The sequence below is a fragment of the Schistocerca cancellata genome, chromosome 3, assembly GCF_023864275.1.
Source record: "Schistocerca cancellata isolate TAMUIC-IGC-003103 chromosome 3, iqSchCanc2.1, whole genome shotgun sequence".
NCBI lineage: Eukaryota > Metazoa > Arthropoda > Insecta > Orthoptera > Acrididae > Schistocerca > Schistocerca cancellata.
Window position 1 is genome coordinate 589,322,793 of NC_064628.1, and position 288,358 is coordinate 589,611,150.

Genomic DNA, 288,358 nt, shown 5'->3' on the forward strand with positions numbered 1-288,358 from the left:
GCGGTTATCATTGACGCTGCATCACAGACAGATCACAGACAGATGTGTTACTACCCGTGGCTCTACCCTTCATTCGAGTCCTGCGAAACCCTACATTTCAGCAGGATAGTGCACGACCGCATGTTGCAGGTCCAGTGCGGGCCTTTCTGGATACAGAAAATGTTCGTCTACTGCCCTGGCCAGCACATTCTCCAGATCTCTCACCAATTGAAAACGTCTGGTCAATGGTGGCCGAGCAACTGGCTCGTCACAATACGCCAGTCACTACTCTTGATGAACTGTGGTATCGTGTTGAAGCTGCATGGGCAGCTGTACCTGCACACGCGATCCAAGTTCTGTTTGACTCAATGCCCAGGCATATCGATGCCGTTATTACGGCCAGAGGTGGTTGTTCTGAGTACTGATTTCTCAGGATCTATGCACCCAAATTACGTGAAAATGTAATCACTTGTCAGTTCTAGTATAATATCATTGCCCAATGAATACCCGTTTATCATCTGCATTTCTTCTTGGTGTAGCAATTTTAATGGCCAGTAGTGTAGATTACCAGATCGCTACTTCCCGAAAATATTACAAAAAATTTTGAGTTCTTTATTAGTCTTTTCCAGAGGCAGCGAAATGTTCATCAAAGTGAACGCTCCTAGTCCACAACACTTTATTAGATGGGATAAATCTTAGGCAAAAGAGCCTCGCCTTGCCTTTTTACCTACTTGATCCTCTGATGCGATCACTACTTTAGTGCAAGGAAGCTCTCCGGAGTGCCGCGTGCCGGCCCTCCGCGACAAGAGGGCGCTGAGCAGCGGCCAGGCGGGCCCCGCCCTCTCTCCCACGGCCGGCCTACATCGCGGCCGGCGGCGGAAGAGGCCATTACTTTTATTGGCTACCGTACTCACGCTGAAAGCTGATTTGCGGTGATGGGCTAACGACTGGCCGGCACGCCACTACCGGAGCCATCGCAGCCAGCCTAATTGCCAATATCTGGTCAGCCACCCTCACGTACGAAGACTCTACGTAATCACTTCGCACCGCTTGCACAATTTAATGTGCCCCTCTGTTCTCAGAAGACATTTCTTACTAAATGCATGGTCTGTGAGTGTCCTGTCTGTCCAGGCCTGGGCTCAAGAACATGGAGATCGTCCTTACATTTACGCATATAACTTCTGATTATGTTTGTGACGAGCAAGGAATGACTTTTCTTCTTTTGTGTGGCACACAATGCCACTAGCTACATTATCTGACAAGAAAGTTAACTACAGAAACAGGTACATGGATGAATTTTCTGATGGTTAGAAGATACACGGTATTCGGAAATCTCGTTTACAAACTTCTGGGAGCTTGTAAGTAGGCTGTTTAGGTTTTTATGCTGGTAACGCCACGTAGCGCTCTATATGAAAATCACTGGCTGTGCTGTGTGCAGTCTGTGGTAGGTTGGCATTGTTGGAACATTCGCTATTGTAGTGTTTGGCAGTTGGATGTGATCAGCGTGTAGCGTTGCGCAGTTGGAGGTGAGCCGCCAGCAGTGGTGGATGTGGGGAGAGAGATGGCGGAGTCTTGAGAGCGGATGATCTGGACGTGTGTCCTTCAGAGACAGCAAATTTGTAAGACTGGATGTCATGAGCTGATATATATATATATATATATATATATATATAGGGTGTTTCAAAAATGACCGGTATATTTGAAACGGCAATAAAAACTAAACTAGAAATACACCGTTTGTTGCAATATGCTTGGGGCAACAGAACATTTTCAGGCGGACAAACTATCGAAATTACAGTAGTTACAATTTTCAACAACAGATGGCGCTGCAAGTGATGTGAAAGATATAGAAGACAATGCAGTCTGTGGGTGCGCCATTCTGTACGTCGTCTTTCTGCTGTAAGCGTGTGCTGTTCACAACGTGCAAGTGTGCTGTAGACAATATGGTTTATTCCTTAGAACAAAGGATTTTTCTATTGTTGGAATTCCACCGCCCAGAACACAGTGTTGTTGCAACAAGACGAAGTTTTCAACGGAGGTTTAATGTAACCAAAGGACCGAAAAGCGATACAATAAAGGATCTGTTTGAAAAATTTCAACGGACTGGGAACGTGACGGATGAACGTGCTGGAAAGGTAGGGCGACCGCGTACAGCAACCACAGAGGGCAACGCACAGCTAGTGCAGCAGGTGATCCAACAGCGGCCTCGGGTTTCCGTTCGCCGTGTTGCAGCTGCGGTCCAAATGACGCCAACGTCCACGTATCGTCTCATGCGCCAGAGTTTACACCTCTATCCATACAAAATTCAAACGCGGCAACCCCTCAGCGCCGCTACCATTGCTGCACGAGAGACATTCGCTAACGATATATTGCACAGGATTGATGACGGCGATATGCATGTGGGCAGCATTTGGTTTACTGACGAAGCTTATTTTTACCTGGATGGCTTCGTCAATAAACAGAAGTGGCGCATATGGGGAACCGAAAAGCCCCATGTTGCAGTCCCATCGTCCCTGCATCCTCAAAAAGTACTGGTCTGGGCCGCCATTTCTTCCAAAGGAATCATTGGCCCATTTTTCAGATCCGAAACGATTACTGCATCACGCTATCTGGACATTCTTCGTGAATTTGTGGCGGTACAAACTGCCTTAGACGACACTGCGAACACCTCGTGGTTTATGCAAGATGGTGCCCGGCCACATCGCACGGCCGACGTCTTTAATTTCCTGAATGAATATTTCGATGATCGTGTGATTGCTTTGGGATATCCGAAACATACAGAAGGCGGCGTGGATTGGCCTCCCTATTCGCCAGACATGAACCCCTGTGACTTCTTTCTGTGGGGACACTTGAAAGACCAGGTGTACCGCCAGAATCCAGAAACAATTGAACAGCTGAAGCAGTACATTTCATCTGCATGTGAAGCCATTCCGCCAGACACGTTGTCAAAGGTTTCGGGTAATTTCATTCAGAGACTACGCCATATTATTGCTACGCATGGTGGATATGTGGAAAATATCGTACTATAGAGTTTCCCAGGCTGCAGCGCCATCTGTTGTTGAAAATTGTAACTACTGTAATTTCGAAAGTTTGTCTGCCTGAAAATGTACTGTTGTCCCAAGCATATTGCAACAAACGGTGTATTTCTATCGCTGCTCGTTTAGTTTTTATTGCCGTTTCAAATATACCGGTCATTTTTGAAACACCCTGTATATATATATATATATATACACACAGGGTGAGTCACCTAACGTTACCGCTGGATATACTTCGTAAACCACATCAAATACTGACGAACCGATTCCACAGACCGAACGTGAGGATAGCGGCCAATGTAATTGTTTAATACAAACCATACAAAAATGCACGGAAGTATGTTTTTTAACACAAACCTACGTTTTTTAAAATGGAACCACGTTAGTTTTGTTAGCACATCTGAACATATAAGCAAATACGTAATCAGTGCCGTTTGTTGCATTGTAAAATGTTAATTACATCCGGAGGTATTGTAACCTAAAGTTGACGCTTGAAACCTCCGACGTTCAGTTGCGTGTTGTAACAAACACGGGCCACGGTCGGCGAGCAGCATCTGCAGGGACATGTTTACGATGACGACCATGTTTACGAGTGTGGCTGTAGTGCACTGTTGTGGTTTGGTCTAGCTGTCGCAGTGTCCGCATGTAGCGCTTGCTGCTATTGTTATTCTGCATTCGTCTCCGCACGCAGACCAACTGTAGTACACAGTGTTACCAGACGTCTGTGATAGTGTAGTGTTGTAGGAACTGTGACCATGGTGTATTCGAACTCTGAAAAGGCGGAGATGATACTCATCTATGGCGAGTGTCGACGAAATGCAGCTGAAGCCTGCAGGGTGTATGCAGAACGGTACCCGGACAGAGAGCATTCAACGTGCCGCACATTGCAAAACATCTACCGCCAACTATGCAACAGGTATGGTCGTAGCACGCAAACGGGTCCGTAACAGGCCCGTCACAGGAGAAGCGGGTGCAGTTGGTGTGTTAGCTGCTGTTGCCATGAACCCACACATGAGTACACGGGACACTGCGAGAGCCGGTGGACTGAGTCGAAGTAGTTTCATGCGCATATTGCATCGTCACTGCTTTCACCCGTTTCATGTGTCGCTACATCAGCAATTACATGGTAATGACTTTAACCATCGAGTGCAATTCTGCCAATGGGCATTCACAGAGAATGCGTTGCAGTTCTACCTGTTTACCGATGAAGCGGGTTTCACAAACCACGGGGCAGTGAATCTACGGAACATGCATTACTGGTCCGTGGACAATCCTCGCTGGTTCAGACAGGTAGAGCGACAGCGACCGTGGCCTGTAAATGTATGGTGCGGAATCATTGGCGACCACCTCATTGGTCCTCACTTCATTGCAGGGGCCCAAACAGCTGCAACATACATCGCGTTTCTACAGAACGATCTGCCAACGTTGCTGGAAAATGTCCCACCGGAAACGCGTCGACGTATGTGGTATCAGCATGATGGTGCACCTGCACATTCCGGAATCAACACTAGGCTGACCCTTGACAGGATGTTCGACGGGCGTTTCATAGGACGTGGAGGACGCATAAATTGACCAGCCCGTTCTCCTGATCTTACACCTCTGGACTTCTTTCTGTGGGGTACGTTAAAGGTGAATGTGAACCGTGATGTGCCTACAACCCCAGAGGATATGAAACAACGTATTGTGGCAGCCTGCGGCGACGTTACACCAGATGTACTGCGGCGTGTACGACATTCATTACGCCAGAGATTGCAATTGTGTGCAGCAAATGATGGCCACCACATTGAACATCTATTGGCCTGACATGTCGAAACACACTCTATTCCACTACGTAATTGAAAACGGAAACCACGTGTGTACGTGTAACTCACCCCTCATGGTAATGTACATGTGCGTCAGTGAAAAAGACCAATAAAAAGGTGTTAGCATGTGGACGTAATGTGCTGTTCCAGTCTCTGTTGTACCTAAGGTCCATCACCGTTCCCTTTGTATCCCTACGTAATTCGGTGCTCTCCGATACACACGATCGAACAGCGGAGAAGTGGTACTCAAGCTTCAACTTTAGGTTACAATATCTCCGGATGTAATTAACATTTTACAATGCAGCAAACGGCACTGATTACGTATTTGTTTATATGTTCAGATGTGCTAACAAAACTAACTGGGTTCCAGTTGAAAAAACGTAGGTTTGTGTTAAAAAACATACTTCCATGCATTTTTGTGTGGTTTGTATTAACCAATTACACTAGCCCCTCTCCTCACGTTCGGTCTGTGGAATCGATTCGTCAGTATTTGATGTGGTTTACGAAATATATTCAGCGGTAATGTTAGGTGACTCACCCTGTATATATATACATATATATATATATATATAATGACTTTTGAACACTATTAAAGTAAATACATTGTTTGTTCTCTATCAAAATCTTTCATTTGCTTACTATGCCTATCAGTTGTTAGTGCCTTCAGTAGTTAGAATCTTTTATTTAGATGGCAGTAGTGGCGCTTGCTGTATTGCAGTAGTTCAAGTACTAATATTTTTGTGAGGTAAGTGATTCGTGAAAGGTATAGGTTATTGTTAGTCAGGACAATTCTTTTGTAAGGATTATTGAAAGTCAGATTGCGTTGCGCTAAAAATATTGTGTGTCAGTTTAGTGTTGATCAGAATAAGTAAAGAGAGAAATGTCTGAGCACGTTCAGTTTTGCTCAGCTGTTTGAAAATCAAATAATGTAAGAGGTTTATCAGCACAGTAATTTATAAATTTTTCTAAGGGGACGTTTCATGCCGTATAGGGCTGAGTATACAATATTTTGAACAGGAACCCATGTCCGGAAACGTACCTTTTGCGTTCTACGAGGGTTTCATTTCAGGTGTTTAACTCATCCACATTTGTTTGAGTAACTGAATTAGGAGTTACGTAGTACAATTGTTAGGCAACTATTAGAAAAGAAACGTAAAGAAACTTCCATTTATCATTTACGCACATTTTTTGTATTAAACACTTAAAAATTACTTGTTTGCACTCTTCCAAAACAAAAAAGACTCCAGCGTACTGTATGTACACAACAGTTCTGATACATCACAACAGCGGCTCGATGCGGTGACCACCAACGTTGTCACAGACATTGTATTTACGAAGCATGTCCTAGTAACCACTCTCTATCCCATCTGGTGTCTCTTCAGTTGCTAGTGCAGGGGCCAGAACTCATGCCAGCAGATCTTCCTTTGTCTCTAGACCAGTCTCGCAGGAAGGCAGACGTCAAGTGACGTCAGGCGACCATCTGACTTAGCACACGTCATAGTGTCTACACTGTTGCTTACCACGATACGCAACTCCTATGGGACTTAGCGGTCGCACGGTTCCAGACTGAAGCGCCTAGAACCGTTCGGCCACTCCGGCCGGTACGTATCTGTTAAACGTTTCTCTTTCCCTCAGCAGACGTGAATGCCTTACACATCCTGAACTGAATCTGTCGTAGAACGGAAACGGTACGTTTACGGACATGGGATCGCATTCAGAATATTAGGTACCAACTCCCCACCACAAGTTCTAGAAATTTGTAACGGAATTTCCGAACACCCTGTATATCGTCAATTTCTTCTCCTAAAGCCCCAGTTTAAGACACTAAGTTAGCTTTACATTTACTCCAAAACTTCTTCCTTCATCTGTCCATGATTTTCTTTCCATCTTCTGCTGTTCACGTTTTTCTTTTCGTCTTCTGCTGTCCATTTTGTGTCTTGTCTTTTTGTAATTGTTTTGTCTTGGATACATTGTCACCTCTCAACTTTTTTCTAAATTTTGTTCTGTTTTCAATTTTCTACTTAATTATACCAGTTTCTTCTGTGTCTTAATGCATTTTTCTAAGACAGTGTACCTAATTTTAATTTTTCAAAATGTCGTGTACTTTTTGTCAGTCTGCTAGAACTTACTCTTTGCTACCCAGATATCCGACTGTGTGGGGTCTACGAAAGCTGTTTTTAGACTGGGCGACACTCCATCCAGCGCAGATGTAGGAAAGCTTAACTGAAAAGCTAAAGAAACTGGTACGCCTGCCTAATATCGTGTGGGGCGCCTGTGAGCACGGGAGATCTCTTCTGAATAATACGTTGCAAGGAATCCCAGATATGCTCAATAATATTCATGTTTGGGGAGTTTGGTGGCCAGCGGAAGCGTTTAAACACAGAAGGGTGTTCCTGGAGCCACTCTGTAGCAATTCTGGACGTGTGGGGTGTCGCATTGTGTTGCTGCAATAGCACAAATCCGTCAGAATGGACAATGGACATGAATGGATCCAGGCCACTAGATAGGATGCTTACGTACGTGTCACCCGTCAGAGCCGTATCTAGACGTATCAGGGATCTCATATCCCTCCAACTGCACATGCCCCACATCATGACAGAGCGTCCACCAGCTTGAACAGTCCGCCGCTGACATGCAGGGTCCATGGATTGAAGAGGTTGTCTCCATACCCGTACACGTCCATCTGCTCGATACAATTTGAAACGAGACTCGTCCCACAAGACATGTTCCAGTCATTAACAGTACAATGACGGTGTCGACGGGCCCAGGCGAGGCGTAAAGATTTGCGTCGTGCATTTATCAAGGGTACACGAATGGGCCTTCGGCTGGGAAAGCTCATATCGATGATGTTTCATTGAATGGTTCGTACGCTGACACTTGTTGATGGACTAGTATTGAAATCTGTAGCAATTTTTGGAAGGGTTGCACTTCTATAACGTTGAACGATTCTCTTCAGTCGTCATTGGTCCCGTTCTTGCAGAATCTTTTCCGGCCGGAGCGATGTAGGAGATTTGATGTGTTACCGGATTCCTGATATTCACGGTACACTGATGAAATGGTCTTACGGGAAAATCCCCACTTCATCGCTGTCTCGGAGATGCTGTGTCACATCGCTCGTTCCTCGACTATAACATCATGTTCAGATTCACTTAAATCTTGATAATCTACCATTATCTCTCAATATTAGTAAGTGTAACTTACTGCATATAACAAGGCGAAAATCCCCTTTAATGTACAAGATAAATGCCCAGTCTTTGGAAGCGGTAACATCCGTCAAATATCTGGGCGTGACTCTTCGAAATGATCTCAAATGGAATGATCAGATTACGCAAGTAACGGGCAAGGCGAACTCTAGATTGCGGTTTATTGGTAGAATCCTGAAGCGATTCAGTCATTCAACAAAGGAAATAGCTTACAGTTCGTCCAGTCTTAGAGTGTTGTTCGTCTGTATGGGACCGTTACCAGTTGGATATGATTCAGGAGATTGAGAAGGTCCAAAGAAGAGCGGCAAGATTCGTGACTGGTACATTTAGCCATCGCGAGAGCGTTACAGATCTCATACAAAGTTTGAAGTGGGACACACTTGCAGATAGACGGCGCGCTAAGCGGAAGGGGCTGCTCACTAAATTCCTAAATCCAATCTTCGCCGAGGATGTAGAGCGTATATTACCACCACCAACTTTCAAATCGCTCAATGATCACCATTCAAAGATAAGGGAAATTAGAGCTCGTACTGAGGCGTTCAGACAGTCGTTTTTCCCTCGCGCGATCCGCGTGTGAAACAGACGTGGGGAAATATGACTTTGGCGCGAGTTGTGCCCTCCGCCACACACCGCTTGGTGGCTAGTGGAGTATATATGCAGATGTAGATGTAGCAGCAGTAGCCGATCTAACAACTGCGCCAGACACTTGTTGTCTTATATAGGCGTTGCAATGCCATATTCTGTCTGTTTACATATCTCTGTATTTGAATACGTATGTCTATGCCAGTTTCTTTGGCGCTTCAGTATATACACCCACCCATTCCTAAGCAATGTGTGTTGCCTATAATTTATTAATCTGCTCAGCTTGAAATTCGGTTTGCTGGGCAAAATTAAAGTTCTATTTCTCATTTGAAATATCTGTCTCCGCTTAGGGACTATCATACTATCAATTTACCGGTATTTTTAGTATATTTTACACCTAGTTAGTAGACCACGCTACTTCGGTGAAATCTCGTAGGCCTGGGGCTAGCTAATATTAATGGACGCATAGCGTCACTGAGAAGCATCCGCGAACATTTAGTCTCTAATGGGAGTTGTTCTCCGTGGTGTGATTTATCGTTAGCTGTAAAGTTTGCCGCAATGACTTTTTTTTGACGTTTCGCCAGGCAACGCTGATCAACTGCTGTTTGTGTATGAGAAATCGGTTGGAAACTTTCCTCATGTCAGCACATTGTAGGTGTCGCCACCGGCGCCAACCTTGTGTGAATACTCTGAAAAGCTAATCATTTTGCATATCACAGCGTCTTTTTCCTGTCGGTTAAATTTCACGTCTGTAGCACGTCATCTTCGTGGTGTAGTAATTTTAATGGCCAGTAGTGTATAAGTACCTAGACCAATAACAGGCGACATGGTGTTGGAAGTCCATGCCGTATCAGAGAGCGTGGAGTTTGGAAATTGCCCACTTTGTAAAGCACGACAGGCGGCTACCTGCGTCAGATCTGTCAACGGAGTAAAATTCTGATACAGTCGGACACCGTTCAGTGCACGTTGTTGAACATGGGGCTCTGCAGCAGACGACCCCTACATATGCTTACGTTGGTCGAACGACATCGTTGATTACGGGATCGCCGACATTTGGCTGTGACCCAGTGGAAACGTTGCTTGATCGAGATAATCACGTTTTTTATTACGCTAGGTCGACGAAAGTGTCCTGATACACCTTCATCCTGGCCAACGGTGCCACAGAAACTGCCAGTGGGGACAATATTATGCTTCGGGGTACATTAATCTGGACTTCCATGCGATGTGCGGTAGCAATCGAAGGCACCATGGCAGCTGGGGGCAATGTGAACATTAATGTGGACCACCTGCACCCCTTCATGCTTGATGTCTCCCTCCATGGTGATGACATGTTCCAGAAGGACAACTGTACAAGGCCAAAATAATGCTGCAGTGGCTTCAAGAGGATGATAGTGAACCGACATTGATGTTTTGGCACTAAATCCGCCTGATTCCAAAACAATGAAACCCATCTCGGGCTCTACCGAGTGCCAACTCCTTGCCCGCAAACCAGCTGCCCGTAATTTACTGGAGTCGCATGACCTGCGCTAGACATCTGGTGCCACATTCCTCCATAAATCTATCAAGGACTCGTCGAATCCATGCCACGCAGAACCATTGCTGCAGCAGTGGCTAGCACACTGGACTCGTGTTCGGGAGGACGACGGTTCAATCCCACGTCCGGCCATCCTGATTTAGGTTTTCGGTGATTTCTCTAAACCGCTACAGGCGAATACTGGGATGGTTCCTTTGAAAGGACACCGTCGACTTCCTTCCCCGTCCTTCCCTAATCAGATGAGACCGATGACCTCACTGTCTGGTCTCCCCCCCCCCCCCCCCTCTCAACCAACCCAACCTTTGCTGCACTGCGTTCTAAAGATCGACCAACACGCTATTAAAAAGGTGCTTATTATGTTTTTGTCTCATCACTGTATGAGGCAGTCTGGTAGGTTGTGAGGGACCAGATATCTCATCGGCGTATGCTAATAGCTGATTTGAGCGTCGTAAATGATTATTTTTTATCCTAACATTGTTCTCCTTTCATCAACTGCCGAACGTGTGCAGTCTGTTCTATCGCGCTCGCATCACCTTCGATGTTGTCAGCTCGCTTCTGGGTCATTTCCCGCCAAGCTCTAGTTCACACGGTGCTTTAATGTGGTCGCCCATCCGTCTTCGCGATATCTCCACTCCTCTGCCTGCTACCTCACGTAATTAACTGCATGCCGTCCTTTTTTTTCTCCGCGTACATACTAAATTTACTGTATGCAAATGTAGCACGTGCAAGCTGTAGCTAACGATATGTGCTGTGACAAACGCAGATAAGCTTATAAATTTACGAGAGCTTGTTTTCATAGTTTCTTTCGAGTGAACCGTACCAAATTTTCATTTTCCTCAGTTTCCATCAGTTTCAAAAAGGAACCTGAAAGAAGAATACAAAAAAGATTAGATAAAAACTTTATAGTATAAATTCAGCCTATTCTGCATATAGTAGAGATTACTGTATCTCAAAAATTCCATGAGCGAGATGGCAGCAATTTATTCTGAGTAGGACAGTTTTCTCGTTTGCATGCTATTGTGTACCCCTACAGCTAACACTTACAAATTATTTTAGAGATTGCGCCACACAACAAGAGTAACGTACACGTGTTAGACGTATTTAAATCGCCGTGTGCGTTTATGATGTTATTAATGTGTCTACTACAAGGGGGCGCGTATTGTATCTATCAGTTCCACGGGGGGCGTTCAGTAAGCAATGCAACACATTATTTTTCTCGACCCATTTCTATTGAAGAAACGCGGAATTTGTTCTGGGACGTCGTGGAATATTCCCGCTCCAGCCCCTACAATTTCATGAAGTTCCGATAGGTGGCCGCGCTACACGTTGCCTTCAAAATGGCGTGTGTCACAAGTTACGTCCGATGCAGAGAGCTTTCATCGAGTTACTTTTTGCGGAAAACCAGAGCATCCCAGTATTGATAGGCGCAAGCAGAATGTCTGCGGAGACCTGGCAGTGAACAAAAGCACGGTGAGCCGTTGCGCGGGGCGTCTCTCATCATCGCAACAAGGTCGCGCAGACCAGTCTGGTTTCCCGCTTGCCGGTCAGCCGCACACAGCTGCGACTCCTGTACTACTGGAACGTGCGGACACTCATTCCAGGTGATCGACGGATCACAATAAAACGCCTCGCTGTTCAACTCTATATATTTGTTGGTAGTGCTGACAAACCAGTTGGGGTACTTAAAGATGTGTGTGTGCTGGGTTCCTCATCGCCTAACAGAAGACCATAAAGAGCAACGGAATTTCTTGCGCGTTACGAGCCTGATCGTGACAATTTTTGTTGAACACCATCACGGGCAGTGAAAAATGGATTCATCTCTTCGAACTGGAACCAAAATACACTACTGGCTATTAAAATTGCTACACCACGAAGATGACGTGCTACAGACGTGTAATTTAACCGACAGGAAGAAGATGCTGTGATACGCAAATGATTAGCTTTTCAGAGCATTCAAACAAGGTTGGCGCCGGCGGCGACACCTACAACGTGCTGACACGAGGAAAGTTTACAACCGATTTCTCATACACAAACAGCAGTTGACGGGCGTTGCCTGGTGAAACGTTGTTGTGATGCCTCGTGTAAGGAGGAGAAATGCGTACCATAACGTTTCAGACTTTGATAAAGGTCGGATTGTAGCCTATCGCGATTGCGGTTTATCGTATCTCAACATTGCTGCACGCGTTGGTCGAGATCCAATGACTATTAGCTGAATATGGAATCGGTGGGTTCAGGAGGGTAATAGGGAACGCCGTGCTGGATCCCAACGGCCTCGTATCACTAGCAGTCGAGATGACAGGCATCTCATCCGCATGGCTTTAACGGATCGTGCAGCCACGTCTCGATCCCCGAGTCAACAGATGGGGACGTTTGCAAGACAACAACCATCTGCACGAAGAGTTCGACGACGTTTGCAGCAGCATGGACTATCAGCTCGGAGACCGTGGCTGCGGTTACCCTTGACGCTGCATCACAGACAGGAGCGCCTGCGATGGTGTACTCAACGACGAACCTGGGTGCACGAATGGCAAAACGTCATTTTTTTCGGATGATTCTAGGGTCTGTTTACAGCATCATGATGGTCGCATCCGTGTTTGGCGTCATTGCGGTGAACGCACATTATAAGCGTGTATTCGTCATCGCCATACTGGCGTATGACCCGGCGTGATGGTATGGGGTGCCATTGGTTACACGTCTCGGTCACCTCTTGTTCGCATTGACGGCACTTTGAACAGTGGACGCTATATTTCAGATGTGTTACGACCCATGGCTCTACCCTTCATTCGATCCCTGCGAAACCCTACATTTCAGCAGGATAATGCACGACCGCATGTTGCAGGTTCTGTACGGGCTTTTCTGGATACAGAAAATGTTCGAGTGCTGCCCTGGCCAGCACATTCTCCAGATCTCTCACCAATTGAAAACGCCTGGTCAATGGTGGCCGAGCAACTGGCTCGTCACAATACGCCAGTCACTACTCTTGATAAACTGTGGTATCGTGTTGAAGCTGCATGGCCAGCTGTATCTGTACACGCCATCCAAGCTCTCTTTGACTCAATGCCCAGGCGTATCAAGGCCGTTATTACGGCCAGAGGTGGTTGTTCTGGATACTGATTTCTCAAGATCTAAGCACCCAAATAGCGTGAAAATGTAATCACATGTCAGTTCTAGTATAATATATTTGTCCAATGAATACCCGTTTATCATCTGTATTTCTTCTTGGTGTAGCAATTTTAATGGCCAGTAGTGTAGCAATCCATATAGTGGCGCCACACCATCTCTCCTCTGAAGAAAAAGTTTAAAGCTCTACTCTCAGCCGGTAAAGTTGTGGCGATGCTCTTCTGGAAATCTGAAGGGGTTATTCTGTTTCATGTCCTGACTCATGACGCAACGATCAACTCTGAAGTTTAGGCTTATGCCATTAGGAAATTAAAGAAATGACTTCAGCGTGTTCATTGCGCCAAAAATACAAATGAACTTTTCCTTCTCCATGACAAGCAACGGCTCACACAAGCCTAGGCAGCCGAAACGAGCTCAGATAACTTAACTGTATTGTTCTTACTCATCAACCGTACAGCCCGGATTTCCACCTGTTTGGCCCAGTGAAGGGTGCTCCCCGCGCGAAACTGTGCTTGGAGGATGGTGAGGGTACTGGTGCAGCAAGACGTTGACTCCGTTGTTGACCAGTAGGGTGGTACTGAACCGTGGTTTATTACTTTCAAAATCTTTTCTTAAAGAATTTACTTTATTTACTAACGATTCATCAAGAACATTAACACATTTAACCACACTATGTGAGCGTGGGCCAGTGAGTAACTCATGAAAACGAAATAAATTTTAACAAATGGAAATTTTATTCCTATAAACCCTTTCCTTTTTTTAAACAGATTTGAAATTACAATCAGAAAGCACCTTCTAAATATGAAGTAACAATTTATTCATCGGCAGAAATAACTATTTTTTTTTTGGCAGTATGAGCTTTCGGGCTGAGAACTTTGCCGCTCCCTTTTAACACGGCCATAGTCACGACCGCTCACAAGAACCTCTGAAAGACTACACTGGTGTAAATCTGCAACACACCAGATTACTTTAAACTAAAAATTTTAACAACTCACACAAACACATGAACTATGCACCCCGTAGGAGGGATGGAAATGGTACAACACATTTACACAAAAAAAAAAAAAAAAAAAAATTACTGGCTACCGAAGGTGCAACTTGTTTTTAAAGAAAACTCTTACGGTGGAAGGATGGCAACTTTATATACTAAAAAGACAATTTAAATAAAAACCCATGAAATGCTGTCTTACATAAAATGTACAAACGTGCTCTACATTACACATATACAGCCTCTCAAGATCATAGGCAAGATAAAAACATTTCAGGAATTCGGCTTTTACACCTTAAGCACACCTTAAGCAATAAATTCGTTAACACCGAATCCGACTAACATGACAGAGGCAGCTATTAACGTATGGCAGACATACAGACGGACACTAACTGCCTAACAAATGCGGACGAGAGACAGACGGGCAAGCTGGGGATGAGAGACTGACCAAGAAAACAAGTAGAATTTAACAAGTAAATGAATAAACATATCACGAATCACTTAGCTTCTAATAAACTATGATGTCTGGCGAATACCTGGCGTAGCACCCCAAAAACGCTCTCCCGAACCGTCCGCTGCCAGCCGCTTCAACGGACGCATGAACTCACGCCGATCTCTCGTCTCAAGGCGTCGCAGCTCACACCGGCCAGAGTGATGTCGTGGGTTGACTACTGTTGCTCTCGTGTCGACCGCGAAACCACTCCCCTCGCTATACGGCCCGGCCGACTGGACTGACGTGGCGACCTTACATGCGCCGACGCTCAAGGCGGACAAGTCATCTTGTATCTCAGTGCGCGACCGACCAACCGATCGATCCAACCGCCAATGACCGTTGCCTGAGCAACTTGAGCAGACTGGCGGCCTAACACATACTAGCACTCCAGACGACAGTCACTGACTGTCCCACACTGACACGGTTGAGCAACTGACCAGACTCGCCGCCTAACTGCCGCACAAATGCGAACGAGAGACAGACTAGCAACTGGTGACGAGTGACTAACCCAGACTCACTCCGACTGACTAACTGCCGAGCTCATAGCGCCCCTTAAATGCACGTGAACAGGCAACCTGTCCCCTTTCCCACCAAAGGGAGACACCAAAGCTGCGACTGCCACAGCGGCACCACCGCCAGAAACGGAGGACACTACGCGCTGCAGCGCGGTGTTCAAAACAGCAATTTTTACCATGCGGAATACAGGCCCTCTCAGTAAGGTGTGCGTAAGGCCATAGCATTAAACAGAGATTATGTTGAAAAAAAAAAGGGTTTCGTAGCCCAAAGCGTGGTGAATAATATGGTGTACTGCAATCCTGAATAAAAGCAATCTGGTTTGGGGAAAAAACGTGTTGGCTTACTTGTTGAACGCCCCTCATACTTGGTAACTCTGACCAAACGTGCGATGAATGCTGCGCATGCGGGCATTGGTGAGTAGGAGGGACTCAGGAAATTAGTATTTCATGGAGAGGTGGTTTGTGCAGACGCAAATTATGGCGATGGAAGCCTTTAGCCGTACTGAGTGTGTCACGAAACTCAGGAGGCATTGCGACGGAACACTAATGATCGCTGCAATAATGGCTGTACCCAAGATGCACAATATTCTCAAGTGGGTGAGGCAGTGGAAGGTGTGATGTTCCCAAATTTGCGGTGGTTGTAGTCACGTTAAAAATGTTCGTCTTAACTCATTTACACATAAGTTGTACGTTAATCGTAATTATATCCTTGTTTTTGTTATGTACTTGTGGTTACGTTTTATAGATTGTCTTGCAAACATGTTATAGATGGAAAGAGAATTCAAAGATGCGGCGAGCTGTGGGATGTTTCCAGCCATGCAGTCACCTGAGCGACAAAGAGAATACAGCCCACTGCAGCTGGCGTTTGAGAAGAGCACAGCATGCTAATAGTTAATAGCAGTAGTAGCGCTAGTCGTTTGCTCATTTTAAGGTTCATATAAATTTTCTAATGGTTCTAATGGCAGTTTGGTTTTGGTCAGAATATTAGTGAACTGTCTAAACGCGGGAATCTGTCGATCTGGGCACCGCCGAATTGTGGACGCGAGGTTAGATAAGTCAGGGCGTGGGCTTTGCCATCTTTGAATGTTGTGGCTCAAAAGATTGCTTGGACCAATTTCTGAAGAGACTGATACGGGTTCCTATTGTTATATTTGAGATAGTGTTCAACTACGATTTGATGCTGAACAGAATTGCAGGTCGTAATCAGTACGAGAGTAATTAAGGGGCTGAAATAGTTGGTAAGATCCCTAAGGGATTATTCGCTGATATCTGTATGTTAACAAAATATCTTTTGTTAAATATATTTTCGTTTTAGGATTATCTGGAATAGGAATAATTCCAATTTGGTTCTGGTTTATTGTGCTATTGGGGCCTGTACCGAGTCATCTCATGAAGAAGAGTGGTTTCTGGCTGCGTGTGGTATTGGTTATTGAATTGCATTAAGTTCGTGGGTGCAACTCAAATGAGGAATATTACGTTAATAGCCTCTAGTAGTAAATTCCAGAATTTGATATTTGATGTAAAGTACTGTTTTGCCCTAAAGATGAAAATGTCCTTTTCTCGCAATCCAAATTGTTTACTTACCAAAATGAAGCATTAATTTGAACTACGTTCCGTGCTATTATTAACTCAAATGCGTCGAGTGTCCAACATATACTCGATCCCTTAGTGAGGACAATACGACAGTTATCCACCAGTGCATGAAGTGGAAGAGTTTTGATTGCTTATTTTAATGGGAGGGTAAAAGTAGCGATGGCAATAGTTTTTCCTGTTGTAGGCCAGATTTTGTGGTAGGTAGGGTTACACGGATACTTGTTCACAGCAGCGGTTATGTGAATTAAAATGATGGTGTAAATAAACATCCTTCGTCAAAAGAAAAAATTAAGATCTCCGCTCTTGTTATTTGCCTAAGTTGAATTATTCCCAACGATTAATGATGTGTAAGAAGGAAAAATGTCATAAGAGAGCCAGATAGTAAGAGATATATTTAAAGAAAGAAGAAGAAAAAAATTTTCTTTTCTTCGAAGTCAGTAAGTAAAGAGTTTGAAAGGAAAGATGCCAGAAATTTCTGTAGAGCCTGACCTCACCAGAGAACATTTCAAAAGTGTAATTCGAATTTTACCGTCAACGAGCATATTTCTTATGCCGTTGTTATTCAGAATAATCCATATCGCTGCGTCTCTTCACCACTTTATACACAGACACCTCGTAAAATTACTAGCTTACTTACTCACCATCACTCGTCACAACAAAACTACCGATTTGCGAGCGAAGCAGCGGTTAACACACAGTATGAAATTAATAAAAATACTGGATAGGCTGAAGTTATTCCTATTAAAAGAAAATAATTATGAAATGAAATTGAGCACCAAAGAGAAATAAATACAAGCAAAATATATACTTATCGCTTTAATAATTTTAAATAAGTACAGATATTATATCTCTGACTTTGCTAATTGACAAATCTTTGCTTTCGCGATGGAAGAATCATTAGACAAAGAGAACCTAGTGACTAAAACTAAACTAAACTCCGCCCGAGCAGGTCATGAAGACCCAACGGTACCAAACGACCTTCGTGTCATCCTCAGTTCACAGACGTCACTGGATGCGGATATGGAGGGGCAAATGGCCACCACACTGCTCTCCCGACACTATGTCAGTTTATGAGACCGGAGCCGCTACTTCTCAGTCAAGTAGCTCCTCAGTTGGCCTCACAGGGGCTGAGTGCATCCTGCTTGCCAACAGCGCTCCGCAGACCGGATGATCACCCATCCAAGTGCTAGCCCAGCCTGACAGCGCTTGCCTTTGGTGATCTGACGGGAACCGGTGTTACCACTGCGCAAGGCCGCTGGAAATATTAATTGGCCTAAAAGGGGATAAGTAAATAATGAGATAATTTACGATGTCGAAATATCATTTATTGCAATATTTCATGTTGATGGTAAGTTTTGTGATAGTTATCTAATGTTGAGAGATATTGAATTTAATTAGAAATAGAGTCAGAGATACAACCATTGTGTCGTTTGCGAGTAAGCATCACAACTTTGTTGACGTTACGAAGTATAATTACTTGCTGGAATGGGAAATTATACCCATTACAAGGAATGATTAGTATTTGCAGCTCAATATTGGAGGCTACATACTGTAAAGTTTGGAAGGTAGGAGACGAGATACTGGCAGAAGTAAAGCTGTGAGTACCGGGCGTGAGTCGTGCTTCGGTAACTCAGATGGTAGAGCACTTGCCCGCGAAAGGCAAAGGTCCCGAGTTCGAGTCTCGGTCGGGCACACAGTTTTAATCTGCCAGGAAGTTTCATATCAGCGCACACTCCGCTGCAGAGTGAAAATCTCATTCTGGATACTGTAGAACACATATTTAAATTGCATTTCGGTAGCTAGTGTGTGCAGTGGCTACGTAAAATTTGTAATTTCCTATTATATAGCTGTACATTGTGGATAAGTTATGCACTTACTTTGCGAATAAGCTTTGATATTAGTGATCCTATATACGTGAATATTTGCACACGCATATTATAAAAGAATTTGGGGTAACTTCGTTATCTATATTTCAAGTGTTGCGTGTACTAGTACGTGTAATAAGAAATATCTTTGTTTTGGCAGGAGTGATAGGGCTCACCCTTCGCTCCAGTATAGAGAATGGCGACCCTGAGTTTTCAGGATGTATTTCAATACAAATAAGGTCTGAGGTTCAATGTTTGGTTGTGGGTAAAGGGAACAAAAGCCGTCGGCTGTCTTGTAGATATCACTCAGTGCAAATCTGGCGTTACGTAGATTGCTGAACGTCTTTCCAGTACACCTACAGTTCATATAATCTAATATTTTGTTTAACTGGTTTGTGAGTGCCTTAAATTCTAACAACATTGCGCTACCATGATGTTTAATAGTTGAACATGTTGTTTAAAATTAGATTTGTGGCACTACCCAGGATCAAAGAGAAATTAGATTGTATATTCAGATACTGTAGTTAAGATGTAGTTGTAAGTACTGTCCGGGTAGCTGAGGAGAGTAAGCAGTAGCACACTTTCTGAGCTGGCACAACAGCAAGGCACCACGACCGAGCACAGACGAGAAAGCTGCAACTTGTTTGAGAGAAACACTCGGAGACTGAATACTCTGGATTACATCATGGTCACGCAGAGATTCCAAAGTTAGATATTGGATTTTAAAACATACCCAGGAGGAGATATAGGCTCCGACCACAATTTAGTAATGATGAAGAGCTGATACAAAGTTTAACAGAATTGTCCAGAGGAATCAACGAGAAAGGAAGTGGGATATTGAAGCACTGAGGAATAATGAGACGCGTTTGAAGTTCGCTAAGGGTGTGGATACTGCAGTAAGGAACACCACAGTAGGTAGGTCAGTTGAAGAAGAGTAGACACCTCTAAAAAGAGGAATCACAGAAATAGGGAAAAGAAACACGGGCACAAGGAAGGTAGCTGCGAAGAAGCCTTGCGAAACAGAAGAAATACTTCAACAAATCAACGAAAGAAGGAAGTACAAAAATGTTCAGGAAATGATAGAAATACAGCAAAATAAATCACTTAGGAATGAGATAAATGGGAAATGCAAGCCAGCAAAGGCGAAATGGCTAAACGAAAAATGTGAAGAAATCGTAGAAAGGATTGACTAAGCATAAAGAACAATCAGAACAACTTTCGGTGATGTTAAAAGCAAGAATGGTAGCATTAAGAATGCGAGAGAGCTTCTGTAAAGTTTGGAAGGTAGGAGACGAGATATTGGCAGAAGTAAAGCTGTGTGGGCCGGGCGTGAGTCGTGCTTCGGTAGTTCAGATGGTGGAGCACTTGCCCGCGAAAGGCAAAGGTCCCGAGTTCGAGTCTCGGTCTGCGCACACAGTTTTAATCTGCCAGGAAGTTTCTGACAGGAAATCACGAATCTGGTCGCACAACTGAAGTGATACTCAATAGGGACGCAGGTTTGGTTAGAAGTCTCTTATGCGGAACGGCGTCAAAAACGTTCCGGAAATCTAAATATGTGGAATCAATTTGAGGTCCCCTGCCGATACCACTCATTACTTCGTGAGAATAAAGAGCTAAATGCGTTTCACAATAACGACATTTTTCTGAATCCGTGCTCTGTGTCAATGGACCATTATCTTCCATGTAATTCATAATGTTCCAATATAGTATATGTTATGAAATCCTACCACAAAGTGTCATCAGTGATATGGGTCTGTAATTGTGCGAATCACTTCTATTTCCTTTCATGACTGTTGGTACGACCCGTGTAACTTTCCAGTCTTTTGGCATTGAACTTTCGCCAAGTGAGCGGTTGTATATGATTGCTAAGTATGGGCTATTGTATCGACTTCCTCTAAGTGGAAACTAATTGGTATGCTATATGGACTGGAAGACTTGCTTTTTTTTTTGTTGAGTCATCAGTCTTCTGACTGGTTAGATGCGATCCGCCACGAATCCCTCTCCTGTGCCAACCTCTTCATCTCAGAGTAGCACATGCAACATACGTCCTCAGTTATTTGCGGGATGCATTCCAATCTCTGTGTTCCTCTACGGTTTTTACGCTCTACAGCTCCCTGTAGTACCATGAAAGTTATTCCCTGATACTTTAACAGATGTCGTATCATACCGTCCCTTCTTTTTGTCGGTGTTTTCCATATATCGCTTTCCTCGCCGACTCTCCGGAGAACCTCCTCCGTCCTTACCTTATCATTCCACCTAAATTTCAACCACATCTCAAATGGTAGCACCAAATATCAAATGCTTAGATATTCTTCTGTACCAGTTTTTTACAGTCCATGTTTCACTGCCATACAATACTGTGCTCCAACCGAATATTCTCAGAAATTTATTCCTCAAATTAAGGCCTGTGTTTGATACTATAAGACTTCTCTTGAACAGGAATGCCCTTTCTGCCAGTGATAATCTGCTTTTTATGCCCTCCTTGCTTCGTCCATCATAGGTTATTTTGCAGAATTCCTTAACTTCATCTACTTCGTGATTGCCAATCCGTATCACTTCTATAACTTCTACAACTAGGCATCAGCTACATTACGCAAACTTTGTAGCACACACGGCACAACAATGCGATGTTCTCCCAGTTGCTTTTTGGTCAACCCAGAAGTTTTCCACAAACGCCTTTGAAACGAATCACCCAACTCCCCCCTCCCCCTCCCATCGATCTCCAATCGCGGTAAATGGGACTTATGCACAACGTTCCTCTCAGCCCACTCCAGAAATCGACAACGAATCTGAGAGTTCGTCAGTTCTGAGCATCTGAAAAATTATCACTTCGTTAATACTACATACAATACTTCAGTCGTCGTACAATTCGGAGAAACTTCCATGGCACCAGATTCTGTTATGTTGATTGACATTTGTATCTATGACAAATAACTTTTTACAGTCCTAATAAAATGTTACATGTTGCTGCAACAGAGAAGTTTGTTTTCCACCCATCTCATAGTAACAGACACCCTCCCTTCCACTGTTACATGCTACCTCATGTTGGTATCCAGCAACCGAAAGAATGGTTTCAGAATTGCTCACAGCTCATCGAGTAACGTTATTGGCATCTGACAGAAATTTCTCAGGATCTGGTCGCTGTGTCCCGTGAAAGCAAAGAAAAGCTGCTAAACTTAATCGAGAACTAATTATTGGGTCGCATTAATGCTTTCTCTTCTTTACTTTGCGTGTCTTCATGACTACTGCAGCAGCAACAACAACTAATTCCTTCACAGGAAACATTGTTTTACTGACTGTTTATAGAAACAACACCCCAACAGGCAGCAGTTCTTTTTAGATATGCACGGCCTGTCTTGTGAAAGGGCCATTAAAGTTCGCTACACTTGGTTTGCAACATGTGGTTTGGCACTACCATGAAACGGACTGACTTTGTCATGTGTTTGTGTTGCGGACGTTTATCTTCAAGTGCGCGATTCAAATTGAGGTACTGTGCTTCGTAGCGTTCAGCATTGGCGGTTACAGCAGCTCATGGTACATCACGTCGAGCAGGACGCATTTTTTCACTCACCTCAAAACAGTTCTTTACGAATCGTCGAAACCAATATCTGTGCATTGCTCCCGATGGAGCATGTTCTCCATACGCTTCCACTAGCAAACGATGACTTTCCGCAGCATATTTTTTTAAATGAGAGAAGAAGAGTAACACTTCCCGCAAACGCTTGATATGGATCACGGCACGTTCAAGGCACGAAATACGTATGTTCTTCTCACTAGAACACTGTAAAAACAGAACAACAGAAGATGTCTCCGTTAAATAATCGGAACAGACATTCCTACGGGTGGAGGAGGCGACACAGATGCAACATTCATTTCAGCAGCAACAGGACCAGCCTTGTCATCCCTGGCGAAACAAGAACAGCAGTTAACATCAGTGTTCAAAGTATCACCACTGGAAGAAGCACCTTCCAACACCATCTTCACGGAGAGGCGATACTGGGGAGGGGTGACTTCAAAATCTTTGCCATCCTGAGTCCACCGGCGTTTAAATTCTGCCACCGGTACCTGTAACGGCGGAAAGTCGCTCGGAGGGAGGGGGGGGGGGGGGCAGTGTCTCCTCAACTCCTGTAAAGCTGGAGAAGTACTGAGAGCAAATTGCGAAGACACTAACTCAGCTAGGACGATTTTAAAACTGTAACAAGGCGCGGGCAGCTGGATCTGAGATGTCCACTTTCATTACAAAGGAAGCAGGCTCCTTGTTGCCCTGCATACGTAACATGAATCCAGCAATCACAAACATTCAAGTGTGAAGGAATATTCTTTTGAACACACATTTCTACTCTTCGTATACCTCTGTAACATTGCAAGCGATGCTGAACAGACCGTCGGATATGCCGAACGACTCCATAAGGAAGCAGCCCCGCCTTAAGAAATGAATCGCCCACCTCGGGTGGAAGATTGTAAACTCTGACCGAAATATACTCGATCCCCACATTTGAAAAATGGATTGGGCTAACGGAACCAGCACTACTTGCAAGGGATCTTGAACCTTCACAAAAAATGCATACAAATCAGAATCAAAATAAGCGGTATCTTCCTGATCAAATGTAAGTCGAATCGTGCCAACCAGCAAATCGTTAATTTCTAGGGAGCCAGGTTGATCATGACGCTTACTCTTGTCAAAATTGAAAGAAACGTTACACCGACGAGGAATATTCTTGGGAGACTCGACAGACATCATGGCGCGGGCAGACAACGCTGCCACCATAGAACAAACCGACAACAAACTCTGGTAGGCAAGAGCGATGCAACACCGGCCGATACACGCACAAGCCAGAATACACATAATTTCGACACTCGCGGCGCCGCTATACGGGTGGAAGTAAAAACAATCTAATGTATTTCGACGGTCAGGGTGAAACTGCCACCGCCCATAGACCACCGAGAATATCTGCTTCTCAGTTACTCATGATGGCAGTTGTTATTGATTTGAATTCTGTAATATTTACTTCGTCGTTTTTGCTGAAGGAATTTCGGATAAATGTGCTTAATAACTCAACTTTAGTGTTGCTCTCATTGGTAGTAATACGATTGGTATCGCGTTGTGAAAATACTGATTGTGTCTTGCTTCTAGTGTTCTGCATCTACACAGATACTCTGCAAGCCACCTTACGGTGCGTGGCGGAGGATACACTGTATCACTACTAGTCATTTCCGTTCCTAGTCATTCCACTCGCAAATAGAGCGAGGGAAAAACGACTGTCTACATGGCTCCGTATCAGCCCTAATTTATCGTATCTTGTCTTCGTGGTCCTTAAGCGCAGTGTATGTTGGCGGCAGTAGAATCGTTCAGCAGTCAACTTCAACCGCCGGTTCACCAAATTTTCTCAGTAGCGTTTCTCGAAAAGAACGTCGCCCCCCCTCCCCCCTTACTGTTTGTGTTACCGAAGCATCTCTGTAACACTTACTTGTTGTTCGAACCTGCCAGCAACAATTCTAGCAGCTCGCCTCTGAATTGCTTCGATGTCTTCCTTCAATTCGACCTAGTACGGACTCCAACCGAGCGAGGTGGCGCAGTGGTTAGCACACTGGACTCGCATTCGGGAGGACGACGGTTCAATCCCGTCTCCAGCCATCCTGATTTAGGTTTTCCGTGATTTCCCTAAATCGTTTCAGGCAAATGCTGGGATGGTTCCTTTGAAAGGGCACGGCCGATTTCCTTCCCCATCCTTCCCTAACCCGAGCTTGCGCTCCGTCTCTAATGACCTCGTTGTCGACGGGACGTTAAACACTAACCACCACCACCACGGACTCCAAACTTTGGAGTAGTACTCAAGAATAAGTCGAACTAGCGTCCAATACGCGGTCTTCTTTGCAGGTGAACCGTTCTATCCTAAATTCTCCCAATAAACTGAAGTTGACCTTTCACCTTCCCTACCACAGTTTTCACATGCTCATTCCATCTCAAATCGCTTTGCAACGTTACACCCAGATATTTAAACGACTTGACTATCAAGCAGGACTCTAGTAATACTGTATACGAATATTACAGGCTTGATTTTCCTATTGATCCACATTAACTTATGCTTTTCCACATTTAGGTCTAGCTGCCATTCATTACACCAACTGCAAAATTTGTCTAAGTCGTCTTGTATCTTCCTGCAGTCACTCAACTTCGAGACCTTATCGTATACCACGGCGTCATCAGCAAACAACCGCAGATTGTCTCACACTTCCCTGGGGCACTCCTGACGATATCCTTGTCTCTGATGGACACTAGCAGTTGAGGATAACATACTGGGTTCTATTACTTAAGAAGTCTTCGAGCCACTCACGTAGCTGTGAACTTACACTCGTACCTTTGTTAACAGCCTGCAATGGGGCAATCAAATGCTTTTCGGAAATCTAGAAGTATGGACTCTGCCTGTTGTCCTTCATCCATAGTTCTCAATATATCATGTCAGAAGAGGGCAAGCTGAATTTCGCACAAGCGATGCTTTTTAAAATCATACTGATTCGTGGGCATAAGCTTCTGTTTCAAGAACGTTTATTACATTCGAAATGAGAATATGTTAAAGGATTCTGCACCAAACCGAAGTTAGGGATATTGGTCTGTAATTTTGCGGGTCCATTCTTTTACCCTTCTTATACACTGTAATCACGTGCGCTTTTTTGCAGTCGCATGGGACTTTGTGCTGGGCGAGAGATTCACGATAAAAGCAAGCCAGGTAAGGGGTGAATGCCTTAGAGTACTCTTTGCAAAATCGAACTGGGATTCCATCCGGACCTGCTGATTTATTTTCTTTCAGATCTTTCTCTATGCCAGGTATGCTTATTACTACGTCGTCCATACTGGAGTCTGTCAGATGGTCAAATGACATTATGCTTGCGCCATTCTCCTGTGTGGACTATTTCTTGAAAGTGAAATTTAAAACTTCGCCTTTCGTTTTGCTACCTTCAGCTGCCACATCAGACTGGTCAACAAGAGACTGAATTGAAGTCTTAGACCCGCTTAGCGATTTCACATACAACCAGAATTTTCTCGGGTTCTCTGTCAGATATTTTACTTGAGTATGACGATGGTAGTTGTATGTTTCGCGCATAGATCTTTTCACAGATGCACGAATATTTACTAACCTTCGCTTGTCGTCATTTATAGGCTCCCTCTTCAAACGAGAGTGCAACAGCCCCTGCTTCCTCAGAATCCGCAGAATTTCGTTATTAAACCATGGTGGGTCTTTTCCATCCTTTATTCACTTGCTAGTGGATACGACACAGACGACCATTGCCTCTTTGGGCTTCCTGCCGATTTCGAGACAGAGTTTCGTTGTGGGAATTATTAAAAGCATCTCGCATTGAAGTCAGCGCTAACTTTGGTGCTTCAGTAAAACTTCGCCATTCTTGGAGATATTTGGCTCTTTTAAATTTGGCATATTTTTTCGCTGCTTTTGCAACATTGTTCTGATCTGCTTTGTGTACCATTGTGGACAAGTACCATCTTTTATTACTTTATTCGATATAAATCTGTCAGCTACCTCTGATACTATTTCCCTGAATTTAAGTCACATCTGGTCTGTACCTACATAGTTGATTGGGATAAAGAGGAGACGATTTCTTAGCAAATCGATTTTTTATCTGATTTTTTACATAGATATATTTTGTCTTTACCTTTGGTGGATTTGGGAGTTACGATTATTCTCGCTGCAACGATCTGGTGCTCATTAATGCTTGTGTCCGTCACGATGCTCAGGTCAAGTGTTTTCGCAACGATTTACCCTTTGAGTCTGCTCCTGAACTCATTGCTCAAAATAATTTTCGGAGAAAGTATTTAGTACAGTTTCTGACATTTTTTATACGTATCACCGGCTTTGAACATCTATTTTCACCAACATATCGAGGGTAGATGGCAGTCACCACCAACTATAACTGTGTTAGTGTGGTATCTATTTGAGATGATACTCAAGTTTTCTTTGAAGTGAATCATCTGAATCGGAGGATGTAGGGGGGGGGGGGAGGGGGCGGTCGGTAAAAGGAACCAAGCATAGCCTTTACCCCTACTAACTCACATGAACTATACAGGGTGGTCGGAAATTCCCGTTACAGGCTTCTAGGGCTTGTAGAGGGGAGTGAGTACATCGTATTTTGAATAGGAATCCATGTCCGGAAACGTCATCCAACGAGACTACAGAGCGTCGAAGTTAAAGGCGCGGCCGTCTGTAAATGTACGTATACACGGGGTGATTCCGTGATGATGTTACAGACTTTCTAGCATGATGGAGAAGGATTTATGTATTAATTTGAAGTAAGGATCCCTGTACCGGAAACGAACGAGTCGAAAGTTATAAACGCAAACCGTTCTGATACCTCTTACAGTTGAATACACTTACCGGTTCTTGTGTTGCGAAGTGTTGGGCTGGTAACTTTCAGTGGTGGTGGTGTGGACAAACGTGGGCTCGAAATTGCATACCTGAGGAGCTATGACCATTCGTTCATCTTCGCTAATGTGAAATGCATCTCCTCTACTTAGCAAGTGTTCATAGCTGTTAAGGTACGCACTTTAGAGCGCACGTTTATTGGACATATTTTCTCGTTTTTGTCCACACTACCACCACTGAAAGTTACCAGCCCTACACTCTTCGCAACACAAGAACCGATACATGTATTCAACTGTAAGAGGTATCAGAACAGTTTGCGTTTATAACTTTCGACTCGTTCGTTTCCGGTACAGGGATCCTTACTTCAAATTAATACACTGATCGTTCTCCATCGTCCTAGAAAGTCTGTAACATCATCACGGAATCACTCCGTGTATACGTATATTTACAAACGCCAGCGCCTATAATTTTGACGCTCTGTAGTCTCGTTGGATGGCGTTTCCAGACATGGGTTCCTATTCAAAATACGATGTACTCACTCCCCTCTACAAGTCCTAGAAGTCTGTAACGGGAATTTCCGACCACCCTGTATATGCTTAAATTTCGGTACAAGATACACCACTTCCAATAGCAACAAACATGGCACCACTAACTGCATTAGTCTATACATTCTAAACAACGTTAGGTCCTTTGTAAAAGTCCGGCTGATCTTCTCTCCGACTTTAGCCACGTTTCGGCAGCTGAAACGATTTCAGCTTATGTGCTTTCTATTAGCGCCTGCATCTCTGGTTATTTCCCAACATAACTACGATAGTTTACAACGAAATGCTGATTACTGCTATGTTTACCCTCTCCCTGTGATTGTCTTGCACCCTTTGAGACTGCAGCCATTCCTGTACTTTCGCAAGACCTTATAACATAAGAAACAGCACAGTCCATTCAACACAGACCCCACAACCCTTTATAGCCAACTCTTGCATGTAGTGGACAACAGGTCTATTAAGCGGAACCTGAAACCACACCCTCCTGTGGGGCTAGTCGAGAAATCTGCAACCTGAACTGTGGCAGAACCGTCTGAGGATCTGCTCCAGATACTCCATACGGCTCTGTGCTAAGGGTCTGTAATCATCCTTGTCAGTAATGCTACAGATGGTGAGGTCTACCTTGTTCTTACAAGCAAAAATCACTGTCTTTATCACTTCAGCTAGCAGCCCAGAACAAGAGTGAATCTCTTCTGATCCAAAGTGACACACATCGCGGCAAGCCATCCACCTGAAATTGGCTGCACCCTGTTTTCCTCATGGCAGCCCGAAGCATTCGTTACACATCTGGAATGACTCCTCCCGGTATTCAGAGCGTACATTGGGTTTCTTCCCCTGCTTGGCAGCCATTCCCCGAAGGGGCACCATTAGGTGTCTGACACTGTAGCTCCCAACTACCAGTAATCCCACCGTCTGTGAATGCCCAGATCTTGAATGCCGAGAGGCTTTTTGTGGAACAGGGCGAGCGGCTGCATCTGGCTCACGAACTTTGTCAGACGCAGACAGCGCCTGAAACCTGTTCGTCAAAATAACTGGGGATGCCCTTCGATCTGCGTCCCCAGAAAGTCTTTCGCTGCCTGCCACATCTTGAAAGAACGTCCCACTCGAGCATGGATGAGGAGTGATTTACTGTGTGGGCAGTAACCGTTGCGATCACAATAGTGGACCGACTGGGTGGCACAAGGGACGTGTTTGACTTACTCTGCATCTCAAGTCCAGCGCCCCACAGCGACGTCCATTGGCAACAGCCCCAAGCTGCAAGACCGAAGCCGGCACAGCCTGGAGCTGTGAGTGAAGGGTCCCTAATATAGTAATCTCAGTTCCTATCCGTACTAAAGACAGCGGAACTAAAGACCAAACAGTATTTAAAGTGCACATCTGTGCCCACTAGACACACAAATACGCAAGAAAATTAAGATTTTATACTAAAATGCACATACCGAGCGAGGTGGCGCAGTGGTTAGACACTGGACTCGCATTCGGGAGGACGACGGTTCAATCCCGCGTCCGGCCATCCTGATTTAGGTTTTCCGTGATTTCCCTAAATCACTCCAGGCAAATGCCGGGATGGTTCCTCTGAAAGGGCACGGCCGACTTCCTTCCCTAATCCGATGAGACCGATGACCTCGCTGTCTGGTCTCCTTCCCCAAACAACCCAACTAAAATGCACATAGTAAATAAACATATCAGTCGCTTCTACCTACTAGAAGTTCGTTACAATTCACAAACGATACGCCGGGCTCTGACATGCTGCGGACGATACGGAAATTGCTGTCCAACTACGTAGTTCTACAACTGAAACTGACTGTTCAACTAAAACAAACTCTTTTGCTATAGGAACAGCAGAAAAATACACTTTATAGTAATTTTATCGCGTACTGTGGCTTATATATACAAAAGAATATGAATAAAAATGGACGAGGATCAGTTTGGTTTTGGGAAGGGAAGAGGTACCAGAGAAGTAATTCTAAGATTTCTCTTGGAAAACGAAAGCAGTTTAGAGAAAAATCATGATGCTTTCCATGTGTTTGTGAACCTAGAGGTAACGTTCGGTAGTGTGGAGTAACATGTTCACAATTCTTAGGAGACGGATAGCCTACAACATTTATGTACGGGAACAAAAAAAGTGGTTGATCAAGAAAGCAAGTTCGTGTTAAGAGCGATGTAAGACAGAGTAAGGCTTACCACGAGTAATGAATAATTTTTGTGTCGAAGAAACAATGAAATGAAAGAAGTTTTCACTTGATGAATAAAAATTCAAGGGGAACAGATGTAAATCCAAGGATTAGTCCGAAAGGGTGCTTCTTGGCTAATCTGAGGAAGTCTTAGCAGGCGTTTTAACCGGCATGGATAACGTTTTTAGCTCGGATTATGGCCGATGTATAAGCAGTGCAAAATCAGAGCTCCTGACAGTGTACTTCGAAGCATGGAATTAGTATGGAAGTGAAAAGAGAACTATCGAAAAACCAGAAAAGAAACTGAATGCATTTAAAATGCGGTCCTAAGACTGTAAAAAATGAAGTGGACGGATAAAATACGAAATTAAGAAATATTAAAATGAATAAGTAAGGAAGGAAGTCAGCGGGAGACTGTTACCACAAGAAGAGTACAGGATATTGGGACATACTATACTGCGTCCTGCAACCGTTAACATAGGGCTGGATGGAGTAAGAGAGGAGGAAAATGTAGAGACAAAGATTAGAATATGCGAAAGAAATTATAGAAGACGTTAGGTACAATAGTTACGAAGAGATGAAAAATGTGGTACAAGACAGGGACAGGTGGAAGACAGTATCAAACCAGTCAAAAGACTCATGATATGAAAAATGGTAAGCACGATTCGTCTTGCCATACTTCTCTGTTTAATCTAGTAGGATGAAAACATTAAAAACAGGTTTGGGTTAACGTCCTGTCAACGTCGAAGTCATTAATAACAGAGCGGCAGTACCAATTAGACAAGGATAGAGACTAAGTTTTTCTTCAATTCGTTGGCAGTAAAATTTGAAGAGCTCAAAATGGTATAAATAATCTGAAAATGATCGATGTGGTGCGGGGTTAATGCACTGTACTCGAATTTCGGAGGGGCAAAATTCAAATCACCCTTCGGGTCAGCCAGATTTAAGTTTCCTGTTGTTTCCTTGAAACGTTGAAGGCAACTGCTGATGTGATTCCTTCGAAAATTTCCACGTCTACACTACAGTCCGTGGTCGTGATCCGTCTCTAGACTTCATCGTTGACGGAACGTCATACCTTTGTATTTCCACCTTTCCCTTCTTCGGTAAAGTAGATACCCCTAATATTTCGGTACGGTTTAAGGTGTAGATTGAGTACCTTCGGCAAGAATCAGTAATCCAACGAGTAAGTATTTTCTTGCGTGGGTAATTCCCGTAACTTCTGTGCCGTAGTTTACAGACTATAAGAAGCTACTGTGACGTTCGCTGTGTTATTAAGTGGTTTGGTATATAACTAATTTGTAAATGAAAATGATAATGTTATTTCGTTACAGTGAGTAATTACAAAATAATTTTTTCTCCCGGCTAAAGATTTGGTCAAGTTGCTAAAGAAATCCAAGTTAAAGTTGTGTTAAAGTGTTGTCTGTAACTTGTGTAAGTGTCACTAAATCACAGTTCATACAACAGATTCTATACAACTATTGATTATGGTGGAGACAGTTATCATCAGCAAAATGATCATTAAAACCACCGAATATCAGCCGCACATAAGACTGACGTATGTTACCTGAAACAATATTCTTCACAACTCGTACGTAATTAATTTCGGCTCCAAAAGCACTGTTTTTAAAGAACCAATCTGATTCGAATTATTTTCATTAAAATAAGTTCGGGACCACCGGTGCACATTTATTTTTACACATTTTTATTACCTTCGGCATTTATGTCTGCACAGTGGCGTAATTTGAATTTGCCGCTGAGATAATTGTTAAGATGGCGGCAGGCAATTGACAGAGACTTTCTATTGTTAGAGCAAATTTCCTTTTATCAGGATAAGTATCTGAACTAATGCCGATCAAACTTTACTTTTATATTGTTGCACTATTTAGACTAATTTTCATCAAGCAAACCTTTGATACTTTCGTAAGAACCACAGATAAAAATGCGATACAAATCGCTATCATCAATGGCTGCGCTCCTTGCAGCGGAAAGAAATAATTAACACAGATAATGCTTATTGAGAGAGGAATTAAAGTTACAAATAATTATTCACTCATATTTATAATAATAATGAACTCTATTCTCAAGTAATAATTAACAAATAATTACAGTTCCTTAACAGACCTCAGTTAGATATGCCTCTTGCGTCCGCAACCTACAAAAGCCAACCAAAAAAAAGTAAAAACAAAGGAAGACAAACGCAGATCATAAAAGGAATTTACAATTATCATTGTCTTTGTATGATACACATCGATATGTCCAATTACATCATAAAATATTATATAAATAATTAATATTTATCATCGTTTTGTTTTATTTCACTGTTTTTCTATATGTCGGATAGATAATGTTTATAACTGCTAGAGGCATAATTTCCTCTCGTCGCACTGTAACTAACATTTATCTCGTGGATGTTACACTACTGACTACAAGAGGCGCCTTAATTTTTAAGCAGTTAAAAAAATCTACCATTTTTATTATTAGATTTCAAAACCAGGTTAAAAATCTTAGTTTATAAATCCGATCTGATCTTTAAAACCCCTGAAGATCGTCATTTGAACTTTTTCCTTCTCGCGTCCGTCGGCCGTCGTAATTTATTACATACTACAGAAATTGATTGGTAATGGTGATTGTTACCGACTTACGTGGTGCAAATGCTTTTGTGAAGTTCTCTTTTTTTAACAATATTAATCTTCAGTGGAAATTATTTGTTACGTTAATGAACGTTAGACTCGCTGAATCTTAAAACATGAGCATATAAGTTGAACAATGGAATAAACTTTTCATATTGATTTCCTCGGCTAGTCAGTTCACTTTCAAGCAAAAAATCTTTAGTTATTAATTACAATTGCGGCCCACAAACGCGCGAGAAAATTTTTTCTTACCTCCGTTAACCATTGCATTGTAGTCGGAGTCCTGGCTCTGGCTCTCGGCTGTTGTACTGAAAATAAGAATCTTAAAGCTATGTTGTATTTTCTGCAACGTCGGGCGGCTGTGGAGAAAAATGTATATTATGTTAATAGCGGGCGAGTTTTTCGCTTCCGCTGATTTTTATAGGTTAATATCGCCACGTAATGACGTCGTTGGCTGCATCGGCCGCTGCAATTGTTACACTGTAAATTACTCGAATGCAGGTTAATTCATGGAAGGCGGACATGAAATCGGGATCACTTCTTACAAATTAAAATTGAACAATAATATTAAATCATTATATTATCTGCTTAATTAGTACAAATGTGCTTACATTTGCCAGCACTCGCAAGATGTCCGTCTACACGCAACCAGGACAAGAGAAGTAGTGAAGACGACTAAAAAATTAACAAAAGAGCGTATCTTGTCGTTTCTTTAGATCATTTTGTTATATTTCTTTGCCCTCAAAATTTACACAGAGAAATTATTATAGTACGGATACTTGAGAAAAATACATGTTCGCTTGAGCGGCTAGTGTCCACTTCTTATTCAATTTTTAAATGTCTCTTCTTTATAAATACTGTTTTTTTTGTAGTATTTCACTGGGGATGGTATATGCTTCGTCTTCTTCTTCTTCCTCATCGTCATCGTTGTCCTCTTAGTATACAGTGTGGTCCATTGATCGTGACCAGGCCAAACCCGACAAGAGGGGCCGAGCGGTACTAGGCGGTTCAGGTTCGAATCCTGCCTCGGGCATGGATGTGTGTGATGTCCTTAGGTTAGTTAGGTTTAAGTAGTCCTAAGTCTTTGTCAATGGATGTGCGAACATTACGGAAGGCGAACTACTCGCTGTTGAGAGGAATGTCGTTAAACGTATTGCCAAATGCATTGAAATTGACGGACATCATTTTGAGCATTTATTGCATTAATGTGGTATTTACAGGTAATCGCGCTGTAACAGCATGCGTTCTCAGAAATGATAAGTTCACAAAGGTACATGCATCACATTGGAACAACCGAAATAAAATGTTCAAACGTACCTACGTTCCGTATTTTAATTTAACAAACCTACCTGTTACCAACTGTTCGTCTAAAATTGTGAGCCGTATGTTTGTGACTATTACAGCGCTCTCTATCACAAAACGAAAAAAGTGGTCCAACTAAAGCATTCATATTTCTTTACGTACTACACGAATATGTAATAAAAAAGGGGTTTCCTATTTAAAAAAACGCAGTTGATATCCGTTTGACCTGCCATCGAAAGGGTTACTAATGCGGCACTTCTCGTAAGATTTATCAATAATGTCATTTCTAACTCTACACCACGACTGTTTTAGCCACTGACACACTTGTTTGAGTATAGGTCGTTTTAAAGCTCCCTTCTGCGTGAATTTATGTTGGGTTTCATCTGTCATCCACTTCTTCCATTCCTCTCTCTTATACATGTTAAATGGTTCATCTATCGAGACATAAAGAGGTTGGAATTGTGAAGCAAGTCCTCCCAGAATAACAGCAAACTCTGTATTTCCCTGTTTCAGTTTCTTTTTCACAGAACTTTGCAAGTGACTACTAAACTGATCTAACGCAAGACGACTCTTCTTTAATAAAGCACCTTTCCTTTTCTCTCACAGCCTGTTAGGCCATAATTTCGTACCAGCCTGGACCGTCCAACCCTTGTCATGTACGTGAAGAATAACACGTGGTGGGATTTCAGAAGCTTTTAGCATTGTTTTAAAATGATCATGGGATTAAGTTTAGTACCGTCAGCACAACATGAAAGGAGAACAGAGTAGTGCTTTTTCTATATCCACTTGTTTTTATAGTTACAGTTTTAGCACCTTTCATGGCAACAATTCTGTTACTCGGCATATCAAATGTCACAGGAGTTTCGTCCATATGCGCTATTTGGGTTAGTTCCACATTGGTTTTCTTTCGATGTAGAATAACAAAGCGATGGGAAAACAATATTTTATCTTCATACTCTTGTGGTATTTTTTGGATATTTTGGTTTTGTTTCGCATGCCAAGTCCACAGCGCTTCATAAACCTATAGCACAAACCATCTCCACCCTTCCTCATTTACCGAGCGAGGTGGCGCAGTGGTTAGCACACTGGACTCGCACTCGGGAGGACGACGGTTCAATCCCGCGTCCGGCCATTCTGATTTAGGTTTTCCGTGATTTCTCTAGATCACTCCAGGCAAATGCCGGGATGGTTCCTTTGAAAGGGTACGGCTGATTTCCTTCCCCATCCTTCGCTAATCCGAGTTTGTGCTCCGTCTCTAATGACCTCGCTGTCGACGAGACGTTAAACAGTAATCTCCTCCTTCTTCCTTATTTTTTTTTCAGTTCTTCTTCACTAGCCCGCCAATAGCGAAAGGTTTTTCTGTTGGAGGAGGGCCGAAATGCAGCTCAGTTACTCTGTTTCCATGTTCTTCTTCATATGGCATTACTTTCAATTTATAGCCCGCATCATTTGAATACCTTTTATTTTTTTGCGTTACGAAACTCGCTACTAACAAAAATATTTTTCTGTTATAGATAACACAAATCACTTTCATTTCAAGTTCACTTGCACCGTAGACTCGGAGTGACGCATCACAGGCTAGACAGCGTTTTGGGTTTGTGATAATGGGGCCGGAGGGAGACATTGTTAGCAAGCTTGTGAATCCCGTGCTGCTGCCAGTTGAATCAAATGTTGCCAGATAGAGACAGTTTCACGCTGCATCGAATATATGGTCATTTTAAGACTGGCGGGAATTTTAAACAAAAAACTGGATCTTTTTATTTCAATTTTGAATATAAGACACACCTGAATTTTGGAGGCAATTCTTCGAAGAAAAAAGTGCGTCTTACAGTCCGTAAAATACGATGTCTACCGAGGTACTACAGCAACTATCGTTTCCTTCTATTCTTTTCTTAATGAAATAATGTACGTTTCTAAACTTCCTGAGAGAGTAAAATTGTGTGCAAGACCGGGACCCGAACTGGATTCTTCGCTTTTCGTAGGCAAGTGCTCTGACGGCGGGACACTTGGCTGCAGAAGGCAAAATTCACAGGTTCGAGTCCCAGTCCGATAAACAGTTTTAATCTACCAGGATGTTTCATATCAGGACGCTCCGTTGTAGAATGAGAAATCATTCTGGACTCTTTAAGTATTGTCAGCACAAATCGATATTCTTTTAAAATGAGGCGTTCAGTTATGCTGCTCTCGTTAATATTTGCAGTGACGCTATTCGTAGAAGTATATAATTTAAATTGAAGGAGGAACGGGGAAAAGTAATGGAAATGGAAAGGATTATTGATATCAGCTTCATCAGAAATTTGTGCGGCATCAACGGCGACGAGTGAAAATGCGTGCTGGGCCTGGATTCGAACCCGAGATATCCTGCGTACTTTTTTGTGCGTTTTTGTTCGTTGTATTTGGTCGTAGCGGACACCAGATGTTATCTGTCGAAGTTAGTTGTTTGTCTGTTCACTCAGTTTTTTTTATTACAGACAGCAGCATGCTCTCTGACCGAACACGCTGAGCTACCCTGCCGGCACTTACTAGGCAATTGCGTTAACCACTGCACCACCAGTAGACAGTATTTGCAGCAACTGCAAGGGCTATTTCGGCACGCCTCCCTGCCGACCCACATTCCCACCTAGCGCCACCTATCCGCAGTCCCTTTCCCTGTCCTCCATGCTCCCTACTCTGAAATTCCTGCAGGAGGTCAGACGTACTCGTGCATCCGTAGTGAAAAGGTGGATCCATTGGCCATCTAGGCAAATTAATTATACGAATGGAAGAACAGACGCGACATATTCATATAATTCGTTTTAATGTTCTAAATGCGAGCACCGTTGTTCGGCTCTGTCACCTTTTGGGATTTTATATGGTAGCATTTGTCCCGGGCTCTATATCACCAGGCTTTGTCCATCACATTAAGATCCTCTGTAAAAATTAACGCGTATATTATCACTACAAGCTTTTTTTGAAACGCTCTCGATTAAAATAGGTAGCACGGAAGATGAAAATGTATTAACGTACAGCAATTAAACAGAGAAATATTGGGATGAATCGCGCTTAATTTTTGTCATCAGTGTTTATATAGTGCTGCTGCTTCATTGAGAAGCTGTAATAGCAGAGTGGGTCGACCAGGAGAACTCGGTGACATCGAACGAGGACTAGTTATCGGTTGTCACCTGAGTAACAAATAAGTCATAGACATTAGAACTAAAGCTTTGAAAGAGCATATTTGTTCCATCAGTCGAAACCGGTAGATAATAAATATATAACTGTACAGCCGATGGCCCAAATATTCTTTTTGAAAATATTTAACAGCCGTAGACAATTACCTACGAAAAGTCTTATCAAGTTGTCTAAGTCAACTGTTATCACATGATTGTGAAGTAGCAACAAGAAGGAACAACCATAGCCAAACCAAAACCAGCGAGTACACTTGTACTGACGGGCAGCGACCGTCGAGCATCGCAGAGAGTGGTTGTGAAAAATCGCGTGAAATCAGCGGAAGGTATCGTGCGTGAGTTCCAAAGTGCTACCAGCAGTCCAGCTGGCAGAATGACTGTGCGTAGGGAGTTAAAAAATGGGGTGGAATGGTCGAGCATCTCTTTATTAACCACATCTGTAGTCAGTGATGAGTGAGGCTTGAGGTGATGCAAAGAGCGACGACACTGGGCAGTGGATGATTGGAAAGAAGTGATTTGGATTTTGAGAGATGAATTGTTAATAATGGGGGATTTAAATGGACAGATTGGAAAAAGTTTAAATGAAACGTTCCAGGACAACGGGGGAGGATGTAGAGAATAATAACGGTATGAACTTGATTAACTTCTGTAATTTTCAGAAGCGTACTGCTGTGAATGGACAATTCCAGTACAAAGAAATTCGTGAATATACCTTGCGTAATCCATTTAGGAATCCAAAACAGACAACGTAAGAGTGCAAATACTGTGGATTATTAAGGTACAAGGAGTAAGGGTAGAAACAGAAACAGAAAGTGGGTCCGATCATTAAATAATTATTTCAGAAATCTCTTTTCCGATTAAGACCAAGACAAAACAGGAGGAGAAGTAGGGAGATGTTGAGAGTGCAACCATACAGGATCCAAGATACAGCAAACCTCTACTACAAGAAGAAAGAGTGAAAAATTTGAATTAGCAAAATTAAATCTAAGATTACAGGCAGTGGAAGAGGGCTATAGTCTCAATAAATTACAGGGTTTCCTGAAACAGCCGATTAGGAAAGCTGTGGAGGAGCCTTAATGAAGAGAATGAAGAGTAAGAAGTGAATGGTGACCACGGAGTTATAGAAGTTGGTTGAGGAAAAGAAGAAACTATATCGCATATGAGTAAGCTCTGGGATTGACGGGGATTGGGATAATACAAAGTAAATAAAAAGAGGAAGGGAAATAACAAGAAAGACTAAGGAAGAGGCATGGGAAAGAGATATGGGGATTAGAGAATTCGCTTGTATATAGGAGATCGGCGGAAGCATGCAGAATGATAATGAAGATTAAGGTCGGCGCATGTCACTAGTTCTATACGAGACATACTTAGGCTCTTTATGATCCAAGAGCATATTTTATCTTTAATGTCACATATATACAGATGTCAAGTGGCGCATTACATGATATTAGATCCAATGTTACATGTGATATTTTAAAAAGTCTTAAGACAAAGCTCCACAGCAAGTCATGTATTCTAAAAGGTGATCAAGTGGATGACACGCACATGTACTGGACAGAGTCAACGACTCCCACATTGGATATAAATAATGTGATTCTACGTACAATACCTTCCCAGGAAGCCATGGACAAGGTTTAATAAACGTATATTTTGCAACTGGTTGGCTGTTATTCCAAATTCATTGAAGCTCCTGCATGAAGTAAATCTTTCCATTAAGACTCTAGAAACGTTTATGTCATTGTTGGCAACCGTTAGTGAGTTATTTCATTTGTTTCCTAACCTTGAAACGACTTAGATTTCTGTATTGTCCACTGAAAGAACATAATAACAACAGCATATTTAAGTGAAACCACGTAGTAACTGTTGTAGTTATTTATGGAATAGGGATGCCTTTCAAGTTTATAACAGAGGAATACGCCGATAGGGTGTTTATTTATGGCAAATGTGATGGTAATGCTACGGCTGTAGTTAACGAATATCGCGTACGTTATCCAAGTCGGAGGATTCCGAATGCACGAACCTTTAGTGGAATATTTCGACGGGAGACAGGTTCTCTAACTAGCGTTTATAATCAGTACCAGTGCTCGATACGTGAAGACAATGATGAGGATATTACGGATCCTGTTCAACGTAGCACGGGTACCAGTACGCGACGTATCTCTCAACGATTAGGTATTTCACAATCTCAGGTATGGCGTACACTAAAGTACAATAATCTATACCCTTACCATAAAGTACAATAATCTATATCGTTACCATAAACAAGAAGTCCATCATTTACATCCGGGAGATCCTGTCCTTCGCTTGGAGTTGTGCAACTGGTTAAATACTAATCGGCAGTTACACAAATACAGTTTATTTATTGATGAGGCACAGTTTACTCAAAATGGTATCAACAGTTTACATAGCGGGCACGTATGGTCTGAAGCAAACCCACATGTAACGCAATTTCCAGCAGCGATTTAGCATAAATGTGTGGTGTGGTATAAACACGCACTTTATTGGACTATTAATTTCCCAGGACGTCCAACTGGGGAGACGCACTTATAATTCCTCCAAGAAGAAATGTCCAGCTTGCTCGAAGATGTTCCACTTGTTACGCGGATGTATCTGAAACATGACGGCACACCTCCACATTTCACAAACGCCGTTACTACACATTTAAATTAACATTTTCCCCAGAAATAGATTGGTCACGGTGCTACACGTCTGTGGACCGATTTAACATCAATAGATTTTTGTGTATGGGGATGGATGGAAGACAGTTTATGAGGACAAAGTCAGTATACGTGAGGCATTACTTGCTCGCATTATGAGTGCAATAGACGAAATTAAGAACAACCCTGTGAAACTGAAACGAGAAACAAAATTTGTTCATACACGTGCAACTAAATGCATTGAACTCGGTGGAGACATTTTTGAACATTTATTGTGAATGCATTGTGAAGTTGTATGTACCCTGACAACTTCTTTAACACTGAGCTTTGTTTTCTTCCGGTTTAAGATGAATTCACTTTTGATATGGTATTAATAATAGCAGATTATTTGACACATTCATACAGTTTCAGTTAACGTTATTACCATCATTTCCCAAAAATAAATTCTCTAAACTTCTGTTAAAATCTTTGTGCAGTTGTCTGCAATTTAAAAAAACAAATTGAGCCAAGTAGTTAATGAATTAAAAATTTTACGAAATTACTTCCTTGTTCCTCTGGATACTATGGGAAACTACTGCAGATACACGTTTGGCATATATCTTATTAGATTCATCAGATCAATAACAACAAAATAAATGGAAATCGTGCTTTACTTTAACCTAGTACACGTTTGCGATGGCTTCATATTAACGAAGTTGCTAAATTTCAGGCAAAATCTTTTATTGGCCGTGACTTAGTAATTAAGTGTTTGTGGATCTATGTTTGTATGATTTTTTTCTTTGTTTTTATTTGTGGAATAACATATTAAAATATTTGCATATTTTCGTGAATCACCCTGTATATCTGTTATTTATAAAAAAAAGAACACAAGAAGCACCCTACCAATTATAGGAAGACTGGTGTTACGGCATCTATCAGCAGCCTATTTAGCGCTATAATGAAAAACTGGTTGGAGAATGAGATTGAGGGAAAGATACGAGAGGACCAGGCAGGTGTTATGGTTGGACGATGTTGTGTGGATCATATTTTTAACCTTAGACGAATTAGTGGGAAGCCGTATTCTAAGGGTCAAAGGCTCTGAGCACTATGCGACTTAACTTCTGAGGTCATCAGCCACCTAGAACGTAGAACTAATAAAACCTAACTAACCTAAGGACATCACACACATCCATGCCCGAGGCAGGATTCGAACCTGCGACCGTAGCGGTCGTTCGGTTCCAGACTGTATCGCCCGGCCACTCCGGCCTTTCTAAGGGTCAGCAAGTATACCTAATGTTTGTGGGTTTAGGAAAACCGTATGATTCTGTATCCATCAGCGCATTGAGGGAAGCGATGGAATACATAGCTATAAAAGCACAGTAAATATCTCTAATTCGGAGAATATACTAGCAGTCGTACGCAGCAGAAGTAGGAAGGAAGTTGAGGGAGCCAATCCAAACATCGAAAGGGCTTAGAAGGGGCTGCAGTACGTCACCCACCCTTTTTTGAATACACAGTACACGCAGTATACACTGCTGGCCATTAAAATTGCTACACCACGAAGACGACGTGCTACAGACGCGAAATTTAACTGACAGGAAGAAGATGCTGTTATATGCAAATGATTAGCTTTTCAGAGCATTCACACAAGATTGGCGCCGGCAGCGACACCTACAACGTGCTGACACGAGGAAAGTTTCCAACCGATTCCTCACACACAAACAGCAGTTGACGGGCGTTGCCTGGTGAAACGTTGTTGTGATGCCTCGTGCAAGGAGGAGAAAAGCGTACCATCACGTTTCCGACTTGGATAAAGGCCGGTTTGTAGCCTATCGCGATTGCAGTTTATCGTATCGCGACACTGCTGCTCGCGTTGGTCGAGATCCAATGACTGTTAGCAGAATATGGAATCGGTGGGTTCAGGAGGGAAATACGGAACACCGTGCTGGATCCCAACGGCCTCATATCACTAGCAGTCGAGATGACAGGCATCTTATCCGCATGGCTGTAACGGATCGTGCAGCCACGTCTCGATCCCTGAGTCAACAGATTTGGACGTCTGCAAGACAACAACGATCTGCACGAACAGTTTGACGACGTTTGCAGCAGCATGGACTATCAGCTTGGAGACCATGGCTGCGGTTACCCTTGACGCTGCATTACAGACAAGAGCGCCTGCGATAGTGTACTCAACGACGAAACTGGGTGCACGAATGGCAAAACGTCATTTTTTCGGATGAATCCAGGTTCTGTTTACAGCATCATGATGGTCGCATCCGTGTTTGGCGACATAGCGGTGAACGCACATTGGAAGCGTGTATTCGTCATCGCCGTACTGGCGTATGACCCGGCGTGATGGTATGGGGTGCCATTGGTTACACGTCTCGGTCACCTCTTGTTCGTATTGACGGCACTTTGAACAGTGGACGTTACGTTTCAGATGTGTTACGACCCGTGGCTCTACCCTTCATTCGATCCCTGCGAAACCCTACATTTCAGCAGGATAACGCGCGACCGCATGTTGCAGGTACTGTACGGGCGTTTCTGGATACAGAAAATGTTCGAGTGCTGCCCTGGCCAGCAAATTCTCCAGATCTCTCACCAATTGAAAACGTCTGGTCAATGATGGGCGAGCAACTGGCTTGTCACAATACGCCAGTCACTACTCTTGATGAACTGTGGTATCGTGTTGAAGCTGCATGGGCAGCTGTACCTGTGCACAGCGAATGGAGCAAGGACAATGGTCACCGCCGGGAAGGAGGAAGCGCAGATGACCGAGAATAACGTGGAGAATGGGAGTAATGCCATCCAAGCTCTGTTTGACTCAATGCCCACGTGTATCAAGGCCGTTATTATGGCCAGTGGTGGTTGTTCTGGGTACTGATTTTCTCAGGATCTGTGAACCCAAATAGCGTGAAAACGTAATAACATGTCAGTTCTATTTGTCCAATGAATACCCGTTTATCATCTGCATTTCTTCTAGGTGTAGCAATTTTAATGGCCAGTAGTGTATATTGGAACGGTGGAATCAATCGTGCGGAGCTATAGGAATTCATTCCCATCAGGGAACTCCTTTCTCATTATTATTTTCCGATGATCAAGTATTGATAGCACAAAGTAGGGAGGAAGTAAAGTTTACAGTGAAGAAGTTAATGGAAGCATTTGAACAAGGCGAGCTTAGAGTTAATATGAGCATAACATAGTATCTGGTAGTGAGAGAAGACGGAAGGAATGTGGTACTGCCACGAGGAACTATTGAAGCAGTTTGAATAATTAGAATCGATTATTCATACCCCAGGAATCTGTGAAGTAGACGTGGAAGTCAGGATCCATCGGGTAAGAGGAGCAAGTAAGATGCTAAATGGATTTCTGTGGAGCAGGGAAATATCAAAAGAAGCAAAGAAGGGAATTCTGCAAAAAATAGTTCAAAGTATACTATCAAGTAGTGCAGAAGGATGGATCCTGTGGAGAGAACGAAAGAAGTAGGGTAGAGGGAGTAGAGATGGGTGAAATAAGGAGGGTAGCCAGGAAATCCTTATAGAGAGAAGGAGGAATGAGGAAACTGGGGAGATAATGGAGAGGGGCAACAAGCCATTCAAAGAAGTGAGAAAAGGGCTCTTCAATGGTACGCCGTGCACGACGAATGGAGCAAGGACTATGGTTACCGCCGGGTAGGAGGAAGCGCGGACGACCGAGAACAAGATGGAGAATGGGAACAATTGGAATGATGAAGAAGAGACGTCTGAAAAAGGAAAAGTGCAATGATCGTGAATGCTGGCGAATAGGAATAGAGGGCAACTGCTGAAGAATGGAGAAACCCCTAATAATAAAAGTAAGTAAGCATCACTCTATACCCAGTAACAATCCGAAGGAAGATTTTTGGGTTAAGTGAATACCTATAGAACGTTACCGGCCAGAATTTGTAGTGCCACAGTTAATAACAGAGGAGGTGGTGTTGCGGTGTGGCGGTTTTTTTGGTAGTTGGGATGTGTTTCCCTTTCTTGGTGTAAGAAAACGGTATATGTGGAAGGATATTATCAAATATTGCAGTATTTTGCACTGCATACAGTAGAGGACAGCTCGATAACAGTTATTGTATCAGATTGACAATGCACTCAGTCGAAAAGCAGCATCGGTAAAGCAATGGCTTATGAACAATAACATGTATTGTCCTGTCCGGATTCCTGACTTGAACCTACTGGAACACCTTTGGAGTGAGTTAGAAGATGGAGGTATGCAACCGTAGTCTAGGAGTAGCGTCATTGGCTAGTAATCAAAACTACTTTGGCCCTGGTTTCGAACCCAAACATCGCTTAAAGTTTGAATAAAAATTGTCAGCAACGATGGTCTAAGACTGCCGGCGTAAGATGTTATTCTTGTCCTGCCAACGGCCGGATCCAAGAGGGCAGAGGAATGAACAGAGTATCAGGACATCTTGCCCTTGGAAAGAGAAACTGTCCTTAAAAGACGGAAGAATCGGCAGTGCTCATCGGCATGAGGACGCAGAAGACAACTGAAACCACTGCATTAAATACACAAAATGTGCATCCACAATACATGTGGCCTGTGCGTCAAAAGCTTCAAGATGGTCTCTCCGCTGGCAAAAGATTCCGGACTAATCTCCCATTCGGATCTCCAGGAGGGGCTGCTTAAGGAGAGATGATCATGAGAAAAAGTTGGAAAGTGTAACATTCACAAAGCGCAGCCTAGACTGTAAGAAGCTTGAATGTGGTACGGAAGCTAGAAAATCTGAAAAGGGATATACTGGGGGTCAGTGAAGTGAAATAGAATCAATAACAGCAGAAAATGGAGTACGATTCGTTATGTATAGAAGTGCATGGCACAAAGTGACTTACTATGAACAGTACAGTGATGTTGTTCTTCTCATCAGATTAGACAGCAGACCAACGCCGACAATAATAGTATAGGTACAACTGCCGGCTCTCAAGCAAAATATCACGAGATAGAGAAAGTATATGAGGATATGAACGAGTAATTCAGTATATGAAGGGAGATGAAACTCTAATAATCGTGTGGATAATCAAGGAGTATAGGAGCGCAATTGTAGGGGAAGGAATAGGAGAACGGATTACAGGAGAACATGGGCTTGGTATAGTAACGAGAGAGGAAGAAAAAATAACCGCATTCTGCAATAAATGTCAACTGGTAATAGCGAACACATTGTACAAGAATCGCAAGAAGAGGAGGTATACTTGGAAAAGGCTCAGAAGTACAGGTAGATTGCAGCTGGATTACGTTATGGTCAGACAGAGGATCCGAAATGAGATATTGGAATGTAAAGCGTACCTAGGGTCAGATACAATCTCATATCACCATTTAATAATGATGAAGATAGACTGAATTTTAACACAATTCTCCGGAAGAACCAGTGTGGAAGGAATTGGGATACTGAAGCACTGAAGACAGCATTTGACACGGTGCACCATTGCAGGCTGTTAACGAAGGTACGAGCATGTGGAATAAGTTCACAGATATGTAAGTGGCTCGAAGACTTCTTAAGTAATAGAATCCAGTAAGTTGTCCTCGACGGTGAGTGTTCATCAGGGACGAGGGCATTGTCAAGAGTGCCCCAGGGAAGTGTGATAAGACCGCTGCTCAAAAATGGTTCAAATTGGCTCTAAGCACTATGGCACTTAACATCTGAGGTCATCAGTCCCCTAGTCTTAGAACTACTTAAACCTAACTAACTTAAGGACATCACACACATCCATGCCCGAGACAGGATTCGAACCTGCGACCGCAGTGGTCGCGCGGTTCCAGACTGTAGCGTCTAGAACCGCTCGGCCACACCGGCCTGCAAGACCGCTGCTGTTCTCCATATACATAAATGATTTGACAGACATGGTGAGCAGTAATATACGGTTGTTTGCTGATGATACTGTGGTGTATGGTAGGGTGTCGAAGTTGAGTGACTGTAGGAAGATAAAAGACGACGTAGACAAAATTTCCAGTTGGTGTGATGAATGGTAGCTAGCTCAAAATATGGAGAAAAGTAAGTTAATGCAGATGAGTAGGAGGAACAAACCTGCAATGTTCGGGTACAGTATTACTAGTGTCCAGCTTGACACAGTCAAGTTGTTTGAATATCTGGTCATAACGTTAAAAAACCATATGAAATAGAACGAGCATGTGAAAACTGTGCTAGGGAAGGTGAATGGTCGACATAGATTTATTGGGAGAATTTTAGGAAAGTGTGATTCATCTTTATAGGAGACTGCATATAGGGAGCTAGTGCGACCTTTTTTGAGTGCTGCTCGAGTGCTTGGGATCTGTACCAGGTCGGACTGAAGGAAGACATCGAAGCAACCCAGAGGCGGGCTGCTAGATTTGTTACCGGCAGGTTCGAGCAACACAGAAGTGTTACGGAATGCTTCGGAACTCAGATGGGAATCCCTGGAGGGAAGATTCTTTTTTAGAAACACTATTGAGAAAATTTAGAGAACCGTCATCTGAAGCTGATGCCAATGATCCTATCGCCGGCAACATACATTGCGCTGAGGACCATGAAGATAAGATACGAGAACTCAGGGCTCATACGGAGGCATAGGGACAGTCGTTTTTCTCTCGCCCTGTTTACAAGTGGAAGAGGAAAGTAAATGACTAGAAGTGGTACAGGGTACCTTCCGCCGCGCACCGTACGGTGGCTTGCGCTGTATCTACGTAGATGTAGATGTAGATGTGATAAGCAGTACCACAGTAGGCAGTTCAAATGAAGACGAATGGACATATCTAAAAAGGGCAGACACAAATTGTGGACAGGCAAACATAAGTACAAGGAAGGTAACTGCGAAAGAAACATGGATGACACAAGAAATGTTTCAGTTAATCGAATAAATCAGGAAGCAAAAAAAATATTCAGGGTAAGAAAGGTCTACATAAATATAAATCACTTAAGAACGCAATAGATAGAAACTGTAGGGACGCGAAGGTGAAATGGCTGCAGGAAAAGTGAGAAGAAATAGAAAAAGAAATGGTCATCGGAAGGACTGACAGCGTATAGAAATGTCAAAACAACTTTCGGCGAAATTAAAAATAAGAACGGCAACATTAAGAACTCAGTCGGAACTCCACTGTTAAATGCAGAGGAGAGAGCGGAAAGGTGGAAAGAGTACTTGAAAGCCACTATGAGAGGGAGGTCTTTTCTGATGACGTAATAGAAGAAGAAATTGAAAGCGATGTGAACGACACAGGGATCCATATTAGAATCGGAGTTTAAAAGAACTTAGGAAGTCTTGAGATCAAATAACAGAGAAGGTATAGATAACATTCCTTCGGAATTTCTAAAATCGCTGTGTTAAGTGGCAACCAACTGACTATTCAAGTTGGTGTGTGGAATCTATGAGACTGGCGACATACTATGAGAATGTCGAAAAAAAAAAGTCATCCATACAAATCCGAAGATCGAAAGAGCAGATAAGCGCAAAATCTATCGCACTATCAGCTTAACTCAGGCATCGAAGCTGTACACAAGAATAATACGCAGAAGGATGGAAAAGGCAAACGAGGATCTGCTAGATGATCAGTTTGTCCATAGGAAAGGTAAAAGCACCAGAGAGACTATTCTGACGATCCGCTTGATGCCGGAAATAGACTGAAGAAGAATCAAGACACGTTCAGAGCATTTGTTGAAGTAGAAAAAGCGTTCGATAATGTGTAATGGTGCAAGGTGTTCGAAGGAAACTATAGGGAAAGACGGGTACTACACATATGTACAAGAACCGAGAGAGAAAAATAAAAATGGAAGACCAAGAACTAAGGTGTAAGATACGGCTGCAGTCTGTCACTCCTACTGCTACTGTCCAATATGCACATCCTAGAGGCAATGACGGACATAATAGAGAGGTTGTAAAGTGAGATTAAAATTAAGGGTGAAGGGATGTCAGTGATAAGAATTGCTGATGACGCTTTATTCTCAGTGACAGTAAATAGAATGAACAGTCTAATGAGTATGAAGTTTGATTCAGAGTAAACCGGAGAAAGACGAAAGTAATGATAAGTAGCGAAAAGGTAAACATCCAAATTGGTGATCATGAAGTAGACGAAGTTACTGAATTCCGCTAACTTGGAAGTGAAAAAGCCCATAACGGAAGAAACAAGGAGAAGATAAGAAGCATTTGAGTAAGAAATTTCTGAAAAAGTACATTTGGAGCACAGCATTGTATGGTAGTGAATCGTGGACTGTGGGAAAACCAGAACAGAACACAAGCGTTTGAGATGTGATTTTGCAGAAGAATGATGAAAATTAAGTAGAGTGGTAAGATAAGAAATGAGGAAGTTCTCCCCAGAATCAGCGAAGAAAGGAACGTTTGGAAAACACTGACAAGAGGAAGGTACAGTGTAATAGGTCCCAAAGATGCAAAGGTGAACTTCTGTGCCCGATTGAATGGTTGTTAAGGGACATGATAATAATCTCAAGTGATATTCATGCTACTGTACTACCCTATCAAAATTACTTGTATTATTTCAGTTAAAGTGTTTGCAAGATTATGCCATTCCATTGAAAGGACAGCAGAAAGCTATTCCTTTTGGTTGTACTTGTGAAAAGCCGAAGTCTTAGAAAAATTAATATTTGTAAATCACCGATATTATATCAGTCTTTGTTGTCCAATAATTGTATTTGTTCTATCTGTGAAAAATAGTACACGAGATTTTCTTGTTCTTCTTGTTCAGACATCGTCACGATAAGGATGTAAGTTTTATTAGCTGTAGCTTTTTACCAATAATAACTGGAATATTGCATTTAAAACATATCTTTTGCAAAGCGTCAACCCACTCAGTACTCGTGTTTTAATTAAACAATGTAATTAATTTCTGGCCATTTAAATTAAGTTGGATGCGACATGTTTGGTGACGCAACGCCATAAGCGTTCTATTGTTAGTTATTTTATTATCATTAAAAATCGAGCCCTATACGTCGACAACTACCATTCAAAATTACCAAACTTCTCAAAACAATTTGTCCTAGCATATATAATAACATGTATTTCTCTTTCTCCACACGGTAACTAATTAATGAGACGAACAGCATATCACAGAAAAACGCTAACGCTAATGTTTGTTTCGCAAAGCCACATTCGAACGACAACCAACATTGTTCAGTCCAATAAATCTGTCATCACGAACATTACATGCTCAATTACAATAACTAACTAATACTTACCGCATGTTTCCAAAGTTTCTGGTAACAATTGAAGTAAATAACGTGTAATCGAATGATGGAAGCCAGGTTACACTAATAAACACTGCCTTAATCATTTGAGGGGTGAACTTTTGTGCCCGATTGAGTCATCCTTAAGGGACACGATAATAGTAATGTCAAGTAATACTCATTGTGGCCTACCCAATTACTAAAATGTGAGAAAATGCTGATTCCATTGAATGAACAGCAAAAAAAACTGTTTATTTTGGTTGTACTTATGAAAAGGAAACCCCATTGATATTATACCAATCTTCGTTCTCCAATATTTGTAATTGTTTTATCAATGAAAAACTACACTAGATTATTTTCTTGTTCTGACAGTGACACGATAAGGATATAAAGTGTATTAGCTATATCTTTTTGACAGTAATAATTGAAATATTGCATTTAAAACATTTTTATATTGCAAAACTGCAACCCTTTCAGTTATCCTGTTTTAATTGAGTAAAGCAATTGTTTTAAATTGATTTAGAAGTGACGTGTTTGGCGATGCAGTGAACGAGTGTGGAAACTACTCTATTGGTAATTGTTCTATCATTATTATTAAAAATCGAGCCTGCATCTTAACTCGAAGTCTAATCAACTTTTTACGAAATAATTTCTTTTGCGTGAACATTCACTACATACACGGTCACTCGCCACTAAGCGTACCGTTAACCATTTGTGACCTTTAGGCCCGAAGCTCATTTTTATCCTTTCTATTAAAATCAACGAATATAACTTTATTTAAAGTAAAAATAATCAGCATTTACAACAATTATAGTTACAAATAAGAACAACTAGATTTCCTCTTTTTTATCGCCGTTGGAGTGGATCCTTTTGTTTCAGACTTTATTATACCTATAATCTGGAAAATTAATCGGTTTATACAAAAGGGACCAATCCCACAGGATGATAGGATTTTTGTTGAGTGCTGCTCTGAGAAGAGAAGGTTGTCACGGAAGAGGAATTCGTTGCAGGCCGCATCACACCAGTCAGAAGACTGATGACGAAAACAAAAAGAACATTGACTTCACCGCTGACCCAAGCGGTCAACATTACTACATTCTCTAGTTTCAGCTGTAGAGGAAGAATGGGGTGCTATCGCTCCAGAAACATTCATATACCGCATTGAAAGTGCCCCTAGCAACGCTCAATATGTCAGAAGGGACGGAGACACCCATTTTAATGTCCACACTTGATGAGATAGTGTATGTCTCTGTTACTGAGATATTAGGTTTGTTAGGTTGCTTCGGATAAATAAATAATTCACATGTTAGTAATTCGGGGATTGTTATCCTGTGGCAATGGATGTTGTTAATGACAAAAATGTGTCAGATTTCCTAAAATCACTTGGGTTAAATGTACTTTTATTTTGTCTTCTTCACTACTGTGTGCAATATTTTAATCCAAGAAAGGGGCAGCCAGCATGGCACTTTATTGTCACTCAGAAAATTTATTTTGGCTGTGGACGGCGTTGCAACTAAAATATGACAGAGGGTGTGTTTCAAAATTAGTTTTGACTAACAAAACAAGTTGCCATGAGATGGTGTAGCCTCCTGTGATGTCGTGCCTAGTCTCTACTTCTTTGACATTACAGTTCTGGGCCGGCCCGTTCTCTGCAGCAAGCTCAGCGAAAAAGAGCGTGATCGTTTCCGTGAAGTCTTTGTGCTGGCTTAACTCGGTCCTTAACGACCTCTGTGTGATTTGAAGTCAGGACACAGGCAAGAAAGGGAAATTGTTGTGTTTCCCAGGGTACGGCCTTGACTCAGAGAGTTTCGGCGTACCCTCTACGTAATACGCCACAGATTGTTTCTTGGCGTGTGGTCGGAGCGATAGGGGTTGTTTTAAGGTCATGCGTGCACGCACGGGGTCGTACTGCCACGGATGACATTTGCTGCTTTTTTGAGGCAGCGGACCTGACGCTGTTAGCCGGCTTTAATATGCACCTCTTGTTTTTCCAAGGAACGAAGTCGTTAGCCAGTTCGAGTTAGGCCTTACGACTTATCTGCTACTGCTTCGCAGTTTATTTTTCTGAGGTAACTGCGGGCTACGTGCTAAAGCGATTCCTGGTACCTGTTAACACTACTTCTGCACCTGTATTATTACCCTCCAGTTGACTGTTAACTGCTTGGCAGAGGGCGCATCGTCGAACCACTTTCAGACTATCTTCCGTTACACTCTCGACTAGCATGTGGAAGAAATATTTTTGCGATCGGAAGAAGAACGTCGCTGACTGAAATTTTGTGATAAAATCTCACGGCAACGAAAAATGCCCTTGCTTTAATGACTGCTAGCCGGCGTCGCGTATCATATCCGATGCTCTCCATCAATCCTATCTTGTACGGATCTTACACCCCGCAGCGATAACCCAGAGAGGACGGAGAATTGTAGTAAAGGTAGTCTGTTCAGCAGATTTCCTTCTTTTACAAAAGGATGGTTGGCTGGTTGATTTGGGGAGGGGAGCAAGCAGCGAGGTAATCGGTCCCATCGGTTTAGGGAACGATGGGGAAGGAAAGCGGCCACGCCCTTTCAAAGGAGCCATCCCGAAATTTGCCTGAGGCGACTTAGGAAAATCACGGGAAACCTAAATCAGGATAATCAGACGCGGGTTTGAACCGCTGTCCTCTCGCATGCGAGTCCAGTGTGCTAATCACTGCGCTTGGTTCAAAAGGATGATGAAAGAAAATACGAGTTTTTTGTAGATATCCACAATTTTTTCACTTACTCTTGCCTAGTATGTTTGAAGGAGTAAGTAAATCATCTGAAAAGAATAAACTTACTAAAATTTCCGGGCTATTAGGCCGTGATTTTCTGGGATCTGTTAGATAAACAAGCGTTTAGCCCCATTATGCGGAAGACCTCTCCAAAGGATGGCGGAAGTTTTCTGGTTTCGAAGCAATGTTATCTAACAGATCCGAGTAGTCCACGGCTTAATAAACTGGGTCATTGTGATAATTTTAACCTGTCCAGCCGTGGAAATTTGGATTTTTTGCATTTTACATCCACGAAGACGTATTCTCGTATTTTTATACTGCTCCCATGAAATTTTTGTTTTTAGAAAAACCTCCTTGAAACCCGCAACTCGCTTATAAGCCCTTTCAGTATTTTCAATCATTCTCGTTCGACAAGGATCTCAGACGGACTTGAAATTGACAGTTGTTACTCTTAAGAGTGTCTAGTGAGGTTAGTCTTGTTAGAGTTGGTGCATCGCTTAGTGGACCTCCATCTGGCAAGTGTATTCGTCACTGACAGGCTCGTGTAGATCCTTTATTGCAGTATTTCGTTACCTCACTTCCGAAAACAACAATCAGGTGAATTGTTCTTTACATCTACATTTATACTCCACAAGCCTCCCAACGGTGTGTGGCGGAGGGCACTTTACGTGCCACTGTCACTACCTCCCTTTCCTGTTCCAGTCGCGTATGGTTCGGGGGAAGAACGACTGCCGGAAAGTCTCCGTGCGTGCTCGAATCTCTCTAATTTTATATTCGTCATCGCCTCGGAAGGTGAAACGCACCCTCTCGAAACCTGGACAGCAAGCAACACCGCGATGCACAGCGCCTCTCTTGCAGAGTCTGCCACTTGAGTTTGCTAAACATCTCCGTAACGCTATCACACTTACCAAATAACCCTGTGACGAAACGCACCGCTCTTCTTTGGATCTTCTCTGTCAACCCGACCTGGTACGGATCCCACACTGATGAGCAGTAGTCAAATATAGGTCGAACGAGTGTTTTGTAAGCCACCTCCTTTGTTGATGGACTACATTTTCTAAGGACTCTCCCAATGAATCTCAACCTGGCACCCGCCTTAGCAACAGTTAATTTTATATGATCATTCCACTTCATATCGTTCCGTACGCATACTCCCAGATATTTTACAGAAGTAACTGCTACCAGTGTTTGTTCCGCTATCATATAATCATACAATAAAGGATCCTTCATTCTATGTACTCACAATACATTACATTTGTCTATGTTAAGTGTCAGTTGCCACTCCCCGCACCAAGTGCCTATCCGCTGCAGATCTTCCTGCATTTCACTGCAATTTTCTAATGCTGCAACTTCTCTCTTTACTACAGCATCATCCGCGAAAAGCCGCATGGAACTTCCGACACTATCTACTAGGTCATTTATATATATTGTGAAGTGAAACAGCCCTTGTGTTTATAATTCGTCGTTTACTTATCGGCGTGCACAGCAGTTAGGGAAATGGAGGAGAAGCACAGGATATCCTAAAAAGAAATGAGAATAGTATGGATCCGGTTCGGCGGAGACACAAGCGAGTAACTCCAGTTTTTCTCCTTATGGATCTCTAACTGATGTACGTGCATTAGCGTGATAGCAGCAGTCTTCGGATACGCTACTTGTAGTTTCTTCCCGAAGCACTTTCTTATTACATCTAGAACAATATTACTCTTCTCCTTCAGTCCCTATTTAGAAGTAGTGTTTATAAGCTGTGTTCCTTTTACCGGGTCTGTTGATGTTACTCTGAGATGAAGAGATTGGCAAAGAAGAGAAATTTATAGTGGGCCGCATCAAACCAGTCAGAAGACTGATGACTCAAATATGCAATCAGAATACCGTTGAAATTATGTAATGTATATCTGAGAGACTTTTTTATTCCTAGAGCCTCTGCCGTAATGCTTTTCATATTAGGGAAAAGCTTTTATATAGCTCCAGTTTCCAAAGTGGGAGGGAATTATGCAAATCCTGTTCTTTCGATGGATTTGGATACTTCGGTGTATATCTAGATCGTTGTCGGGCGCTCCGTCATAATGCACTGGATGATATTTAGTGCCTGCTTGGTAAAAGAGGGAAAGGACCTTGATTGATATAGTAAATATGGTTTCTAACAGTGGGTTTCATACACAAATCTGAACATCTATATACTTATATGGATATGGTGTATGTTCTTTCGGATGTATAAATAAGTGCATAGTTCTGGCAATACCGGCCATGACATTCTTCTTCTGTGCGGATGCACACATATTCCCCGATCTCTTCCGGGAAATGGTAAGAATGTCTTCCACGAGTAATGAGTGTGTTGGGTAGGGACACCACGAATGTGGTGTGTGGACAAATAAGGTGGGAATGTGGGTCTCGCGGGAGGCGTGCGCGAGATAGTCCCTGCAGTTGAACTCTTCTCTGTCCCCTCGGTGGATTAGATGGATAGAACGTTTGCCATGTAAGCAGGAGATCCCGCGTTCGAGTCCCGGTAGGGGCACACATTTTCACCTGTCCCCGTTGATATATATCAACGCCCGTCAGCAACTGAAGGTATTGATATGTAATTCTAATCTGAACATTGGTGATGTCATATCATTCAGTAGTAGCGAACTGTAATATTGTAGGTTACTGTCATTGGATGCTAATAGAAATATTTCAGTGCCCCGTGGTACGTCCTTGGCACTGATAATATCGTTTAAAATTCTAAATCACTGAAGAAATAGTTGTGGTGAAGCTGCTGCTCAATCAAGTATCGTCGCAACCTTGTGCAAGTATATCGTCTGTTATCGAGTGCAAGTAAAAAAATGAAGTCATATTCAATTTTATATGTTTTGTATCAGAGGTGACAGGTAAAGAAAATGCGGAGAGCAGTGAGAGCGTACTTGGTAGGAGGAAGATAGCAACATTGCAGTACAATTATTCACGAATCTAAAAAGATTGATTACAGTCACAGACAACATCCGTGCGCATTAGAACGGTAGTGTCTTAGAGGTTCTTCTCAGAATCGAGAAACAAAGGAATGTGTGGGAGACACTATCTAGAAGAAGCGACACCAGAGAGTAACTCCAGTGGTACTCGAGTGAGCTGTGTTGTTGTTGTTGTGTTGTTGTTTTCAGTCCTGAGACTGGTTTGTTGCAGCTCTCCATGCTACTCTATCCTGTGCAAGCTGCTTCATCTCCCAGTACTTACTGCAACCTATATCCTTCTGAATCTGCTAAGTGTATTCATCTCTTGGGCTCCCTCTACGATTTTTACCCCCCACGCTGCCCTCCAACGCTAAATTTGTGATCCCTTGATGTCTCAGAACATGTCCTACCAAACGGTCCCTTCTTCTTGTCAAGTTGTGCCACAAATTCCTCTTCTCCCCAATTCTATTCAATACCTCCTCATTACTTATGTGATCTACCCATCTAATCTTCAGCATTCTTCTGTAGCACCACATTTCGAAAGCTTCTATTCTCTTCTTGTCCAAACTATTTATCGTCCATGATTCACTTCCATACATGGCTACGCTCCATACAAATACTTTCAGAAATGACTTCCTGACACTTAAATCTATACTCGATGTTAACAAATTTCTCTTCTTCAGAAACGCTTTCCTTGCCATTGCCAGTCTACATTTTATATCCTCTCTACTTCGACCATCATCAGTTATTTTGCTCCGCAAATAGCAAAACTACTTTACTACTTTAAGTATCTCATTTCCTAATCTAATTCCCTCAGCATCACCCGACCTAATTCGACTACATTCCATTATTCTCGTTTTGCTTTTGTTGATGTTCATCTTATATCCTCCTTTCAAGACACTGTCCATTCCGTTCAACTGCTCTTCCAAGTCCTTTGCTGTCTCTGACAGAATTACAATGTCACCGGCGAACCTCAAAGTTGTTATTTCTTCTCCATGGATTTTAATACCTACTCCGAATTTTTCTTTTGTTTCCTTTACGGCTTGCTCAATATACAGATCGAATAACGTCGGGGAGAGGCTACAACCCTGTCTCACTCCCTTCCCAACCACTGCTTCCCTTTCATGTCCCTCGACACTTATAACTGCCATCTGGTTTCTGTACAAATTGTAAATAGCCTTTCGCTCCCTGTATTTTACCCCTGCCACGTTTAGAATTTGAAAGAGAGTATTCCAGTCAACATTGTCAAAAGCTTTCTCTAAGTCTACAAATGCTAGGTTTGCCTTTCCTTAATCTATTTTCTAGGATAAGTCGTAAGGTCAGTATTGCCTCACGTGTTCCAACATATCTGCGGAATCCAAACTGATCTTCGCTGAGGTCGGCTTCTACCAGTTTTTCCATTCGTCTGTAAAGAATTCGGGTTAGTATTTTTGCAGCTGTGACTTATTAAACTGATAGTTCGGTAATTTTCACATCTGTCAGCACCTGCTTTCTTTGGGATTGGAATTATTATATTCTCCTTGAAGTCTGAGGGTATTTTGCCTGTCTCATACATCTTGTTCACCAGATGGTAGAGTTTTGTCAGGACTGGTTCTCCCAAGGCCGTCAGTAGTTCCAATGGAATGTTGTCTACTTGTTTCGACTCAGGTCTAGCCATCCCTGTTTAGCCATTTTGCACTTCCTGTCGATCTCATTTTTGAGACGTTTGTCTTCCCTTTTGCCTGCTTCATTTACTGCGTTTTTATGTTTTCTCCTTTCATCAATTAAATTCAATATTTCTTCTGTTACCCAAGGAATTCTACTAGCCCTTATCTTTTTACCTACTTGATCCTCTGCTGCCTTCACTACTTCATCTCTCTATCAAACTCTTCACGCAGTATCGTATCTCCCATTTCATCTTCATCTACATCCTCTTCCATTTCCATAATATTGTCCTCAAGTACATCTTCCTTGTATAGACCCTCTATATACTCCTTCCACCTTTCTGCTTTCCCTTCTTTGCTTAGAACAGTGTTTCCATCTGAGCTCTTGATATTCATACAAGTGGCTCTCTTTTCTCCAAAGGCCTGTTTAATTTTCCTGTAGGCAGTATCTATCTTACCCCTAGTGAGATAAGCTTCTACATCCTTACATTTGTCCTCTAGCCATCCCTGTTTAGCCATTTTGCACTTCCTGTCGATCTCATTTTTGAGACGTTTGTCTTCCCTTTTGCCTGCTTCATTTACTGCGTTTTTATGTTTTCTCCTTTCATCAATTAAATTCAATATTTCTTCTGTTACCCAAGGAATTCTACTAGCCCTTATCTTTTTACCTACTTGATCCTCTGCTGCCTTCACTACTTCATCTCTCAGAGCTACCCATTCTTCTTCTACTGTATTTCTTTCGCCCATTCTTGTCAATTGTTCCCTTATGCTCTCCCTGAAACTCTGAACAACCTCTGGTTTAGTCAGTTTATCCAGGTACCATCTCCTTAAATTCCCATCTTTTTGCAGTTTCTTCAGTTTTAATCTACAGTTCATAACCAATAGATTGCGGTCATAGTCCACATCTGCCCCTGGAAATGTCTTACAATTTAAAACCTGGTTCCTAAATCTCTGTCTTATCATTATGTAATCTATCTGATCTAGTATCTCCAGGGTTCTTCCATGTATACAACGTTCCTTCATGATTCTTGAACCAAGTGTTAGCTATGATTAAGTTATGCTCTGCGCAAAATTCTACCAGGCGGCTTCCTCTTTCATTTCTCTCCCCCAATCCATATTCACCCACTATGTTTCCTTCTCTCCCTTTTCATACTGTCGAATTCCAGTCACCCATGACTATTAAATTTTCGTCTCCCTTCACTACCTGAATAATTTCTTTTATCTCATCATACATTTCATCAATTTCTTCATCATCTGCAGAGCTAGTTGGCATATAAACTTGTACTACTGTAGTAGGAATGGGCTTCGTGTCTATCTTGGCCACAATAATGCGTTCACTATGCTGTTGGTAGTAGCTTACCCGCACTCCTATTTTTTTTATTCATTATTAAACCTACTCCTGCATTACCCCTATTTGATTTTGTATTTATAACCCTGTATTCACCTGACCAAAAGTCTTGTTCCTCCTGCCACCGAACGTCACTAATTCCCACTATATCTAACTTCAGCCTATCCATTTCCCTTTTTAAATTTTTTAACCTACCTGCCCGATTAAGGGATCTGACATTCCACACTCCGATCAGTAGAACGCCAGTTTTCTTTGTCCTGATAACGACGTCGTCTTGAGTAGTCCCCGCCGGGAGATCCGAATGGGGGACTATTTTACCTCCGGAATATTTTACCCAAGAGGACGCCATCATCATTTAACCATACAGTAAAGCTCCGTTCCCTCGGGAAAAATTACGGCTGTAGTTTCCCCTTGCTTTCAGCCGTTCGCAGTACCAGCACAGCAAGGCCGTTTTGGTTAGTGTTGCAAGGCCAGATCAGTCAATCATCCAGACTGTTGCCCCTGCAACTACTGAAAAGGCTGCTGCCCTTCTTCAGGAACCACACGTTTGTCTGGCCTCTTAACAGATACCCCTCCGTTGTGGTTGCACCTACGGTACGACCATCTGTATCGTTGAGGTACGCAAGCCTCCCCACCAACGGCAAGGTTCATGGTTCATGGAGGTAGTGAGCTGTTCACAGCATAAACTGTGGAGGTATACACATAAAATAACTGTGGACTTCGGGTCTACTATAATATACTAGAACTTGAGAGGAAATAGTGGGGACTACGTCATATCAATGGGAAGATGGATGACACAAACAATTTGACCTTACTGGTTCAAGAGCACTCACATTGACATCAAATTCAGTTCATTACTTACATGGCAGCGTTTGCCCTGCTCATAATGCCTCTTAGTTCGTTCTGTTATTATTATTATTATTATTATTATTATTATTATTATTATTACATGGGCGTATTCAACTGATTTCTATACCTCCTGCAGCAACTTTATTGCATACTTCGAGGGGAGTAAGGTTGTCATAGCTCGTTGTGAAATCATCTGCTACTCTTCAGGACTAACCAGTCATCCGTACGCTAGTTATTCTGCAGCCAGCCATGTTCTGAGTTGTTATTTGCAAATCCTGTTCATGATGATGTCCTCTAAATTTAAGGCACCTTGTTAAATCACAAGGTGAATTTGACCTTTGACTTGCTGATCTTGGAGGGGAGTTGTATTTTTATTTTCAAGGTAGACTGAATACCTGCTGAACTGTCGTGCTGAACTGTAACACAAAGTTACTTTATCGTATACAACCGCCAGCAAAGTTGCTCCTCAATCACAATTTGTTTCGTTTACGCAGCTGACTGATGCCCGTGTAGAGCATTATTACTTCAGCACTGCTCGCGATAACATCAGTAACGTTGAACCACTGATCTATATAATCTCTTTATATACAGTATTAAAATTTATATGCATATTTTTATGGTCTGTTTTATCCTCCCGCAGCTGGTCCGGAGATGGTATAACAAAAAAGCGGTTACTAGAAAATAAAATAATTTAGAGACTTGCACTGCCTAAAGATGTATGTTGATTCAGAAATACGGAAGTTGGTCCCAGTAAAGAAATAAATGCTTCAAGACGTTAGTGCCCACAATAACAACTTGAAATTTTCCAGACGAATTTCAGGGACTTTAAAGAAGACGTGAAGTAGCCTATGGTTCAAATGGCTCTGAGCACTATGGGACTCAACTTCTGAGGCCATTAGTCCCATAGAACTTAGAACTAGTTAAACCTAACTAACCTAAGGACAGCACACACATCCATGCCCGAGGCATGATTCGAACCTGCAACCGTAGCGGTCTCGCGGTTCCAGACTGCAGCGCCTAGAACCGCACGGCCACTTCGGCCGGCCTAAGTAGCCTCTCTCTCTTCCCCGATCTCAAAAACAGATCCACTTGAATATTATCGTTTTATTGTGGTATATATTGGAAAAAAATTAAAGATCTGTTATTCCCCTTCTGCCTCTCCAGGGGCTGGAATCTTGTCTTCCCGAGGAGTGGTGCAAAATACTGCACATTAGGAGCATTCAGGCTATTTACGATGCGAAAGGTGATTCAGACCCACTTTATTTGTGACTGTTACTTTATCCAGTTCCCTTACGACTATTACAGGTTAAACAATTTAATAGGAATCCTCCGTTATGATTGGCGGCAATGTGTGTGGCAAATGCTTGTGTCTCCATACCAGCGGTCTAAGATAGCGTCAGCAAGCATGAGTGGAAAACAAATAATCTGCTTTACGAAACTTCTCGGCAGGTTAAAACTGTGTGCCGTTGCAATGAGTGGAAAACAAATAATCTGCTTTACGAAACTTCTCGGCAGGTTAAATCTGTGTGCCGTACCGAGACTCGAACTCGGGACCTTTTACTTTCGCTGACAAGTGCTCTATCTACTGAGCTATCAAAAACGTAGGAGATGAGATAGTGGTGGAATTAAAGCTGAGGGGACGAATCCGGAGTCGTGCTTGCGTAGCTCGGTCAATAGAGCACTTGCCAGTGAAAGACGAAGATCAGGAGTTCGCGTCTCGGTCCGACACACAGTTTTAATCTGCTTCATATCAGCGCACCCTACGCTGCAGAGTGACAGTTCACTCTAGAATTTACTTTCTGTGTAAACAAGATGACTATATGAGAGATGCAGCAATTATTAACGAGTTAAAATTGATTATTACGTTTAGTCATAACTGCTAAATGATGTATGTGATCAAGACGCGTTTCAGACATGAGATTTACAAAAGTAAAACACAAAAGTGATAAATATACAGATAGAGCCAAGGTTTCCTTCTTTATTTTTAAACATACCGGACGAATTTCAACGGTGCAAACATTAGGTGATTTATGACAGGTTATGTAACAAGGTTAAGGAAAAGCAAACCTACGTTTCCACCTTCGTAGACTTAGAGAAAGTTTTTGACATTGTTGACTGGGATACTCTCTTTCAAATTCTGAAGGTGGCAATATTTAGAATTTATACAGGTAGCAGATGGCAGTTACAAGAGTCGAGGGGCATGAAAGGCAAGCAGTGGATGGGAAGGGAGTGAGACAGGGGATGTTATTCAATCTGTAAATTCAGCAAGCAATAAAGAAAACAAAAGAAAAGTTTGGATTAGGAATTAAAATCCAAGGAGAAGAAATAAAAACTTTGAGGTTTGCCAATGACATTGTAATTCTGTCAGAGACAGCAAAGGACCTGGAAGAGGAGCTAAACGGAATGGAGAATGTCTTGAAAGGAGGATATAAGATGAACATCAAGATAAGCAATACGAGGATAATGGAATGTAGTCGAATTACATGAGGTGATGCTGAGGGAATTAGATTAGGAAATGAGACACTTAAAGTAGTAGATGGTTTTTTTTTATTTGGTAGTAAAGTAAGTGATGATGATCGAAGTAGAGAGGAGATAAAATGTAGATTGGCAATGGCGAGGAAAGGGTTTCTGAAGAAGAGAAATTTGTGAACATCGAGTATAAATTTAGGTGTCAGGAAGTCATTTCTGAAAGTATTTGTATGGAGCGTAGGCATGTATGGAAGTGAAACATGGACGATAAGTATTTTAGATAAGAAGAGAATATAAGCTTTCGAAATGTGGTGCTACAGAAGAATGCTGAAGATTAGATGGGCACATCGCGTAACTACTGAGAAAGTACTGAATAGAATTGGGGAGAAGAGGAATTTATGGCACAACTTGAGGAGTAGAAGGGATCGGTTGGTAGAACACGTTCTCAGGCATCAAGGGATCACCAATTCAGTATTGGTGGAAGCGCGGAGGGTGAAAGTCGTAGAGGGTGACCAAGGGATGAATACACTAAGCAGATTCAGAAGTATATAGGTTGCAGTAGTTACTCGGAAATGAGGAAGCTTGCACAGGATAGAGTAGCATGGAGAGATGCATCACAACAACAACATGGAACAAAGTAAAGTCATATGTAAGTTTCCTCTAAAATGGTTATTTCAAACTACAGATGGCGCTGTTCTCTGACAGGATATCTTCCGCTGTTACAGAATTATGATACGGAGTTTTTCATCCTTGCAAAAGGTGCTCAAACTGCCGTCCATGGGAACGAATTGAAGCGCCTGTACGTCGCGTCATTAATGGTGGCATTCTTTCAATTGTTGCAGGCTGTCCATGAACTGCTGCACTAACATGTGTCTGCACATCAGGAATTATCTCAGCGTGCACAATACGTTTAAGTTACTACTACAACCACAAGTTTTATGCCCAAATTTATGAGCAATGTCTTAAGACGACCAAATTTCCAGATCATACGGGTTGGTTGAAAGTATGTGAAGGCTTCTGCGGCCGTTGTCACACCAATATAATTTTTCCGAGTATGTGACCGCATTGTCGATGTATAAAATTCTTCGACGTTTCGCCACTATTCCAGATGGCCTTCCTCAGGATTTTTTTGCTAATTGCTAAATGAGATATTTTTAAGCCCATCGCTTCTTCAGCGATCTCCGCCTCTCGGTGGCAAGGTAGGGCTAGTTATCAACAGTTTATTTTTTGCACCTGGGGAGGACTTTCAAGGGTTACAGATCCGTAAATCACTGCTCTGACGGTTTGTTTCTTCTTTGGTAGTGTCTCATTCCTAATTTTCTATTCAAGCAATAGAAAATAGCTGTCCCGATCCCAGGGTTCCGCTCTGGTGGTACCTACTTCTCAAATGTGACGTATGATATGTCTGAGTTGGTTTAGTTAACAAATGGTTCAAATGGCTCTAAGCTCTACGGGACTTAACATCTGAGGTCATCAGTCCCCTAGACTTAGAACTAATTAAACCTAACCAAACTAAGGACTTCACACACATCCATGCCCGAGGCAGGTTTCGAACTTGCGACCATAGCAGCAGCGCGGTTCCGGACTGAAACGCCTAGAACCGATCGGCCACAGCCGCCGGCTGGTTTAATTCCTCATGAATTTTTGTGCACCTTAATTTGATTCTTTCTACAAGAGGTTCCATATTAAGCTCCTCAGACAGTGTCTGGATGCACGTGTATCGTGAGGACTTAAGTATCCACCGAAGGAATTTGGTTCGTTATACCTGGATGTGTTGTATTTGGGTCTTGTTAAGAGGCCCCATGATGTGCTCCCATACAGGATTTTTGATAGTACAGCTGCCTTGTAGATACTAACTTTTGTTGAGATTTTAAGCTCCCTAATGTGGAGTAGTGAAATCACTTTCCTCGCCATGCCAGTGGCATTAAGTTTTAGGTCTTGCACGTTCCCATGAAAAAAAAAGGTGCCGATCCAGCGTGACTCCCGGATACCTGACAGTTGAGCTCCGTAGTACCTTTTGCCCTTGTATTGTAAGGTCTCTGCCTAGTTGTGGACGTTGGACGTTTTTTGTTGTAAGTAGGCTGTTTATGTTTTCTTTATGTAAGTAGGCTGTTTATGTTTTCTTATTGGCAACGTTACGTAGCGCTCTATATGAAAATCACTGGCTGTGCTGTGTGCAGTCTGTGGCTAGTTTGCATTGTTGTCTGCCATTGTAGTGTTGGGCAGCGGCAGCTGGATGTGAACAACGCGTAGCGTTGCGCAGTTGGAGGTGAGCCGCCAGCAGTGGTGGATGTGGGGAGAGAGATGGCGGAGTTTTGTAATTTGTCATGAACAGCTATATATATTATGACTATTAAGGTAAATACATTGTTTGTTCTCTATTAATATCTTTCATTTGCTAACTATCCCTATCAGTAGTTAGTGCCTTCCGTAGTTTGAATCTTTTATTTAGCTGGCAGTAGTGGCGCTCGCTGTATTGCAGTAGTTCGAGTAATGAAGATTTTTGTGAGGTAAGTGATTTGTGAAAGGTATAGGTTAATGTTAGTCAGGGCCATTCTTTTGTAGGGATTTTTGAAAGTCAGATTGCGTTGCGCTAAATAATATTGTATGTCAGGTTAAGCACAGTCGTGTACAAATGTTCTAAGGGGACGTTTCATATGTCGACCCTTAGCCGAGGATACCTCACTGAAATCTTGTTTTTTTCTTGTAGTTTGTGTAATTAGTGTAGATTTTGTTTATTGCTATTGCGTAATTATAGAGAGAATTTCCTTGGTAGTTGTGGTTTTACATTGTTGCACAGTAAAACAGTTGTGGCATGCATGTAGATTTGCACCAAGTATTTCGCAGCTGCGCTTGCAATTAACTAGATATTATTTTCAGTGCTATGTTAATGTATTCCCCTATTTTTGCTCTTCAAATTGTGTTTTTTTTTCTGTGTTGTGTGAAATATTGTGACAATAATGGCGTGTGAAAAACGTAATACTAGGCTCCAAAGTAAACTGAGAAATGACAGTGAAGACGAAAGTAGTGTGTTAGCGCCACCATGTAATGAATTAACTAATGTTCAACATAGTAATTTGGTAACTGTGCATAGGGAAATGAAGCGGGCGGCAAACAATGGCGTAGGCAGTGAAACAGTTAGTGAACAAGGAAGCATTATCGATCGATCGGTCGGCAACAGCTCGCCTCAGGAATCCGAAATGACAGAACACAATATTGCAAATACTGTAGACTTGGGTTTTGGGCCCTCACCGTTTTCTCAAATAAGTCAAGACACATTTTCTGCTTGTCAAAATGTGAATGTTGCTGGTGCAAATGCACTGCTGAAAAGCGTAGAGGAACAGATTCCAGACACTAATGCATTGTTATTACAATTAATGCAACAAATGGGACAAAATCTTCAAAAGTTAGACACAATGGAACAAAATCAGAGACAAACACAGCAAAAGCTTCAAAAGTTAGACACAGTGGAACCAAATCTTAAAAAGTTAGACACAGTGGAACAAAATCTTAAAAAGTTAGACACAATGGAACAAAATCTTCAAAAGTTAGACACCACACTTGAACAAACACGTGAAGATTTAACTACAGAGTTACATAACGTTGAATCGAAATGTCAAAACGTCTGTAATGACGTAAAAACACAAATTTGTGAGCATTTCCAACCTATTTTTTCGCGTCATGAAAATGCATTACAGAATCACGAAGCAGCCATAAAAGAACTGCAAACTATTGTTCATGAAAATCATGAGACCTTGCAAGCTAAAATTGACTCAGTTGCATCTACCGATTCGGTTACGCAACTTGCAAGAACTCAGGAAAATTTAAAGGACACAGTAGATACCCTGAAAATTGGTTCAGAAAGACACATGGAGGAAATAAGTACACTATCGGAGAAAGTAGCCGAACTTTCGGATCAGGTCACTAACTTATCTACAAAGGTAGATGATGATCTGAATGACACAAGACCCGTAGCCTTCACTGACACACAAGAGTATGAACAAATTAAGAAATTCAAACAAAATCAGAATCAAATTAATACACAATACATAAGAGAAATGCGGGAAGTACAAGATCAGTTGGCACAAGTAATACAAAAATTTCATATTTCAGAGGACACTCGTGCTCCAACATGGGAAGAGGAACTTAGAAATACGGAAAAGCCACAAAATAATAACACAGGGCATTTCGGTAATTATGAAAGGAATTGGCAAGGTACACCGAATTTTGAGATGGAACCGCCGACACGACGTAACAATGACCGATATGCTACTCGCCGACACGATGATTTTGACTATAAGCTGTTCATTACTACACGTAAATTCAAAACGTTTAAGAATTCTGCCAACGACATTCATCCACAAGCGTGCCTCCATCAATTTTCTCATTGTTTCCCTCCTAACTGGTCATTGGAGCACAGGCTAGAATTTATGTGTGGCTACTTGGAGAATGAACCAGCTGTAAGAATGTGATCGGTCATTCACGATTGTCACAGTGAAGGAGAATTTTACCATGCGTTCCTCTCAGCATATTGGTCACAAGCTACACAAGACCGAGTAAAACATAGCATCATGATGATGAAACACTTTGAACAATCTGAATTTTCCAGTCTTGTCAAATATTTTGAAGACATGTTGCACAAGAATCAGTACCTGTCAAACCCATACAGCCCCTCAGAACTCAACCGCATTTGCTTAATCAAATTGCCTGAACATTTACGACATATTATTTTAGCAGGACGTTGCAAAGACGACATTGAAGCTTGTCAGGGACTCTTACAAGAATTAGAAATTGACACAGACAATCGCGGGATGCGAAAACAGGAAAACAATCACTACAGGTCACATCCATCACAATTCCGTGGCGACAGAAACAATAAATGGCCACGACAAGCCTATTCTTACAACGTAAATCGTGACCAAAACAGACACCACCCGTATGACAACCACTGGCAGAGTAATAGTTACAGAGAAAGATCGCATTTCCGTAGTAATGAATATGACAGAGACAATCATAGAAACAGACAATTTGGCAACCAGAACTATTATTATCACGGGAGACAGAATAACTTCAACGCAACAGTTCAGTGCGCAGTTACGATTCAGGGAGAAATTCTCCACCACTTAACCGACAAGAAAGAAACTACAGGAACTATCGACATGACGACAGACGATGTGATCGTAACGACAGACCTGAATTGCATCAGAACTGGCGGGATTTAAACAGAACAGAGCCCTCTCGGCCAGGCGAATTTGTAGAAGTTAGGTCTCCTAATCCTAATAATGATGCGCGCCAACAAAGAAACAGACAATGACTCGCACCGCAGGCAGCCACTTGCGCCCGCTGGCTCAGGGAAAAATAACATTGACGCTAACCTTGAGCAAAATTCCAGTATTCTTTACGGACTAATACCGCATGATAATTGCATTCAAGTTGAAACTCTGCGTACTGAGAAGAGTAAAGGGTTACACCACATTTCACATGTAAAACCATTTCTTGAAAGATAATCTGCTTTTTAACTTTGTCTTTGCCATAAAACGTTTCGCTTCACATTTCTAGTATGCATTGTCACACTTAGAAACTGTTATCATGCAACTATGTTTTGAAGTTAACTATCCAGTCAAGAACCAAGAGAACTTATTCAAACAGAAATTACGAATGCATTGTTATTGCGAACAGATGACACAGTGGTTAGTTCATGTGACAGCTACACGATTTTATCACGACGCTACTAATGAGTGACAATTTACAATGTTGCTTTTGCGGTGTTTCTGTTTCATATCTGCACAGTTTTTCTGAATTCTTCTGGAAAGTAAAACATGTTTAATAGTAACTTTTGTGGTACAGCTACAATGAGACAGCCTTTTCCGTAGCACAACAATACGTTACAGCACAGCACTTTCTTCATCATGGCAATAAGCGTAATAAGTAAGATATCTATACGCAAAGCATTTCACTGTTGTTTATCATGAGGTAAGTACATTGACTTCTGCAGAACTTAGCTTTCGGAGGACAATAACTACGACACTTCCACAGAGATTATCTTACAGCAAGACGCACATTTAGCGCTACAGGACACGTATTTGAGTGATTAATTTTGTACTTAAAACATTTATTTTTAAAGATTTTTGAATTACAGAGAAAGTTTTCCGTGATACATTTCATTCCATTGCTGTAATTTGTAACACCTGAGGGTATAATTACATTAATCCTCAGGGGGGTACACGTTTACTTTGTGTACCATGTGTTTGGCAAGCACAAGGAGCCCTAGCTAATATGGTATTTGCTTATACAACTTTACACATCGGTACCATATTCCTCTAACACACAAATTACACAGCTATCTGATCATTTAACTGAGAGATAAACATTTTTTTTACCACATCAGTGACACATGTTTACGTAATTACACCGTTGGATAACTTCACACTTACAAAATTGTATTTTGTCTGTACTTTGTGAATTGTTCATATTTTTTCAGAACCATTGTGATACTATGAGAGCTTTGAATGATGTATTTGGTAAGGGAGAATGATTTTAAAGTACGTTTGAGGTAGATGACACTATTGAAATGAGCAGAGAATTTTCTTTAGGTTTTGAAATTACTGGAGGAAGCTACGACGATTTTGAGATTTGACTGAGGTGTTATGATGTTATTTTTACGACGACGATGTGTATTATGCTGTTGCGGTATGTTTATGATGAATAAGCTGAGGCTATATGAGTTATTTGATTAATCTACGTATCTGTTATGATGAAATATTCAAGAAGTGTCGACGAATAAGGTAAGGAATAATGAGTAGTGGTTAGGGACGCTGATTTGTGAAAAAGGATGTTGGAAACCAAGAATTGTACTTTAAGAGTTATGAAATGTGAGTGTAGATGCGTGAATGTATCACAATGCCGGCGAAAATTTTTGGACACTGTTATATTCATAGGATTTTGTTTCTACACATTTGCAACGTAAATTCTCGACCTGTGAAATTTTTATATGAGACTGTCACTGTAGCGGAAACTGCTGTCGTAAATATTTCCGTAAGAAAGTTAAGTGACCACCTGCACGTGCGTCGTGGGCACACAGCTGTGTCAGACACCTGGAGAACAAGCCTTTTCAGACACTCAGGTAGAAAAGAAAGAAAAAGGGAGGCCATTATCCTCGCTTTCGACATACCTTTGTAGAAAGCACCGCAAACATGCCACGCTTACATCTGCACACCTGATTATGACAAGCGTCTTTCTCTAGAATTGAGGGAATTTTTACTGCGTTATGAAATGCCATATGGCTAATGAATGATGTTTCATGCCGTCCTTTGTACATATTTGCTCATTTTCTTTAATATCTAGTTTCTAGCTGCACTGCAGCTTTGGTTAAAATAAAATTTAATATATGTACTAATATAGTTATTTTATACCTACAGATCCAGTCAATAAGAAATTTATGATCTACTTCCAAGAAAACGAGGGCACATAAATAGACATTTCCCTTCACAGGAATTGCATAAATAATTTCTTTACGATTTGGTAACTTATCTGCTAGTGTAAGTTCTCGTGATGCATCACTTTAGTGTTAAGATGTGACATAGGTGTTAAACATGGCCATTTTTACTGTAATATTTTTTCTGCTTGAGCTTTGTCATGTATAGATATAAGTTTTATATTTTTTATATTTGCTGCTGCTGTTTGCCAGGCATAGTGCTACTGAATTTTAAATTGTGTTACTCTGTTAAGCTAGTTTTACTACTGACTTATTTTTCTTGTTACTGCACATTGGCTCATATTAGTTGTAATGTTGCATTGCTTGGTAATTTAGATTTACTGTAGCTTGCTTTGCAATTTTCCATTTTTTTTGCATTGCTGTTTGTATTAATTGTTTTATGCTGCTGCATTGCCTCGTCCCTTGGTATATATACAGGGTGTTTCAAAAATGACCGGTATATTTGAAACGGCAATAAAAACTAAACGAGCAGCGATAGAAATACACCGTTTGTTGCAATATGCTTGGGACAACAGTACATTTTCAGGCGGACAAACTTTCGAAATTACAGTAGTTACAATTTTCAACAACAGATGGCGCTGCAAGTGATGTGAAAGATATAGAAGACAACGCAGTCTGTGGGTGCGCCATTCTGTACGTCGTCTTTCTGCTGTAAGCGTGTGCTGTTCACAACGTGCAAGTGTGCTGTAGACAACATGGTTTATTCCTTAGAACAGCGGATTTTTCTGGTGTTGGAATTCCACCGCCTAGAACACAGTGTTGTTGCAACAAGACGAAGGTTTCAACGGAGGTTTAATGTAACCAAAGGACCGAAAAGCGATACAATAAAGGATCTGTTTGAAAAATTTCAACGGACTGGGAACGTGACGGATGAACGTGCTGGAAAGGTAGGGCGACCGCGTACGGCAACCACAGAGGGCACGCGCAGCTAGTGCAGCAGGTGATCCAACAGCGGCCTCGGGTTTCCGTTCGCCGTGTTGCAGCTGCGGTCCAAATGACGCCAACGTCCACGTATCGTCTCATGCGCCAGAGTTTACACCTCTATCCATACAAAATTCAAACGCGGCAACCCCTCAGCGCCGCTACCATTGCTGCACGAGAGACATTCGCTAACGATATAGTGCACAGGATTGATGACGGCGATATGCATGTGAGCAGCATTTGGTTTACTAACGAAGCTTATTTTTACCTGGACGGCTTCGTCAATAAACAGAACTGGCGCATATGGGGAACCGAAAAGCCCCATGTTGCAGTCCCATCGTCCCTGCATCCTCAAAAAGTACTGGTCTGGGCCGCCATTTCTTCCAAAAGAATCATTGGCCCATTTTTCAGATCCGAAACGATTACTGCATCACGCTATCTGGACATTCTTCGTGAATTTGTGGCGGTACAAACTGCCTTAGACGACACTGCGAACACCTCGTGGTTTATGCAAGATGGTGCCCGGCCACATCGCACGGCCGACGTCTTTAATTTCCTGAATGAATGTTTCGATGATCGTGTGATTGCTTTGGGCTATCCGAAACATACAGGAGGCGGCGTGGATTGGCGTCCCTATTCGCCAGACATGAACCCCTGTGACTTCTTTCTGTGGGGACACTTGAAAGACCAGGTATACCGCCAGAATCCAGAAACAATTGAACAGCTGAAGCAGTACATCTCATCTGCATGTGAAGCTATTCCGCCAGACACGTTGTCAAAGGTTTCGGGTAATTTCATTCAGAGACTACGCCATATTATTGCTACGCATGGTGGATATGTGGAAAATATCGTACTATAGAGTTTCCCAGACCGCAGCGCCATCTGTTGTTGAAAATTGTAACTACTGTAATTTCGAAAGTTTGTCTGCCTGAAAATGTACTGTTGTCCCAAGCATATTGCAACAAACGGTGTATTTCTATCGCTGCTCGTTTAGTTTTTATTGCCGTTTCAAATATACCGGTCATTTTTGAAACACCCTGTATATCTGAGCTCAGTAGATTTAAATTAGCTTAAGAGGGGGTAGACTATATAAGAAACTAATTATGATGAATTGGAAGAAATGCATTAAGAAGCTATAAGAAAATAGTTTGGCCAAAAAAGTAGTGCACAGTGGAGAAAAACTATTTTTGAAAGAGGATGTGAACAGAATACAGAGAGCATGCTTGGATAGGATGTTTTTTTGGCTGGAGCAAATGTTGACATAAGAGGGACGATATATGGAATGAAGTTTTGGGTTGGACTGCAGTACCAAATGTTCCACTGAAAACAAACCCTGTCCTTTCCTTTTGTGTTATCCTACTATATGTTTGTGCACCTTTGTATATTTGTGTTCTTCCTGTCTCTATGTGTTTATGTGATACGATTTATGTTGTAGAATTTTTCTAATGCTCAGCTACATGAACTATGATGAGGAATACTGCTATCCTCAAATATACTTTGCATTAATAATATGTTATTTACTTTGTAAAGATGTTTAGACATTATTTATTCTGTTAGTGGCGCTCGCTGTATTGCAGTAGTTCGAGTAATGAAGATTTTTGTGAGGTAAGTGATTTGTGAAAGGTATAGGTTAATGTTAGTCAGGGCCATTCTTTTGTAGGGATTTTTGAAAGTCAGATTGCGTTGCGCTAAATAATATTGTATGTCAGGTTAAGCACAGTCGTGTACAAATGTTCTAAGGGGACGTTTCATTGTTAAGATATATTGCTGATTTTTTGGCCGGGTTAATTTTAATCTTGTCGCCCGCATCTCGTGGTCGTGCGGTAGCGTTCTCGCTTCCAACGCCCGGGTTCCCGGGTTCGATTCCCGGCGGGGTCAGGGATTTTCTCTGCCTCGTGATGGCTGGGTGTTGTGTGCTGTCCTTAGGTTAGTTAGGTTTAAGTAGTTCTAAGTTCTAGGGGACTTATGACCACAGCAGTTGACTCCCATAGTGCTCAGAGCCATTTGAACCATTTTTTTAATCTTGTTTTGTCCACACCACTCTATGATGAGGCTCAGTTGTGTCTGTAGTCTTATGATGTTGGTATTACGTTGGCGTCCACTCGTAAATTACGCATTGTCGTCAGTGAGCTTTTCCAGTTGAACATTTGAAATCGTCGACATATTAACGACGTAGAATGTAAACAAGCGTGGTGGTGAGACCGAACCTTGCGAGTTTGATCTCCGATGTGATGCCTTCAGTTTGCACTCCAATTCCTCTGTTGAAGAGATAGTTCTCTCTAAGTTTAATGTAGTTGTCTGGGATCGTTGTTTGGTCTCTCATCTTCCGTAACAATAAATCATGCCAAACCTTATCACAGGCCTGTTTCACGTCTAGAAAAACAGCAGCTGTCGAGGTTGTAGTATTGAAATTCATCGCGACATATTCCATAATTCTCAACACTTGAAACTGAGCCGAAATTTTCCGCTGGTACCCATATTGCACTTTTCACATCGTCTCGTATTCCGTTAAAATGTCTTTTAGTCTGCCCTTAATTATTCTTTCGAAAGCTTTACCAAGACTGATCAGTAAACTGATTGGTCTGTGATTGGCCAACTGCCATATTTCCGGAAAGTAACAAAAATGGTTCAAATGGCTCTAAGCATTATGGGACTCAAGTTCTGAGGTCATCAGTCCCCTAGAACTTAGAACTACTTAGACCTATCTAAGGACATCACACACATCCATGTCCGAGGCAGGATTCGAACCTGCGACCGTAGCGGTCGCGCGGTTCCAGACTGTAGCACCTAGAACCGCTCGGCCACTTTGGCCGGCCCGGAAAGTAACAGTTGAAGCAAGCAGCTGTAGTAAATTCTAGCGAAAAGGACGAGTAGTTTTCTGGGTAGTCTCTTGAGTTGTTCATTCGTTACTGCATTTGGACCAGGTGGTTCGTTGTTCTCAAGATTCGTTGACTTGGTCCTAACTTTCCTGGGTGTTGTTAGTCGAGGTGCATTCCTGGTCTCTTGTATGGCTGTCCGTTGCTCTGTTTGGTTAGTTGCTATTTCGTACTATCTTTACCAGATGTCAGATCTTCCTGTATTAGTCAATTTTGTGTTGCGAAAGTCTTAGCAAAGGCTTTTGCTTATTCAACGGGTCGTTTGTTACTCCGTTCCTAGCCTCCAGCGAAAGGCTCGCGTTTTTCCCCTCCTCACTTTTCCAACAAGTTGCCACTCATCTTTGGTTTGTCTTCGAATTTCTCAGTTTCCCATTTCAACAATCGCTCACATAGTTCACGATGGAATTTATATACGCTTCGTCTGTCATAGTGCGGTGATCGGCGGAGGGGGGGCGGGGGGTTCGGTCGTCTACCTTCTCTCTACCACTTATCGCAAGTCCACCACTTTCCGAGGTCCTTTCATTCTGTAGTAGCAGATACGTGCTAGGCATTGTGAAGCAGTGTTGATGAAACCACTACCTAATACCTATCACACAGTGGCCGCGTAACTCGAGTTGGAAGCCAGTTCCTGAAAGTTCATATTTAAAAAATCGGGCATTCGGAGGATGCATTCTACTTGCAGAAAGCATTTAAAATTAGATTGAATCTGCTTTTTATTCATATGGAAACACATGAAATGGCTATCAGTCAGTATATAATATGGTAATGCTCTATCATTCAAAGTTCACTGTCTGTAAAAATCGGGCATTCGGAGGATGCATTCTACTTGCAGAAAGCATTTAAAATTAGATTGAATCTGCCTTTTATTCATATGGAAACACATGAAATGGCTATCAGTCAGTATTTAATATGGTAATGCTTTATCATTCAAAGTTCATTGTCTGTATAACATAGTTTCACTAGAAAAGCAGCCAGAATTTTTGCAAGTCCGAACCGACTAATTTTCACATTCTAACAATCACAGACCCATAACTATACGTGAGTTAAACATTCGGTCGTTTCAGTCGTCTTCTTAGTAAGAAGTGCTCGCCAAAGTTTTCCGTACAGAGCACGAAACATGCCACGCGGCATCGTTACTATGACCAAAACGTTCACACACTCATAACTTTCAAACTGTTTAATTTAGAAACACCAAATTTCCATTAAAATATTCGTAACTCCAGTCGCTTCAGTCACGAGGTATTCGAACCGCAGTTAACTCACTATTTATTCATCTTACAGACTATTTTTTCGGAGCCATCTAACATCGTGTTCTCCGTAGGCCGGTTAGCAAGCGACTCTCCCGAACTATTCTACTCACTGACCACTCCACTATATACGCGCGGGAGCAGCTTAATTCTGATTGGCTGTTGATCTAAACAACCAATCAGAATGTTCCTTCCAGATCATTCTCACGGGAAAACATGCCTTATCCAATCAATAATCTGATAGTAATTAATATCATTAAAACTTCAATTTCTGGTAAATTGGTTAATGAAAATAAATGAAGTACGAATTATTCTCCAAATTGGTAAATAAACTTATTCCACCTCTAACTTTTATTCTGGCTGCTTTTATACAAAAGGTAGCTCACCCCGACACCCCGACATATGTCGTCTGAATCATGGTTGCACCATAACTTTCTCACGGTCTATTTGTACAAGGTTTTATGAAATATGACATACTAAGTTTTAACGTATGCCTCACATACACTCTCTGAATCGTTCTCACGCACTCACATAACAAAATATAATCAAATAATAATTTCGACCGATTTTTATATTACGTAATGCACAGTGACTACAGTTTTGAAAAGAAAATTCTAATTAACTGATATTATGCACTGATAAATCTGTAATAGCTTCAAATGATAATGAAAGTCAATCTGTATTTATTCCTGGTTTTAAAAAACAAGCGTCGGTTTTTAGGACTTTTAGGTAATTTTCTCTATCCCCGGTACTACAATAAGTAAAAATCTGAAATTCTGATAGCATCATTCCATTAATAACAAAAGGCTATGTAACAAATTTGAACAAAATTGGATAATAACTAATATGGATTATTTAGATTCGTAGAGGGTATGAATCTTCGTATTGACTGATTTTTACGCTATGCAGCTCTCATGGCAGGCAGCATCAGCTGCGCTGTGAGTAAGGCGACAAAAAAATCATAGCCATCATGCATCCACCGAACCAAACGGCTGCGTGCCTTAGTGCAACCAATGTCATCTCGTAATGACTTGCTAAATTACAATAGGTGTCCCGAAATTGTTCTAATTTTCTGGTACTGGAGTTCCTGTAATAATGAAGGAAACGCCTCTTGTCACAATCTGTCACGTGTAATAATATTACTGGCCTCACTGATCACCTTTAGTATCTCTTCAGTGAGGTAGTCAATAGCTGTATCTATGTCTTCTGTAGTTGCGATGCTAGTAGTTGGTCTGACGTCGTTGTTCTATATCTGCTGAATCTATTCCAATCAGTATCAGTCGTTATCCAACGTTGTGGGTGTTTTATGGCTCTTTGAATTTTTCCAATTACTGAGTGGTGATCGGAAGTAAGGTCCACCAGTGTTGTCAACTCGGGATCACTGTCTATGTCCTTAACTATCGCTGTGCCCAATAAGTCAGTCGATGATCAGTTTGCATTGGACTACGGGTAGCCTCAAGTGGTCTCCATATGATGGTGTCAAGGTCTTCGCACAAGGTCTTCGGATTGGTTCTGATTGGGCGCCATGTCGGGTTCTTTGCGTTGGGGTCACCACCGAGAAATACTTTGTCGAAACTGTGAAGCATCATCCATAGGTCTTGAGGTATTAGCTGGATATTTGGTCTTAAATAAGCCGCTACCAATGTTATGTGTTCTCTTATCCAGATGGTTACTGCCGTTGTCTCAAGTCGTAATAGTCGCAGCCTTTCTTTCCGATGCGTGATGATGTTGCGGAGGAAACCTGCCGTCCAACCTCCTCTTCTATTTTGTCTGTCCGTTCCGTAACCTGTTATATTCCGCAGTTCGAAAGTTTTCGACGTGGTGATATGCGTTTCTGTTAATAAAACTGCATCAGTGTTTTTAGTGGAGACAAAGTCCCGTAGTTCCGCTCTCTCGTTTGAACTTCATTCGCATACCAGATACAGATTTTTAAATCCATTGCGTATCTTCTTTCCATGGCGTGTGGTACTTTTAGTTAAAGATTTTCGCCAGTTCTTCGACTAAGATAATTATCTTAGTAATGGTCTGAATGATGATGATGATAATGTTTGGTTTGGTCAGTGCCCGTACAAAGTCCAAATTTTTACACATCCAATTTTTGTGCGCAGTTCATTATAGCCACTGTCACGAATGATGATGATGAAATGATGAGGACAACACAAATAGCCAGTCCCCGGGCAGAGAAAATCCCCAACCCGGCCGGGAATCGAACCCGAGACCAGAATGAGAAAAGTCGCTTCCTGACTTTGAAAGTTCCTTTTGGACGCTATGTAATTTTGCAAAAAATTGTTTACATTTACTGTAATGTTAAACGGATATTTTCGTTTGAATACCACGTTATTTTCTAAAACAAAATTGTCAGCGTTTTCTATAATGTAAATTTCATATTTCCTTACGTTTAAAATCTTATCAATAAAATGACAGTGGTTGCGGCAGCACCATAGAAAACTAATAGAGAGCCACATGTGCATGAGCGCGTGTATAATAGCAAGGTATATCTATAAGCATATGAGTACCTATAATATGGACATACATACAGATTGTACACATTATTGTAAGACATATAGTTTGTAATTTTTAGGTCGTGTTTTGATAATGGTCGTGTCAGCCTGAAACCGGTAACCACCACAACTGAATTTTATATGAAAGCAACGGAGACAGACGAAATAAAAAAATTCTCCAATTTCCTCAGTAATGAACAGTTGCAGACCTACCATCCCGTGGCAGCATGGCTCGAATAAGCAAGAAAAGTACTGGTTCTAATGTACTGGCGGAAGAGGCTGCTATCGTAATCTTACTGGTTTTTGTGGACGGGCGGAAGGGATGTTAGACGTTCTTTATTGGTGGTTGCATTATTTCTTCTCATTGGTTGAAATGGACGTTCTTGATCGGTATTTGGATCATTGCTTGGCCCTGGTGGGAATGGGCGAATATGAGAAACGGCCGGCAGGTGTGACGTAGGGCTGTTTACTTACTGCCTAGTGCCGGCTGAGGCGTGCTAGTAGTCTGTGTACATGCGGCCGCTGTGTTCTTCCGCGCACGTGTGAGTGGTGATTCACATGGGCTGTCGGATGTTTCTTATTTGCCTATTTCCCCCACAGTGCTGATTTTGCATAGGCTTTCCACAGGTCTGTAACACTGCTGCGGTTGCTTAAGTAGTCAACAGATCAAATGGTTCAAATGGCTCTGAGCACTATGGGACTCAACTGCTGTGGTCATCAGTCCCCTAGAACTTAGAACTAATTAAACCTAACTAACCTAAGGACATCACACACATCGATGCCCGAGGCAGGATTCGAACCTGCGACCGTAGCAGCAGCGCGGCTCCGGACTGGAGCGCCTAGAACCGCACGGCCACCGCGGCCGGCTCAACAGATCAATAGTACTGCTCTGATAAAATACCTATCCCACAAAGTAAATACTGCATGCAACCTGTTTACCTCAAACGTCTTCCACCCTGCTACTAATATAATCTGATTTTCACACACCAACAAAAATCTAGCTAAATGAGGAACTCCGTATGCAGTGATACCATTAGCATCTTTAAACATACAGTGCAACTTTTACAGCAAGTATTATCTGCAAATGTAGCTTGCACTTCTAAAATGCTAGCAACTTTTACGGCAAGTATTATCTGCAAATGTAGCTTGTACTTCTGAAATGCTAGGATTCATCATTGGTAAAAATTATCATGTTAAGTTCCGTTCACTTGTTCGGGACATTTATCTGAAACACTTCAAGTAATTTGATGAAACTCTTTGAAAATGAAAAATATGAAATGATCGTATGGCATTGTTGGCCGGGATGTGCCAGGAGGGTTCGGCCCGCAAGTGCAAGTGTTATTTCATTCGGCGCCACATTGGGCGACTAGGGGCCGATAATGAGGACAACACAACACAACACCCAGTCTCCGAGCAGAGAAAAATCTCCACACCGGCCGTGAATCTAACCCGAGCCCAGTGCATGGGAGACAAACACAGCTAAGCAGTATAATTGGCGATTAGAAAGTTTTGGTTTGTCAGCGTTGGTGCAGCGTATGTGCAACGTATCGCGACTCTGATGAGAGCATGCGAGCACCGACATGCAGACAAGGGATTAATAGGGCATCCTTCTCTTCCCGACGTGTGTGCGGTAAATGCGGAAGCGTGAACTATGTCGACATTATTAACAAATGTGTCCAAACAGGGCCAAAGTGCTGCTGTTTTTTTTTCTTGGCTGCCGAAGGATGAACACCGGTAGACATCCTTCGGAGAATGAAGAATTTGTAATGGAAAACTTAGGCGAAACGCCAGGGAAAACTGCAGCAAAGGTTTGATGCTGTTTCGTGATAACGCACTTCCCATACCCCAAATCTCACAATGCAGAAGCTACTCATGTAGGAGACACTCGAGCACCCATCTTGTGGTCCTGATCACTCCCCGTGCGATCATCAAGCCCTTGGTCCCTTAAAAAAGCCTTGAATGGTCGACGATACCTGTCGGACGAGAATGTGCAACAGGCAGTTACTGACTACTTCACTCTGCAAGACACGGTGTTATACCAAAGGTGTATCTTCAGCCTGGTGCGTCAGTCGGATGATTGCCTCAACGCTCACAATGATTTTGCTTGATTGGCATACAGATTCTGGACTGCATGTCTTTAAAGAAACCTTTTTGATCGCCTCATATACAGGGTGGTCCATTGATAGTGACCGGACCAAATATCTCACGAAATAAGCATAAAAAGAAAAAACTGCAAAGAACTAAACTCGTCTAGCTTGAAGGGGGACACCAGGTGGCGCTGTTTTTGGCCCGCTAGATGGCGCTGCCATAGGTCAAACGGATATCAACTGCGCTTTTTTAAAATAGGAACCCCCATTTTTTATTACATATTCGTGTAGTAAGTAAAGAAATATGAATGTTTCAGTTGGTTCGCTTTTTTCGCTTTGTGATAGATGGCGCTGTAATAGTCACAAACGTATAAGTACGTGGTATCACGTAACATTCCGCCAGTACTGACGGTATTTGCTTCGTGATACATTACCCGTGTTAAAATGGACCGTTTACCAATTGCGGAAATGGTCGATTTCGTGTTGATGTATGGCTATTGTGATCAAAATGCCCAACGGGCGTGTGCTATGTATGCTGCTCGGTATCCTGGACGACATCATCCAAGTGTCCGGACCGTTTGCCGGATAGTTACGTTATTTAAGGGAACAGGAAGTGTTCAGCCATATGTGAAACGTCAACCACGAACTGCAACAAATGATGATGCCCAACTAGATGTTTTAGAAGCTGTTGCGACTAATCCGCACATCAGTAGAAGACAAACTGTGCGAGAATCGGGAATCTCAAAAACGTCGGTGTTGAGAATCCTGCATCAACATCGACTGCACCCGTACCATATTTCTATGCACTAGGAATTGCATGCCGACGACTTAGAAAGTCGTTTACAGTTCTGCCACTGGGCACAAGAGAAATTACGGGACGATGACAGATTTTTTGCACGCGTTCTATTTAGCGACGAAGCGTCATTCACCAACAGCGGTAACGTAAACCGGCATAATGTGCACTATTGGGCAACGGAAAATCCGCGATGACTGCGACAAGTGGAACATCAGCGACCTTGGCGGGTTAATGTATGGTGCGGCATTATGGGAGGAAGGATAATTGGCCTCCATTTTATCGATGGCAACCTAAATGGTGCAATGTATGCTGATTTCAAAATGGCTCTGAGCACTATGGGACTTAACATCTGAGGTCAGCAGTCCTCTAGAACTTAGAACTACTTAAACCTAACTGACCTAAGGACATCACACACATCCATGCCCGAGGCAGGATTCGAACCGGCGACCGTAGCAGTCGCGCGGTTCCGGACTGCGCGCCTAAAACCGCTAGACCACCGCAGCTGGTTATGCTGATTTCCTACGTAATTTCCTACCGATGTTACTACAAGATGTTTCATTGCATAACAGAATGGCAATGTGCTTCCAACATGATGGCTGTCCGGCACATAGCTCGCGTGCGGTTGAAGCGCTATTGAATAGCATATTTCATGACAGGTGGATTGTTCGTCGAAGCACCTTACCATGCCCCGTACGTTCATCGGATCTGACATGCCCGGATTTCTTTCTGTGGGGAAGGTTGAAGGATATTTGCCATCGTGATCCACCGACAACGCCTGACAACATGCGTCAGCGCATTGTCAATGCACTTGCGAACATTACGGAGGGCGAACTACTCGCTGTTGAGAGGAATGTCGTTACAGGTATTGCCAAATGCATTGAAGTTGACGGACATCATTTTGAGCACTTATTGCATTAATCTTCCCCCCATGAACCATAGACCTTGCCGCTGGTGGGGAGGCTTGTGTGCCTCAGCGACACAGATAGCAGTACTGTAGGTACAATCACAACGGAGGGGTATCTGTTGAGAGGCCAGACAAACGTATGGTTCCTGAAGAGGGGCAGCAGCTTTTTCAGTAGTTGCAGGGGCTACAGTCTGGATGATTGACTGATCTGGCTTTGTAACATTAACCAAAACGGCCTTGCTGTGCTGGTACTGCGCACGGCTGAAAGCAAGGGGAAACTACGGCCGTAATTTTTCCTGAGGGCATGCAGCTTTACTGTATGGATAAATGATGATGGCGTCCTCTTGGGTAAAATATTCCGGAGGTAAAATAGTCCCCCAATCGGATCTCCAGATGGGGACTACTCAGGAGGACGTCGTTAGCAGGAGAAAGAAAACTGGCGATCTACGGATCGAAGCGTGGAATGTCAGATCCTCAATCGGGCAGGTAGGTTACAAAATTTAAAAAGAGAAATGGATAGGTTAAAGTTACAAAATCAAATAGGGGTAATTCAGGAGTAGGTTTAATAATGAATAAAAAAAGAGGAGTTCGGGTAAGCTACTACAAACAACATAGTGAACGCATTATTGTGGCCAAGATAGACACGAAGCCCACGCCTACAACAGTAGTACAAGTTTATATGCCAACTTGTTCTGCAGATGACGAAGAAATTGATGAAATGTATGATGAGATAAAAGAAATTACTCAGATAGTGAAGGGAGACGAAAATTTAATAGTCATGGGTGATTGGAATTCGAGAGTAGGGAGAGAAGGAAACATAGTAGGTGAATATGGATTGGGGCTAAGAAATGAAAGAGGAAGCCGCCTGGCGGAATTTTGCGCAGAGCATAACTTAATCATAGCTAACACTTGGTTCAAGAATCATGAAGGAAGGTTGTATACATGGAAGAACCCTGGAGATACTAGAAGATATCAGATAGATTACATAATGGTAAGACAGAGATTTAGGAACCAGGTTTTAAATTGTAAGACATTTCCAGGGGCAGATGTGGACCTTGACCACAATCTATTGGTTATGAACTGTAGATTAAAACTGAAGAAACTTCAAAAAGGTGGAAATTTGAGGAGATGGGACCTGGATAAACTGAAGGAACCAGAGGTTGTAAGGAGTTTCAGGAAGAGCATAAAGGAACAATTGACAAGAATGGGGGAAAGAAATACAGTAGAAAAAGAATGGACAGCTTTGAGGGATGAAGTGGTGAAGGCAGCAGAGGATCAAGTAGGTAAAAAGATGAGGGCTAATAGAAATCCTTGGGTGACAGAAGAAATATTGAATTTAATTGATGAAAGGAGAAAATATAAAATTGCAGTAAATGAATCAGGCAAAAGGGAATACAAACGTCTCAAAAATGAGATCGACAGGAAGTGAAAAATGGCTAAGCAGGGATGGCTAGAGTACAAATGTAAGGATGTAGAGGCTTACCTCACTAGGGGTAAGATAGATACTGCCTACAGGAAAATTAAAGAGACATTTGGAGAAAAGAGAACCACTTGTATGAATAGCAAAGGCTCAGATGGAAACCCAGTTCTAAGCAAAGAAGGGAAAGCAGAAAGGTGGAAGGAGTATATAGAGGGACTATACGATGTTCTTGAGGACAATATTATGGAAATGGAAGAGGATGTAGATGAAGATGAAATGGGAGATATGATACTGCGTGAAGAATTTGATAGAGCACTGAAAGACCTAAGTAGAAACAAGGCCCCGGGAGTAGACATCATTCCATTAGAACTACTGACAGCCTTGGGAGATCCAGTCCTGACAAAACTCTACCATCTGGTGAGCAAAATGTATGGGACAGGCGAAATACCCTCAGACTTCAAGAAGAATATGATAATTCCAATCCCAAAGAATGCAGGAGTTGACAGATGTGAAAATTACCGAACTGTCAGTTTAATAAGTCACAGCTGCAAATAAATTCTGTACAGACGAATGGAAAAACTGGTAGAAGCAGACCTCGGGGAAGATCAGTTTGGATTCCGTTGAAATATGGGAACACGTGAGGCAATACTGACCCTACCACTTATCTTAGAAGCTAGATTAAGGAAAGGCAAACCTACGTTTCTAGCATTTGTAGACTTGGAGAAAGCTTTTGACAATGTTGACTGGAATAATCTCTTTCAAATTTTGAAGGTGGCAGGGGTAAAATACAGGGAGCGAAAGGCTATTTACAATTTGTACAGAAACCAGATGGCAGTTATAAGAGTCGAGGGGCATGAAAGGGAAGCAGTGGTTGGGAAGGGAGTGAGACAGGATTGTAGCCTCTCCCCGATGTTATTCAATCTGTATATAGAGCAAGCAGTAAAGGAAACAAAAGAAAAATTCGGAGTAGGTATTAAAATCCAGGGAGAATAAATAAAAAAATTGAGGTTCGCCGATGACATTGTAATTCTGTCAGAGACAGCAAAGGACTTGGAAGAGCAGTTGAACGGAATGGACAGTGTCTTGAAGGGAGGATATAAGATGAACATCAACAAACGCAAACGAGAATAATGGAATGTAGTCCAATTAAGTCGGGTGATGCTGAGGGAATTAGATTAGGAAATGAGACACTTTAAGTAGTAAATGAGTTTTGCTATTTGTGGAACAAAGTAACTGATGATGGTCGAAGTAGAGAGGATATAAAATGTAGACTGGCAATGGCAAGGAAAGCGTTTCTGAAGAAGAGAAATTTGTTAACATCGAGTATAGAATTAAATGCCATGAAGTCGTTTCTCAAAGTATTTGTATGGAGTGTAGCCATGTATGGAAGTGAAACATGGACGATAAATAGTTTGGACAAGAAGAGAATAGAAGTCTTTGGAATGGGGTGCTACAGAGGAATGCTGAAGATTAGATGGGTAGATCACGCAACTAATGAGGAAGTATTGAATAGGATTGGGGAGAAGAGGAGTTTGTGGCACAACTTGACCAGAAGAAGGGATCGGTTGGTAGGACATGTTCTGAGATATCAAGGGACCATCAATTTAGTATTGGAGGGCAGCGTGGAGGGTAAAAATCGTGGAGGGAGACCAAGAGATGAATACACTAAACAGATTCAGAAGGATGTAGGCTGCAATACGTGTTGGGGGATGAAGAAGCTTGCACAGGATAGAGTAGCATGGAGAGCTGTATCAAACCAGTCCCACGACTGAAGACCACAACAACAACAACATTGCATTAATGTGGTATTTACAGGTAATCACGCTGTAACAGCATGCGTACTCAGAAATGATAAGTTCACAAAGGCACATGTATCACATTGGAACAACAGAAATAAAATGTTCAAACGTACCTACGTTCTGTATTTTAATTTAAAAAAACCTACCTGTTACCAACTGTTCGTCTGAAATTGTGAGCCATATGTTTGTGACTATTACAGCGCCATCTATCACAAAGCGAAAAAAGTGGTCCAACTAAAGCATTCATATTTCTTTACGTACTACATGAATATGTAATAAAAGTGGGGGTTCCTATTTAAAAAAACGCAGTTGATATCCGTCTGACCTATGACAGCGCCATCTAGCGGGCCAACCATACCGCCACCTGGCTTCCCCCTTCAAGCTAGACAAGTTTCGTTCTTTGTAGTTTCTTCGTTTGACTCTTATTTCGTGAGATATTTGGCCCGGTCACGATCAATGGACCACCCTGTATAATTACACTTATCTTACAAGAGGAACTCCCCATATCACCCCATCAAATTTAGTGGTAAGACGGCCCATCGGACAGCCCGTCAAATACTGAACACATTACGGACAAGCATGAAAACAGGTAGAAGGTGTACTGAACTGCGAAAAAAAGCTGATTAGGAACAATGAACGGTTTAAAGAGAAAAAGCGCAGTATAGAGTAGTCAAATAGCAACGGCGTTGTGGATAAGTGTTCACGGTGTTAGACTGCCGCCTGGGCGAGCCCTCTCAATCCTCCCAAGCGTTAATTTTTTTTTCCCCTGCTGTATTCAAATTCGTGTGTTGCGTGGTGTTCAAATGGTTTCAAATGGCTCTGAGCACTATGGGACTTAACATCTCAGGTCATCAGTCCCCTAGAACTTAGAACTACTTAAACCTAACTAACCTAAGGACATCATACACATCCATGCCCGAGGAAGGATTCGAATCTGCTACCGTAGCGGTCGCGCGGTACCAGACTGAAGCGCCTAGAACCGCTCGACCACCAGAGGCCGGCTGTCGTAGTGTAACGTCCGTTTGAAATAGCGAGATGTAAGGTAGGGATCATAATGACAGTTGATCCTGCCGAAACGAAGTGGCTTCCGAATGGGAACTGCAAACGTTTGATGACAAGGCGACAAGTCAACCGAATCCTCCACCGGAAAAACTCCTCTAGTGTGCCATACACGACGTTAGTGACAGTACATGTGTTCATATGATAGGAATCTCTTACCAACGCACCTAATTGGTACGCCTGGTAAATGAGTGAGATATGCCTCCTTGCCCGATGCAGGTGTTTGTATGATGTGCATGTGATCACTCCCAAGGAAATTATGAAAACATAGCAGTTCATCACATAAGCTGCAACACATGAATGCAATGGTTTCACAATCACACAGTTTTTCTGTACTCTGTCAAAACATATGTTTTTAACGGTTTTGAAGTTGCGTTCCGTTTTGGAAGTTTTGGCCCCTGAATTCATTTGTTGTAACGTAGTTCACTCCCGTTTATTTGTTGTTTTCATTTCTGTGAGATGTCTACGTGGAATCCCGCCTGCTCTCACTACTCATCACATTTACTTGGGACAGTAACGTATTCTTACCATGTGACTCATATTCTATAACCAGTGTATAGTACGACAACTGCAAAGGCTACAGAAGGGGAACAAACATTTCAGTGACCGGACGGACATTTCATAATGTTGTGAAAAATAAATAAAAATAAAATTACGAGGGAGTTTCGAACACAGCTCGTCCGATCTATAGACGAACACCGCAATCACGTAATCATGACGCCTCGGCTATTTAATGTCTCTCGATATTCCATTTGTTTGCTTGGAACGTTTACTATTTTTATTGTACTTTTTTTCACAGTTCAGTACAACTTCTTCCTGATTTCAAGTTTGTCTCTTTCAGTTTCTGACGGGCTACCCACTGGGGCATCTTACCACTAAATCTGAGTGGGTGGCATAGGGATTTTCCCTTGTTAGCAGTAAAAGGTAACACTCTTTCGCTCCATGTATTTTGTCCCTGATAACTTCAGAATTCCAAAGGATGTTTCACATGTAAGGTAAATGAGTAGATATGGTAATTGTTCGATTAATCGTCGTGGCCCTAGGAACATTAAACGGTAAAAAAATAAAGACGGTGACTTACGAAATGCAGCCCGAGAACGTTGTCAAACTCAGACCTGGATCCGTTGGGATTGCGTCACATGCATTCATCTCACGCTCCTGTAAGGTCGATGAGTTGAGCAACCATTTAAATGTCCCCATAGCGAGAAATCTAACGGATTCAGGTACGGAGAACGAGGATGTCATTCTACTGGACTTCCTCGACCAATTCATCACCCATGAAATGCTGCGGTGAGGTGCTGTCGCACGATCCATAGAAAACCGGGTGGTGTCCCATCGTGTATAAACCACAGCCGTTGTCTTTCTACAAGGATAACCATGTAGAAGATGCTGTGAACAAAGAGTGAGAAATTTCCGGAATAGGAAAAAAAGTTGTGATATTGTCAGTATACGTAAAATTTTCCTGGATACATAAAGAGGTAAAGGTAAGCTCATGTTGAAACAATAACATTAGAATCAATTCTACAGCCGATTAGTGACAATGAATCGCCGAGGTGAATCTTGGTGACTAACGAAACAACTTGGAAACTTGCTAGAACATTCGGGGTTTACCCCCCAAGGCTCTTCTGCTACCTCTGCTATTAGGATAATTCTCTTGCACATTTGAGACCATTGGACAATACTTCTTACAGTACTTCGTATTAATCACCATGGTCCATGTTTGTTACATATTTTTGGACGATCACAAAATATAGGTGCTATTGAATTATTATACTGTTACATGACCGTTCTTCTGGAAACAGTCACGTAACATATATGAAGTCATAAAGGAAGATACATTTAATCAGAACATTTAATCAATAGCGAAAAACGTGGTAAAGCACAGTACTAGTGGTTGTCGGCAACTGAATACTTTAACCTTACTCTTCATTTACTCTAGATTCAGATATGCATGCCTCATATAAATGAGAGGATGTTGAAAGTATTCTGAATGGTACAGAAGCACACAGTCTTCCAGGGGAGTAAAAGTAGGCCATTTCTCTCCAAGCCATTTCGTGGAAGGACACCCGAGGGAGGCGCACTTCAGTAGCCCATGTTCCACACAGCTCTTTGTATTTACCACACCAAGGCGTCCAAGCACCGTGGACAAACACATATAGAATATCCTGTAGCGCATGAGACCCTGCTGCAAAACAGTTTACAACCCCAGAGATTGGGGGAGGAGAAACGTTTTGCAGAAGGCAGTATTGTCCCAGGTAAAAATAGAAAGCTAAGTTTTTCTCCGCAAAGCACTGGACACCATAGATAAACATCTCAAAAATGGAATGGGGACCACAGTTTTAGCCCTTCGAAAGTGTGAGACACAATTGGATGTGTTGATTTAACAAAAAACTAAATGTTTAGTCAGTACAAGGATCACAGGGATTGCCCCAAATAAATAAACAAGAAGTTAGACAGAGAAGCTTGGCTGTGCTGATGAGGACAGCCTCAGTGGACAAAGAGAGACGGAGAGGGAGTGAGACCATATTTTTCGGAATAAAATGTTGGAATACACGTTACTGGTTAACTGAAGAAAGGATACTGGGAAGGGAGTAGCATTTTCTAAGAAGCAGTTTGATTAGTCAGCACTCTGAAGATCCGAAGCCCAAGAGTCGTAAGACGTGGCATTTCGAGAGTCTTCTCCAGTGACTGCGTCATCTGACCTGTCTACCACCCCCACAGTTGATATAGGGACTTAGAGAAAATTCGGGCTGATTTACACTTGCCGTTAGCGAGGGTCGTTAGTGCCAACTGATTCTGCAGCCTCCATCTAGAACACTGTGATGAGATCGGGCCATAGATGTACGCATTTCATTCTGTAGTAATATCTGTCTTTCAATTCGCACCATGGCAATAAGGGGACACTTTGTGATGTCATTTAATTTACTTGTGTGATTATTAGAACCTCTCCCCTCCCGCAACCTCTTTCTCAGATATGCAAAAGTGTTTTATATTAGTTTTGTCATTGTTTGTCGATTGTTTATGCATGACGTTATAAGAGTAAATCAAAGTAACTGCAATTCTTTTCTTATTTAGTAGCTGTAGGACTCCAAGTTCATCATTTTGGAGGGTGATTAATTACTGTACGTCACAGATAGGGAACACTTTCATATTTTTACATAAATTTAACAACCACACCCGAGCGACCACTGGCAGTACTTCAGTTTTACTGCTTCATGAGAGAAGAAAGAACAGGTCAAGTGTGGCTCAATTTTTCTTTCAACAGTTTTGGTAGAGCCTTAGTCAATCCTTGAATGTGTAGAATCATTCAGAAAACAGTTCATACTTTCAGTGCAGACATTTCATGTCACGAATACGTTGGTTTTACCTTTATCTGTGGAATACCACGGTATGAGGAACGTCACGAAGAATATGTATGCGAGCTTTCTTCTTTGCAAATTCTTATCTTCGGAACGAACATTATCTCTCAAGGTCTTCCCTTCGTTCCGAATACAAAGTGCGTCGTCAAGCACCGTCTTCGTTTATGCTCATGAAAGTTGACATTCGAAGTGTCTTCAAAGTAGGTGCAAATTCTAAGCCTTTCTCCAGATTTGCACTTGCCGTTAGTGAGGGTCATTAGTGCCAACTGATTCTGCAGCCTCCAGACTACCGAAAACTTTATTTTTTTTTAACGAAACATACATTCGATCGAACTTAGAAACTTCTTTAATGGTGGAATTTGCATGCATCCAACCGCAATTGACCCACATTTACCTTCTCGGTAAATCCGCCACTTTCTGAAGACATTAGAGGTGTGCGAACTCAGCGAATATGTGCTGTTTCTAATCAGTGCATCGATACTGGACATTCCACGAGCAACTATAACATTAAAATATTGATATTTAAAGTTGTTGGAATAAGACTGATGGATGATATCTTTACTCGTCAGAATGATTTACTGGTTCTATAAACCCTTGTAGCCGATCTTCTACCCATGTCATTCGAACGAAGACACTATTTATTACTTTTTTAAATGGCTAAACTACTTCATAGTAGCACGGTCATTATAACTATATGTTTTCTAACCATTAACGTCTTCGGAACTTTTAACATTTTTAATGGAGACATTTTCTCAATGAGACAGGGAAAAGCTAACTTCTGGAATGAGCCGTGGTAAAATTTGCTGTTTTGAAGAGCGCGCCACAGCGCGTAGTGTGAAGCAGTCGCCCTTCGTTTCTGGCGGTGGCAACGCTGTGGCAATCGCAGCTTTGGTGTCCCCCTCTGGTGGGAAAGGGGAAAGGTTGCCTGTTCACGTGCATTTAAGGGGCGCTATCAGCTCGGCAGAGATGCCCCTCCTCCACTCCTCCAGGTCCCCCCCCCCCCCCATCTGCCTTTGGCTCGGGAATGTCATCTTTGTGCCGCCATTTTCGTGCAGTGTTTTACAGTGAGTGTTTTACAGTGAGTGGTTCGTGTTGCGTTTATTGGGAAGTGTTGCGAACGGCCATCATACTGTCACTGGGTGTGCTGTTTATCTCTTGCGAACAGAAACCAGACTGTCGCCATGTTCTTTAATTGTGTGTGTACTATGTTACATGTCTGATTCCTGTGTCTTTTGTTAACATTCCCAACCCCTTTTGCTTTCTGTTTTAACTTTCCGCATTTTTCCGCCATTTTACACTTTACGTCACCGTTTTATCGCCTGTTTTTCTTGTTTCTTTTCTTCTTCCGTTTTTTTAAAAAAAAGTCTGTAGGCTGTAGAGCAGCGTACTAATCTACTGCCAGCCCGCCCCCTTCGGGGGGAATTGCAAATCAATAAAGGAAAAAAAAAAAAAACTCGGCAGAGAGTCAGTCGGAGGCAGTTGGTCAGTCTGTCAGTCTCAGCGAGTCTGGGCAGTTTGTCAGCCGGATCAGTGTGGGGCAGTCAGTGTCTGTCTTTTGTCTGGAGTGCTAGTATGTGTAGGCCGCCAGTCTGCTCGAGTTGTTCCGGGCAATGGTCATTGGCGGTTGGATCGATCGGTTGGTCGGTCGCGCACTGGGACACAGGATTACTCGTCCGTCTTGAGCGTCGACGCATGTGAGGTCGCGACGTCAGTCCAGTGGGCCGCGCCGTATAGCGAGGGGTGGTGGCATCGCGGTCGACACGAGAGCAACAGGAGCCAACCCACGACATCGGTCTGACCGGCGCGAGCTGCGACGCCGTGAGTCGGGAGATCGGCGCGCCTTCCTGCGTCCGTTGAAGCGGCTGGCAGCGGACAGTTCAGGAGAGCGTGGGGGGCGGGGGGGGGGGGGTGCTGCGCCAGGTCTTCGCCAGATGTCGCAGTTATTAGAAGTTAGGTGATTCGTGATATGTTGTTGTCATTTACTTGTTTTCTTGGTCAGTCTCTCGTCTCCAGCTTGCTCGTTTGTCTCTCATCCGCATTTGTTAGGCAGTTAGTATCTGTCTGTCTGTCGGTCTGCCATACGTTAATAGCTGCCGCTGTCATGTTTGTCGGATTCGGTGTTAACGAATTTATAGAATTAAGTTGTAAAGGCCGAATTCCTGAAATATGTTTTTGTCTTGCCTATCATCGTGTGAGGCGGTATATGTGTAATGTAGAGCATGTTGTACATTTTATGTAAGTATGAATTTCATGGGTTTTATTTAAATAGTTATTTTTATAAAGTTGCCATCCTTCCACTGTAAGAGTCCTTTTAAAAACAAATTGCACTTTGGGTGGCAAATAATTTCTTAGTGTGAGTGTTTGAACCATTTCCATCCCTGTTACGGGGTGCATAGTTAATGTGGTTGTGTGAGTTGTTAAAATTTTTTGTTTAAAGTAATCTGGTGTGTTGCAAATTTGCACCAGTGTAGTCTTTCAGAGGTTGTTGTGAGTGGTCGTGACTACGGCCGTGTTGAAAGGGAGCGGAAAGCTTCTCAGCCTGAAGGCTCATACTGTCAATATTGTTCTTCCTGCCTCTAAATAACATTGTAACTTGATATTTCGAGGGTGCTTTTCTGCTTATAAATTTTAAATCTGTTTTTGAAAAGGCTTTTATGAATAAAATTCCCATTTCTTAAAGGTAATTTCATTTTCATCAGTTTTCCCTGGCAACTACTTCCTCACTCAGAAAACAAACGGAACTTTAGTTAATAGTCAACAAAATTCTTCGGGATATGTGGCCGCATAGTCAGTGCGTAAAATTCTCCGGCTTTCGGCCACTATTGCAAATGAGTTTCATCAGGAGGTTTTCGCTAACTGCTGAACGGGAAAAAGGCTGGTTCTTAGGCATGTACGGGCGGAAGATGCTGTTATCGTAATCTTATAGAAAATTTTGATTACCCAATGAAGTCAATTTGCTTGAAACCTTATCAGTGGTGCTTTAAGGAATGAAGAAAGAGTATTAGCCTCATTTCTTGAAGTAATCAGATGCAATTAAGAAGTTAATTTGAATGATATCAACACACTAATCTGTTGCGTGGTTAATTTTCTGCGTGTGGTGTTTGTGACAGGCCCTCTGTTTCTTTTTCTTTGCCAGTTTTCCAGCCTGTTTCCTCTCTCACACAGACGTATGTTGTTTGTGTGCGTGTGTCCACGCGCCTCGCCCAAAGTATTCTTATGGTAATGCCGCGTGTAATGTATTCGCCGTGTAAGTCCGCCTCAATTTCGTCCCCAGCGCTGCCACCGGCGCGGCACCCGGGCCGCGGCGCTCTCTGCTTTTCATACATTACCATAGCCAATGAGTGGCCCGCAGAGAATGAAAGCCAGACACGGAGGAATGCAAAGTAGGCGCCGCCGCCGTTCCGCGTCGGCGCCGCCTCCCTGCGTCGCGAACCACACGCGCGACGTCGGGGGCGGTAATTGGGTCGCTGACGTGTCGAGCGTTGGCCCCTGTTTCATAAATAATATCTCAGAGGACATAAGTGGTCGCACAGTTTCTGTGTGAGAGCAACGCCTATAGTGAACAGCGGAATGCAGGGGAGACAGGGGCAGGTTGTGACATGGGTTGGTTGACAAAAGGCTGACTTCTCAGTCGATATAGCGTCCTAGAGGCCTAAACTAAAGTAATAGTACGATTGCAGTATTCTGTATGGAGCGTATACAGTTTCTACTTCCTAGTGACAGAATTCTAGGTTCTGTCGTTTTTCAGCCATAAGAATTCATTTACTCATATACACTACTGGCCATTAAAATTGCTACACCACGAGGATGACGTGCTACAGACGCGAAATTTAACCGACAGGAAAAAGATGCTGTGATATGCAATGGATTAGCTTTTCACAGCATTCACACAAGGTTGTCGCCGGTGACGACACCTACAATGTGTTGACATGAGGAAAATTTCCAACCGATTTCTCATACACAAACAGCAGTTGACCGGCGTTGCCTGGTGAAACGTTGTTGTGATGCCTCGTGTAAGGAGGAGAAATGCGTACAATCACGTTTCCGACTTTGGTAAAAGTCGGATTGTAGCCTATCGCGACTGCGATTTATCGTATCGTGACATTGCTGCTCACTTTCGTCGAGATCCAATGACTGTTAGCAGAATATGGAATCTGTGGGTTCAGGAGGGAACGCCGTGCTGGATCCCAACGGCCTCGTATCACTAGCAGTCGAGATGACAGGCATCTTATCCGCTTGGCTGTAACGGATCGTGTAGCCACGTCTCGATCCCCGAGTCAACAGATGGGGACGTTTGCAAGACAACAACCATCTGCACAAACTGTTGGACGACGTTTGCAGCAGCATGGAATACCAGCTCGGAAACCATGGCTGCGGTTACCCTTGACGATGCATCACAGACAGGAGCACCTGTGATGGTGTACTCAACGACGAACCTGGGTGCACGAATGGCAAAACGTCATTTTGTTTCGGATGAATCCAGGTTCTGTTTACAGCATCATGATGGTCGCACCCGTGTTTGGCGACATATTGGTGAGCTTACATTGGATGCGTGGATTTGTGATCGCCATACTGGCGTATCACCCGGCGTGATGGTATGAGGTGCCATTGGTTACACGTCTCGGTCACCTCTTGTTCGCATAACGGCACTTTGATCAGTGGACGTTACATTTCAGATGTGTTACGACCCGTAGCTCTACCCTTCATTCGATCCCTGTGAAAACCTACGTTTCAGCAGGATAATGCACGACCGCATGTTGCAGGTCCTGTACAGGCCTTTCTGGATACAGAAAATGTTCGACTACTGCCCTGGCCAGCACATTCTACACATCTCTCACCAATTGAAAACGTCTGGTCAATGGTGGCCGAGCAACTGGCTCGTCACAATACGTCAGTCACTACTCTTGATGAACTGTGATATCATGTTGAAGTTGCATGAGCAGCTGTACTTGTACACGCCATCCAAGCTCTGTTTGACTCAATGCCCAGGCGTATCAAGATCGTTATTACGGCCAGTGGTGGTTGTTCTAGGTACTGATTTCTCAGGATCTGTGCTCCCAAATTGCGTGAAAATGTAATCACATGTCAGTTCTAGAATAATATATTTGTCCAATGAATACCCGTTTATTATCTGCATTTCTTCTTGGTGTAGCAATTTTGATGGCCAGTAGTGTAATTTTCGCTCATTATTCCCTCTGTATTCGGTGGAGTCTGTATCCCGCTTATTTTTACACTGAAGTGAAAAACGTAATGGAATAGCGATATGCACGTATACAGATGGCGGTAATACCGCGTACACAAGGTATAAAAGCTGAGTGCGCTGCTGAATCTGTCATTTGTTCTCAGATGATTCATGTGAAATGGTGTCCGTCCTGTTTATCGCCGGACGAAGGGGATTAACAGACTTTTAATGCGGAATGATAGTTGGACCTAGATGCATGAGACATTCCATTTCGGAAATCGTTAGGGAATTCAATATTGCGAGTCCACAGTGTCAATAACTGACTTCCAGCCTTACCTCTCACCACGAAAGAAGCAGAAGCCGACAATCTTCACTTAGCGACCGAAAGTAGCAGCGTTTCCGAAGAGTTGTTAGTGCTAACAGACATGAAACTCTGCGTGACAAATAGCAAAAATCAATGAGGGGCATACGACGAACGTATCTGTTAGGATAGTGTGATGAAATTTGCCGTTAATGGGAAACGGCAGCAGACGACCGACGTGAGTGTCTTTGCTAATAGTACATCATCGCCTGCAGTGTCTCTCCTGGGCTGGTGACCAAACTGGTTGGATCCTAGACGAGTGAAAAATCGTGGCCTTGTCGGATGAGTTCCGGTTTCAGTTGTTAAGAGCTGACGGTAGAGTTCGTGTGTGGAGCAGATACCACGAAGCTATGGACCCAAGTTGTCAACAAGGCACTGTGCAAGCTGGTGGTGGCTCCGTAATGGTGTGAACTGTGTGTGCTTGGAATGGACTGCGTCCTCTGGTCCAAATGAACCGCCAGCCGAATTGATAACGTGTCGATTTTTCCCTTCCTCGCTGCTGCAAACGTGATGTCTGGAGAGCCCGCTGCGGTGGCCGAGCGGTTCTAGGCGATTCAGTCTGGAACCGTGCGACCGCTACGGTCGTAGGTTCGAATCCTGCCTCGGGCATGGATGTGTGTGATGTCCTTAGGTTAGTTAGGTTTAAGTAGTTCTAAGTTCTAGGAGACTGATGACCTCAGATGTTGAATCCCATATTTCTCAGAGCCCTTTTTTCCAACCTCGTTGTCGACGGGACGTTAAACACTAATCTCCTCCTCCTCCTTTTTTCCAAATGAACCGAACATTGACTGGAAATGGTTATGTTCGACTACTTGGAGACCATATGCGGTCATTCATGGACTTAATGTGCCCAAACAACGATGGAGTTTTTATGGATGACAATGCGCCATGTCACTGGGCCACAATTGTTCACGATTGGTTTGAAGAACATTCTGGACGATTCGAGCGAATGATTTCGCCACCCAGATAGCCCAATATAAATTACATCGAACATTGATAGGGCACAGTCAAGAGTTCAGTTCGTGCACAAAATCCTGCACCGGCTAGACTTTCGCAGTCATGGACGGCTATGGAAAAAGACTGGTTATTAGGTAGGTACGTGCGGAAGATGCTGTTATCGCAATCTTATAGAGAATTTTGATTTCTGCAGGGGACTTCCAAAGACTTGTTGAGTCCATGCCACGTCGAGATGCCGCACTACGCCGGGAAAAAGGGAGTCGCATACGAGATTAGGAGGCATGCCATGAGTTTTGTCTCCTCAGTGTCTTATTTTATAACAAGTGCGCGTTGTTGTTCTGTATCAACATTAATGTTAAGTTCACGTTCTGTTTTCCCAGCTCGATTTTTGGTTGAAACGTGTGTCCGATGTTGGTAATTACGAAAGTTTTTGGGATTGTTTTCACATGCCAAACATACCCGGCAGGCGTTTTTAGTAGTTTCAGCCAAAGAGAGAAATCATAAAAAAATACAGACCGAGAAGAAGTTGCTCCAGACATCACGTTTGCAGCACCGAGGAAGGGAAAAATGGACACGTTAGCAATTCGTAAAACTGCATATTGTCAGTGCCACTACATCCAATAGAGTCGTCGTGTTATCCTTCTCCACATTTTGTACATTTAAGGCCAACCTCTTGATCGTACTGCCTTGGGCCTGTTTAATAAATTCTTCAAATCACCTGGATGATTATCAACCCAGGGAGAACAATGAAAACGTATGATACATTACTACTCATTTCTCGTGCATGTCCTCATGCAGTGACTCCATCTTTCTTCAGGATTTTGATGCACGGGAATACGCGTATATCCATTAAATTCCGACATATTCACAGATACGATTTATTCATCAAGTTATGTGGGCGATAGAGAGCAGCTTGCGAATGGGCTTCCAGAAAGCTTTGTAAAGCAGAACAGCCAAATAAACAGTTTCCAGAGATGTCTCAAGATAATTCGGACGAAACTTAACCCGAATCCAGAAATGCACGCAGTTCACGTCCTGTAGTAACATCTTTACCAAAGCCTGGTGATAGGAAAAATACAGACAAAAATAACTGCCGAAAAAGAGATACAGAAATTTTGACACTGCTCTGTATATTTGAACTCAGCTGCTGCATTTCTACCTTACGTCCTGCACCATGACTACGCAACAACCTGCTGAAAAACAGTGTTCTACTGTCCTGCTCATAATACAAATTTAAGAAGGCCCGAAGGGGTCCTCCGCTGCCACCGACTTGTGTCTGGTGCTCCATGCACGGAAACATCTAGACCATGATATGTGGGATGGACTACATTAACTAGTCGGCCTCCTCCCCACTGCTAATTTGTGCTGACTTTCTTAAATCGACTCTGTTCAATTTGGAAAATGCCCATTTACTGAAATTTACATAATAATTACTTTGAGATTACTCTAAAAGTACTTCAGTCTTTCTAAGGAGTTCATTTTTAGACTTTACAGTCGCCTCCACATCTGCTGGTTCTCTTCAATCACAAAAATTGTAGTGTATCAATCTACGAGGGTAATCCCTTGAGGTCTCCTATTTCTTTTATAAGTACATAGGCCTATTTATTTCTACAATGGTTTACGTTTACAGGTTGAACATTTAGCTATTTTTCGACATAATCACCATTTCTGTCGATGCATTTTTGTAGACGCTGTGGCAGTTTTTGTGTCATACTAGCTTGCCGCCATACCGTTCAGAAAATTATGAACCTCTTCTTTCACCTCGTCGTCGGAGCTGAATCGCTTTCCGGCCAAATGTTCTTTTAACTTAGGAAACAGGCGGTAGTAACTGGGCGCCAAGTCAGGACTATAGGGTGGGTGAGTGATTCTGTTCCACTGAAACTGTTGCAGGAGAGCAACGGTTTGCCGAGCGATGTGTGGACGACCGTTGTCATGGAGAATGTGTGCGCCCTTGCTCAACGTTCCTCTTCTCCGGTTCTGAATTGCCCGTTTGAGTTTTTTCAGAGTCTCACAGTACCTGTCGGCGTTAATTGTGGTCCCAGTGGACATAAAGTCGACCAACAATACCTCTTTCCGATCCCAAAAAACGGTTGTCATGACTTTACTGGCAGACAGTGTTTGTTTGAATTTCCGCGGTTTTGGCGAAGAAGCATGCCGCCACTGGCGTGATTGTTGCTTGGTCTCAGATTTCATGCCCAGGTTTCGTCACCCGTGACAATTGAGTCCAGAAAGTTGTACTGTTCGGCTGCAAGGCGGCGAATAAATGCGCAGGAAGCCGCAACTCGTTGTCGCATGTGGTCCTCAGTCAGCATTCTTGGCACCCATCTTGGCCACACCTTCCGCTAGTTCAATGTTTCCGTTAAAATTCTGTGAGCGGTGCTTCGGGAAACCTGAGGAGCCAACGAGCAGAGATCATCTAGGGTGATCTGCCGATCTTCACGCATGCTTTGCTCAACCTTCAACATTGTCTCCTCAGAAACTGACGGCCTGCCGCTCCTTTGTTCGTCGTGCATTTCGGTCCGGCCAGCTGCAGACTCTCTACACAATTTACGAACATTTTTGGCATTCATGCACGACTCCCCATACACTTCCGTCAGTTGGCGATGGATTTCAATCGGCACACTGCCCTTTGCGTCAAAAACCGAATAACAATTCGCACTTGGCGGTAACATCCAGCGGGAGCTCCATTCTCAACGGCTGCCAAGCCAAGGCTGAGCGCCTCAGCACGGCGTGCGCATGTTTACACACAGTGCGTGAAGTACTCTTCATAACAGTGTGACCAACTGCCACACAAACAGAGTTCTGTCTTATAAAAAAATAGACCTTACTTTTGGGATTACCCTCGTATTTGAATTATGTAATTCAAAGAAAACATATCTAAATATTATGCTACTGATTAATAACACATATAATTATGGAGCGACTTTTTATGCTCTTTTTCTGGTACTCTCAATCTTAACACATTTCACACCGCATTTGAATTACAATTTTGTCAATTTTCTTTTCAAATAAATGGTAATTTTACCGAGGTATCAGTCTTACGTAGTGGTACTAGTAGTAGCTTTACTCACTGACATGTCAATTTTACAGGGACATTGTACATGTCTTGGTATTATAATTTAAGAGCAACAATAAAGTAATTCACTTTCACAGATGTTTACACACTTACTGGTCTAGCATCACAACAATAGGACAGCTAATCGACAATGGCCTTAAAGTAGGAACGATCCTTCCATTTGCCTGAAGTAACTTACGGAAACTGGAAAACAAATCAGGATGACTCTACCCTCCCTACAATACCTTTCTGTTAAAAATAGTGCCACCGCATTCCGTTTATCCCTAGCGTAGAATACTGTTTTAGAAATAAGTTATTTAATTATGTAAAAGGCTAATGCCACACTGTTCATTCATTTGTCACTCCTACTCACTGCACAAACTACACACACTACAAGCACATTGTTTCATGGCACTACACACGCTATCAGCGGACATTTTGTATCCTCAGAAAGAGGAAGACTTTCTGTTAATTATTTGTGTTACATTTTTTACAAACTTCTACTCAGTGTTGACTAAGTAATTCTTCAATGAACAGAATGTATTGCTTACCAGGTACTTTTTAACTGCCCCTTTAAAAAGTTTGTTTCAGCAATTTCTTTAATCTCTCTTGACAATTTATTTTACAGGTTCAGGCCTTGGTAGAGAATGCTGTTTAGAGTTTGTTTTATGTTTATTCTTCCCCAGTAAGTGTAAGTTCAGTCTAGATCTTGTCCCATGGCCGTGGGCAGAGTTGTTTGTGCAGTAATTATCAATGTTACTTTAGATGTGTACAGCTGGTTGCTAAATACACCCACCCGGTGCAGCTGAAATACCCAGTGTTTCGAACAAATATTTACAGTGATGTCAACTACTTCTTTCAGCTATTATTGTTATGGCCCTATTCTCCTGTTTGAAAATTGTGTTCATATTTTGTGCATTTGTTTTCCTGAAAATTATGTCATAACTAAGAACTGAGTATAAATGTGGATAGTAGTTAACTAAAAGACGCTAGCGTTTACATACTGATGACAGTACTCTACCGGGGTAACATGTTGGACGACATTCTGTTTGCAAATATCTTTGTGTGTTTGCGTCACTTCAACTGAGAATTAATATTAAATCCAATCAAATGGTTCAAATGGCTCTGAGCACTATGCGACTTAACTTCTGAGGTCATCAGTTGCCTAGAACTTAGAACTACTTAAACCTAACTAACCTAAGGACATCACACACATCCATGCCTGAGGCAGGATTCGAACCTGCGACCGTAGCGGTCGCCCGGTTCCAGACTGCAGCGCCTAGAACCGCACGGCCACTCCGGCCACCTAAATCCAGTCAATGTTGCATTTTTTACAGTCAATAGAGGCGCCATCTACATTTAATTTAGCAGTGTCATTTTCTCCTCTTCATATTAAAATTCAAGTCATTAATTTTCTTTTCTCCAATGTACGTTTATCACTTATTAACCAGTTGTAAATTTCTATGAGGGTTTCATTTGATTTTTCTGCAAGGATTCCCTTGTTTTTCCAATGACTATAATATTGTAGTCATCATCAAATAGAATTTTTCCCCAATAACTACCGTACCTGTGGCCTAGGAGTAGCGTCTTGATTACCTCATTCTCCAAACGGCCTTGTCAAACAGAGCGGAGGAGCGGACAATGGTTTAGGGCACTCTCTTGGCCTTGAGGTGGAAACTGTTAAATCTGAGCTCAAGAGGGTAATCAGTAAGCCAAAAATTGATTATTTTAGGACACTCCTCAGAGACATTCACTGGACTGATGTTTACAGTGCTCATGGCATGAATGAAAAATATAACATTTTTGCTAATAAAGTGCTTACCTTATTTGAACACTGCTTTCCCCCAAAACTTACCAAGGTTAGAGCAAAGTCTACAAAGAAGCCATGGATTACTCGAGGAATAGGGGTATCATGTAAAACAAAAAGAAAACTGTATCTGTCAATCCGAAACATTTCCCGTGTTGATGCTATAGCACATTATAAGAAATACTGCAAAATATTAAAGACTGTAATACGGATGTCAAAGCAAATATATTACAAGGAAAAGATAGTCATATCAGATAACAAAATAAAGACAATATGGGATATAGTGAAGGAGGAGGCCGGTAGAACCAGATATGAAGAGGAACAAATAGCATTAAGAGTAAATGATACATTGGTGACAGATGTGTATAGTGTTGCAGAACTTTTTAACAAACATTTTATAACTGTTACCGAAAAGATGGGGTTGTCAGGTTCGGTAGATGCTGCTATGGATTACCTTAGACCAGACATTTCAAGTAACTTCCATAATATGAATTTGACCCTCACTACCCCAACAGAAATAATGTCCATCATAAAATCTCTAAAATCAAAAACATCTAGTGGATATGATGAAATATCAACAAAGTTAATTAAAGAATGTGATTCTGAGCTAAGTAACATATTAAGCTATCTGTGTAACCAGTCGTTTATCAGTGGAATATTTCCTGAATGGCTGAAATATGCTGAAGTTAAGCCACTGTTTAAGAAGGGAGATAAAGAAATAGCATCAAATTTCCGTCCAATTTCACTGTTACCAGCATTCTCAAAAATTTTCGAAAAAGTAATGTACAGTCGTCTTTATAACCATCTTATCTCAAATAACATACTGTCAAAGTCACAGTTTGGATTTCTAAAAGGTTCTGATATTGAGAAGGCTATCTTCACTTACAGTGAAAATGTGCTTAATTCATTAGACAAAAAATTGCAGGCAACTGGTATATTTTGTGATCTGTCAAAGGCATTTGACTGTGTAAATCACAATATCCTTTTAAGTAAACTAGAATATTATAGTGTAACAGGAAATGCTGCAAAATGGTTCAAATCTTATATCTCTGGCAGGAAACAAAGGGTGTTATTAGGAAAGAGACATGTATCAAGCTATCAGGCATCATCCAACTGGGAGCTAATTACATGTGGGGTCCCACAAGGCTCAATTTTGGGGCCCTTACTTCTTCTTGTGTATATCAATGACCTTTCATCAGTAACATTACCAGATGCCAAGTTTGTTTTGTTTGCCGATGATACAAACATTGCAATAAATAGCAAATCAAGTGTAGTCTTAGAAAGATCAGCCAATAAAATATTTGTGGACATTAATAACTGGTTCCTAGCCAATTCTTTGTCACTAAACTTTGAAAAAACGCACTACATGCAGTTCAGAACTTGTAAGGGGTGTCCCAAGAGTATATGTCTAACATATGATGACAAGAAGATAGAAGAAATGGACAGTGTTAAATTCTTGGGATTACAGCTTGATAATAAATTCAACTGGGAGGAGCACACCACAGAACTGCTGAAGCGTCCTAACAAATCTCTGTTTGCAATGCGAATTTTGTCAGACATAGGGGATATAAAAATGAAAAAGCTGGCATACTATGCTTACTTTCATTCCATAATGTCATATGGGATTATTTTTTGGGGTAATTCATCAAGCCAAGCTAAAGTTTTCCGGCCACAAAAACGTGCAGTAAGAATTATATGTGGTGTGAACTCAAGAACATCCTGCAGAAGCCTGTTTAGGGAACTAGGGATACTAACTACAGCTTCCCAATATATTTATACCTTAATGAAATTTGTCATTAAAAATATATCACTTTTTCAAACCTACAGCTCAATTCATGGAATCAATACTAGAAATAAGAATAATCTTCCCAAGGATTTAAAGTCACTTAGTCTTGTACAAAAAGGTGTGCATTATTCAGGAACACACATTTTCAATAACTTGCCAGCAGCCATAAAAAGCTTAACAACCAATGAAATTCAGTTTAAGAGAAGCCTAAAGGATTTATTGGTGGCCAACTCCTTCTACTCCATTGATGAATTTCTTATATATGATGAATTTGTATATAAGTACAACATAACTTCTGCACAATTTCAGTGCAGTAATGTGTTCACTGAAAATTTGTGTGTGTGTGTGTGTGTGTGTGTGTGTGTGTGTGTGTGTGTGTGTGTGCGTGTGTGTGTAAGTATAATCTAACTTCTGCACCATTTCAGTGCAGTAATGTGTTCATTGTAAATAAGTATTACAGTAGTTGTATTACATGTTTATTACCTTATAAATAAATGAAAAACTTTTTTATTTTAAATTCAGTGCATTAGTATTTGTAAAATGACTCTTAGTGTTCATTAAAAAATGACGATCATTCCACTTGGGACCTGTGGAATGGTACATTAGCTTATTTGTTTTAGCTGTAAATATTTGTCATGTATTGTTGTTTTTCTGACATGTTCCACATCCTGGAGGACCTCCTCACTACGGATCAATTGGAATGAAAGTAAATCTAATCTAACCTAAACTGCACGTAAAGGCGGAAGAACCAGCAATGATCAACGGCATGAGGATGCAGAAGGCAATGGAAACCACTGCTTTAAAGACAGATAACATGTATCTACAGGACATGGATCTGTAATTGGAAAAGTGTCATGATGATCTCTCCATTGGCAAAAGATTCCAGAATAGTCCCCCATTCGGATCTCGAGGAGGAGACTGCCAAGGAGGAGATGGCCATGAGAAAAAGATTGAATAACCAACGAAAGAATAACGTAGTACTAGTCGGGGCGTGGAATGTCAAAGATTGAACGTGGTACGGAAGGTAGAAAACCTGAAAAGGGAAATGCGCGGTCCCAACCGAGACATAGTGGGCGTCAATGAGGTGAAATGAACAGAAAAAACAAGTATTTTTGATTAGATGAGTATAGGGTAACAGCAACAGCAGCAGAAAATGGTGTAACGGGAGAAGGATTCGTTATGAATAGCAAGGTATATCAGAGAATGTGTTGCTGTGAACAGTTCAGTGATTATCAGAATCGACAGCAAATCGACACCGACAACTATGGTTCATGTATACATGCCGACGTCGCAAACTGAAGATGAAGGGAGAGAGAAAGTATATGAGAATATTGAAAGGGTAGTACAGTACGTAAAGGGAGATAAAAATCAAATAGTCATGAGGGACTGGAATGCAGTTGTGGGGGAAGGAGTAGAAGAAAAGGTTACAGGAGAATATGGACTTGGAACAAGAAATAAAATAGGAGGAAGACTAACTGACTGCTGTAATAAATTTCAGCTGGTTATAGCGAATAATCTCTTCAAGAGTCAGAAGAGGAGAATATCGACTTGGGACAAAAAATAAAAGACGAAGAAGACTAATTGACTTCTGTAATAAATTTCAGCTGGTTATAGAAAATAATCTCTTCAAGAGTCACAAGGGGAGAAGGTATTCTTGTAAAATTCCGGGTGATAAGGGAAGCTTTCAGTTAGAGTACATCATGGTCCGGCAGAGATCCCGAAAGCCGATACTGGACTGTAAGGCATGCCCAGGAGCAGATATAGACTCAGATCACTATGTAGTACTGATGAAAAGTAGGCTGAAATTTAAGAGATTAGTTTGGAATAATCAATACGCAAACAAGTGGGATACGGAAGTTCTAAGGAATGACGAGATACGAAGTTCTCTAAGGTTGTAGAGCCAGCAGTAAGGAATACCTCAGGGGGTAGTACAGTTGAAGAGGAATGGACATCTCTAAAAAGGGCAATCACAGAAGTTGGAAAGAAAAACATAGGTACAAAGAAGAAATAGGTACACAGAAGAAATATTTCAGTTTATCGATGAATGAAGGAAGTACAAAAATATTCAGGGAAATTCAGGGATACAAAAATACAAGTCGCAGAGAAACGAAATAAATAGGAAGTGCAAGGACGCTAAGACGGAATGGCTGCATGAAAAATGTGAAGAAATCGAAAAAGAAATGATTTTCGGAAGGACTGACTCAGCATGTAAGAAAGTCAAAAGAACCCTCGTTGAAATTAAAAGCAAGGGTGGTGACATTAAGAGCGCAACGGGAATTCCACTGTTAAATGCAGAGGAGAGAGCGGATAGGTGAAAAGAGTACACTGAGGGCCTCTATGAGGGGGAAGCTATGTCTGATGTGATATAAGAAGAAACTGGAGTCGATTTAGAGAAGATAGGAGATCCAGTATTAGAAACAGAATTTAAGAGAGCTTTGGAGGACTTAAGAACGAATAAGGCAGAAGGGATAGATAAGATTCCATCAGTATTTTTATCATTGGGGGAAGTGGTAACAAAACGACTGTAAGTAGGCTGTTTATGTTTTCTTATTGGCAACGTTACGTAGCTCTCTGTATGAAAATCACTGGCTGTGCCGTGTGCAGTCTGTGGCTAGTTTGCATTGTTGTCTGCCATTGTAGTGTTGGGCAGCGGCAGCTGGATGTGAACAGCGCGTAGCGTTGCGCAGTTGGAGGTGAGCCGCCAGCAGTGGTGGATGTGGGGAACGTCCCCTTAGAAAAATTGCACAGGACTGAGCTTAAACTGACACACAATATTTTTTTTTTAGCGCAACGCAATCTGACTTTCAGAAATCCCTACAAAGGAATGGCCCTGACTAACATTAACCTGTACCTTTCACAAGTCACTTACCTCACCAAAAATCTTCGTTACTCGAACTACTGCAATACAGCGAGCGCCACTACTGCCAGCTAAATAAAAGATTAAAACTACGGAAGTCACTAACTACTGATAGGGATAGTTAGCAAATGAAAGATTTTAGTAGAGAACAAACAATGTATTTACCTTAATAGTCATAATATATATAGCAGTTCATAATATCCAGTATAACAAATTTCAAAACTCCGCCATCTCTCTCCCCACATCCACCACTGCTGGCGGCTCACCTCCAACTGCGCAACGCTACGCGCTGTTCACATCCAGCTGCCGCTGCCCAACACTTAATATTCATAATTGACATCCAGTCTTACAAATTTCAAAACTCCGCCATCTCTCTCCCCACATCCACCACTGCTGGCGGCTCACCTCCAACTTGAAAACGAACCCTGTCCTTTCCTTTTGTGTTATCCCACTATGTGTTTGTGTACCCTTGTGTATTTGTTTTCTTCCTGTCTCTGTGTAGTTTCATAGAATTTTTTCTTCTTTTAATATTAAGCTACATTCACTATGATGAGGAATACTGTTCTCCTCAAATATAATTGGCATTAATAATATGTTATTTCCATTGTAAATATGCTTAGACATTATTTATTCTGTTTTGTTTTAATGCTCATGTGTGAAGTTGATGTTTCAATAATTATTCTGATCTTTTATGTATTTACTTATGTCATAATTCCTGTAACACTGATGTATATGTTTATTTCTATTCTGTTGTAAAGCCTGTACTACAAATGTTATCTGTATTGTTATGTTCTTTAATGATGTATTTTGTACCTTTGTAATTGTATTCTTATGTTATAAAATTGTAATTGATATCAGTTCGTCATATTATTAACTTGTTAGTTACATTTCACTGCACACTTTTCTGTTGGTCATAGTATATGGACAATATGTGAGAAGTTGGGACTGTTAGTGTTTGCACGTGTGTTAATAATTCAGCAAGGGACTGGATAACAGCATTGCTGGTTCTGAGGACAATTCCAAAAACTTTGTGAGTGCACAAGTGGTGGTTATGGACTTGCTATATTAACTGAAAGACTCTTCAATGGTGATTGTGCACCTGCACAGTCACAACAGATAGCTGCTGGCCATCTCTACAAGGACTACTGTGGGTCTGCATCTCTGATGACCCACCAGTACCATTGTTTCTACAAGGACTGCAGTGGGTCTGTACCTCTGGTGGCCCACCAATACCACAATCTTTACCAGGACTACAGTGGGCCTGTCCACAATTTCTACAAGGACTGCAGTGGGTCTGCACCTCTGGTGGCCCACCAATACCATACTCTCTACCAGGACTACAGTGGGTCGGTCTTTGATGACCTACCTACTAATCTTCAAAATGTCGAATGACTCTGCTGTGGGTTTGCTCTGTTGTGGCCCATTACCTGTCAGCATGTCAAGACTCAGCACTGTCTTTCAGTTGGAAGGACAACACTACTTCTTCAAGACTGCATGGAAATCCACTACTTCCGTGTGCATTGTCTTTTACTGCTCAGACTTTGAAAAAAAAAAAAAAGCACTGAAATTTTGCTGTGATGAACAATCTGGACTGTCTTTATGGACTGTGAGAAAATTTTAGCTTTTGACCATCATTGTATAAATAAGTGTGTGCATTTGATATCTTTGTTATTGTAATTATGAAAATTTTTTTCAAATCATTATTGGCCACTGCCCAAAACAATTTGTAAAATTTTTTGTGGGGAGCATGGGGGCTATGTAAGTAGGCTGTTTATGTTTTCTTATTGGCAACGTTACGTAGCTCTCTGTATGAAAATCACTGGCTGTGCTGTGTGCAGTCTGTGGCTGGTTTGCATTGTTGTCTGCCATTGTAGTGTTGGGCAGCGGCAGGTGGATGTGAACAGCGCGTAGCGTTGCGCAGTTGGAGGTGAGCCGCCAGCAGTGGTGGATGTGGGGAGAGAGATGGCGGAGTTTTGAAATTTGTAAGACTGGATGTCATGAACTGCTATATACATTGTAAATTTTGAACACTATTGAGGTAAATACATTGTTTGTTCTCTATTAAAATCTTTCATTTGCTAACTATGCCTATCAGTAGTTAGTGCCTCCCGTAGTTTGAATCTGTTATTTAGCTGGCAGTAGTGGCGCTCGCTGTATTGCAGTAGTTCGAGTAACGGAGATTTTTGGTGAGGTAAGTGATTTGTGAAAGGTGTAGATTAATGTTAGTCAGGGCCATTCTTTTGTAGGGATTTTTGAAAGTCAGATTGCGTTGCGCTAAAAAAAAAAATTGTGTGTCAGTTTAAGCACAGTCGTGTATAAATGTTCTAAGGGCACGTTTCACGACTATTCACGTTGGTGTATAGAATGTATGAGTCTGGCGACATACCATCTGACTTTCGGAAAAACATCATCCGCACAGTTCCGAAGACTTCAAGAGCTGACAGGTGCGGGAATTATCGCACAAGCAGCTTAACAGCTCATGCATCAAGTTGCTGACAAGAATAATATGCAGAAGAATAAAAAAGAAAATTGAGGATCTGTTAGATGACGATCAGTTTGGCTTCAGGAACGGTAAAGGTAACGGGGAGGCTGTTCTCACGTTGCGATTGATAATGGAAGCAAGACTAAAGAAGAATCAAGACACGTTCATAGGCTTTGTAAACCTGAAAAAAGCGTTCGACAATGAAAAATGGTGTAAGATGTTAGAAATCCTGAGAAAAATAGGAGTAAGCTGTAGCAGAGATGTGAAATATACACTATGTACAAGAGCAAAGAGGGAATAATACGAGAGGACGAACAGGAACGAAGTGCCTGGATTAAAAATGGTGTAAGACAAGGATGTAGTCTTTCGCCCCTACTGTTTAATCTGTATATCGAAGAAGCGATGACGGAAATAAAAGAAAGGTTCAGGAGTTGAATTAAAATTCAAAGTAGAATGTACCGATGATACGATTTGCTGATGACATTGCTATCCTCAGTGAAAGTGAAGAAGAATTACATAATCTGCTCAATGGAATGAACAGTTTAATGAGTACAGAATATGGACCGAGAGTAAATCGAAGAAACACGAAAGTAATGACAAGTAGCAGAAATGAGAACAGCGAGAAACGTAACATCGGGACTGATGGTCACGAAGTAAGTGAAGTTAAGGAATTCTGCTACCTAGGCGCAAAATAACCAAAGACGTACGGAGCAAAGAGGACATCAAAAGCAGATTCGCACTGGCAAAAAGGGCATTCCTGGCGAAGAGAAGTCTACTAGTATAAAACAAAGGCCCTAATTTGATTAATAAACTTTTGAGAATGTAGGTTTGGAGCACTGCATTGTATGACAGTGAAATATCGACTGTGGGAAAACCAGATTAAAAGAGAACTGAAGCATTTGAGATGTGGCGCTAGAGACGAATATTGAAAGTTAGGTGGACTGATAGGATAAGGAATGCGGAGGTTCTGCGCGGGATCGGAGAGGAAAGGAATGTGTGGAAAACACTGACAAGGAGAAGGGGCAGGGTGATAGGACATCAGGAAATTACTTCCATGGTACTAGAGGGGGTTGTAGAGGGAAAAAGCTGTAGAGGAACACGGAGATTGGAATACATCCAGCAAGTAGTTGAGGACGTAGGTTGCAAGTGCTACTCTGAGATGAAGAGGTTGGCACAGGAAAGAAATTCGGCGCGGGCTGCATCAAACGAGTCAGAAGGCTGATGACTAAAAAATAAATAAATAAATAAATAAAATCCACTACTGATAAACTAATTGCTGTTTATTGGGAACACTGTTGGTCCTAATATGCTATCTCGAAAAACTCCTACATTAATGTGTTTTGATTCTGATGAGTGTTTTACTGAAGGTTTGGTCTTATTTGTTATCTCTACTTTTGTACCCTATTACTAGCTACGATCAGAACCAGTCATTCGCTAGCCCACTTATTCCTAATGCTTCTAGATTATTTAATGCAGTCATATGACCAACAATATCGAAAGCCTTAGAAAGGTCTAAAGCTATACCTGTGAAAGTACCACTTCGGTGAATTCTACCAAGGCTGATTCCATAATTCTGTCACTTCAGAAACCAAACTGTGATTCACTTAAGATTTTATTTAGTCAAATAATTCATGAATCTGCCTTTCATAATAGGGTCCATTATTGTTCAGAATGGTGACAGCAGGGAATTTTCTGTGTCTTCTGCATTCCCTTCTATAGCAGAGGTACAACTCTTCTCTGTTTTACGTACTCTGGAAATTTCCCTGTTGCGAAGGATTAATTTATTTTGTTTGTTAAAGAAGCTTGTATGCGCTCTATGTATTGTTTCAGCATATACATTAGTACTTTATCTAAGCTTTCTTCGTGAGTCATCAGTCTTCTGACTAGTTTGATGAGGCCCGCCGCAATTCCTCTAATGTGTCAACCCCATCATCTCAGAGTAGCACTTACAACCTACATCCTAAATTATTTATTGAATTTACTGCAGTCTCTGTTTTCCTCTAAAGTTTTTACCCTCTACAGCTCCCACTAGTACCATGAAGGCTATGAAGGCTGATCAGTGATGTCTTAACACATGTCCTGCTATGCTGTGCCTTTTTCTTGTCAGTGTTTTCTATATATTTCTTTCTTCACCGACTCTCTGGAGAACTTTGTCGTATGTCCGACCTTTGTATCAGCACAGTGAGTGTACTAATGTGTGCAAACTTAGCGTACCACTTAGCGCGCAAATAGACAAAACCTCTGAACTGTCTTCTCAAGCCCTGGGTGTCAAACAGACATTCTAAATAAATATGACCCTGGCCCTGTAAGGCAGCTAATATCAGGTGCGGGTCGTAACAAAAATCATTAGAAATGCTGCTTTTCAGTACCTGAATTAATAAAAGTGAAAGTTTGGGGTCTATTCTAGAAAAACAAAACATATTCTCTTTTTTATTCTACACATAATTTATCAACTGTTGCTTTCAGGGGTCAAGTGATAAACAACAATCATGTTCAATTACTTTTGATAATCAATAACAAAATATTTAATTCTTGGATATATTGAAATGACGATTATTACAATCGTTATCTCTACACGTGAAAACGTTTTATCACAGGAAAGAATGAATATTAAAAATCTTCATCAGCTCATCTAAATCTACATTGTCATAGCTGGACAATGCACCGAGTTGGTGGAGAATAAATTTACTTCTTGAACAAATGAAAAAACTGTCATGTACTCGATGTGAGGGTAGGTTAGTATCCTAGCTTTTGATATTCAATGGCTAAAGCGTACGCAAGTTTGAAAGCAATATCTAGACTCAACATTTACTGTGGCCTAATCCGCGATGGTACTTTACCAAATGGCTTCCGCAACGGCGTTGTCTCCGTGCTGGATCTGAAACGCTATTTCCTACTCTGGCCTTGACTGAATTCATTCGGTCGCAACTTTCCTGCATTCAGTAGAACGTTAATCTTTCCCTAGTCGAAATAATGTGTATTGCACACTCGCTATGGGTTGAAGCGCCATGCACAATTTCTTTGCCCTCAAAAATACCCACAGGAATATTTAACTACCACTTTACTGTCTGTCGCCCCGATACGTGAAGCGTATCGTCCTCACTTCGCAGACGGCAAACTCTCAACGCCTTTGCTTATTTCCACACACTTGTGCAATCCACCGTGAGACGAGAGAGAGAGAGAGAGAGAGAGAGAGAGAGAGCCTTAATTTTAGGTCTCAAAAATGCTTTTATAAAATGAGGATCTTCCTACCGTGTAACGTCTGCGTCGGCGAGTATGGCTTCAGCCATTAACCGTCTTGCTGGAGGTGAATAAACGTTTTTGTTTTTCTTTCTGGGTCGCAGTCTAGCCCTGTCAAAGACATGCAGTAACTTACCCTCGGTCCCGTCCTTATTTACGCTAAAAGGAATAATGTATTGTTCTGCACTTATCCCTTTCTGAGCTGAAGCTCGCCGTTCTCTTGCTAATGGGAGTTTTACAATATCATTATCCACCTGTTCGGTTCGTCTCCAAATTGCGTTTCGCTTTAACTTGTTTGTTTCATGCCACTGTCCATATACTGGTAGAGATTGTTTTGTTAGTTTTTGGGCACATTGTAAGTAGGCTGTTTAGGTTTTTTTATTGGTAACGCCACGCAGCGCTCTGCATGAAAATCACTGGCTGTGCTGTGAGGAGTCTGTGGCTGGTTTGCATTGGTGTTGGCTATTGTAGTGTTGGGCAGTTGGCTGTTAACAGCGCGTAGCGTTGCGCAGTTGGAGGTGAGCCGCCAGCAGTGGTGGATGTGGGGAGAGAGATGTGTGTCCATCAGAGACAGTAAATTTGTTAGACTGGATGTCATGAACTGATATATATATATATATATATATATATATATATATATATATATATATATATATATATATAATGACTTTTGAACACTATTAAGGTAAATACATTGTTTGTTCTCTATCAAAATCTTTCAATTGCTAACTATGCCTATCAGTAGTTAGTGCCTTCAGTAGTTAGAATCTTTTATTTAGCTGGCAGTATTGGCGCTCGCTGTATTGCACTAGTTTGAGTAACGAAGATTTTTGTGAGGTAAGTGATTCATGAAAGGTATAGGTTATTGTTAGTCAGGGCCATTCTTTTGTAGGGATTATTAAAAGTCAGATTGCGTTGCGCTAAAAATATTGTGTGTCAGTTTAAGCACAGTCATTTACAATTTTTCTAAGGGGACGTTTCAACATCAGATTAACTGCAATTGCTTTTTGTTGATATAATGTAATTATTATTTTTACGAGGATCACTTACTGTATTGTACTGTCATTATGGATAAAGTTCATGTAAGGTCCGTCAAAATCTGGCCGCCTTACAACCTCATCATTCCTTATCTTATCAGTTCACCTAATTTTCAGCAATCTCCCGTAGCACCGCATCTCAATGCTTCGATTTTCTCCTGTTTAGGTTTTCCTACAGTCCATGTCTCACTACCATACAATTCTGTGCTCCAAACGTACACTCTCAGAAATTTATTCCTCAAATTAAGGCCTATATCTGATACTAGTAAAGTTCCTTTGGCCAGATACGCCATTTTTACCGGTGCTAGTTCACTTTTTATGTCCTCCTTGCTTCGTCTGTCATGGGATACGTAGAAAAATTCCTTAACTTCATCTACTTCGTGATCACCAATCCTGATGTTAAGTATCTTGCAGTTTACATTTCTGCCACTTCTCATTACTTTCTTATGCCTTGGATTCACTCTCGCTCCACATTCCATACTCGTTAGGCTGTTCATTCCACTCAGGAAATCCTGTAATTCTTCCTCACTCTCACTGAGGATAGCAGTGTCATCAGCGAATCGTATCATTAATATCCTTTCACCTTGAATTTTGATTCCAGTCTTACTTCCATTATTAACCGAAAAGTCAGAATTGCCACTCTGGTGTCTTTCTCTTTCCTAAAGCCAATTCTCAGTTTTCTGCCGGCCGTGGTGGCCGAGCGGTTCTAGGCGCGTCAGTCCGGAACCGCGCGACTGCTACGGTCGCAGGTTCGAATCCTGCCTCGGGCATGGACGTGTGTGATGTCCTTAGGTTAGTTAGGTTTAAGTAGTTCCAAGTTCTAGGGGACTGATGACCTTAGATTTTAAGTCCCATAGTGCTCAGAGCCATTTGAACCATTTCTCAATTTTATTTTCCATTTTTCTGTATGTTATTGTTGTCAGCAACTGGGAAACATGAGCTGTTAAGCTGACTGTGCGATAATTCTCGCACTCTTCGGCTATTGCAATCTTCAGAGTCTTGTGAATGATTTTTTCCCCAAGTCGGGTGATATATCTCCAGATTCATACACTCTGCACAAGAACCTCAATAGTCAACGATTTTAGAAATTCCCTTATTCGATCTTAAGATTTCCAAAGTTCTTTTCAATTCTGCTTCTAATACTGGATCTCCCATCTATTCTACATCGACTCATGCTCCTTCTTCTGTCACATCAGACAAGCCATCGCTTCATAGAGGCCTTCCTTCACTGTACTCTTTCCACCTATCCGCTCTGTCTTTTGCATTTAACAGTGGAATTCGCATTGCACTCTTAATGTTACCACACTTGCTTTTAATTGCGCCGAAAGACGGTTTGAATTTTCTGTATGCTGAGTCACTTCTTCCAACAGTCATTTCTTTTTCTTTTCAGTCTCCGTGCAGTCATTTCATCTTAGCTTCCCTGAAGTTCCTATTTATTTCATTCATCAGCGACTTGTATTTCTGTATTCATGAATTTCACTGAATATTTTTGTTCTTCCTTTTTTCGTTGATCAGTTGAAGTGTTTCTTCTGTTACCCACGGTTTCTTCGCAGTTACTTCTGTGATTTCTCTTTTTAGAGATGTCCATTTCTCTTCGACCCAACCGCCTACTGAGCTATTAATTATGGCAATATCTATAGCCTCAAGGAACTTCAAGTGTCTCTCTTCATTCTTTAGTGCTTTTATTTCTCACTTATTTGCGTATTGACTCTTCCTGCCTAGTGTCAAACTTTCGTCTACTCTTCATCACTACTAAATTGTGATATGAATCTATATCTGCTCCAGGGTAAGCTTTATAATCCAGTATATGGTTTCCGAATCTCTGCTGACCACGATGTAACCTAACTGAAATATTCTCGTATCTCCCGCCCTTTCCCAGGTATATCTCCTCTTCTTGTGATTCTTGAAGAGAGTATCAGGTATTGCTAGTTGAAATTTATTGAACTCAATTACTCTTTCCCCTCTCTCATTCCTAGTATCAAGCCCATATTCTCCCGTAACCCTTTCTTCTGTTCCTTCCCCTACAACCGCATTCCAGTCCCCCAAAACTATTAGATTTTAATCTCTCTTTATTTACTGAATTACCCGTTCAATATCCTCATATGCTTTCCCTATCTCTTCATCTTCTGCTTGTGACTTACTGACATTTTATTTCATAGCTTTTATGCAGTTTTAGTGACTACACGCTCTATTTTTGGTAGTAATACGTTGAAAAATTCTTGTTTAAAAAAATTGAGGCAAATGCATGGTCAAGAAAATACCTCATGGAATTCGTCAGTGGAGACCACGATTCGAACATATGACCGCAGAAGAGACTGAGTAGTTGAGTCGCAGTGTGTGGTGGTTGTGACGCTAGGCTGTTGCATGGAGAGTCATGAGTTCAAAACACCCCTGGACTGTAAAATTTTAATTTCTATATTCGGTTCGAGTACATCTAGAAGTATCCACAAATGTCAAGAATCATTGTGCTGGATGTTCTTTAACTGTACATACTCTGTATGTGTTCTGGTCGGAGGCAGTTCGCTCCGCGCTCTTGTACGTGCTAGTACTGAATAAACCTTCGTTAAGTGAAGTTAGTGTTCGTCATTCATCTAATTACACCTTCTTCTATGTGACAATATTATTTCGGCAGGTTGCCTGCGTGAGATCTGTGTTGGTAATTATCAAAAGAAATTATTTTTGTTAACGGCTCTGCGTCAAAACATCAACAAACATATCCGGATGTGTGTTTACTTATCTTCCTGCTACAGTGTAGAAATATTAATTTGATCAGATGCATCTGCAGCCGTCATTCAAGCATAAATTAACCGCTTTTATTCCTTCGATGTGCACAGTCGTACAATAATACATTCCCTGTCTTTTCTCGATTTTCGTCATCTTTTTCTGAGACTGTTTTGCTCCGATATATATTCTTTCACGTGCAATCTACATCGTTACAAGACAGAGGCGATATTCCTTTCTCGACGTATTGCGATTTTTGTGTTCTTACCCACAGAAATACGTGTTATGTCCGAAATCTTGGAATCTCACTTTACAGTTTAATGCAAAGGAGCGCACGACACTGCAGAAGCACTCGTAGAAAAGTTGGAATTCTGTATTTTGTAACGTATTGCTTTTTAGTTCGTTGCCGTCGTTCCTCACATCTGTTACTTTATTGCCTTATTGCCTCTGCCAAACGGTTTAAGCTGTTTTAATTTTTGTAACCAGGATGGCGGCAGTTGTAAAACATTGTGACGTCTTCATACCTCTAAAGTAGATGCTTTGTGACACAGCTGCTCCAACACTATTAGTAGCAATTCTATTGCAACGGACACAAATGAATGAGGCACAAATCATTCATAAATTCTAGGAATTCGTTTACAGAATCCTGTATTTAATTTTTCGCAAAGACACTTTGTCTTATCATGTGTCAAATAGAAGTGATGGACAAGAGGCTCTCATGTTTCTCTTGCTATATAGAAAATGAATGCGGAAATTGCAAGTGCTTTGAAAAGAAAGGAAAGTATGTCGAGAAAACGGGAAATAAAACAAATACTAATAACTGGTGAGTACAGAACCATAGAGCCTGATCCAGATCTCATAAATTCAATTTGGTCAGTGTTTAAGCTTGTAGCAGAAGGTAATGGCAAAGTGTTAGTTATATTTGTTGTGAGAAGTGCAACGAACTTTACTTGCATGCTTAAGGGTCATCTGGCACCTCGCATATTTCATGCTATTCTTGTGTGTCTAACGAACAAGTGGCATGTATTGACCAATGACGCCTTCCCAAAATCTGCTCAGGACAAGATTACTGGTAAATTCGTGGCTATGTGTGCACGAGATTTGAGATTTTATGAAGCTATTGGAAGTGAAGGATTTTTGGATCTGGCTCAGAGATTAGTCGGCACTGCAACGACTTGTGGAAAAGTATTCGCAAAACCTAATATGCCACAACTACCTCTCTTCATAGCACAGAAAAAAGTGAAAAACCTTAGAAAGGAAATTATGCCTGAAGTAATTTATTACGTGAACAGAGGTGAATGTTCGGCGACACAGATATGTGGGTATGTAGCGCAAATGGAATTCATTACTTGACACGTACAGCCCCTTATTTTGTTAATTGAGACATCAGATCATGTTTCTTGTTTACGACGCTGTTTCCAGACGAGACTAAAACAGCTGAAAATGTTAGAAAGGAATTTTTTAGAAGATTTATGCCAAACATGCACCTTTTACGTCTAACCAAGGTGTCAACGTAGTTCTTCATGGATATTCTAGACTGAACTGTTCCTGAACATACTGAACAAAGTGCTAAGAAATGCGTTTAATGTGTGGTGTATGTCAACCAGTTCCCCGCAGCTTAATTTTGTTCGGACTGCAGTGAAGGAACTTGTGACATTTGCAAAGCAAAGTGGTCTCGTTCATAGCCTAGAGATAACACTGGAGCAGTCGAAGATACTCGCTAGAACACACAATTGACCATGCTTTAATCGGTCAAACGGCAGTATTCGGTATGTGTAAAAAGCTCTCTGAGAAATGAGAAACAGAGAGAGCAGGAAGATTGACATCACACTGATGGACAACTGATTTCTGTTCTAACGGTATGTATGCTGTTGTGTTTTTATATTAAACTGGTATTCACTAGCACGTAAATCATTTGAGGAATTGTAAAGCAGGCATTTTTCTTACATCCCTTCAAGGAGACCTCAAAAGAACTGGAAACGGAAAAATCATGTACACTGCACCTCCTGTTGCCATGGAAAAGGAAGCCGCTGACCTTTAATTAAAGAACCTCAGGCCGGAAAAGCCACTGAAATAACTATTACCAATCCATCTGAAAAATTATGTGGAGGAAAAAGCACCTAGAGCTAGCTTGTTTCCTGTGGACACCATTTCGCCATCTGAAAACTGAATCTCAGAGAGGCAAAGCATGTAGTTCAGTAAATACTACATCAATAATTTCAAGTAACCATTCCAAAAGGACGCTCCCTCGTGAAGCACCGTCTTCCAAATAAACTAAATTCGGCCGCAGATAAGACTGCCACCTCAAGTATATACTCACCTAAATAACTGCCAAATATACGTGAACTCTCTCTCAGACTGTCCAGGTAGAATCTGAGAGCAACTTTGACAAAGTCCACAAATGCTGGGAAATAATTCAAATATTTTTAAAAACGGAACTTTTTTTTCAGTAGTACTTTTACATTCCGATGATTTGCAAACGGTATATTAAAAGTCTTTGTTTTACCACCATGAACAAAAGTACAGAAGTTTGCTTTGTGGGCAGATACTGACGACAATCCGACTCCCACAGGTGAGTTAGGTACTTAAACAAGAGTTGTAAATTGGTCGAAAATGTAGCTTATGATTCGAATTCATTGTACTAGTTAGTCAGTTTTCGAATTCGGTTCCGGATGTGTCGAAACCTAGTTTACGTGTCTAATGGAGGAGAAATCTATACGAATATAACCCATCATTTAGCTTAAAATGAAGATATTCCAAGAGTAAACAAATGTATCTAACCAGATGTGTTAGCAACTGCAGCAAATAGCGTTTCAATAAATTACCTCTAATACACTGAAGTACCAAAGAAACTAGTATAGGCACACGTATTCAGATACAGACATACGTAGACAGGCAGAATACGGCGCTGAGATCGGCAACGCGTACATAAAACAACAACTGCATGGCGCAATTGTTAGATCGGTTATTGCTGCTACAATGGCAGGTTATCAAGATTTAAGTGAGTTGAACGTGTTGTTATAGTTGGCGCACGATCGATGGGACACAGCATCTCCTTGGTAGCGATGAAGTGAGGATTTCCCCGTACTACCATTTCACGAGCGTACCGTGAATATCAGGCATCCGGTAAAAAAATCAAATCTTCGACATGGCTGCGGCCGGAAAAAGACCCTGCAAATGTGGGACCAACGATTACTGAACAAAACAGTTCAACGTGACAGAAATGCACCCTTTCCGCAAACTGCTGCAGATTTCAGTACTGGGTCATCAACAAGTGTAAGCGTGCGAACCATTCAACAACACATCAGCGATATGGGCTTTCGGAGCCGAAGGCCCACTCGTGTATCCTTGATGACTGCACGACAAGCTTTACGCCTCGCCTGGGCCTATCAACACCGACACTATATTGTTTATAAGTGGAAACATGTTGCCTGGTCGGAAGAGTCTCGTTTCAAATTGTATCGAGCGGATGGTCGTGCACGGGTATGGTGACATGGACCCTGCATGTCAGCAGGGGACTGTTCGAGCTGATGGAGACTCTGTTATGGTGTGGAACGTGCGCAGTTTGAGTGATACGGGGCACCTGATACATCTAGATACGATTCTGACAGGTGACACGTACATAAGCATCATATCTGGTAACTTGCATCCATTCCGACTGACTTGGGCAATTCCAGCAGGAGAATGCGACACTATAATGTCCAGGATTGCTACAGAATAGCTCCAGGAACACCTCTGAGTTCAAACACTTCCGCTGGCCACCAAACTCCCCAGATATGAACATTATTGAGCATATTTGGGATTGCTTGCTACGTACTGTTCAGAAGAGAATACGGATTCATAGACAGCCCTGCAGGATTCATGGTGCCAGTTCCCTCCAGCACTACTTCAGACATTAGTCGAGCCCATGCCATGTCGTGTTGCGGCACTTCTGCATGCTCGCGGGATCCCTACTCGATAGTAGGCAGGTGCACCAGTTTCTTTGGCTCTTCAGTGTATATTGGCGAGCATTTATTTCGCACGTAAAATGAATAAATTTTAACAAAGAAAAATTGTTTGGCCCCATCAGTTTCGTGTAAAACGCTTTTCACGGCATATAGGGAAATCTTTTACTGAGAGGTGCTGGCAGTACGCCTGGTGTGTTAGAGCTTGGTACGCAGTGCGGGATGCATATTTGACAGGCGCCCAGTTCACCCAGTGCAGTGGGCTTGCGGCGGGCTGAGCAGTCGACTGCTGCGGGCCGGCAATAGCCATAAATACCATCGCCACACAGAGTGAAATCATGATAAAAGCGGTAAACATTTATGACGCATCATGTGGTGTCATCGCTGGTGCACTGTCAACTACTGTCAAGGGAACCTCCCCATCGCACCCCCCTCAGATTTAGTTGTAAGTTGGCACAGGGATAGGCCTTGAAAAACTGAACACAGATCAATCGAGAAAACAGGAAGAAGTTGTGTGGAACTGTGAAAAAATAACCAAAATATACAAACTGAGTAGTCCATGCGCAAGATAGGCAACATCAAGGACAATGTAAGCTGAGGAGCGCCGTGGTCCCGCGGTTAGAGTGAGCAGCTGTGGAACGTGAGGTCCTTGGATCGAGTCTTCCCTCGATCAAAAATTTTACTTTCTTTGTTTTCGCAAAATTACGATCTTTCCGTTCATTCATTGACGTCTCTGTTCACTGTAATAAGTTTAGTGTCTGTGTTTTGCGACCGCACCGCAAAACCGTGCGATTAGTAGACGAAAGGACGTGCCTCTCCAATAGGAACCGAAAACATTTGATCGCACGGTCATAGGTCAAACGATTCCTCCACAGGAAAACACGTCTGATATATTGTATACGACACTGGTGACGGCATGTGCGTCACATGACAGGAATATGTTGTCGACCCATCTAACTTGCACACTAGGCGAATGGGTAAAAAGATTCTTCTACCTTGCCCGATTTAGGTTTTCTTGTGGGTGTGATAATCACTCCCAAAAAAGTGATGAAAACATAAGAGTTTGTCACATAAACTGCAACAAATGAATGCAACAGTTTCACAGTCGCACAGTTTTCCCTATGCTCTTTCAAAACATACGTTTTTTACGCTTTCAAATGTTTCCGTGTGTAGACCGTCAAATCCTGCATATGTCCAAGCAAATCTGAACATGTCCTGGAATTTTGGAGAGCGAAGTTGATTACGTGTGAATGCCAGAACTTTGATAATTGTCTGAAAATAAAAAATTAAACTTTTCACTCGAGAAAAGATTTGAACTTAGGACCTCTCGTTCCACAACTGCTCACGCTAACCACGGGACCACGACGCTCGTAAGCTCAGATATTTCTTGATGTTGCCTACCTTACACATGGACTACTCAGTTTGTATATTTTGTTTATTTTTTTCATAGTTCCACACAACTTCTTCCTGTTTTCTCGATTGATCTGTGTTCAGTTTTTCAAGGCCTATCCCTGTGCCAACTTACAACTAAATCTGAGGGGGGTGCGATGGGGAGGTTCCCTTGTGTGTAAATAGCTGACGGCGCGTGGCAGCTAGATGTCGCTGGCAGAAGGCAGTTTGTAGCGGCATGATACATAGTCAGAAATACGGTTTCATACGTTCTCCTTAAAACTAAATCGGATACATTAAAACGCACGTTAAGAAACAGCTAGAGTTTTTATGTGGGGCCAATTATATAAGGTAGCTGCAAATAAGTGTAGTTAATTGACAGTAGCATGTCAAAGGATTAAAAAGTCACTATTACAGCTGGCACACGAAGAATTGGCCTAGGAAACTGCGAGGCGGTGCGGGGCCATGACATAATGCAAATAGACAGAATCAGAAGTACAATTAATAAAATCTCTAAAGCTTAAACAACGGTATCGTAAGCACATGCCATTTAAAATTATGACAGTTGGTTCCTGGTGGTTGTCTGTGGCATATACAGTGCGCAGTTAAGCAAACTGAAAGCAGCATATCAGAACATGATAAAAAGGTTGTGGCGAACTTGTTATGCTCATTGTGTTTGAGATTAGAATATATTCTAAGATTCTACAGCAAACCGGTGTCAAGGATATTGGACGATGATTTTGCGGCTCACTTCTACCACCCTTCTTGTACAGGGTGCGACTGTTGGTGTGACCTGTGCTTTCTGCCAACTACTGGGCACAGTATGTTATTCGAGGTATCCATGACAGATTATAGTTAGAAGAGGGGCTAACTCAGTCGCAAATTCGGTATAGAATCTGATGATGGATCCATCGGGTCCTGGAGATTGGTGCAATTTTAGTGATTTTGACTCTCACCACTTGAAATGGTACAGTAGTTTCCGCTCTATATGCAGCAGTTTTCGCTGCTCGCTCGCACCGGGAAGCAGAAACAGAGGCGGCTCCGCAGCTAATTTTATTACACGACGCGGCCGGCCGCGGGGGCAACAGAACCTATGTGGACGGGTGGAAAGAAATGTGTCAGGCTTCATAATACGTATTTATATGTGTCGTGTATTATGCATTTCTTCTACGTGAATGTGAATCTGCACATGAACTTTCCTAATCCTCCTCACACCTTTCCGTAAAGCGTGGCCAAATCTTTGTTGGGAAGTAGTTCTGTAGTATAGTAGTGCCAACCTTACTCCTGGGTAGGGGATCAGAGAGGCAGCACAGGCAGGTAAAAGCCAACGACTTTCCAATGTCACAAGATTTGGAGTGGAGAGGTTGGTCACAGCCAAGTGGTTCGACCACCCCATCCACCGGGGCCCAGGAAGACCTCCGGGTACCCCCATATTCGAGGAGGTTACAGAAGACGGGTAAGTGAGCAGACGTGCCCTCAGTGCGACTGTATGAAAGTTCACGCATGGAAGAGAGGTATGTGAATATTTGTACTAATTCTTTTATTTCCAGCTTCGGATTGTGTAAGGAAATGAATGATCTCGTTAATTTAGGAAATTTGACCCCCTATGTTAATGTATCTGGTCCCCAGTTTGCCTGTTATCCTCCTCACGTAGTGGATGTCCTATTTAACATATTGGGAGGCTTTTGGTGGCATACATTTGGCCAACGCAATTCCGTCTTGCCCGTAGAAAAGTGCGTGCAGATTGGTATATAATATACCCGAGCTATAAGTTGTAAAATTGTAATATCTGTAAACTGGAACAATTGCTGCAATCGCTGTAAAATCGAGTGATAATATTTAAAATAAATACGTAATCAATTGTCATCAATCTTTAACATACCTTAAAAATCACAAAGAAGTCAAGTTAAAGGAATTCATTTAAAATAAAAGATATAGAATGCAGGGACCCACACATCAGGTTGTGGGCCCTCCAGCCCCTTGCCTAGTATCGTACAGAAAGGGCACCCTCTCTAGGTAGCGCTCTCAAGCTCCCCTCCCCATTTATCCGTTGCGCAATTATTCAATCAGGGCTTGACGACATCAACTTTCATCTGGCGTCCCTAGGCAAGGAGGTTAGACGATAAACTTTCACACCGACACTCATCTTTTCAATGGTACAAAGATTAAAGTGGGGCAGTCCTACTGAATTTTGTAATAAAGAATCGTTTGAAAACGGAGTCAAGAATTTCAGATTTTGCTTTACTGCCTTCAACTTCAGTTCCTACCTTATTCACAAATGACTGGACACTAACTTTGGTGCCACTAACAGCCTTTACATACGACCAGAATTTCTTTGGGTTCTATAAAAGATCATTTGACAATATTGTGCTATGGCAGTCCACGAAGGCTTCACATATTGCTCTCTTGACAGCTAAACGCGTTTTTCAGCATTACATATACTGTTCCATTCACTGCCTTTGTTTCAAATTTGTTACAGGAAAATGTCAACACAATGCAAAAGGAAAAACGCTAATAGTAGACACTAATACAAAGAAACTTTCACAAATGCAGTAGAAGCTGTCATAAATGTTTCGTCTGTAAACTGTGCCTTTTAAAATTTCGGCATTCCTGAGATACCCTTGAATGGAAGACTAAAACTCCACAATAAGTTGAACGTGCCCGTAATGCATGACGATGGGAGTTAAAGAAAGAAAACTACGTATTGTACGCATTAAAAAGGCTCAAAAATTCAGATTCCCTATGACTATGCCAGATGTTCGGCAGCTTACCCATAATTTTGCTGAAAGCCTTCATATCGATCACAGGGAAAGCAAATTGCTGATGCCAATGCTTAAGTCATTTATAGGAAGAAAATCCGATCTCTCTATCTGGAAAGCTGAGGATGTACCTGTCAGACGAGATCAGGGAAAGGATCTCCTAAATCCGGGGAATTATTTTTAACTTTTACAAGCTACGCAAGAATAAAAAGAAATGCATTTCGACAAAGATGAAATAGGACTGCAATTCAACAATTGGTCAGACCATGTTGCAGCGGAAAGGTGAGTGAGTTAAGTTGTTTGAATAACTCACGAGCAGAAATGTTAAACCGTTTTTTGCATCGCTTGTTGAAATTCCGAGGATCATTTTTCTGTCTCCAATGCCTTATAGACAATAAAATGAGGTCTGAACGGACTGATTAGATGCCATCAGGTTAAGATATTACTATCTATAAAAAAATCAGCCAACGTAATAGAAGAAATATTTTTACGCTGGTTTTCAGATCACCTCCTTCCACGCAAGGGTGAGGGAAATTTTTAATTCTATACGGACATACATTTGCTAAGCTTATAGAAACAGCCGCCACGCATGCCTCTGTATACTACACACTATTTGCGGTCACTTGAGAGAGCGTTTTTCAAACCTCTGAAGTCTTTTTACGTACAAACTTGCAGAGAATGGATGAAAGGAAAAATGAAGGGTAGATCGACTGCCGTTTGGTGAATTCTTAACACAAAGTTGGGGAAAGTACGCCTCCGCTGGAAATGCTGGTACAGATTTCAGAGCTATAGGAATATTTCCCTGGAATCCTGACATCATTACGTCATTCTCGAGCGTGCTTGTACAGCGTCTGGTCAAATGTAAGCAGAAAAGTGAAGAACGCCCCCATACCGTTAAAAAGAACGAACACTGTACAGGCTACCAACCGACAGTCTCTGAAGCAAGGTGCCCTGTAGGTCTACATCTGTTTCAGATTTGACTTCAGGAAACGTTTTAGAATAAATCTATTCCACATCCATCACTTCCGAATGATATCTCGCAAAATCTTTAGCTGCTCTGTTAACTTTTCCAGAGCACATTTTACTTGAAAACAACGCTGAAAAGAAAAAAAAATACGAAGAAGAAAGTATTAGAAATAGAAATGCCTTGACGATCACTTTCATAAAGCTGAGAAGTAGAGGAATAAGACTGAACACAAAGAATGCATGGAGAATATTTTAGGAAAACACAGACGCACATCTTCCCTACATTTAAATGAAGAGCATGAGGTTACAGTGATTTAGTGTCGACAGGAAAGTGATATAACTGAAAATGACGCCAAATGCGTTGAATGTGGAGAAAGTTTTAACAGCACCTGAAAACTAGAAGACTGGTTGGAGTCATCATGTCAAAGAGATGGTATCAAATAATTGCAGATATACATGTTTTGATACATTGGTCACCTCACTCCACTCCTTTACATCAGTTTTTCTAAATTTTAGTGACTAGAGAGAAACCGCAAAGGGCGTCCCACAGGGCTCAACTTTGGGTCTGCCCCACTTTCTTATACATGTGAGTGACCTTCCACTTAACATTCAGCAAACATAATTGGTATTTTTTGCGGATGATGCTAGAGCTATAACAAATCCCACAGGAGAGAGGGCAGCGGAAGAGATTGTAAATGATTTTTTAAAAGAATTATACAGTGGTTCTCAGAAAACTGATTCTCTCTTAATTTTGAAAAAAAAGATAACATTATATGCAGTTTCACTGAGCTTCTCAAACAGGTAAGTTCGTCTGCTATTGCTCTTAATACAACTGCTAATCTTGGAAACAAATAAATTAACATCTTAACATATTTGGCATATTTCCACTCAATAATGTCTTATGGAGTAATTTTCTGGGCTGACTCATCACTTAGAAAGTATTGGTTGGGCAAAAGCGATCAGTAAGAATAATATACAGTTTTCACCCACGGTCGTCATTTAGGTACCTCTTCAAGGATTTTGGCATTTCCAAGACAACTCCTTCTTTATTCCATTGACGAATTTACGAATTTTTATTAAAAACTAGTAGTCATTTTCACTTTGTATATATATATATATATATATATATATATATATATATATATATATATATATATTGTTTTTGAGTGAAGTTATATGAGTGGGACTAAAGAAGGTAATATGCTCATTAATATTAACATTAATCACATACATACGTTCTGTTAACTGACTTGTTCAACACCATTTCGGTAAAAGAATCATTCAAATGATCTATGGAGCATGTAACTAACTTACACTGTCTACATCTAGATTTGACAAATGTTCAGCTACTTTCATACAGGTGATTATAATGTAATATTTAAGTGCTAAATTACTTCATTCGTTGACAAGAGTAAAATGTGAACTATTCTCTATACCTTAGCGTTTGCAAAAATTCAACTAATATTGAGTAATTATTTATTCTTTAGGAACAAATATTTCCTAAAATAAAACAAGATAAAATTGATTTACGGTTTAATGTGTTTGTTAAAACAAAATAAAGACTCCTGCTATTTCTTTTAGTTCAGCTGATATGCAGCAAAAATTTAAAAAAAGATTCCTTGTACATTCACAGCAGAATGTAATGTGAAATTCTTTTACTTCTAGACTTGAACCTATCTATCGAGGCATCGGCTACATGGGAAACAACGACATTAATAAAAGAGAGGTACTTGCGATGGTGATTGCTTTACAGTTTGCCGTGTGTCTATATCAAGTACTACTGTAAACTCCCAGTGCTATCTCTGCTTAATTTGTTTTGCATTCGCCCAAGGTATAAGCAAAGGGAACAGATTTGTTTTTGTCATGGACGAGTTCTGAAAGACGGAATTTGACGTTCCAAACATTTCTCTATTCGTTACCCTTTTCGAGAGTACTGTGACCGGGTACAACAAATAAATTTAGCAAGTAAAATGAAATTAGAATTTTCTCAGATAATTGACATGTGGCTGTAGTATCTCATAAATTGCATTCGGAACTCATAAGAAGTACTCTGCACAGGAGTTCTCAGAGTTTTTTTTTAAATTTGATTTCAGTTTAACCGAAACTTAACTTCGCATTATAATATATCTCTTTCTTTCATCTGCGTACCTTTCTGTTGTTAGTATTAAATGAAGAGATCACAATTAATCAGCGTGACACGCAGTATATACGAGTATTAGCCAATTGCAATTTTTATTCAAGTCAACTTTCATCTTCCTTTCCGTTCAATCTGTTGATTGTTTGCGTCCCGATTTTTCAGATTCAGAAGACAATTTTCATTTTCAACATTTTTCAGTTTTAAAAACCACTTATCGAGCACTCTGCCAGTGCCGTCATAATACTTCATCAGCTTTTGCCGCCTACAATAAATATCATAGACCATAACTATTAACCTAAAGTCGACGCTTGAAATGTTAAGATCAGTAAAATTGGTCCACTTTTTTTACCATTCTAAATTACACTGCGACTTGACTCGCACACTTATAAAGCTTCGTGTCTGCAAATTTAGCCCACTCTGCATATTTACTTACACCGAGAGAATTTTACATTCTGAATCAGCATAGATCGTGTCAGATTTCAGTGCTTAACCGGCAGCAATAAATATGCCGTTCCATTTGTGTCCAGCCGATATTTCCGATTTATATTCGACTCTTAAACAAAAATTACGTTATTATTTACATAACTTCAGCTAGTTTTCCGTGTCTAGCGATATATAGAGAAGGAAATATCGCTGACAGCCTAGCGCGTGCGGCCTAGCTGTCAGACACGACACACCGATAATTTTTCAACGTTACTCGACCTATGAGGAGAGATGGACTCAGTTAAAGAGAAGTAAAATTCAAATGCCCTTTTAGAAATCCCGAATTAGGCACTCCATAACACGAAAGAGTGCTGAAAAGCAAATCCTCCGAATTTTTTTATGTGAATAAGCCTTTAAAGCTTTCTAAAAAAATAAGCGTTATTAACAGTCTATACCTCTAATTTTAATCTCTACGTACTTATTTTTCAACATATTCGCATTGCGACGAACAGATTTCTCCCAACGAGAGAGTAAAAGATCTGGCAGAGAATCCAAGAAAATTCTGGTCCTATGTAAAATAGCTAAGCGGGTCTGAGGCTTCCATTCAGCCCCTTGTTGACCTGTCTGGTGTGGCAATTGAAGATAACAGAACGAAGGCCGAATTTTTAAATTTCAAGAAATTGTTCGCACATGAGAGTGACCACCGGACAAACTCCTGTATGGAGGACACGGTAATAGGCACGCCTAGCGTAGAGAAACAACTGAAGGAGTTGAAAATAAGTAAGTCACCAGGTCCGGACGGAATCTGAATTCGGTTTTTAAACAGTGTTCTACTTTATTGGTCCCTTACTTAGCTTACGTTTATCGTGAATCTCTAGCCCAGCTCAAAGTCGCAAGCGACTGGGAAAAGGCACAGTTGATTCCTTTGTATAAGAAAGGTAAAAGAACGGACCCGAAAAATTACAGACCAATATCCCTATCATCGGTCTGCTGCAGAATCCTTGAACATATTCCGAATATAATAAATTTTCTTGAGACCGAGAAGCTTATGTCCACGAATCAGCATGGTTTTAGAAAGCATTGCTCATCCGAAACACAGTTTGCGCTTTTCTCACATGATATACTGCAGGCTATGAATGAAGGGCAACAGGCAGATTCCATACTTCTAGATTTCTGGAAATCATTTGACACGGAGCCCCACTGCAGGCTGTTAACGAAGGTGCGAGCATATGGAATAAGGTCACAGCTACGTGAATGGTTCGAAGACTTCTTATGTAATAGAACCCAGTATATTGTCCTCGACAGCGAGTGTTCATCAGAGACAAGGGTATCGTCAGGCGTGACCCAGGGAAGTGTGACAGGACCGCTGTTATTCTCAATATGCATAAATTATTTGGCGGACACTGTGGGCAGCAATCTGCGGTTGTTTGCTGATGTTGCTGTGGTGTACGGTAAGGTGTCAAAGTTGAGTGACTGATGTAAGATACAAGAATAATAGTTCAAATGGCTCTAAGGACTACGGGACTTAACATCTGAGGTTATCAGTCCTGTAGACTTAGAACTACTTAAACCTAACTAACCCAAGGATATCACACATATCCATGCCCGAGGCAGGATTCGAACCTGCGATCGTAGCAGCAGCGCGGTTCTGGACTGAAGAAGATACAAGACGATGTAGACAAAATTTGTAGTTGGTGCAATGAATGGCAGCTAGCTCTAAATGTGGAAAAATGTAAGTTAAAGTGGATGAGTAGGAAGAAAAAACCTGTAGTCTTCAGATACGGTATTAGTAGTGCCCTGCTTGACACAGTCAAGTCGTATAAATATCTGGCCGTATCGTTGCAAAGCGATATGAAATGGGACGAACATGTAACAATTGTGGTAGAGAAGGTGGATAGTCGACTTCGGTTTATTGTGATAATTTTAGAGAAGTGTGGTTCACCTATAAAGGAGATGCATATAATACGCTGGTGCGACCAATTCTTGAGTACTGCTCGAGTGTTTGGGATCCGCACCAGGTCAGATTAAAACTAGACATCGAAACAATTCGGAGCGGGGCTGCTAGATTTGCTATCTGTAGGTACGAAGTGTAACGGTGCTGCTTCGGGAACTCAAATGGGAATCCATGGAGGCAAGGAGACTTTCTTTTCGGAAAACTCTATTCTGAAAATTTAGAGAACTGGCTTTTGTAGCTGACTGTCGAACGATTCTAGTGTCTTCGACATACATTGCGCATAAGGACCACGAAGATAAGATACAGTAGGGCTCATACGGAGGCATATAGATAGTTGTTTTTCCCTCACTCTATTTGCGACTGGAACAGGAAAGGAAATGATTAGTAATGGTGCAGGTGGTTTGCAGAGTATCTATGTAGATGTAGATGTAAATCAGTCTCTTGATACCGTTACTCTGGAATGTTCGACTCTGTTGACGCAGAGACAACCTCCCCTCTGCTTGTACCGCTTCATCATTATCAAAGTTATTCTTAAAGTTGTGTAAACAGATGAAACTCGGATGGGACCAAGTCGAGAATCTATGGCATCGGATTCTCATAGATGTCGTAAAGCTCATGTGTGATCTGACACTCTCATGCTGAAGAAGGGGCGCTCGATGTGTGGACGAACTCTTAAAATTCGAAACTCGACAGCACGCTGATTCTCACTCACCGACATAGTTACCTTACACATCGCCATGATGTATTCGTACAATTCACAACCCTCTAGCAGCGGAGGACTGTAAATATATAGCCCTGAAGAATAAAAATGTAGAATGTTAATGACGTTTGTTTTATTTAAAAACCTTTAAGAGCTATCGCAGAAAAAAAATTCGGAGGCATTACTTTTCAGCATGCTTTCGTATAAAAATATTCTAAAAGAATAATTATGCTACAAGAAGATCACGATGTGTTACGACCGTTGTTATTTCCCAATTTAGGAATTTTCCTGTGGTATCTGATGAAGCTCGCCAGCCAGCGTTGATTTCAAACACCGCTATTCCTGTGTCTGGCTCACTACACTGAACTTTGTCACTGCGCAACGTTGAGAAACCACACTGATGGTAATTTTTGGGCTTGCGAACAGCATACACAGTTTAATAGGATATTAACGGCATAATTTGCCGATAGAATCCCTAAAAATGAATGTAGACTCGTTCTTCTATACAGCAGACCTAGTCAGTGCAAAATCTAGCCTCTCTAATCTCGTTTTGAGACGATTCAGTAGACTCCGAATACGTCGACATACACCAGAAAAGCATTCCTCTTACGATAAAGAAAAGCAAGTTGACAAAAGCCTCCAGAGATAGCCTCTGAACTTCTGCATGATTGGTGCTACTGAGGTGTCACACTTGAAATGAAACTGCTACTCATAAAAAAAAGATTAATAAATTAATTAACTTACTTTTTGACTTTTTTCTTTTACACAGACAAGACAGGTACTGCATTAAAAAATTCTTTTCAATTTTTTACCTGTCTAAGATAAAAAAATCTGTGAAAAAAATTGACTATAGATGCATATATTTTCGTTGTGGCTGCTGTAAGGAGAGAACGGGTTAGGTACTAGACGAGTTGGCGTTCGGAGGTTTCCACTTCTCCAGCTCTCAGAGAACGCCAGCAAGTTTGGAGAAAACTGCTACGACTCGTGATGAAGACCTCGTCTCCATCTTGGCCACAATAGTACTCACAGTCGCCGTAAGATTTTCTGGAAAAAACTTTCAAAATGAAAAGGTCAAAAAAACAGTGGCACTGAGGTATCTTCTGACTAACAAACTGGTCGCTTAGGGAACGTCTTGAACACACAAGCTGACGGCGAAATATTGCGCGTCGTTCGGATCGTGATAGTAGCAGATTCGCCCAGTGTTAATTCGCAAAGAAATGACTATGCACTGCATTTCAAAACACACTAAAAGTGTTTTTTGAAGGTCCGGAGATCCAACATCGAATAAAAGTTCTGAACCGTAAAATGACTACTGGTTCACCAAAGGCAATTAATCACAATTAATACACAAAATGTAAAGTGGAAGTATGTGCCAAGGAATAACTGGTGAAATTACACACAATTTTCAGTAACACTCTTTATTCAAATTTGGTGCAAGACTTTACGATATTTTTTTAAAAAACAACAATCATTTAATGAATAAGTCACAATTTACGACAGGAAAGGACTTTTAAATTATTATAAAAAATTTCACGCCAGTAAAAGGCAAGTACAGGCAAGCAATTTAACGTATACAACGCGACGCTGTATAATATTTAAAGCTCAGCTAAATTAGAGGTGAAATTCACTCCATTAATAAATGAATACAATTTGAATATATGACTTCACTTTTGGGCAGACAAATTTCCCATTTGATTACAACAGCCGTAGCTACGTCCGCCCACAACAGCCTCACTCAGGCTCATTAAATGGCGCAGAATCTAACTTGTCTGCAACATATAAAGACAATCCTGTTTACAAAAGTCCTCAAAATAGAAAAACCAAAACTCATGAGTCACGCACACGGGGGGGGGGGGGGGGGGTCACTCACAGATAATAACATTAACATTTCTAACATATATAAAAAAACAAATTTTACAAATTTCTGCCAGTTAACTTACAGCAAACACACACGCTCGCAAGGTAGGACTTGCGAACTTTTACAACATTCTCCTTTCCAGGCAACAATTTCTACCCGCAATGAAATGGCAGACATCTGCATGGCGAGAAAACACACTAGTAACCAACTACCTGTATAAAACACATAAGCAAATTGAGTAAAAGCCTTAAAAGGTATTAAATTGTAAAAAACACACAAAGGTTTTTGCTGACTAGAAACATTATAAAAAATCCACTACGGCGTACATTAGCAACCTTGCTTGACTATAGCCAAATATACATAAACACAAATTTTCGTAAGTTACAGCTTCCAGATGAGCAGGAATTCGTTATGCAATTGACTAGTTCTTACCACGAGGCAAAAAGGAATTTTTCCTTCTTTCTTAGAGTACCTTTTACACGTGAGTCTTGTAATACTAGTAATGGCAGGCGAGAGAATGGATTACAGCCATTGGTGTCTTAGACTTTCATAGACATGCCACAGGCTAACAGTCGAATAACCCGTAGGTAAGCTGGGAGGGGAAAGAAGCAATCCGAACCACAGATTTACTCTGACTCCCCCCACCCCTTTCATCCTCAAAAGCGGACTAACGGACCATCCTTTCTAATATTACCACCTTCCCGCGGGTGGGCAGACGAGAATGAATGGCGGAAAACCCCCAAAATATACGGCTGGTATAATTAGCAAGAATAAGCAAATTGAATTCAATTAAACTTCATGAAATCTGTTAGCAATCAATACTCCACTTCTGGTGCGTTGCGACTCCCAGGACTGAACCAACGGAGCACCTCCAAATGCTCTGCCGAGCCGCCCGCTGCCAGCCGTTTCAACGGACGCAGGAAGGCGCGCCGATTTTCAGAACCTCCTCGCCGGTCGACAGCATACGACCGAACTGCAAATTAGGCCCCTTGCGGAGCCACGTTCAGGAAGATTCCTTTCGCGACGAGCAGTTATCGCCCCATACCACGAAGCCGCTGCTCGCGTCGCTTACGCTGATGCCGCGGTCTGCGTGCTGTCCCTCTAGCACCGGCAGAGAAGTCGCTTCTTGATGCCCCCAACTGCCAACCCTCCACGAGAGCCCACACAGCTACTTCTTAAACCCACGCGAACAGCCCACTTTTCCCGTTTCCCGCTAGATTGAGACGCCGAAGCCTTCAATTGCGGCAACGGCGCCACCGCCAGAAAACAGATGGAGACTGCTTCACTCTACGCGCTGCGGCGCGCTTTTCAAAGCTAACTTTACGACGGCTCAAGTTCGTAAACGGTATTTACCTTTTTCACAACTTCAATTTTTATTCTTGATAATCGCGATTACATGTTGACGCTTCACATTACTTCTATTTGCAAACTTATCTCCCACAAAAAAAACATAATGTCCAAACGGCATTACTTATCTCCAACAATTGCAAGAAAACATAGATGTTCCTCCTTTTTTTCGGCAAAGAGAGTTGACGTCAGAGCAAAGAGCGTTGACGTATCAAATTCCAGTAGCACATCATCGCTGGTGCTCTCAGCCGGAATATTACAGTCATATTACATTACGTAGGGACGTTACATAACGTCATTTTTTTAAAACAATTATGCAAGCACAGTCAACTACGTTGAGTTGCAGGTAGTTGCTGCTTCCCACCACCGGCAGGCATAAACAATCATATTAATTTTCTTCGGAATGGATTTGGCAATAAAATTGAGGCCCATCCATTCGGGCGCGGTTGGCGGAGGAAACCCGAGATCAAAACTCCCCAATGGGCCTCTCCAGATCGGTTGTAATTAACATATTTTACAAAACAGCGGAATTTTGAATCAAATAGATTGGTTTGCAGCATGAATAAAAAAAATGTTCCATAGTAAGGAACCAAAAAGAAAATTATAGGTAATTGTTTACATGTACACAGAACTGATTAGAGTCTTTGAAAACGGAGTTATTCATACAACGCAAAATTCATTTAATAGACAATCATGTTCTGGGTATTATGTCGACGATGCGATGATAATGCTACGACGTCGACGGTGCGATGCCGACGGTACAGCAGGATGATGAGAAGCTGCAAGACATCGGGATGGAGTGACGCTCGGTGGTGATGGCTGGTCAGGTGGTTAGATGCGAAGCTGTTAGTGGAGGCTGGAATGGAACTGCTAAGGCCCCACAGCGCCAAGATACAAGTCAAGTTCTCTCGACATGCAACAAGGTACAAAAGAATGAGCAAGGACACAAAGGCGGATTACAGCGCCTGTGTGAAATAAAACGGGTTAGCGTCCAACTCTACCCAATTCGCTCCTGTGTATAAACAGTCCACTTCGGTTCGTGTTTGTACTTGCACTACAGAGTGCCCCCCCCCCCCAAAATGTCGCAGTACGGTGAAAACAATGTAAACTGAGATATCTTCGCAACACCAGATACGTTGTCCAGAATATCCACATATTCAAAAATGACACTAGAACTCTTCAGAGAAGATTGGTGCAAACTGTCACATGTGTACTAGCGACTGAGCATAGTAACACTAGTTTGCCTAACACCACAAAAACACCACTGTCAATCGGCAACACTTCCATTGAAGTTTCATTGTCAGACAAGACACTGGCCTAAAACCCACAGGAAAAAAGTACACTGTATCTATATCGCTGAAGGAGATTTCACACAATTCCGAAGAATACTGTCCAGAACAGTCACTGGTTAGCATGAGACATAGTAATCGCGACGAAATACAACACACAATGTTACGGTACATTTTCAAATTTTACCTTTGCAGTCAAACAGCAACAATGCTCCCGTCTGTGATCTAAGATACATACACGTATGCTCATAACCTGAGCAGCACGAAAAAAAAAAATGTCTAACGATTTGAAGGTTCCAAAAACACTAGAATACTAGACTAATAAAGAACAGAAGAACAGGAAAAGGGATAGAATACCCTATTCAGACGAAAGAATCCACGACACTCACTTAACGCTAAGACACAAAATCAGAAACTTGCAGAAAATGGCATAACCTACAGAATAAAAAACACGATATGCAGATTATCCTACAAATACTAACAACTGACAAGAAAATCAAGCATGGTGAAAGTAACTTTGACTAAACCACATAGTTATATCCCTATATCTGGACTGAAAGTTCACTCATTTTAGAACACAAGTTTATGGCACACAATGGTGGCATATTATCAACACATGTTATAGGAAACAAATTACATAATTTAAGTAACTACTATTTAAAGATCATATAGTTACACAAATCATGACATACATAAAAAATACACAGAATTATTTATAGAACATTTTTAAATCCTTGGTACACACCCTTTATTTTCAATGTTTTTGGATATGCCAACAGATGTGGCAGTTTTATAATAACATATGGTCTCTGGTATATTCTTTGCCACTTCTTGGTCCTCTCCTCCAGAAGTGAAGATTTTGAATCAGACCTCAATAGTACCAAATCTCCAACATTATAATATTGTCTTCTCTTTAATCCCTCGTCGTGTCTCTTCTTTCTCATAAAAGCTTTCTCTTTCATGTTGAGGTACGCATCACGAATTTTTTCTTCCCACGAAATCATATTTCGGGGTATCTTTGATAACGTTTGCACCCACTTATTATTTTCCTCGGTATTTAGGAGTAATTCTTCTGGAGTATAACCAGTAGTTGTATGCGGTAGGTTATTTACGATTGTAGTGAAGTCTTGCAACAGATCAATCCACTTGGTTTGCTTCGTTGAGCAATAGGTTCTCATAAAACGATTCTACTATCTAAATACACGTTCGATAGGACTCGCTCCGTGATTGTAACATGACGTTTTGACATGTGTAATATTTGCTTTCCGCAAAGCCTTCTTACAAGTATAACGCGTGAAAATCATTACACTGTCTGTCAGAAACGTTCTTGGCTGCCCAACAGATGGAATAAAATCAGAAAACAATTTCTTGATAACGGATTTGCTGGAGGCTGATCGAATTGGATACAACATTACACACTTAGAAAACATTTCCAAAAATCCAACTATGTTTCCAGAATGAGATTTTCACTCTGCAGCGGAGTGTGCGCTGATATGAAACTTCCTGGCCGATTAAAACTTTGTGCCGGACCGAGACTCGAACTCGGGACCTTTGCCTTTCGCGGGCAAGTGCTCTACCAACTTTTTTTTAAATTTCTTTTTTACTGTGTGCTCGACTGAGACTCGAACTCGGGACCTTCGCCTTTCGCGGGCAAGTGCCCTACCATCTTTTTTTTTCAGGCTTACCACCTTTGCTGACATACATTTTGTTGTACTACCGCATAAATAGTGTCTACAATGTCCATATGTTGACAAATAGCGCCTAATTATAAAATTAATTAATTAAGGAAATGAATAAAACTGAAAATGCCCAAATGAAAGACATGAAGACATTGCGAATAGTACAAATGCTAAAGAAATATGCTCCTGTAGCAATGAAATGAAATTCGTGTCGGGGGCGACACCTGCTCACGACCCGACGTTCGATAGAGCAAGAGAGCCATCTATCGACTCGTTCTCCAGACGTTGGTGTAAGACCGGGTCGTCTTCTCTAAATTAACTAAGGGTCCGTAAGTGTGATCGATGTCTATCCCGGCTTCTTCGTCTATCTCATCTCTCACCCGTCACACCCCATCTGGCCGGCGGGTCAGTAAATGTAAGTCGCAAGTAATTAGCGAAGTCCTGCCCATATTTCTTATGATGTTGCAGCTTCGTGTGTCCATCCAGGAGAAAATGCCAAAAATCAATTTTGTCCATTTCCGATTCGTTATACACGTAACCCACCACCATTCCCCGTACCCATGTAACTGCATTGGTTTTTTGGACCGGAAAATAATATTCTTGGGGGAAAAAAAGTGTGTCTGATGAAATTGTGTGAGGGGCGGAGTGTAACAGGAACGCCAAAGCTGTTGTGCCAAGTGCCGCACTGGAGCCGTCCCACTACATGCTAAACGATGTTCATCAGGGTCCACTGTTGCGCAGCCTAAACATAGTGGAGTGTCTGCCAAATGAATCGCGTGGCGCCGTCCAGTCGTTGCGAACTTCCTATTTACCACCACATACCATGTTGAGCGTACCGACGTTGGGAGGTAAACGTTCCGTATAACGCGCCATATCTGTCGCCAGTTCTTGGGTAATTATTTTCCAGGGTATTCCTGGGACACCGGCGCAGTAAGACTTGGTATACATCTTGCGTCGTCGGTAGTCGTGTTGTTGGGAAGAAATCTTTGACATAGCTAACCTCCAAAAAAAAAAAAAAAAAAAAAAAAAAAAAAAAAAAAAAAAAAAAAAAAAAAAAAAAAAGACTTGAAATGTGACAGCTTCGGTGAAATATGGCCCACATTGACTGGGGGCAGCATTGAAGTGGACGCTAGCAGCATTGAAGTGGACGCTAGTACATCGGCCAACGCACCCGAGATATTGCGAAATTGACCGCGCCACTGTCGGAAAATCGTACTGACGAATAACGCCCGTGCCTTTTCATATACGTTCACTAGACCAAGTCCACCCTCTCCAGGTGGTAGCGTTAGCGTTGTGTATTGGATCTTAAAAAGGTGTCCCACACTCACGTAGGTTCCGAAAGTTGCTTGTATCCGTGATGCCATTGTGCGCGTTAAAGGCAAGACATGCGCTACGTGAGTGAGTCTTGGTGCTAGGTATACGTTAACATAGGTCACCCTCCGAATCATATCCAACGCTCTTAATTTCTGTAACAGCACCATTGTCAGCATCAGCTTCAATATGCGTCGGTAGTTATCCGCTGCTGTCCGCTGCACATCCGTGTGGAACGTAATACCTAGGCATTTTATGGCCTTAACTAACATGAGTGGGCCTTCCTCCCCCGGTTGTAATCCTCGACCGACATTCATGCAGCGTGATTTTTGTAGATTAAGCACGCTTCCTGCCGCCATCCCATATCGCTGTATCCATGCCAACGCCGTACGTACTTCTTCGCCAGTCCGAGCCACCAGCATCACATCGTCAACATAAGCGCGGCAATGAAAGGTCAGTTGTGGCAACGGCACTCCCTCCAACCGTCTTCGGAGACCATATAGACAGGGTTCCAAAGCCATTGCATACAAAAATATCGAAAGGGGGCAACCTTGACGAACTGACCTTGAAATAACAATGTAGTCAGTGCCCCGCCCATTCACCGAGACCTTTGATCGCACGCCATGTAACAGTCGCATGAACCAGCTGAACTAACCAAGCACGACTCACGTCCCGTCCTCACGGCTTTACTTCTGCCAGTACCTCGTCTCCTACTTCCAAACTTACAGAAGCTCTCCTGCGAACCTTTGTTTCAGGAGTGCTAGTTCTGCAAGGTTCGCAGGAGAGCTTCTGTAAAGATTGGAATGTAGGAGACGAGGTACTGGCAGAAGTAAAGCCGTGAGGACGGGGCGTGAGTCGTGCTTGGGTAGCTCAGTTGGTAGAGCACTTGCCCGCGAAAGGCAAAGGTCCCGAGTTCGAGTCTCGGTCCGGCACACAGTTTTAATCTGCCAGGAAGTTTCATATCAGCGCACACTCCGCTGCAGGGTGAAAATCTCATTCTGAAAACATCCACCAGGCTGTGGCTAAGCCATGTCTCCGCAATATCCTTTGTTTCAGGAGTGCTAGTTCTGCAAGGTTCGCAGGAGAGCTTCTGTAAGTTTGGAAGTAGGAGACGAGGTACTGGCAGAAGTAAAGCCGTGAGGAGCAATAAGCTGAATCAAGGTAAATTTTGGAATTAGTTTTCTGTTGTTGAATTCGACTGACTAAATTTTCGTTTTGTTTTCTGATTGGTTTGTAATGCAAGTATGATAAACTGAGATATTTCTAATTGAACTGATGTTTTGATATACCATGTTTGTTGAGTGGCACTCGGTAATAGAGGATAATCAGACACGTCCTATGAATTTAACTTAATGGCCTTTGCACTCTAGCACCTCATACTTTCAAAAGCTTTAAGTGTTCCTAAGCAGTTATTAAAATATGCGACATCTGCCATCTGAGCTTATAAATTACAATTTTATACTTTCCGACTCAGAATTCAATGCTCCAATTGAGGGTTCCAGTCCATTCTGATTAAAATCGGGATGAGTTATTGTTTACATAGATTAGAGCAAGTTTCTTAGCTTCAGAATATTGTATTAACATTTTAAGCGGTATTCAGACACTGAATCATTTGTATTCAGTTATCGATCTACCTAATGATTTGGCGGCAATCCATACTGCAGTTTCTAAGCTGTTCAGATCTGATTTGGATGCAGAAACATATGTCTTAAGGGTTGATGTCATCCCCACATTTCTCATATACACAATTTGATCTACATTCATTTCATGTCCTACTTCCCATGTCAGATGTTGCTGGGGTCAGTGAAGCATGAATCCTTTAGATACAGGATAGTGAAGTATGGAGTGTGGTGGTGAGGACCTTTTGGGCACCTGGAGACACTAAGGAGGCAGCATTAGCGTTTTACATATTTATTGTCTTTGATTTTACAACTGAATCGTCTTCTCCATGGCATAAGCGACAGCAGCAGAAGCAGGTACGTAGAATTGGGATGAAAGGATGTGTCCACTTAAGCAGTCTCGAGGGTATGTGGCGTGGTAGGTGTAACGTTCTCTGGCAGCACGCATCCAAAGTGAAAATTAAAAGAACATTTCGATGTATAATGCTCACTGTAACAAATAATTTAGATATACTTCTGTTAATTGAATTTCAAAAGGACACGTAATTTTGTGAGGAAAAAGACAATTATGAATTTTCCTATTATAAATGATTATTCAAAGAGTGTGAAATAATATCTGTGACGGAGGATGTGAAAACTGCCACAGAAGAAACGATATGTAATTAAAAATGACAAAGACTGTACAAGAATTAGTTAAGATATAAATAGGCAATATATTGTAATAGAATCGCCTGTCTTCTGCACGAACTGAATGGGAGAGGAACCCGTGACGTTGCATTAGGCTCTTAGGTAGTCTTCATTTGTCATAAGTCGATGATCGACGCCATTTGTAGCTGGGATTGTAAAAAATGTGTAAAGATTTTAATTGTTTCTGATAAAATATATTTATCTAGTAAAATCTGTTTGTCACAATTACTGCAAAGTTCGCACCGAACGTAACACGTTTTATTTAAGAAATTTCAGTATTTTATTGGATATCGCTGGCGGAGCGGAGCTGCGCCGCGAGCGAGCGGTCTGCAGCAGCGGCAGATTTAAATATACGATCGCAATAACAACCACATCCTAAAAAGGGTACAGGTAGAGGTGAAGGAAAATAACGAAGTGTTTCTTTTCACAGCGTTCCCGACTCAGAATAAAAAGAGATAGTAGATTTTATCTTGTGCATTCACAGATGGATAGAAGCTGCAGCTTTTGTAAATTTTCATTCAAAAAAGTAATAAATTCTGAACATATCAAAAGGTGTATTTAAAAGTGGATAATTTTCATGAGAACTTAGCAATGTAAAAAAAAACCATTTTCATATAGTAAAGATAGTCTTATGCTACAAAGCTAGTCGGGGTATATCCAGTTAAACAAAAATCCACTGCAACGTGAAAACGTTTGCTAAGTTCGATGGACAATAATATTTTCATTCTTGCACAAGCAGCTTTAGTACTTGAATAAAAGTAAAAATTAAATCATTATTTTGGAATATTCAAAGAAATTCATTTTTATTAATCTGAAACAGAATATTTCATACGTAAAGTAATAATCACAGAGAAAAAAATTTATTGCAACCTTTCATTTCTCATGTCCATCCATGTGTATGTTAAGTTCAATCTCAACCGTTTCCCAATCAAATTAAAAGCAAAAAGCAAAGAAAGTTTAGAACCAAACGGCCAACTCCCGAATAATTAAAACAGACAGAATCGCATGAAATAGGATATGTGACGTGGTCAGAGTTGCAAACACAAGAGTGTAGCAGACACAGAGGATGGATGGTTGGCGTTGCCAGTTCGGCCGTGCCGCCCAACAGTGTGGTGACATGGATTACCAGGGCGCACTCTTGGACATAGGAGACAATGTCCTACTAATCTCTCAGCAGCTCTGCACAGGATGATGGCAGTGGTGTAATTTTGTCGTCGCCTCCCCACCAAAGGCAGTCTACGGACGCTGGCCCCCACTCATAGGTACAGATAGGAGCAGTAGCAGCAGCAGCAGGACTAGCGTGCCTCCGCAGAACAATAGTAGCTCGACAGCGTGCTAAACACCATCAGTTTGGCCCACAGTGAGCAGTGCTCTTCATCGTACCATGATGTCCCCATACGACCTTTAGTTTCAGGCTTTCAGCTTGTTACTTTCAGTGGCGTCAGTGTACTGAAAGTCGTTCTTGCGTATGGTTTACGTAAGCATCATTGCTCACTGTGCATGGTTCACAGAATAGCACTATGGTATCCTTTCAGTGAGATCATACGGCTAAATTGGCAACTCAGACACCTTGCGCAAGTGATGTGTGTCAGTGGCCTCAGTTGTGTGCCATGCTGTTTGCAGTATCGTCTTTCCCAGCTGGTTGACGTTTCGATCTAGACGTTGCACTTGAGCCTGCCTTGGCACGGCTCGGTGCTCTGCAAGGAGCACCACACACATTCACACAGAGCATCATTCTGTGGTGCATTAATGTTATGTTTTTGTAGGTTTTTCATCAGTTTGTACAAAATTTCCTTGCAAGTATAGGAAACTATTGCTCGTATTGCATAAAGCATCCTGACGATGTGTCAAAATTCTAATCTATACATCTCATTAAATGTTACCAAAACAAAAGGTTTTTATGAGAAACATTCATGCTGTATAACCTATTAAAGATAATCCTCTGGAGCAGTTGTATCGAGTGATGCCACTGCATAGTTTCATATCAATGAACTTAAGGAATTTTGTAGGTCTGTGTTAGCACATTGTGTTAAAGCTGTGATGTGGTACACCGATAACTGCGTAAATTGGTTTTATAGTGTATTCTCAATCTCCTATCTCAAGTGTAAACGATTTCTTCCCCATATAAGTCTATCAGATGTTTGTTTTAGTGTAACATACTTAACTCAAGATTTTCTAATGTCTAAACAAAATTTGGAAGGTATTTAGCATTGACCAGTCTCTCAACGATTTTACATTTCTACATCCTGGACCAATTTTGAGGAAAAATCCGTAGGTTGTATGAATGAATTTACCATTGAGATATGCATTCATTGCAATGTGCAATTATATTAAGTCGGCAAAAGCTCTACATGCTGAGCTAACTCGTAAAATTTATCAGGAGTGAGTTTCAGAGATGGGTCTTTTGGGAAACGTTATAGGAATCCTATAGAATCTCTTTGGCCAAATCTATTGACTCTTTTGTTTTTCGTATTTCACTTTGAAGCCTACTTATAATTCCATTAACTCAATCTCTTGCTCAAACTGTTTTAAATATTTGTAACATCAGCATCATACACACCATAGGAAACATGCACAACTTTGTCACTTACAGTTTGATGATGTGGTATTAGGAACACTGTTACATATCACGAAATCAGTCAATGCACTAATCTAAGCGCCTTTGCGTAAATCAGTAGGTGGAAAGCAATTTGCAGGAAGAACTGAAGATCGTTCTTTTAAAAATCACTGTACATGATATCACAACTAAATCTCAAATCAAGAATGGGTGCATGTTGGTAGCTTTTATATATATTATTCCTCTCTGCAGCTGTCAGTAGAAACATGAGGCACAAATGTTGACACTTGTATCTATTAATGTTTTTATATTTTTGAAAATTGTAGAAAATATTGTTGTTGGCAAAACTGTAACGCAATTCTTTGAATGAGTGTACATCTCAGAGTGAATCAGAATAGCACATACTAGCTCGGTTTCTCTTGTCTTGTGCCACTCAGTCAGTTCCTTATCCTTCAACAACATCTACATTTACAATTCCATATGCTATTGATTTCCACATAGTTTTATATAGCATATTTCACACAAAAACTCCACAAAATCTTGGAATACTGAAATTTTTGGTGAATTTAGGCAAATATATATTTGTAAGTAGTCTGACGGGCAGTATAACTAGAAACCTTTTACGAACAGTCTTACTCCATGTGTGTATAGTTTTAAATATCATCCTTTGCCGAAAATCACTGATTCCAAATTTTGTTATGTCTTTTCGCCTCATAAAGCTGTTCTTGAGCACTTTTTTGCAGTTTTCACTTTTCTGGTTGTGGCCAACACTGCACAAGCTAAAGACCTGACATCTGAAAGTCCTTCCAGTCTAGGAAATGTGAATGGAAGAATTCCACTAGACGTTCTTCACTGAGGTATCATTAGACTCCTCAGTGTTTTAACCTGTCTTCTTTTTCTTTTCTGTTTTAATACACGTTCAGCTGCTGATGAAGATGACTGAACACAAGTTTTTAACTACTCATGAGTGATCTTTACCAGTATTCACAGCAATATTCATAACTTCACAAAAATTTATGCCAGCACCCAGTTTAGGTTTGACATGCATTATTTTGCCAAGAACCAATTAAGCGATGTACTGTCCTATGTCAAAGTCTCTTCTTGCATATATTTGTTTAGCTTTAGCTAAAATTAAATCTGCAGCATGGTGGTCTATATTTATGGTGTGCACGATACTGTATTCTATGCAAGCTTTGTCAGCAAATTACTTTCTTGGCACTGTGTGCTAAAATATTTTCCTGTGTGCTAAAATATTTTCCAGTTCGGTACCAGCCCACAATGGTTATACAAAGAAATGTGTAATTCTATAGCCAGCTTGTCGAGAGTCTGATATGCTTCCTACCATGCATTTTACGCTACTGTATGGTTTGATGATACGTGAGCCTTGTTATACACCACATATTTGGCATCTACCCAACTACTGTATGATCAAAGAAAACCAAGTCACGAAACCTGCACTTTGTCTTCTCATCGTCTGATGACATGCTCCATGAGAAACATTTCTGACTCAATACCCCCCTGTGATGCTCCATTGAATTATCTTCTAGTTTTATTGCTACAATTACAGTCACTTAAAAAGTACAGTCTTTGGTTCATCTATTGCACTTTGGATAAGGTGAAATTCTCTGTTAACGAATTTGGTAGATATTATTTTCCAAATGCAATCTTGCATTTTCTAATACCTACCATGTAACCAACATTAAATTTCTGTTTGCACGTATATACCATTTTAATTTGACTGTATAGAGTATCCAGAACCGATTATCATAAACTTCAGTAGGTCTCATGCTTATTGTTCGATTGGAGTTCGACTATATTGCTCATTAAGTTGTGAAAGAGTGTATGTATATCCATTTGTATGATCCATGAAGGCCAAAACACATTCATATACGAGTTTTTATTATTCTGTTTAAATGTTCCACAATACAAGCTATCATCTGGGTGAATGCTGAATAATGGTGTATTTCATATCGCTCCAGTACTGTCTTAAAATATCTAATATAAAACTCACCATCGTGGTCTGTTTGTATATGTACCATGCAGCGATATGCTCCTGTCTGCCACAGTTGATTGATCACTTATATAATATCATTTACTGTCTTTGATTTTAGAGATAAAGCCCAACCAAATTTAGAGCATGTACCATTGGCCAATAAAATACATTTGAAAACTTTATTCCCCCATCAATGTTGCTTCATATCTACAAAGTCAGTCTGCTATAATTCATCGAAGTCTCATATTGCAACACACATAAGCGGGAATATTTTACATGCCTGTTTGTGTAGCATACGAACTACAGTCTACATAATTATTTAATAATGTGTCTTTCTTTGTGCTCTGAAATGATTATATGATTTTATTTGTGTGAGCTGTACAGCCTATGCAGTTTATCCAGTGAACAATCTTCATTACGCTATTTTATAGGGCTCATTATACTTTATACTTTGTGGAGATGGATTCTTCATTTTTAGTTGAATGTCTACAATATCAGTTCCATAAAATTTATGATCTAATGCTGGTTTAATAATGTATCTGTATTTCCTACTGGTTGGACTTTTTATTCATCTATCGTTCTCCTGTGTACATTGTCATGCATAATACTTCTGCATACACATTTAAAACTTGCTGTTGATATTCATCATGGCTTGAAGTTTTTAAGGATATTAGATTCAGTGACCCAGATGTTCTTTCAAAGTTACTGTCGTCAATCCATATTGCATACTTGGTTAAACTTATAGGTTTTGCAACTAGCGAATAGGCTTCTTCCTTGGCACCATTGTATACTTCATCTATCTTAGTTTTTCTGCGATGTTTAATGAAACTGCTAATTGTATCCTTTTTTCTTCTTCATCTACATTACTGACCAATGGTGAGAACCGTTCAAGAGTTTCAGTACCGGGCGTTAACGATTCTCTGAGAGACTGGTCTCTACCCAACTGCTCTGCACTCAGAAATAATAATTTCTGTCTTGCATGCTTCAAGAATTTTGCGTTTTGTTGACTTGTTGTTATAAACTAAGCAGACATTGAGATATTGTATGACATATACATCTTTGTCTAGCTGCAAGTTTGTCTTTCAATTTATCTGTCTCAGTTTCATGTTAGGTTGCACTCTTTCTAAACGTTTTAGCGTGGTTTCAAATTATCCTCCATTTGTATCGTCGGAAGTAATGGGAGGAACAGATTAGTCGCTACACTGACTCAGTCTGTAGATCAGTGTGTTTAAAGCATTGACAACAAAAAATTCACATTGATTCCCTTTCGCCTAAAGTAGCCGCCCGGAATGTGCGCCAAATGTTAAATTTATTGTGTAATACGTTTTTTTGTGGTGGAATGCTCCAAGCTGTTGATACTCATTGCGAGATATATGTCATATGTGTAGAGAATGGGATGTCCATTATTTAACAGTGGAGGAACCGACGTTCATGATGCTGACACGAAATAACTTGTGAAAACGGACGTTTCACGATATTTATTTATTTACACGCCAAGTTCCAGGGGACAAAATTGACGATAAAATCTCCAAGGTCATAGAACGTGTGAGTACATGAAATTACAATAGAAAAGTAATAACAGATAAAAATAAAATGTTTATGAACCCGAAAAAGGTTAAACTATAAGTTTCAGTAAATGCAGTCAACAATATAACATAAGAATCAGCTTAATTTTTCAAGGGACTCCTCAACAGAATGGAAGGAGTGACCCATGTGGAAATTCTTTCAGTTTCGATTTGAAAGCGCCTGGATTACTGCTAAGATTTTTGAATTCTTCTGGCAGCTTATTGAAAATGGATGCAGCAGTATACTGCATATCTTTCTGCACAAGAGTTAAGGAAGTCCGATCCAAATGCAGGTAGGATTTCTGGAGAGTAATAACTGACTGAAAGCTGCTTATTCTTGGGAATAAGCTGATATTGTTAACAAGAAACGGCAGTAAAGAATATACATACATATTGAGAGGCCAATGTCAAAATACCCAGACTAGCAAACAGGACTCGACGAGAGGTTCGCAAACTTACACCACTTATTGTCCGAACCGCCCGTTTCTGACGCAAAAATATCCTTTTTAGAATGGGAGGAGTTACCCCAAAATATAATACCATATGAGATAAGCGAATGAAAATAAACAAAGTGGACTAATTTCTGCGTCGAACTATCACTTACTTCAGATACCGTTCGAGTAGTAAAAATGACAGCATTAAGTTTATGAACAAGATCCTGAATGTGGGCTTTCCACGACACTTTACAATCTATCTGATCATCTATGAATTTGAACTGTTCAGTTTCACTAATCATATACCCATTCTGTGAAATTAAAATGCCGCGTTTTGTTGAATTACGTGTCAGACACTGCAAAAACTGACTCTTACTGTGATTTTGCCCCCCCCCCCCCCCATGATCCATGGACCATGCCGTTGGTGGGGAGGCTTGCGTGCCTCAACGATACAGATAGCCGTACCGTACGTGCAACCACAACGGAGGGGTATCTGTTGAGAGGCCAGACAAACGTGTGGTTCCTGAAGAGGGACAGCAGCCTTTTCAGTAGTTGCAGGGGAAACAGTCAGGATGGTTGACTGATCTGCCCTTGTAACACTAACCAAAACGGCCTTGCTGTGCTGGTACTGTGAACGGCTGAAAGCAAGGGGAAACTACGGCCGTAATTTTTCCCGAGGGTATGTAGCTTTACTGCATGGATAAATGATGATGGCGTCCTCTTGGGTACAATATTCCGGAGGTAAAATAGTCCCCCATTCGGATCTACGGGCGGGGACTACTCAGGAGGACGTCGTTATCAGGAGAATGAAAACTGGCGTTCTACGGATCGGAGCGTGGAATGTCAGGTCCCTTAATCGGGCAGGTAGGTTAGAAAATTTAAAAAGGGAAATGGGTAGGTTTAAGGTAGGTATAGTGGGAATTAGTGAAGTTCGGTGGCAGAAGGAACAAGACTTTTGGTCAGGTGAATACAGGGTTATAAACACAAAATCAAATAGGGTAATGCAGGAGTAGATTTAATAATGAATAAAAAAATAGGAATGCGGGTAAGCTACTACAAACAGCATAGTGAACGCATTATTGTGACCAAGATAGATACGAAGCCCACGCCTATCACAGTAATACAAGTTTATATGCCTACTAGCTCCACAGATGAGGAAGAGATTGATGAAATGTATGATGAGATAAAAGAAATTATTCAGATAGTGAAGTGAGACGAAAATTTAATAGTCATGGGTGACTGGAACTCGACAATAGGAAAAGGGAGAGAAGGAAACGTAGTAGGTGAATATGGGTTGGGGGTAAGCAATGAAAGAGGAAGCCATCTGGTAGAATTTTGCACAGAGCATAACTTAATCACAGCTAACATTTAGTTCAAGAATCATGAAAGAAGGTTGCATACATGGAAGAAGCCTGGAGATACTGGAAGGTATCAGATAAGTTATACACTCCTGGAAATGGAAAAAAGAACACATTGACACCGGTGTGTCAGACCCACCATACTTGCTCCGGACACTGCGAGAGGGCTGTACAAGCAATGATCACACGCACGGCACAGCGGACACACCAGGAACCGCGGTGTTGGCCGTCGAATGGCGCTAGCTGCGCAGCATTTGTGCACCGCCGCCGTCAGTGTCAGCCAGTTTGCCGTGGCATACGGAGCTCCATCGCAGTCTTTAACACTGGTAGTATGCCGCGACAGCGTGGACGTGAACCGTATGTGCAGTTGACGGACTTTGAGCGAGGGCGTATAGTGGGCATGCGGGAGGCCGGGTGGACGTACCGCCGAATTGCTCAACACGTGGGGCGTGAGGTCTCCACAGTACATCGATGTTGTCGCCAGTGGTCGGCGGAAGGTGCACGTGCCCGTCGACCTGGGACCGGACCGCAGCGACGCACGGATGCACGCCAAGACCGTAGGATCCTACGCAGTGCCGTAGGGGACCGCACCGCCACTTCCCAGCAAATTAGGAACACTGTTGCTCCTGGGGTATCGGCGAGGACCATTCGCAACCGTCTCCATGAAGCTGGGCTACGGTCCCGCACACCGTTGGGCCGTCTTCCGCTCACGCCCCAACATCGTGCAGCCCGCCTCAGTGGTGTCGCGACAGGCGTGAATGGAGGGACGAATGGAGACGTGTCGTCTTCAGCGATGAGAGTCGCTTCTGCCTTGGTGCCAATGATGGTCGTATGTGTGTTTGGCGCCGTGCAGGTGAGCGCCACAATCAGGACTGCATACGACCGAGGCACACAGGGCCAACACCCGGCATCATGGTGTGGGGAGCGATCTCCTACACTGGCTGTACACCACTGGTGATCGTCGAGGGGACACTGAATAGTGCACGGTACATCCAATCCGTCATCGAACTCATCGTTCTACCATTCCTAGACCGGCAAGGGAACTTGCTGTTCCAACAGGACAATGCACGTCCGCGTGTATCCCGTGCCACCCAACGTGCTCTAGAAGGTGTAAGTCAACTACCCTGGCCAGCAAGATCTCCGGATCTGTCCCCCATTGAGCATGTTTGGGACTGGATGAAGCGTCGTCTCACGCGGTCTGCACGTCCAGCACGAACGCTGGTCCAACTGAGGCGCCAGGTGGAAATGGCATGGCAAGCCGTTCCACAGGACTACATCCAGCATCTCTACGATCGTCTCCATGGGAGAATAGCAGCCTGCATTGCGGCGAAAGGTGGATATACACTGTACTAGTGCCGACATTGTGCATGCTCTGTTGCCTGTGTCTACGTGCCTGTGGTTCTGCCAGTGTGATCATGTGATGTATCTGACCCCAGGAATGTGTCAATAAAGTTTCCCCTTCCTGGGACAATGAATTCACGGTGTTCTTATTTCAATTTCCAGGAGTGTATAATGGTAAGACAGAGATTCAGGAACCAGGTTTTAAATTGTAAGACATTTCCAGGGGAAGATGTGGACTCTGACCACAATCTATTGGTTATGAACTGTATATTAAAACTGAAGAAACTGCAAAAAGGTAGTAAATTTAGGAGATGGGACCAGGATAAATTGAAAGAACCAGAGGTTTCAGAGAGCTTCAGGTAGAGCATTAGGGAACGATTGACAAGAATGGGGGAAAGAAATATAGTAGAAGAAGGAAGGGTAGATTTGAGAGACGAAATAGTGAAGGTAGCAGAGGGTCAAGTAGGTAAAAAGACGAGGGCTAATAGAAATCCTTGGGTAACAGAAGAGATATTGAATTTAATTGATGAAAGGAGAAACTACAAAAATGTAGTAAATGAATCAGGTAAAAAGAATACAAACGTCTCAAAAATGAGATCGACAGGAAGTGCAAAATGGCTAAGCAGAGACGGCTAGAGGACAAATACAAGGATGTAGAGGCGCATATCACTAGGGGTAAGATAGATACTGCCTACAGGAAAATTAAAGAGATCTTTGGAGAAAAGAGAACGATTTGCATGAATATCAAGAGCTCAGATGGAAATCCAGTAATAAGCAAAGAAGGGAAAGCAGAAAGGTGGAAGGAGTATATAGAGGGTCTATACAAGGGCGATGTTCTTGGGGACAATATTATAGAAATGGAAGAGAACGTAGATGAAGATGAAGGACGAGATATAATACTGCGTGAAGAGTTTGACAGAGCACTGAAAGACCTAAGTCGAAATAAAGCCCCGGGAGTAGACAACATCCCATTAGAACTAATGACAGCCTTGGGAGAGCAAGGCCTAACAAAACTCTACCATCTAGTGAGCAAGATTTATGAGACAGGGGAAATATCCTCAGACTTCAAGAAGAATATAATAATTCCAATCCCAAAGAAAGCAGGTGTTGACAGATGTGAAAATTACCGAACTATCAGTTTAATAAGTCACGGCTGCAAAATACTAACACGAATTCTGTACAGACGAATGGAAAAAAATGGTAGAAGCCGACCTCGGGGAAGATCAGTTTGGATTCCGTAGAAATATTGGAACACGTGAGGCAATACTGACCCTACGGCTTATCTTACAAAAAAGATTAAGGAAAGGCTAACCTACGTTTCTAGCATTTGTAGACTTAGAGAAAGCTTTTGACAATGTTGACTGGAATACTCTCTTTCAAATTCTGAAGGTGGCAGGGGTAAAATACAGGGAGCGAAAGGCTATTTACAATTTGTGCAGAAACCAGAGGGCATGAAAGGGAAGCAGTGGTTGGGACGGGAGTGAGACAGGGTTGTAGCCTATCCCAGATGTACACTCCTGGAAATGGAAAAAAGAACACATTGACACCGGTGTGTCAGACCCACCATACTTGCTCCGGACACTGCGAGAGGGCTGTACAAGCAATGATCACACGCACGGCACAGCGGACACACCAGGAACCGCGGTGTTGGCCGTCGAATGGCGCTAGCTGCGCAGCATTTGTGCACCGCCGCCGTCAGTGTCAGCCAGTTTGCCGTGGCATACGGAGCTCCATCGCAGTCTTTAACACTGGTAGCATGCCGCGACAGCGTGGACGTGAACCGTATGTGCAGTTGACGGACTTTGAGCGAGGGCGTATAGTGGGCATGCGGGAGGCCGGGTGGACGTACCGCCGAATTGCTCAACACGTGGGGCGTGAGGTCTCCACAGTACATCGATGTTGTCGCCAGTGGTCGGCGGAAGGTGCAGGTGCCCGTCGACCTGGGACCGGACCGCAGCGACGCACGGATGCACGCCAAGACCGTAGGATCCTACGCAGTGCCGTAGGGGACCGCACCGCCACTTCCCAGCAAATTAGGAACACTGTTGCTCCTGGGGTATCGGCGAGGACCATTCGCAACCGTCTCCATGAAGCTGGGCTACGGTCCCGCACACCGTTAGGCCGTCTTCCGCTCACGCCCCAACATCGTGCAGCCCGCCTCCAGTGGTGTCGCGACAGGCGTGAATGGAGGGACGAATGGAGACGTGTCGTCTTCAGCGATGAGAGTCGCTTCTGCCTTGGTGCCAATGATGGTCGTATGCGTGTTTGGCGCCGTGCAGGTGAGCGCCACAATCAGGACTGCATACGACCGAGGCACACAGGGCCAACACCCGGCATCATGGTGTGGGGAGCGATCTCCTACACTGGCCATACACCACTGGTGATCGTCGAGGGGACACTGAATAGTGCACGGTACATCCAAACCGTCATCGAACCCATCGTTCTACCATTCCTAGACCGGCAAGGGAACTTGCTGTTCCAACAGGACAATGCACGTCCGCATGTATCCCGTGCCACCCAACGTGCTCTAGAAGGTGTAAGTCAACTACCCTGGCCAGCAAGATCTCCGGATCTGTTCCGCATTGAGCATGTTTGGGACTGGATGAAGCGTCGTCTCACGCGGTCTGCACGTCCAGCACGAACGCTGGTCCAACTGAGGCGCCAGGTGGAAATGGCATGGCAAGCCGTTCCACAGGACTACATCCAGCATCTCTACGATCGTCTCCATGGGAGAATAGCAGCCTGCATTGCTGCGAAAGGTGGATATACACTGTACTAGTGCCGACATTGTGCATGCTCTGTTGCCAGTGTCTATGTGCCTGTGGTTCTGTCAGTGTGATCATGTGATGTATCTGACCCCAGGAATGTGTCAATAAAGTTTCCCCTTCCTGGGACAATGAATTCACGGTGTTCTTATTTCAATTTCCAGGAGTGTATATTGAGCAAGCAGTAAAGGAAACAAGAAAAATTCGGGGTAGGAATTAAAATCCATGGAGAAGAAATAAAAACTTTGAGGCTCGCCGATGACATTGTAATTCTGTCAGAGACAGCAAGGGACCTGGAAGATCAGCTTAACGAAATGGACAGTGTCTTGAAAGGAGGATATTAGATGAACGTCAACAGAAGCAAAACGATGATAATGGAATGTAGTCGAATTAAATCGGGTGATGCTGCGGGAATTAGATTAGGAAATGAGAGGCTTAAAGTAGTAAATGAGTTTTGCTATTTGGGGAGAAAAATAACTGATGATGGTCGAAGTAGAGTGGATATAAAATGTAGACTGGCAATGGCAAGGAAAGCGTTTCTGAAGAAGAGAAATTTGTTAACATCGAGTATAGATTTAAATGTCAGGAAGTCGTTTCTTTAAGTATTTGTATGGAGTGTAGCCATGTATGGAAGTGAATCTTGGACGATAAATAGTTTAGAGAAGAAGAGAATAGAAGCTTTCGAAATGTGGTGCTACAGAAGAAAGCTGAAGATTACATTGGTAGATCACATAACTAAAGAGGAGATATTGAATAGAATTGGGGAGAAGAGGAGCTTGTGGCACAACTTGACCAGAAAAAGGGATCGGTTGGTAGGGCATATGCTGAGGCATCAAGGAAGCACCAATTTAGTATTGGAGGACAGCGTGGAGGGTAAAAATCGTAGAGGGAGACCAAGAGATGAATACACTAAGCAGATTCAGAAAGATGTAGGTTGCAGTAGTTACTGGGAGATGAAGAAGCTTGCACAGGTTAGAATAGCATGGAGAGCTGCATCAAACCAGTCTCTGCACTGAAGACCATAACAACAACAACTGTAGTCTATGGTTAGTCATTTTCTACAAGCCATGACCAAAGGTCACGAACTGCACTATTTGAAACAGATCCAATGTTGCATACAACATCCTTTACTACCAAGCTACTGTCACCAGCAAACAGAAATATTTTAGAGTTACCCATAATACTAGAGGACATATCATTTATATAAATAAGGATCAGGAGTAGCCGCAACACTGTTCCGTGGGGCACCCCCCACTTGACTGTACCCCAGTCAGACCCCACATCTCAGCCATTCTCAACACTGTGAATAATGACCTTTTGCTGTTTGTTGTTAAAGTAAGAGGTAAACCAATTGTGAGCTACTCCAAGTATTCTGCAATGGTCCAACGTTTGGTGTAATATTTTGTGATCATCACAATCAAACACCTTAGTTAAATCAAAACACATGCCTAGCGATCGAAACCTTTTGTTTAACCCATCCAGTACCTCAGAGAGAAAAGAGAACACAGCATTTTCAGTTGTTAAACGACTTCTAAAGCTGAAATGTACATTTGATAGCAAATTGTGTGATAAAAAATGATCAATTATCCTTACAACTACTATCTTTTAAATAACTTTAGCAAACACTGATGGCATAGAAATACTTATAGGTCTAATATTGTCTACATTATCCCTTTCTCCCTTTTTATAAAGCGATTTTACTACTGAGTTCGGGAAACTGACTATTCCTAAAGGAAAAAATACAAATATGACTAAGTACAGCGCAAACATGTGCAGCAGAGTGCTTTAATATTCTGCTAGACACTCCATCATATCCGTGAGAGTGCTTAGTGACGGCCGGAGTGGCCGAGCGGTTCTAGGCGCTGCAGTCTGGAACCGTGCGACCGCTACGGTCGCAGGTTCGAATCCTGCCTCGGGCATGGATGTGTGTGATGTCCTTAGGTTAGTTAGGTTTAAGTAGTTCTAAGTTCTAGGGGACTGATGACCTCAGCAGTTAAGTCCCATAGTGCTCAGAGCCATTTTTAGAGTGCTTAGTACAAATGGTTCAGATGGCACTGAGCACTATGGGACTTAACTTCTGAGGTCCTCAGTCCCCTAGAACTTAGAACTACTTAAACCTAACTAACCTAAAGACATCACACACATCCGTGCCCGAGGCAGGATTCGAACCTGCGACCGTAGCGGTCGCGCGGTTCCAGACTGTAGCGCCTAGAGCCGCTCGGCCACTCCGGCCGGCCAGAGTGCTTAGTCTTCAGTGATTAAATTATTGACTCAGTCTTCCCCTTATCGGTATCACAGAGTCGTATTCCAGACATAAGTCTCGGAAAGGCATTTTCCGAGAGAGTTATATCATTCCCTGTAGAAAGTAAATTTTTATTTAATTCACCAGCAATGCTCAGAAAATGATTGTTAAATACTGTACATATACCTGTGTTACCAGTAACAAAAATATTTTTAGGACGAACTGACTTTATATCGTCGACTTGTGCTGCTAACCAGACACTTCCTTCACAACTGACTATATGGTTTTAATTTTATCCTGTGAAATAGCTATACCATTTGCGCACCATACACTCTTTGCCTACCTAATAAAATTTTTAATCATCTTACAAAACTGTTTCTAACGGGCAGCTGTAACTTGATTGTGATTAACATTTTGATATAATTGTCCCTTTGAAACTTCCTGGCAGATTAAAACTGTGTGCCGGACCGATACTCGAACTTCTGAAATTCCCCCTTTGTTCTACATGATATCCTTATCCCACTAGTGAGCCGCCATGTTGCCTTTTACGGCCAGTCCATGGTTTAGAACGTTCTAATGGAAATCAACTCTCAAAGAGCGTGAGAAATGTTTTAAAAAAAGCATTATATTTATTATCTATGTTATCGGCACTATAAACATCCTGGCACTCTTGTTCCTTGACGGATTTTAAAAAACTCTCTACTGCCGTTGGAGTAACTTCTCTACGTAGTTAGTAACTATACGTGACATTTGTTTCAGTACAAAAGCCTTTTAGTGTTAAAATTTGTAAATCATGGTCTGAAAGGCAAGTTACCCTTTTACTAACAGAATGCTCATCTAGTAATGAAGAATGAATAAAAATATTGTCTATGGCTGTGCTACTGTTCCCCTGCATCCTAGTTGAAAAAAGAACACAATCTGCATCAGATCATATGAGTTTAGGAGATCTAGCAACATCCTTTTTCTTGCACAATCATTTGCTAAATTAATATTGAAGTCACCCCATATAAACTAAGTTCTGGTACTTCCTATAAAGTGAAACAAGAACCCTCTCTAGCTTGAGCAAAAATGCTCTGTAGTCATAGTTAGCGGACCTATAAACAACAAAAATTAGAAGTTTAAATTCATTAAATTCAACTGTTCCTGCACAACATTCAAATATCTGTTCAGCGCAGTACCGTGATACGTCTATGGACTCAAATGCAATATTGTTTTTTACGTACATGGCCACTCCGCCACCCCGCAAGGAACGCCTTGAAAAACAGCCAGCTAATCTGTATCCTGGTAAAGGAAGCCTCTGAATTGTCAAATTGTTTAAGTTTTGCTCGGATATACAAACAATTTCAGAGTCAACATCTGTAAGCAGTTCACTAACTTTATCTCTAATACCTTTTATATTTTGATGAATTATGCTAATTCCTTCTCTCCTTGGAAACATGACGTCATCTGAAGATTATTCTCTAGTTAGAGGGACTTTCTTTAAGGACGTACACCTATCAGCTGACTTCAGTCCAAATAACGTGCAGCTCATTCAACCACCACCCCCTATTGTGTCACCCGTAGGCTTTACCAGCCTCCGCTTCCCATAACTATTGAGGTGCAGACCATGCCTACCGATCTACTACTGATAGATTCAACTGGCACCACTGCAACTGTTGCACAACTTTTCACGAATTTCGCAGTGCTTTACGTGAGATAGTGACTAAACTATGGTTACCATAAGTTAATCGCTCGTTGAATTCCAAAGCAAGTTTCTGAAAACAACGAAACCAACCGGCTGTCGGTTCTCTCGACTCCTGGATTTTTTGTGGAAAGGGCGAAGGCAAATTGAACAGAATTCGAGTTGTGAGGAGACATTATCGCCTCCAATTCTTCCAGGACGTTTATGGCTACTGTTTTCTGGTCAGCTAAGCAAGGTAGCCCGCTAAGGCCGGGGGTGGTGACAGGAAAAGTGACACCGGGAGACACTGGTCGGTTACACAATCGGTCACAAAATTGAAATCATCAAAGGCAACCCAGCAGCACTGACGCTAGCGTAGAGTTTAGTTCATTGCTGAGTTGATTTGGAGGATGGTTGTTAATTTCACTAATACCACATGCGGTATATCCGTCTCCATCGCCGAGATTGTTAATGCACGAATGTGCGTTGGCGCTCGACTCGGAGGTAAGCTGGTTCCAATCCTGGCAGTGTATGAAATTTTCACTGCCAGTGTTTGGTCGAAAAGGGGAGGAGAGGTGGTGTCGTAAAGTTACTGGTCACCAGTCTTTCGCCAGTGTCCTGGGTTAAATTCCAAACCTATCGGTAGAGTTTCATGTACTGAGGGCATGTGGCACTGTTGATAGTGATCTGTTCGTGGGATGCGGACGTTTAGTTCGGCGAGCCCCTTGGTCATTTCCGAGAGGCGTAAGCTGTGCCATGGCATTGGATTTACACTCTCCATTCCCTTCCTCTATAACAACACAAACCTAACGCTACAATGTAAAAGCACTTATCACAGTCACACACACAACACAGATACACATTTAACGCTACATAACAGATGGGAAGAAGGTAACGGCACACCATCTCCACTAGGACCTTGCCATGAGCGGGGGTGCAAGATTCCTGCATCTGCTCTCCCCTATACTACACAACTGGCCATTAAAATTGCTACACCAAGAAGAAACGCAGATGATAAACGGGTATTCATTGGACAGATATATTATACTAGAACTGACATGTGATTACATTTTCACGCAATTTGGGTGCATAGATCCTGAGAAATCAGTACCCATACCAACCATCTCTGGCCGTAATAACGGCCTTGATACGTCTGGGCATTGAGTCAAACAGAGCTTGGATGGCGTGTACAGGTACAGCTGCCCATGCAGCTTCAATACGATACCACAATTCGTCAAGAGTAGTGACTGGCGTATTGTGACGAGCCAGTTGCTCGGCCACCATTGACCAGACGTTTTCAGTTGGTGAGAGATCTGGAGAATGTGCTGGCCAGGGCAGCAGTCGAACATTTTCTGTATACAGAAAGGCCCGTACAGGACCTGTAACATGCTGTCGTGCATTATCCTGCTGAAATGTATGGTTTCGCTGGGACCGAATGAAGGGTAGAGCCACGGGTCGTAACACATCTGAAATGTAACGTCCACTGTTCAAAGTGCCGTCAATGCGAACAAGAGATGACCGAGACGTGTAACCAATGGCACCCCATACCATCACGCCGGATGATACGCCAGTATGGCGATGACGAATACACGCGTCTGGTCAATGGTGGCCGAGCAACTGGCTCGTCACAGTACGCCAGTCACTATTCTTGATGAACTGTGGTATCGTGTTGAAGATACATGGGCAGCTGTACCTGTACACGCCATCCAAGCTCTGCTTGACTCAGTGCCCAGGCGTATCAAGGCCGTTATTACGGCCAGAGATGGTTCTCTGGGTACTGATTTCTCAGGATCTATGCACCCAAATTGCATGAAAATGTAATCACATGTCAGTTCTAGTATAAAATATTTGTCCAATGAATACCCATTTATCCTACAGGGCAAAGAGCATTGCCGAAGTTACATGATTTTAATTAGAAAAAAATGTTTTGGTTGTATTACAGTTTATAGCTATAACTGACTCGAGAGAAAGATTACGACAATAGAAGCAAAAACTTTCCCGTAAACATTGGTCCTCTGACGAAGCGTTTGCTAGATAACTTTGAATCTGTGATTACGAGCCAGCACTGACTTTGGTATTAAACATTGTCTTGGTACAAATGTGAACTTCATATTGACTTCAGTGTGAAATATTAGCCTGCGTAAAACACACCTGAAATTTTGTCAACAATACAGGATTCTAGGTCCGCTTTGATGATTTTGTTTTATTTATTTTCTTTCCCAAACTAGTTTAAGCGACATAGAAATATCTAGTCATCAGCAGGTTTTCTTTATTCTAAAATACTCAAAATTACCCTCGTTATAAATATAAAACATTATTACGTGTGTACCGTTTGACTCCAAATACTGTACTCTGTAAATAGTTTCACAATACCTCAGTCATTTTAAGTCACACCATGGTTTCTATGTTTGTTGCCGTCATCTGCGGCATATTTTCTGTGTTCAGGATGTGTGGAATGAATAAAAATCACTATCTTACTAATGCTGAAACCAGTGTGCGATTTGTGCTTTTACCAGTGGGGGGGCTGTCTTAGGGGGTTAGTAGAATTAATTATGTTACTAGCTTGGACCGTGGCGTTACGCTTGGATAAACAGCTATTTATAAATAGATGTTAATGCCGAAACTCACTATTGACGCGTATGCAGTATCAGAAAAGCCATCCCTTGTTATATCTTTAAAAGTACATTGTAGGTAAAGCTGATTTACAAAATCACCTCCATACGGGTACAGATATACGAGGGGAATTCAAGAAGTAGAGGCACATTTGTGAAAAGTTGTACTTATTCTGATGATAGAAAACTGAAACATATTAATAGTAAGACTTTTTAAAAATTTTCAGTGTTCGGTTCCACAAATTTACATTATTTATAAAGTTTTACTCCAGTGCGTGGAAAATAAACATCCCAGGTTGGGATGCATAAACTAAAACCAGAGGAGGGGATGGTGTAATGCAGAGGGGGGGAAATCCCCCCCCCCCCCCCTGCAAATCGCACACTGGCTGAAACTGATCTACACATCCTTAAATTCAGCAGCAGTTTATACAGAACACTAACAACAGAAAAAAATACTTACACACGAAAGACTACAGTGGGGGGGGAGGGGGGGGACATAATAAATGAAAATACAACACTTTGCAACAACACACTCCTTACGGCTCTAAAAGAACTGACACAAGACTCGGAACAGGAATAATACACCACACAAATAATCACTCCCGATCACACACACACAGACGTAAACAGGGAGCAGAAGTCGTCATAGCTCCCACTACAATTTTAAAAACCTTCTCGCAGTATGCAATACAGTTTTTTTTTGTGGTAAGGTCTTATGGGACCAAACTGCTGAGGTCGTCGGTCGCTAAGCTTAAACACTACTTAACTAACTTACGCTAACGACGAAACACACACAACCACGCCCGAGGGAGGACTCCAACCTCCGACGGGAGGAGCTACGCGGACTCTGAGAAGACGCCCAAGACCGCTCGGCTACCCCGCGCGGCTGCAATAGATCCTCGCGACACACGCGAACAACAAGAAGGTGTAAAGTTTTGTATTATGATCAAGATTCAAAAGTTGTGTTTCTATGTGTTTAAAAGGAACTACAAGCCGATCAACTAACATGAGTACATGATAGATTACGTAACAATCTAGTGCACACCAAAACTGTATCTACCACCGCAGTTGCCGGTAGTATAACGCTGACGTATGTAAGTTGCCTTTCTCTTACCTGTTAATAACGTGCAATCGCAGATATGATGCATGCCGAAAATAACGGCAAGAAACGTATAAACCATGCTGTACCTTAAACTAAATAAGATATTGTAAAACTATTTAGAGCCAAACAGTACCCATGTAGTAATGTTTGTAACTAAGCTAATTTTGCGTATTTTAGAATAAAGGTGATATTTTTGTCATTGAAACTAGTTTGGGAAAGAAAATAAATAAAAGAAAAGTGTTTCCATCGAGGTGGATCACATTCCAATATTGTTATTTTCATGCAAACGCGGACTAGTGGAAGGTTTTCAAGATAAAATGATTGTGAACTTTTAGATTAAATCCCTATCTAATTGGGCTCAAATTTCACCCCTGTCCTACCTTAAGAAGGAGTACAGTAGTACTTCAGAACGATTCATCTTGCAGTTTAGTGTACAATCATTCCTGGTAATGAGATGTTCCACGTGTCGGCTTCGCATTTTAATGGAGTGCTGTACTCCTCTGCAGTGAGTTATCAGTCCTTTCAAGCTCCTCTGCATCATCTTGCAATTGTTGCAGAGTCTATACAATTCGCCGCAGAATTCTTCAATCGCAGCCGGCCGGAGTGGCCGTGCGGTTCTAGGCGCTACAGTCTGGAGCCACGCGACCGCTACGGTCGCAGGTTCGAATCCTGCCTCGGACATGGATGTGTGTGATGTCCTTAGGTTTAATTAGTTCTAAGTTCTAGGTGACTAATGATCTCAGAAGTTAAGTCGCATAGTGCTCAGAGCCATTTTCTTCAACCGCATCAAGGGGACTGCTGGAGACTTCACTTTTGAGATGGCCTCGCGCACAAAAATCCAGAGGATCCCATCGCACATGTACCACATTAGTCAACGATAGGCCAAATCAAAAAGCTTTCATGTCAATTACATAGCTAAGTACAACAATATTTTGTGTGAAGTCAGTGGCAGGTCACAACCATACAATCGCACTTACCTCGCAAACGGCTCATTTGTGGATTCATGTGTTCTGGAACATTTTTGCTTCTATCATTGTATACTTACAGCCGTGCTACTTTTCACTGTTAATTGTGATACATTCTGTATAATTCAATAGATTTAATTGCGTAATACGGAGATTCGTCATCAGCCGGTTTACACTTAAATTATCTTTTGTCATCTAAGAAAAACCTTGATATAGATACTACACTCCGCAATTTTTTTTATTTATTTTTTATACCATTTATTTATTTATTATTCTTTAGTTCCATTACAATCTTGCGACGAATGTCTGGTAGTTTGCGCAGACACTTGTCGACGATTGATTTCACGTGTTTAACCTCAGCAGTGTTGCCCATGGTCCAGTTCACGCATTTAACCTCCTTCCATTTTATGACTCCACTATACAACTTTACAGTCGAGTGTTGAGCTCTGCACGAAGCCGACCCCTTTTGACCTGCTTCGTGAGTTTATCCATCCTTCGCGCCGAATCCATTGCTGATACGTTTTATTGCAGGGCGCCCTACTGTCCAAGAAGAGGCGAGCGCCGATTTACACTTTCTTGTGAAACCGCGTGGTTCTGGGTATCAGCGAGCTATTGTCCACTGCACAGAAACATCGGCGTCTACGCTATGAGTACTCACTTTTTCATTCCAAAGAAGATACATTTATTCTTTATATATTGTTCATTAACTTCATTACAAATATCGAATATTTACTTTTACATAAGACGATTTTCGTGAACACCGTTTGCAATATGTGAGTACACAAAGAGATAGACGGTGCTGAAGTTTGTCCTGATTGCCATTTCATGCGGAAATGGAGTGAAGGTTACATACGTTCTTGACATACAGTGTTGCCAAGATGTTTCCTTACACATACATCAAAACAGTATATTGTATATTATAGTTATCATATGTAAAATCTATGTAGCCAACATATTTGCATGTGCAGCATCGTACCTTTCACAGAAATCTAATCCTCTCCATGTCTGCCTTGAAATTTTGCGGAGAATCTCAGCAGTTACGCGTTGAGAGCCTTCCTCAACATTTTCGCGCAATTCTTCATTAGTCTCGTAACGACGCTGAGCGACATGGGATATGATTATTCCCCAGAATGAGTTATCTGGCGCTCGTGGTAGCTATATCAATGGGGTTAAGATGATGGTGAAACAGAAGCCTCGTAATTGTTCTTTAAGGAATTCACGCACCTGAATGGCAAAACGTGCTGGATCTCCGTTGTGCTGTAACCACACGTGATCCATCAGTCTCTTCTCTTCGAGCTGGGATAATAAACACGTTTACAACATACTCAATCAAATATTTCAATTACAATATCCTTTAAAGAAATATGGTCTGAATAGGTATTGTGATGACATACTGACCGATATCATAGGCTGAGGTGGGTTCTTTTAAACTGTTGTATATTACTAGGATTTCATTGGAGCAAAAAACAACTTTTATCCTTTGTCAACTGCGATGTATCACACTTTCGTAAGAAAATAATACCCATGAGTGAGATACAGCAGTAGTAGAGCAACACAGAAGTCAGTGCAATTTATTTGTGTGGGTTGCCTACATTCAGGGGCAAGTGTACATTCAGGGGCAAACCTATTGTCTCATTTGACTGATAGGACCTTAACCTATTGTTCTGCTAAGAGGATTATGACCCCATGGGGTTATTCGTTATGAATAGCAAGGTAGAGCAGAAAGTATGTCACTGTGAACAGTTCAATGATAGGGTGGTTCTTATCAGAATCGACAGCAAACCAACACCAACAACGATAGTTCAGTTATATATGCCAATGTCGCAATCTGGAGATGAAGTGATAAAGAAAGTATATGAGGATACTGAAAGGGTAATACACTGCATAAAGGGAGATGAAAATCTAATAGTCATGGGGGACTGGAATGCAATTGTAGGGGAAAGAGTAGAAGAAAAGGCTACAGTAGGATATTGGCTCTGGACAAAGAATGAGAGAGGATAAGGACTAATTGACTTCTGTAATAAATTTCAGCTAATAATAGCGAATACTCTGTTCAACAATTAGAAGAGGATGAGGTATACCTGGAAAAGGCCAGGTGATATGGGAAGATTTCAGTTAGATTACATCATGGACAGGCAGAGATTGCGGAATCAGATACTGGATTTAAAGCATAACCCAGGAGCAGATACAGACTCAGATAGTAATGTAGTAGTGATGAAGAGTCAGCTGAAGTTTAAGAAATTAGTCAGAAAGGATCAATATGCAAAGAAGTGGGATACAGAAGTACTAAGGAATGACAAGATACGCTTGAAGTTCTCTAAGGCTATAGATGCAGCTATAAGGAATAGCTCAGTAGGCAATACAGTTGAAGAGGAATGGACATCTCTAAAAAGAGCCATCACAGAAGCTGTGAAGGAAAACATAGATACAAAGAAGGTAACTGTGAAGAAACCATGGGTAACAGAAGACATACCTCAGTTGATCGACGAAAGAAGGAAGTACAAAAATGTTCACGGAAATTCAGAAGTACAGAAATACAAGTCGATGAGGAATGAAATAAATAGGAAGTCCAGGAAGGCTAAGACGAAATGGTTGCATGAAAAATGTGAAGAAATTTAAAAATAAACGATTGTCGGAAGGACTGACTCAGCGTACAGAAAAGTCAAAACAACCTTCGGTGAAATTAAAAACAAGGGTGGTAAAATTAAGAGTGCAACGATAATTCCACTGTTAAATGCAGAGGAGAGAGCGGATAGGTGCAAAGAGTACATTGAAGGCCTCTATAAGGGGGGAGATTTCTCTGATGCGATAGAAGAAGAAACGTGAGATAAGGGATCTCGTATTAGAATCAGAATTACGAGAGTACTTTGGAGGACTTAAGATCAAATAAGGCAGAAGGGACTGATAACATTCCATCAGAATTTCTAAAATCATTGGGGGAAGTGGCAACAAAACGACTATTCACGTTGGTGTGCAGAATGCATGAGTCAGGCGACATATCATCTGACTTTCCACAAAATATCATCCACACAATTTCGAAGACTGCAAGAGCTGACAAGTGCGAGACTTATCGCACAATCAGATTAACAGCTCACGCATCGAAGTTGCTGACAAGAATAATACAGAGTAGAATGGAAAAGAAAATTGAAGACGTGTCAGATGACGATCAGTTTGGCTTTAGGAAAGGTAAAGAAAGGCAACAGAGAGGCAATTGCAACGTTGCGGTTGATAATGAAAGCGAGACTAAAGAAAAATCAAGACACGTTCATAGGAGCTGTAGACGTGGAAAAAGCGTTCGACAACGTAAAATGGTGCAAGATGTTCGAAATTTTGACAAAAATCGGGGTAAGCTATAGGGAGAGACGGGTAATATACAATATGTACAAGAGCCAAAAACGAAGTGCTCGGATTAAAAAGGGTGTGAAACAGTGATGTAGTATTTCGTCCCTAGTATTCAATCTGTACATCGAAGTAGCAATAATGGAAATGAAAGAAAAGATCGGAAGTGGAATTAAAATTGAAGGTGACAGAATATCAATGGTACGATTCGCTGTTGACATTGCTATCCTGAGTGAAAGCGGAGAAGAATTACATGATCTGCTGAATAGAATGAACAATCTAATGAGTGCAGAATTTGGGTTGAGAGTAAATCGAAGAAAGAAGTAAGATGTAGCAGAAATGAAAACAGCGAGAAACTTGACATCAGCATTAATGGTTCTGAAGTAGATGAAGTTAAGGAACACTGCTACTTAGCAAAATAACCAATGGCGGACGGAGCAAAGAGAAAGTCAAGAGCAGACTAGCACTGGCGAAACGGCATTCCTGGCCAAGAGGAGCCTACTAGTATCAAAGATAAGCCTTCATTTGAGGAAGAAACTTATAACGATGTCCGTTTGAAGCGCAAAATTGTATGGCAGTGAAACGTAGACTGTGGGAAGAAAACCAGAACAGAAGAGAATCGAAGCATTTGAGATATAGTGTACCAACGGATGTTGAGGATTAGGTGGACTGATAAGGTAAGGAAAGAGGGGTTCTGAGCAGGATCAGATAGGAAAGTAATAAGTGGAAAACACTGACAAGGCACAGGATGATAGGACATCTGTTAAGACATCAGGGAATAACTTCCATGGTTCTAGAGAGAGCTGGCCGGCCGGTGTGGCCGAGAGGTTCTAGGCGCTTCAGTCTGGAACCGCGCGACCACTACGGTCGCAGGTTCGAATCCTGCCTCAGGCATGAATGTGTGTGATGTCCTTAGGTTAGTTAGGTTTAACTACACTCCTGGAAATGGAAAAAAGAACACATTGACACCGGTGTGTCAGACCCACCATACTTGCTCCGGACACTGCGAGAGGGCTGTACAAGCAATGATCACACGCACGGCACAGCGGACACACCAGGAACCGCGGTGTTGGCCGTCGAATGGCGCTAGCTGCGCAGCATTTGTGCACCGCCGCCGTCAGTGTCAGCCAGTTTGCCGTGGCATACGGAGCTCCATCGCAGTCTTTAACACTGGTAGCATGCCGCGACAGCGTGGACGTGAACCGTATGTGCAGTTGACGGACTTTGAGCGAGGGCGTATAGTGGGCATGCGGGAGGCCGGGTGGACGTACCGCCGAATTGCTCAACACGTGGGGCGTGAGGTCTCCACAGTACATCGATGTTGTCGCCAGTGGTCGGCGGAAGGTGCACGTGCCCGTCGACCTGGGACCGGACCGCAGCGACGCACGGATGCACGCCAAGACCGTAGGATCCTACGCAGTGCCGTAGGGGACCGCACCGCAACTTCCCAGCAAATTAGGGACACTGTTGTCCTGGGGTATCGGCGAGGACCATTCGCAACCGTCTCCATGAAGCTGGGCTACGGTCCCGCACACCGTTAGGCCGTCTTCCGCTCACGCCCCAACATCGTGCAGCCCGCCTCCAGTGGTGTCGCGACAGGCGTGAATGGAGGGACGAATGGAGACGTGTCGTCTTCAGCGATGAGAGTCGCTTCTGCCTTGGTGCCAATGATGGTCGTATGCGTGTTTGGCGCCGTGCAGGTGAGCGCCACAATCAGGACTGCATACGACCGAGGCACACAGGGCCAACACCCGGCATCATGGTGTGGGGAGCGATCTCCTACACTGGCCGTACACCACTGGTGATCGTCGAGGGGACACTGAATAGTGCACGGTACATCCAAACCCTCATCGAACCCATCGTTCTACCATTCCTAGACCGGCAAGGGAACTTGCTGTTCCAACAGGACAATGCACGTCCGCATGTATCCCGTGCCACCCAACGTGCTCTAGAAGGTGTAAGTCAACTACCCTGGCCAGCAAGATCTCCGGATCTGCCCCCCATTGACCAAGTTTGGGACTGGATGAAACGTCGTCTCACGCGGTCTGCACGTCCAGCACGAACGCTGGTCCAACTGAGGCGCCACGTGGAAATGAGATGGCAAGCCGTTCCACAGGACTACATCCAGCATCTCTACGATCGTCTCCATGGGAGAATAGCAGCCTGCATTGCTGCGAAAGATGGATATACACTGTACTAGTGCCGACATTGTGCATGCTCTGTTGCCTGTGTCTATGTGCCTGTGGTTCTGTCAGTGTGATCATGTGATGTATCTGACCCCAGGAATGTGTCAATAAAGTTTCCCCTTCCTGGGACAATGAATTCACGGTGTTCTTATTTCAATTTCCAGGAGTGTAGTTCTGTTCTAGGGGACTGATGACCTCAAATGTTAAGTCCCATAGTGCTCAGAGCCATTTGAACCATTTTTTTAGAGGGAGCTGTAGAGGTTAAAAATTGTTGAGGAAGACAGAGATTGGAATATATCAAAGTTGCACATGCTACTCTGAGATGAAGAGATTGACACAGGAAAGGAATTCGTGGCGAGCCGCATCAAATCAGTCAGAAGACTGATGCCACACAAAAAAAAATAGTTCTCCATGTCACTCCTATACCTCCCCACTGTCTTAGAAACACAGCACCACTTCTGATATCTAATTAATTGACTAATTAATTAAACTGATTGAAGAAAATGGGCGGGAAACCAATTTCGGTATTCAGGAGCTGCTTCAGGTTATTCGAATACCTCCCCTACCGCTGTATCAAATTGAAGGACTAATTAATTAATCAATTAAATGGATATGCTTCAGCCGCGGAGATTAGCAGAGCGGTCTAGGGCGCTGCAGTCATCGACTGTGCGGTTGGTCCCGGCGGAGTTTCGAGTCCTCCCTCGGGCATGGGTGTGTGCGTTTGTCCGTAGGATAATTTAGGTTAAGTAGTGTGTAAGCCTAGGGACTGACGATCTTAGCAGTTAAGTCCCGTAGGATTTCACACACATTTGAACATTTGATATGCTTCAGTTTTCCTTGACACCCTCCCCCTTCTGTAAGTATTGACTGATCGATCGCAGTGTATGGAATATTGTGTAAACAATTTCGACAATGCATGGAATAGCGTTTATTTTAACAATTTACAGGATACAAGGAGGTGTATGAATGTAGCTTATTTACGAAATGTGTCAGGAAATCGATTGCAGTGTGTGGAATATTTAGACAACTGCGACACTTTTTTCATACCTATCGCGCAATGAAACATGTAATTAAACTTTCACAGATCGTTTAAACATATCTGAAAACTTTTCTCGCGTCTCGCACCACAGAGCCCGCGCCGGTTGTCAGCTGCCTCGCCGTGTAGGCCCGTACTGCAGCACGCTCTGGCTTATGCAGTGGGGTCTTGCAACCACCGGAGTCCGCCCTGGCCGATAAAAGCAGCAGCAAGCTAAGCCCTCCACGAACAAACACACACTTACAGTCGATGTCCACCGCCATCTCAATGGTGTGCATGCGTGAACCGACCTGTCGGATGCCGGCGCATGTGAGACGCATTCCTTCCAAAAGCAAATACCTAACTGGGAATCGATCCAGAAATACTGCTGAAGTTAATAAATAATTAATTTCCGGTCACATGATAATGATGTAGAGGATATAAGACGGACGCGGTAGCTATTTCACACACACAAAACTAATGACAGGGTGATTCGAAATACACTGAAAAAACAAATCGTTGCATAGAAAGAAAGAGAGAGAGAGAGAGAGAGAGAGAGAGAGAGAGAGAGAGAGCTATAGTTTGCTTTGCAGATGACATAGGAACTAGCATGAAACGTTTCATTCCAACATGCTCTTTAAACTGTCCCAGCCTTCCTGGCGCACTTTCCTTGCGGTACACTTCACTAACTGGTTCAGGAGTAATTAAATATGGTGCATAATGTCCTATTTTTGAAGATGCCACAAGTGTTGCTTCAGAAGATGTAGCACAGGAAATATAGCAGTCTAAACAATTTGCTTCAAACACACACAGTTTAAAACTACTCGAAATAAAAACAGACGGACACTGCACAGTAGTTTGCGTGCCTAAACAAAAGTGTTATATTTTTTGTCTAGAAATTTCATCATATAACCCAAACCTATTATTATTCGACAGCAAGATTGGAATTGCTGGTGTATGAAATGATAGTTGGAATTGGGACGTGGAATACACTCCCAAGGATACTTCAACTCAGTAAAGACAAGACAATAATTACCAATCAAACACAAACTCTGGCTTGTAATTTCCAACAGATTTTATTTAACAATTGCATGACAACAGCAAACTGGTGTTACCCGAGAATAATATACGTAATAGCCCTAGGATCTGAAACATTACTAAACAGACGAAATATCTACAGCCCACCCCAAACAATAAATAATTTTAAAACTCTCTTTTCATAAATCTTAAGAACCATACAAACAGTAAACGGTTTACTGAGAAAGCTTCCACAGAAGCAGGACACCTTTTAAGATATAACAACAGAAACAACTCACAATTTCTCTTTCTGAATAAGATATTAAAATCCCAGTAGAATGTAAGGCATCTTTCAGGTATTACAAAATTTCAATCACAAGCAATGGCACGTCAGAGGTGCACGGAAACTACAACTCAAATCGAGCCAGAATGAAAGCTGAAAGGAACGGTGAAGAAGGGAAGACAGACGTCTCGGCGTAAATTCGTCGAAGATCTGGAGTTTACTGTTACACGCAGCGACCGCGCTATCTGTTACAATTCAAACCTGCTGCCGCCAAGGCGTCATCCCCCAGTTAAACGACAAGCTACAACGGACGACGCGCACCATTGATTATACCACTGAAAAAAAAAGAAAAAAAAAGAATGGTTCAAATGGCTCTGAGCACTATGGGACTTAACTTCTGAGGTCATCAGTCCCCTAGAACTTAGAACTACTTAAACCTAACTAACCTAAGGACATCACACACATCCATGCCCGAGGAAGGACTCGAACCTGCGACCGTAGCGGTCGTGCGGTTCGGACTGAAGCGCCTAGAACCGCTCGGCCACTTCGGCCGGCAGTAACAACATAAAACAACACAGCAACTGGGCAATATGCAGAGTAACACAATCCTTAAAACACTTGAAAAATTTCAAAACAGGAATACGGCCACAAGGGACCCATAAGCCATTCTCATTCATAATGTGATTGATTATATTCCATAAACACGCACTCAATACTACAGGAATCTAGCACACAATAAATTTTTCCAATTCCCTGCGTATTTATCTCTGAACACATTACCTAAATAGCAGTAGACAGCCAGAAAATCGGAGTGCACAGACAAGCTCTTGGATATACACTCCCTGCCCATATCTCCAGTGCGTCCAAACCAGGCAAACTTCATTCACACAAGTAACCACTGTTCAACAAGTTGTGCACCAGTAGTCAATACGAAACAGATAACACGGGCGTACAAACACCAGAGGGCCGTTACCTGCAAGCAGCACGAAATTCAGTGTACATATGTACAGCAGGACTTTAAGAACCTGAATAATTCCCACCGTTTGATTCTGTAGCGTATCCAATTGCAGTCTGATGCATTCCAGAGCCACTTTCACATGGTCACATCATTTAGCAGCACAGACGAGACCATGGACCCCTCACTAGACGCACTACACACTCGCCAACCTCACACGTGTCCCCACCGGCAGCCCCACTGCCCACGTGACAGAAAGAGACAGAACATGTGCAAAGAGTGACCGCCGACAACCACACTGCACACTGGAGCGCCAGCCAACCGACCTAACACGAGCCCTCTCCCCCTTTTTTTCTCTTTATTGTAATTTCTTTCCCGCGCCCAATATGGGCAGGAGACGCCTGGCAGCGGCACAGTTCACCACTCTTCAGCCAATTGCCTTTGCAAAAATACGGAAGGGTGATTACATGAAAAGGTGGGATAGAAAGGGGGATATAAAAAACACAGTAAATGGAGATGATGGGAGTTAAAATATACACTAAGATGGGGACATGCACTGGGGGACAGTTAAAAAGTCGACATAAAGTTAAAAGATCACAGCTGGCAGATCAAAGTGCACTTAAGAAACACCAGAGGCAAACACAAGTTAAAAGTCGACCACAGGATAAAAATCACACAGAGCACGACACTTAAAAAACCACTGGAAACGATGGAGCACTCATGAAGAATAAAAAACCGCTGGTAGGGACCTGCCGAGGGACTGGAGGCTGGAGAGGAGGGAAAACCCGTCTCCTCACAGCGTTGTGGGCTTAAATAGCTGAAAAGCGATCAAAGAGGAAAACCGCGACCACGCGATACAGAGTCGATCGCAGAGATCGTAGCTGAAATAGAGAAGCGACAGGAGCCAATGGCGTCACGTATCAGGTATTTCAAATTTCGACGTCACTTTATGCCATCACGGTTATGGAGTTCCCGACCACAACAGGTCTGCCAAGTGTAGAATTCCTAAGTTGACTTGTTCTCTCAGCTAGACCATCGCGATGAAGGAGGCAAGAAAGGGTCAACGCGTGGTACGATAGTAATAACAACAAATACCACAATGATGTATTGAGAAACACGATCCATTCACGGCTAGCTGCCTGAGATCGGTGAAAACACTCTACTTTCCTGACGTCCACACACGCCGTACAGGTGCCGCAGTACAGCGCCAATGCTCAGAGAGAGACCACAGAAAACTACCGCCGTAAACTCGGTCCATGGCCACAGCAGCCGCAGAAGCGCGTGTCGGCTAGAGAGCCCCGCCAGCAGTGGAGGGTCCTCTGCAGGAGGACATAAGTGATAGGAATATGAATGCTATCAGTACCCCCAGCGCCCACGCTTGTCATAATGAATGTTATCAAATATCCACACAAAATACTTGCAACATACTTGGTCCCAAAGGCGGCTCAGAGCAAGCTGGGTAAAGGTTCACTATTCACCCATCCAAGGGGAGCCCTGAGCCAAACTGTTATAAGCTGCGGCAGACTGGCGGCTTTCTCGGATTCCCCAAACTGGTGTACAAAGGATGGGCCAGCTCCGGCCCAGGACCAAGGCGTCACTGTTTCGGGCCCCGACCTGCTTGCCTGCTACTATCCTTTCTATAGTACCTACAGACTCAAAAGAATTTAGGGAACCAGGCACATATATAATCAATGCCGTTACAGTTAAATATTACGACAGCTGCTGCAGTCTGACACCGAGTAATATACAGGAAATATCTTCTCTTGACAGCTGTGGTTCTTGAACGAATCGCAATATCTCTAAAATCTGTAAAATCTCTCTAATACTCTTACAGCTACAGATGTTTTGAATCTACACCTCCCTTACGACCGGACAAAGTCATTTTCTTTGCATGTGCCGGACATAAGCCATAGTAACTTTACTCTGCAACATGTACACATTTCAGACAAGCAGTGCGGTCATTGTTTATATGTGTACAGCAACCGAAAAAATTATGATATGTCCACACTCACACCAGCTAGGTGTCTCGATTCTCCTCAGTTCTATTTGTTAAAGTTGATTTGTTGCATAAAATAGGTGGAATGACATTTTTAGTAATGTTTTTGGTACTTCAACTGAACCATTTAATCCTATTTTTGCTGTTACATTGAGAAACTGATTCATAAAAGCACTTTCAGCTTGTGAAATATCGATCACAGCGTTGTCATTTAATTTGTTATGGTATCTTATTCATTGGCTGGCAGTCCTGCCTCCCATGTAATTTTAGTTTTACTATGTGCATTGTAAATTTCTGTCAGGCTGTGCATACTTATGAATAATTTAATGACCTTCCTTAAAATATAACAACATTTTTGTAGTATGCAAGTAATATCGAATATTTACTTGTTCTTCCCTTTGTATAAATTTATTTTGTCCTCTTAAATGAGATTTTAATTCCCTTGGTTATCTGTGACATACCTTTTCTGGATAACATTTTAGAAGAGCTATTTTCAGATATTGACACAAATTCGCTATGGAATAAATTGAATCTAACATCAGCACCTCTTTGTTTATATATATTCTACATCCTATATCACCTTTTTCGACTCACTCTTGAAACATTGGATCGATTTCTCATTATTGGTATGAACCTGCTTCAGGCGTGTAAGGTGTATTGTTTATTTCCATTTCTACATCTACATTTATACTCCGCAAGCCACCCAACGGTGTGTGGCGGAGGGCTTATGATCATATAGTCCATTAACTATTGGGTATACTTCATTTGTTTCAACCTGGACACTGTTTATAAAAATGTTACCAATCAGGATATTCCTATTTTCCTCCACACAAGTGGGAAAATTAACCACCACAATTCATTGAAATGCCCAAATAATGATTCCAGTTCATCTTTCCTGTTCGCATCTCTTAATAAATCTACATTGAAATCTCCAGAAACTACCAAAAGTTTCTTCTTGTCTGACAGGTAGCTCAATAATGCATCTAGATGTCTCATTAAAATGTTGAAGTTTGCTAGTGGGGATCCGTAGACTGTTACAATTACAAGAGAAGTATTCAGCAGTAACAACTCACAGGCACACGTTTCTAGGGTCTGATCTAGACAAAAATTGTTTGTTTCATTGTTTTTGACTTAGTGTATAACTTTTACATATCTCGTGCTCCTCCTTTTCCAAGTTCAGAGTATATAATAATGATGCTAGTTTATAACCCTTGAAAGTCTACCCCTTGTTTGTTAAGCTGATTAATTTTCATGTAAGAAGTATCTCCCTTTAATATAAGCGGACGCAGTGCTCCATGGTTCCCATTTCTACCGCTATGTGTCTAATTCTTTCAATTAGGCCCGATAAATTGAGATATGGGTCATCAAACCCGCTAGAAAAGATAGTATTCTCAAAAAAAGTGTGTGAACTCTTATGGGACTTAGCTGCTAAGGTCATCAGTCCCTAAGCTTACACACTACTTAACCTAAATTATCCTAAGGACAAACACACACATCCATGCCCGAGGGAGGACTTGAACCTTCGCTGGGACCAGCAGCACAGTCCATGACTGCAGTGCCTTCGTCTGCTCGGATAGTGTTCTAATTTAAAAATGAAGCAACGGATAACGAACATCGGGGAATGGCCATGGAACAATATATGCACATTAGGGACGGTAAGACTTTCTTTTTCTGATACTATGCATTCAGTTGGTCGCATGAAGTGCATAATGCATACAATGGATATGCCTGAATTGAAAATTCATAGAATATAGTCATTATCTCATTGGTATGGATGAAGGATACTAAATAATGCTAAGAGAGAATTTCAATCATCATTCTGATTTATTTCGATAATATTTAAGAAATCTATTACTCTCTGTGACAGAACATTTAAGAAAACTATTACTCTCTGTGACAAAAAATTTAAGGAAACTATTACTCCTTGTGACAAAACGTACATGAAATCTATTATATTTAAGAAAATTACCATTCTCAGTGACAAAACCTACATGAAGCACTCACTATCTCGTTCATCTCGTCATACCGTCGCCAGTTACATCTACTAATGATTAAAATGAGTAAAAATGAATGTTACTGAATGGTGGCCTCTTAACACCATTTTGTTATTGTCACACCTATTTACCGCGCGGAGTAGGGAAGGATATTACTTTTCACTCTCTCAAACATTACTTGTGTTACTACACATGCAGTACAATGCGGATAAGTTCATGTTGAAACCGCGTATTATGCAACCGCAATGCAACGTGAGCAAACCAGCCCAGGCTTCAGGACTCCACATTATTCATACTATGATTAACGAATGGCAAATCCAGTGACTACCGTTATGAATGCTGGCAACACGTGGCCAAGTTCGACAACAAAGAAACGAGTAAAATAAACCGTTGAATCATGAAAAATTTATTTTGCTTGTATCCAGAACGGAACTATGCAACAAATGAAACATTAATGAACCTATCCGCTATTGACCTAAGAACAAGAACCGTTGGTTCATGCCCTCAATCACCTCGCGCCTAAGTCCGCTAGTTGAAACACATTAATCTGAAAAATGTCTACAAATAAAATATCGCTGAACGTTTCCCGGCATTAATTCACACCCGAACATGCTTCATAATCAATGTTACCCCAAAAAACCTACATTATGAATAATTTTTCTCACCATCCATGACGAGCGCCGCACCCATGCGTCCGTCTCGTTCAATCGGCGGCCCCAGAGTGTCCTAACATGGCGCGATCCAGGACCAACCGCCAACCGTTCAAAAAAACTGGTGGTGAGGGTAGGATCTCAGTGAGAACCAACCTCAAAAACTCTGCCCTGTCATTCCCCACTATCTTTAGAGTCACGAACTCTCTGCCGAATCTGCTGACGTTGTTATGTTGGTGCTAAACTACCCTACTGCTACCATCTTTGACTAACCAAGATTATTATATATTCCATACATAATTACGTTTATCCATCCACATACAACATGGGATCAAAGGATGAGAGGAGGTGTGACACCAACAGAAGAAAAAATATACATGGAAGCATTCTTGAATCCAGAGGTTAATTAGCTAGACGAAACATTGAAAGGACGCTCTCGGCGTAAAATGAATTATTAAATATGTAGAAATTAATCAGTTAGTTAAATGAAGCGTAAACCTGTGACTTTCCACCCTTTATATTTCAATTTTCTATGCTTGTGGTTATCTGGTGCTCATAGAGGCACAGAACATCTATCACTTCAGAATTTATCACATATTCTAGATGTACAAGAAGCTCATCTGTCTTGTTCTTCAGTCCCCTAATTTTCCAGAAATTGTTACATATATTATGGTTCTGTTCTGTTGTAGGCTAGTTAGAGATCGTCTGTCTGTAATGTGACTCTGATCCAAAAGTTGAACTATCTGACTACACTACTCACAGGGATTTTGCCTTGTGTTCTTGTTGCTCCCCTTGTGCAAGATGCTCAGCTAATCATTCGGTCCCTCTTCTCTTCGGGTGCAGGCCATGATTTGTGAATACCCATCTCCTGTGGGAAACAACAGCTACAGCGCAGATGAGACTCTTTGTTTCAGTCAAAAGCAATCCACACAGTACCTTGTTTACACGGCTGCCTGCCTTGTTAACCCAGTTCTGGTCATGGCGCTGTAAGACCTCCACAAACCACTCATGAGCGTGTGCTATTGCTGCACCTATTTCCTTCTGGTCACTTTAATACTATACTCAAAGTTGCTAGCCAAGCTATTTCCTGCTGTTCCCGCTATAAGTACTTGATCTTGTTCATCAAAATCTCTGCATAAAGTCTTATGTTCTCTGTAACGTGGCTAAGCTTGGTGTTAGGTTTCTAATCGGACACGTTGCGTTGGGGAGGCATGACCACATGCACCAGCAATTGTCAGCCGCGCTGGTGGAGGAACGGAAAGTACTAGCACAAGAACTCCTTATCACCCTTATGGCCACAATGGGAGCACCTTGGAGACCATGCACTGTCGTCCGCGGTGATCACACGCCCTGTTAAAAACCATGTCTTGCATTTACAGTGTCCGGGGGACCATCATAAATCAGGGTGCCTTCAGTGTAAGTATTGTCTTTGAATGTTTCATTTCTATTCGTCTCATTGCGTATTTCTTTAGTTACATTTTGTGCGATACTTAGGCAGTTATTTCTGAATAAGTCGTTGGAAGTCACCTGCAGAGATTGAGCCGTCCATAACTGTGAAATTGTTGATAGTACAGAATCTGGTGCTCGAACTGACTTTTCGATTATGTCCCATTATAGTTCGATGGGATTCATGTCGAGCAGTCTGGGTGGCTAAAGCATTCTTTCGAATTGTTCAGAATGTTCTTCAAACCAATCACGAACAGTTATGGCATGGTGACAGGGCGCATTGTCATCCATAAATACTCAATCGTTGTTTGGGAAGATGAAGTCAATGAATGGTTGCAAATGGTGTCCAAGTAGTCGGACATAACTATGATCCTTGCAAACACAGCTTACACCATTATGGAGCCATTACCAGCTTGTGGAGAGTATTTTTGACAACTTGGGTCAACGGATTCGTGGAATCTGCGCCACACTCACCTAGTTAAAAAAATCGATAGTCCTTGCAGTATTCAGCATATTACCTTGAACGAAATTTACTGTCTGTAAATAAATAAGTGGCTGCATGATGGCAGCTGTCGCACCACAGACGGTGTGCTGTGCGCTCTGCTCATGGTACTCGCCGCTCCAGCTTGTTGCCTCCTCTGAAGCACATCTTGTGACTTCTTGGGCCGTCTTTACATTTCTGGTGAAAAAATTCGACTTAAATTTCGCAATGATTCCGATAGTGTTTTTTTTTCTTTATTGTGATTTCATTCCCCTGCCCCATATGGGCAGGGGAGGTCTATCAGCGGCACAATCCGCCGCTCTTCAGCCGGGTGACATGACAACTAAAACAAGAATAAAATGCTACATATATAAGGCGATAAAAAGGAGAACATAAAACAGAGTAAGGGGAAATAATGGAGGTAAAAATACACTTACAGGGAGACTTTCATGGGGGGACAATTAAAAAAGTCACCATAAAATTAAAAACACAGTTGGCGATTCTTAAAACATAAATAAGACACTGAATGCACATGTACAGGTTAAAAGTCGGCCACAGCATTAAAAACACTCCAGAACAACACATTTAAAACTCACTTGAAGCACATACAGTGAAGTATAAAACTGCCAGGTGGGACCTGCCGAGAGATAGGTCAGAGAGGATTGAAAAGGAGGGGAGGGCAGCAGGGGAGGTGGCGGGATGAAGAGAGTAGGGGCATCAGCAGGTACACGAAGAGGCAGGAGACTGGTGGGGCAGGAGATGAAGAGGGAAAACAAGACAGGAGGAAGTGCAGAGACACTGAAAGGGAACACAAGAGAGGGGGGGGTGGGGAGTAGGAGGGGGAAGCCACTCAGGAGAAGGAAGTCCGATAGTGCGCCAGTCGATTCTTAAACTTGATTTTCTGTGATCCCATCCTACGAGAATAGAGCGCCTTTAATTCCATAACCGCAAGATTGATTTGTTTTATTCGGAAATTAAGACGTACAGGGTGTTTCTAAGAGGACTTCACAGCTTTCAAAATTCTTAAAAAGTTATTAATACGACTTACAAACATATTGTTCGTATAATTTTGTGGGAAAGCAGTTCGATTCACCAAGTACCAAATCACCCCACCGCAAACTCTGGCGACACTTGTAGCAAAGGTGGCTGACTACACTTACCCCGAGCCTTCTCGCTGTGTGTTTTGGATTGAAGAATCTGAGTTTGCGGCAATCGTGCTTTACAGTTTCTACACCGTGTACGGGGAAGGTCCTGGAAGCAGGCCTACCATTTATGAGTAGTTTAAGCGTTTTGTGGAAAGTACTTGCTCTGTAAGCCATGAAATATGCTCAGATCAACCGCGTGTGTTTGTCGATATCATAGAGCAAGTTAACAGCCCGCAAAATGGGCCCGGTTTGTTTTTCGCGGATTGGACGTGTGTTAAGAGGACATTTGCATCTCAAACCGGAAAAATTAACAATGGCACAAGAACTAAAACACTCTAATAGGATAGCTCGTGTTTTTGTTGGAGAACGTTACACGGTTTGGATAAGAAGAAGATTTCAATGGAAACTTTATCTCGATTGATTAGTCTACTTTTCATTGAAGTGGCATGTTAATAAACACAACTTTAGGATTTGGGACAGTGAAAACCCATGACAAACGTTGGAATATGATCGTGATAGCGTAAAAGTTAATATCTTTTGTGCATTGTGCATTGAGCAACAGGAAAGTTTACAGCACTTTGTTGTTCCAAGAGAAAACAGTCAACGGAATAGCGTACTTTTAGATATACCGGTAAACTTCTTAATCCCATTGACTGACGAGACTGACCGGGAACACATTGTACACTTTATACAAGATGTTGCACAGCCGCATTACCTCACCGACGTCCGGAATTTCCTCAGTAACCACTGTCCAAGTAAGTGGATTAGTCAAGGTGCGCCGATTGCTTGACCCTAACGTTCACTGTTCCTCAAACGTCTTTACTTTTTTGTTGTCGGTATTCGTCAAGGGTATTGCGTTTCTATCAGTCTTAAAAAAACTTTTTAAAAAAATAACACCTAAACCATGTCTGTAAGTCATATATATAACACCCTGTCTTATCATGTGAATCTATCCAGAGCAAAGTTGTTCTGTTATTGCCATCGCTGCTCTACATTCCTCTAATCATAAAAATATATTTTGCACAAAGGCGAATGCAATGCCCAACGAATGAGGCATAGCTAACGGGAGGGACTGACAAGCGTGTAACTGACGACTTAAAACTGGACCAGTCACAAGGGATCAACCTTGACATAAAGCAGGCAGGTCTAGAGACCTTCATCACGTGAAAATCACCAAAGAGCCGTAAAATAAAAATACGTGCACCAGATGGCTGGACGTCACAGACGGGGTCTCCTGGTGTAGTGTAACGACGTATAGGTTTGTTTATAAATGATTTTCTTTTGATATATGACCATGTGCAGACTTCGTTACCTACGTCAGTTACAACCCACTTCAAAATTATTTATATTCTTTTTAAATTGTCTCAGAATGGTTCTTGAACGAAACTGTAAAACATCATCTGAGTCGTAATCACAGAATTACGTCACTCGGGCCAATTGGTTTGCATAAACTTTTTCAATTTAAATTTCGTTTGTTTCTCCTCAGAACTTATATTGACACACATTATCTTGACTTAATCGATATCAGAATCACACATTGACTAAACCTTTTAGATTCAAAGTTGCGATGACCACTGTCAAAATTCAATAATCTTGTCAAATATACTATTAATCAGTTCACATAATTCTCCATAAATAAATCCTCAGAACACGTGTTTCAACTTTAGTAGTATCCACTATTTTATTAACTTCCTACATACAGACGTTCTGAACCTGAGGCTTAACAGAATAGGACTGACTTTTCAACAAGATTAAGCTCTATATGACGTCATTGTTGTACAAAATGAGTATACAAATTCATTTTTAATTTTTTAGAAGCACGACGCAACAACTCGGTTCCAGGATCTTCTGTTGCTCCTCGGCTGTCGACCCGCGACGTATAGCGGCCAGCAATTTCCTCTCTGGTCGCGGCAACGAAGATGTTGTCTCCGTTAGTTGCGCCGCCCTCTCCGTACATGAAACACATAAAAAAAAATACAAAACTTTTAGATAATTCACATCTATTACCAATAATAAGAAAAATATATAAACAAACTAAATTAAACTTATAGTCACCTGCAAACTGGGCTGACACTGGTGGATGGGTGACGCTTCAATTTCGCGTCCCACTACATACCCCACCCACAAGCTCAGTTTGTCAGGTTTTTAACCGAAAATAAGACCTTTTCTATATACCATATTTAACTGTTAATACATTTTCCTCACATTTTACGTAATCTAGAGTCCTGGTTCTCAGATAGATTTAATCCTTTTAATACTATATTGTTGTGACTATTTGTCATTTACTCTTAATTGTGCCATTGTGGTAATTCATAACAGAATAAATGGAGATTACTCCTCTTCATTTAATAGTTGCTAGTAAATACTAATTTAGTACGTTCTTTAACGTTGTTACATTAGGACAGAGCGTTCAAATTGTGGTAAATTAGTCTCAGTTTTATTCATTTACTAGAGTTACTCTTTCCTAAACTGTACATTACTAATTAGTTTCTCACAATAACTAATAGTACTACTTACTTTACTTCATTCTTTTCCCTAATGCCTTATTTATGCCTGAGGTCAAGAAGAAATCAAGCAAAACTTTCTTTAGAATCTCGGCACGGCTTTCTTTACCTTCGGACACCCTGTTGGGTAATGGCAATTTATTTAGGAGAAACATGCGAGAGAGCCCAGTTTGGTGTGCTCTATATTAACACTATTACAAACCTCAATTAAAGGCACTCTGCTATGTTCTCGTGAGCAATATAGCTCTGGACGCCCATGGTCCCTAAAATTATTGACCATCCCCTTTTGTTCCTACTATCCGAGTAAATATAAAATATACAAAATTCCTCTTGACCTAATAGCAAAATTTCTTCCATATAAATCCCTCTTTTGGTTATCTTTCTCTTTTTGAAGTACCAGTAGATTATTGTAGAACACTAGTTTAAGCTTTCTGTTATTTCTTTAAATAACACGTAACTATCACGAAAACTTCATATGAATAAACTATGAACGCTCTTCCGTGTGTAACACATACTAAATATTAACTTATTTAGGAATGAAGGGTTTCATTTGGTCAACACTATATAATCCTTTAATTACACCTGATGAAGGTTCCATAAGAAGTAACGCTTTGGGATGTACAATCTTATGTACAACATATGGACCTTCAAAGATAAAGAAGAATTTTCTACATTCCTTACCGATCTTAGAACTTTTAGGATGAGATCGTACTAGCACAAGATCTCCTACCTGAAATGAGGGTTCTATAGCATGTTGATTATAAATTTTAATTCTCCCTGGTTCATCTGAGAAGACGGCTCTAAATTCTAACAACAAAGATTCCAACTCTTCCTTTTCTTGTTCGGATAGACAATTCGTAGAATAACATTTTTCTTTCACTTCGGTTTCGATACTGTTACTAGCCTGACCTTGGTATACTTCATATTCAAGATCATTAAAATCTGTTAATAGGCTCATGGTCTGTGCGTACTTAATCTGTAAGGATTCGTAGCAATTTTCAGGTACTTGATTATCAGAAAACCTCACTTTAAAAGCACATGCCTCCTTATGGATGGTTAAGGAAGAGTCTTTAAAATCTAATATAGCTTTATATTTACACAGCCAATCTATACCTAAAATTATGGCCACATTTAAGTTGGCTACGACAAGTACAGAGTGAGCAATTAATTGTTTAGCAATCTCAAAAGTTAAATAAACTTCCTCAGTAATATTTTGACTTCTTTTACCGGTAACTCCTATAATTTTCACCCCAGTTACAGGTAAGGTTGGGAAATTCCAATATTTTCTTTTAAGCTGGAATAATTCTTTCGATAAAATACTTACTTCGCTACCCGAATCAATTATAATATTTATTTCGGTATCTTTAATATAACCTTTAATAACGGGTTTATAAGTTATATTCTCCCTTATATGATTGTCTTCCTGAAGTAAATCTTGTTGCCAATTACCTTCCATTTGGCAGCTTAATGATAAACTGCAATTGGGTCTTGTATAATCTTGACTTACAGTTCCCTTTAGTTGACCCGTACTAAAGGACTTTACTAGTTTTCCGAACTTTCTATGATAACGTCACCTACAACTTGACCTTCATTAATTACTTGAGGGTGGTTTATCTCATGATCGTTATTGTGTAATTTCCGCATTTTCGAGTTATTGCCACGATTTTGTTGGCTCTCTTTATTTTTAGATTGACGCTTTATATAACAAAACCGGCTATGATTGTTGTTATTAGCTTTTCGTGGTTCTGAATTATTATTATTATTTCGAGGATTGTCATTTCTACCAAATCTAAACTTCTCGTCTTCCCTTTCTCTATTAAGTATATCTAACTGCTCTAAATATCCTAACAATTCGCACGGCTGTGACCATTCTTTTTCTATCACTCTTTCCTTTACATAATACGGTAACCTACTAATTAGGACTCGTATTAAATGACTTTCAATAATTGGTTCTTCAATTAATTTAGCACGGTTTAAATGCCATTCAAAATAATTCCTATAACCTCCCCACCGCTTAGAATATGGAGGAGGGTCTAACAACTCTAAAGTTAAGTGTTGTTGTTTTCCTCTTGACCAATAATTTTGTTTAAACTGCTTAACAAAATCATCCCAGTCCCTGAATTCAGTTCTATGCAGTACTGCCCATTCCGCAGCTTCTGCTTCTAAATGTCCTATTACAAATTGAATGCGTTTTTCATTACTCCATTTGGGAGATAATGATGTTTCAAAAGCTTTTATAAAGATTATAGGGTGAAGTTCGCCTCCTGGTTTGAATACAGGAAATCGACTTGCTACATTTGAATTTGTCGTTATATCATCCAGACATTCTGCGAGAGAAATAGTCGGATTTTGTTTAGATTGCGGAGACGGAGTTGCATCGGATTGGCTTGCCGTGATTTCTTTATTCATATTGTTGTCGTCCGAGCTAGCAAATTCGATGCGACTGTTGTCTCTGATTATGTTATTACCTCTGCTATCTGAAATGTTTTCGTTATTATCTAATTCCGATAACCGTTTAGTAATTTCCTGTATTCGCATTTCTGTATTGGAAACGCGATTAGCTAATATCGATTCTTCACTGTGTTCACGATGTGAACGCTCTGTACCTTCGTCAATGTTATTATCTTTGGCAGTCTCAAGGTTACTGCATATTTCAGTAATTAAAAATTTCATGTTTTCGATTTCGGTATGGTCCTTTTCTACTAGATGAGTTAATGTCTCTAATTCTACATTATCTATTGAAGAAATCTCTACAGGTTTGGTAGAGACCTCTTTAATAGATCCCAATAATTCTCTACGAACAGTTTCCGTTTGCATAGAAAATTCATCTCGTAACATATCGTTATTTTTCTGTATTTCATTTACAACTAAGATATTGACACTATCTAGTCTCTCGGTTAAGTCAGTAATATCGTTTCGCATACGAGCTTTTTCCTCTCGTGATTCCTGGATATGTTCTTCTAACCTTTTACAATTATCCGCAATCTTATTACTAAGTCCTACTAGTTTTTCCTGCATTTCAACTTTAGAAGCCTCTATTTTATCACTTAATCTAGCAGTAGATTCTTCATTAGATTGTTTTAATTCCTCTTTTAATCTAGCAATAGATTCTTCGTTAGACTGTTTTAATCTAGCAGTAGATTCTTCGTTAGACTGTCTTAATCTAGCAGTAGATACTTCGTTAGACTGTTTTAATTCCTCTTTTAATCTAGCAGTAGATTCTTCGTTAGACTGTTTTAATTTAGCAATCGCCCTAAAAAGGGATCTCATGCTCCTATCGGACATAGACTGCTCTTCGTCTGACAGTTCACTTCCCGACATTATTGTAAGATATTAACTAGTTACACACGCAGACTTGTAATCAACAATCCTGTAAAAGCACACTCCCTATGTACAACACTGCACTTCCAACTTGAAACAGACTCACCGGACATTAATATTGCAATTTGTAGTTCTCGATGATCAGTGTGCTGCTATGGGTTGCAGAAGCAACAGCCGTCGATGCCGCTGAGATGCTGCGACCCGCTTCCGCAACCGGCAGGACGCTGAGTCGAACACCGGAGACGTCCCTGGCTGCAACCACGCCCGGCACCGCCGTAGACAGGCTAAGCCCTCAGCAACACCTCTAATACCAGCCGGAGGAACGCCCCCCAGCTGACGCACTGGGCCTGTTAGCTTAGGGAGAAAAAAGGTTGTCGGGGTTTGCAGCGTTCAGCTGCTGCCCAACAGATGCGCCTTCTCGTGGAATAACTGCGTGACCGTACTGCTTGGCTGCGCTCCGTCAGATGCCCACACCCGCGAAGTCGCCGCTGGCTGGTGAAGGCTCCACGAAAACTCGCGTTGCTCTCCCGAAGGACTCTTGATGTTTTGTTTCGTACCTGTGTGCCTTAATTGCACACAAGTCCTGTTTATAAGGTCGCCACGGTGTAGTGTAACGACGTATAGGTTTGTTTATAAATGATTTTCTTTTGATATATGACCATGTGCAGACTTCGTCACCTACGTCAGTTACAACCCACTTCAAAATTATTTATATTCTTTTTAAATTGTCTCAGAATGGTTCTTGAACGAAACTGTAAAACATCATTTGAGTCGTAATCACAGAATTACGTCACTCGGGCCAATTGGTTTGCGTAAACTTTTTCAATTTAAATTCATTTTTTTCTCCTCAGAACTTATATTGACACACTTTATCTTGACTTAATCGATATCAGAATCACACATTGACTAAACCTTTTAGATTCAAAGTTGCGATGACCACTGTCAAAATTCAATAATCTTGTCAAATATACTATTAATCAGTTCACATAATTCTCCATAAATAAATCCTCAGAACACGTGTTTCAACTTTAGTAGTATCCACTATTTTATTAACTTCCTACATACAGACGTTCTGAACCTGAGGCTTAACAGAATAGGACTGACTTTTCAACAAGATTAAGCTCTATAAGACATCATTGTTGTACAAAAAGAGTATACAAATTCATTTTTAATTTTTTAGAAGCACGACGCAACAACTCGGTTCCAGGATCTTCTGTTGCTCCTCGGCTGTCGACCCGCGACGTATAGCGGCCAGCAATTTCCTCTCTGGTCGCGGCAACGAAGATGCTGTTTCCGTTCGTTGCGCCGCCCTCTCCGTACATGAAACACATAAAAAAAATACAAAACTTTTAGATAATTCACATCTATTACCAATAATAAGAAAAATATATAAACAAACTAAATTAAACTTATAGTCACCTGCAAACTGGGCTGACACTGGTGGATAGGTGACGCTTCAATTTCGCGTCCCACTACACTGGCTAGTAATTTATGCATAGAAGAGGTGACAGAAGCTACGTTGGCCTTGGTAATCAGGAAAACTACAGTCATGATCAACATGAACGAAAAACCTCCAAAAATACGGTGAAATTTCTTTCCACCTGAGACTGCAATTTCTGTTCAATATGTGTCGGAAAAGAAGTGTCGTAGTGAAGGGAGCTGGAAGTAACTGCTAGAATTATAGAGGGATACGCTTACTGGACACAACAGAAAAGGTTTACGCTAGGATCTCGAGCAGTAGATAAAAGCAATAGAGTGTTTACTAAGTGAGGAACGAATGGCTTTCCGTAGAGAAAGACCGATATCAGATGCAGTATTTCTGATCAAACACAGCACTGAAAAACATGCATAATTTAAGCGAGGATCCACTTAACATTTTTTGATTTGGAAAAAGCCTTTGATAAAGTTAATAGAGAAAAATATGGTGCCTCAAGAAGAAAACAGGATACCCAGTCCATTTAATAAATATCTTAAGAAGCCTACACGAAAACACAACAATCACATTAGATATAAATGAAGAGATGGCAGCACCTTTCTTCAGCAACAGGGGAATCAGGCAAGGGAGTAGCACTTCGTCCATGCTTTTTAATGAATGTATATTATATCCATTTAGTGTCACAGTTTTAAGAGAGAAAGAGAATGACCTGCGAAAAGGAACTTTCCATCTAAGCAAAAAGGCAGAAGACTGAAACATGACAATGACCACAAAGAAAACAAGAACAATGGCTTCTAAAGGACGGGACCCCATCAGAAAAAAAAATAGTGGAGAGAAATACACAGGTAGTACAGATAAACCATTTTAATTATCTGGTGTATGATATCACATACGATTATGACAAAGATATAGAAAAGAAAGTTGCAAAGTGGAACAATAAATAGGTACTTTAGAAACAAGACACAAAAATAGCACAAATTATGTTTTATAAAGTAATGGTCGTCACCACATTAATCTGCGGAAGTGAGTCTTGAATTATTCACAAATGACAAGAAAGTAAGATCCAGGTGCTGAAGTGAAATAACCTAGCGCTGTGAAAGGATGAACCAGAGGAGACAGACTATGAAACAGCGGCATTAGGAAGGAATGAAACACAATTAACAAAAGAAACAAAATTGAAGACAGCAGAAGAAAATGCAGTGAATATTTTGACAGAACGAACAGTGGCAGACTTCCTCACACAGTCAGAACTTATACTCCAATAGGTCGAAGAAGTCTGGAGAGGCCAAGGAGGGGACGGGCATTATAACAGCCAAATTCGTAAAATGCTAGAAGAAGAAGATTGGATCAGATTAGAGCTTAATGTCTTGTGGACAACACGCCTCTAGAAAATACCTGCATCGATACTGTAATTGGCTGAAGTTAAAAAGGTGGAGCATTCAAAGCCGAATATTCATTGAAATCCCCGTCTATCTGCCACTGCTTTGATAAACGACGATAAGTACAGCACTGGTCTATATACAAGCGGGAAGGCCCCAAGACAAGCCCAGAGTGGGCTCAAACCAGCACTGTGCATGGCTAAGTTTGACGTGCTCTCCCTTCGCCCTTCTTTCACCCCACTCCTTGGACCAAAGTTCGTCCTTCAACGACGCCGTCTGTCTGAAGGCTCAACAGTGGACAGTTTACTTTCCAGACTGAGACGTTTGGCCCAAGAAGCATTTCAGCCTTGGAAACGCATTCTCTCAGCCACCGGCGTAATTGAGGCTTGTCAACATCAGAGAACATTTTTGACAGCTCTGCGATTGACCTGTTTCTGGAAGTGACACAGACTATTCGGTAAAATTTACTGATATTCTCCTGTCATGTCGGTGACTGTCATGAACAGGTTTTACGAAAACATATAAGTTATTAGATTAAATTGTGAAGGTTGCATGAAGATCGGCATAACAGTAAGTTTCGACCCCTCTTACCGCCCATCTTCCACCTTTCACCTAAGATACAACTGTCGAAGTAACGGAGGACGGCAGCAGGAGCGTCTTTTTGTGTCTATGTCACATGACTTTTCTCATGAGCTGGAGGCTGCTTTAGGTGTAATTTCGAAGTGAAAATAGGCAATGTTTTTGTGACCCACCATAACTCTTAACAGTTCATCTTAACTCATCGGTGTGTACATGTGAAATATATCTTTGTTTCTATCAAAGTCGATCTCTGCAAAGCAGGGATGTATCTGGAGCCTTAATTTATATATGCGCTCGTTTTGGGCTCGCTATGTAACCCAGGAAAGCGACGTCAACTTGCTTTGACAGAAAATCAGGTAAACGCCTTTGTGAGAACTGCAATTTTGGAAATCTGGAAATTTGTGCTAAGGTCTTATAGGGCCAAACTGCTGTGGTCATCGGTTCCTAAGCCCAAACACTACTTAATCTAACTTAAACTAACTTACGTTATGGACAACACACACACACACCCATGCCCGAGGGAGAACTCGAACCGCCGACTGGGGGAGCCGCACGGACCATGACGAGGTGCCAAGGACCGTGCGGCTACCCCGTGTGAGAACTGCAGCCATGGGGAAGGACATGTAAGCTGCAGTACAGCCCATTAAAATTGCTACACCAAAAAGAAATGCAGATGATAAACGAGTATTCATTGGACACATATATTATACTAGAATTGACACGTGATCACATTTTCACGCAATGTGGGTGCATAAATCCTGAGAAATCAGTACCCAGAACAACCACCTCTGGCCGTAAAAACGGCACTGATACGCCTGGGCATTGAGCCAAACAGAACTTGGATGGCGTGTACAGGTACAGCTGCCCATGCAGCTTCAACACGATACCACAGTTCATCAAGAGTAGTGACTGGCGTATTGTGACGAGATAGTTGCTCGACCACTATTGACTAGACGCTTTCAATTGGTGAGAGATCTGGAGAATGTGCTGGCGAGGGCAGCAGTCGAACATTTTCTGTATCCAGAAAGGCCCGTACAGGACCTGCAACATGCGGTCGGCAATTATCCTGCTGAAATGTAGGGTTTCGCAGGGATCGAATGAAGGGTAGAGCCACGGGTCGTACACATCTGAAATGTAACGTCCACTGTTCAAAGTGCCGTCAATGCGAACAAGAGGTGACCAAGACGTGCAACCAATGGCACCCCATACCATCACGCCGGGTGATACGCCAGCATGGCGATGACGAATACACACTTCCAATGTGCGTTCACCGCGATGTCGCCAAACACGGATGCGACCATCATGATGCTGTAAACAGAACCTGTATTCATCCGAAAAAATGACGTTTTGCCATTCGTACACCCAGGTTCGTCGTTGAGTACACCATTGCAGGTGCTCCTGTCTGTGATGCAGCGTCAAGTGTAACCGCAGCCATGGTCTCCGAGCATATAGTCCATGCTGCTGCAAACGTCGTCGAACTGTTCATGCAGATGGTTGTTGTCTTGCAACCATACTGGCGTATCACCCGGCGTGATGGTATGGGGTGCCATTGGTTGCACGACTCGGTCACCTATTGTTCACATTGACGGCACTTTGAACAGTGGACGTTACATTTCAGATGTATACGACCCGTGGCTCTACCCTTCATTCGATCCCTGCGAAACCCTACATTTCAGCAGGATAGTGCACGACCGCATGTTGCAGGTCCTGTACGGGCCTTTCTGGATATAGAAAATGTTCGACAATTGCCCTGGCCAGCACTTTCTCCAGATCTCTCACCAATTGAAAGCGTCTAGTCAATAGTGGCCGAGCAACTGGCTCGTCACAATACGCCAGTCACTACTCTTGATGAACTGTGGTATCGTGTTAAAGCTGCATGGGCAGCTGTACCTGTACACGCCATCCAAGTTCTGTTTGACTCAATACCTAGCGAATCAAGGCCGTTATTACGGCCAGAGGTGGTTGAAAATGTAATCACATGTCAGTTCTAGTATAATATATTTGTCCAATGAATACTCGTTTACCATCTGCATTTCTTATTGGTGTAGCAATTTTAATGGCCAGTAGTGTATCTCCCCAACGTGTCCCACACGTGCTCGACCACATGAGCTCGATCAGATTCAAGTCGGGGGAATGGGCTGGCCAGTCTATTCGCCGAATACCCTCTCGCTCCTATCGTTCCTACATCTGCGCTGTTCGATGCGGTCCCGCATTTTTATTCATAAAAATCAAGTCAGGGACGAATGAGCGCCTCAAAAGATGCCCGTGGGGAACGAAGTACAGTGGCACAATAACGCCAACCGATGATTGTACCGTGTTCAACGATTTGGAGGTCAGTACGTCGATGCATCATTATGCCTCCCCACACCATAACACCTGGACCACAAAAACGATCATATTTGATAATATTTCTGAGTGCATAACGTGTTACCATCTCTCACCATATGAGGATATGTCGGGAATGCTACATTCAGCCGGCCGATGTGGCCGTGCGGTTCTAGGCGCTTCAGTCTGGAACCGCGTGACCGCTACGGTCGCAGGTTCGAATCCTGCATCGGGCATGGTTGTGTGTGATGTCCTTAGGTTAGTTAGGTTTAAGTAGTTCTAAGTTTTAGGGGACTGATGACCATAGATGTTAAGTCCCATAGTGCTCAGAGCCATTTGAACCATTTTTTTTTTTTTTGCTATCTTCAGCTACGGTGAACAAAAATTACAGTATCTAGTGAAGGAATGAATAGTCTAATGAGTGTAGAATATGAATTGGAAATAAACTGAAGAAGTACAACAGTAATGAGCAATAGCAGAAATGAGAATAGCGAAATGCTTAACATCAAAATTGGTGATCACGAAATAGACGAAGTTGAGGAATTCTTCTACCTGGGAAGTAAAATAACCCATGACGGACGAAGCAAGGGGGAAATAAAAAGCAAACTAGCACAGGCGGATAGTCTACTGCAATCAAAGTTCAGCTTTAATTTCAGGAAAATATTTTTGAATGAGTGCAGAGTCTCGCGGCGGTAACATTGAATAAAATGTTCTCGGGTTTGCAACCGCGTAAATTGCTTAAAACTACACGAGCTTTCGGCCAAGCACTCCTTGGCCATTGTCAAGTGGTATGACTGCCAGTAGGCTGTTGGGGCGCCCTCATATACGCTAGCTGCCGGCTGTGACGTCACTGGTGCCCCTGACATTGCCAAATATGGGCATGTTCTGAGTCGGCGTTCGATGTGCCAACTTTAACCGCGCGATTGCTGGATCCCACGGAGCGCTGAGCTGCAAGCCACCGTCTCTATTCAGGGTGTTTGCGGTAATTTTCATTTCAATAGCTTCCTTTACTAAACTGTCCCAGAAGCCGTCAGTGCGAGCCACGACAGAGGTATCGTCAGATTTTATGTGGTGACCGTTATGTAACGCATACTCAGCTAACGCAGATTTCTCTGAATAGCGTAGGCGATAATACCTTTCATGTTCTTTCCTGCGTTGTTCCACAGTGCGCACTGTTTGTCCGATGTACTTTTGGCCACACTCACAAGATATTTCGAAGACTCCGGGTGTTTTGAACCTACTACGTCTTTAACTGGTCTCAGTAATTGACGGATTTTTGTTGCAGACCTGAAGATTGATTTGATCTTGTGTCTTTTCAACAGGTGGCTTATTTTACCCGACACAGATATTACTCTTGCACGATGTACCAATGTTTCTAATACTGTGCGCTTCTGTGCTGGATGGTGATGGCTGCTGGCGTGCAGGTACAGGTCTGTGCGGGTGAGTTTTCTGTAGACGATGTGACTAAGGCACCCATTTCGTTTACGGTGGACAAGGACGTGGAGGAAGTGCAATGCATTATCTTTTTCCACCTCCATGGTGAACTAGATATTACTGTTGATGCCATTGAGGTGTTCCAAAAACTCGTCTAGTTTCTCGCGCCCGTGTGGCCAAATGACGAACGTGTCGTCAATGTATCGAAAGAAATACTTCTACTTCCGTGGAGCAGTATCTATGGCAATATTCTCAAAATTCTCCATGAAGAGGTTTGCAACAGCTGGAGCCAACGGGCTACGCCGTCAGTCTGATCGTAATACTGGCCGTTGTACACGAAATAGGAGGGCGTAAGAGTGTGCCTAAATAGTGAACTGTTAGCAACTATAATATTAGTTACTGACATCTTTTTCTGTAACAAATTTGACATCATGCCACACGTTCCGCACTACTCATAGTGACCGAGCGCAGTGGTAGAACACTGGACTCGCATGCAGGAGGATGGCGGTTCAAATTCATGTCCGATCATCCAGATTTACTTTTTTGTGTTTTTCCCTAAATCGTCGAATGAAAATGCCGGGAGGAGTCGTCGAAAAGAATACGGCCAATTTCCTTTCGCATCCGCCCCCAATTCGAACTTGAATTGTGTCTCTGACGTCGGCACCGAAGGCACTTTAAACCCTGATCTTCTATTTTGCTTTATCCTGGCATAGTCTGATTCAATAAATGAACTTCTTAATAGCTGGCTGACCATTTACATATCATATTTAATTTATTTTTTCTCAATAGTATTTGTGTGTGAGTTAGTTGTATGAATACGTAAAACAATTCTGACGTGACATGAGTACTTGAAGAAGTTAAGCTGAAATGAAACTAGCAGTAAACATTTCTTCTCTTCCTAAATGTTCAATTGTTTGTGAATCCCCAAGGGACCAAACTGCTGAGGTCATCGGCCCCTAGACTTACACACTACTTAAACTAACTTTTGCTAAGAACAACACACACACCCATGCCCGATGGAGGACTCGAACCTCCGGCGGAAGGGACCGCGCAATCCGTGACATGGCACCTCTAACAGCGCGGCCACTCTGCGCAGCTCTCTTCCTATGAATGTTGGAAGACACATATCTAACTCGTCTGAAACTGTACCTGTGCTCATGTCGAGCAAATGGGAGGCGAAGTTCTGCTGCTGTCAAGACTCAATTGGCAGTTCCAACTCACTTAGACCTGGATGACGGGAGCAACAGGCCGCGGCATTATCCACGTAACCAACACTGCATCCGCCTCAAGTGACTACTGAAGGAAACCACGGGAATTCACAGTTGGGAACAACAGTCGAGGATCTCAACCCCTATCCCCCAAATGAAACGTTTTCCGCTGTGCTACTTACAATTCTTTCGAGCCTCTGTCTCAGTTTATTTATTTATTTTTTATGGGGAATTAAACTACTGGATTTCAATAATATTCATCCGATTTTACAAGTCTGCTTGTACACATTGACATCTCATGCAAAATGTCTCTAATATGCTAGACTTTGGGGCCTATAGCCTTTTGACCTGTAAGGGTAGTATTCTTAACTAAACTGAATATATTAATTTTATAAATAGAAATTTATTTGTTTATATATATTTAATTTTTATAATTCATCATTTAAGATTGCGAGGAATAAAATGAAATGAAAAAAAAAAATCTTGGAGGCAGCAGGAATCCAACCTGGGCTAACAACTTACCACTCAGAACACCCAGACACTCATCTACAGAGCCGTCACTGCAACTGTTAATAAAATCCACCCATATTCTACGCTTGCACAATACTCTCCCTCGCAATTTCAAAGAAAAATAGTGACCTTATGCTGTGAGCAATGTAGCACTCGTAGCGCTGGAAGGGATGACGTCAAATCAAAAGCATGTACCGGTATAGTCGAAAACAGCTGCGCCCCCTCTTTGAACTGGTTGAAGTGCAGCCAACCATCATTTTATCACTCGACACTGGTTTCTAGTTGCATCGGAGAGAGCACTACAAAACATGTTTTCGTCCGTTTATTTGCATACCAGCAATCATTCCAAAAGAAATGACGTAATTTTAGTGCAATTTCGAGTCGCATTCGAACAGAGATAGCGCAATTTTACTGCAATTCCAGGCTCGCATTTGAAGAGATGGTCCAAATGGCTCTAAGCACTATGGGACTTAACAACTGAGGCCATCAGTCCCCTAGACTCAGAACTACTTAAACCTAACTAGCCTATGGACATCACACACATCCATGCCCGAGGCAGGATTCAAACCTGCGGCCGTAGCAGCAGCGCGGATCCGGACTGAGGCGCTTTCGCGTACAACTCTCTCTCGCGAATTGTTAAATTGTTGCTCTTTGGTTTATTTATTCTCTTTGTAACAACACATTTACGAAAAGAGTTACGTGAAATACTTTTAGCAATGCTGTGCTTTGCTTTTCTTTATCATCATTACCTTTTAGCGGAGTAAAATGTATATATGGAAGTCTTATTGTTCTGTATCTGGCCTACAATTTAAGGAACGATTTTTCGTAACTGCAACTCATGCTAAGAATCAATATATCTTCCCTACTTCATGGTGATTAAAAGTTGAAATTACTTTGTTATGAACACTGATGTTACAGTTCGTATGATCGTTCAAAAACACAAGTTCGCAGTGGATTTTATTTCTCGTTAAAATGCTATTTCATACCACGACTAGCCCAAGAACATGAGACTCTCATTAAAAAATACGTTGTCACTATAAAATTTGCCAGATCAGAACGGAGCACAGCAAGATTCCTATCAGATTCTGAAGGTACATTAAATTATTTGCACTGTAAATTATATCCTATCAGCAGCCCGCGTCAACCTGCAACACATCATAAAATCTGTTGATCTTCACTGCCAGTCTGGGAGCTAAAAGAAATAATATTATTTTACTATTATTTTACCGCTTCCTTGCGGTATGCTCGACTATATTGTAAGTCGTTTAAATACGCCGCGGCAGCGGCTCTTCGTTCTCCACGTAGCTCAGCACCACAGATAATATTTATATAACTGAAAAATGTCTCAACAGGATGGGATAATATGCAAGCAAGCTTAACAATAAATAATACAAGTTTTCATTTAAACAACTCTATTAAAACCTTTAAATATCTCAGTGATTACAGACCTTTGTGAATTCACACGTTATGGCGTACATTGCTTAGTCTCGACAAAAGAGTGCTACATTCGCGTTCTCTACGACAACAACAGGAGATCTTACTCGCACAACTTCCAAATCAAGAAGACAAAGACATTAATCTACATCGCGCATTATATACTAGTTCCTTTTTTAATCTCTGTTTAACATTTATCTTCTGTGTCGGTTTTATTACTCGCCGACGCAGACGTTTTCAAAAATAAATAATAAAAAAAAATATATAATTTTATGCAATGACACAATATGATACATCTAATTCTCTAATTACTACATAATATATTGTTTTTGTTTCTCTAGACGTTACAGCGCCTAGAACTGCTCGGCCACAGAGGCCGGTTGTTTGAAGAGAAATGGCATAATTTTACTGTGATATAAACAGCCGCTACTGGTTATACACCAATGGATACAGGAACTTGGGATGAATTTTAACTTCTGTATCGAACATAAATGTACGCCTTAGCGCCAGTTGTAAGTTGCTGGTCATTTAGTTTCCGGCAGAGATCGCCCTGATGCAACTAGCTCTCTTGCTTGTTCATTGCCCAATATTCGTGGACTCGAGATGGTGAAACACAGCAACAAAAGGTGTTTCTCATTCTTCATTTCGAAAAGAACAATTCCGTTGGCACTGCATAAGGTGTGACTTTAGTGAAACTACACTGAGGTCACAAAAGTCAAGGGATATCTCCTAATATCGTGTTGGACCTACGTTTTCTCGGCGCAGTGCAGCAACGCGACGTGGTATAAACTCAACAAGCTGTTGGAGACCCACTGCAGAAATTTTGAGCCATGCTGCCTATATAGCCGTCCATAATTGCCAAAGTGTTACTGGTGCAGGATTTTGTGGATGAACTGACCTCTCGATTACGTCCATAAATATTCGATGGGATTCATGTCTACTGAATTGGGTGGCCATAACATGTGCTCAAATTGTCCAGAATGTTCTTCGAATCAATCGCGAACCATTTGGCTCAGTGACATATCGAATTGTCATCCACAAACATTCCATCGTTGAATGGCTGCAGACAGTCTCCAAGTAGTCGAACATAACCATTTCCAGTGAATGATCGGTTGAGTTGGACTAGAGGACACAGTCCACACCATGTAAACAAAGCATTTGATAGTGCCTTGTTGACAGCTCGGGTCCATGACAGTGGGGTCTGCACCACCTTCGAACCCTCCCATCAGCTCTTACCAACTGAAATCGGTGCTCATATGCCCAGGCCACGATATTCCAGTACTCTAGGGTCCAACCGATATGGTCACGAACCTAGAAGAGGCACTGTAGCCCATGTCGCGCTCTTTGCAAAGGCACTCGCGCCGGGCGTGTGCTGCCAGGGCTCATCAACGGCAAATTTTGCCACACTATCCTAACGGATAAGTTTTTCGCACGTCCCACATTGATTTCTGCTGTTATTTCACGCTTTGTTACTTGTCTGTTAGCACTGACACTTCTACGTAAACGCCGCTGCTCTCTGACGTTAACTGAAGACCGTCGGCCACTACGTTGTCCATGGTGAGAGATAATACCTGAAATTTGGTATTCTCAGGACTCTCTTGGCACGTGGATTTCGAAATGTTGTATTCCCTAACGGTTTTCGAAATACACTCATGCTCATAAATTAAGGATAATGCTGATACATGGTGAAACAACGCTCTGGTGGCCGGTTTCTGGGTTTAAATCACCTCATGGTATGACCATGCGGTGCATTTGAACTGCGGTTGTCACACGGTGGCGCTGGCAGCAGTCCACATGCGCAGAGGTGTGTTGGTGCATGTCAAAGTACGGTGCAGCGAGTAAGTGTGCAGACGTTTTCAGACGTGCTAATGGTGACTGTGTGTTGAAAATGGCTCAAAGAACACCTATTCATGACGTTATGAGGGGTGGAATACTAGGGCGACTGCAGGCTGGTCAAACATAGCAGGTCGTAGAACGGGCCCTCCGCGTGCCACAAAGTGTGATTTCAAGATTATGGCAACGATTCCAGCAGACAGGAAACGTGTCCATGCGCTGCAGGACGTGACGTCGACAGTGTACAACACCACAAGAAGACCGATATCTCACCATCAGTGCCCGCAGACGGCCACGGAGTACAGCAAGTAGCCTTGCTCGGGAACATTTGTCTCCAGACACACAGTCTACGGACGACTGAACAGACATGGTTCATTCGCCCGGAGACCTTCAAGGTGCATTCCACTGACCCCTGGTCACAGGAGAGCCCGTAAAGCCTGGTGTCAAGAACACAGTACATGGTCATTGGAACAGTGGTCCCAAGTTATGTTCACAGACGAGTCCAGGTATAGTCTGAACAGTGGTTCTCGCCGGGTTTTCATCTGGCGTGAACCAGGAACCAGATACCAACCCCTTAATGTCCTTGAAAGGGACCTGTATGGAGGCCATGGTTTGATGGTGTGGGGTGGGATTATGATTGGTGCACGTACACCCCTGCAAGTCTTTGACAGAGGAACTGTAATAGGTCAGGTGTATCGGGACGTCATTTTGCACCAGTATGTCCGCCTTTTCAGGGGTGCGGTGGGTCCAACCTTCCTCCTGATGGGTGATAACGCACGGCCCCACCGAGCTCCCATCGTGGAGGAGTACCTTGAAACAGAAGATATCAGGCGAATGGAGTTGCCTGCCTGTTGTCCAGACCTAAACCCCGTCGAGCACATCTAGGTTGCTCTCGGTCGACGTATTGCTGCACGTCTTCAAACCCCTACGACACTTCAGAATCTACGACAGGCACTGGTGCAAGAATGGGAGGCTATACCCCAGCAGCTGCTCGACCACCTGATCCGAAGTATGCCAACCCGTTGTGCGGCCTGTGTAAGTGTGCATGGTGATCATATCCCATATTGATGTCGGGGTACATGAGCAGGAAACAGTGGCATTTTGTAGCACATATGTTTCGGGACGGTTTTCTCAACTTATACCAATACCGTGGACTTACAGATATGCGTCGTGTGTGTTCCCTATGTGCCTATGCTATTAGTGCCAGTTTTATGTAGTGCCACTTATCCTTAGTTTGTGAGCATGAGTGTAGAATGTCCCATGCGTCTTGCTCCAACTACCATTCTGTTCAAAGTTTGTCAGTTCCCGTTGTCCGGCCACAAAGCCTTTCACATGAACCACCTGAAAACTAGTGACAGCTCTACAGATGCATTGGCCTTTCATACCTTGTGCACGCCATACTGCTGCCATCTGTATATGTGCATATCGCTGTCGCATGACTTTCGTCACCTAAGTATACGGTTTAAATAGAAGCCTACAGATCTTGCCTTGCATTTCTCTCTTTCTCTCTCTCTTTTTGGGCGTTCGTGAAAGACTGCGCATATATGTATCCCCTTGCAGTAGTTTTGACTGAATTGCAACCCCGCAGCAATAAAGCAGCTCTCAAGACGCGCAACTCCTTAAGACGGAAAACGATGTGTCGAGTTTGACTATAATCTAATTGGAGAACAGGAAGAAAATTTATGAAAGGTAAATGAAGACTATGATATAGATGACAAAATAATTTTTCTAGCCTTTCTTCTACTACCCTAATGTAAATACATTTAGAGATTTGTAGAAAATCAAGTTGATGTGAACGCATGTGGAATACATTCCCTTATAAAATCTGGTGTTTTTTCCAAAATAAAAACTTCGTGGACCTATAAGCGAGTTGAACTTAACCCCAACCCTAACATGTAGAAGATATCAAAAAGTCAAAGCAATCCTATACTTAGGAAATGAGCTAAGAGGTACATATGCGGGAATCCTACATCGTCGCTCGTGGCAAGGTCTTATTGGAGATGGTTTGTCCTTGCCTTGCCCCTACCTGTTACGAAATTTCAAGTCGGTATTTGTGTCGTGACTGTGCTATGTGCCCGCACAGTGCAGTGTTGCGTTTGAGTTCTTATGGATGAAGGGAAAAACTCCTCCCGCACAGGCCATGAAGGCCCAAAGGTACCGACTGGCCGCCGCGTCATCATCAGCCCACTGTCGTCACTGGATGCGGATATGGAGGGGCATGTGGTCCGCACACCGCTCTCCCGGCCGTATGTCAGTTTCCGAGACCGATGAAGGGAAAGGCGAAGGTGAAAATCGCAACACCAAGAAGGAGTTGTGCTACTTAAAAGAAAGTTGCGAGGCTTGTTTCTACATCTGAAAGATGATGTTCACATTTCACGCCATTCGCACAACAATGGAGCTAGTAGTGCTGGAATGTGACCTCTGGCAGCGGTGGTCACAAGAACGTTAAAGTAACCTCTGGTGTGCCACAGGGGAGTGTTATGGGACCATTGCTTTTCACAATATATATAAATGACCTAGTAGATAGCGTCGGAAGTTCCATGCGGCTTTTCGCGGATGATGCTGTAGTATACAGAGAAGTTGCAGCATTAGAAAATTGTAGCGAAATGCAGGAAGATATGCAGCGGATAGGCACTTGGTGCAGGGAGTGGCAACTGACCCTTAACATAGACAAATGTAATGTATTGCGAATACATAGAAAGAAGGATCCTTTATTGTATGATTATATGATAGCGGAACAAACACTGGTAGCAGTTACTTGTGTAAAATATCTGGGAGTATGCGTGCGGAACGATTTGAAGTGGAATGATCATATAAAATTAATTGTTGGTAAGGCGGGTACCAGGTTGAGATTCATTGGGAGAGTCCTTAGAAAATGTAGTCCATCAACAAAGGAGGTGGCTTACAAAACACTCGTTCGGCCTATACTTGAGTATTGCTCATCAGTGTGGGATCCGTACCAGATAGGGTTGACGGAGGAGATAGAGAAGATCCAAAGAAGAGCGGCGCGTTTCGTCACAGGGTTATTTGGTAACCGTGATAGCGTTACGGAGATGTGTAACAAACTCAAGTGGCAGACTCTGCAAGAGAGGCGCTCTGCATCGCGGTGTAGCTTGCTCGCCAGATTTCGAGAGGGTGCGTTTCTGGATGAGGTATCGAATATATTGCTTCCCCGTACTTATACCTCCCGAGGAGATCACGAATGTAAAATTAGAGAGATTAGAGCGCGCACAGAGGCTTTCAGACAGTCGTTCTTCCCGCGAACCATACGCGACTGGAACAGGAAAGGGAGGTAATGACAGTGGCACGTAAAGTGCCCTCCGCCACACACCGTTGGGTGGCTTGCGGAGTATAAATGTAGATGTAGAATGTACGGTTCCGAGAAGATAGGGCTCCGGTCGGCCATGTGACACAATTGACAGGGAAGACCATCGTGTTCGGCGTGTGGATCTGGCGCATCGTGCAGCATCTGCAGCAGTTGGCACCACCGTGACACCACGAACTGTTACAAACAAAATCGGTTACTTCAAGGACGCCTCGGAGACAGACGTTCTGTAGCGTGCATTCCACTGTTCTCAAACCACTGCCATTTGCGATTTCAGTGGTGTCAATCGAGAGCTCACTGGAGGGCAGGGCGGAGATCTGTTGTATTTTCTGATAGAAGCTGGTTCTGCCTTGGTGTCAATGACGGCTGTGTGTTGGTTAGAAGCACGCCAGTTGATGGCGTGCAACCAGCTAGACACAAGAAACTTGCACCTGGAGTTATGGTCTCGGGTGCTATTTCATACTTCAGTAGGAGCACTCTCGTGGTTCTCCCACGCACGCTTAACTGCAAATTTGTACGTCAGTCTGGTGATTCGACCTGTTATGCTGCCAGTCATGAACTGCATTACAGGGGTTGTTTTCCAACTGAATAACGCTGACCCACATACCGCTGCTGTAACCAAACATGCTGTACAGCGTGTCGACATGTTGTCGTGGCTTGCTCGATCATCAGATATGTGTTCAATGAACAACATGTGGAACATCATCGGACAACAACTGCAGCGTCATCCACAAACAGCATTAACCGTCTCTGAATTGATCGAGCATGTGCAAGAGGCATGGAACTCCATCCCACAAACTGACATTCGGCACCTGTACAAAACAATGTTCGCACATTTGCATACTTCCATTCAATATTATGGTGGTTACATCGATTATTAATGTACCATCATTTCACATTTGCTACGGATTTTTTCGCACTTACATTAACCTGTGATCTTGGAAAGTTAATCAATTAAATATGTTACCTATTCCCGTTATTGCGTTACTCTAAACTCATTATTTTTGAGTACTGTGATTTTTACCCGTCTGTGTAACCACTCCTCTCGAAAAGCACAAAGGGTGCTGCCGAGCTTAACGTCCCTATCCGACGGTCGGATCACGATTAGTACAATCGCATGCTCTCACTTCACGATACGCCGCCAACAGAATTGGAATTTAATCCAGAATATTGAAGAAAACCATAAACTTGACGCTATCAACTCTCCTCCTATTGCCGACAAACAGTGGCAGTGAAAATTTTCCACCACCAGGACTCGAACCAGCTTACCTCCGAGTCGAATGCCACCGCACCTGCGTGCGTTATTGACCTCGCTACGGAGACCCGTGTAGACGATATAGTTTTGTGGAATAGAATGGATATTTTTAAAGGACACTGTAATTTGTTGCTTTTAATACGGATATTTGTCTCGCGTTCGATGCATGTCACGTTGAACATTTACGGAAAGTAAATGAAAACTTTGATCCAAAAAAACAATATTGAAATTGCACTCCAAATTTCTTTGTGCATGTATGTAAATGATGTATCTTTATAGAAAGGGATGGTTGTTTTGAAAATAAAAAGAGGTTTGTAGCACAATGCGTAACTTAAATTTCACCTCTAGTTTCGATCTTCATTTGCGTAAAAGATATAGTCTTGTGGAATAGAATGAATATTTTTGAAACACCATGTACGTTATTACTTTCTAACATGCAGTCACAGTTCATTATTGCTTCAAACATTCTGAAATCGATATGAAGTTGTTATTTAAAGCTCTCAAATGCCAACAACAAAGAAGGACTGCCATTTCTCATTTCGCGTTTCTGAAAATTGGTATTTAAAATATTTGCCGTGAAATCGGCGGTGCTACGCATATTCGCGTGCCACGTAGCACTTTGTACACCGTCCACCAACTGATAAATTTAACCCAAATCGACAATCAGAGCAACTACAGAGATAAGAATGTGACCAGCCTGCTTCCAGCTGTCGCACGATACTGTTCTAAAACCGATAACAGCAGGTCGAAATGTCAACTGGCGATTGTTGATAGATAAGACGACCTTGTGTTTCCCAATTCAAACTGAAAGGTTATTTCTAACATAATAATTTCCTGACTTGGCCTATTTCATACAAAGAGGCAACTTAGCCTTTCTCCTTTACTGCTTTTTCATTTCTTATGGTCAGCAGAGGTGGAGGCTGACATCGGACAATGCCCTAACTTCAGTTGAGGAATACTGTGGATACCGAAATTGTGCAATAGAACTTCAAATCGTGTAATGTGCCAGCCATTCTTTTTTCAACGACAGGTATATTATTTTTCCGGAGTTTCAAGTTATCAATTCGAATCTCCACGGAAAACCAGATTTTGACAAGCCTCAAGAAAAGTACGATGGTGCAAGGAGCAGTACTGTTTAGAAACATGGAATGTAAGCTTCACATGTCAAGGATAACTCGACGTCGTCGACAGAGAAATGGAGAGAATTGGGATCAACAACTGGAAACGAGTGAAATGAGGAATAATGGTATGGTATAATTTGCTTCGAATGTCTGTACGGTATATTATTTCTAACAACAGAAGTAATGGAATAGCCTTCATAATTAGTAAGAGAGTAAGTAAAGCTTTAATGCCCTGCAACTACAGGGTGTTTTGGTAAGAGCATGCACAAATGTAACGGGACATAGAGAATGCTCACTGAGGTCGGAGGAGCCAGCTTAAGGAGATATGGAAGTAAACATGTCTATCGCTTTGTCTATCATTACTGTTTTCCAGCTTATTTACAACTAACATGCTTAAAAGTTTACACGAACTGTCCTGTTTATTTACAAGTACATTCTTTATTTGCTGCAAGAAAAAAAGGAGGACGAGGCTAATTACCATGAAGTCATGATGCAGGTTTTGTTTGCTTTACTTGTCCATGAGGTGCCTCTGTTAAGTCGTATTTTCATTGTCCCATGACACAACATACTATGAATCAACGACAGACCCGATCATTACCCAGTGCTATTTAGAGACAAACAGTACATTACGATGGAGCAGTAGCTGTACAGTACTTCTTGGTCGCTGGATCCCATGGCCTGCCATGTCACCTGAGCAGAATCCCCTTGATTATTTCCTATGGGGATATTTAAAGACACTCGCGTATGAGACCCCAGTAGATACGAAGATGAAACTAGTTGCCAGAATTGTAGTTGCCTGTGATGTGATTCAAAACATACCAGAGATATTTATCGGGATGCGTCAGAATCTTGTTCGCCGATATCATGCTTGCAATGAGCTTGATGGCCGTCAGTTTCAGAACATTTTTTACGATACAGTACAAATGGTACGTTCATTGTGTCAATGATGGTATTTGCAGTTAACTGTAATTAATGTAAATAAACAAGTACACAGTACCGGGATTTTATTCCTATTATCTCCCTAAAATGGCTTCTCCGACACCAGGTTTTCTGCCTTAAACTGCTCAGTGAAGCATCCTTCATGTCCTGTTAAAGTTTTGCACCGTCTTGAGCCGCGTGTGGCTCGTGTTCGTGCCATTTCTTATTTAACTGGAACCACGTGACCGCTGCGGTCGCAGGTTCGAATCCTGCCTCGGGCATGGATGTGTTTGATGTCCTTAGGTTGGTTAGGTTTAAGTAGTTCTAAGTTCTAGGGGACTGATGACCACAGCAGTTAAGTCCCATAGTGCTTAGAGCCATGTTTTTGAATCTTATTTAACATCTTGTTCTTTTTTTTTTTATACCTACTGCCACCTCGTTACGTTAATTTTCAATTACTGGTGTCACTGAGTTGCTGCCTTGCCTGCCCGCGATCGGCAGCAGCGTTTATCGATATAGGCTCTGTCGTATTATCTTTGCTGTATTGCTATTACTTCCCGGTTGTTGTGTGTTGTGCGTTAGTTCGGATCTGGCAGTGTCTGAGTTGGCACGCGGCACAAGTTCAGTCGGGGCGCCGCAGCAGTGAGGGCCGGACCGCCATGACTCGCCCGACGGTTGCCGACACACATGATTGGAGTGGCGACGACTTTGGTTGGTCGTCGGTCGGTCGTCTCGTCGGACGACGTGTATTTGGCCGGCGATCGCCTATGGGTTGGCTGTGTGTGCCGACTCGTGATTCGTCCCTGTTATTGTACAGTCAGTGCCGTTAGCATTGCCTGGTTCTTCGGGCAAGTGTTCGTGAAACTCTGTGCTTTGTGTGATCTTGACTGGTAAGTTATTTTAAATATTGTCGGCGTACTGGCTCTCAGTCAGTCGGTCGGTTGGCGTGGAGCAGCCAGGAATTCTCGGCGGGGCGTAGTTAGGCCGGGGTCTGCTGGCGGTCTCTACGTGGTGTCGGAGTGTGTGGCGCTGTTCCCATTGCTACGAGGTCCGTGGCTCACCGACCCTGGACAGGAAAGTTGAGTTTTGATTTCACCTACGAGTAAGTCAAGACTGTTCACATTGTGTCGTTTGGAGCTCGTTGTCGACTGTGGGGATATTCCCGCGAGCAAACAACGTGGTTTTCAATTTGGAAAATTCTAGCCACACTCCGATGGAGTTTCACTGTATTTGGTTATCTGAATTGAAGTGCACCAGCGGAATCTTCTGCCTTGTGGCCGTTAACGTTCCGGTTACGTGCCCTGGCCGTGACGTAAATTTCAGGCAGTGTAGTTTCCTCGTCGAGTTGTTGCTGTCCAGCACGGTGTGTAGTTTGACAGCTCAATGAATAATTGATTGTGGGTGCCAATATCTTCTACGTTGTTCCGTTGAAGTCTCTGTTGAGCCCTGGTTGGGTGAAGTGGAAGTTATCTTGTCGGTGGGTCGGCTGACTGTCAGTCGGTTGGGGTGTCGTCGGATCGTGAATGGTTGGCCCGACTGCCTGTCTCACCCAAGCGAGCGTTAGTGTTCGAATTATAGGCCGGCCCTCGAACATCTGAGCGCCCTTGAGTGTACTGCCCTATTTTTTAAAAATTTGTTCTTGTTGTTTGAACTTGTATGGCCTCTAGCCGACTTTTTAAAAAAAATTAGAGTTGTTTTACCCTTAAGGCCTTCAGCCTAGTTTAAAGTACTGTTTCACATAAGCCCTTTGGCATTTTAAAAATTTTAATGTTGTTGAAATTTTAAGTTTTGGGCCTTCAGCCGATTTGGAGTTTGAGTTGTTTCTAAGGCCTTCAGCCTAAATTAAAGTACTGTTTCACGTAAGGCCTTTGGTATTTAAGAAAATTAATGTTATGGAGTTTTAAGTGCTAGGCTTTCAGCCGATTTGAATTTAACTCGTTTACTTCAGCCTAACTAAAGAACTGTTTTAAGATAAGGCTTGCGTTTTAAGTTATTTGCCTTCAGCCATTTTAAAATTAAAGTAATTAGGTCTCAAAGATTAAAGTTGTGTCTTAAAAAAAATTTTTTTTTGCAATCTTGTAATTTTTGATCAAATAATAAAGTTGTATGTTCGAGTGTAACTGCAAGCCCCTTATTTTGTGCCCTTTCCACAATTTATACTATCTGTCCTGTCCTGCGAGTTAAGCACGGCGTCTCAGGTCTTACGGAAACATCCTGTATAAAAATGATGGGATGGTTCCCATCAGATTCCAAGATCAACCTACTAATATATCACAGTCATTCAAGTTGACGCATTTATCACCGATTCCGAAAAGGACATTATTGACCAGTTCAATGGAGATCTTCAAGAACTATTGCTGTTGACACCAAAAGAGGGTGTCGTATTTATAGATGGAGACTGGAATTCCCTAGTGGAAAATAAAATTAAGAAATTGTTGACAAAGTTTCGAGGACAATATCAGGTAGAAGAGATATCTTCACCGGTAAATGTCAAGATACACTCAACATCCCAAATGTCGGTAGTACATATTAGTGGATAAAGCCTTTTAAGTGTATCGTTGATGCGTTACTGCATGTACCTTCGCCTTTACCGCAGATAAAGTAGCTAACATGCGGGACGAAACACACACATAAGGAATGTCCCATATGAATTGATGTCCAGGGATAACTAATAGATAGTCGGGTTACATGTGTTTAACATTATTCTATGTTACCTAGGATAATGTCATTTAGTTTAGTTTGCTATATTATGAGTCATTTTCTTTTGAGATACATCTTGATCCTAAGGTGGGAGGGTATTCATGATAGTTCCTTTCTCCTACGTGGTGTCGACGATTGTGTTCAAACGTATTGTTGTGAACATAGTGTTCTTACACGTATGTAAGGCACATGTGATTCAGAACCATTACTTGAAAACTGAAATCGTATTCTCACGGCAACCAGTTGTTCTTCTCACAAACAACACGTGGATCATTAGAGTTCACATTTAGCATCTGGGAGGCAAGAAATGATTTACTACGATTGCAAGATATGTTTATAAACTTGTCTGTTGAGGCAGCCAGAAGATAAAAGCTAGAGGACATACTGACTGAGTACCAGGACTTGAAGTTTTTCTACGAGAAACTAAGGGCTCAGTTACAGCAACTGACAGGAGTAATTTCGGAGTCATTAGTGCGAAAGAAGAGAGTTTGGTTAGGCGTTGGTGGAAAGCTGCTGAAAACAGTATTTACAGCGGAAACAGTGAGGACATAATGAACTTAAATAATACAGTGGAGATGTCGCAGGTAATAGTCATGAACACAGAAACAACTGTAAGTTGGCATAGGGCACAGATCGCGAATTCGGAACTAGGAATACTGAACAATACTAAAGGTTGGTTGGTTGGTTTTGGGGAAGGAGACCAGACAGCGAGGTCATCGGTCTCATCGGATTAGGGAAGGAAGTCGGCCGTGCCCTTTCAAAGGAACCATCCCGGCATTTGCCTGGAGCGATTTAGGGAAATCACGGAAAACCTAAATCAGGATGGCCGGACGCGGGATTGAAACGTCGTCCTCCCGAATGCGAGTCCAGTGTCTAACCACTGCGCCACCTCGCTCGGTATACTAAACCAATGCGTAAAATAACAATAGAAACTACGGATACACTAAACAAAGATCTGAATACAAAATCACTTGACTACACAAGCTGAGAGATAAGAAACAGCATAATTGCTACAAGAACTAGCTATTAGTTTGGGAAATTCCAGAATAGAAAACGAAGGGATGCAGGATATAGTTTACCACGCCACCCACGGACTGCTATGTACAACTCTGTAAACTCCACAACAATTTCTATTAGGACTACAGCAAACGGAAAAAGAATTTCCAACAAGGTCGCGACATGCCATATTACTCATTGTTAGTATCTCTGACAAAGAGTAATATGGCAGTTTCCTATAACTTATCCACTGTTAAGGTCTATACGGACCAGGCTAGGATATACACTGACACACAAATTTCAGTAGCAGGTTTAAACGATGGACACCAGTGTTTTACGATCCATCCGTATTCAGTAAAATGGAAACTTATTAATACACTGAGGTGATTAAGAGTCTTCAGGTACCTCGTAATATCGTGTGGGCCTCATTTTGCACAGCGTAGTGCAGCAGTTCGACGTGGCGTGCACTCAAAACGTCGATGGAAGTCTCCTGCAGATATACTTAGCCCTGCTGCCTCTAATTTTTTTTGAGTCATCAGTCTTCTGACTCGTTTGACGCGGGCCGCCACGCATTCCTCTCCTGTGTCAATCTCTTCATCCCAGAGAAACACTTGCAACTTACGTCCTCAATTATTTGCTGGATGCATTCCAATCTTTATCTTCCTCTACAATTTTTACCTTCTACAGCTCCCTGTAGTACCATGGAAATCATTCCCTGATGTCTTAACAGATGCCCTAGCCTCCTGTCCCTTCTCCTGGTCAGTGATTTCAACATATTCCTTTCCACTCCGATTCTTCGCAGAGCTTCCTCATTCCTCACCTTATCAGTACACCTAATTTTCAACATTCGTCCATAGCATCACATCTCAGATGCTTCGATTCTCTTCTGATCCGGTTTTCCCTTTCACTACTTTACAATGCTGCGCTTCAAACGTACATTCTCAGAAATTTCTTCCTCAAATAAAAGCCTATTTTGGATGCTAGTGGACTTCTCTTGACGAGGCATACCCTTTCTGCCAGTGCTAGTCTGCTTTTGACGTCCTACTTCCTCCGTCCATCACTGGTTATTTTACTGCCTAGGTAGTAAAATTCGTTAACTTCATCTGCTTCGTGACCATCAGTCCTGATGTTAAGTTTCACGGTGTTCCCATTTCTGCTACTTCTCATTACTTTCGTCTTTCTTCGATTTAATCTCAATCCGTATTCTGTGTTCATTAGACTGTTCATTCCATTCAGCAGACCATGTAATTCGTCTACACTTTCACTCAGGATAGCAATGTCATCAGCGAATCGTATCATTGATATCCTTTCACCTTGAGTTTTAATTCCGCTCTTGAACCTTTCTTTTATTTCCATCATTGCTCCTTCGATGGACAAGGTTGAACAGCAGGGCGGAAAACTACATTCCTGTCTTACATTCTTTTTAATCCGAGCACTTCGTTCTTGGTCGTACACTCTCATTTTTCCCTCTTGGCTCTAGTACATATTGTACATTACCTGTCTCTCCATATAGCTTACTCCTATTTTTCTCAGAATTTCGAACATCTTGCACCATTTTACATTGTCGAACGCTTTTTCTAGGTCGGCAAATTCTATGAACGCGTCTTGAATTTTTTTAAAATCTTGCTTCCGTTATCAATCGCAAAGTCAGAAATGCCCTTCTGGTGCCTTTATCTTTTCTAAAGCCAAACTGATCGTCATCTAACACACCCTCAGGTTTCTATGTATTTTTCTTGTCAGCAACTTTGATGCATGAGCTGTTAAGCTAATTGTGAGATAATTCTTGCAGTCTTCGAAATTGTGTGGATGATATTTTTCCGAAAGTCAGATCGTATGTCGCCAGACTCATACATTCTATACGCCAATGTGAATATTCGTTTTGTTGCTATTTCCGTCAATGACTTTAGAAATTCTGATGGAATGTTATCTATCCTTGCCGGCTTATTTGATCTTAAGTCCTCCAAAGCTCTCTTAAATTCTGATTCTAATAATGGATCCCATATTCTTCTATATCGATTCTTCTTCTATCACATCCGGCAAATCTTCCATTTCATAGAGGCATTCAGTGTACGCTTTCCACCTATCCGCTCTCTTCTCTGCATTTAATAGTGGAATTCCCGTGGCGCTCTTAATGTAACCACCTTTGCTTTTAATTTCACGGAAGGTTGTTTTAACTTCCCTATATGCTGAGTCAGTTCTTCCAACAATCATTTCTTTTTCGATTTCTTCACTTTTTTCATGCAGCCATTTCGTCATAGCTTTCTTGCACATAATATTTACTTCATTCTTCAAGAACTTGTGTTTATGTATCCCTGAATTTCCCTGGACATTTCTGTACTTTCTTCTTTCATCAATCAGCTGAAGTATTTCTTCTGTTATCCTTTGTTTCTTCGCAGTTACCTTCTTTTTAGCTATGTTTTCCTTTCCAACATCTGTGATTGGTCTTTCTAGTGATATCCATTCCACTTCAACTGTACTACATACTGAGATATTCTTTATTGCTGTTTCGACAGTCTTTGAGATATTCAAGCGTATCTCGTCACTCGTTAGTACTTCCGTATCCCGCTTGTTTGCATATTCGTTCTTCCTAATTAATCTCTTAAACTTCAGCCTACTCTTCATCACTACTAAATTGTGATCTGAATCTAAAGCCGCTCCTGGGTACGCTTTACATTCAAGTATCTGATTTTGGAATTTCTGACCATGATGTAATCTAACTGAAATCTTCCCGTATCACCCGGCCTTCTCGTTCCTTGTCCCAAGCCCATATTCTCCTGTAACCTTTTTTTCAACTCCTTCCCCTACAAAGGCATTTCAGTCCCCCGTAATTATTAGATTTTCTTCTGCCTTTACGCAGTGTATTACACTTTCAGTACCTTCATACACTTTATCTATCTCTTCATGTTCGTTTTGTGACGTCGGTATGTATGCGTGAACTAATGTTATCGGTGTCGGTTTCCTGTCTATTCTGATAAGAACAACCCTATACTGAACTTTTCACAGGAGCACACTCTCTGCCCTGTCTTCCTATTCTTCATGGTACCTACTCCCATTATACCATTTTCTGCTGTTGATAATATACTAAACTCATCTGACGAGAAATCTTTGTCTTCTTTCCATTTCACTTCACCGACCCCTTCTATATCTAGCTTGAGCCTTTGTCTTTCCTTTTCAGATTTACTAGCTTCCCTACCAAATCGAAGCTTCTGACGTTCCAAGCGCTGACTCGAAGAACGTTATCCTTTCGTTGGTTATTCACGCTTTTTCTCATTGTCACCTCCCCTTGGGGGGGGGGGGGGGGGCAGGATTTTGTGCACGAACTGACCTTAAGATTATGTCCAATAAATTTTCGATGGGATTCATGTCGGGTGATCTAGGTGGTCAAATCATTCGCTCGAATTGTCCAGAATGTTCTTCAAACCAATCGTGAACATAATTGGGCCGGTGATATGGCCCATTGCCATCCATAAAAATTCCATCGTTGTTTAGGAACATGTAGTCCATGAATGACTGCAGAAGGCCAATGATCTGTTCAATTTGACCAGAGGACTCAGTCCATCCCATGTCAACACAGCCCACACCTTTATGGAGCCACCACCAGCCTGTACAGTGCTTTGTTGACAACTTGGATTCGTGGCTTCTTGGGGGTGTGCTTCACTCTCGATCCCTACCATCAGATCTTACCAACTGATATCGGGACCCATCTGACCAGGGCACAGTTTTCCAGCCGTCAAGGATCCAATCGATGTGGTCAGGAGCGCAGGAGAGGCGCTCGGTCGTCTGCTACCGTAGCCCATTAATGCAAAATTTCACCAAACTGTCCCAATAGATACGTTAGTCGTACGTCCCACATTGATTTCTGCGGCTGTTTCACACGGTGTTGCTTGACTGTTAGCGCTGACAACTGTACGCAAACGCCGCTACTCTCGGTCGTTACGTGAGAGGTAATATCTGAAATTTGGAATGAAATTAGAATTATATTAATAGCTTCAGCTGCTGACCCGGCGTTGATATTTATCAACGGGGACAGGTGAAAATGCGTGTCCCGACCAGGACTCGAACCCGAGACCTCCTGCTTACATGGCAGACACTCTATCCATCTGAGCTACCGAGGGCACAGAGGATAGTGCAACTACAGGAACTATCTCGCGCACCCCTCCCGCGAGACCCACATTCTCACCTTGTATGTCCACACACTACATTCGTAGTGTTGTAATGGCGACTGGAACAGTCGCGGGGCAGTAGTAACGGAAACGCGGCGGGACCCGCGGAGCGGCCCGTGAACAACAACACAACAGGAGAGGACCTTACGACACAACAAGAACAGACAACAGATTAACGAACCAAAAATAGACAACCACGTCCACTGGAATAGAAACACGATGTCAATACGCTGTCTGAGACGATATGTCCTGAGACGCAACGCGATGTTAGACTGTTGGCTGAGCTTTTTCTTTCTTTATTGTTATTTCTAAACCTGTTTACAGGCAGGCCTGCAGCAGCATACTGCGCCGCTCTGTGGCCTCAGAGAAACACAAAGATACAAATGAAGATAATTAGAGAAAAAAGATGGTGGACATATAAATGGAGACAAACACTTTTTAAAATACAAGGTGCCGTTCACGGGCGTAGAGTCCAAGATAAAATTGTTCAGACACTTGGACACATACAGAAACGAAAATTGTCACACGTGAACGTAGGGGCACAGAACGAATAACACTGATCCACTTAAGCACAAAACGACGGCACACACAGAAACACGAGGCGTTGATCTCTGGCGCGCGAATGTTCACTAACCGTGTGCAAGTCCGGGGACCTGCCAAGAGAGGAGGAGTTGGGGGTGGAGGGGTGGGAGAGGGAGAGGGAGAGGAGAGAGCAGATGCCATGGGCAGGGGAGAAAGGGGGAAGGGAGGAAGGGGGAGGGGAAAGCCCGAGGGAAGAGTGGTGGAGGAAGGGGGCGGGGGAAAAGGAAAGAGAAGGGAGGGAGGGTGCCCAAAGGAAAGGACATAGGAAGTGGGGGGGGAGGATCAAAGTTGATAGGAGGAGTAGATGGTGGGGAGGAGGACATCATCACGGAGGGGGAGCTGGCGGAAGCCACCTTGGGAGAGGGTAAGGAGGGTGGAGAGATGGAGACGGGGTGGGGCGTGGGAATACAGGCGCGGCAGCGACGGGGATGGGAGAGGATGGGCGCGACAAGTGGGTGAGGAGGATCGAGTTTGCGGGATGTGTACAGGATCCGTATCCTTTCAAGGAAAAGGAGGAGGTGGGGGAACGGAATGAGATCGTATTGGCTGAGCGCGAGGCAGGCGCTTAAGTACGCTATCGGGGGCGCCGCTATTGGCTGCTGAGACCACGTGTTCCACTGTGGCGTCCTCACACTAGAAGCGGACCAGGAGACGCGCACCGCCACAGCTTACGGCGCGATGGTGCAGAGAACTCTAGGGGTCTTCGACGTCCATGATGTCTGGCCGGATTCAAATTCCGCGGCGCTCGGTACCAGACGTAGTGTCCCACGCCAACACACTCATTATTCGTGGAAGACAGTTTTACCAAGCTCCGTGAGAGTTGGGGAATGTGTGGGCATCCGCACAGAAGAAGAAGGTCATGGCAGTATTGCCAAACTATATAATTATACAGATATGGTGTCTGTTCTTTCGGACAAGTACGAAAGAACAGACACCATATCCATATAAGTAGAAATTTGGTATTGTCGGCACTCTTTTGGCACTGTGGATCTCGGAATATTGAATTCTCTAACGATTTTCGAAATGGAATTCCAATGTGTCTCTCTCCAACTACCATTTCGCTTTCGAAGTCTGTTAATTTTTGCCTTGTGGTCATAATCACGTCCGGCACCTTGTCATATGAATCAAAAAATGTTTCAAATGGCTCTGAGCACTATGGGACTTAACTGCTGAGGTCATCAGTCCCCTAGAACTCAGAACTACTTAAACCTAACTAACCTAAGGACGTCACACACATCCATGCCTGAGGCAGGATTCGAATCTGCGACCGTAGTGGTCGCGCGGTTCCAGACTGTAGCACCTAGAACCGCTCGGCCACACCGGCCGGCTGTCATATGAATCACCTGAGTGCAAATGACAGCTCCGCCAATGCATTGCCCTTTTATACCTTGTGTACTTAATGCTACCGGCATCTGTATATGTGTATATACGTATCAGATGACTTTTGTTACCTCAGTGTAAATGGGTACAGTTTCAACAGTTTCAAAAAATGGTTCTAATGGCTCTAAGCACTATGGGACTTAACATCTGAAGTCATCAGTCCCTTAGACTTAGAACTACTTAAACGTAACCAACCTAAGGACATCACACACATCCATGCCCGAGGCAGGATTCGAACCTGCGACCATAGCAGCTGCGCGGTTGCGGACTGAAGCGCCTAGAAACGCTCGGCCACAGCGGCCGGCTGGTACAGTTTCAAACTCACGACTAGTGGTTTCGGAACAGAAGGGTACGCACATTATTATGTCAGTAGGAGATCTCAGCAAGTATATCAAGAAATTAGTTACCATCTGCCTAGCTCAAGTGGTACGAACTGACAAGTGATAGAGTGAAAGATAGCTATTTCAAGGGGAATGGAAGCACCAGAATGCATGAGTGTAGTATCAATGCCACAGTCACACTTTCAGAGAGTTGCCAGTCACTGGATTTATTTCGTATTCTAGACAGAAAATTTTTGTGGAAATTTGTGGTAAGGTCTTGTGGGAGCAAACTGCTGAGGTCATCGGTCCCTAAGCTTACGCACTAACTTAAACTAACTTACGCTAAGTACAACACACACACCCATACCCGAGGGAGGACTCGAACCTCCGACGTGGGAAGCCGCGCGGACCGTGACAAGGCGCCTGAGACTGCGTGGCTTCCCAGCGCGGCTTCTAGACAGAAACGGTAGTATTTAATTAGTATGATATAAAATATTTACAGGGATGACGAAATTAGAATTACGCCAGAGTGGTTTACCGACTACTGGAGCCAAGTCTGACATACCTGGAACACAATTTCACACTCCCGCTACGGTTAGTTACGGGGCCCACTATAATCACTCGCACTCGATCAATATTGCATTGGTCGAGAAACCTCTAAGTTTAACATCCTGAATAGCACATTGAAGTCCACATTGCTACAAGCAAAAGATGAATTAACTATTCCGGAAAAGGGTAAATTTCGGTAGATCAAATGCTACAGCATGTACTGAAATATCAAGAAAAACGTAGACTGGTTATTATTACGATCAGCGTATCAACTACAAGTGTTATGCTGATACTAGCATTGATTTGTGGAATATACTTTTGTGTAAAAAGGAAAATCATTCAGGCGGACAAAGCGCCCGTTCATGAAGTGTTCAAGGAATAGATTCGCACAAGCTAGTAGAAATTCTAGAGAAAATGTGTTAAGAAGGAAAAAATGTTAAACTGGGTTAAGCTTCTTATTGTTGATTTAAAGAATTAAAAATATAGAAAAAAGTCCCCACAGCCCGGCATTACTTCAGCACAGGGAAGTGTCAACACAAGCTAGCAGCAAAGCATAAGCATTTCGACACGGTTAGTCGGTTACCAAGAGGGTGACATCGACACTTCTAAGTTCGAATACGAACGAAATATTGTACGACAAACCCACGCCAAACTGCCTTCGTTGCCCTGGTAAGATTAGGATCCACTAGAGAGGACACAACAACGCCTATCAGGGACCTGGCGCAGCAGTTGCAGGCCTAGAGCAGCTGACCAGTCGTAATAAACGGGAAAAATTGGATCATTACGAAGGAAAGGAAGGGAGACTGGGATTATTAGTGGGGTCATTAGAATGGTGCACAAGCTCGGATTGCGTCATAGATGGGGAAGGAAATCGGCGGCGCCCTTTCAAAGGAACCATTCCGGCATTTGCCGGAAAACCTAAACCTGGATGGCTGGACGTGGTTTGAACCGAAGTCCTCCCGAATGCGAGCCCAGTGTGCTAACCACTGCTGCGTCATTACGAATGATGTGTCATAGCAAAGTCTCTCCTTGGTGCAATATTATACCCTGACCAGCTAGCTTGGAGGCAGTCGATCATTAGTGTCGAAAGCGTCTATGACTTCGGCACTCGATTCTCTGATTATAGTACTGTAACATTTGTGTAAGTTTGTTTCTGTATTTTCACACTGTAGCAATTATACTTTCGCTGCCTGGTATAAAGACAGCAGTGCTGTAACAACGGATAACCGACGCTAGAGCCCAGGTCTGTAGCGTCACTGATTGGTCGTCCATGGGTCGACCGTTCCAGTTCAGGATGCGATGCTCTGAATCTTCAGCTTCATACTGACCAGACGGCCTTCATATCTGACAGACGACGATCACAGTTCATCACGACATCACAGCATCCGACACCGCGGTCCATCTGATGGGGTACCGCCGGCTGTGAGCAGAGGGGGACCGAGAACTCTCAGGGCGGCTTGTCAATTGATTACACACACACACACACACACACACACACACACACACACACACACCAAGGTCACTCCTTTCTCGCAGCGATATGGTACACGGAAAGCGCCAACCGATCGGCATCTGAGGAACACTTCAAACCACGAATCTTCGGCTGACACTGCAAACTTCCGCAACTTTGCGTTTGCTGCCGATGACAGCAGATTCCACTACAGTGTACATAGCAACCGACCGTCTCTGGGGCCACAACTACGAAATGTATATTGAACAAAAACTGAGTAATAATTAATTTTGTTTTTAATTGGCGTCTAATGAAGCTCCGCAGGTCCTCAGGCTACATATCCCGACAAAACGATAGGTGTTCCAGCCCGAGGGCAACCCCAACTTTTTGTATACGTACGTATATTGTAGGGGTATCCTGACAAAACCCTCTGTTTTGTCAGGATATGTGTATACTATGCCTTCAGGTGATTTTAAAACATTACAGTTTGTGCTGACCCTAGCTTGGAGTGAAGGATGTTGAGTGTAACAGGCAGTGTATCAAATAGTGCAGTTCAAAACGTAATTTCATTGTATGTAGAAAATAAACAGGTGCTAAATCACAGACTAAATTTCATACGGCTTATAACACACAATAAAATTAAAACTGAGATTTTGATTACACGGAATGAGAATATGATTAGTGAGTCTGAACACTACAAATTCTTAGGTGTTCAGGTAGATGGTAAGCTGGCATGGGAAGCCCATGTTCAAGATCTTGTTAAGAATATGAATGCTGCTACATTTACCATTACAACACTATCTGCAGTAAGTGATGGTCTAACACTGAAATTAGTCTACTGTGCTTATTTTCAGTTGCTTATGACGTGTGGCATTATATTCTGGGCTAACTCTTCTCCTTCATAAAGGGTATTTTTGCCTAAGAAACAAGCAGTTCGAGCAATGAGTGGTGTAAGTTTGCGAACCTCTTGTCTGACCCCTATTCAGGAGTCTCGGAACCTGATATTGGTCTCTCAATATATATTTTCTTAATGTTGTTTGTTGTTAACAATACGAGCTTATTCCCAAGACTTAGCAGCTTTCACTCAGCTAATACTAGCCAAAAATGCAATCTGCATATCGATCGGAGCTCCTTGACCCTTGTACAGAAAGGCGTTCATTTTTCTGTTGCTTCCATTTCCAATAAGCCACCACAAGAATGAAAAAAACATAGCAGTAATCCTCACATTTTAAAGTCTAACCTGAAGAATTTCGTCATGGCTCACTCCTTCTATTCCGTTGGGGAGTTCCTGGAAAAAAACCGCTGCTTCTCAATGAAGTTACTCCTCAATCGACATCAAGAAGGTGACCACCCCATTACAGTCATCCCACTAAGGAAAAATGCCTGGCAGTACCGCGAATCGAACGTTGTCCTCCGCATAGCACTCAAACAAGCAGACCACTGAGTTTGCAGATGACAACAGTGAACGTGGACGCATGTAATTCCTATAAAGAATATCTGACGGTGTTCTACAACTTATGGATCACTCCAGTCGAACTTACTCAGTTCTCTCAGCCCTGATGTTAAATTATTGTGCCTATTCCTACATAACCTGCTTACCATAGCATGGAGTCACTCAATGCTTGTGTGGTATGATTCATAGATCTCGTTGCCACACAAGAGTTGGCAATGTGAATAAGTGAGGCCTTGCTGTGACCCGTAATGACATATAGGAGATGGTCCTGAAGGTCATACCTCCCCACACGGCACAGCAGCACCCTCACTCCGAGGTCAACATAGTATTGAGCTATTGAAAGCTCTGTCCCAGTTCGAGACCTCAGCTCTAGCACTCAAGATCGAGTAGGACAGTGTTCATTAATTTTCAGACGGACGTATAATTTTCTGAAGGTTGAACATTGTACCTCAAGAGAACAGTTGTTGATCTGAAAATTAAGTGGTGCTTTAACAATAGTTGCATAGTGGATGGTGCCAGGAGGTGCTGTATTAAAACTCATCCGAGCTTTTCCAGTGATTTATTGTTTCCAAGTACAGTGTACCCGTTCCACTTGGTCTGCATCACAGGGCCCCACAATGCTGAGGAAGCACCCCAATGGCCCATGAAATGCAGTGCTGTGTCGAGCCAGCCTCGTACGCCAGTGGAGTTCTGATTACATTAGGATGCCCCGCCTGCTGACTCAGCAGTCTCCGCCATTGTCGCCTCACTGCTGCTCACTGGGAGCCGCTGCACAGCCAGCTGACAACCGCAAGATACCCGCACTGTGTGTCCTCACCGGCGTGGCCCGAGTCGAGGCGCCAATAAGCTCCTACGATCTGCCGTCCGAATCTCCGACCCTCACCTCAGGATGTCTCCGGAGTGTGTTGGATGCCAAGATGACTGTCTGCGGTATCGAGCTGAAGAGTGGCCTGCTCCTGGCTACGGACCCCATGTCGGCCTCAGAGGGTCGAACCAGTGACCCGCCGTGGACTGGAACACTGGTGCCCCATCTGCTGCTGTGTGTGGCTTATGGTGTGACACACCCCGCCATCCCCCCAGGGGGTTCACAACTCTTTTGTGGACACGTGCGTAGCGAGCACGGGACCCCGAGCTAATGTGGCCCTCCTTCCTTTCCGGGCTGCATATCTTCCCTTTCCTCATCCTTCCCCCTCCCCCATCTTCCCCCCCCCCCTCACCTCTGGCTCTTTCCTTCCCTTTCTCCCCCTCTGGGGGTATGGTTTGTGCCTATGTCCGGAGACGGACGCTCTATACTGTTACAAATTCCTTGCTTTCTATACTTGCAAGTCTTCGTCCTTCCTCTGTCCTTCTCTTTTCCTTCCCGCTTCTCTCTGCACTTTTCTCCACTGCGGCGTTTGAGACCCCTCTTCTTTCCTTTCCCTTTCTCTTTTTTTCCTCCCTGTGCGTGTCTGAAGGCCGACTCACGCACTTCCATGCGTAGCCGGTGACGGGGTAACGCGTAATTCCCCGCCCCGGGTAGACAGGTAGGACACGTACGTACCCCCTGGTAACGGCCAGGCCCAGGGAGGGGTGATTACCTGAGCTGATACCTTCCGAAAGTGGTGATTGGTCCCTCCGTCCGTTTGTCGGGAGGTGTGACCTGAGGTGTGAACAATCACCTAAGGCGGGAGTGCCCTCAGTGAGGGCCCCCACAAGGGAGGAGCGCGCCATCAGAGACGCTGGTAATCATGGGGGATTCTTCCGCAATGGTTTCCTCACCTTCCACTATGTCTGCTCACAAACGTAAGTTCACTGAGTCTCAGCCACAGACAGTTCTTCCGTCGTTGCCACAGTTCCTTGTTGTTTCTCGGTCTGACGAAGGTCACGACTTCTCCACGGTCAACCCTTTCATTATTCAGAAAGGTGTCGACGCAATTGCAGGTCCTGTAAAGTCTTGTTCCAGATTACAGAATGGCACCCTGTTGTTAGAAACAGTCAGTGCCCTCCAGGCATAAAAATTGCTGCGTACTTCTCTGCTCCACACCTTCCCTGTCCGGGTGGAACCGCACCGTACCTTAAATTCCTCGCGTGGGGTTGTTTATACACACTCCCTCGATGGATTGTCTGACAAAGAAATTCAGCACTACCTGTCTGACCAGGGCGTAACGGCTGTTCATAGAGTTATGAAAAGGGTTGACACGAACATCATTCCAACCCGCACTGTCTTCTTGACATTTGACAAAGTTCAACTCCCATCGAAAATCAAAGCAGGCTATGAGATAATTTCCGTTCGCTCTTATGTCCCAAACCCTACGCGTTGCTATCGGTGTCAGCGGTCCCTCACACCAGCCAGTCCTGTTCCAATCCGGCCAAATGTGTTACGTGTGGCAAGAATGCCCATGAGGGTGTTTGTCCACCTCCATCCCCTCGCTGCATCAACTGTATGGGTGACCACGCTGCTTCCTCTCGAGATTGCCCCGTTTTTAAGGACGAAAAGCTCATCCAGGAAATAAGAGTGAAGGAAAAGGTGTCGACCTTTGCTGCTCGAAAATTATTCGCCAGTCGCCAGCCCACCGTGCCTCAGACAGGAAAATACAGCACTGTCCTTGCTTCTCCTCGGCCAACAAAGGAGGCGGCCACGCAGACTTGCGACCTCACCTTTAGTGCCACGGTCGTCAGATCGGCCAGCGCAAAGATCGCCCGTTCAACCTCACCACTTTCTCCTGCCCACTCTATGGCTCACCCTTCATTGGGTTCTGCTAAATCTCGAGCCCCAAAGTCCGACACCAAGCCTTCCAATAAAGAGCATACTCGTGAAGAGTTTTTACGTACCGCAACTTCCCAACCATCGGTTCCTCCTTCATCTAAACATCATACTTCTAAGAAGGCTAAAAAGAAACCCAGTTCCTCTCCTTCTCCGCCAAGGCGTGTCCCATCTGCAGCACACACTGGCGGAAATCGCCCTCGGCCGTCTTCTGTGTCGCCGAGGCGCACTGCTGGTGGCCGGTCAACCGGCCGATCGCTGGTGGCAGGAGCTGCTCCTGACCAACCTATGGATCAGGATCTTCTGCCTTCGGCTGAATGCCAATCCATGCTGTCGGTCGCTAGCTCCGAGCAGTCTTTGAGTTGACAGCAACTTTGGTCACATTCCTCCATTTTCTGTTCACCCCATGTCCATTATCCACTGGAATATCCGCGGCATTCGAGCCAATAGGGATGAATTGTCGATCCTCTTACGATCCTACTCGCCGGTCATCTTCTGTCTTCAGGAAACAAAGCTGCGTCCCCATGACCGCTTTGTTCTCCCTCATTTTCATATCGATCTCCCCTCTGTTGAAGGCTCTCCAGCCCATGGAGGACTCATGATTCTTCTCCATGATACTCTCCATTATCACCCAATCCCCTTAAACACTTCCTTCCAAGCTGTCGCCGTCCGTCTTTCCCTTTCCGGATACACGTTCTCTCTTTGTACTGTATACATTCCATCGTCCACACCAATGGCACGAGCTGATCTCCTTCATCTTCTTGGTCAGCTTCCACCCCCGTATTTGCTGGTTGGGGACTTCAATGCCCACCACCCGCTTTGGGGATCTCCACATCCTTGTCCACGTGGCTCCACATTGCTAGACGTCTTCCACCAAGCGGATCTAGTTTGCCTCAACACTGGGGTCCCCACATTTTTGTCTGCCTTCACGACAAATTTATCTCATTTGGACCTTGCGGTCGGTACTGTTCCGCTAGCTCGGCGCTTCTAATGGTTCGCCCTTGATGATACACACTCGAGTGACCACTTTCCATGTGTCCTCAGACTGCAGCCTCAACTGCCATATATACGCCCGCGACGCTGGAAGTTTGCCCAAGCCTATTGGACACTTTTTTTGTCTCTAGCGACATTCGATGACCGTCGCTTTCCCAGCGTCGACGATGAGGTCACACATATTACCGATGTTATTCTTACAGCTGCGGAACGTTCAATACCACGCACTTCCGAATTGCCCCGGCGCCCCCCAGTTCCTTGGTGGCATGCCGTTTCGCACTACGTGAGCGGCGACGTGCTCTTCGCATTTTCCGTCACCATCCTACTTTGGCCAACTGTATCCGCTATAAGCAGCTCCGTGCGCGATGCCGTCGCGTCATCCGCGATAGCAAGAAGGCAAGCTGGAAATTCTTTATTAGCTCATTTAACACCTTCACTCCCTCCTCGGAAGTTTGGAGTCGGCTTCGACGGTTCTCAGGCGTGCCTAGTTTCTCCCCGGTCTCTGGGCTCACTGTTGCGCATGTTACATTAGTGGACCCCGTCGAAATTTCTAACGCCTTGGGTCAGCACTTTGCTGAGATTTCGACCTCTTCCAATTATCCGCAAGCGTTTCTCCCGAAGAAACGTGCAGCGGAAGCGTGACCTCTTGCTTTCTCCTCTCCAAATCGCGAAAGCTACAATACTGTTTTCTCCATGCGGGAACTCCAACATGCACTCTCTTCTTCTCGCTCCTCCGCCCCAGGACCGGATGGTATCCACGTCCACATGTTGCTGCATTTATCAACCCACAGTCTGCGTTACCTCCTTCGCCTTTATAATCGAATTTGGACCGACAGTACTTTTCCCCGACGATGGCGGGAAGCTGTCGTCGTTCCTGTTCCGAAACCTGGAAAGGACAAACATCTCCCCTCTAGCTATCGCCCCATTTCTCTCACGAGTAGTGTCTGTAAGGTTTTGGAGCGTATGGTGAATTACCGTTTAGCTTGGTGGCTGGAATCCCGCAGTCTTTTAACACCTGCCCAATGCGGATTCCGAAAGCATCGTTCTGCAGTTGATTTTATCTAGTTGCTCTCTCCACTTACATCATGAATAATTTTCTCCGGAAACGCCAAACAGTAGCAATATTTTTTGATCTGGAGAGAGCATACGATACCTGTTGGAGGACAGGTATCCTCCGCACACTGTTCTCTTTTGGCTTTCGAGGTCGGCTGCCCCTTTTTCTTCGCGAATTTATGGCAGAGCGCACATTTAGGGTGCGGGTGAACACTACTTTCTCCCGTACTTTCTCCCAAGAAAACGGGGTACCCCAGGGCTCCGTGCTGAGTGTTGTACTGTTTGCCATTGCCATCAATCCAATTATGGATTGTCTCCTTCCTGATGTCTCGGGCTCCCTCTTTGTGGACGATTTTGCGATCTACTACAGCTCTCAACGGACCAGCCTTCTTGAACGGCGTCTTCAAGGATGTCTCGATCGCCTCCACTCTTGGAGCATCGAAACCGGCTTCCGTTTCTCTCCCAGTAAGACCGTTTGTGTTAATTTTTGGCGACGTAAGGAGTTTCTTCCACCCTCCTTACATCTAGGACCTGACAACCTTCCGTTTTCAGACGTCGCTAAATTCTTGGGTCTTATGTTTGACAGAAAACTATGCTGGTCCTCCCACATTTCGTATCTTTCGGCTCGCTGTCTGCGATCCCTCAACACCCTCCGTGTCCTGAATGGTACCTCCTGGGGAGCAGACCGAGTGGTCCTTCTCCGCCTCTATCGCGCCTTAGTGCGCTCGAAATTGGACTATGGAAGCATAGTCTACTCCTCTGCTCGGCCGTCTATTCTTCGGCGTCTCGACTCTATCCACCACCGTGGATTACGTTTAGTGTCTGGAGCTTTTTACACCAGCCCTGTGGAAAGCCTTTATGCTGAGACTGCTCAACCTCCGCTGTCCAATCGGCGAGCAGTCCTTCTGAGTCGTTATGCCAGCCATCTGTCTTCCATGCCTGCTAATCCAGCCCATGACATATTTTGCGACGCCTCCTTCGATGTAGGGTATGCAGGCTGCCCCTCCTCCCTACTACCACCGGGAGTCCGCTTCCGTCAACTGCTCCATTCTCTTTCCTTCCGCTTTCCTAAAACCTTCTTGACAACTTGGGGTACAGCACCGCCTTGGCTCCGTCCCCGGATCTGCCTGCTCCGTGACCTTTGTCGATTTCCCAAGGATGGTACCCCTTCACTTGTTTATCGTCGGGCATTTGCTGCTCTATGTGCACAAATGACGGCCGCCACATTTATTTACACCGACGGCTCGAAAACATCGTTAGGTGTAGGGAGTGCCTATGTTGTTGGCGACACCCCAAATCACTTTCGGCTTCCCGACCAGTGTTCGGTCTATACTGCGGAGCTTTACGCTGTTCTCCAGGCTGTCCACTACATCCGCCGCCATCAGCGGATACAGTACGTTATCTGCTCCGATTCTCTCAGCTCTCTCCTCAGTCTCCAAGCTCTTTACCCTGTGCACCCTCTGGTCCACCGGATTCAGGACTGTCTGCGCTTGCTCCACCTGGGGGGCGTCTCGGTGGCGTTCCTCTGGCTCCCGGGACACGTTGGTATCTGCGGAAATGAGGCGGCCGATATTGCAGCCAAGGCTGCAGTCTCTCTTCTTCGGCCAGCTATTCCATCGATTCCCGTCGCCGATCTACGGAGCGTTTTATGTCGTCATGTTGTTCATTTATGGCACGCGCACTGGCCGACACTTCCCCAAAATAAATTGCGGGACGTAAAAACTCTTCCTTGTGCTTGGACCTCTTCCTCCTGAACGCGTCGTCGGGAGGAGGTAATTTTAACTAGACTCCGGATAGGGCACTGTATTTTTAGCCATCGACATCTTTTAAGCGGCGATCCTCCCCCACTCTGTCCCCACTGCTCTCAGTTGTGGACGGTAAGACACCTTTTAATTGAGTGCCCCTATTTTACTCCGCTACGCGCTCGTCTACAGCTGTCGCCTGATATATCGTCAATTTTAGCAGATGACACGCGATCGGCCGATCGCGTTCTAGAGTTCATTCGTGCCAGTGAAATGACGTCAGTCATTTGAAGTTTTTTTTTTTTTGGGATAACCAACCCCTTTCTGTAGTGGATTTTTAAGCCTTCCTTCTGCTTTTAGTTTCTCCAATTTTGTGCCTTTCGTTCCCACTGCTGCTGGTTTCTATTTTAGGTTTTTACTGTTTCTTAAGTCCCGGACTGGGCGCTAATGACCGTAGCAGTTTTGCGCCCTAAAAAACAAAAAAAAAAAAACCCGCCATCCAGGAGAGTTGCCACACTTGAATGAATCCTGTTAGAAAATGGCACCTATTTATACTTGGCTGTGCTCCACTAATTTGCTAATGCGCCACTCCGAGTCACGTTCGCATAACACTTAGGTTGGCCAGTTGCCCCCTTCTGCCTGTGACTTGCGCCATGAAAACTGCTGTGTGTGCCCTCTCGGGCAGTTCTACATCCCTGTGGCCTTTATTTGCCTTCGTAACCGCTGGTATGCATAACTCACTTCAATCTGGCCTGCACCTGGCTGTAACTTGTGCTCAGAATATCGCACAAAACTAACTTTCCCTATCCTAAACGGTTGTGTCGCTAAAGTTGTAAATTATTGTACTTCTGTGGCAAAGAACTGTATCAAAGTCAAGTAAATCTTTTGTTCAATTATGTAATAAAGTGAACTAATATTTCATGTGTTCTAGTATGATGAGCCTACTCACAAAGCAGTCAAATAATCCACTATTGTGTTCACACAAATGTAGTTTTGCCTGGTCACAACAGCCTGTTCAATGGTGTGTCCACATAGACGCGTATGACAGCTCACCGATTATGTGAGCAACATAGCAACCTAATACCCCCACTGAAAATTACGAGTCTTACCACGTTTCCAGATATACCGAGAAACAACATTTTTATGACTATACGTCGACATTGTGTGTACAGGACTTCCTTGAAGAAGTTGTTGTGTCGTATCACTATCGGATTACGCGCCCATCTTCAGCGAAGCACTGTACATATCTAACAATTTTTCATTTGTCGGGGAACACAGGCATGTAGAACTTTTTGAAAGAAATTTCCGCCGTTTGCCTGTATAAACCAATCGTCGTTTTACAGGATATCAAAGACAGATAATACGGCTGACTGACAGCCAATACATTAAGTCCATATATTGGCTCACAAATAAGCTATACAAATTGTTAATGTGTATCCGTCGTGCACAATATCAGTCATATTAAGTACTGCCGACATGTATTCAATACGACGTATTTGTATGTAATGTATTTAATACGACGACTGGTTTATATGAGCAAATAGGTATTATTTCTTGGGTGATATGTCATTAGTGTAGGTTTGACATTTTGTGACATTTCAACTTTCACTTGAGAGTGGTTATAAAGCCAAAATCATGATTGTGTGAAGTAAATGTATAGTAATTTATAGTTAAGTAGTGGAAATTTCTTCTAAAGAAACTGTACGTATCGTTATGATACATATTACAACGACGCGCCGGTGAATATGAGCATATGAACCGATACCGATATGGCACAATAAAATTCTAAAAATAAATTGTGCGCACTCGATATCGACTTATAGTCATCAAAATTGAACTTCCTGTGTTTCATGCGAACTGCAGATCACCGAGAGTGTAGAATATTTCGAGATATATTTGTTGACTCCTCCAGATATTGCTGTAGAATCCATACTGCAGTCTCGTAGCATCTTTCATGAAGAGGATTTTTTGTTGGCTGTTATCATACTACAAATGTATTACAGGCCATTAATGTCTTTTTATAGTTATTAAGAGGGAAGAAGCGTAACTAATAAGTCATGTTCGTATTTTCCCGTCAAGAAGAGATAAAGCTTTCTTGAGGTATTTCTTCGGCCCTTTATTCGCTCTTGATATTTTAGTATTCATCCCATTACACTTGCATTGCTTTATTATTAATCGACCACGACCTCAACATAACGATGAAGGAGATTAAGTCTTCCAAATTTCTTCATTCTTACTGTTATTAGCCGTACTTGTATGTAAATAAAGTGTAAAACCATATTCATGTAACCCAACCGTGAACTTATTTCACGCTCTAGTTATGTGGAGCAGACGAAGAAATTGTGTTCCCGCCCTATTTTCCAAAAGTAACGCAAGCGACTTAATCGCTGCGTAGCGTGATAAGATTAAAACTGTGGGCTGCCTTAAAGAGAAAGCTGCGTGAATTTTCTGCCCCGTATCCTTTCCTCCGGTTTGGAAATAACTCGGCGACAAGAAGGCCTAGCGGCATTTTTAATTCAGCACATTAACTCAAAGTAAATTAACAGCCTCTGTTGCGTGTGCACGTATGAATCCCCAAAAGTGGAATTATGACGACACATATGAGGAAAAAGAAGTACACCAATTTTCTTTCCGTACAAATGAGTAGTTTACTGTCGTATTCCTCGAAACAGAAACGACCACACAAAACTCTTTATAGGAAAAACAGATTCTGGGCTGATACTCGTGAGAAGAAGATTAAGGAAATTTATCTCACCAATGTCGATTACAAAACACACGTTCACCCGATACTTGAGTAGTGCTCGTCAGTGTGAATTATAATGATGGGTTAATGGTGTAGATAAAGAAGGTTCAACAAACGAACGGCGTGTTTCAACGCACGTTAGTTTTAGAAAGCCCGAGAGTGTAACGGAGGAACTTATTAAACTGCAGTGATCAATGCAAAAAAAAAAAAAAAAAAGGCATTAAGCGTCGCGGAGAAGCTTACATTAGAAATTCCGAGAACAGCCAGGAAACGTAATACCTTAACAAATATATCTCTTGAAATGACTGCAACGGGAAATCAGAGCTCATAAGGAGCCTTGCCGTCAGACGTTCTTCCCAGGAAATTTATCAGAAATTTCCTACACCACACATTTTAAGGTGTTTTTTTTCTTTCTTTTTTCTGAGCCATCGTTCTTCTGACTGGTCTGGTGCGGCCCGCCCCGAATACCTCTCCTGTGCAAATGTCTTCATCTCAGAGTAGCACTTGCAACCTACGTGCTCAATTATTTCCTGACTGTATTCCAATCCCTGTCTTCCTCTACAGTTTTTAACCTCTACAGCTCCCTCTTGTACCATTTCGTACGTTATTTCCTGATGTCTTAAGAGATGTCCTATCGTCCGCCCCTTCTTCTTGGCAGTGTTTTCCACATATTCCTTTCCTCGCCGATTCTCCGGAGAACCTCCTCAATCTTTACCTCATCAGACCACCTAATTTTCAACATTCGCCTGTAACACCATAGCTCAAATGCTTCGATTCTCTTCTGTTTCGGTTTTTCCACCGTCCATGCTTCACTATTATACAATGCTGTGCTACAAACGTACATTTTCCGGAAATTGTTCCTCAAATGAAGGCCTATGTTTGACACTAGTAGACTTCTCTTGGCTAGCAACGCCATTTTCGCCAGTGCTAGTCTGCTTTTTATGTCCTCCTAGCTCCGTCCATCACGGGTTATTTTGCTGCTTAGATAGCAGAATTCCTTAACTTCGCGATTACCAATCCTGATTTTAACTTTCTCCCTGTTACCTTTTCCGCTACTTCTCATTACTTTCTTCTTTCTTCGATTTACTCTCAGTCCATTTTCTGTACTCATTACTCTGTTCATTCCATTCAACAGATCATGTAATTATTTTTCAGTTTCATTGACGACAGCAATGTCAACAGCGAATCAATTGATATCCTTTCATCTTGAATTTTAATCTCTTTCTTGAGCCTTTGAGAACCTCTGTAGATGACTGATCCGAGAGAAATGTAAAATAATCGTCATGACGTAATTATACACTCCTGGAAATTGAAATAAGAACACCGTGAATTCATTGTCCCAGGAAGGGGAAACTTTATTGACACATTCCTGGGGTCAGATACATCACATGATCACACTGACAGAACCACAGGCACATAGACACAGGCAACAGAGCATGCACAATGTCGGCACTAGTACAGTGTATATCCACCTTTCGCAGCAATGCAGGCTGCTATTCTCCCATGGAGACGATCGTAGAGATGCTGGATGTAGTCCTGTGGAACAGCTTGCCATGCCATTTCCACCTGGCGCCTCAGTTGGACCAGCGTTCGTGCTGGACGTGCAGACCGCGTGAGACGACGCTTCATCCAGTCCCAAACATGCTCAATGGGGGACAGATCCGGAGATCTTGCTGGCCTGGGTAGTTGACTTACACCTTCTAGAGCACGTTGGGTGGCACGGGATACATGCGGACGTGCATTGTCCTGTTGGAACAGCAAGTTCCCTTGCCGGTCTAGGAATGGTAGAACGATGGGTTCGATGACGGTTTGGATGTACCGTGCACTATTCAGTGTCCCCTCGACGATCACCAGTGGTGTACGGCCAGTGTAGGAGATCGCTCCCCACACCATGGTGCCGGGTGTTGGCCCTGTGTGCCTCGGTCGTATGCAGTCCTGATTGTGGCGCTTACCTGCACGGCGCCAAACACGCATACGACCATCATTGGCACCAAGGCAGAAGCGACTCTCATCGCTGAAGACGACACGTCTCCATTCGTCCCTCCATTCACGCCTGTCGCGACACCACTGGAGGCGGGCTGCACGATGTTGGGGCGTGAGCGGAAGACGGCCTAACGGTGTGCGGGACCGTAGCCCAGCTTCATGGAGACGGTTGCGAATGGTCCTCACCGATACCCCAGAAGCAACAGTGTCCCTAATTTTCTGGGAAGTGGCGGTGCGGTCCCCTACGGCACTGCGTAGGATCCTACGGTCTTGGCGTGCATCCGTGCGTCGCTGCGGTCCGGTCCCAGGTCGACGGGCACGTGCACCGTCCGCCGACCACTGGCGACAACGTCGATGTACTGTGGAGACCTCACGCCCCACGTGTTGAGCAATTCGGCGGTACGTCCACCCGGCCTCCCGCATGCCCACTATAAGCCCTCGCTCAAAGTCCGTCAACTGCACTTACGGTTCACGTCCACGCTGTCGCGGCATGCTACCAGTGTTAAAGACTGCGATGGAGCTCCGTATGCCACGGCAAAGTGGCTGACACTGACGGCGGCGGTGCACAAATGCTGCGCAGCTAGCGCCATTCGACGGCCAACACTGCGGTTCCTGGTGTGTCCGCTGTGCCGTGCGTGTGATCATTGCTTGTACAGCCCTCTCGCAGTGTCCGGAGCAAGTATGGTGGGTCTGACACACCGGTGTCAATGTGTTCTTTTTTCCATTTCCAGGAGTGTATATTAGAGCTTATCAACTGTGGTCTACGGCTTACTTCACCCCCTCTCTAGCGCTAGACTTTGTCAGGTCAGCAGCTATGTTGACGCTGTCGACTGCAGTGTTGTTCATTAGTAGTGAAGATCTAACGAGCCTGTCCTACGACAGGGAAATCAGTGACTGCATCTAACGTAGAGGGATAGTATTGTGGACTATTTCACCCCAGATTATTGAAATATCTGTACCACTAACTGAAAACGCGTTCATCCTTCATGGTGAACGATCCCTGTGGTAGGTTGCCTATCTGGGGGCTTCGAAGGGAAACAAAAATTAGAAAAAAAAAATTGGAAATTTGTGGTATAGACTTATGAGACCAAACTGCTCAGGTCATCGATCCCTACGTTTATACACTATTCAATCTAACTTAAACTAGCTTACGCTAAGGACGACACACAACCCATGCCCGAGGGTGGACTCGAACCTCCGACGGGGACAGCCGCGCGGACCGCTACAAGGCGCCATAGACCGCGCGGCTACCCAGCGTGGGCAAAAATTAGATTTTCAATGTAATATTCAAGATAATTAATGATCCAATTTAAAAATTTTAAATTCTATCGTAATTTACTTATTAGGAGGTATAATCTTACGTTAAAGGTTTAACACAGTAAGACAGGTATTACAGTTACAAACCGTACCTGATTGTCTTAAGGGGCTCCGGAACGCCCTATACTTGCAATGTTAAAATAACGCTTATAAATTACATCTTTCCTCACAAAGTATTTGAGGTAGGAAGTTGAACTTTTTACAGATTATTTATTGGAATATGGGCTACAACTTAACACAGGGATTTTACAAAATTTTAGTTCAGTTATTAAAGATGATTTTTTTTCAATTGTAATGAAAATTCACAACAGCTTTTTGTAATTTTTTATTTATATATTCAAAAATATACAGATTTTGGAAAAAGGCTGTGTTAAATTATGCAGAACGTAGTGTGTAATATTTACTGAAAGTTTGAAACAAATATGTTTGGAAGATCCTTAGAAAACATGTAATTAGTATGAGAAAATAAAAGTTTTGGGAATCGAGCGACAAAGATTGGATTAACTTTTTAGTGCATTCCAGGTCCATAGGATGGATTATCTTCATCCTCTGCAAACTCCTCCTCCAGCTTCCTCTTGTTCCTCCTCCTGTTTACTCTTGCTTGTATTTCTAGACTCTTTACAGCCCTGTCTGCAGCCCGAAGGCGTTCCTTGTCTAAAGCAAGCATCGCTCGTACCATGTTAGAACCTATCTTCATTCCCATATTTCTAAATACCTTGCACCTTACAATGTTGCCATCATTGAAAGTCGCAACAGCAACTTTACTTTTACTCATTATTATACTTCAACAAAACAGAGACTCAAGAAACAGAATTAATTACGAATATTTTCGAGATAACGACAGAGTAAATAAACATGAAACAATCGACAATCACACCAGCGATATATATTGAACCATCACAGGTTAGCCACAACACATACTCTATCTCACATCACTAAAATGTACCTGATGAACACGGACGTTAATAATAACACCATTTGACAGCAGTTTAACAGCGCCATAGTGGGTCACGCCCATGTAGAACACATTTCAAAAAAAATTTAAAAATAGTTGTAGTCTTCGGAATTGAATAAATTATATATCTATTAAAAAGTAATAGTCTGCAGATTCAGAAAACGCAAAAAAGTAAAAATTGAACTTTTCATGATTTTGAACCTTTCCGGAGCCCCTTAAGGCAGCGTAACTAGCGGCGTATCGATTACCCAGACTATATCCATCGAGTGTTTGATAGTGAGAGCACTTAGCGACTTCCAAAAACTTTAATTTCAAATCTTTTGTGAACTTTCACACCCTTACATGCTTGACGTCAAATATTAACACATTAACTCATTTGCAAAGTAATAAACGTTTCATTTTTTAAGAATATGAGGTTTTCCGCTAAAAAAAACAATTCTTAGAAGGAAATACGTATATAGCAATCATTTAGACATCTTATAACCACAGGGGAAGAAAATTATTTGTCCTTAACTAGGTATATACAATACAAAATACGTATAACTGATAGTTATCATGAAACCTTTTGTGCCTCATCACGACAGAGAGATAAAAATTATATCCCTTGACGCACACAGTTTTAAGTCTTCATTTCGGGAGTACTACTATTCATACAACTCAGTAACGCTTACGAAATAGTCTGCTGAAGCATTATGGGTAGTTTTCGGTGCTCTCTACAAATTCAACCACATGCTGTATCCTGAATACCTCCACAGTGTATCAGGTCTTCAGATTTTACTCCAGATTGGCTGCAGACAAAATTGTGAAGTGCAGCTTAATATATCTTGTCAAATTTGAGACATTAAAAGATCGGGCAAAATCTGACTTTTATATTTTGCATTAGTGAAACATCTTGATCAACACAGACGGCAATAAATTGTGTTTTCTGTGAATAAATCATTTCCAGCAAAAGTACGCATCACATTTGTGAGCAAACTGAATACTTAATCTGTAATGAATTCAACAATATTACCGAGCGAGATGGCGCAGTGGTTAGCACACTGAACTCGCATTCGAGAGGACGACGGCTCAAACTCGCGTCCGGCCATCCAGATTTAGGTTTTCCGTAATTACCCTAAATCGCCCTAGGCAAATATTGGGATAGTCCCTTTGAAAGGGCACGGCCGATTTCCTTCCCTATCCTTGACTCCATCCGAGCTTGTGCTCCGTCTCTGCCGGCCGCTGTGGTCGAGCGGTTCCAGGCGCTTCAGTCCGGAACCGCACTGCTGCTACGGTCGCAGGTTCGAATCCTGTCTCTGGCATGATGTGTGTGATGTCCTTAGGTTAGTTAGGTTTAAGTAGTTCTAAGGTCTAGGGGACTGATGACCGCAGATGTTAAGTCCCATAGTGCTTAGAGCCATTTGAACCATTGAGCTCCGTCTGTAATAACCTCGATGCTGACGGGACGTTAAACCCAGTCTTCATTCTTTCTTCCTTCCTTCAGTAATGTTGCTCGGTGATACCTGTCAGTTGATGAGTGTTAAATTACTTCGCAAAGCATAATAATTACTGTAACTCAGATAGTCTAAAATTCCCTAGTGCATTCCAACGACAACAGCTTTGGAGTCATCGGCAAAGATAATAAACAAATGGAAACACGCGAAAAAAATAGAGCTTGTAATCGTAAAAAAAAGTTGATTTTATTTTGGATGGATAACCTCCACACGCTTACCATCCGTTAAGCTTACATAATGCGCAAATGACGACAAGCAAAAGTTTATAGATATTCAGGAGTCTGAGAAAAGATCTATGCGCGAAGCATACAAGTGTTACCACCATCGTATCTTAATATCTGGCACAGAACCCGAAAAAATTCTAGTCCTATTAAAAATATCTTACTAGAACTAAAGCTTCCTACCAGTCACTTGTTAACTAGTCTGGTGAGGCAGTTGAAGACAGCAAAACGAAAGCCGCAGTTTTAAATTTCGTGTTCAAGAAAGCGTTCACGCGGGATAATTTTACAAATATACCAACGTTTGACCATCGAACAGACTCCCGTATGGACCACATAGTAATAAGCATCTCTGGCGTAGAGAAACAACTGAAGGCGCTGAAAGACAAATAAGTCACTAGGTCCGGGTGGAATCCCAGTTCGGTTTTTCGAAGAGTACTCTACAGCATTGGTCCCTTAATTAGCTTGCATTTATCGTGAATCTCAATACCAGCGCAAAGTCGCAAGCGACTGGAAAAAAGCGCGGCTGACTGCTGTGTACAAGAAGGACAAAAGAACAGACCCACGAAATTACAGACTAATATCTTTAACGTCGGTTTGCTGCAAAATCCTTGAACATGTTCTCAGCTTGAATACAATAAATTTTCTTGAGACCGAGAAGCTTATTTCCACGGACAGCATGGTTTTAGAAGGCATCGGTCGTGCGAAACTCAGCTTGCCCTTTTGTCATATATCAGGTCGTACATTTTGTGACATTTCAGCTTTCACTTGAGACAAATGTCCGACATGATATACTGCTAACTATGGATGAAGGGCAACAGGCAGATTCCGGACTTCTAGATTTCCGGAAAGCGTTTGACACGATGCCCCATTGCAGGCTGTTAAAGAAGGTGCGAGCATGTGGAATAGGTTCACCAGAAGACTTCCTAAGTTATAGAACACAGTATGTCGTCCTCTTAGGCGAGTGTGTCAGAGATAACGGTATCGTCAGGAGTGCCCAAGGGAAGTGTGATAGGACCTTCGTTGTTTTCAATATACATACATCATTCGGCGGAGATGGCGAGCAAAATCTGCAGTTGTTTGCTGATGATGCTGTGGTGTACGGTAAGGCGTTTTTTAAGTTGTGTAACTATAGGAGGATACAAAATGAGGATACAAAATTTCTAGTCGGTGTGATGAATAGCAGGTAGCTCTAAATGTAGAAAAATTTAAGTTAACGCTGATGAGTAGGAAAAACAAACCCATAATGTTTGGATATGATTAGTCGTGACCTGCTTGAAACAGTCACATCTTTTAAATAACTGGGAGTAACGTTGCAAAGCGATATAGAATGGAATGAGCACGCGAGGATTGTGATAAGAAAGGGGAATGACGACTTGGGTTTGCTGGAAGAATTTCATGAGAAAGTGGTTCTTCTATAAAGGAGAGCGCATGTAGGACGCTGGTGCGACCTATTCTTGAGTACTGCTCGAGTGTTTGGGATCCGTACCAGGTCGTATTAAATGAAGACATCGAAGCAATTCGTAGGCGGACTGCTAGATTTGTTAGCGGTAGGTTTGAACAACACGCAAGTGTTGCGGAGGTGCTTCGGGAACTCAAATGGGAACCCGTGGAGGGAAGGTGACGTTCTTTACGAGGAACACTACTGAGAAAATTTAGAGAACCGACATTTGAAGCTGACTGCCGAACGAGTGTACTGCCGCCAACATACACTGCGCGAAAGGATCGCGAAGATAAGATGACGAGTAGGCGCCGTCCTCTTGTCAGTGATATACTTGGATTCGAAAACAAGAATTTGTTTCGATTCGTATCATTCTCCGACCAAAGGGGTTGCAGATCAGGCCCATTACGCTCGCAGCACAGGCTGCGAGCTTTTACAAGACGTTGAAATTAGCGATACGTTCACCAGCTCAGATGCAGTGAATCGATAGCGACCTGTCGACACGCAAATCAATACGCTTTTACATTTACTGGGCCTTAAATTTTTCGTCTGTAATGTACTGTTCCACAATTACATTAAAAATTGTTCCCATACCCATTATAACGAATGTTTTCGGGAGTTTTTACAATGGTTCATTATTTCTACCCCGTCCTCTATCTATGGAAATGAAAAGAAATGCTGTTCGGATGCATACTATTAATATGAAACAAAACTAAATAGCATTCGTACTTATAATAAAAGTATAAACTCAGAAACATTTCAGATTACATACCGCACAACTGCGTTAATGTTCAATTAAAAATAAGTAAAGATTATCGTTAAACCTTGCTGAACAATATTCAGTTGACTAACTAAAATCTTTTTGACATCACTAACCACACTTTTTTAAATCCATCATCGCCCTGGCTACTCCTGCTTCATTCAATGATGAGGCATTGATGACTACCCGCTTAACAGCATGTTAGTGAGCCTACAGAATGCAGTACAACAGCGATTCTGCGTAACATGGATTTGACGATTCCTTGGTAGGTGTCGACGCACAGGTCACGCAGTTTCCGTAAATCATAAGCCGGAGGTATATGGGTACGGTGCTGGCACTCCATAACGTCCCAAATGTATTCCAGCGGGTTGAGATCAGGCGAATTTGGTGGCCAAGACAACCTGAGATCACCGCCATGTTCCTCAAAGCATAGGAGCATGAGTCTGGCCTGTGACACGGACAAGTATCCTTCTGGTAAATGCCTTGGCCTGCGGGGAAGATATCAAACATGAAAGGATAAGTATGGTCCGTTATGAAGTTCACGTAGTCCACAGCGGTCATAGTGCCATCGATTACTACTATTTCTTGTATGGAGGTCCACGTGAAAATCTTCCATAGCATGATACTCCCCCCACGGCCAATGTCGTGCTGCGGTGCATGTTTCGAGCCTGGATGACGGCGGGTGCGGAGATGTCCATCAACCTGGTGTAACAAGGAACGTGATTCGTCCGACAAGACTACACGTTTTCATTGATTCACGGTCTAGTACCTACGATCCCGTGTGCACTGCAATTGTAGTTGACTATGTCATTGGTGCCTGCACTAGAATTGTTCTCTGTCGTCAGATCTGCCATGGATCGACGCCTATCCTGCTGATCTCCAAGTTCTGTGATGAGAAGTTGATGTCCAACACCTTGTCGTCTATTCGTGTTCTCGCCGTCCTTCAACCACTTGCTGCAGCTGTTTACGACAGTATCGTAGCACTCGAAAAGGAGATCACCTTCGATGTTTCCGAGATGCTCTTTCTTATCAGGCGCCGGGCCACGACAATCTGCCTTTGTCAAAGTCCCTCTTGTAATGGATTTCCGTCTTTGCAGCTCTTATCGTTGCTAGAATGGTTCCCCCATTTGTCTCTGCCCTGCTTATATGCTTTCCTTATCCCATAACGCCACCGCGAGGTGTGCAGTGTCCGTAAGTTTTGGATCATCACTACATACGTAAAATGCAATGGCCATCTGTTGCTCTTAGCGACACACTCTGTAAAGAAGTTCCGTAGCTACATCGTCTGTTTCTCTCTCCACGCTAATTAAAGATCCCGAGTAGGTCACGGTGGTGACTTCCATGTATCAATGCATGCAACAAAAATAAATATTCGCCGGGTCTCATCCGTTCAAGCAGTTCTTAGGGAAGGGGCAATGATGAAGAAAAAACATAAGCCCGGACTCAATGCATGACTAGGCGAACTTAATATTTATCGAAAATTTTGCTTGCAGTTCACCCTGATGTGATAAACCGTCCTGTGAACGTACAGAATGGTTTTCTTGCATTAATTGTGATACCTGTCATTATCATAATTCCGCGTCCAGTCATGATCAAGCTTCTAAATAATTTCGGGTATGGCAACATGTGATTATTATTTCCACGCCCACTGAAACTGAACAGTTGTTAAACCGATCTGGGAACCAGTGAAGCGAGGCACAGCAGCAGGGAGGCGGGAGTGTAATGAATCGCAAGGAGTCTTCGAGCGTATGATCAGACACGGTGTGGTGATTTGTGGAGAAACTTGGGTGCCTAGGACTCCTTCCATAATCTGCATTATTTACACACCCTCGAATATCTTTAATCACTGAATGCAGCAATATTGTTCCGCAAATTGTTGTTTCGTCGTCCGACAGTCGCTTAGGTCACGGCTTATTACTGTCTGCCGAACATTTCTCTCAGTAAATGAATCTCTTTAGTGTTGGAACACAGCGTTTGTAGTCTCTTCCAGTAAGCTCATACAGATATATAACGCAGCTATGCTTGTACAAATATGATTGTTTCCAAATAATTGTCAAACGCATTCGGGAAGACGACGGTTGAAACCCGCGTCAGACCATCCAGATTTAGGGTTTCCCTGATTTACCTAAATCACTCCAGGCAAATGCCGGGATGGTACTTTTGAAAGGGCACGGCAGATTTCCTTCCCCATCCCTGACACAGTCCGAGCTTGTGCTCCGTTTCTAATGGCTTGAAGGTCGACGGGTGTTAAACTCAATCTTCCTTTAATAGCTGTCAAAATGTGTAATTGCGCATGTTGTGAGGTTCCTCTTAGAGGACGAGAACAAATCAACAGTGTTAGTTTTTTCAGCATGAGGACATATTAATTCAGAAATCCTACCTTCGTGAAACGTTACATTAAATTAAGAGAAAAGATTTCTGCCAAACCTTATGGCAAATTTTGTATGACACATGTTTTTGCTAACAGTGGGAATAGTGAAATATCCACAGAACCAAACGGAGTGAAAATTTATTGATCCTTGGTCCTATCGAAGACGTGTACGATACTTTCAGAGCCGGTCGGTGTGGCCGAGCGGTTCTAGGCGCTTCAGTCTGGAACCGCGCGACCGCTACGGTCGCAGGTTCGAATCCTGCCTCGGGCATGGCTGTGTGTGATGTCCTTAGGTTAGTTAGGTTTAAGTAGTTCTAAGTTCTAGGGGACTGATGACCTCAGATGTTAAGTCCCATAGTGCTCAGAGCCATTTGAACCATTTGATACTTTCAGCCAATGCCTAGAAAGCCTTCACGTCGTAGGTCACATTAGAGTGCTCTTAAGCCGGCTAGTGTGACCGAGCTGTTCTAGGCGGTTCAGTCTGGAACCGCGCGACCGCTACGGTCGCAGATTCGAATCCTGCCTCGGGTATGGATGTGTGTGATGTCCTTAGGTTAGTTAGGTTTAAGTAGTTCTGAGTTCTAAGGGACTCATGACCTCAGACGTTATCCGCCCCGATAGCTGAGTGGTCAGCGTGACAGATTGCTGTCCTACGGGCCAGGGTTCGATTCCCGGCTGGGTCGGGAATTTTCTCCGCTCAGGGACTGGGTGTTGTGTTGTCTTCATCATCATTTCATTCCCATCCGGCGCACAGGTCACCCAATGTGGCGCCGAATGTAATAAGGCCTGCACCAAGGCGGCCTCCCGGCCAATGACGCCAAACGCTGATTTCCATACCTCAGATGTTAAGTTCCCATAGTGCTCAGAGCTAGAGAGTCGTCTTAAAAGGCATAGCACGCTAAAAAAATTTCTCAGTTTAATATTTGCTATTGATATGTAGCGTCGTGGTCACGCCTGTATTGACGCATGGACTAGTCATGTTCCTCATTACAAGTTGATTTCAACCTTTTTATGTTAACTTAATCTGGAGGGCGGAAAGAAAGGAGAGGAAAGGAACTAATGATAGCAGCTACATCGGGACGAGTAAAAATCTGTGCTGGACCGGGACTCGATCCAGGAGTCTCCTGCTTACTGGGCACTTGCATTAATCACTTCTTTTTGCGGTATTGTTCGTTGCGTTTGTTGTGGGAGGACGTCACACGACATCCGTTCAAGTTGATCGTTGATTCTTTTACTCAGTTTTTTTATTACAGAGGGCGAGCGCCTCTCTGACCGAACACGCTGAGCTACCGTGCCAGCTACCAGTGGGCTAACCGGACACAGCATTTGTCGCCACTGCGCGGAGTATTTCAGCACGCTCCTTCGGCCGGCTCACAGTCGCACCTAGCGCCACCACTTATCGACAGTCCGCGTCCATCTCCTCCGTGCTCTCTAATTTTTCATGTTCCCACTGGAGGTCGAAAGTAAATGTGCATCCACACTGAGGTTGTAGATGGATTCCTCATCGAGGCGAATCAGTTATGTGAATGTGTGTGTCTGTTCTTTTGGAGATGTTAGGAGGAACAGACGCCACCCAAAACCAGCACCTGTGATACATATTATGGAAATGGGACAGAAGGGAAAGGTCAGGAATTAATCACATCATCTGGATCAAGACTTTATGCGGAATCAACGGCGACGAGGGAAAATGTGTGGCAGACCCGGACTCGAACGTATGATTGCTTGCTTACTAGACATTTGCGCCTCTCAGACACATTGTTTATCGCAAATGCTTGGACTCACATTCCCTCGTATCCGCAGCTGCTGACCGTGTCCTCCTTGCTCACTAGTTTTTTAGGTTCCCACTAGAGGTCGAACGTAAATGTGGGTGTGCACTGAAGGTGAGGCAAATCCATTATATGAAGGCGTGGTGTCTGTTCTATCGTATATGTCTGAACGAACAGACACTACGTATTCACGTAAAACCTCTTTGCTGTATGTCGTAGATCTTATTTAAGTCAGAATGTGAGCGACAGTTTGAGGTGAAAAACTGCAACCAGTCTTAGTTTCCATTGTTGTAAAGTGTATTCCTAATTTTAGTTAAGTTGTAGGTAAGCTATAGCGAAAGCAATAGTTCTTATTGTTGTAGACACTGATTTCAATTTGTTGCGTTGCCTGTTTGGTCTTGGATTTGTAATATTTGTCTAAATATTATATCTAAAGTCTGTATCTGTGGGCTGGCTAGACTTACGTTTCTTAACTTATTTCTTATTTTATCTTCTTGTTGGGTAACAGTAATTTCAGTTGCAGTTTCTCAAAATTTATTTGTGATTGTATTTGTATAAAGGATATGTTCATTGCGATGGCTGACCTAACTTATGACTGGCGAACTGCTTTGGTTATTCATTTATAGTTTAATTATTCTCCTTACCGTAATTTATTTTTCTTTTAGTGCCAAACTGTTACCTGATTGTTTCATTTTGTGTACGGGCACATGATGAAGGAACATCTAGTGTTGTGGATGAATCAGTGCAATGGCAGAAGTTTTACCACCACTTATTCTTAGTGTTGGGGATGTTGTAACTGAATGCTGCTGTTAATTTAGCCCAAACATCCACGGTAGCAGAAAAGTGTTTTATTGGTATACTTCTTTAAACGTGACAGACTACTGACTTAGCTTGCCGGACAGCGTGGCACTAGAACAAAAATGTGGCAACACAATAACAAATAGCCAATGACATTTATTACTAGTATGTTACAAAATGGCACTCAACTTCAGAGAATTGAATTGTCTAATAGGTCATTCAGAACTGTCTGAGGCCAGCCTCTGTGGCCGAGCAGTTCTAGGTGCTTCAGTTCGGAAGCGCGCTGCTGCTACGGTCGCAGTTTCGAATCCTGCCTCAGGCGTGGATGTGTGTGATGTCCTTAGGTTAGTTAGGTTTAAGTAGTTCTAAGTCTAGGGGACTGATGACCTCAGATGTTAAGTCCCATAGTACTTAAAGCCCTTTGAACCATTTGAAGAACTGTCTGAATATCCACGGTGCACCGTGTTTTGTGCCTGTCGGCGGGACGGCTGATAGAGCTATCTTTGGCGGCTGTCCACATTACTGGCAACAAATACGGCGCGCTGAAGAACGTGGCACGGAAGCAGAAAAAGGTCTGAATTGTGAGCACCAGCTGGAAGCTACTGAGAGGCGCCAAGCGAATGGCTGTGTCTGTATGGTGGCGGCCCCTCATGGTATCTCTTGTGTACCTCTTGCTTGGTAACCAACATCCCTCACCTGTAGGAGAGTGGAACTGAAGAAGCTAGCGGGCTACACTAGCATCCTACTTCCTTGCTTGCCGGCGTGCCTATTTCGTGAGTATACGTATGTTGCTCTTCCTGGCATTCGTCTGCAACAACTTGAGAAACCCAAGCAAAACCACAGTCAGAGGGCGACCGGTCAAGCTTTTGCTATTTCAGCATCCGAAGGCAGTTCTGAGGCGTGAGGCGTGATGTTAACCTCAATCGGTTTGTCGCTGAATGGATGCATTTGGGGCCTGCTGCTGTCAGGGGCCGCTGCCGGCTACGTTGGAAGATCTCTCACACGACTGACTTCATATACACCACTGTCCATTAACATTGCTAAACCAAGAAGAAACGCAGATGATAAAGGGGTATTCATTGGACAAATATATTATACTAGAACTGACATGTGATTACATTTTCACGCAATTTGTGTGCATAGATCCTGAGAAATCAGTACCCAGAGCAACCACCTCTGGCCGTAATAACGGCCTTGATACGCCTGGGAGTCGAGTCAAACAGAGCTTGGATGGCGTGTACAAGTACAGCTGCCCATGCAGCTTCAACACGATATCACAGTCCATCAAGAGTAGTGACTGGCGTATTGTGACGAGCCAGTTGCTCGTCCAACATTGACCAGACGTTTTCAATTGGTGAGAGATCTGGAGAATGTGCTGGCCACGGCAGCACTCGAACATTTTCTGTATCCAGAAAGGCCCGTACAGGACCTGCAACATGCGGTCATGCATTATCCTGCTGAAATGTAGGGTTTCGCAGGGATCGAATGAAGGGTAGAGACACGGGTTGTAACGCATCTCAAATGTAACGTCGACTGTTCAAAGTGCCGTCAATGCGAACAAGAGGTGACCGAGACGTGTAACCAATGGCACTCCATTTCATCACGCCCGGTGATACGCCAGTATGGCGATGCCGAATACACGCTTCAAATGTGCGTTTACCGCGATGTCGCCAAACACGGATGCGACCATCATGATGCTGTAAACAGAACCTAGATTCATCCGAAAAAATGATTTTTGCCATCCGTGCACCGAGGTTCGTCGTTGAATGCACCATCGCAGGCGCTCCTGTCTGTGATGCAGTGTCAAGGGTAACCTCAGCCACGGTCTCCGAGCTGATAGTCCATGCTGCTGCAAACGTCGTCGAACTGTTCGTGCAGATGGTTGTTGTCTTGCAAACGTCCCCATCTGTTGACTCAGGGATCGAGACGTGGCTGCACAATCCGTTACAGCTATGCGGATAAGATGCCCGTCATCTCGACTGCTAGTGATACGAGGCCGTTGGGATCCAGCACGGCATTCCGTATTACCCTTCTGAACCCATCGATTCAATATTCTGCTAACAGTCATTGGATCTCGACCAACGCGAGCAGCTATGTCGCGATACGATAAACCGCAATCGCTGTAGGCTACAATCCGACCTTTATGAAAGTCGGAAACGTGATGGTACGCATTTCTCCTCCTTACACGAGGCATCACAACAACGTTTCACCAGGCAACGCCGGTCAACTGCTGTTTGTGTATGAGAAATCGGTTGGAAACTTTCCTCATGTCAGCACGTTGTAGGTGTCGCCACCGGCGCCAAACTTGTGTAAATGCTCTGAAACGCTAATCATTTGCATATCACAGCATCGTCTTACTGTCGGTTAAATTTCGTGTCTGTAGCTCCTCATCTTCGTGGTGTACCAATTTTAATGACCAGTAGTATAGGTCTTCTGATTGTGTAACAGTAAACACCTTAGTGCTGCATATGCAAGCGGGCGTGGTGAGGTCCGATTTGATTTCTGTGGCACGTTCTGACATAATTTGAACATTTAATTTTAAACTTGACCCTTCTGAGCTACTCTGTGACTATGCCTGGAGCTCACGCCCTTATCTCATACTTCTGGAGTGAAATGAGTACCATATCTCTCAGCTTAAACGTTTATTGTTTCGATACCATCGATGCTCGGCTTGTGAATACTTTAGTGACTTTAAAATTGGCATTAATTTTCAATGTGGACTTACACGGTGTTTCTCCGCTGGAGATTGTGCATCGTGTGGAATGACTCTGTACTGAGAGTTGAAGATAGGTAAAGCATTATTTTATTGTACTGTTGTAACAGCTTCTTCCTGCGCGAGTTGAAGGTTAGTTAGAATCCTTCAGCGAGTTTGTTGGTATCAGAGTGAAACGGTGCAGTCGTGAACGGTGAAACGCCGTTGGTATTACAAAATAGATTTAACTCCTGAAAAGAAACTTGTGTGCCACTGTCAGCGACAATAGATTTCGGTAAATACTTCAATAGAGAAGACTTCTGACAAAACCTGAAAGCCTTTGTCGAAGATAACGATGACACCTGTATCAAAAATTGAAATTTGGAGAAAGCACAATGAGAATGAGCCAGTAGCTTTCGACAAACGGGCCTGCAAAATCAAAATACAGACGTAAAAATATTGTAGAGGCTGGCCGGTATTATTGACGTAAGCGTCATTTCGCCAAAGAAATTTCAATGTTTTCGTCAATACGTTAGCAGTAGCAATATTCTCTATCAATGCGTTTCTTGCGAACTACAGTGCAAAGGCACTGATGTAGTATCTGTAATACCTTACAACGAAATATCACAAGGCTAACAAAGCAGGTCTTGTTTGATTCTGAATATACCAGAATTACACCTTTTTACATTGTTCATCCAAGCGCCATATTCCAATAAGATTTAATCTCTGCTATTAAGTAACTCATCAAAGGCCATTATTTGATCTGAGAACAAAACAGGATCTTTAGACACAAACTGGCAATTAAATTGGAGTTTACAGGGAGATTTTTCACTGTGCCTTGGCTACTGATGACACCATCTGATGGATCAAACTATTTGGCTTGTCCTATCGGCAGAAGTGAAAGAAAATCTTCGTTTGGGTGTTTGATGTGGAGCTGAATATGATTTCATAGTCACAATTTGACAGAACTAGCACCCAGCGCTGCAAATGTTGAGCTACCCGCGTAGGAGCAGCATTAGTCAGTATGCAAATAGCCACTGAGAGTATGTTGTCTGTGAGGAGGATAAATTTACGTCCACAAATGTAATCACGAAATTCCATGTCAGGAAATACAGTCACAAAAGCTTCCTCCTCATTCTGACTGTAATTTCCTTGCGTCTGTGAAACGTATGTATTTGCTCGTTCGGAACCATGACGTCGATGCAGCAGAATGGCACCGATGACAAAGTGCGAAGAATCCAGAATAACTGTGAGCATTTTGCTGGGATCGTATCTCGTAACACATTTGGCCCCAAGCAAATGCTGTTTTAATTTGGTAAAGCGCATTAGCACTCACTGTTCCAGTTCCATTTGGTGCCTTTGCGTAACGACTTATGCAGTAGTTCACTGATGGAAACTGTGTGAGGGAGAAACTTCCGATAGTAATTTATTTTTCCTAATACGGAACGTAACTGTTTGACGGCCTTGGGAGCTAGAATGTTCTTAATGTTAATGGCACCAAAATGTTGCAGCGTCGCCTTTATGCGGTGAGCAGACAGTATATCTCCTAAGTATTGCACTTCGCATTTACAGAAGATGCACTTGTCTTTGCTGCATTTCAAATTTTTCTGTCTGTGGAATCTTGAAAACAGATTCCAAATTCTATAAGAGTGCATGTGGATTTATACCTGAAACAATTATGTCGGCAAGGTAGTTTTCAGCATTTGGAGCTCTTCAAATTAATTGTCCTAAATGCCGCTGGAACACTCTGTCCATTCCAAATAGTAAATTTTTGGAGTGATAGAGACCAAATTGAGTATTCATCACCATAAATCTCTGTGTGTCTTCGTCCAGACGGTTTTGCAAATATGCTACCTTAAGATCCTGTCTGGCAAAGTACACACCTTCAGCTAATTTTCACGTCAGTTCTTCGGCTTGAGAATAGGGTATGAATCAATAATAGACTGTGAATAAACCACCGCTCTGACATTTCCGCACATGCAAAGTGAGCCGTACAACGCGATCGGCATTGCACATCGGCTACTGATTATGGTTTCGATTAGTTCATTTTTATTCAGGATGATTGCGTTCCTGCTTTACTCTACCTTTTAACAAAAAACGAGTGTTTTGTGCTTTGCAAAATGTCGGTACCGCTTTCAGCTTCAGCGTGATGAGCACCTTGTTATCTTTGGTACTGATCGTTGCTTCGTAAAAATATCACAATCTTTTTCCAACGTCTACATTTAAGTTTTCATCTTGAATGTCAGTTTGAAAACGATTCGCTCTCTCGTGAATGTTGAAAAAAATCAAATGGTTCAAATGGCTCTGAGCACTATGGGACTTGACTTCTGTGGTCATCAGTCCCCTAGAACTTAGAACTACTTAAACCTAACTAACCTAAGGACAGCACACACATCCATGCCCGAGGCAGGATTCGAACCTGCGACCGTAGCAGTCCCGCGGTTCCGGACTGCGCGCCTAGAACCACTAGACCACCGCGGCCGGCCGTGAATGTTGAAGTCCGAAACCTTCAAGAGATCCAGTCCTAGGAAAGTCGTTGGTTTATTTGAATTTACAACTACGAATGCAAACTGTTTATACGTCAGATCTGTTGAAATTTGTCCTGCTACTAGACTCTCACGATTACAGTAACTGAACGGCGAATTTTGAAAGACTGTTAACTTTGGCATTCCTAACTTTCGGTACCCGTGTATGTTAACCAATGAAACTGAAGACCTTGACTGAATTTTAAAAATTATTCAGTATTTTATTAACTCGAAGAGTTGCAAATAACGACTTACCCCGTAGCAGAAAAACTGGTAGGAATGTGACGTTTTGTCCGTGATATTTTGTTGAATTTGCACATGTTCGTTGTCAACATGAGTTGACTTTTTAGTATTGAGAATTGCCACACGTTTGAGTGTCTGTTTTGTCGGTTGTGCTTCGTATTGGACACTTCAGCCCTACATATGGTCCTTTTGCAGGAACTGCAACGTGCATTTCTATAGAAACAATTGTCTCTTTTCTCGTTTACGCTATATCGTGGATAAGACTATAATTTAGAATTTCTAAGCTCGTTTACTGACTGGTTCAGTCAAGTAGCATGCGGGCTCCGTGTTTTCCACCTCTGCCCTGCTGGTTACTTTGCCTTACCGGTTGTTTACATCTAGTGAACACGCAGTGATGCTTCAGCAGGAATATGCGTTTTTTCGTATGCCCTAATGAATGGCAGACGGGTTTGTCAGACTAAGCAGGTCCTTTCTTTAATTTATTTCAGAGGAGTGCGTGATGAGCACGGTGCGAATTAATGAGTCTACATACGACGTCTTACGTACATTTATCATTTTGACAATGAAATTTACTCTCTTTGGCCAGGGCCTTTAACTGACTAATGCACTCTTTGTAGCATCATTGATCTGACTTCTTGAAACATTAAAAAATTCTGCTTCTGGCAGCAGCGACAAGCTCTTATGAGTCAAAATATTTTGCAACCATTTCTTTAATGTCAGAATAAGAGAGAATCACAGGTTCATAGGTAGGTGATAATTTCTAAGGAAGATGAAATACAGCTGGATCTGCATGTAGTAATTAAAAATGATTTTTGTTCCACATCAGCTGATGTCTTTTGCATGAGGTAGCGCTGCTCCGAACGCAGGGTGCAGTTGGTCCAGGACTCAACTTTCGGACCGCATGCGAGAAAGCGCGGCGGCGGGATCTTGAAAAGCAATGGTTGTGTTTGGCCTTTGGTCTTGCTTTCTTCAAATCGGCCCACTATGAGCTCCCGAGCTGCTGGCAGTTTTTGGTATAGGTTTAGCATGGGCTGTAGGACGATTTGCGTTTGGAATATGTCTGAAGTATATGCTAAGAACAGTTTAGAAAATTTACAAAAATCTTCATGGAAAGAAAACGGATTATCGATCCTAGAATCTATCAGTGCCGAGCAGTGTTGCTGCTTTGTCGAAGTATAGAATCATGTATTCAAAATGAAGTAAAAATAAAAACTTGTCCTGCTTAATTTTTTTCTCTTTGCTTGTAGTCCCAGTTGATGAAAATACTGTGGGTTTGCGCTACCTCCTTGCTAGTATTGGGAACTGACGAAATTCTTTTTCAACAATTTCCAGTTTTTCTCGTCATCCAATGATGAGTACTGGCGAAAATTGTTATATACAATATTTAAGCTTTGTTCCTGTCACCGAAATGTTGGGAATCTTGTATCTGAATGTAATTATTAACTCAACCCATACATCTATGGTAGCAGAAAACTATGTTACCAATAGTTCATTAATGGTGATAGACTGTACGCTCACTAATTGGACACTTGCTTGACAGGGTGGCACTAGAACAAAATTGTGGCAACATGATAAGAAATAACCAATGACATTTATTAATAGTATGCTACGAAATGGCAGTTTGGTACAGTCTGTTAGATGGACTCTATGTCGTAAATCTAATACAGTGATATGTACGAGGGTGAGTCAAATGAAAACCTTAAATATTATTTATTGTTCAGAACCTGTATCACTTTTCAATATAATCTCCCCCACGCTCAATGTAAGTCCTCTAGCGTTTACAAAGTGCATAAATTCCTTTAGAAAAAAATTCTTTTGGCAGTCCGCGCAACCACTCATGTACCGCGTGGCGTACCTTTTCATCAGAACGGAACTTTTTTCCTCCCATTGCGTCTTAGAGTGGTTCAAACATATGGAAATCATTTGGTAAGGAGAAATGACGCCATTCCTCGCTCGCTCTCTTCGTTTTTGGTTGATGGAAGTGAACCCAGGTTTCGTCCCCAATAACGATTCTTGCAAGGAAGCCATCACCTTCTCGTTCAAAGCGCCGAAGAAGTTCTTCACAACCATCAACACGGCGTTCTCACATTTCAGGAGTCAGCTGCCGTGGCACCCATCTTGCAGACACTTTGTGCAACTGGAGCACATCATGCACAATGTGGTGTGCTGACCCATGACTAATCTGTAAACATGCTGCAATGTCATTCAGTGTTACTCGGCGGTTTTCCTTCACTATGGCTTCAACTGCTGCAATGTTCTGTGGAGTCACAACTCGCTGTGCCTGACCTGGACGAGGAGCATTTTCCACCGAAGTCACACCATTTGTGAAATTCCTACTTCATTCGTAGACTTGCTTCTGTGACAAACATGCGTCACCGTACTGAACTTTCATTCGTCGTTGAATTTCAATAGGTTTCACACCTTCACTACACAAAAACCGAATAACAGAACGGTGTTCTTCCCTGATGCAACTCGCAAGTGGGGCGGCCATCTTTATACTGATACTGCACAATCTTGCCACCTACAGGCCACTCAGCACGCTGTTTGTAGCACGCTTACCAACTTACAGGATAACGGCGCGAAATTTCGATTTGTTATTACAAATTTAAAGTTTTGATTTGACTCACCTTCGTACATAACTTTGCTGCCTCTTGGCAGTCTATGATATTGTCACCATGACTGATAGTAATATTGCAGACACTCTTGATTGTGCTTTACTCCGTAGATAGCGAGTATGTAGTTTTGAAGAGAACTGTGCTCAGCTGGCTGTAGGCGCGTAACTGTCTGACTGCTGGCTTGGTACTGTGTGAGTATCTGTTACATGTGTTTTGTGCTCGTCAGCAGAAGGATTTCCATGTCCTCCAATACAAGGCGGAAGCAATGTAGTCCGCAGCTGACAGGGATTTCTTAGGTGGCCGTCCACATTACCGGTGGGCGAATGAGACACGCTGAAGGACGTGGCATGGCAGCAGAAAGAGGTCCGGATAGTGGGCGCCATGTGGAGGCTGCTGCTCGGGGTTGAGGCTCCAGAGCAGTGATTGTGACTTTGTGATGGAGGCCTCTCGTGGTACCTGTGGGGTACGTCTTGCTTAGTACACAACACTTAGGCTGCCCTGTTGTCCCCATTTCACCTCCTCAAGGTGGATAAGTATATGACTGTGCTTCAGTTTCGACTGAATGTGGTATAGTACGTAGCAATACACGTTTTTCACTGTCTTTCTACATAGCTTTTTTACAATTATTTTGTCATTTGATTAATACATCGCTACAGCCATCCATCCTATTTGGTTGTTGTCAGCGGCGAAATACAATTACCAGTCTTTTATTTGTAATAAGTTACATTAAAATGTTAAACCAAAACTTCAGCGCAAACATCTTTCTGAACATGCATTTAATAAGTATTAAAACACAACACAACAAAATATCAGCGGCATAGCTAGGTAGCTTGGTATTCGTTGTGGCATTTTAGTTTTTTGGGGAAGAAATTTTGTCAGAAAAAGCGAAGTGTAATGTTAACTTTTGTGTAAACAGTGTTTATCAAAGGGAACTAACATTAAAAGAAATTTTTATAAATAACATAGTTTGATTATAATGAAATTGCACAAATAATCGAATATCTTGGTGATAGGTAACTTTAACATGTAGTTTAGAGTCTTTCTGATAACTTTTACTGAAACAAATTTTGAAATTACTTCATCAAACCCGAAACCCTTAGGTACACTCTCGTCGATTGGCAAAATTGTTGCATTAGAATCGTGCTTCACTTATATTCGATCTAAGATAATTCGTAATTAGTTTGATTTTTGAAAAACTCCTCTCACATGACGATTCTATAACAAACAAAGATCTTAACGCCAAAATGAGGTTGAAACAGATTGGGGGAACTCATATTCAATCACGAACTATAAGAATCTTTAAGCTGGGCAACCAGGAGACTCACCTTTTGGGACGATGACAGCTCACAGAAATCTTCTTAGGCATGGAATATCTGCAAGGATACCATGCTTATAAGCCTCATCATAACTGTCAACTAAACTTTTTCCATATTTAATTATGGTAATGATGTTCTGCCTTGAACAAACATAAATACTTCTTATTTAACATCCAAACATATTTTGATGATGTCGCCATTATCAAACGGCTGAAAGCAAGGGGAAACTACAGCCGTAATTTTTCCCGAGGGCATGCAGCTTTACTGTATGATTAAATGAGGATGGCGTTCTCTTTTGTAAAACATTGCGGAGGTAAAATAGTCCCCCATTCGGACCTCCGGGCGGCGACTACTCAGGAGGATATCGTTATCAGGAGAAAGAAAACTGGCATTCTACGGATCGGAGCATGGAATGTCAGATCCCTTAATCGGGCAGGTAGGTCCGAAAATTTAAAAAGGGAAATGGATAGTTTAAAGTTAGATATAGTGGGAATTAGTGAAGTTCGGTGGCAGGAGGAACAAGACTTTTGGTCAGGCGAATACAGAATCATAAATTAGGGGTAATGCAGGAGTAGGTTCAATAATGAATAAAAAAAGAGGAGTGCGGGTAAGCTACTACAAACAACATAGTGAACGCATTATTGTGGCCAAGATAGACACGAAGCCCACGCGTACAACAGTAGTACAAGTTTATATGCCAACTAGTTCTGCAGATGACGAAGAAATTGATGAAATGTATGATGAGATAAAAGAAATTATTCAGATAGTGAAGGGAGAAGAAAATTTAATAGTCATGGGTGACTGGAATTCGATAGTAGGAAAAGGAAGAGAAGGAAACGAAGTAGGTGAATATGGAATGAGGGTCAGGAATGAAAGAGGAAGCCGTCTGGTAGAATTTTGCACAGAGCATAACTTAATCATAGGTGACACTTGGTTCAAGAATCATAAAAGAAGGTTGTATACATGGAAGAGGTTTGGAGATACTCGAAGGTTTCAGATAGATTATATAATGGTAAGACAGAGATTTAGGAACCAGGTTTTAAATTTTAAGACATCTCCAGGGGCAGATGTGGACTCTGACCAGAATCAATTGGTTATGAACTATAGATTAAAACTGAAGAAACTGCAAAAAGGTAGGAATTTAAGGATATGGGCTCTGGACAAACTGACAGAACCAGAGATTGTATAGAGTTTCAGGGAGAGCATTAGGGAGCGATTGACAAGAATGGGGGAAAGAAATACAGTAGAAGAAGAATGGGTAACTGTGAGGGATGAAATAGTGAAGGCAGCAAAGGATCAAGTAGGTAAAAAGAAGAAGGCTAGTAGAAATCCTTGGGCAACAGAAGATATATCGAATTTAATTGATGAAAGGAGAAAATATAAAAATGCAGCAAATGAAGCAGGCAAAAAGGAATACAAACGTCTAAAAAATAAGATCGAGAGGATGTGCAAAATGGCTAAGCAGGCATGGCTAGAGGAGAAATGTAAGGGTGTAGAGGCATATCTCACTAGGGATAAAAAAGTTACTGTCTACAGGAAAATTAAAGAGACTTTTGGAGAAAAGAGAACCACTTGTATGAATATCAAGAGCTCAGATGGAAACCCAATTCTAAGCAAAGAAGAGAAAGCAGAAAGGTGGAAGAAGTATATAGAGGGTCTGTACAAGGGTGATGTACTTGAGGACAATAGTATGGAAATGGAATAGGATGTAGATGAAGATGAAATGGGAGATATGATACTGCGTGAAGAGTTTGACAGAGCATTGAAAGACCTAAGCCGAAACAAGGCCCCGGGAGTAGATAACATTCCATTAGAACTACTGATAGCTTTGGGAGAGCCAGCCCTGACAAAACTCTGGCAAAACTACTGGCAATGGCAAGGAAAGCGTTTCTGAAGAAGAGAAATTTGTTAACATCGAGTATAGACTTAAGTGTCAGGAAGTCGTTTCTGAAAGTATTTGTATGGAGTGTAGCCATGTATGGAAGTGAAACGTGGGCGATAAATAGTTTAGACAAGAAGAGAACAGAAGTTTTCGAAATGTGGTGCTACAGAAGAATGCTGAAGATTATATGGGTGGAACACATAACTAATGAGGAGGTATTGAATAGAATTAACGAAAAGAGAAATTTGTGGCACACCTTGACTAGAAGAAGGGATCGGTTGGTAGGACATGTTCTAAGGCATCAAGGGATCACCATTTTAGTATTGGAGGGTAAAAATCGTAGAGGGAGACCAAAAGATGAATACACTAAGCAGATTCAGAAAGATGTAGGTTGCAGTAGGTACTGGGAGATGAAGAAGGTTGCACAGGATAGAGTAGCAAGTAGAGCTGCATCAAACCAGTCTCTGGACTGAAGACCACAACAACAACATTCTAATCTATGTCTTCCTCTACAGTTTTCGTCTTCTATATCTCCCTCTAGTATCATGGAAGTCTTTCCCTGATGTCTTAAGAGATGTCCAATCATCCTGTCCCTTTTCCTTGTCAGTGTTTTTCACATGTTCCTTTCCTATCCGATTCTGCGCAGAACCTCCTCATTTCTTACTTTATCAGTCCACCTAATTTTCAACATTCCTCTGCAGCACCATATCTCAAATGAAACGCTTCGATTCTCTTCTGTTTCAATTTTCCCACAGTCCATGTTTCACTGCCATACAATGCTGTGCTCCAGACGTACATTCTGCGTGACCATCAATCCTGATGTTAAGTTTCTCGCTTTTCCCATTTCTCCTACTTCTCATTACTTTCGTCTTTCTTCGATTTACTCTCAGTCCATATTCTGAACTCATTAGATTGTTCATTCCATTCAGCATGTCATGTAATTCTTCTTCACTTTCACTCAGATAGTAATGTCACCTGCAAATCGTATCACTGGTATCCTTTCACCTTGAATTTTAGTTCCACTCCAGAACCTTTGTTTTCTTTCCATCATTATTTCTTTGTTGCACAGATTGAACGGTAGTAGAGAAAGACTAAATCCCTGCCTTACACCCTTTGCAATCCGAGCTCTTCGTTTTTGGACGTCCATCCTTGTTATTCCCTCTTGGCTCTAGTGCACATTGTATATTACCCGTCTCTCCCTATAGCCTACTCCTCCTTTGCTCAGAATTTAAAACATTTTACACCATTTTACATTGTCGAACGCTTTTTCCTGATCGACAAATCCTATGAACGTGTCTTGACTTTTCTTCAGTCTTACATCCATTATCAACCACAACGCCAGAATTGCCTCTCTGCTGTATTTACCTTTTCTAAAGCCAAACTGATCCTGATCTAGCACATCCTCAAATTTCTTTTCCATTCTTCTGTATATTATCCTTGTCAGCAACTTGGTTGCATGAGGTATTAAGCTGATTGTACGATAATTCCCGCAGCAGTCAGATTTTGCAATTTTCGGAATTGTGTGGATGATATTTTTCCGGAAGTCAGATGGTATGTCACAATACTCATAGATTCTACATACCAACGTGAATAGTCGTTTTGTTGACCAATGATTTTAGAAATTCTGATGGAATGTTATCTGTCCCCTCTGCCTTATTTGATCTTAACTCCTCCAAACCTCTCTTAAATTGTGGTTCTAATAATGGGTCTCCTATCTCGTCTAAATCAATTTCTGCTTCTTCTATTATCACATCAAATAAATGTTCCCCCTCACAGAGGTCTTCAATGTAGTCTTTCCACCTATCTGCTCTCTTCTCTGCATTTAACAATGGAATTCCCTTTGTACTCTTAATGTTACCACCCTTGCTTTTTTAGCCACAGAAGGTTATTTTGACTTTCCTGTATGCTGCGCCAGTCCTTCCAACAATCATTTATTTTTCGATTTCTTCACATGTTTCATGTTGCCATTTCGTCTTAGCTTCCCTGCACTTCCTATTTATCTTATTCCTCAGCTACTTGTTTTTCTGTATTCCTGAATTTCCCTGAACATTTTTGTACTTTCTTCTTTCATCAATCAAATGAAGGATATCTTCTGTTATGCATGATTTTTTTCGCAGTTACCTTCTTTGTACCTATGTTTTTCTTTCCAACTTCTATGACTGCCATTTTTAGAGATGTCCATTTCTTTTCAACTGTACTGCCTACTGAGCTACTCCTTATTGCCGTTATCTGTAGCCTTAGAAAACTTCAAGAGTTTCTCCTCATCGCTTAGTACTTCTGTATCCCACTTCTTTCTTTTTAATTCTTCCTGTCTAATCTATTGAACTTCAGCCTACTCTTCATTACTGCTGCATCGTGATCTGTGGCTATATCTGCTCCCGTGTATGCCTTGCGATCCAGTATCTGATTTCAGAATCTCTGACCATGACGTAATCTAACTGAAACATCAATATGTGACACTAAAACATAAAATTTTTGTTAATTTTATAAGTGTGAATGACATAATGTCAAAACTTACTTATTATCGTGCAAAATTTCTTTGCAAGTTGATTGTCAGAAAATGAATGAACCTACTGACGATGATGAAGTTTACCGAAAAATGTTTGGGCATTAATAAACAAGAATTTGTATTTGCTCAAGGCAGAAACGGATTTACATAATTACATATTGGGAAGAAAACCCTAATGGAAAAAGCGCTTCAGCTACAAAATGAAAAACTTTTTACAATAGTGAGCCGGCCGGTGTGGCCGTGCGGTTCTAGGCGATTCAGTCTGGAACCGCGTGACCACTACGGTCGCAGGTTCGAATCCTGACTTGGGCATGGATGTGTGTGATGTCCTTAGGTTAGTTAGGTTTAAGTAGTTCTAAGTTCTAGGGGACTGCTGACCACAGATGTTAAGTCCCATAGTGCTCAGAGCCATTTTGAACAATAATGAGAAGCTCTGTTACCGAAGTTTTAATCAGATTTCTGGGTTCTAAAACAGCAAAATGTTCTATGGTGTTGCAGCGTGTATCGATTTCTTGCAAAAACCTGTCTATGCACTCCATCATCTTCACATGCTACTTCGGAAATAAAATGCTTCGTCGACAACGTAATTTCTCACGTCTTTCAATCAGAGATTCAGATTTCCCATCTGTAATGTAATACACATTCCAAAGATGGCTCCAAGAATTTGCAAATACTTCTGCGCTTCGTTGACTTCTGCTAAGTCAGTGTGTAACGTGCGCGCTGGGCACACGATACTCATTAAAGCCTGTACTATGGTAAGTGAGTGGGGTTTACCTTACTAGACAGGATATTTGTATAGATATTGACCGCGTGTACCTGAATGGAGGCAAATCAGACTTACACCCACTCTGTAATAACAATGATACGTCAAATAAGTCCGAAATGCAACTACACGTCAGGACGGACAAAAAAACATCACAGAAGATGCTACCAATTTGTTAATAATACGGTCGCCAGCCTAATTAGGCATTAACTGAGTTTCTTCCCTGTACAAGTTGGCAGATATTCGTGCAACGCAACAAGTAGTAATACTGCATAATATAGTAGAATTTTAGAACCAGAGTTTCTTCCCTGTACAAGTTGGCAGATATTCGTGCAACGCAACAAGTAGTAATACTGCATAATATAGTAGAATTTTAGAACCAGAAAATCTACTGAACTGATAATTTCACTTTCTGTACTGATAGGGAAACACCACAAATACATAACACTACACTATAATGTTTACTACCAAACTTCGTACTGTCTATTGATCTGATTAAAATCGGGCATAGGTTATCCCAGAAATAGTAATTTCGAACCACAAACAAAATGTCAATTTAGATAAAGATAAAACACTGATAAATTTTGGCTTTTATATTGACTTTAACTTTGCTGGTCAAATCAGTTTAGAACACTACAGAATTCAAATGAATAAAAAAGGGGGGGGGACCCTAAAACTGTTATGATCACTGTCTAAAAAAATTGATTACTGAAATCATTATGCGCTCAAGATTTCCAATATATGAGTTACTACTCTTTTTATCTTATTTCCTACTCATTTAAATACTTTTATATCTGTCTCGAAATAATTAAACTTCATTACTAAATCAATATCAAAGTTATCTTCCAACTTTGTCGGACCTTCGTTATTCATTTACTGGTTCATTAACAAAACAGTTCTTTAAACACCATTCTAACATAGTTAGGTCTGCAGGTAATTATTATTAACACAAACTTTAATTTTTCATCTCGGGACACTCGGATTGCACAACATTTGGAAAGGACCCTGTCTAGGTTAGTTGTGAGGATAATTAAATGATAGGAAAGTTCTGGTAAAATTTAAGTTGTTATTGAACAGTATGGAACAAAAGTAACACTGGTCCACACGAATACAGTACTAAAAGTTTCAACCTGTTTGTATCGATGCGGCGGTTGGCGGGCGGCGAGATGGCGTGGCACAGAGCACACATACAACCACAGCTATGGCTCTTGATGTATCGGCATTTTATTTCTTCATAGCGTCGCAATACTTTTCCGTTTAGTGCCTATGGAATTTTGCCATGCTGTATGAGCGTTGGAACGGCATACCCGAGGCTCAATGCAATTACGTCTTCCAGAAGAGCTTCCTCGATCCAGAACGTGTTGCTGAGACCAATGCCCAACTCCAACTACTACTGCTGAGCCCGTTGTGCCGTGCAGCGCCCGTGCGCATTTTCCCGCGCTCGCCTGCCATCCACCTTTTACCGCTCCCTTACAGACAGGGTATTCACCCGAGGTTTTGCATTCTACATATCCTAATACATTCCCTACGTATGGACCAGACGCACAGTTACAATTTTAAACATGTTACAACAGTTTCAACATTTGTTACATTTCAATTCTATTACAATATTGCTTGACATTTGACATAAACATTAATATTCACATTGAAACTTGTTTACAGTTTTCTTTACACAATGACATGAATCAAAAAGGAATGAAATCAGAACATCGATTACACTAATTTATCGAAAAATCAGATGGGAAAAAAATTTACTTGTATGTACAATAGTACAGCGTTGTTGTTGTTACAAGTGCTCCGCAACCACAAAAAAAAAAAAAAAAAAACGAGAAATCACACAGTGCAGACAATAGACTTTAAGGAGTTCCTCTGGTTTCTATATTTTCCAAGTAATAAGGTAGTTCCTCAGTGGCATCAATAACCTTTTTAAATCTTTGAAACACAGGCTTAACATCGTCGTGTATTTGAAAGTCTCTTAATTGTAGCGCGAACGTTTTTCAGAAGGGTCGTCCATTTGTGACTGGAAGTTGAGTGAAACATGTACAAACACACAAAAACACAAAAAAGTCACACATAGTGGAGCTTTTGCAAAGAACATTATTCGCAAAACCTAACAGAGTGGTATGCATAACGGAAATGATACTTTTACTCAAGGACAATAATTACACTGAAGTCACCGCTATTTATGATGTTTACCGGGACATGGTTGTCAATTGAGTGTGTGATCACAGCGGAGGACTATGCGTCCTCTGCAAAGTGCTTCCATGCTGACCACAAGACTGGTAACGAGTTGACGGGCGTACATTCAGATAACCGAGCAAAAATTTCTGAAATTAATCCTAATGTGTTCTTTGTAGAACAAAATTTCTGAAATTAATCCTAATGTGTTCTTTGTAGAATAGAATTTCAGAAATTTTTGCTCGGTTATCTGAATGTACGCCCGTCAACTCGTTACCAGTCTTGTGGTCAGCATGGAAGCACTTTGCAGAGGACGCATAGTCCTCCGCTGTGATCACACACTCACTTGACAAGCATGTCCCGGTAAACATCATAAGTCGCGGTGACTTCAGTTTAATTATTGTCCTTGTGTAAAAGTCTCATTTCCGTTCGTTTCAATGGGTATTTATCTCTGTTATCTTCTGTACTATACTGTAGCAGTTTTCTCTGTGTACGGTCCAAGTTTCATCGAGCTACATTACTTAGCAGTGATACATCATGCGAAAGTTACTTTCGTCCTGAAGTTTTGCACATAGTGTATAATTGGTAACAGGGAAGTAATTATTTTCGGGATAAATTAGGTACATCTTGCTGTTTTCAGCAGGTGAGTTCCAGTTATTTAATTCGGGTAATGGTGTATTATGTTGGAGAAAAGTAGTGATCATTGGTTGATTCCGAAATAAATTATGTCTTGAATGGGTTTGGAGATAAGTTTAAAATAACGTTGCGGGATCAGTAATTGTATTCGTAGGTAATCCATAGACATCACTATTTCTAGTGAGTACAGTGACTTTTTTCTCTCTTACTATTGTGACTACATGCTACTCTGAGTGTTAAAGTAGACTCTGTGGTATTTGGATGGCGAAATGTGTGCTACTATAAATGATTTATGGATAGTTCGATGTGTCGGAAGACGAACGTAATATGGACTTACTTGTAGATAATACTTGCTTATTGATACTCGATTTGTAAGAAGATATTTTCTAGCTATAGGAAGCAAGGAACAACATAATTTAATAATAATGGGCTGCTTCGAGTAGTCACCATTTTTTGGTGACAGTTATTTTCTATATTTACGAGTAGCGAGAAGCCAGTGCCTGAAATGAATGAATTTGTTTTACTTCAGTGTTTAAGAAATAAGGTAAAAGTGGCGGTGGCAACTAGATTTTATTTTTATTTTTTATGAAAGACCAAGATTAGATTAAGGTGGGGAATACCGTGCTGTTCGAAAACAGCCAGTGTATCCACTGCAGAAAGAAAATTAAAAAGAATACTGCATAACAGAATAAAAACTATTTGCTATTTACCTCAAAAGTATTAGATTACCTTCAAAAAATAACTGAAAGCAAGAACACAAAAAATGTTGATTCCTAATTTGAAGTACCCAAAGAAAGCATAGCATTTATTGAAAGGAGAATTATAAGAGTAATTTAATTCAGGTACTATGGAAAATTTAAATACTTTATCAGATGTACGAAGAATAATTTTTTATAAGAAAAAGAAATTATCTAATTTATTAATAAAGAATTTCATCAAATAAGATATAGAGTGATTTATATCTGAATGGAATAACATTGTTGATTTGGTCCTAAAGATTAACTTACCAATGAATGATGATAAGCAGGAAAAGTGAGCTTACAGAAGAAAGAAAATTAAATTAATTCATTAATTTGATATCATAGCGACCAGAAGCCATTTTAGATGCTGAATATTTGGTTGAGGAACTTGAAAAGTTCTCGTTTTTCATTGTTACCAAAATATATGCTCTAGATATTATCGCACCCATATCGTAGCTTCAGATTGATAAAAACCATAGCATCTGAGCAGGACTTGAATTTATTAGTCAGAGAGAAGTATTAATATTGTTTCTTTTGCTGGTTTAAGGACTCTTAGCGGAATAACTCCAGTATATGCCGTGCTACATACGTATATTTCATCGATCTGAGGTTTTGATCTTCTTTTGGTTGCCCGTAAGAATCACAGGTTCTTTTGTGTATGAGTAGCAAATCAGAGGGTAATAGTAACTACAAAATAACACATCATCTCCAGCATATTCCGCTTATGGTATCAGTAGGTGTATGTTTTCCTTATGAGGACTGAGATCACAGAAACGCCAGGCCACGCCCGTGAAGCATCGCTTATCGACGTTAATTCTTTACATGTAAGAAAAAAAAAACACCGTGCACCAGCAAATCTCATCCCGAAAATCGTGGTGACGGTTCACTTTGACATATTATGATGATTAAACCAGATCTTGGTGGGGATAGTTGTGCCTTCCCCGAACGAGTTTTAACGCGTTCCGGTGTCATTTCCAATCGGTCGCTATTATCGATGCCACGCAGATATAGATCTAAATTTTTTCAAATGGAAATATAATATCAAGACATAACAGATTAGAAATTGTCTCTTTCTCGAGCTGGGCAGCCTTCTCATATCGGTTTTACTGCTGTATATTTTAACCCTGATTTTTCCTACTCTGTGACTCCGGTTTCTACATTCTATAAACTCCTTTTATACGTAATAATGCACTGTTCTTTGTCCTGGACCAGTTCCTGGTTCCAGTACTTCCACTACAGACATCGAGACAATAGTAACCATTCTGTTACTTAGATTCTTCTTTAAACTTTCAGTGTCCTGAGTCTCGTCCAATACGAATAAATACGTTTTTTATCCCAATGTTTTAGGCTCTTTATTTAGAAGCTTCTAGAGGAATTAGTAACAGTTTCCGTACTGAACCTAGTGGACACCAAACGGGACATCCTATATACACTTTACCTTTCATTTTCGATCCGTCTTTCTAAACTGGAAATTAGTATGGCTATTTAATTTGGAATTTTAAAGAATTGCAGAATATAAAAGAAATATCCTGTAATCCCACCTCCTATTATATTAATCGAAATTCGAAATGTTGTTAGAAAGTAATCACTTTCATACACTAGAGAAGAGCTCCATCGGGTAGTTGTTTGTAATAGATAGTTCCACGCCATGTAACTGTCATATGATGCTGACAGCTTCTTGGTACTTATCCATTCGTTTAGTACAAATCCAAACGAAAATGACCGTTTTCTTAGGTAAGCTAGGTGTACAGTAACTGATTATCCGGAAATGAAATATTTATCAGATAAATATTTTCTTACTCAGGCGTTCCGCTAGTGCTTCTATTAACAGTGCGTACATAACTATATTCTTCATTGCTCCGAGGCTTATTCTTTACACATCTTTACTCGACTGCATCTACTTTTCCTCGACAGGTATCGTATACAGAGAGATATAAAATCTAATCCGTTGTAGATAGAATGAGAGTCCATAAGTTTTCTTTTCTTGCTTAACACACCACACACACACACACACACACACACACACACACACCCAACACGGTTTCTTTTCGAGGGCAGTATTATCGTTTTTTTTATAAAAAAACAACATTCGTTACTTTAGAAGTATTAGATTAAGAATTACCGAATAACAGCGTTTCGTACTTTGTCGTTATTTTATGTGGTCAATATTTACAAAATATTATGTGAGTAAATGTTATCTGTGACAAGGTATAAAACAAAAAAATTGAACAATGAAATGTTTTAATGTTTTGTAAATAAAACTGCCTTTTTCTGCTGCTAGTTACTTTATTTATCCCATACGCGTTTCGCCTTCTCCTGTTCTAAAGCATCATCAGTGGTATCCATAAAGGTACAGTTTTGTTAGTTTTAGATTATTAAACAGTACACTTCAAGATTTTTTTGTAAAAAAAAATTAATTACTTACGATTTGCTCATCTGAGTTTCCTCACATCTGGTCTGGAGGTCGCACTACCACTTTTATCACTGAGTTCTCGCCTCTCACACAGTGTTCGCCATGTTTCTCGTTCTTTTTTGTGGTGGACTATTGTTCTTTTGTCATTCGATACAACTATTTCGTCGTACACTGTTTTTCACAACTTAAATATTGCGACTCCATTACGTGTTTCATCTTCTTTTGTATGTTTACCTATTTGTTGCCAAGATACCAAAGAAGATGAAACACGTAATGGAGTCGCAATATTTAAGTTGTGAAAAACGGTGTACGACGAAATAGTTGTATCGAGTGACAAAAGAACAATAGTACACCACAAGAAAGAATGAGAAACATGGTGAACAGTGTGTGGAAGGCGAGAACACAAAGATGTGATTATATGGCAGTGATGAAAGTGGTAGTGCGACCTCCAGACCAGATGTGAAGAAACGGAGATCAGCAAATTATAAGTAATTACTTTTTTTACAAAAAAAAAAATCGCGAAGTGAACTGTTTAATAATCTAAAACTAACTAAACTGTATCGTTATAGATCGGACTGATGATGCCTCAGAACAGGAGAAGGCGAAACGCGTATGGGATAAATAAAGTTCCGCGCGGGATTAGTCGTGCAGTCTAAGGCGCTGCAGTCATGGACTGTGCGGCTGGTCCCGGCGGAGGATCGAGTCCTCCCTCGGGCATGGGTGTGTGTGTTTGGTCTTAGGATAATTTAGGTTAAGTAGTGTGTAAGCTTAGGGACTGATGACCTTAGCAGTTAAGTCCCATAAGATTTCACACACATCTGAACATAAATAAAGTAACTACCAGCAGGAAAAGGCAGTTTTATTTACAAAACAACTATTTAAATACTTGCTGCGGAGGATGGCCACACAAATAAATTTGTTAGGTTTTAATGCGATTACCATCCACCAGGCTGGAAAGATACGTATGAAAAATGGTCCAACTGTCGATTGTTAACCCACATGAGCGTTTCGGAAGTGTTTCCTCGGGGTGAAGGCCAGCAGGGAGAAAGCGACTGTGCTTTCCTATCGCGTGCCTTCAATTAAGGCCGTCATTAACGAGGTCTGACAGTCGATCCTTCTCGAAAAAATAACGGGAGGGTGCAGGAAGAAAATTTGCAATTCGGAGACGCCGGCGGACATCCGGGTACGGAGTACCCCTCTCGTGGAGCTGCCCCCACCACTGACCCGCAAGGCGGAGTCGGCGCCCGCGATTGGTCGCAGCTCGACGCCGGCGCCCAACGGGGACGCCGGGCACGCTTGCCATATCGCTGCCGCAGCGATCGATGCAGCAGGGGGCTGCGGGGGGCGGCAGAGCGCAACAAGTCCGTCTCGGCGAGGCCACGCGCCGGAGGGGTGGGCGCCACGCAGCTGGCAACGCCGCCAATCTCTGTACGCTGTTGTGGTCCGCCGCTTCCGCCTCCGCGTGCTCAGTATACGGGGTTAGACTGAGCAGGAGGTGGGGGAGGGGTGGGGAGAGTGTTGTCCGCGTGCGAAACACTGGGAGAGGGGGTGAAAGGGCAAAGGCGACAGCACTCGGTCAGGTGACTGAAAAGTCACTAAGCTTTAGCCGGGGCTAAAGAGCAATAATCGAGGCGAGGGAGGCGGCTGGAAGGGAGGGAAAGTAGGCGCTCCCAGACGGGCCGAAAACAGAGCGGAGAAAAAAAGGGGCCAGCGGGGCGCGGGGGCGAGGGGAAGGCCCCAGTGGGGTGGGACGGCGGCCGGAAGGCAGTATTATTCTGATTAGCAAAGCAAAGCGGGGCCCTGCGAGCATGATCGCGCCGCAGGTCGTGGTGCAGCCCTCTTCGTCGCGGTCTTCGTCGGCCGGCAGTCGGTCACCAGCTCCGCAGGGGGACGGCAGCGGCAGCGGAAGCGCGCAGGACCAGCAACAGACACAGGAGACACAGCAGCCGCAGAATGGTGGCGGCGACATGCCGGTGAACGCCGGCGCCGAGGACGCGGCCGCGCCGCCCAGCGACCAACCGGCGAACCACCTGCAGCAGCAGGAGGAGCAGCCCCAGCAGAACGGAACCGGCGGTCAGTCCGCGATCACCGTCGTGAACAGCCAGAGCACCGAGGACGACGACGAGGAGGAGGCGGACGACGACGACGAAGAGGGCCAGCACCGGGTACAGCAGCAGCAGCAGCAGCAGCAGCAGCAGCGCAGACCGCGCGCGTCCCGCGGCGGACGCACGCGCGCCGGCGGCTACTGGGGCCAGCAGCAGAACGCCGGCGCCGGCCGCCACGACGCCTCCGACGACGCCGACCTGTTGGACATGGCCGACGGGCCGCCGCCGTCGCGGCCCAAGTCGCGCGCGCACGCCGTCGTCGACGCGGGCGCCAAGTACAACAACCTGTCCTACTGGCGCGCGCGCAAGGTCACCTTCTACCGCAACGGCGACCCCTTCTTCCCGGGCGTCGAGTTCCGCTTTAAGCCGGGCCGAGACATCGGCACCCTCGAGGCGCTGCTCGACAAGCTGTCTCTGCGGCTGGACCTGCCGCGCGGCGCGCGCTACATCTTCTCAATGGACGGCGAACGGAAGCTGCACCTCGAGGAACTCGAGGACGGCAGCGCCTACGTCGTCTCGTCCTACAAGACGTTCAAGGTGAGTCCGCACTGTCAACTGCAGCCTCCGATACCACCCCTCACCTTTGACCGACGCCATCAAAATGGCGAACGTAAGTGCCCTGTCTAAATCCAATACATTTGTAACATACTTACCGCAACAAGGATCAGAGTTATTCTCGTGTCACCACGTTCACTGGCTTCCCCAACTCACTACCAGACTGTCACCTTTCAACCTAAGCTATACGCTGTTCAGTATTACTTTAGGATAGAAACTTCCGCAAGAGCACGTGGAGTGAAACAGAGACGCCACAACCCGCACGGGGCCTGCGACAATACCACATTTCATTCAGCTCCCTCAAACTCGCAAACTTTTCAGATGGAATTAGCATCAGTGTCTTCTGGAACAGCTGCAAATATTTAAAATCCTATTTGCGAAAGTGACGTTTCCGAATTATCGATACGTGACGAAGTTTTTTGTTTTGTATTTGTGTGATTTTATTAAGAGAACAACCTCTTAAGAATAACTCATATTTTCATCTTCCCCAAAGCGGAACTCTGCATAATGTTCCGCTCGCTCGTTGGACACTAAATACCAATTCTTTCGTTTCATTAAGAGAAACAGATTGCTAGGTGTAGAATTAACGTCTCATCACGTTTTGTGATGAAACTCTCTAATTATTTCTAATATTACAACTATTACTGACATTACTCTTATCCCTATCACACACGCTCGAAGCGGCACAGTCATTGTCGTTATTTAACGACGTAATCATTTCCTCTGCTGAACTTTCTAAAATAGCTTCATTCTTCCACGTCTCTTTCCGTAATGCACTGCTTATGACTTCCCTCCAATTTTCAGAGGTGATTTGCCTAACAGTTTCGTTGTCGAATCCTTCACTGCAGAGTAATTCTTTTTATTGCTGTTCACAACTTAAGCTTTAGTTTTGGCCCTACCATTTCTGTCGAGTTCAAATGGCAACGATGAAGTCACAGCTTAATGCTGTAATGCCCGAATGTTTCCGCCAGCTCCTCTATTTAGCAACTGGCGACCAATAATTTATGGAGATTTGTTGCTTAAGCACTACCATTTTAAAATTACCACTTGCTTCGACCTTAAGATGCTGAAACCCGTTAAGCATCTCCTTTAGATTTTCCAAGGAAGACGTCTCGCAAAATAACCGCATGATTAGAAGCATTCCCAAAAACAAATATTGAGGGTGAATGCACTTAAAGTTCAAAACAATTTTTCATTGTTCTCGACAGACCTCGCACGCCAATCCATTGGCCAAGAGAGTGTCGTCAAACTCTTACATCGAATTACATTTGACGAACTTGCTTCTGACATGTGTCCCACGACAAACGATAGTAATAACAGATAAAATATTTACCACATTAGAATAAGACGCGGAAACAAACAAAATCTCAGCGCACAACCAACGATCCCATAGTACAGAAAGCAGTGTTAACCTGAAGCGTGTTACAAACAGGAAGTGTTTTAGTGATGAAGTGAGGGCTTGGCAACTGCTCCTTGATGCTAAGGCCGCAGATTTCGTGGGATTGTCTGATGCGTGTTATGCTTCTCTCTTGAGCCTCGCCTCACTATTTCCTTCGCAGCTGTCAATCCTGAAATAATTTTGAACGGAGTGTGGACCTCCGTCTGTTCTACAGATAAGTATAGCAACATAACTAAAATTTAGCACGCAGATTCACTGGCTTCGCCAACTCACGAACAAACTGTCACGTTGCAACCTAACCTAGACCTCGGACTATGCTGCAGATCGGTCAGTCACCAAAACCTTCATTCCAGAAAATTAATATAAAAAATAAATGCTGTCAATGTTTTTCGTTCTCTTTCTGTTAGCGCACCTTAGGCGTCACACGTCAGGTAATTATGTGACGAGTTAAAGCTGACCTCCAGTATCGGTAGGTTCAATTGACGCAGGCCGCGTGTCGCTTTCGCATTGTCCCGCGCCCAGCAGCTGTAGCTCGGTGATATACGTTCCAATGTTTACACATCACAGTCGGCTACCACGTGACGCGCATGCGCTGTGGTAAGCAACACGCCTGGGCTCACAGCCCTGTCCCGATACTGCAGTACCGTAGGTAACGGCTGGAAGGTCGCGCCCGCCGCATTGTCGTTTTTCATCTCTACCGCTCCTGCAGCATTTAAACTCGCGTGGAGGGCTATAAACGGACTGCCATTATTGCTGCTGTCAATCGTTCAACTTCCGTATTTCACAAGCTGGTATAAAGAGGGAAGGCAAATAGCGATATATAAATAAGTACTGTCAAGAATTTCAAGGGTACAGTTATCTGTTAGGAATGCCAGCATCCCTAGACCCGGGATAGCGACACTGACTCATGAAGAGGAGCTCACTGGTTTTAGTCTCGCTACACGCTAAGGTGTCGATCATTAAAACGCCTTTATTGCGTATGCATTACCAGGTCTACTTTCCATCTGATCTTCAAGTGAGGCATACACGGTGAAACCGAGCTCCACCGATAAAATTTCGAAAGATGATCAGGAATAGTTTCGAAGTAGGCCTATTTTGGTAGCTATAAGAGACACATCGTCTCCGGTGACTCGTTACAAATTTATTGTGAATTATTTGATCCATTACTCCAATACCTTTCTTCATGCGAAAATACTTTGACAATAGTGAAAGGCTGTAATATGGAAACCCCAAAAGTACAACGAAAAATTAGATTAGATTAGATTAGATTAGATTAGTACTCGTTCCATAGATCATGAATACGACAATTCGTAATGATATGGAACGTGTCAGGTTAATAAAAGGTGTCTAAACAAGATATTACATTCCACAAAATATTACATGACACTTAATATTTTTAATTTTTTTTGTTGGGGGTTGGGGAAATTACCCACTTACTACATCCAAAAATTCATCTAATGAGTGGAAGGAGTTGCCATTAAGAAATTCTTTTAATTTCCTTTTAAATGCTATATGGCTATCTGCCAGACTTTCGATGCTATTAGGTAAGTGACCGAAGACTTTTGTGGCAGCATAATTTACCCTCTTCTGAGCCAAAGTTAGATCTAACCTTGAGTAGTGAAGATCATCCTTTCTCCTAGTGTTGTAGCCATGTACATTGCTATTACTTTTGAATTTGTTCGGATTGTTAATAACAAATTTCATAAGTGAATATATATATTGCGAGGCTACAGTGAAGATCTCTAGCTCTTTAAATAAGTATCTGCAGTATGATCTTGGATGAGCTCCAGCAATTATTCTGATTACACGCTTTTGTGCAATGAACGCTCTTTTACTCAATGAAGAGTTATCCCAGAATATGATGCCATACGAAAGCAGAGAATGAAAATAGGGGTGGTAAGCAAATTTACTCGGATGTATATCGCCAAAATTTGCAGTGACCCTAATAGCATAAGTAGCTGAACTCAAACGTTTCAGAAGATCCTCAGTGTGGTCTAACAATCCTCGGATGCAAAGGAACGCGGATGTCGTCACTACAGAACCGAGCTGCACTGAATGCAACATTGAAGACGTAGAATTGCGCATGAATGTTGTCGACAGCGAGTGACGTGAGTGAATGGAACAAATTTTTTTCCAAGACTCACAGCATATACTGCGGCCATTTACACTGCCGTACAATATTTTCAATGCAGCACAGGTGCGCTGGCCTGAGTGGCCGTGCGGTTCTAGGCGCTACAGTCTGGAGCCGAGCGACCGCTACGGTCGCAGGTTCGGATCCTGCCTCGGGCATGGATGTGTGTGATGTCCTTAGTTAGGTTTAATTAGTTATAAGTTCTAGGCGACTGATGACCTCAGAAGTTAAGTCGCATAGTGCTCAGAGCCATTTGAACCATTTGAAGTACAGGTACAGAAAAAACTAGGAGCAAGAAAGCAGACGAAATGTAATTACTACGTAACGACATCTTCCCCTCTCTCCCCCGGTCCAAGACGGCAGATCCCTTATACCACAACAATCGGAAAATATTCCTGAACAACCTCCTCAATTTTCTTGGTGGGATTTGGGTATAGTTACAGATCAAACTAAGGGGAACTAACAGCTAACTATACGAAAAATAGTGGGACACATTTAATCTTAACATTAATGAATGAGGAACAATAAGCACTTTTTAATATGTGTACAACACATATAACGTGTACCCGGTATTTCCTTATTGCTCAGAATAGACTCTTAGGATTTGAGCGTAATTTATCTCGATGTCAATGAAATCCTTGCATCAGCAACCACTATTGTAATGTGAATACACACGAGTCAGTAATATTGACAATAATGTGCGAGATATTTAACGTAGAGGGCTAGAAAGACACACTCACGTGGAACCTGCAAGGCTTTTTTATGTTTTTTAAGAATAAAAGGCAACGCCAGTTTATAACCTTAGTATTTGATGCAGTTCGTAGTACTCGAAACTGAACGGTAGCAGTAGCATATACTGTCTCATCTAAGTAAAATTCACTTTGATATAGAGTGACGTAGAAGTAAACCATTTTTGATTAATTTATTTTGCTCTGCATTGTTTATTATTGTGTGAAATTAGAATTTTATTCCATCACGTGGCACAATGCATGGTACACGAGGTATTGTTCATCTATGTGTAAGGCAGTGGCGTGTTGTTGTTCTTGCTACTGGAACACATTATTGATCGTATGCAACCAGATCTTATCTAGTTCTGAGATGGTACTCTAGAGGTTAAGCGCCTCTGACGCCAATTTGTAACGCAATACACACTGGAAGAAGGAGGATTCTCTTGGCTTTTTGTCGTCCGCAAAGAACGCTGTTGCCTCTACAGCCACAGAATTACTACGAGGGCAGGCCTATTATATTTGCAGGGAAAATTTACTACGGAATGAAGAAAAATCGTCGCACGTTCCAAGAATTATATAGGTGATAGCTACACATACGATTTGCTGCCTTCCCTCCCCTGCCTTGAGTAACATATATGATTTGCTGTCTTCCATCCCCTGCCTTGACACAGTGTTATAAATGATTTTTTGTTTTTAATTGCTGCTTCCAAATGCAATATAGCTTACAGAATCCTACCTCTGGTACGTTAAATGTCGAATTTCTTCAGCCACTGTCCCAGCATTTGTGTGTAGGACGGAAACCTAAGACACAGTGGCAGGTGTGGTATTTCTATCACGCATTCATCAGCTATGATTTTAACATTTTTCTCGTTTCACCGACATGTTTGCTTTGAAGTAGAGAATAAAATCTATACATCGCTTTCTTACAAAGTGATTAAGATCCTTACAGAAGCGGCTGTATCGACAATCACTTTTGATTAGTCTTCGAGTGATATCCAACTGACTTTATTTCTGGTATTACGTTGCCAAAACGCTTAATTTTGAGAGTGTTATTTATTTCCTTATTTTGTATGATTTACACATGATTACTCACATTACTTGCGCATACAAACCGACGAAAATGCTCCATATAATGCTACATTGTTTTACTGTTACAGTGTTGATTGCAGCTGAACACTCAAAGAAATACACCAGAGGAGCCAATACTCTTGAAGAAAACGATAACATTGTTTTCTTATTACTGTTGTTTAGCGAAACAGAAAGGTGTTGAACTGCTAGAATGTGCAGTAAACATCAAGGAAAACGTCTGTCATAGTTGTTGCAACAAACTGGTATGAAAGTGTTCTGAGATCGCCTGTTCCTGAAATTTTACCACAACATGCATTCATATAGTTGAGAAACAGATCATTCGGCTCAGAGTGGGTGGAAGGCAATGTACTTCAAATATATCTGCTGAAAAAACAAAACATCTCTTTTTTGTTTATCTGTTTCCTAAAGCGCTTTCAAAGTACAACTGCTATCTTGTTGTATACTACTAAACAGTACTTTCGTATGAATCTACAAGTTTCCAAAATAAATTTTGAATAGAGATTCTGGAATCTGGAAGGCAAAACGTTGCAAATTATATTGTGTAGTTCATGCAGGTCGTCTCCAAAACGTAGAGGCTTGACATATAGCCTGTTTCTTTTTCTTTGATTTATGCGTACTGGGGTTCAACACTCAGCCCTCTTCTACATTTGCGTTTATACATTTGTTAAACAGTACTGTTGTTAAACTGCATCCTTGTCCTATGCTCACACTCTTTTCTGTGTGAGTGTTCTCTCATTTTGATTGGATGGCCATGATAAACGCTTTTAATTACTTCTATTAAATTTTGTTGCAAGCTTCTGTTTCCCAGTATGTTAAAAATTTTGCCTCTCTTAACTCAGTGTAATGTTTTTACGTGACCTAGAAATAAAACATGTGTTTCTTTGTTGTCGGTCATATAACTCTGTTCAGTACTATAATACCATCTATGCACATCTTTCGTTTCTTGAATCTACGATGTTCTTTTCTCATGCCGGACTCAGCTATGTTACCATGTCACCTTATATCTTTGACTTTACTTCTTTAGACAACATCTAATAGACTAGTAACTCTACAGGTATATAGTTATCATAAAGAGATCACTTTGTATTGTTAAATAAAGAGTATACCATACTGTACTCCCATTCAGAGGGGATATATTTACTTCTCTAGCACGCATTTATTTGTTAGCCGAATTTCACTTCTATAGTAAGCTACATATGTTTCAGTGGATCTCCAGTTATGTTACAACTTCCCAAAGCTTAAAGTCCCTCATTATTTACAGATATTTTTTTAACTTTACCCATTGCTGTTTCTTCTTTCCTGCATATCTTCATCTTTTGAAATTGTTTCATAGAACTCCAGCCATAGATCTCCATGTACTATTTCTACATGCACTTTGTCTTTAGTTCCGCTATTTAGATCTTGATTAAAGGAAAATATAGGTTGATAGTACACATCCAGAGGCGTCAAGAAACCGTTAGTATGGTAATGGAAGGAAGTGGGGTGGATGTGGGCAAATTCAGATGGATGTAGGCTGAGGTAGTTATTCGGGGATAAACAGGCTTGCACAGGATACACCAGAGTGGTGAGCAGTGTCAAACGAGTCTTCGGACTGAAGATAACAACAACAATTAAATCTTTTATAGCATGCAAGCCATTTTTTCTCACCCGCGAGCATATGAAGAAGTCCTTGATCGAATTGCTTGGCTTTTATTCGATTTTGATTGTTTCTAAGAAATTTTACAGTTGTTTGTATCTTTTATTATTTTCGTACTTGGCATTTCATTATACGTTTGTTACTTTTGTTTTGCTGAGCTATGTTTATTGCGGTTCCAGATATTCACTTTCTTTTTCCTTTTTTCTTCTACTACTTCTGCTATTCTATTTTACAATAATAACTGCTGAACTACTTGAAAGTTTCTCTGGTGTTGCATCGGATGGCATTGGCCACCCTTCAAACATTTCAATGTCTTCCCATTTGATTTCTGTTCCTTAATTGGATGGGATATTATTATGAAATATAGTCATTTATCTATAAATTTCTGGTCTTGTTTCTTCAGAAAATTAATTTTCTATCTCCGGTAATAGATATTTGACTTGTTTGAGTGTTATACCACTGACTGCACAAGTGCGCTTTTGATACAGGTAGACACTACGTACGACATATGTCCTCACTTTTGTGTACCTCAGTCTTACTGAATAGCTGTTCCATTTTTCCAGTGATTAGGATATAGTCTATAATAAGCGACTGGTCACTTGCTGCTCAGGAGAATTTTTGTGTATTTTTCTGACTACAGCAGGTGTTAGGTGAAAACATATTTCCAGACCTTTCCAATACTGCTAGATCCTAGTTTACCATTATTTCGTGTGATACACTAAAGGTAAAAATCGCAGTACCAAAAATTAATTAATGTAGAGTAACGAAATTTCGGGAATTGTGTCTAGGTAACATATTTAAGTGATTAACATTTCAAGATCACAGGTTAACGTAATCTCGAGACAAGCAATTACAAATGTGAAATACTGGAACATTAATAACCGGTATAACCGCCAGAATGATGAATGCAAGCATGCAAACGTATATGTATTGCGTTGTACAAGTGCTGGATGTCAGTCTGTGGGGTGGAGTTCCATGCCTGTCGCACGTGGCCAGTTAATACAGGGACGGTTAATGCTGGTTGTCGATGGCATTGGAGTATCGTGCGATGATGTTCCATATGTTCTCGATTGAAGACACTTCTGGTGACCGAGCAGGCCAAGGAAACATGTCGATACGCTGTAGAGCGTGTTGGGTTACAATAGCGACATGTGGGCGAATTTTATTCTGTTGGAAAACACCTCCTGGAATGCTGTTTATGAATGGCAGCACAACAGGTAGAATCACCAGATTGACGTACAAATTTGCGGTCAGAGTGCGTGAGACAACCTCAAGACTGATCCTGCTGCCATACGAAATCGCACGCCAGTCCATAACTCCAGGTGTACGTCCAGTGACTCTAGCACGCAGACAAGTTGGTTGCAGGCTTTCAACTTGCCTCCTTGTAACCAACACAAGGCCACCACTGGTACCGAGGGAGAACCAGCTTTCATCATAAAACGCAACAAATCTCCACGTTGCCCTCCAGTGAGCTCTCGCTTGACATAACTCAAGTCGCAAAGGCAGTGGAATGCATGCTACAGAACTTCTGGCTCTGAGCTGTCCCTGAAGTAACCGATTTCTAAGAATTCACTGTGTCACTGTGGTGCCGACTGCTGCTCACATAGCAGCTGCAGATGCGCCAGAGCCACATAACGAACTCTATGCTCTTCCGTCTCGGTAGTGCCACGCGTCCGTGTACATTTCCGTAATAACCTCTGCCAGCAGTCATGCACACTGATTACATTGCTGCCAAGTCTGTCTGCAGTATCACAAAAGAAACATCCATAACCCTATTTCACGCACTCGTTCAAATTCAGTGCGGTATTGATAACCGCCTCTTTGTCACCGTGAAGGCATTCTTGGCTAACATCAACACACTAGATCCAATCCAAAATGTAACTATCGCCAGTAACTGTTGCCCAGTGCAATTGCAGCGTGGGTCCATCTCATTCAATTTACAGAAGGGAACTATAGCGCTCGTAGCAGGATTTGTAGGATTTGAGTAGGATAATAAGCATATGGAGTCGATGTGTGCCAGGTGACGAATGCTGCTCACATTGAACACTTGTAAGAAAAACTGTTTAAGTTCTTTCGTTTGATGTATTATTTATAATCGTAGGCTGAATGTGGTAAGTGCTAGAAAGCCTTAAAACACCGATATTCATTTTGAAGCACCGGGTACACTACTGCACCTTTTAGAGGTTCCATTATACCCTTCTCTAAAATAAAATGACGCTATGCAGCGCTTTTATTTTACTGAAAATATTCTGGAACTGCACGCAGTTGTAATTTGGATTCGGGTACCTCGCAAAAGGCCATTTCTCACAGCAGCACCTAAAGCTGCACATCTTCAACGGTCCAAAAAACACGTAAACTAGACAGTAACTGACCGGAAGCTTGTAGTTTGGCCCCATGAACTACGATTTTGCCTCTTTTAAAATCTATGCAAGGCGTCGAGTGCACCGACTGACCAATGAGGTCTTTAACCAGCGCGTAACGTGTGGGCTGGATGGGTTTCGAGGTTGGGTGATACTTTGGAGTGTCTTTCTTCTTATGACTATGATTCTTTGAGGTTAATGTGAACACGACCCAGAATCCCTGTCTCAAAGTGTTGCCCTATCTGCTATATCTTCATGATTAATATACCGTGGGTATTCTTGTATTCCAGTCGTAATGGCGTTCGCAGGGCTGGACGCGTATGTTCCTCGTTGGACGCACACTCAATCACTCTGTCGCCCCTAGCGTGGCCCGCTAAACCACTCGATCTTAATCCACAGAAAATGTCTTAGACTGTCTAGAACAGTGGGTGAATCATAGGAACCTATAATCCTACAATTTGGTAGCTCCACTGCATCTGTACTGTCAAGTCACATTAATGTGACAGCCTGTTAAAAGCCGGAATAACCACTTTTTGCAACGCAGACCTCTGCATGTCGTGTGGGAAGGGAGTCAGTGACGTTCTGGAAGGTACCGAGAGAGATGTGGAGCCATGTCAACTGCAGTGCGCTGGCCAGCTGAGCTAGGCTTTTCGTTTCAGAATCCATTGCGTAAACCGCCCGATCGAATTGGTCGCAGAGATTGTCGACTTGGTTTACGAGGGTCACTCCAAAAGAAATGCACACTTTTTTTTTATTCCATCTTTTATTCTACATGTTTGAAAGTTTTACAGTGTGTAGATACATCCTTTAGGAACAATATTTTCATTTCTGCACATAATTTCCATCCCTCTCAATTGCCTTACGCAATCTTGGAACCAGCGCCTGTATGCCAGCACGGTAAAATTTTCTGCCAACCTGTTGGAGCCACTCTTTGGCAGCGCGGGCAAGGGAGTCATCATCTTCAAAACTTGTTCCACGAAGAGAGTATTTCAGTTTCTCAAAGAAATGATAGTCACATGGAGTCACGTCAGGACTGTAAGGCGGGTGTTTCAGTGTTGTCCATCCGAGTTTTGTGATCGCTTCCACGGTTTTTTGACTGACATGTGGCCGCGCATTGTCGTGCAACAGCAAAAAATCCTGCTCCTGCCGATGTGGTCGAACACGACTCAGTCGAGTTTGAAGTTTCTTCAGTGTCGTCACATATGCATCAGAATTTATGGTGGTTCCACTTGGCATGATGTCCACAAGCAAAAGTCCTTCGGAATCGAGAAACGCTGTAGCCATACCTTTTCCAGCAGAAGGTGTGATTTTGAATTTTTTTTCTCGGGTGATTTTGCATGATGCCACTCCATTGACTGCCTCTTCTTTTCTGGTGAAAAATGATGGAGCCATGTTTCATCACCCGTCACAATTCTTCCAAGAAATTAATCTCCACCATTCTCGTACTGTTCCAAAAGCTGCATACCGTTTTTCTTGTTTCTTTGTGATCCACTGGGAACCCACCTGGCACAAACCTTTTTTAACGCCAACACTTTGAGTATTCTGCAAACACTTCCTTCCCCTATCCCAACGTAGCGTGACAATTCGTTCACTGTGATGCGTCTGTAAGCAGTCACCAATTCGATTACTCTCTGCACATTGTCTGGAGTGTGTGCCGCACGAGGCCTGCCGCTGCGAGGACAATCCTCAATAGTGCCGTGCCCGCTTTCATCATGTAACCTGCTTGTCCACCGACTAACTGTACTGCAATCGTCAGCAGCATCTCCATACACCTTTTCCAACCTCTTGTGGATGTTTCCCACTGTCTCGTTTTCACAGCACATGAATTGAATGACAGCACGTTGCTTCTGACGAACGTCAAGGTAGCAGCCATCTTGAAGACATGCTGTGCGGCGTCACTCACGGGAACAGGTTGAACTAAGTTTGAAAACAAGCGGGAAGGATGTATCTACACAGTATAAAACTTTCTCACATGCAGAGTGAAAACTGTATTTTTACAAAAATAGTGTGTATTTCTTTTGGAGTGACCCTCGTAAATCCCGGGAATTTGGTGGTCAGGTGAGTACGGTAAACTTAACGTGGTGCTTTTAGAACCACGCACGTACGCTACAAGATGTCTGACGTGTTGCTTTGTCTTGTTGTTACGTTTCTTCATTATTTAGTTCTGGTTCTTCATTATTTAGTAGATGCACGATGAATGGCACAATAAAAGGAAATTTTTTGTAAAAAAAATATCGATACTATAATGAATTTGTACTCTGCATCTAAGTGTGCGCTGAGGAAACACAAAATGCTTGTAGGGATGGACATGGCCCCCAAGGATAGATGCATACTTGTATTGATCTAGAGTGGCTTCCAGAATGACGAGATCATCCAGGGAATCGCACGAAAACATTCTACAGACAATAACGCTCCGTCATCTGGCGTGGACCATTCCGACGATGGTTGCACGGTGCTTGTTTACAGACATTTCCATATGTCTGATGGATCACAAATTGCGATTCATCTAAAACAACTACTTGGTGCCACTCAGTGGACGTCCATTTGTGGTACTGGCGTGCAAACTCCACCCTTCCTCGCCGATGAACAGCAGTCATCGTGGTCCATGAACCAGGCGCCTACTGGTATTCCCGTGGTTCATCCGGGTGGCCAGTTGCTCAACAGCTGCACGCCTATTCGCCCTCACCCGTCTCCGCGGCCGTCGTTCATCCCTGTTAATTGTAGACTGTGGTGTACTACAGCTATCTTGGCGCCGGTTTTGTATAGTGCTGTTTTTCCGTGCACGGTATACTTTAGCCATGGCTGCACACAAACTGTTTACAAGTTTCGTAAATGCTTCCCCCCCCCCCCCCCCCGACCCCAAAGCCAATGATCATGCCCTTTTGGACGTCAGATAAATCGCTTCATTTCACACAGCGACAACGACTGCACCGTTTTCCGCATTCGCCTGACACAATTTATAAACCCTCCACTGCTAGTGCTTCCACCTACTGAGAGTGGTTATTGAGCGTTGGCGTCGAACATAGGTGGTAGTCACATAAATGTGACAAAATAGCTTAAAAATCAATAACTGACTTCGGAAGGATATAGCAGACCTGAAGAAACTTGCGGATTCTCATCCTATCCGAATAGAGGTGCACGGGGACTGGGTGTTTGTGTTGTCATCATCTTTTCATCATCATCATCATTATTCGTGACAGTGGTTCGATTGGATTGTGATAAACTTGGATTGAGTAAAAATTGGAAATTTGTACGGGCGCTGATGACCGCGCAGTTGAACGCCCCACAAATCGAACGTCATCATCATCACAGAGTAGAGGCCATATCAACGCTAGATCGTATGTTTAACTTCGTTTGCGTAATGTCTCCTGGGGGACCTAACTTTTTGTTTTATTTTTTGAAATATTTGTTTCTTTCAGTACTTTTTTAGTACTGACTGTCTACGTTTCTTCAATATTTAGTAGCTTAACAATGAATGACACAATAAAAGGAAATTTTTTGTAAAAAAATATCGATAGTATAATGAATTTGCACTCTGCATGTAGCCGCGCGGGATTAGCCGAGCGGTGTAAGGCGCTGCAGTCATGGACTGTCCGGCTGGTCCCGGCGGAGGTTCGAGTCCTCCCTTGGGCATGGGTGTGTGTGTTTGTCCTTAGGTTAATTTAGGTTAAGTAGCGTGTAAGCTCAGGGACTGATGACCTTAGCAGTTAAGTCCCATAAGGTTTCACACACATTTTGAACACTCTGCATGTAAGTGTGCGCTGACTTGAAACATTCTGGAGGATTGAAGCTGTCTGTCGGACTGAGATTTCTGTATAGTTAGACCAGGCACTGGCTGATGTATGGCTCTTAGACCGAGTCGCCTGTCGTACTTGTATAGCTCAGTCGGTGCGGCAATCCCTCTCCAAAGGTATAGTTCCCACCTTCGAATCCCGATCCAGCACGTAGTTTTAATATGCCATGATATTTCAAACCAGTACATAATCCGCTGCACAGTGAAAATTTATTCTCGGAAAAATCCCTTTGTCTGTAGCTAAGTCGTGTCACCATAGTATCCTTTCTTACATGAGTGCTAGTTTCGCAAGTAATGCAGGAGAACTTCTGTGAAGTTTGGCAGGTAGGAGATGAGGTAGGAAATGAGGTACTGGCGGATGTAAAGCGGTAGGGGTTGGTCGTGAGTTGTACCTAGATTGCTGTTGGTAGAGCACTTGGTCACGAGAGACATAAGTCCTAGGTTTTAATCCTCGTCCGACACACAGTTTTAATCTGCCAGTTTTAATGTACCGAAAGTACATCCATTTGAAGAAAATAGCTGCGGCCGTATGTATCAGCCGAGGGTCGCCATTGACTATCGAGATTTATAGCTTCCGTCTGTCGGGCCACGGTCAGCAAATCACTCAACAGTTCAGTGCTGCACAACAACAACCACAACCGGTGAGCAGCCACACCAGCCAGAACCATCACTTGGCTACGGCGTCCCACAGATCCACACGCGTATCTCTGCTCACTGCACTCCACAGTGCACAAGTATTAACAGCGGGCCAATGGACGCTGGAATAGTGGATGAAGGTCATCTGTGTACCCATGAGACGCGATACGCCGTGTAATATGCCGATGAGTGGTGAGTACGTCGGAATCCAAATGGTTAAAATGGCTCTGAGCACTATGGGACTCAACTGCTGAGGTCATTAGTCCCCTAGAACTTAGAACTAGTTAAACCTAACTAACCTAAGGACATCACAAACATCCATGCCCGAGGCAGGATTCGAACCTGCGACCGTAGCGGTCTTGCGGTTCCAGACTGCAGCGCCTTTAACCGCACGGCCACTTCTGCCGGCGTCGGAATCCACACGAGATGAAATATCCGGCTTGCCATCCGGCACTGATCAGGATGGTTGTGGACTTTTTTTCGTTCTGAAGATCTATCATTGTCTCTCACTGATGAACGTTACGGAAAACTACTGCGATGATCTAAAATATTATGACATGTCCAACACGAGGCTGGAAGCATCATGGTGAAGTTTCAGGCACATGATATGGTACAATAAGCTTATAAGCAAAACAGAGACGAATAGGGAATTTTATCTATCACTTGAGCCTTGTCCAGCAGTTACGCAGGGTCAGCCATCATTAATCGGATTTGGCATGTTAACGGTGAAGGGCTGGCCGGATGCCCTTCCTGCCACCATCCCGTACCCCCCGGGATGGAATTAGTGTACCCCAACTGTCTGCGTCGAGTGTAATCCATGGAATAGTGCGAAAGTGTACAGATGTCTGCGAGCCGTGTAACTGAGGCGGAACATGGGGACCAGCCCGGTATTCACCTAGCGGGTTTTGGAAAACCGCCTAAAAAACCACATCCAGGCTGGCCGGCACGTCGGCCCTCGTCGTTAATCTGCCGGGCGGGCGCGCCTAACCGAGTCCAGGAAGCAGCGCGTTAGCGCTCTCGGCTACCCTGGCGGGTAGAGACGAATAGGGAATTATTCTAGCGACTATACGGGTCTTCCGGAACACACTGTCAGCGCTCTTTGTTTAAGATGGGGATCCACAGCTGGCGAACCCTAAATATTCCCGTGTTGACCCAACAACATCGTCAGTTACGACTGCAGTATAAACGAGATCAACGATACTGGACCTTAGATCAATCGTACCGCGTCGCCTCGTTGGATGAATCAACTTACGCCACGTCGATGGTCGTATCTGGATTAGCCGTCATCCCACGAACGGATGACTGACGGGTGCACTGCACGCCGGCCACAGGGCGGTTGAGGTAATCTTATATTACGGGGGATATTCGTCTCGGATCCTATGGGACCTGTGGTAGTAATCGAAGGCACCTTCACAACCGTAATACCCCTTCCATCTCTTCACACGTTCTGTTTCTCCCTCCGATGATGGCATCTTCCAGCTTCATAAGTGTATATATGACAAGGCATACTTTAAACTGAGGAGCGTAATGGTGAACACACGGTAATGTCTTGGCCACAAAATACGCCTAACGAAACCCAACGAAACACTTTTGGGACGCAATCCTACTGGCTGTGTCGAAGACGTCATCGAGCGAGTTGTGCGCCAATCGAATTCGGTTCAGACCAGTCTTAGTGGTTTGTGGGCTGCAGTTGAGCCTTCATGGATCAGGTTGCCTCCTTAATATTTTTGATGTTTCGTGTAGTTGATGAAGCGACGCTTAGCTGCTGCCTTCTAGGCCACTGGGTAGTTGCGTCTAATTTAATTGTTCGTGAGTGTGCGGGGCGGACGACTTCTTCCCCATACTGCTGTAACTATTGCGGATGAACAATTGTCTATCGACATGCATGCGACAGCGTGATTACCTAATATGTTCCAAAACGCGGGCATAAAAACTAGATTTTCCGGTGCTCTTACCTCGGGTTCTATTTGTAATACAATTTGCGGTCCAGTATTTTGAATAGTCCTTGGCTAGGGACCATCTGTATTCACAACAGAAGAATTGTCGTAGTGTCACTATCCTACAGTGCTACATCAAAGTATGAATATTACGCACTTCCCTTACCTAGGTAAATGCAGAAAATCTGTAGTTCTTCTTGCATTTGATGTGGTCTACGGTGCGCTTGATGGAACTTATAGTGGCACAATTAGTTCATGGGTGGTTCTTCTTAAAACCCCACAAAACGATTTTTTGCCATATTTCCTCGTGACCAGCGGAGCAAAACCAAGCCCACGATTCGAAGACGACTATGCACGGTAAATGGCTGTAATTATTACGATGTATTCCTAAGATCCTAATCTCGACAACCTTGAAAATTTTCTTTATGTCTTCATCCGAGGGCCGGCCTTGTGACCGAGCGGTTCTAGCGCTTCAGTCCGGAACCGCGCTGCTGCTACGGTCGCAGGTTCGAATCCTACCTCGGGCATGGATGTGTGTGAAGTACTTATGTTAGTTAGGTTTAAGTAGTTCTAAGTCTAGGAGACTGATGACCTCAAATGTTAAGTCCCATAGTGCTTAGAGCCATTTTTCTTTATCCGAGATGCTCAAAGTTACTATTCTTGTACACGTGAAGTAGTTACGTAAAATCCAGTATGAGGGGAAAACGTAGTTTATAAAGTGACAGAGCACGGAGAAACATGTTGTAAAGTGTCTCCATTATCATGTGGCTACCTCGTTTTTTAGTACTGTAGCACATGCAATTTTTTTTCCTCGTAAAATCCGAGGTGTAAAATTAGTTTTTTTTCAATTTCTCATAAATAAACTATCTAAAATTTATTGACTAATACATTTCTTTTCATACGAGTTACATGCCTTGCTACAGCGAGGAAAAGAAGGAAACCAGAGGAAAAATGCCCCTATCGGAGCACAAAAATTTGTCTATTTTCCCGTTTATTTACAAGACTCTGAAAAGTGGAGTACCAGCTGCCTCATTCTACCTTCCTCATCACATTTCAAGATTTTTCCCAAAAAATTTGGCACGCGAGCGAACATATTCGCGCTTTTTTTGTGTCGAGAGAGAAGAAGACAGTGGCAGTGACAAAGAAATGGAAACGTAATAAATACTGGAACATGTCACACATTGGTTGTGTTATAGAAAGAGCGAAGGAAACAATGACAGTATGAAGGGAAGAGAGGGACACAGTGACAGTGGAATGTGGTTGACTGTGGCAGAACAGTTCTAGAAAAAGGATGAAGGAGGCAGTGATTGGGGGGGGGGGGGGGAGGGGGATAAAGAGAAAGAAAAAGTCGAGGTGAGTGAAGATCAGTGATAACGAGAGACAGGGTGTATGACAATGACAACGAGTAAGGGAGAGATAGTGAGAAAAGACAGCAGAAGCAGGAAGGAAGTAATGAGATATTAGCAGTAAGAGAGAGCAAGAGGGAGAAAATGACAGAGAGCAGAGCCTGTAGTAGTAGGACAGAATGAAGGGGACTATAGCAGTGACGCAGAAGACAATGACAAAAAAGAGACACAAAAAGATGGTGACAGTGAGTTGGATTCAATAACTGAGTGAGAAAGGGTAGCGAGGAGTGAATTGGTATGAACGACTTACAGCGATGGAATAGTGGGTGTGAGTGAGTTACACTTAGGGGAACGTGTGGGAGTGTGGGATAAGGTGCACGTTTTAAAAAAAAGTGCGAATATGTTCGTAAACCAAAATTTTTGGAAATTTTTTTTAAAGGTGCTGAGGAAGATAGAATGAGCAGCTGGTACCCCATTAACTACACAGGAACATATTCGAAAATTTTTATGCTCTGATAGGAGTATTTTTCCGCTGGTAATGTTACTGGCTGGGAAATACTATTACAATAGCTGCATGTTGGTTCTAGAGTGTTCCATCAGGTTTTTTTAATTTTTTTCTGGAGGAGGGAGAGGCAGATTTGCCCTTCGCTTCCCGTGCAAAGTTTATACTTCTTTCTGGCTGTGTATGACGATGATATCATTTTTAAATTTTCTGCCAGACTTCATTGCTATTTTTACTTTATAAATAATTGTATAGGGAAAGAATAAGTTTCCCCAACACTGTTAATTTGCTGAAATTCAAGAAACTTGTCATACGACATTAAGAAACGAAATTACCTTCCTTTTCTTTGTACCAGAGTAATTCAAATTTGATAATAAAATTCAGTTAAGTCTAAAGTGTGATCCCGATATTTTTCGGAAATATCAACACTTATATTATAAACAATAAACTATTGTCCAGCATGGTTTTATATCTAAAGTACTCACCTCAACAAAAGTCTGTAAAATCAGAGAGTTTCCGACAACGTCTTCTTATAGTACAACCATTGAGTTTTGTGCAATACCTTATTAACAAAATGAACATAATTCCTTCTGAAAATAAGAAAGATTTGGTTAGTTACAAAAAATAATTACCAAATAAAGCAGCCTCTATCCTAAGTGCACATCTAGACAACAAAAACAGTGAAAATCTTTATCTCCTGATGACGATTATTATCAATCTTTAGCAGTGAGTGTGTTTTCCCCATCCACGAATGAGTTCTTCCACTCTGCGAGGCATACTCTGGATGAGACCATGAAATTTATCTTGGGTATGAGGTCCCACTTCTCTACGGCACCTTCAGTGAGGTCCTGAAGACTGTCAGGTGGATTCGAACGCTGTTCAATGGCAACATTCAAATGGTCCCACGCATGATCAGCTGCATTCATAGAAATCACAGGTCGTAGTAAATGAGGGAAGAAAACCGAGGAAACAAAAGTGGTTTCTGGCCTTCTGATATTCTTTATCTATATAAACTATTTAGGAGACAATCTGAGCAGCCGTCTTACGTTGTTTGGAGATGATGCTGTCGTTTATCGTCTAGTTAAGTCATCAGCAGATCAAAACAAATTGCAAAACGATTTAGAATAGATACCTGTATGGTGTGAAAATTGACAAATGGTCCTAAATTATGAAAAGTCTGGAGTCATCCACATAAGTGCTAAAAGGAATCCGTTGAAGTTCAGTTATACGATAAATCAGTCAAATCTAAAGGCCGTAAATTCAACTATATGCCTAGGAGTTACAATTAAGAAAAGCTTAAATTGGAAAGAACAGGGAGAAAATGTTTGAAAGGCGAAGCAAAGACTGCGGTTTATTGGCAGAACACTTAGAAGATGCAACAGATCTACACTACACTACAATTGTCCGTCTTCTATTGGAGTACTGCTGCGCGGCGTGGGAACCTTACCAGGTAGGATTAACAGTATACATAAAGTTCAAAGAAGAGCAGCACGTTTTGTATTATCGAGAAGAGGGGGAGAATGTCACTGACATGATATTGGGTTTGAGATAGGCATTATTAAAACAAAGGTGGAATAATGGAGAATTATTGTGAAGGTGGTTCGATGAACCCTCTGCCAGGCACTTAAGTGTGATTTGCAGAGTATCCATGTATATGGAGATGTGGATTCATGTCTGGGGACTGTGCTGGTCAATGCATTCGGTTGCTGTTGCATCTTTGAAGATACCGAGACATTGATAGAGTACGGTGCGGTCTTGCATTGTCATCGACTAGGATGAAGTTGTCACTGACTTCACGTCTGAAGGATCTTAGAATCGTACGTAGACCTCTTGCAGGTATCGGGCATCAGTCAGATTGCCATAGATGGAAAGCAGAGGGGTCGTCCAGAGCATTACACTTCCAGCTACAAACGGATGGACTTCTTGAAAGTATCGGCATTTCTGGTGTCGTTTTGCCTTTCTTCAAACTATAACATCTCTAGTATCCGGTCACATGTCAATCCCGGTCTCGTCAGCAAACATGACATTATTCCATTACTCCATTCAATGGTCCAATATTAATGCGTAAGAGCTGATGTCCCTCGACTGCGTCGGTTCCGGTGGTTCAGGGCAGAACTTCTTAGTGGTCTTCCACAATGAAGACCAGACTGATGCAATCTTCTACGCACTGTTTGGTCAGAGATACGACTCCCTGTTGCCTGAGAGAAGTCATTTCACATAGTTCTGGCGTCTGATGTTGGGCGCCTGCGATCCGACTGTTGGAGGAAACGATCCTGCTTTGGTGTTGTCGTACAAGGACGGCCACAGTGAGATCTATAGTTGATATTTCCCGACTCTGTATTTTCTCCACACTTCAGACACAGTGCTCTGAGTGACATGTAACCGATCGGTACCATTTTGCTGTGTGTGACCTGCTGAAAGTAAAACCGCTACCCTCACTCTAGCAAAGTGTTGTATACCTCAACATGGCATGTTACTGCAGTGCTGAAGATAAACTGAATGAAGCTGTTGTTGATACTGGACTGCTCGCGGCGTGCCGCTGCGGCAGCGGTATGTTTACATGATTGGGAAACGGCCACAAAGCATGCCAAGAGTAAACACCGTCTAGTAAATGGGATAATGCATGAGGTGCCCAGGTCGATGAGACCTCTAGTATCGTAGACAACATTTTACGATGGTATTCCAAACTTTTGTTGGGCAGTGTAGAATGCAAATTGGAAATTCCCATAATAAATAAAACACATATCTTAGTATTACTGCCAAGGCAGTTATTCTCATATTCTCAATGGCGAAAATATTATTAGGTCACTTTTTAAAAAAAAAAGTGGACGTACAAACTAGCGTAGTATAAATCTGCATGTGTCAAATTGCTTGGCTGGTCATACTTATGAGAAATTCACAAAAATGTCATGTTTATTTGGGAAATACAAGTTTAAATATGTAATTGGAGTAGCAGCGAAATCGTCTTACCGTTAGAGCTTTCTATGAGCCCAGCGTTACAATTATAAGCACCTGAATACGCGGTGACTTGTCTGGACGTAGACTGCCGAAATCAGCTAGACCCGATACGTACGCCTTGCCTCTCTCGTTGCAGGCAACCCGCCGAACTTATTTCCTGCGTGGCGTTTCACCGCTAAGGGGATAAAAGCGGTATACTGCGTTAGAGGTCGTTAGTGCCTCTCTTAGACGTATGACGACAATTTATATACGAGGGAATAGAGACATCTGAAACGAAATATAGTACTTCCAAATGCGAAAAATTACGATATCAGATCTACTGTAGTGTCTTGAATGACCACTTGCAAATATTGTTTGAATATGCAACTCCGTCGCTAACAGCTCGAGTTTGTGTTTCTTCTTTGTCTTTCAAAGTATTACTGCTTCTGACGTCATTGTTTGTAGTGACCCACAAAGTATCTGGTTACTGTCAACCCATGTAAGTGACTCAAGGTAATCGTTACATGTTTTTACCAGCCACTCGATTCCACTGTGACAGTTGTAGACTCATTCGAAGAAAGTCTGCGCTGAGTTGCGCGGAAGTTTCCCGGGTCATGCAATACTAGGAGGCGACTTTAGCCTACCGAGTATAGTGTGAGGTGTCTGTGGTTCGTTGAAGTAGTACGGAAATACAGTCTTGTGAAGCAATTCTGAAAACATTCTCCGAAAACTGTCTTGAGCTGTTAGTTCAAAAATTCGCATGCAATGGAAGGTCATGCCTGTTTGTAACTGGAAGATTCGCAAAAAGGCCTAACCTTATCAACAGTGTTGGTATAGAGACAGGGACTGTTGACAATGATGTCGCCATAGCGAAGATGGTTACTAAGGTTAATGAATCAATCGAGTAAGATAGGAGAGTTTTTAGGCTGGAAAGAGCAGATAAGCAGTTGTTATCATCCTGTCCAGACAATGAATAGGCATCATTTAGTTGAATATGAGGGACCTAGAGGAAATATGGATAACGTTAAAACTGATTGCAAATTGCCCTCTGAAGAAATATGTGGCGAGTAAGTGAATTAAGGACGAAAATGATCCACCGTGATTTAGCAACAACGTTCAGAAAATATCGAGGAAACATAGATAATTTCACGTTCAAAAAAGAGTACGGAAATTTGGACAGGTAAAAGTTATTAGAAATTCGTGCTTCTGTAAAAATATGATGCGTGAAGCATACAACAACTTCCACTGTCATATGTTAGCGAAAGATCTTGCCGAGGTTCCGAGAAAATTCTGGTCCTACGTAAATTCGCTGCCCGCATCTCGTGGTCGTGCGGTAGCGTTCTCGCTTCCCACGCCCGGGTTCCCGGGTTCGATTCCCGGCGGGGTCAGGGATTTTCTCTACCTCGTGATGGCTGGGTGTTGTGTGCTGTCCTTAGGTTAGTTAGGTTTATGTAGTTCTAAGTTCTAGGGGAGACTTATGACCACAGCAGTTGAGTCCCATAGTGCTCAGAGCCATTTTTTTAAATTCGCTAAGAGGCCAAAGACTTATATTGAGTCATTCCTCGACAACTTGGTGTGTCAACAGAGGACAGTAAAAAGAAATCCTAAGTTATAAATTGCTCGTTTAAATAGTCATTCAACAGGAGAATCGTACAGACATACCATCGTTTGACCGTCGCATAGACTTCTACATCTACAAGCCTATATCTACATGAATACTCTGCAAATCACATTTAAGTGCCTGGCAGTCGGTTTCATCGAACCACCGTCACAATCTTCTGTTAATCCGATCTAGTATAGCGCGCGGGAGGAAAATATGGTTCAAATGGCTCTGAGCACTATGGGACTCAACATCGTAGGTCATAAGTCCCCTAGAACTTAGAACTACTTAAACCTAACTAACCTAAGGACATCACACACACCCATGCCCGAGGCAGGATTCGAACCTGCGACCGTAGTAGTGCCGCGGTTCCGGACTGCAGCGCCAGAACCACTAGACCACCGCGGCCGGCGCGCGGGAAGAAACAAACATCTATATCTTTCCGTGCGAGCTCTCATTCCCCCTATTTTATCATGGTGATCGTTTCTCCCTCTATAGGTCGCTGTCAACAAAATATTTTCGCATTCAGAGGAGAAAGTTGGTAATTGAAATTTCGTGAGAAGATTTAGTCTAAACGAAAACCGCCTTTGTTCATCATCTGTGAAATCCTAAGGGGCCAAACTGCTTAGACCATGGGTCCCCAGTAAATGTAATTCCTAGATAGTTAGTTACTCTTTATGCAGGAGTAAAAGCAGGCATCCCTAGCGTTGAAAAGAAACTGAAAGAGTTGGAAACAAGTAAGTTACCAGCTCTGGAAGTGATCACAGTTAGGTTCTAAAGAGCGTAGTCTTCAGCACTGACTCCGTACGTAGCTTCCATTTATCGCGAATATCTCCCGCAGCACTAAGTCTCAAGCGACTGGAAAAAAAACCAGATGACTCTCGTATATAAAAAGACTTTCTAAGTAGTAGAACATATTGTTATCACATGGACAGCGAGAGTTCATCGTCGCATGGGTACCCCAGGGAAGCGTGATAGGACCGTTCTTGTTTTCTATGTACATAAAATACCTCACGGATAGAGTAGGCTGTAATCTGTGACTGTTTGCTGGTGATGCCGTAGTTTGCGAGAAAGAGCCGTTGTTGAGTGTTTGTAGAAAGGTACAAGACGACTTAAACAGAATATCTATTTGATGTAATAAATGACAGCTTTCTCGAAATGTAGAAAAGCGTAATCTAATTCAGATGCGTAGGAAAAATAATCCTGTAATATTCGAGTACAGTGGTGTGCTGCTTGACGCAGTTACGTCTATTAAGTATCTACACGTGACGTTGTAAAGCGATATGTTGTGGGATGACGCAAGCTTTCGGTTTTAGGGAAGGTGAATGGTTGACTTGGGTGTATTGGCTGAATTCTAGGAAAGTGTAGGTCATCTGTAAGGGAGACCGAATGTAGAAGACTAGTGTGACCCGTTCTTGATTACCTCTGGAGTGTTTGGGATCCCCGTCTCCCGTAGGGACGGCGAAGACAAGATAGGAGAAATTAGGACTCGTACGGAAGGACTCTAGAGAGGCATGCATATAGACAGTCGTTTAGGTATCGTTCTCCCCATTTGCGAGTGGAACTGGAAGGCGGTACAAGGTACCTTCTAACAAGTGCTGTATGTGTGTGTGTGTGTGTATGTGTGTGTGTGTGTGTGTGTATGTGTTGTGTGTGTGTGCGTGTGTGTGTGTGGGTTGATGGGTGTGTGTGTGTGTGGGGGGGGGGGGGTGTAGCTGTAATCAACACGGCAAGTTATACATATTATTCTTCTATATCAATGTGGAAAAGTGAATAATCTGAGACTAGGAAAATGAAGCTATGTTTAAGACATTCGATGGTAAACTGTATGAAACCTCTGTCATTTGCTAGCCTCTTTCCAACTGAGAGCTCTGTCTCTGAAGGTATTGGTGGTAGCGGAAAGCTCACAATAATAAAAAGGACGAATCCACAAATTTCTTCATCTCCACGGTTAAGTGTTTCTCTTGAAACGCCCACACAGAAAACTAGAGGCTATGTTTCAAAGAAACAAAATGAATCACGACAGGGTTATAACGTCTCACAATAAGGGCTTTCAATTTTTTCTCAGAACGCTTTTATCATCACCTTGATCTATCGATTTTCCTTCCGCCGCTCTCTCTCTCCCTCTCATGACTTCCGCAAGAGGTTGATTTACCCGCTGTGAAAACATATGGGCGTCACGCTACCACAAGGCCACGGATTTGCATGACGGGTCCTAGTAGCGCCCGAAAGGAATGGCTCCACTTTATATCCTACAACAATAAATACAATTTCAGCAGTGGCCTGAAACAAGGAAAGTAGTGCTGTTAATTGGCACAGTACCCGAGGGTAAAAAGGGAAAACATATACTTAGCGAACTAATCGAGGCTTCTGATGTACTTGTGCTGAGTTTAATTGACTCAAAGCCATATTCAAAATACACAAAGAAAAAGTAGCTTCTTGTTAAAAAAAGAAAGATGGATTTTGTAGCGTGAACAATTTATTTCGATCTCATGGCTACAACCATAAAAAATCCGTATTGCTATGTGTCATATACCATGTGAAATAGTGATCCCATCGTGTTCGTCATACCTCTGATACGAACATTATAGCACCTCTTGGATCATTGGCAAAAAAAAATTTTGTTTTACGCTGCCTGAGAGAACGTTGAGCACTCTTAAGGGGAGGAGGAAACGAAATGAAACGCCACGGATATGTGATGTTATTTCAGCGATTACAGAATCGAGTGAAATTTGTAAAGAACTTGATAGTATCACGTTGCACCCTCTTTGACGTGGATGAATGTTCTGGCTCAGGTGAAGAGGGAGCCTCAAAACCGTTGTGTCCTTTCACGAGACAAGCTGCCCCGCTACTTCTGCAACTGGTCCTTGATATTCCAAATACAGGCAATAAGTCATAGTGGGCGTCCGAACTGTACCCGCACAGGTTCTCTCGGAGACATATCTTGAGATCATGCTAGCCATGGAAATACCTCAGAATCACGCAGACGGTTCACAGAGACACGGGCCATAAGAAAACACAAGTCCTGAGCATCGACTTAACTAGTCGATTTAATGCCTGATCCCATCTGGTCTTCTGGAAAACAAGGAACGTCCTATACATTCAGATACGCAATGTACTCAACAGATAACGCAGAATGGGCCCTCGCAGATGAACCATGGACACTAGTCTTACAAAATTATTAAATGATAAAGAGCAGGAATTATCTAACTACTGAATATAACAGTATTACGAGGGCTATTCGGAAAGTAAGGAACGATAGGTCGCGAAATAGAAACCACAGTGAAAATCAAAACTGTTTTATTTGCAACGGTTAGCTACAACTTCCAGCTACTTATCTCTATAGTCGCCGATCCGATTTAGGCGTTTGTCTTAGCGTTCTACCAACTTTCCAATACCCTCGTTATAGAAGGCAGCCGCCAGTGCTTTCCGCCAATTCTCTAAGTTGGCCTACAGCTCGTTGTCTGTGCTAAAATGTTGTCTTCATAGCCAGCTGTTCATGTGGGCAGAGATGAAAGTCAGAGGGAGACAATTACGGGCTGTATTGTGGGTAATCAAACATTTCCAACTGAAATCGATGCAGGACCATCTTCATTGCTCCTGCAAAATGCGGCTGAGAATTGTCCTGAAGAAAGAAACGTGTGACATTTATGTTATAAGGGCTGCATAGCTTCAGGCAAAATCTATCACCAGGCCCTCGTACTTGGCGCGAGACACCATTGTTCTAGGTATCTTCATGTGCTCCCTGTGTGCTCAGAACGAAAAAGAACGACGTAATGCGATACACGGGCATACTAGAGACACTGCCCAACACACCTGTGCAAAACTTCATCGGATTTTCAGTGTGGTTTCCATTTCGCGACAGATCGTTCCTTACTTTCCGAATAGCCCTTGTATAAAAATGGATGAATGTATATATGTATGTATGTATGTATGTATGTATGTATGTGTGTTCCACATCTCCCCCTAAACCACTGGACATATTTCAATCATACTTTCCACACACATCATTTCCTTTCTGAAAATAAGAACAACCTACCTGTCAAAGAGGTGGGGTAGGGGCGAAAAATTTCTGTAGGCTGCGGAGCGTTAATACACACTAATACGTGAAAAACTACCACCATCATGCCTGGCGTTTTAACTTATTACTTCTTTACTACTAACTCTATTCGCAACACATTTCGCAGACATTATCGAGATATGTCAATGAGTTCACCTACAAAAAATATGTCATTGTACGATACATAGTTTTGCAGATAAAATGTAAAATATTGAGATGCGTGAAAAATTGCGGTATCATGTGTGACGTTTTAATTTATTGCTTTTACTGCTAACACTGTTCGCAGCAAATTTTGCAGACAGTGTCCACACATACTGCTGGGTGTAAATGCAAAATTGTATCGTTGTACAGCACATAGTTCAGGAGATACGGCCTCACAAAAGTTGAGCTGCGTGAATATAACACTGGAGGATGAAATTCGCTAGAGATACAGGTGAAATACGAGTACAAATACTGGTGAAATATGTGAAATATATTAGACACTTGCGTACGCCGGCAAAGCCAAGGGTAAAAAACCTTGCAGAACTAGCACTGCCGGAACAATGGAGGTTCGCAGGAGAGCTTCTGTGAAGTCTGGAAGCTAGGAGACGTGGTACTGGCAAAACTGAAGCTGTGAGGAGGAGTCGTGAGTCGTGCTTGGGTAGCTCAGCTGGTAGAGCACTTGCCTGCGAAAGGCAAAGGTCCCGATTTCGAGTCTCGGTTCTGCACACACTTTTAATATACCAGGAAGTTTCATAGATGGAAGAGATGATTGACGTAGAAAGAGAGAAGGAGGAGATGGACAGAGAGGGGTGGTGGAGGGGGTGGGCAGAGAGAGGGGGTGCAGGAGATGGACAGAGAAGAGCTGAAGGAGGATATGGACAGGGAGAGATGGACTAATAAAAGACTGGAATAAATACATACCCTGGCAACGCCGGATATTCAGCTAGTTGGAACACGCGAGGCAATGCTGACCCTACGACTTATCTTAGAAAATAGATTAAGGAAAGGCAAACCTACGTTTATAGCATTTGTAGACTTAGAGAAAGCTTTTGACAATGTTGACTGGAATTCTTTCTTTCAAATTCTGAAGGTGGCAGGGGTCAATAACAGGGAGCGAAAGGCTATTTACAATTTGTACAGAAACCAAACGGCAGTTTCGAGCGGCATGAAAGGGAAGCAGTGGTTGGGAAGTAGGTGAGACAGGGTTGTAGCCTATCCCCGACGTTATTCAATCTGTATATTGAGCAAACAGTAAAGGAAACAAAAGAAAAATTCGGAGTAGGTATTAAAATCCACGGAGAAGAAATAAAAACTTTGAGGTTCGCCGATGACATTGTAATTCTGTCAGAGACAGCAAAGGACTTGGAAGAGCAGTTGAACGGAATTGACAGTGTCTTGAAAGGAGGGTATAAGATGAACATCAACAAAAGCAAAACGAGGATAATGGAATGTAATCGAATTAAATCGGGTGATACTGCGGGAATTAGATTAGGAAATGAGACGCTTAAAGTACTAAATGAGTTTTGCTATTTGGGGAGCAAAATAACTGATGATGGTCGAAGAAGTGGGATACAAAATGTAGACTGGCAATGGCAAGGAAAGCGTTTCTGAAGAAGAGAAATTTGTTAACATCGAGTATAAATTTAAGTGGCAGGAAGTCGTTTCTGAAAGTATTTGTATGGAGTGTAGCCATGTATGGAAGTGAAACGTGGGCGATAAATAGTTTAGGCAAGATGAGAATAGAAGCTATCGGAATGTGGTGCTACAGAAGAATGCTGAAGATTAGATGCGTAGATCACATAACTATTGAGGAGGTATTGAACAGAATTGGGAAGAAGAGGAATTTGTGGCACAACTTGACTAGAAGAAGGGATCGGTTTGTAGGGCATATTCTGAGGCATCAGGGGATCACCAATTTAGTATTGGAGGGCAGTGTGGAGGGTAAAAATCGTAGAGGGAGACCAAGAGATGAATACACTAAACAGATTCAGAAGGATATAGGTTGCAGTAGGTACTGGGAGATGAAGAAGCTTGCACAGGATAGAGTAGCATGGAGAGCTGCATCAAACCAGTCTCTGGACTGAAGACAACAACAACAACAACAATAACAGATTCTATAAAACCAGATTCTGCCCAGTTAAATACACACATCAAAAAAGGTTTTGCATCAGCTCGGTTCCGAGAGTTTCGGAACCTGCAAAGAAAATTGGAATACAGATCAATATAAAAATCATTTCCGCCCTTTTTATTGATAAAGAAAACCACACATTGCATGTTGTACCACCATACATCGAAGCCTTCAGAGGTGGTGGTCCAGATTGCTGTACACACCGGTACCTCTAATACCCAGTAGCACGTCCTCTTACATTGATGCATACCTTTATGCGTCGTGGCATGCTATCCACAAGTTAATAAGGCGTTGTTGGTCCAGATTGTCCCACTCCTCAACGGAGATTTAGCGTAGATCCCTCAGAGTGGTTGGTGGGTCACATCGTCCATAAACAGCCCTTTTCAATCTATCCCAGGCATGTTCGATAGGGTTCATGTCTGGAGAACATGCTGGCCACTCTAATCGGGCGATGTCGTTATCCTGTAGGAAGTCATTCACAAGATGTGCAAGATGGGGGCGCGAATTGTCGTCCATGAAGACGGATGCCTAGCCAATATGCTGCTGATATGGTTGCACTATCGGTCGGAGGATGGCATTCACGTATCGCACAGCCGTTACGGCGCCTTCCATGACCCTAGTGGCGTACGTCGGCCCCACATGATGTTACCCCAAAACATTAAGGAACCTCCAGCTTGCTGCACTCGCTGGACAGTGTGTCTAAGGCGTTCAGCCTGACCGTGTTACCTCCAAACACGTCTTCGACGATTGTCTGGTTGAAAGCATATGCGACACTCATCGGCGAAGAGAACGTGATGTCAATCCTGAGCGGTTCATTCGGCATGTTGTTGGGCCCATCTGTCCCTCTGCATGGTGTCGTTGTTGCAAAGACGGACCTCACCATGGACGTCGGAAGTGAAGCTGCGCATCATGCAGCCTACTGCGCACAGTTTGAGTCGTGACACGATGTCCTGTAGCTGCACAAAAAGCATTTTCAACATGGTGGCGCTTCTGTCAGGTTTCCTACAAGCCATAATCCGTAGGTAGCGGTCATCCACTGCTGTAGTAGCCCTTGGGCGGCCTCAGCGAGGTATGTCCTCTCTCTCTGTATCCTCCATGTTCGAACAACATCGCTTTGGTTCTCTTCGAGATGCCTGTACACGTCCCTTGTTCAGAGCCCTTCGTGGCACAAAGTAACAATGCGGACGCGATAGAACCGCGGTATTGACCGTCTAGGCATGGTTAAATTGCAGACAACAAGAACCGAGTACCTCCTCCATGGTGGAATCACTGGAACTGATCGGCTGTCGGACCCCTCCGTCTAATAGGCGCTGCTCATGCATGGTTGTTTACATCTTTGGGCGGTTTTTGTGACATCCCTGAACAATCAAAGGGACTCTGTCTCTCGTACAATATCCACAATCAACGTCTGTCTTGAGGAATTCTGGGAACGGGGTGATGCAAACCTTTTTTTGATTAGTGTATTGCTCATGATCACGCAATCAGATAAGATATCTACAGAGCATTTATATATGAGAGAGGAAACAAAATCATTAACAAACATCCTTAAGGAATCACTTCGACTGTACATTGCACACTTGTGCGTGGGCCGCAGGGAAATCTTGTGTGTCAAAATGATAGAGATCAACCCCAATGAGTTCGGCCAAACTTTATCTGGTCCGATTGTACACAAACAATTGCATGGATCATGTTATGGCCGGCCGCGGTGGTCTCGCGGTTAAGGCGCTCAGTCCAGAACCGCGCGACTGCTACGGTCGCAGGTTCGAATCCTGCCTCGGGCATGGATGTGTGTGATGTCCTTAGGTTAGTTAGGTTTAAGTAGTTCTAAGCTCTAGGGGACTGATGACCACAGTAGTTAAGTCCCATAGTGCTCAGAGCCATTTTGATCATGTTATGCAAAGGGGAGATTAATTAGACGTGCAAGACCACAACAACGCCTGCTTGGTAATACATGAGCAATCTTTTGTAAACATATAGCGACATTTCATTATTCTGTCGTCCACTCGTTAATCAAAGAAAATAAACTTATTGCGTTATTGGTGTGGAACTTAGTAAAACACGTCTTTGTAAAGTTCCTTCATGATTGTCAATGCCTGTTCGGGCCTAATACGCGAAACAGTGCTTACCAAACGAAAATATTCTGTTGTAGATGCTTGGCACCATCTACGTCCATTGGAATTTTGAAGTCTGTGTCAGGCGGAGTCTGAAGCCAGTGTTAAAGCTTCTGAATACCGTCCTGGTCTGCCTTAGAGTGTCATCTCCACCATTCGCCTCTGTACTCTCATCGTCTCCGTAAATGAAACATACCTAATTTTCCGCGGCCAGTCAAACTCGTGTAACTGTTGGTCTACCAGTCAGTCCACTTCTCAAACACCCTCATAATGAAATTTTGAGAGTAGCAAATTTTAGGTTATCACATGGAGAGGGAAAATTTGTTTTTGATCGAAACGGTGTGGCGTAAGTTTATGGCAGAGTACTGGCATTTTGAAAACTTCGGAATTCTATCCCCGAAATGCTTTACCAAACAATCGTTGTGTGGTTGGGCGTGGTCGCAGACGGCACGGCGCCAGAAAGTCACCTTA